We start from the raw sequence: 274,639 nt of genomic DNA, 5'->3' as shown, positions 1-274,639 counted from the left end.
TTACTTTAGGCTTGAATTCGTATCCAAATAAACATCTTATTACTTATATTCATCAAACTTTTCCTCCCCGTCTCCTCCCCCCCCACCCTCCCCCTTTCCCCATTGAAACAATGTGTTTTGAACGATTCAATCAATCAAACCATATCAACAATCATAACTATACAAGAACACGTGCACTCAACTCAGTCCTATCTTCAATCTCCCAGCTCCCATCCCACCTTATCAGTCGTCCAAAAGCTGAACAATTAGTGAGCATAGTGTGGGCTCCAAGGAACCATTAGTCCATATAGAGATGTACCTACAGCTCCCAGCAATACATCTCTACTTTGTGGTATATCCGATGAAGTTTTCACTTAACCTCCTTTGCATTCTCAATTATTCCCTTTCCCTCCCTCCCACTCCCACCCAGTCGCCATCTTTCAACAACAATCTTCATCCGACACCAGACACAAACCACAGACAGATACAAGTCCAAGACACACAGACGAGAAAGAGAAAAAAAAAAAATTTATTATTAATGGGGGTATTTATATACACAGATATCCATCATGGTGGGGGGGGGAGAAGAGGAAGACAGCGATCCTAAAACAAAAGGGGGCCCCATCCCCCCAACCTATATAAATCACTGATCTCCCTGGAGTGTCCTCTCTTTAAATCCTACAGTCCTTAACTCGCATTTAGCAGCAGACTTCTCGCTCTGTGTGGTAGGGAGTCCACATATACTCCCCATACTTCATGGAATTGCTTCAGCCTCTTGGGCGTGCGTTTAGCATATCTATGTTCAAAAGCCATTAGGGCATGAAATTTATTTCTCCACACCCAAAAAGACGGTGGTTCATCTCCCACCCACACTCCTAAAATCACTTTCTTCCCCAGAACCCCTGCCTTCCGCAGCAGTAGCGTGTATGTTCTATTCTCGAGATGATAATCTTCATAGCAATCTAACAATATGGCCCTTGGGGAAAGCACAGCCACACACCCAGTTAACTTTGCTAAGTATCCAAATATCTCCTTCCAAAAGATCTTAGTTTGAAAGCATTCCCAGAAAGAGTGAAAAAAAGAATTAGTCCCCTGTTTACATTTTTGGCATATGGGTGAATCTACTGCCCCTATTTTGAATAATCTCTCCTGTGTGAAATATGCCCTATGAATAATACGAAATTGACATTCCCTCAAGGTTGCATTAATCGAAATCTCTGGAATTCTCTTTATTAGCTTCAAAGGGCTCAGTCTCCCTGCTATTTCTGGAGTCCATCTGACGACAAGGTCCCCAAATGCCCTCTCCTTAGACTCCCTCTGTATTGCCTTATGTAACCCTGATATCGAAAGTTCCCCTTCTTGGAATTTGTCAAAGAACCCCCGTATTTTGGTTCCCAAGGACGGGACCAGGGCCCCTCTCTCCAAAGTCCTGATATAATGTCTTAATTGCAGATATGCCATCAAATCTTTATGCTCTACTTTTCCAGCCTCCAGCATAGCACCCCATGTATATAATTTACCTTCCTCATCTATCACATGTTGTACTAGGGTAAGTCCTTTGCCTGCCCATCGAGCAAAGCTGACATTATCATTTCCCGGAATGAAATTAACATTTCCCCTTATCGGGAGTTGGTCTGATATATCTCCTCGTCCCCCCAGCAACTTTGTCAGAAATTTCCACGTCTCTCTCATTGCTCTGAGTAGTCTACTCTGTCTTAGCCTATTCGGCAAGGATGCTTGCGGGCAGTGTAATAATGAGTTGAAGTGCCATGGGGAATAGTATGCAGCCTCAAATTCCCTAGGCGTGTATTTTTCCTCTCCCAAGATCCAATCCCCTAGATGTCGGAATAAGCATGCATAGTTATATAAGGATAGATCTGGAATACCTGCTCCACCATACTTCCACGCTCCTATCAAATATTTAAACTGCATGCGTGGTTTTTTCCCCGCCCAACAGAACTGCGAGATCAGCCTCTGGAATTTTTTCAGATCCTTCTTCAGTATTTTAAAAGGTAGCAATTGTATAATGTATAGCCATTTCGGAAACAGCACCATATTGAACAACTGAACTCTGCCATATAATGAAATAGGTAGCTGTTGCCAAGATGCTAAAGTCCGTCTGCAGTGTTCCAATAGGGTATCTATATTTATTCTATATAAATTCCAAGTGCACCTCGATAGTTGAATTCCCAGATATCTAAACGAGTTATATTCCCACTTTACTGGAAAAGATCCTAGCCAACCCGCTCTCATGGCGTGTTCCGTAGGCATGGCAATAGATTTATCTAAATTCAATTTAAATCCAGAGTATTCACCATATTCCTCGAAACACTCCATCAACGCCGGAAAGGACACCCGGGGGTCCACCACATGCACTAATAAGTCATCAGCAAATGCAGAGATTTTGAACACCTGCTTCCCTATCTCCACTCCTTTAATTTCTGCATTGCTCATAATTTCTCTAAGCAGAGGGTCCATCGTTAGTATAAAAAGCATAGGTGACAAGGGACACCCCTGTCTAGTCCCACGGTATATATTAAATTCTGGCGACAGTAATTCCATTCACCTGAATCCTAGCTTTGGGAGATCTATATAGCACTTTCAGGGCGTCCAAAAAGTATCCCGAAAGGCCATATCTCGTAAGAACCGTGAACATAAATCCCCAATGTACACGGTCAAACGCTTTCTCAGCATCAAAGCTGACCAATAAAGATGGCGTTTTCGCTGTTTCCACATATTCCATGGACAGCATTATTTGTCTCATATTATGTGCTACAGTGCGGCCTGCCACAAAACCCACTTGCTGCTCCAAGATCAGCTGAGGCAGCACCTTAGCCAGTCTGTTGGCCAAAATCTTCGCATATAATTTCATTTCAACGTTTAACAACGAAATTGGCCTATATGATGATGGCCTTTTGGGGTCTCTCCCTGATTTTAATAGCAACACTATCTGGGCCAGCTGAAGTGATTGCGGTATATTGCCGTCTATCACAAATTGTTTGAAATATGCTTGTAGTGTCTGCAAAATCAAGGGAGATAGCAATTTATAAAATTCTGCTCTAAAACCGTCTGGCCCTGGCGCCTTGTAGAGCGCACTTTGCTTAACGGCTAATTCTATCTCTTCTATTGTGATCTCTCCATTCAATTGGCTAGCCTCCCTCTCTCCTAACTCTGGCAGAGTTAAATTATCCAAATACATGTTTCCATCCATGGGTTCCTCAAGGGTCCTGCCATACAATTGTTGGTAATATCTACTGAACACTTCAGCTATTTCCTTGTCAGTTCTCACCAGTTCCCCTTTTGCTTTCTCTATGTGAGTAATAATCCTGGAGCCTCCTGCCTGCCTTATCAACCTCGACATAAGTTTACCCGCCTTATTACTATGCAAAAAGAGCTGATATTGATAATATTTGATGGATTTCATTGTCCTTTCATGAAGAAGCTCATTTAAGCTAGTCTGGAGCGTCAATAGTAGAGCACGATTCCCGGAGGTAGGATATCTCCCATATTGAATTCTAGTGGCCCTCACCTGTTTTTCTAGACGTATGATTTCCCTATCTCGCAGTTTCTTTTGGAAAGAGCAGTACGCTATTGTCTCCCCTCTTAATACCGCTTTTGCTGCTTCCCAATATAGTATCGGTTGTTGTTTATGTTCTTCGTTGTGGTATTGATATTCTTCCCATTTTTTAAAAATATGTTCTCTAAAATGGGGGTCTCGATATAATTTCAGCGGAAAGCGCCATACATATTGCTGATCTTTGCTCTCTCCAAATTCTAATGTATACCATACAAATGCATGGTCCGATATGCTATATGGCCCAATCCCCGCCTCCCCTACCCGTGAAAACATCTCTCTGGATATCAACCAATAGTCTATTCTAGACTGTGTACCATGTGATCTAGATAAATGTGTGTAATCCCGTTCAGTTGGATGTAAAATCCTCCATACATCTATCAGTTCTAGTCTAGTGCAGAACAGTGCAATACCTTTGTCTGGATTATTACTGACCTTTAGGGGTTCCCTGGATTTATCCTGAGTGGGATCGTGCACCATGTTGAAATCTCCTCCCATTATCAGTGGCATTTCCCCTAAACTTGTAATCTTACCAATTAATCCTCTCACCCATTTTTGGCTGTATGTATTGGGTCCATATATATTGCAGAGCAATACAGGCAATTTATTGAGTAATACTTGCAGTATCAAATATCTGCCTTGTGGATCTTTCCACGTCTGTTGTATAACTACATCTACACCCCTCCGAATTAGTATCAGCAATCCCGCCTTCTTTCCTATTGCTGGCACCTCTGCTACCTGACCCACCCACCAACAGCCAAATTTGAGATGTTCCACCGTCGATAGGTGGGTCTCTTGCAAAAATGCAATATCTGCCCCATGTCTATTCAAATCCCGCATTATTTTTTTCCTTTTAATTGGTGAGGACACTCCACTAATATTCCAGGAAACAAACTTTAACAGCTTCATGTTATCTCATCCATTGTGAGCTTGTCTCCATCCCATATTATTAGGGTTGGTCTAGGGCTGTCCCAGCCATCAGCCCCCGACCCCTTCCTCCTCCGCAAGTTCTCCCCCCCATCCCCCCACAGCAGCAAGAGATACAAAACATTACAACATACAACACATCATTACAAAAAAACGGACGACTTATTTCTCCCCCCTCCTTCCCTCCCCTCCTCCCCCTCCCAGCCCTTCCACTGTCAGGCGAGGCATGTTCAATTTTTACCCTCCCTCTCATTCCCCTTCCCTGGATCCCCCCTATATCCTTCCCCTCCCTCCCATATCTATCCATTGTGTATAATGGACAAGGCCCGTGTGAATGATCTCCCAGCCCCATCTCCCCCCCCCCCCCACCCTGCCTATCTAGTCCCGGTCCGCCCACCAAGGGCAAGCAGGATTCATCTGTGAGTGCCCTCTATACAGATTTCTATACAAATATCAGTGCTTCCCACCATAAACCATGTCAGCTGAATTATGCATGTCTGTCATGTAGAACCTCCCACCCCTGTTTCTTATCCTCTTCAGGTATCACAAGTATATTACATTTCTTTCTTTAACACAAGGGCATATCTCCAAAGCACCCAGCCCCCCAAAGCTCCACAGATTCCCATGGAGCCCCGGAGGCCAAGCGCCCCGAAAACACGCCTAATAGCTCTTTATTCCTTCTCTCTCCAATTAAGTCCTCCTACCACTGTTTTCATAATGCTCTGTGCAAACTTGTATTTCCACAGTCTGTATCTCCGTGCATGCTTGTGTGAGTATCCAAGGATTATATATAGAGTCTGCTTAGCAGCTTTTTGTAACCCTTTATACGCCACCCGAAAAAGGCATCTGTTCTTCCATGTTCTATATTCCTAGTCCAAAATCCACGCACATTAGTATAGTCTCCCAAAACTAGTACACCATCACTGTCTTGTTTCTACTTCCTTGTCAGCATCCTCAGTTCTCAAGTTAAAGTTCCATCTATTATCTTTCAGTTTTAATTGGGTGCATTATGGCAAGCGGCTTGTACTGGCAGCATTCTCCGGCAGCCCCTGAAGGAACAGCCTGGCGGATTCTGGGGTGTCGTGGAACTGCACTTTACCCTCCTGGAACACCTTTAATCGGGCAGGGTACATTAACGCAAATTGAATATGGCGCTTATGCAGCTCTGTGCATATAGGCGCATATGCTTTCCGCATACCTGACACTCGCGTTGAAAAGTCCTGAAAACATAGTATAGTTTTGTTTTCATATTTTAGAGGCCCCTTCGTTCTGATAGCCCGCAAGATATCCACTTTGTGAGCATAGTTTAAGATTTTACAAATGACCACCCTGGGTCTGTCTTCTGGTGCCCTACGAGGCCCCAGCCTATGTGCTCGTTCAATTCGAAGAGGCCCCACATTCTGAGATAGCCTTAAAGTATTCGTCAGCCATTCTTCCAAAAACTTACCCAGATCCGCTTCTGGGAGAGATTCGGGCAAACCTACAAGTCTCAGATTTCCCCTTCGGGATCGATTTTCCATATCATCTGCTTTGTCTTCTAAGTCTCGCATTTTACTTTGCAGTTTCTCCGTCAGCGTCTCCAGCTGTTTCATTTTGTCTTCTAAGTCTGAAACCAGCTGCGTGCACGCCGTAAACTCTCCTTTGAGCGCCTCTACGTTGCCGTCTACATTATCAAGCTTGGCGGACAAGGTTTGCAGTTTCTTATCCAGCGTAGCATCTATGGCATGGGTGACCTCCGCAACAATCTCCGCCACCCACGCGGAGCTAACCGAAGTCGGGCCTTCGCCATTGCCCGCCGCCATCTTGGGTCCGCTCTTAGATAGCTTGTCTTTATCTCTACGAGTCGCACGTGCGGTCATCAGCGCTGATCCGATCTCCCTCCGGCGCACTGGGTGTTCCTCTATCGTTCCCTTCGCTTTTTATGCGTGGGGCACTTGTTTTCGATCGTTATACAAGGCGGGGTTGGCGGCTGGGACCGGGAGCCTCACTCACCGACGTCTGCTTCTCTAGCACGACATCACGTGACCTCTTAGGCATGAGAATTTAAAACAGCTGAACCCTGGTGTGGCTCCCCGGAATTCATAGCAAGATGTGCGTTTAAATCCAAATTGTTGCCAATTAGTGCCAATAATTGATTTAGTGCCCAATTGTTGGTGCTAATAGGCTTGTTACTCAAATTGTGTGTATAAATTGGGCGCACACCCAAATTTGCATGTACAATTTTAAGTGCTATTTATAGAATTCTCTTGATTGTGGATAAGTTTTTTAGATTATAAAACAAATGGCCACAGCTCCTAGGAGTTTCTCCATAGACAACAGGTGTACCATGTTTAGAAAGACCTGCTTCTACAACAGGGTAACATAGTTGTAAAGCTAAGGAAATATCCTGTAACCAGCTTTCTCTCTCCCTTTCACCCAAAGAACAGAAGGATCAAGAACTAATGGGGGGCTGCTTATCATCTAGGTCTTTGGCCTGCTGCTGTGGTTGCTCTGCATCATCTGGAAAAAAAAAAAAAAAAAACCCTTTTCTATGTTGTGCCAGATTCAGAAGCATGCAGCAGGCCATGAAGATCTTTGCTACTTTTTCTGGGCTATAGGGGAGCTCCCCTCTGGACCAGTCAAGACATCGGAACCGATTCTTTAGCTGGCCAAAGGTGCACTCAGTGGTTCTTGTTGTCTGATGCCGCCTCCTCCACCGCAGTTTGGGGATGCACTATCGGGGCCATGAGCCAGGTTCGCTGTGGGTATCCTCTGTCATCTGTGAGGGGAAGTAGAATGAGAGATGGGGGTGAGTATTGACTGGCTTGGGTATCTTATGGAGGTGGGTTGTGGAGGCACCCATAGGGGAAGGAGTGTAGGAAGAGAAGGTATGGAGTATGAGGATCCCTGTAGTTCTTACTTAGGAGCCAGCCACCAGTGATCTCTCCTCTGTCAAACCTGCGGTAGGCCTCGTGGGTGGATCCTGGGTAGCGAGCACACATGTCCACAGTCTCTCCCTGGGTGTCACACACAACCAAGCATGTTCATGGCATGGAAGGCTTTTCTATTGTGGTAGGTGGCCTCGGGTGCCTGAGGGGAGTCTGACTGCGACCCGTGTGCAGTTGATGATACCTGTGACAAAGGAGAAGCAATCTACAGTGTAGAATTGAGCCATTTTGTTGTAGAGGGCCTGAGGGGTTGTGGGGAAGGTTATGTAGTCTGAGGTGTGGGTGAGGAAGGCATCGAGGAACTGAGTGAGGCAGTTGGAGATAGCAGGCTGGGTCAGGCCTGCGTTGACCGTTAGCTCTCTGTGGCCAGAAAGGCGAGGGAGGCAGTAACCTTGAGGTGGACCGGGATGGGATTATTCCTACTTGTTGAGGCATTGGTCATCGGTGAGGTCAAGGAACCAGGGGAGGGGCCTGAGCTCTCGAGGATAGAGGCATCTCCTGTGGGCCCCCACCCCTGCATACTCTCTTCCACCTCCAGCACGATGTCAGCCATCAATGCATTCAGTGCATCCATATCCCACCACCATGAGTGCCACTCAGCCCAGAAACACCACTGTGCACACCTCCACCTTCTGAACCTAGTAAGTCCCTGCACCAACAGACAGCACCCAACACTCACCCTCCCACCACCAGCAAACACTCCACACACACAAGCAATAGCACAAAGCACTCACTCTCCCACCACTGACCAACAATGCAGACACACACACACACACACAAGCAGTAGCACAAAACACTCACTCTCCCACCACTGACTAACAATGCAGACACACACACACAGCAGCAGCACAAAGCACTCACTCTCAGCAACAGCAAACATTTGTGACAAACCCACTAAGCACTCACAATCTCCCAACAGCAACCCACAGTCCTCATACACACAGCAGCAGCACACAGGACAAACAGAGCAACAAGGATGGACAGAAGGCAGGCAGGTAAGGGAATATAATTGGGGGGGGGGGGGCAAGATACAGAGGGATGGGTGTAGGTGAGGGGGCTAGTGGAGTGTGGCCAAGGAGGTGAGACACGGAGGAGGTAAGTCAGGGGATATAAGGGTGACAAGGTTCAGACTGGGGCAAACAGACAAATTGTAACACGGCACTCAACAACTCTCCATTCTTTCTCACAAATGACCACTTCCAGCTCTCCACTTTCCAACTCCACAAAATCGCAACTGTGTCTAAAGACAACTTTGCTCTTACCCTATATGCTTTTAAAACAGGTCTAATTGCAAATGTTTTTCTTCCTGTCCCTAGAAAGCTGTTTTGCTATCAGTTATGGGCTGGAGAAATTCATTGTGTAAGAACGCCCCCCTCTGGAAGCATCCTGATTTGAACGTATTTGCGGATTGGACCAGTTTGGGGTTTTTTTTTCTTTGTTTGATTATACGCTTTAGATGTTTTTCCATGAGAAAAATGTCTATCTACCTTTGATGTCAATTTTTAGATAGTTTTTCTCTTTCAAAAATGAGCCCAGTAGTCTTCCAAGACTGACACTGTTTTAATATGGACACCAATATATTGCTAGTGGAAAAGGGATTCTTTGCTCTCAAGCTACTGATCCAAAAAGCTCTGATGATCTGCACTTCAAATAACCCTTACATTGGGTTTTGCTGGCATTGACTATTTCATGCTTACTTATCATACAAACCATATTTCACCAGTAGATAATAGTATCAAAACATTTCCAGATTGAGACAATATAGTATAGTGCTGTATTGATTATAATATCAGAAAGCTTTTGTCCCTGTATAGATAACTTATCCAAGAAAGAACAGACCTATATATAATCTGTACATATGTTGGATCCCAGTGAATTGAGAAAAGTGTCATCTCCTCGAATAGATGTGAAGGCACTGACAATCAGCAAATATGGTATCCAACCAGATACCATTTGACAAGACCAACAGATCAAGGGGTACCTGTACTTATAATATGTAAACTGCTTTGATTGTAACACAGAAAGGCAATATATCAAATGAATTATACATGTTCTCTAAGCAACTGGGCTTTATGGAGTTTAGAAGGAATCTATGAAACGCATGATCAGATAACTGTAGTGTACAACATTGGTCATGACACTGGCTCTTAGAGACTTGGATAGGAAATGAGACTATTGGCAATAGGATGGACGGCACAAGGCCAGAAGCAAGGGCAGAGAGAGCTTGTCTGGGGAGGTGGGGTTCTGCAAACAAATGTTGCAGCTGAAGACATTTGAAAAGCTGATTGTTGGGTAAGGTGAATTCCTGTTTCAGCTCTTGGAATGCTTTTAAAAAGCTGTTGTAGATGAGATGGTTTGTAGTGACAGTACCCAATTGATACCAGTCTGGACAATACAAGGACAAGCGGTTAATGCTGAAGTCCATATTTTGCCAGACAGTTTGATGTACCATTTGGTTCCAGTGCAGGGACTATCTGTTCCATCTCCTTTGACTGTCCCATAAAATCCTATGACAGTGAAAGATTTTCTGCACATTTGGCCCACCAATAGCTCCAGAGTTAGAGCTAGCATATAGAAGCTTTCCACATGAAACTATGTGTGAAGTTGGTTCATCTCCTGAAGCCAACCAGCAGCACCCTGCCTGGAGGATGAAAACTTTATAATAAAATAAAAAAAGTTAGGAAGGTTAACCTCTCCTTCTTTCTTGGGCACCCTGCATGTGTGCCAGGCAGTTCAAGGAACCTTCCCCATCCACAGAAATTGAGACATTATTCCTATTAGTTTTGTATAATAGGAGGTAGGGAATAGAGATAGCATCATGCTCAGCACTTAATTGACTAGGAAGGTAAGCGGGTTTTTCCCCCATTTATTTATTATATTTCAACATTTTCACAAGTACAACACTTGTTCTATGAAATACAGCCTGAGATATCTCAAACAACAAAAGAAAATCTTAAATATACACATATCATTTAAATTGGCTTTCTTAGACCACTAAAAGTGGGGGCGGCTAAAAGAAATTATATAGGAATATTTTAAAGTACATATTACAGTAACAAAGGAGCTTGTTATTCCTCTATCTTATATCCAACATTATTTAAGCCTTTTCATGTCTACAAAAACTTTCAATTGTTCAGGGGTATAGAATGTATACTTAGTCTCTCCAAATCGAATCAAGCATTTGCATGGATATGCTAGGAAGAATATACCGCCAAGTTCTATCACTTCTTTTCTCAACTTCAAAAAGCCTTTCTCCTTTCTTGCGTTGTTTTTGTAACATCTGGATAAATCCAGATCTTTTCAGAGCCAAAGAGTTCTTTAGAATATTTAAAGTACATTCTCAAAATAGCATTCAAGTCGCTCGAAAATGAAGGAGACCAGCAACATTGTTCTCTCAGGAGGATCATCTATCGTTTTCTCTAAAATGGCTGATATATTATTCAGATCTATTTCATTCCTTCCTTCACATGTCCCAGTTACGCCAATATTTCCAGTTCTTTTTGGTAGGTAATAAATCTTATTTATAGGTGGAATAAAGTCATTAGGAATTTTCAAAATTTCCAATAAGTATCTTTTGAATAAGTCTAAAGGTAACTGTCCTGGTATTTTAGGAAAATTTAAAACCCAAAGATTTAATCTTCTATTATGATTTTCAATTTGTACTATTCTTCTCTGCATAACTGTGTTATCCTTTACCATTGCTGAATTTAAATCTTACAATTGTTTGATATCAGTCTGGATCAAGTTAAACTTAGTATAAGTTTCTTCTTTAACCAATTCAACATTTTTAACCAATTCTTCAAATCTTGTAAATAACGCTGTAACCTCACCTGAGGATTTTTGCAATGTTTCATCCATTTGGTTCAATTTTAACCAGATTTTCTCGAGGCTTACCTCTCCTGTTGTTCCTAGGGCCCGTTTTGATTCTCAGGTCTCTTCACGCACATTCTTAGACTGCAGTAGGCCTCCGTCTATGAGTTCAAACACTACACTCATGGTGGGTTGGATACTCACTGCTGCCGAAGCCTTTAGTGCGGGACAAGAATATCACCTCTTAAGTACTTAATTCTGTTATGGAACCATTTTAGGTGCCACTCTACTACATTAATTGAGGAGCCCAAAACATTCAATGGCATAACCTTGGTTTTTGCACAGTTAAGATTGTAGCCTGAAATGTCTGAAAGTTACTCAACACCTGTAATAGCACTGGTATCTCTCTTTGCAGCTGGGTAACCTATACTACAACATTGTCATAGGCTGATAGGTTTGCAGTGGTGGTCCTCAAAACACATCTCATTGATGGAAGAGTGCTGCCACATAGCACACAACAAGGGCTCAAGGACAAAAAGAAGCAGCAACAGTGGGCAGCATTGTTGAGTTCCTCTAAAACATTGAGATTGCATGGACAGGACTGAGTTAGAGATAATTCATACACATCAGGCCATGTACAGGATTCTGACCATATATATAAAAAGGTCACCCAATAGATAACATTCCAGGGCAAAAGAAAAAATGACTTCTAGCCTAACGAAAGTCTTTTCTGCATTTAATGTGATGGTAAGCAGAGCCTGTGTATGCTTTGCACAGCCTGAATCATATGCAAAAAGAACCTTGCGTTATTTCATTAATTGATTTAAAAGTTCTTTTTGCATATGATTCGGAAATAGTGTGGGATAAGTTCTTATATCCTGCTCTATTTCCGAATCTAGGATTCTAACAGAACATATATAAAAAAAACATAAAGACAATGCACCCCTAATACTAATGCTATTAAATTTCATCCTGGATTATAAAATATAAAAATTGTGTATTAACATATTTTTTGGAAGCGATATGCTTTCAGCTGTTTTACAGTGGAAGCAGTGCTGACACAAAACCTATACGCAGGGCATTCCATAAAAATGGTCATATAACCATAAAAGTGTGTCACAGTACCCATTGAGCCTCACCTGTCTAAAAGAAACCACATCCAGCAGTCCCATGTCAGTGGAGCATAGTTAAAGCAAGAGTAATGTAGGCTGGAGAATCATGTAAAGCCTTTAAAATGATTTTAAAGTGGATACTCAAATTGGAAGCTAATGTAATTAGGATACTACAGGTGAAAAATATTCAAAACAAGAAACCTTATAAATCAATTGTGCCATTGAGTTTTGATTGCTTGAAGTGAATTCTAAGGAAAGCCAAGAAAGTGCATTACAGTAATCAAAGGAAAGGGAAAGCCTGAAGACCTGTTTTGAAAATTAGCAGAACTTAAATAAAAACAAGGGATGCAAAGTTTTTTTTTTTAGTTTAAAACATACCCTCTCAACAATACCTCTGAGGTCCCTAAGTATTGCTTCTCCCTTAGAATAAGGATATCAACACCATCAAAGGAAAAAATAAATTCTGGAAAATGTACATCAGTTAGGCCAGCTAAAAACAAAACATAACACACAGGCGACCAGGAGGTTCTCCAATACCCACTGCAAACTGGACTCTTGCCCCAGCCACCTACTTAAATCCGCCCCAGCCACCTACTTAAATCCACCCCAACCGCTTCATTACGGACCTCACATCCCATCTAAACTACATGCTCCAAAAAGGTCTCTTCCCTAAGGAACACGGAAATATCCTACTCACCCCAATACCAAAAGACACCAAGAAAAACACAAACAATCTCGCCAATTACCACCCAGTTGCATCCATCCCACTAGTAGTCAAATTGATGGAGAGCCTGGTGACCAAACAACTCAATACCTGGACAAGTTCTCACTACTACACGAATCACAATCAGGATTCCACCCCCTCCACAGTACGGAAACTGTACTAGTCACTCTCCTGGCCAAAATCAACCAGGAAATAGCCACAGGTAAAAGCATACTTCTCCTCCAATTTGATATGTCGAGCGCTTTCGATGTGGTGAGCCACAATATACTACTAAGACTTCTAGATCACTTCGGGATTGGTGGAAACACATTTAACTGGATCAAGGGTTTCCTAACCACCAAGAACATACCAAGTAAAATCAAACTCAAACATATCACTGCTGTGGAAAGCAGACTGCGGTGTACCTCAAGGATCACCACTATCACCAATACTCTTCAACATAATGATGATCCCACTGGCCAAAGCCTTATCCAACCATGGCCTCAACCCGTTCATTTATTCAGACGATGTCACAATCTACATTCCCTTCAGAAATCACCAACGAAATCAAGCTCTGCTTGAATACCATGGATTCATGGACAAATTCATTCCAAGTGAAACGGAACACTGAAAAAACACACTGCCTTATCCTGTCATCACATCATAACAAGTACAATCCCACAACCATAAACACCCTAGACCACACCTTCCCTATCTCAGATAGCCTAAAAATATTCGGCGTCATAATCAACCGCAACCTTACTCGTGAGAACCAAGTAAACTCCACAACAAAGAAAATGTTCCATTCAGTGTGGAAACGTAAATGCCTAAAACCTTTCCTCCCGAGGGAAACATTCTGTAAACTTATACAATCAATGGTACTAAGCCATGCAGATTACTGAAACAGAATATATGCGGGATGTAAAGAACAACTCACGAAGAAACTACAGACCGCCCAGAACACAGTAGCCAGGCTGATATTCAGTAAAACACATTTTGAAAGTGCCAAACCACTCTGAGAAAAACTGCATTGGCTCCCAATTAAAGAATGCATTACCTTCAAAATCTGCACCCTGATCCACAAAATTATCTAGAGCGTAGTCCCAGGATACATGATGGACCTCGTAGATCTACCAAACAGAACCAGATCATCTCGAACATACTTAAACCTCCACTACCAAAACTGCAAAGGGCTCAAATACAAAGCAAACTATGCATCCAGCTTCTTCTACATAAGCACACAACTATGGAACAGATTGCCAAAAGCAGTGAAAATGATCTATGACCATTTAAACTTCAGGAAATCATTAAAAACTTACCTGTTCAATAAGGCATATCCTACTGACCCAACATAGATGTCTACACTCTGAATCACAGCAAACCCAACGATCGTACTGGACTTTATTTAACCTTCCCTCCCTATTATGTCTGAATCAAATGCACTTTTACTTGACCACAATATCATCTTGTATTTTTTTTTCCTCTATTGGTCTTGGCAAACGCTTTACGGTACTATGTAAGCCACATTGAGCCTGCAAATAGGTGGGAAAATGTGGGATACAAATGTAATAATAATAACTTACGTCTTAGCAATGTTTTATCAAAATTTGTTTGCAGTTAACTAAGATTCTATAGTTCATAAGCAATAGGCCCAGAAAAGTAGTACATTCTGATGATCATTGTTCAGTAGGGGGGAAAAAAAACTAAGTCATCAGCATAAGGAAGTTATCTTATTCCCAAACATCCATTAATTCTATGAATTGTTACTATATAGGTACTAAAGAGTAAAGTGGATAGTGTTGAACCCTGAGGAACACTATAATGGATATCCATCCAACTGGATTCCTCTAGAACCAGTTCTAACTTGAAAGTGTAGGTTTGCCTCATTTTTGGAAAATCAACATAGCGCTGGCCCAGAAATCCCTAAAGCTGTCAAAGGCAGCATAAGTACATAAGTAATGCCACACTGGGAAAAGACCAAGGGTCCATCGAGCCCAGCATCCTGTCCATGACAGCGGCCAATCCAGGCCAAGGGCACCTGGCAAGCTTCCTAAACGTACAAACATTCTATACATGTTATTCCCAGAATTGTGGATTTTTCCCAAGTCCAGTTAGTAGCGGTTTATGGACTTGTCCTTTAGGAAACCGTCTAACCCCTTTTTAAACTCTGCCAAGCTAACCGCCTTCACCACGTTCTCCGGCAACGAATTCCAGAGTTTAATTACACGTTGGGTGAAGAAAACTTTTCTCCGATTTGTTTTAAATTTACTACACTGTAGTTTCATCGCATGCCCCCTAGTCCTAGTATTTTTGGAAAGCGTGAACAGTTGCTTCACATCCACCTGTTCCACTCCACTCATTATTTTATAAACTTCTATCATGTCTCCCCTCAGCCTTCTCTTCTCCAAGCTGAATAGCCCTAGCCACCTTAGTCTTTCTTCATAGGGAAGTTGTCCCATCCCCGCTATCATTTTAGTCGCCCTTCGCTGTACCTTTTCCAATTCAGCAGCAGCAATGTCAGATTACCATAAGAAATTGAATGCCCTGATCAAAACCACAGCATGTAGAATCTAAATTGGAGATTAATAAGGTCTCTATGTTATAATGAAAACCAAATTGGTGTGGATCTAAGATTCCTTTTCCTCAACAAATGTTTACAGCTGTAATAGTGTTATCTTCTCAATCAGTGTGGCTAAAAAAGGCAAGGAGGAAATCAATCTGTAATTATCTAGATTAGTTGCATCTAATTTTCCATTTTTCAACTGGCCTAACTAGAGCCTGCTTTAGTGACAGTGGTAATGTACTCGTACAAAAAGACTTATTTGCAATAGGTATAGTAATATCACAAAGAGACTTCATAACTGCTGTTGAACAAATATTCAAGGAGCACAGAGAATTATTCAGTGACTGAATTACTTCAGAGACTTGACCAGCTGTGATCTCAGCAAAGTTATCCAATTTTTGTAGCATCAAAATCAATGTCTACATTAGGCAAAACAGAGAGGTCAAATGAAGGAACTATGCTGATAAACTTCTGCTGGAACCTGTCAGCAAATTGCTGACAGTGGAAAAACTCAATAATTTGGCCCAAACTTTGAATATATCTCAAATCATACAGTGATCCATGATGTCAATCTTTCTGGGGTGTGTGTTGGGGTGGGGGGGGGGGGGGACTCTTTGGCTCACTTGGGAATGGCAGCACAAATAGAATCATCTGCCAACAGCTCATTATTATACCTCTGCTGTTTGGCTCTGCGTCTGGATGGATGTAGATGCAATGAAATAGAAACAGTGGTATGGTCAGAGACCAAATAAGGAATGTATTTGTAGCTGTAATGGTGATAAATAAGAACTTAGCCACTAGGAAAACATCTGTTCTAGAGTAAAATTGGTGAAGGGCTGAGTAGAATGTATATTCTAAACCAGTATTCTAAACTGCCCCAATTTGACTGCCCCTATCGGACCGACCGTTCACTTGTCTATTAGATTGTAAGCTCTTTGAGCAGGGACTGTCTCTCTTTGTTAAATTGTACAGCGCTGCGTAACCCTAGTAGCGCTCTAGAAATGTTAAGTAGTAGTAAGATTGAGAAAGCACCATGAATTGACTAATCCAAAGGTTCCCATCATATATTGTTTTTAAACATTTTTGTAAGTGATACTGCAGAAGGGCTATCTGATAAGGTGGATGGTGGATGTCTGTTGACTGTTGTATAAAAAGATAAGTAACCGATTAGTGAATTTTCACACGGTATTTTTATGAAAAGTATTTTGAGCATATTAGCCATATTTAGAAGAGGTTTTTGCCTATGATGATTTAGAGGACCTCCTTATGCTGATATCATCAATGCTAGAGTGTTCCTCTAGATTTTGAGGCTTTTCCTCTATTTAAAAATACATACATCAAATATTTGTGGATATTGAGTATAGCTAGATTTTCATTCTGTCTGATAAGGTGTGCCTCTTTGCAGGATGATAACCAACATCTGCAGTAGGGTGGACATCCCTGATGGTGTGGATAACATGAGGAAGGACCTAGCAAATCTTGAAGAATGACCCAAAGATTTAATGCTTAAAAAATTCAGAATCATGCATTTGGGCTACAGAAACCTGAGGGAGTAGTACAGTTGAGGGGGTAAAGTATTTCTGTCCACAAAAGAGGAGCAGGGCTTGGGGGTGATTGGGATGATGAAAAGGTGATGGCTAAAACCAGAAGGATGCTTGAGTGCATAGGGAGAGGAATGACCAGCAGGGTGAAGGAAGTGATAATGCCTCTAGTTAGACCTCATTTAGAATACTGTGTACAATTCTGGAGACCGCACCTTCAAAAAGATATAAACAGGATGGAGTCGGTTCAGGGGTCAGAGGTCTTTGTCATAAAGTGTATGGGGACAGATTTTAAAGACCTTGATATATATACTTTGGAAAAAAGGTGGGAGAGAGAAATGATAGATATGTTTAAACATCATGGCACAAGATGGCCATGGCACCCCCTGGAACAAGAGGGGTTAGGATGAAAATGAAAGGGGAGAGAATCAGGAATAACCTAAACAAATACTTCATGGAAAAGGTGGTGAACACGTGGGACAGCCTCCCAGTTGAAGTGGTGGAGATGAAGACTGTATCTAAATTCAAGAAAGCATTGGACAAACACACAGGATCTCTAAGTGAGAGGAAGGGAAAGTAGATGCCTTGGATGGTCATCTGTCTTCATTTTTCTGTTTCTATTTTTTTCTGTCGAGGAGAATCTTGGAGGTTATATGTGATACCAGCGCTATTACAGGTGTTGAATAATATGTGTGGCTTTACAATTGGACTGGCGGCCCAACAGCAGATCCGGAAGAAAATTAAAATCAACCCCTGTCAATGATGGAAAGGTCAACATGATCTAATTTATCTGTAATTTTATAAAAAAAAAATGTAGTGGAATCTACATTCAGAGCTTTAACCATTACAAAGCAACAACCAGTTGTGTTAATTATCACAAGTGCAATAAACTATCTTCCTTTGGGGTCAGTTAGTATAATGCGAGAGGACCACAAAAGTGGAAAGAACACCAGAGTTTTGTTATTACTACTTTCTATGTTCTATTATATTGCATTCTATTTTTTTACATTTGTGATTATGTATTTATATTTGTACAGACTCCTGAAGCAGGTACGTATGTGCCAAAACACAGTATCGTGTTGAGTCGTCCTCATTAAATGTTTCTAATCTCATATTTCAATCTTTTTTTTCTCAATAAATGTTTCTAATCTCATATTTCAACCTTTCTTCCCAAGAGAAGCATTCTGCAGACTGGTGCAATCATTGTTATTATGCCAGCTAGACTATTGGAATGCCATCTATGCTGGGTGTAAATAACAAATTATCAAAAAACTTCAAACTGCACAAAACACGGCAGCCAGACTCATATTTGACAAATTGAAATATGAAAACGCCAGTCCCTTACGAGAAAAGCTACACTGGCTTCCATTAAAAGAGCGTATTGCTTTCAAAGTTTGCACCCTGGTTCATAAGATCATACACGGTGAAGCTCCAGGGTATATGTCAGACCTTATTGACCTACCTAGAGGAACTCTACTAGCTCATCACATGAAGGTTTCAAACCCTGCACATGCAACATCTTCAACCATTGCAAAAATAATCTCCATCTCTTTTAAAAGACACAGACTTCTAGTCCTTTATTTAAAACCAAAAAGATAATAATAATCAATCTCTCACTCCACATCCATTCTTCAGAGCTCTGATCCATGCACACAACTAAAACATCCACATAATACCTTTCCAGCTCTGCTCAGCACACAGATAACTGCTGGATGCATCTTCTGACAGTCCTCAACATTAACACTTCCATTGCTCAACTCTCACCACAGCAGTCACTCTACCTTGTAGCATCTCCAACAGCTACAGACTGCTCCTGACTGCCCCCGAGTCTGAAAATGCCTCGGAGGACTTTAAAAATTCAGCCACCCTTGAGTCTGACTGTATTAATCAGAAAAGCCTTAGTGCATTAGCACTAGAGTGCACTAACCATGTAGATGCCTATAATTCATACAAAACACTGACACCTACAGGTGGGATTTAAAGTAAGCTTATTGGGATCCTGAAGCAATGTTAGCTTGTCAAGCACTGTTTAATGTCCATGTTTTTGAATTATTACTCATCTCCATAGCTAGGATACTTTTCTATAAAACTTTAAAACGTGTGTGGGTGTATCTATCTATCTATGGAGGTGGAGTGTTAACTTATTTGTATTTTTTTACTGGTTACCAACTTCATGATGCTTCTGCTTTCAGTCCCATGTTAACCCAAGGGATGGGTGTGGAGTTCCTCCCTTGGGTTTCCGTCAGTAAGGCGAGCCTCTAATAGACATCATAAGTGGGTTGGATGCTGTAAAAGAAGGGTGGGAGAAAAAGTAAAATGTGAGGGATCCATGGCATTAAAATTCTATTATAAGAACATAAGAATAGCCATACTGGGTCAGATCCATCTGAGCCAGTATCCTTCTTCCAACAGTGGCCAATCCAGGTCACAAGTACCTGGCAGAAAACCAAATAGTAGCAACATTTCATGCTACCAAGACCCGGGCAAGCAGTAGCTTCTCCTGAGCAGGGACTGTCCTTCCCCATGTTTAAACTTGTACAGCGCTGCGTAACCCTGGCAGCACTATAGAAATGCTAAGTAGTAGTAGTAGTAGTAGTAGTAGTAGTAGTAGTATCTCAATAACAGACTATGGACTTTTCCTCCAGGAACTTATCCAAACCTTTTTTAAACCCACATACACTAACCACTGTTACAATGTATTCCAGCAATGAGTTCCAGAGCTTAACTATTTTTTGAGTGAAAAAATGTTTCCTTCTATTTGTTTTAAAAATATTTCCATGTAATTTCATTGCGTCCCCTGGTCTTTGTACTTTTTGAAAGAATGAAAGTCAATTCACTTTTACTCGTTCTACACCACTCAGGATATTGTAGGCTTCAAGCATATCCCTCAGCCATTTCTTTTCCAAGCTGAAGGACCCTAACCTCTTTAGCTTTTCCTCATATGGGAGAAGTTCCATCCCCTTTATCATTTTGGTCACTGAACCTTTTCTAATTCCGCTATATCTTTTTTGAGATACGGCGACCAGAACTGAACACAATACTCAAGGTGAGGTTGCACCATGGAGCGATACAGAGGCATTGTAATATTCTTGGTCTTATTTACTATTCCTTTCCTAATAATTCCTGTTTACATTTTTGGTTGCTGTTGCCACACACTGGGCAGAAGATTTCAGCATATTGTCTACAATAACACCTAAATCTTTTTCTTGGGTGCTGACTCCTCAGGTGGACCCTAGCATCAGATAACTATGATTCAGATTATTCTTCCCAATTTGCATCACTTTGCATTTGTCCACATTAAATTTCATCTTCCATTTGTATGCCCAGTTTCCAATTTCGTAAGGTCATGACAGTAGTAGTCATAAGAACAGTAGTAGCATGGAATAAATGAATAATGGTTATTAACAGGGGATGAGGTAGAGGGTGGGCATGAGAAAAACATGCTGTAGCAAATATGACTTTACATTCTTGAGGGAAAGGCAGTCTCAGGTCCAGTATAGGCAATATGCAAAGAGGATTCTCAAGGAAGCTAGTCCCCACTGAGATTTTGATGATTAAACTCAATAGTCATGATCAGCAAACACAATCCTTCCCAGGACAACCTATAAAAATTCATAATTGGAATCATATTTTTAGATACTGAACTTTCTTTTGAATATACATACATAATTGAGGGCAAATTCTATAACCTATTTAGAGAGGATGACTAATCTGAAAAATGTTGTGCTTTACCGCAGCTTAGTATACCTTGGTAGTTACTAACTTGCTCTAACTCAGGTTAGTACCACAGGTGAGTAGCTCCTGCCATAAATGAACAACACAATTTGCAATCAGCAACGCAAGCTGTTATTTTTCTTGCTGGAAACATCTTAAAGGGGTCAGTGGTAAAATAAGTATGAATGCCCCCCCTCCTGTCCCAAATTAGACCCCTTTAAAGACATGCCAACCATCCCCCCCCCCCCCCCCCCCCCAGTCTCATGGTACTACCCCTAGGGGTGAAGCTGCCAAATAAGGCACGTGATTTAAAACCCGAAGGAACAATGAGATGATTCTGGCTAATAATAGCCCCACATCCCCATATGCTACTTTTCTCAGTATACAACCTTAAGCATTCAGCTTCTAGCTAATGAGCGTATCTGTTCATATAAAGTGGCTGCATTTGAAGTGTGGAGAAATTTCTAACCAGAAAGCTGTTACTCTCTCTTATTGGTCCAGAGAACATAAGATACTAGAAAAGCTCAGAATGGGGGAAGATCCAAATTGTTTATTTTTCTCATTTTTTAGGGGGGGGGGGGGGGGAGGACTGTGAAACATTGCTATTGTGAGCTCAGAAGACTTAGAGTTCTCATATTTATGAGGATAAAGTAATACTCCCTCTCATCTACAATGTTATTTATAGAGCTATTCTTCCATGAGCAAAAGTAGAAAACCTTTTTTTTTTTTGCTTCTGATCTTTGAACTTTCCAACATGAGATGAACGGTGTAACTAGCAAAAATAATGCCAAGGAAATGTACCTGGGGCTTACCATCCAGTGATAAATGTAAACGAATTTGTCAGAAATGGCAGGAAAGTTCTTTAGTGCCAGAAAAACTGAAGCTAAGATTTGAGTATGCAGTTATTTATTAGTGTGCATCATGCAAAGGTAATGAGAAAATGGAGGGATTTCAATGGTGGGAGTGGGTGGTGGGAAGTAGGGTATCTAGCCAAAAGCTTGATTTTGGAAAGACTCTCAATCTGCACTTCAACTTGAATAGCTGACGTAAAAGCACTGGCCTGTTCAGTCCCCGAGTTGCGTCTTCCACTTCTTGGTTTGGTTATTGCTGGGGAAGGCAATAGTGGCCATTGTTCATGCATGCCACCTACCTGCTTGTTTCAAGGCCTAGGATGTTATGGTTCCAGAAGAAGCCCTGCATCTACCCTGGCTCAGGATGGTCACCAGGCTAGGTATCAAATAGGAGGAAAATCCTCAGATAGTTGTAAATGAAAGTTCATGGCCTGGATCCCACTTCTGGGTCCAATTGAACTAGAGGCCCACAGGAACAGGAGGAAAATGCCAGCTCAATGAAAAAGAAAATAAAAGAATATCCAAAATTAGTATGAAACACTCTGAGGAAAGCTAAAGGAAGGGCTGTAGTGAAGCAGCTACTCTGTGTTTGGAGCTTTAAATCTCAGATTTGACTTTATCTTGACAAGCTGCCTGTATTCTTTCCTTCATAACTATGGTGCCAAGCCAGCAGTACAATACTCAGATGCCATCATCAGTGGGGGATCCAGTAAGCCCCACCCAAAAGCAAATAGCTGGATCAAAATGATGTTTATTATGGAGGATGAAAATTAGTTTACCCAACTTTGGTTTAAACAGGCATTATTAACTAAACGGATGTTTCATGGCATGGCTGTTCATCCAGGCAACTCCAAGAGTTTAAATAAACCAACCCTGTGCAATCAGAAGCTGGCGCAGCTGTAGGGTAGAAATGCTCTCTGGCATTAAGCTACCTTTAAAGATTGGAAGATAATAGCTTCAGTTTCCTGGTGTCAAATTGCAGCCTTAAAAAAAATCTCTAACCCTGTTTGGAAAAGCTCTTTTTTGCTAGTATCCACAGCAACGGTGAACAGTCTGCAATTCTGGTGCAAGAATCTTGACTAGGGAGTCCTGCCAAGGCAAACAGGGTGCATCAGTTCCACGGCACTAGGCCCCTTCACCTTCTCTGTGACTGTTGCAGAGGTGTTCTGAGCTTATAGCCATCCTCCTCCAGGCAGGCACGCTGAAAAGTTCAAGCATTTCATAATAACCCAGGGTTTTACAGTTCTGAAGTTCCCAAACGACTACAAGACCTTAGCTGTTTTTCTTAAAAGGAATACATTTTGCCCATTAACCTTCAGGTAAATTCGATCTCTGCTAACAGATGTGCTTCGAACTAGTTGGAATAGTGAAGCCTCGTATGCCTGTCTCCTTAACCCCCCTGTCTTAAAAAACATGCACAGCATGCCTCTGAGATGGTGTATGTAGCAACCATCAGTGTAATGTTAGGGAAATTATTACAATTATTCTGAATTTATATCGATTCTTGGGAACAGAACAGAAATAAGCCTGAGAGTGTAAAGCTTAGGCTGATGTAAAAGAGTGAGTCACACCCAGATACAAGATAAGGGAGTAACCACAGAGACAAGACTGGTTGTGATCTTACAAAGAATTTGGCACTGTATTTTTAGAATCCAAAAGGAGACGAACATAAAAAAAGAACCCTAATTTATCTTTGCAATATGAAAGCACAGTTTTAGTAACCATGTGTGGTCTGGGTAAAAGCTGCATTCTTTACAGGATGAGATTACTTTTCACTGCATCTTTGGAGGAAGGAAGGGGTTTAAGTGGTCTTCAAAGCTCTTATACATTATTATTATTGATTGTTCTCATTGTAGGCAGTCTGCTCTGTACACTTCGAGTGAGTGAAAGTTGTGGAATAGAAATAGTCTAAATTAAATTATAACTGAGGCCAATATTCAAAGGGTTTACATTCCTAACTTTGGGGTCCTTTTTACCAAGCTGTGCTAGCATCAGTGTGTGTTTTTGATGCGCAATGTGTCCCCCTTTTACCGCAATGGGTAAAAGTCTGTCTTTTTTGATGGAAAAGAAAAGGACATATGGTAAGTGAACCACTTGCCACACAGCCTTTTCAGGGAGGAGCTCTTACTGCCACCCATTGAGGCAGCAGTAAGGGCTTCCACGCTAATTTGGAGGTAACGAGCAACAATTACCACTGGGTAAGCACCGGCGCTACAAAAATGGAAATGGTGTGCGCTGGGGGTGGAAACTACTCCCAGGCTCCTGCAGTAGTTCCGGATTGGAGCATGGCAAGCCTGTTGCTGCACGCCAACCCTTTAGTAAAAAGGCCCCTCAGAGACTTACAGGCTTATTTTCGAAAGACAAGGGTGCCCATCTTCCGACACAAATCAGGAGATAGGCGTCCTTCTCTCAGGGTCGCCCAAATCGGCATAATTGAAAGCCGATTTTGGGCATCCTCAACTGCTTTCTGTCGTGGGGACAACCAAAGTTCACGGGGGCGTGTCGGCACTGTAGCAAAGGCGGGACTGGAGCATGATTAAGAGATGGGCGTCCTCGGCCGATAATAGAAAAAAGAAGGGCGTCCCTGACGAGCACTTGGCCAACTTTACTTGGTCCATTTTTTCTTGTGACCAAGCCACGAAAAGGTGCCTGAACTGACCAGATGACCACTGGAGGGTATCGGGGATGACCTCCCCTTACTCCCCCAGTGGTCACTAACCCCCTCCCACGCTTAAAAAAAAACTTAATTTTTTTTTTTTTTGCCAGCCTCCAATGTCATACCCAGCTCCATGACAGCAGTATGCAGGTCCCTGGAGCAGTTTTAGTGGGTGCAGTGCACTTCAGGCAGGCGGACCCAAGCCCATCCCCCCCTACCTGTTACACTTGTGGTAGTAAATATGAGCCCTTCAAAACCCACCACAAACCCATTGTACCCACATGTAGGTGCCCCCCTTCACCCCTTAGGGCTATGGTAGTGGTGTACAGTTGTGGGGAGTGGGTTTTGGGGGGGGGGGTTGGGGGCTCAGCACACAAGGTAAGGGAGCTATGCACCTGGGAGCAATTTGTGAAGTCCACTGCAGTGCTCCCTAGGGTTCCCGGTTGGTGTCCTGGCATGTCAGGGGGACCAGTGCACTACGAATTCTGGCTCCTTCCAAGACCAAAGGGCTTGGATTTGGTCGTTTTTGAGATTGGCATCCTTGGCTTCCATTATAGCTGAAAACTGGGGACGACCATCTCTAAGGTCGACCATCTCAACATTTAGGTCGACCATCTCTAAGGTCGACCTAAATGTTGAGATTTGGGCATCCCCGACCGTATTATTGAAACGAAAGATGGACACCCATCTTGTTTCAATAATACGGGTTCCCCTGCCCCTTCGTGGGGCCATCCTGCGAGGACGCCTTCATGAAAACTTGGGCGCCCCGTTCGATTATGCCCCTCCACATATCCTAAATTGACCTTTCTGATCATTTACTAGGGCTGAGTCCCTAAATTTATGTTGAAACATTTACTGCATTCCTCAGTTTAAGAACCTAAAATGTGATTTGAAAAGTGGCAGGGAAAAAAGTTACTTTAGGAGCTCAACACTAATTCTATACAGTGGGTGCCAACAATTACATTCTAATTACATATGTAAATGATTAGGCTAATTGCATGTACTTAAATTACAAAAACCAAGGGCATAGCCAGAAGCTCATTTTGGGGGACCCAAAGGTGGACTAAGGAGGTGGCGAGAGAGATGTGCTGCCAGAGAGAGATGAAGGGCATTCCATTTTTGATGGGAAGATTTAAGAACGTAAGAGTAGCCCAGTATCCTGTTTTCCAAACACCCTAGACATGTTTTCCTGTATTGGTTCTTGCAGTGTAGACTTAAAAATGAGACCTAAGTATTTTATACCCTGTTTACACCAGCATAATGAAAAAGAGATTCAATTTTCTTGGGTACAATGAACATTTAACGGGAATTTTGTTTTTGTCCAATTTATGGTAAAGCCAGATAATGAGACAAAATGTTCAATTTGGAATACATAAGGTACAGAAATTTTAGGAGAAGATAAGTACCATAGCATGTCATCTGCAGATAGTTTTATTTGTGTGTTGGTAATAGTAATGCCTTGTACACTGGGGAAGGAGCGAATGGCAATCAATAAAGGTTTGAGGGCATAGGCGGTCAGTGGCCCAACTGTTTGGGGAGGCTAAAGGGGCGGTGTCAGGTTCTCAGGTTCAGAGCCCTTGGGCGACAGCAGCAGGCAAAACCCACCAACCAACACTGGCACTGCCCAGCGAACCGGAACACGTGGACTGGAATCCCCCGGACTGGAGGACACAGGACTGGAACACTGGACTGCAATTCCCCGGACTGGAGGACACAGGACTGGAACACACACCGGACCAAAACACACTGGACTGGTCCGTACAGCTTCACCTGCACTTAGCTACTAAGCCACCCAGGAGTTGAGCTCCTGGGTTCGAGTAGCCGGCAGGACTTACTGGATACCGGATGACACAGGGACCAGGACTGGAAACAGAAGTACTCCTAAACCTAAACTGATCTACGTGCTCCCAAGCCCTAAACCAGCAGGAGTGTTCCTAACAGTAAACTGACAAAAGGAATTCCTAAGCCCTATACTAAACAGGAGCTCCTAAGCCCTGCTCAAGAAAGGGACTTCCTAAGCCCTAAACTAACAGAGCAGGGAACTAAACACAAAGCTAACACAGGTGCTACTAAGCACCAAGCTACAAGCAGAGCTCTACACTAACAAGCTAAACACAAAACTAACAAGCTACCTAAGCACTGCTCTAGCAAGCTAGATACAAAACTAACAAGGAGCTTCCTAAGCACTACTCTGGCAAGCAACCAGAAGAGCTCCTGGCACTAAAAGGGAAGACAGGGGAGCCACAAGGAAAAAGCAGGGAAGCTAACACATAAGCCAAAAGTGATTCTAAATCACCAAATACCAACAGCAAAGACTGCAATGCTCCCAATAGCACAAACACCAGAAGTACTTCTAACAGCAAACTCTGCAGTGTTCCTAACAACACCAAACCCTGAAGTACTTCTATCAGCAACAGAGCTTCCAAAGCCCTACACACAGCAATGCTTCCAAAACCAAGAGGGAAAAGCAGGGGAGCCAAAAGGGAAAAGCAGGAAAGCTAAAAACAGTCACCAGTGCACACTGCACTAACACTAACCTGGCCCTTAGCAAAAGCAAGCAGGGAAACTAGACACAAAGTCAGAAGTGCACACTGCACCACCCTACCTAAAGCAAACACCACTGTTGCGAAGGCCCTGAAGGAAACAACACCACTTCCTTATCAAGGCCCTCCCTGATGATGTCACACTCCCTAGCCCCAGGCAACAGCACACTGACCCAGAGAGGCCCAACCCACACCAATGCAAAACCGTGAAGCACTTGAAGCCAGTACACCCAAAGAGAGGTACAGTTAACTCAGTCCACTCACACAGCTGTGGTAAAGTGAAACAATTAGCCCCATGCTGCTGGAAGCTGCCAGCACAGAGAGACAGAGCCAGCTCAGAAAGGACAGACAAAAGAAACAGAAGCCAGCTAAGAAGCTGACCCCCAGGAAAGAGGTAAGTTTGAGAGGGGTTCTGACCCCAATCATAACAGGCGGGGTTAGGGGGTGGGGCCGGGGTGGAGCTTAAATCCATAATTGTCTGATAACACACAAAAAAAATAAATAAAAATAAAAGTCACAATTAATACCTTTTATTAAATTTAGATATTAGATATGTATCATATGTCAAAGAATAAAGTGGTTGCTCAAAGCATATACTAACCACAATCGCTCAACTGCAAAACACTATGCACAACTTTGTGCAAAAACACACTCAGAACCTTACTGTACCATAAATATTACACTGGGCAGAACCTAATACACCAATATACCACCCATACGGAAAATGCAGACCGTCAACAATATGAAACAAGGGATCATAATATCACAGTTCTCATGTAGAGCCACAAAACACCCTAATTCATGTTTAATGTGGGATAAAGTGCCATAAATAAGTAAATAAATATAAACTTTTAATGTTGAGCATCTGATTCTCAAAGTGGACATAATCCAAACACTATAATGAAAATAAAGTGATCTTTTCTACCTTTGTTGTCTGGTGACTTTGTTTTTCTGATCATGCTGGCCCAGTATCTGATTCTGCTGCTATCTGTCCTCTTAACTCCGTTTCCAGGTGGAAAGTACCACCTCATACATAACCTCTCGTACCCCACGGGTCACTCAGTGAATGACTCCATCCCGGCCCATGCCACGTCGGTTCAGTACATGTCCTTCGACTCTGCCTTACACATGGTCCGTGCAGCTGGGTGCGGGGCTGTCATGGCAAAAGTAGACATTGAATCCACATTCCGTCTGCTCCCCATACACCCGGACTGCTTCCCCTTACTGGGTTTCTGCTATGCCAAACGGTTTTATTTTGATAAATGTGTACCCATGGGATGTGCAGTTTCATGCAACCTTTTCAAGGCCTTCAGTTCCTTTTTGCATTGGGTAGTGTTCAAGCATGCTCCAGCTAATACAATCGTGCACTACCTAGATGATTTTTTCTTTGTGGATCCCAAACAATCCAACGCATGCAAGGACCTAATGGATGTTTTCCACATGGTAGCCAATGAATTCGGAGTGCCCACTGCATCTAGCAAAACCACAGAACCCAGCCCGATTATCACTTTACTGTGAATCAAAATAAACTCCCTTACACTGACCACGAAGCTCCCAGAGGACAAGCTGCATGACCTTAGGCAAAACATTCTTAAGGCTGTGGCCTCTTCTAAGATCATGCTGCATTGCATGCAGTCTCTCACTGGCTCTCTGAATTTCGCATGCCGAGTTATCCCAATGGGCAGGGTATTTGTCCGTAGACTTGCACAAGCTACTGTAGGTATTACATGCAAACATCATCAAATGCGTATCTCCTTGCCCACGAAGCAAGATCTGCACATTTGGCTAACCTTCTTGCAAGACTTTAATGGAAAGGCCTTAATTCAATCTGCAACTACGTCTAGTTTCGACTTCAATCTTTTTACAGATGCGGCAGGAGCCACAGGGTGTGGAGCCTACTGCAGTAGAGCTTGGTTCGCTGACCCATGGCCGCAGCAGTGGATTCACTCAGGACTACTACTACTATTTAGCATTTCTATAGCGCTACAAGGCGTACGCAGCGCTGCACAAACATAGAAGAAAGACAGTCCCTGCTCAAAGAGCTTAAGGACTCACCAAGAACATCACCTTCCTTGAGCTCTTCCCCATTGTCACTGTGGTGCATTTCTGGGGTTCTGTGTTGGTCAACAAAAGTGTCATCCTATGGTCAGATAATGCAGCAGTTGTGGAGATCATTAACAAACAAACTGCACACTGCTTACACGCCTCTGAACTTATCAGGCATTTTGTCCTGCGTTGTCTACAGATTAACTTGACAGCCAAAGCAAAGCATGTGCCTGGTGTTGATAACCGCATTGCCGATGCTCTCTCACGCTTTCAATTTTTGCTCTTTCAACAGCTTGCTCCATCTGCACACGAGGATCCCACCCCTGACCCCGAGCACCTATGGCACCTGGGAACTCCACTGCAACGCTACTAATCACCAGCTCCTTAGTCCACTCTACCTGGTCTGTTTACAGGAGCACCTTTAACCAGATCTTTTCATACTTGCATTGGCAAGGATGGAAATGTGGGGCCGTACCTGAGCACCTTATTGCTCGCTACATCACGGACGCCTATGACGAAGGCATTTCAAGGACAGCGGTCAACTCACCAATCACTGACTTTGCCTTCTTCACCAAACTCAGGGGATGGGGCAACCCACGAGCCAGTTTCCTGATTCTGACAATGCTGAAAGGATGGGCTAGGCGCACCCCTGCACCACGGGACTCCAGGCGCCCTGTTACACATGAACTCCTACACCTACTGTCGTTGGTGCTCAAGAAAGTGTGTTCCACAGCCTATGAGGTGCGGTTGTTCAGGGCTGCTTTCTCATTGGCCTTTTTTGCAGCCCTATGCATTAGCGAGTTGACTGTGTAATCCAAGTGGCGTGCAAGTCTGCGCCTGGATGACATCTCTATTATGCAAGACCAAGTGTGCATTCATGTTACTAGGTCGAAGACCAATCAGAGCGGAAAAGGTCACGCCATCACACTATTTAGGGTTCCCGCCCTACCCACTTGCCCTCTGGCCAACCTCCAGGCTTACCTGGCAGTGAGGCCGGCATCTGGCCAGTCCCTCTGGCTACATCAGAATACCAACCCACTTCCCGGTACCAGTTTGCAGCTGTTTTTTGAAAAGCCCTATACGAGGCTGGTCACTGCCCCTGATTCTATGGGACCCACTCTTTTCGTATAGGAGCGGCCACTACTGCCTCCCAGCATGGACTCCAACCTCAGATCATCAAACAGCTGGTCCGCTGGAAGTCAACAGCATATTAGACCTTTATCAGGCCACCACCACTGAGGGGTCTTATGGCACATCACTAACTACTCCCTTCATCTTGCAGGTCCCGGAGCAAGACAATGGGCGATGTGGATCAAAGGACACTCTTACACTGAAAGGGCCGCTAGGCACCTGGTATCCCGATCCCCTGGTGCACATCTCGGACTGGACGCAAGGGGTGCAAATGTCGCCTGTCTAGGAGTACCAAGGATGCAATGGCCTCAGCTCCTCCCATATGTTCAGACATTGCTGGATGCTGCAACCCCACCGGATGCTTTAATCATCCTTCTTGGTTGCAACGACATTGGCTGCATCTCCTGCAAGCACCTCATCGCAATTGCAAAGGGTGATCTCCTTGCATTGTATGTGCAGCTGCGCAACACTTTACTCTTCTGGTCTGACATCATCCCACAGTTGCACGAGGCTGAACACAGATTATGGGCCAGAGGAGTTAAAAAGGTTAACCGACAAATCAGTTCATGGACAGAGCAACTTGGTGGAATAAAGATCTGGCATTAATGGGCTTCCCCAGCCATCCTGGGACACTTCAGTGAGGATGCACTGCACCTTTTGGATATCCTGCAGGACCTGCTCATCAATGACTTCCAGGAGGTACTGGAACAGTATTTCTAAACACATTGTTCAAAATACTCAGACTTCGCAACTGGAGTTGTGGTGGATGCACCAGAGCCTAGGGACTGTTGGAGGTGTTGGAGCAGCGGGCGAAAAGGAGTTTGTCGCTTGAGGCGAGGACATGAACACTCACTGGTGGCAGACTGATCACCTAGCTGGCTCTAAACGACAGGTGGAATGCTGGATTGGGGTACTGTGTAAAACCGGAAAGACATGCGGCCACGCTGGAGGCGGGGATATGGCTGGCCGCCACATGGACCAGTGAGTCATGCTCCTTAGCTGGTAAGGTAGGGCGGGGAGAGGAAGTCTCTAATATGTTGGACTCAAGGCTCAGGTGCTTCCTAGGGTTATAGGTTAATGTGTTCAATAAAGCTGTGGCCATTTACTCCAAGAAAATTTGCATTATGTCCAGTCACTGTGTGCCTTATGTGTGAGGGTCAGGAGTGTGAGTGTGTGCAGCCTGCCTATGTTACATGTTTGAGGCTCACTTAACTGGGGTTACCACATGGAGATTCATGCCAGCGCTCTCTGTCCCTCTCTGTGTCAAGACAGCACCCAAAAGGGCAGTGATGATTACTGTTACCTCTTAATAGTATTCACAGCTATCCAGCTGTAATGGCGAATAGACCGGAAAGGTGGGGAAGGGGTGTTGTTGTTGTTAGCTTACAATTTCTTATATACCCCAGCTCGGCTGTGTTTTTTGTTTGCTATTATTATTATTAGCATTTGTATAGCGCTACCAGACACACGCAACGCTGAACACCTGATAAAAAAGAGACAGTCCCTGCTCAAAAGAGTTTACAATCTAAATAAAACAGGCAAGACAGTTACGGGTGAGGGAAATACTGGGTGAGAAGGAAGGAAGGGACAAGGGGAGGGCAACTGAGTAGTGGCTAGGAGCTAAAAGCAGCAGTGAAAAGGTGGGTTTTTAGCATAGATTTGAAAACAGGTAGAGATGGAGCTAGACGTATAGGTTCAGGAAGTCTATTCCAGGCATAAGGTGCCGTGAGAGAAAAGGAACGAAGCCTGGAGTTAGCAGTGGAGGAGAAGGGGGACGACAAGAGAGATTTGTCCAGTGAGCGGAGTTCACGCGGAGGAATGTAGGGAGAGATGAGAGTGGAGAGGTAAAGGGGGGCTGCAGAGTGGATGCATTTAAAGGTCAGTAAGAGAAGTTTAAACTGTATGCAGAAGCGGGCAGGGAGCCAGTGAAGTGACTTGAGGAGTGGGCTAGTGTGGGCATAACGATTATGGCGGAAAATAAGTCGTGCCGCAGAATTTTGGACAGATTGGAGAGGAGAGAGATCACTGAGCGGAAGACCAGTGAGAAGTAAATTGCAATAGTCCAAGCGAGAGGTGATAAGGGTTCTGGTAGCGTATTCAGAAAGGAAGGGGCAAATTTTGCTAATGTTGTAGATAAAGAAACGACAAGTTTCGGTGATCTGTTGAATATGTGCAGAGAAGGAGAGAGAGGAATCAAAGATGCCTCCAAGGTTACGAGCCGAGGAGACAGGAAGGATGTGAAAGCCATTAACAGAGATAGAGAAAGGGGGAAGAGGTGAGTTGGGTTTAGGGGGAAAAATGAGAAGTTCAGTTTTGGTCATGTTTAGCTTTAGATGGCGTTGAGACATCCAAGCAGCAATGTCGGACAAGCAGGCTGAAATTTTGTCCTGGATTGAGGTTGAGATTTCTGGGGTGGAGATGTTGATCTGTCATCAGCGTAAAGATGGTATTGAAAGCCATGGGATGAAATCAGGGCACCAAGGGAAGAGGTATAGATGGAGAAAAGGAGGGGTCCAAGGACAGACCCTGGGGCACACCAGCTGAAAGTGGGATAGAAGTTGAAGAGGATCCACCAGAGTGAACACTGAAAGAACGAAGTGAGAGGTAAGAGGAGAACCAGGAAAGTACAGGGCCCTGGAATCCAAGCGAGGACAGCGTATCCAGGAGTATAGTGTGGTCATCAGTGTTGAAAGCAGCAGATAGATCAAGAAGGATAAGGATAGAATAGAGACCTCTGGATTTAGCCAGTAGCAGGCCATTAGAGACTGGTAAGTGCAGTTTCAGTAGAGTGAAGAGGGCGAAAACCAGATTGGAGTGGGTCAAGAATAGGATGTGAAGAAAGAAAGTCAAGACAATGGCGGTGAATGACACGTTCAAGTAATTTGGAGAGGAAAGGGAGATGGGTCGATAGTTGGAGGGACATGTAGGGTCAAGAGAGGTTTTTTTAAGGAGTGGAGTGACAACAGCATGTTTGAAGGCCTAGGAACAGTTGCAGTAGAGAGTGAAAGATTAAGGATGTGACAGATGACTGGGATGATAGTAGGAGAGATAGTGTTAAGTAGATAAGTGGGGATGGGATCAGAGGAACAGGTAGTGCATTTAGAGGAGGAAAGAAGAAGGGCAGTTTCCTCAGTAGAAACTTCTGAGAAGGAGGAAAAAGAAGGAGAAGAAGGAGAGTAGGGGGTGAGGACTAAGGGAGAGAGAGGTGGGGAGGGTTTGGATGAAAATTTAAGGTTAATCTTACGGATTTTATCGTGGAAGTGCTCAGCTAGGGTCTGAGGAGAAAGAGGTGGGGGGATTGGGGGCGGAGGTACCTTGAGAAGAGAGTTCAGTGTGGTGAAGAGAAGTGGAGGGTTGGAGCCAAGGGAATTTGTCAATTGGGTGAAGTAATCTTGTTTGGCAAGTGAAAGGGCAGATTGGAAGTTTGCTATGCAAAGTCTGTTTTGATTTCAGTATCCAATGAATGAAGCTATGGCCAGTTCTTACCATAAACCTTGTGTCCCTCTTATAGAAGTAAATTATGGGGCTATCTGTTCCCTGCTTATTGAAGGAGAAGTAGAGTGGCAGCAAGTTATAGGGGGAAGTGTTAGGTGGGGGCCATCTCAATCCCAATTTTAACAGACTTTCAGCCATCTTTCTTCAGAGTTTCAGTCTCTCTCTTGCTTCAACAATGACAGTTCTGAGCTGCTTCAAATTACACAATGAACTAACAGTTTATCCAGGCAGCCCCCACCCCCCCCCCCCCCCCCCCCCCCCCCCCTCCCTTACAATTCAGGTCTGTTTCTCTACATACATACATACATACACTCTGATGCTCTGGTGAAGCTGTCTTGCCCACATGCTCCCCGAGCAAGTCCTAGTCTCCTCTCATTGGTTGTCTCCTCTTCTATGCCTACACACGCGCAGGGCACAGCAGCTGACAGTTCCGCTCTCCAATCCAGGGCTCTTAGCAGTAGCAGGGGCGGGGGAGTAGCAGAAGTAGGAGGAGGCGGGTGGAAAGGCTGCGGAGCAGTGGCAGCTCCTGCCCAGGTTTACTCTATTAACAGCCTGAAGAGGAACTCAAAGCACCGCTTGCAGCTCACATCGCTTGCTTAATCGTTTCGCTTTGTTTTTTAAACCCTTCAAGTCATTGCAACTGAATGTGATCTCATTTATTTTGCTTTCCCCCAGTATGGCACGGGAACCTCAACAATCCAGTTACCGGTGCACAGCTGAGCACAAAGAGAGCGAGCCGAAATAATAAAGAACTAGGCATCCAGCAAATAGGAGAAAAGTGCCTGCAATTTTTGTTGTCTTTGGCTTCAGGTTGCAATCGCCAAGCTGAAAGGTTTTGGGTTTGCTTGTTGGTTTTACTTTTTTTTTTCATGCCCGTTGGAGTACTGAGCTGGAGGGGAAGAGTCAACGGAGTGGTGAGAGTTTTGGATGCGGTGGCAGGGTGCATGCAGCCTACGGGACGCTTAAGATCTGGATCGTCTGCCCGCCGGTGCCGCACGGAGTTCAGAACCGACCTTCCCGGGCTCTGCCCCCTCCCGTCCCCAAACACGTGTGTGCCTGCAGAACGGGGATCATCAGGCCAGCAAGTTGGCATTTTAAGGGCTTAGTTGTTGAAGGGGTGTATATCTATTTATCAATCTCTCTCTCTATGTATAGGTCATCTTCCCCCTTTTGTTTTTTATTTGTTTTCATTTGCTTGATCATTGGTCTTGAACTTGTTTTTGTGGGAGGGATCACTGAGTTCAGAACCTCAAAGCTGAACTGGGAGCAGCGACAGGAATCCTTTCATAATTCATCTTCACTTAGTATATTTTAACCAGCCAGGACTCTTCTATTGTCCTTTCCCTTCCAAAGAAATCTTATTTTATACTTCATCATTTCGCAGGTTAACTTCCTATTTTTTTGAGCGATTTCCCCAGCTTTTTTTTTTTTTTAGAGTTTTCCCATTATTTTTGCAATTGTCACCATTTCTTGCTGCGTTTTTCTAATTTAATTTCCAGCACTGGCACAGCTGACGCTTGTACATATTTTTGTGTGTTAATTCAAGCTACAAATCAGAAAATGCACTACTGTATCCTGAGCGCTTTCCTTACTCTGGATCTGGCCATAATGGCTCTCAGCCTATCTACCTGCAGCACCCTTGACATGGATCAGTTCATGCGGAAAAGGATCGAGGCCATCCGGGGGCAGATCCTGAGCAAACTGAAGCTCACCAGCCCTCCCGAAGAGTACCCAGAGCCCGAGGAGGTGCCCCCGGAGGTCATTGCCATTTACAACAGTACCAGGGACCTGCTGCAGGAGAAAGCCAACCAGAGGACTTCCACCTGTGAGAGGGAAAGGACCGACGAGGACTATTACGCCAAAGAGGTTTACAAAATAGACATGCTGCCTTATTACTTCTCAGAAAGTAAGTGGCTTGCTTATGTTTGTTTGTTTTTTTTTTTTTTTACATTTTATGCCCCCACCTCGCTTTTTTTTTTTTAATGCCAACCCTATGCATCAGATTAATGCTCTGCTAACCCGATCCCAGGATTTTTCCTTTCCTAGGTCTATGTTCTCCGCCGTTATCGTCACACTGCCCAGCTGTCTAATTTCTTTTTATCAGATTTGTTTTCCTTTCTGCCTTTTTTAGATGGATTTTCACACTAAAGAATTTGGGAGGACCTGATATATTGGGTAAGGGGAAGGAGTGGGCATAGAAGGAAAGGGAATAGCTTTTATTCACCTAGAAAGGCAACAAGTACAAGCACCATTCTGGGTATAGAGTTATTACTTTTTAAAATAATAAGGGATTTTTTTTCTATCTTCCCTTTCTGTTGCCATTTGTCAACCTGTCCCGCCCCCCCGCGCTCACCATCACCTTTTAAAATGAACATCTACACAAAAGATCCCGGAGCATCTTAAGAACCGATACACTTGGCTGCACTTGGAACGAGCGTAGTTCAGTTTACTGGGGAACTGTGTGATTCTAAAGCTGATACATTTCATCAACCATAAAGTTATCCACTCTGCCCCCCCCCCCCCCCGACATACCACAGAGAATATATCTTAATGCTAATTTGACTAGAAAATGAATGACACTCGTCAGTGCAAATCATTTCTGGTCCAACACCAGGGAAGAAATACCTGTACAAGAGCAGTCACGCACTAGCCACCTCTCCCAACCTGCACTAGTCGTGTTGCGTTTGGGGCTTGGCACTGAGGGGGTCCGTTCACCTATACTTTTAACCTGATCTGAAAGCTCGGAACTCTGCTTTTCCTAAACGGATAATGAAGCCATTTTAGTAGCTTTTTCCGAGATGTTTCTAACGCTTATGGTGTTTTTAAACAAGGGGCAGCTTGCCTGCCTGATCTGTCTTGCATGGACCAAAATGCTGGCTAGGCTGTGTCCAGCTGTTATTGCCTTTCTCTCCCCGGGGTATAAATGACATTCACAGATCTGGGTCATTCTAGCAGAGAAAAAGCAACCAAGACCACTGTGCGTTACCTGTAAAAGAGTTGCCCTGTCATTTGTAGGAATAACGCTGCGCCCACAGAGTGGAGAGGAAACAATGGAGGGCTTTCTCCACCCTGCTGGCTTTCCTGGCATTTCACCTAGGGCAGACCTTCAGATCAGACTTTGCCAAGTGTCACAAATAGACCAGAGCAATAATAATAATAAAAAAAAGACCAGGACCACTGAACCTTTAGTTGAACACAGTATAATTACTGGGTCCTCGGTATATTATCTGCCAAAACCCCCCCAAAACAAATCAAAACAATAAATAACCAGAGCTCCAAATACTGTTAGAATGATTCCTCCCCCCCCCCCCCCCCCAAAAAAAAAAGAAAGTGAGATATCTGAAGCCACAAAAACCGGTAGCCAGAGGGGGGAAGGCTTTTATAATCTGCTTTGTTAGAGGAGACCGAAAAATTGAATTCACAGATGCAAACTGCAAACATAAACTCTAAATAGGAGAGAGGCGCATGGGACCAGCGCTGGAGCTTGCAACTCTCTGCCGACAGAGTGCATCAGAAGTTTGCTTTTAGGACTTAGCAGGTCGTGCACATCGCCTTCAGAAAGATAACTTTGCTTTTGCTTTGCTGTAAAAGTGCCAGGCGTAGAGCACTTTTGATAAAGGAAGCAACACAGATGCTGCAAAGCATCGTCGAAAGAACACCGATGCTTACTCCAGGTTTAGCTCCGCGGTTCCTCAGCCAAAGTGATATGAGGTTATGACGATGCCGAGGTCAAAAGCTGCGGAGAGGACAGCATGGGAAAAGATCAGTGATGCGAAGTTGTTAGCCTTCAGTAACTGACTTTAACCCAAGTATTGCAAATATGTTCTAATTATACCCTTAGATGGCTATTACAGCCGATTGCTGATAACCCCTGGGAGGACAAGTTTTTTTTTTTCTCACAAAGTTTAGATTGAATATTTTTAGCGATCTGAATATATGAAAGAGAAGCTATAAGAGAGATTGTATGTGCTTCAAGGCATATTTCGTCTTAAATATTATCCTTGGCAAAGGGTGTTATATAAATACAGTAAATATGAATAGAACTGGCTGCGTGCCAGTATCCTGGAATGAATTTTAGTTAAGACGGTATTTATAGGATATAAATAATACTGTGTCAACATTTAAAGAAGGGATCTGATTAGTTTTGATTTTACTCATATTAATCTTTCATATACTGTTAGTTTGAGACTCAGGCTGAGGTTATGCTATGGGATAAAGGGCTTCTGGCTATCCTAGAGGTCAGGGATGCCAAAGTTTCGAAAAGACTGGGGGGTTGCCAAACCCAATAGAAATTACCCCTCTCTGGACACAAATAAAGGAGTTTGCCAATATTGGGTGGGGGGGGGGGGTGCTCAGCACCCACTGTACCTACAGAACTGGCTGCTATGACAGGGCCCAAAGCCGGTGGAAATTTCAGGTTCTACAGTGCCCCATTAGGTGTCAAAATCCAGTTAAGCCCCACTTCTCTCCCAAGCTTTTAAACTTTATTTTTACTACAGTATGTGCTGGTGTTGCTTTAGGTGCAACTGGGCCACTGTGACATCATCACATTCCGCCAGAACATTTCTGAATATCCCTTAATCACAGTGAGGTGCTCCATTTTTTATCCAGGAGGGGTCCTTTCCAGCTTTGTCCTGCTCTTTGCTGTTTCAAAACATGTTAAGGTTTTCCAAGAGGTCCTGGTAGCCCCCGACCAGCACAGCACTGCCTACGCTTCATCAGTAAAAGAAGTGATATTGGTTTAAAAGTTATTGTATCCATGTACACATGGAAACTGTGAATGAGAGAAAGCACATCCTTCCCTGCAGAATGTTTGAAAAGTGTATATTGTGTACTGAGTTCCAGTCTATAAGTCCAATCAGAAAGGTTTTCTAGCAAAGGCACCTCCACTTCCTAATTGATCAGCACCCCTAGTCAACAGAGACCCTAGTGAGATTTCTGGTGGACTGGGGTTTTGTTGTTGTTGTTGTTGTTAATGCTTTCTGATTTTAATTTCCTCGTGTTGAGTCACTGCAGCACTGGACTCAGCTTGTAGCACTATAGTAATGCTGAATGATAGTGTTAACAGCAGCAGTGGTGTTTGCATGCTGTACCTTACGGAGGTGTAACACATAATTATTGACACTATCAAAATTCCACTGCACGCATGCTAAGGCTTTCAAGTATTGTAAGAATTCCCTTGCCTTTCACATTAGAAAGTAAATAAGCCTGGTGTTGCGCTCTCTGTGTTGTTTGTGTAGGCATACTTAGAAGGAACATGGTGAACAGAACACAATCAACTCCATTTAAGAAAACTCGCTTGCATACACATTACTGTTAGGAGAATATTTTGTTTCTAAAGGTCACCCCCTGAGATAAACGTGTGCAGTATGGATCCCTTTTATTGGATGTGTTCTATCTTTCCATGAGCCTGGTTGCATGAATATCACTTTATACAGACTGTCATACCCTTGAGTGCTTGGCTAATGAAAGAAAACATTATAAGCCAGCTAGTGGATACAATGACATGGTTCTACTTTGTCAACAAGGAGTCGATTTAGCAGTGATTGTAGCCAGCGTGTAGGCTCCTAGTCTTTCCGAGTGATTGGGCTACTAATAGTAAAAAAGCAGCTATGCCAGTGGGTCCCAAGCCTGGTCCTGGAGGCACCCCAGCCAGTCAGGTTTTCAGGGTATCCACAATGAATATTTATGAGAGAGATTTGCATGCAGTTGATCTGCCCTGCACTTAAAGGGCCTCATTACCAAATGTTAAGGGCCAGGAGGATTTCCTTACTTTTTCAAAATATGGATTCAATCTTGTGTGTGTGTGTGTGGAGGTGGGGGAGGGAGGCAGGTAGGATGAATTCTCTGAAACTTGAATAGCTATGTGTCAGAATCACTAGGAGATAAAAGAGAGAAAAAAGCAGAACCATATTTTTAAATCCTTTTTTTTTTTTTTGGTTGATGTTATGTAAGCACCAAAAGATGTGCCAACTTGCCTTTTGTACTCCTGCAGTGATTCTGATAAAAGATTTTGTACTTTACAGATTAGGAGTTAACACCACACATATTGTGACTGAACAAGCCACTGGGGGGGGGGGAGAGCGAGAGAGAGAGAGAGAGAGAGAGAGAGAGAGAGAGAGAGAGAGAGAGAGAGAGAGAGAGCAAGCAAGCAGCTCTGCATCTTTGTAGGGGCTTTGAGTGTCCTCTTACAATAATAACCCATTCTAGAGGCCATGACAGATGTGTTTACATTGACAAGTTTGCTTTTAACTTTTTGTTGAAATGGCTATGGAGATACTATGTTTTGTTTTGTTTTTTTAATTTCTGGCATCAAATTTTAATTGCTTTTTCATCTTTTTTTTCTCTGTAACAACCATCAGTAGATATTCAATAGCAGCCTTGCTTAAGCACTTTCTCTCTGGTTTGATTTCACTGTGGTGGCTATCAGGCTCATTTTTGAAAGAGAAGGATGTCCATCTTTCAACATAAATCGGAAGATGGACGTCCTTCTCCCAGAGACGTCCAAGTCGGTAGAATCGAAACCCGATTTTGGACGTCTCCAACTGCAGTCCATCGCAAGGATGTCCAAATTTCAAGTTGGCATGTCAGAGGGATAGCAAAGGCGGGACTTGGGTGTACCCAAACAGTTGGATGTCTTTCACCCATAATCGAAAAACCAAGGACGTCCCTGACGAACACTTGGACGTTTTCACCCAGAAGTGTTTTATTTACGAATAAGGCACAAAAAGGTGACAAAATGACCAGATGACCACCGGAGAGAATAAGGCATGACCTCCCGTTATCCCCCCAGTGGTCACTAACCCCCTCCCACCCTCAAAAACCATCTTTAAAAATATGTCGTGCCAGCCTCAGATGTCATACTCAGGTCCATGAAAGCACCTCAGTGGGTGGCGGTAAGTGCTCCCCCCCCCTCCCCCACGAAATGGCCACGCAGAGCAATTTGCTTAAATGCCTAATAAATATTTCCTTAGTGCATCTGATTACTGTTTGGGATAGGAACAAGTCATCAGCATTTCTAGTACAAAGTGGTTCACTTACCGCACAGCCATTTCTTTTTGGGGAAAAAAAGACAGCCTTTTACCTGCTGCAGTAAAAAGGGGCATCAGAGCGCATCAAAAAGACATGCTGATGCTAGCACAGCCCCACCTTTTTCTGCAGCTTAGTAAAAGGACCCCACAGCCTAAACATGATCCATGGCGGTCCAAGTTAAAACAATTTGAACCCTGTAAATCAAAATGAGAATGCAATTCTGTGAAAACATTGGCTGGAACGTTGACCTAATTTAAGGCTTCTTTTACAAAGCTGCGCTAGCGATTCCTGTGTGGCAAATGAGAGGAAGCCCGTAGGAATTGAATGGGCTTCCTCTCATTTGCCGCACTAAAAATTGGCAGTGCGGCTTTGCAAAAGAAGCCCTTAGTAAATACTATAGCATCATTCTATTTGAATAAAAAAAAGAAAGAAAGAAAAAGTTAGATACTGTGACTCTGACCTGGCTCTGCCTCGTTGGCTCTTTGCCGTGACTAACCCACACCACACCACACTGACAAATACTGCATCTGTCTTGACAAGTTAGTTCACAAATAACCATTCATTCATAACTTTGAGCCATAGTAGGTATCAGCATTTGTTACTTAATCCTGCCATTGTGTAGTCCGGCTTTGACTTTGAAAGAGGACCCTATAAAATGGCCACAAGGTCAGCCTGATTTAGCAAAAGCAAAAGGGAGGTCTTCTGGAAAGGGGATACTGCACTTAGTTTTATTACTGTGTTCAAGCGTATTAAAACATCTGTTGTTCCCAGCGCAGAAATTGGAATGTTCTGGGAAAGATAATTTAATTTTTAACTGCTGGATTTATTTCAATAAGGGTAATTTCAACACTTCCTGGGGAAGTCTATCAGTGATTGTTGCATTTCCACCAAATGTGGCTGTAAATCTGTCATTCTTTCCACTTCACTTTTTTTTTTTTCACTCCCTTGTCTTTTTTTTTTTTTTCTTATTATTATTTGGCCCTGTCTGTATCTCATGTTTTCACTGGTTTCATTATGCTAAAATTGCCAACTCTTTTAAAAGACAGGCAAAGCTAGAATCTCTTTTCTAGCTTTTAATTTTTTTTTTATTGTTATTATTAGTAGTAGTTTCTGTCTGAACATTTTGCAATTCAGCAGCTGGTTCTGCTACTTTGTATTAGAAGTGCTGATGACTTGTTCCTGTCCCAAACAGTAATCAGATGCACTAAGGAAATATTTATTAGGCATTTAAGCAAATTGTTCTGACATCTTCCTTGTGTAATCTGTGCAAATTGATGAGAGATGCAGCTTCCCTGATTCTTTGCAAAGTACAAGATAGCTTGGTTGTCTTACTGACATATGACAGCACGTTGCTCAAACATGATTATGTGACATTTCACATTAAACTGGGTTGCTCGTTTGGGATATTCACAATAGAAAGCTGTGGCTAGAAGAATCTGGTACCTTAGGGCTCCTTTTACTAAACAGCTTGCTAAGGGCCTGTTTACTAAGGTACGTTAGTGTTTTTAGCCATCTATACTTCAGAGGCGTAGCCAGACAACAGATTTTGGGTGGGCCTAGGCAAGAAGTGGGTGGGCACCAAGTGTTCCCTTCACCCCCCCCCCCCACCCCCACCAAAAGAAATTATCTCAGCTGGTGAAAAAAACGTTCCTTTCCACCTTGGCAGTCTGTAGCAGGCATGCGCTGAAAGCTGAGCATGCGCAGGTGCCGGTATTGTGGACAGTAGCATTTTTGTTACCATCAGGGGGAAGTCTTCAGCTGGCAGAGCTTGGGATCCCCACCGGCTACCGCTAAATGTGTGCTAATGTTGGGTGGGCCTGAGCCCTAAGGCCCACCCAGGCCCACCTGTAGCTACGCCACTGCTATACTTAGCGTGCGCGCTAACCATGTAGGTGCCTACAGGGATATTGTAGGTACGTACATGGTTAACGCGCATTAAAAATGTTAACGCGCCTATAACGCTGCTTAGTAAACAGGTCCCTTAATGTGGGGGGAAAAAGGCATTTGTGGTATTTTGCCTTTCAAAGTGCGCTAATTTTGCTATTTTGTTTTTGGTTATTTTTGTGGGAGAGGTTTTGTCATGAGCAGGGAATTGGCCTGAAAGCGTTATCCATCTAGTACATTCACATTAGCACGATGATCAGATAATGCATGTTTAATGCAGGAGAATGTAGCGCCTCCTAAATAGGAGGTGATAAGTATTCCTATGTTAATATTTTTGCTGGTGATTGCATGCTAATGAAAGAATTTAAAAAAAGCCCTATTTTAGAGCCACATTAAAAATGGGCTTACTGCTCTCGAAAGTCCCAAGTTAAAATTTGCTGTACCTGTTTCTTAACACATTTTAGTAAAAAGGTCCCTTAGTTGACAGTTTAATTCTTTTTTTATTTTATTTTTATTAATCGAACAAAAGACATACAAATATCCTCTTGATTCAGAAATACAAAGAAAATATTACAAGCAAAATACTAAAGAAGTAACAATTTTAGGACCTCTTTTATTAAGCCACTAGGAAAAAAGGCTCATTTCTGACACAAATGAAACGGGCGCTAGCAAGGTTTTCCTCGGAGTGTGTATGTTTGAGAGAAAGTGTGTGTGAGAGTGACTGTGTGTGAGAGAGAGAGAGTGAATGTGTGTGTGTGACAGAGAGAGAGTGAGACTGGGTGCGAGTGTGTCTGTGAGAGAGAGTGTGTCTGTGAGAATGAGAGTGTGTGCCAGGGCCCCCACCTCCCTCCCAGTTACAGGGTCGCCCCCCTCCCTCCCAGGGTCGTCCCCCTCCCCCCCTCCCTCCTAGTTCCAGGGTCCCCCTCCCAGTTCCAGGGCCTCCCTACCTCCCAGTTCCAGGGTCGCCCTCCCCCCCTCCCAGTTCCAGGGTCTCCCTACCACCCAGTTCCAGGGTCGCCCTCCCCCCTCCCTCCCTCAGTCACCTTTGGGGGCATACCTTACTGCAAGGTCCCTGCCTCACCCTGGACTCTCATCTGACAGGATTCTGTGCTCTCTGCTTGGCTCTCTCATTCTCTCCTCACTTAAAAAAAAATCTGTGAACCATAACATTTATTTTAAACAAAGAATTTGTGAGAGTTAGGAAGTTAGTTCCTGCCTGACTGACTGCTGCTGTTTTCAGAGCCAGAGCGTTTCCCTTGGCTCCGGCTGTCAGTGCTGCGTTGCAGGGGGGATCAGCTGGTAAGTGCCGGCTTTGTTTTTTTTTTGTAGCGGCATGGCGATTCGGGAGGGAGTCGGTCGGGGAGGAGGGGGAGGTCCGAAGTCGGACAGGAGAGGGCGGGTGTCTGAAGTCAGACAGGAGAGGGAGGTCTGTGGCAGTGTGTATCAGTCCGTTGGTGTGCCTCGTGCTGCTTTCATGTGGTTGGTCAGTGTCTCTGGTGACGTACCAGGAAGTACTGACGTCAATTCATGAGATGGAGAGCACGAATGCCTCAAGGTTTAAGTGCCACAGAGTCAGCTTCAGAATGTTGGAGGTGCTTTTTATTATATAGGATGCTAGCGGGTTCCCGTGTGGCAAAGCCGACGGAGCCCATTCAAAGTGAATGGACTTTGTCAGATTAAATAGCAGCCCCACACAAACTAATTGTTGAGCCTCCCATCTCCTAAAAATGTCCTGACCCCTCCCTGAATCAAATCCCTATTATATCTAAATGGAGTAAATCAAGAATATCTTCTACCTTCCAACAGCAAGGGCCTTGTACACTGCCATACCCTCAAAGTACAGCGCCGAAATGGATTTCTCACCCCACCTACCGCCTTCCCCCCTTGCCCAGGAAGGCAGGGCAAATGCATCAATGGCACCACACCCTCCTCTCCCTGTTCAAGGCCCATCCACTGCTTAGGATCCTGAGTTTGCCACTCCAATACTGCCCACAATTGAGCTGCCTGATAGTGTTTCTTAGTATTGGACACAGCCAATCCACCCTCCTGCTTTCTCAAACACATCACCACTCTGGCTACCCTAGGTCGTTGGCATGCCCATCTAAAATGAGAAAATAATTGTTGCAACCTATCTAAAACCCTATCCTCAAGGGGTTTGGGCAGAGAGTGAGAACGATAGAACTGTGGTAATATAATCATTTTAAGCACCTCTGTGCGTCCCAACCAGGATAAGCAGTATTTGTCCCATTTTTCCAAATCCTCCAAATTCCCAGCAAGGGTCTGTAAATTCAAATAATAAAGATTAGTTCTCAAGCCCCCCTAATTGAACCCCCAAATATCGACTTAATATCCCACTTAAAGGGACATTGAGCTTTGATGGTACAGTGATATTAAGCACCTTGGACTTATACATATTAATTTTAAACCTCAATGCTCTCTCGTATCCATCTAACTCCCACATAACTGCTCCCAGAGTTGGCCAGAAACAGTTTCCAACAGCTTTCATTTTTCTAACCCGTCTCACATAATTCAGGGACCCTTTTACTAAGCCACGGTAAAAAGTGGCTTGCGGTAGTATAGGCGCGTGTATTGGACACGCGCCGGGCCAGTTTTTACCTTCATCTACAAAAAAGGGCTTTTTTAATGGGATGGGAAAAGGGCCTGCAGTAAAAATGAAATCAGCGCGCGCCCAAAACTGGCCTGAGCCCTTAATGCCACCCACTGATCTAGTGGTAAAGGCTCACGAGCTACACGCATGGTGACCGGTCGGCATGTACCAAGTGCCGATTACTGCCGGAACCGGTGCGCATAGGAGGAAGTAAATAATTCATCCACACGTTGTGGGCACGTGCCAAATATGAAATTACCGCCAGGAGGGTGTGCTGGCCTGGCGGTAGTCTCATGTGGGAGCTCGCTGCATGTGCGTAGAGCCTACCGCGGCTTAGTTAAAGGGCCTCTCAAGTTGTATAGGGTAAGGCAAATTATTGGCTCTGGACTACTAATCCTCTAAGTAAGAAAAAAAAAATGTAAACAGCCTTTCAGAACTCTTGTTCCCATTCCTAGGGCTATAGCAGAGATCTCAGTAAGGGATAGGGAATCGGAGCTCTTTGGATTGATTTGGGTCACTACCACTGCAGTTGCTAAGGGAAAATATTTGAGAAGATTCAAGAATCTTTAATATTAATCACAGACGTGACACAGTTTTGTAGACCTTTCCTCAGGAGACCAACTCTCAGACTGTGGCTGATGTCTCTTCTAGGAAAAAGGCTCCTTTTGAAATTTTGTTCCATGAATTACAAAATTGACTATCGTTTGTGATTTAAATATAGATGCAACAGGCAGATTTCTTTTGGTATTTACTGTGGCCTGGCTATCAGGAAAGGATATGTTTGCCTCTCACAGTTCTATCCATCTGACTCGATTTCTTAAATGACTATGTGGGGAGGATGTTCTGTGGTAACGTATACAGACTCATTAGACAATGATCTGTCTTGCAGGTAGCGAACTGTGAATGTTGGTAGGTTTCTTGTAAAACCCGCAGAACATTTCATTTTTTGTTGATTTTATTGCCTATCAGGTTCTAATAGTGCTAGCTGATATGTTTGAGATTATTATTCTTGTAGCCTTGGAATTTACTTTTAAAATTGTTTAGAGATTTAAGGTTCCTTTCACAAAGCAGTGCTACTGATTAGCATGTGCTGAATGCAAAGAAGCCCATCTGAATTGAAAGTGCTTCTTTGCATTCAGTCAGTGGTGTTCCGACCCTAGCTGACACCCAGGGTGGATCGCCGATGCGCCCCTCCCCCCCGGGTGCAGCACGACCCCCCTCCCCCCGGCGAAATGACACCCCCCCGGGTGCACGCCGCTGGGGGGGGGGGTGCTGCGGCACGCGCCTATTGCCCTGTCTCCGAGTTCGCAATTCGCATGTGTTCACTGCTCCCTCTGAATCTGCCCCGGAACAGGAAGTAACCTGTTCCGGGGCAGACTCAGAGGGAGCAGTGAACACATGCGAATTGTGAACTCGGAGACAGGGCAACAGGCGCACGCCATGGCACCCCCCCAGCGGCGTGCACCCGGGGCGGACCACCCCCACCCCCTTGGTACGCCACTGCATTCAGTGCACTGATAATAAGTAGCACTGCTTTGTAAAAGGAGCCTTAATCTTCACATTAATGACGTTTCTTCAGTCGACTTTCATGAGAGTATGTGAACTGTAGGATCTGAAAACTATGTGGTTGGCTCTACTGATGAGAATAGGTGTTTGGATATTCTAGTCTTAAGACAGAGATGATGTACAGAACTACTCTGGTCTTTCTTCAACCACAACCACTGTTTTGGTCAGTGTGAATGCTGTCTCTGATGCTCGATCTTACTTTATTTCCTGTTAGTAGCATGACTTTCATGATGAATGTTCTTAGATGCCACTAGAACATGTATGTGTGTTGGTACATTGAGCAGATTGCTGTTTTAAATAGGCCTCTTCGTCCAGCTTACTCATTTATGCTGATTTGTAATCCTCATTTTTCATACTGTAGAAGTTTTACCATGCCATTAACCAATAAACACACCAAATCATAGAACACTTCACATAAATAAAAATAATTAGAGATAGCAAAAATATATCACATAGAGGAAAAAGCCTCTGTGAGCCAAGATGTACTCAATTCACCCCCCCCCCCCCCCCCCACTTTTTACAAACCCATGCGGCAATGCCGACACAGCCCATTTAAAGGGGCCCTTTTACTAAGCTGCAGTAAAAAGTGACCTGCGGTAGTGTGGGTGGGTGTTTTTAGCACGTGATGGGCCATTTTTTTTACTACAGCTGGGAAAAAAGGCAGTCAATGTCCGTGCGCTGAAATTAAAAGTAGCGTGCGGCTATTTACTACCTGAGCCCTTAGCGCCACCCATTGACCTTCCGGTAGCGGCTTACATGCTATTCAGGCAGTACTCATGCAGCATGCGCCAATGTGGGCGTGCTGCTGATTACCGCCGGGAACGCCCCCCAGTGGTAGAAAAATATTTTCTAGAGTGGGAAACAGCACACGCCAACTTCAAAATTACCCCGGCAGTAGTGTCGATTTGGCATGCGCTACCCGCATGTTAGCCCTACCGCTGCTTAATAAAAGGACCCCAAAGTGAATTGGCTGGGTCAGCACTACCACACCAGCAGCCACTAGCTTGGCTTTGTGAAAGGGGGCCTCAGTCTATAAGTGGCTTCAATATAATCATAAGCAAAAAAAAACCTCCCGTGAATAAACTGTTTTTTTAAACTATTTACAAAAAATTAAAGTTTTATTCACAGGAGGTTTTTCACCCATGATTATATTGAAGTCGCTTATAGACTGAATTAAGTATGTCTTGGCTCACGGAGGCTTTTTCCTCTATGTGATATGTTTTTGCTATCTCTAATTGTTTATATTTATGTGGAGTGGTCTATCATTTAGTGTGTTTAAAGTATTTTCTACCCCACTTCTTTCTTCATGATTTGATAGTATTAACTAATATTCACCAAGACTGTGAGGGACCCTTTTACTAAGTCGGGTAGGCACCTACTTACATCCAAATCACGTCAAATGCCTAGCCACCGTGTTTCCTGGTTGGTAATTCCATTTTTGACGTGTGTCCAAAACACGCGGTAGAAACTATTTTCTGTTTTCTACCACCTGGCGTTTACCCGGCGGTAATCGGCAGTTCATGCATGCTGACGCTTACTGTCCGGTTAGCACATAAGACCTTACCGCTAAGTCAATGGGTAGCGGTAAGGTCTCAGGCCAAAAATGGATGCACGCTGGCTTTAATTTGGCGCATGTCCATTTTCAGCCACAAAAAAGGCCTTTTTTCCCAGGCGCGCTGAAAAATGGACCTGCAAGCGTCCAAACCACGCGCCTACAGCAGTGCAGGCCACTTTTTGGTACGCTTTAGTAAAAGGAACCTTGAGTGAGGTTTAGGTCCATGGAATGCATTGTTGCACTTCCTTGCTCTTTCTCGGAACAAATGAAAATGTAAAGTAAAACCCACCTAAATCATGTTGATACGTGTTTAGCACTTAATCGGCTATGGCGAAACACATGAAGATAGGACTGACTTTTATGCAGTTCTGTTTATATGGTTACCTTGGCCAGTTAAATGCTGAGTATCAGCAGTTAACTGGCCAATTGCAACGCCCCCAAAATAGCTGGTTTCGAGTTTGGCGCTAACCAGGAATTTTCAGCAGCACTAACCAGTTAAGTGCCGTTGACTATGACTGGTGAGCCCCAAACAAGGGATTTGACCGGCCAGGAGCCATTTCTGGCTCATTAAATTGCTTTGGATATTAGCCTGAATATTTTTAAGTTTCTACATTATCATCTATATCTAGTTCTCATTTCTTGAGTTGTGATTTAGTAACATAGTAAATGACGGCAGATAAAAACCTGTATGGTCCATCCAGTCAATTCTTTCTCCATTATTTAATATTTTCTTAAACCCCATAGCAAATTTCATTCAGTATCATGGCATCAGCATATCTATTTATGCAGATGATATCATGTTGGTTTACTATACTACTTTTGGATGAGGTAGCATTATGGATTCATTCACTCTGTTTATACTTAATCCAGGAAAAAAAACTAGCATGTTGAAATGGTAGTTGTCATGTCCAGCCTTCTGTTGAACTGGTTTTGTTTGGTCAGTCCATTCAGATCATACATTCTTTCAAGTATCTTGAATGGGATTATGACAGATTATCAATTATCCTCAGGGTTTATTTTTGAGCCAGTACGCGCCGGTATCCTTTACCAGCACTTTTTTCCTGGCTCCAAATTTTTATAGCCGCCTGGCAAGCGGGCGCTCCCTGATCACTAGCTTCTTCATCCCCACACGTTGGCTCTCTCCGGGTTTACCTTAAAAGTCCTGGTGGTCTAGTGGCCTCTTCGGATCAGGAGCCCATGCAGGTTTTGAATCAAAATGGCTGCTGCTACTTCCTGCAGCAGCTTGCAAGGCACCCCCAAGAGATCACGGCAGTCATTTTGAGACTGGAACTAGCACAGTTGGAGCCACTTATGCCTATGCCAGTTCCAATCTCAAAATGGCTGCCACAACCTTTTGCGGCAGTCTTGACAGCCATTTTGATTGCAAAACCAGCATGGGCAGGAGCGAGTGGGGAATGCTCCTGCTCCAAAGAGGCTGCTAGACCACTAGGGTTTTTAAGATTCACCTGGGGGGGGGGGGGGCTTGTAGTTGAGGGTGGTGGTGGTGGTGTTGAGGTCTCTGCAGGGGGGCAATGGAGGGGTACTGTCACCTTTTTTCCTAGAAAAAAAAAAGCACTGATTATGCTTCACTGAGCAGGTTTCAATGGTAGTAAAAAAAAAGGTTTTGCTGTCATATGTCAATTACATGCTGTCCATACTTATTTTGATGATATGTCTATGGATAACTCTTCTTTATGCTCTACTAATCTCTAAAATTGATTATTGTAATGTGGTATATGCAGGTATCTCAAAGGTAAATTTTAAAAGATTACAGACTTCAAAATTCAGATTTTTTTGTGTTTGCCCAGTCGGTGGATAACAAATACAAAGTTGTATAGTGATCGTATGAGGTATAAGTGGAGGGTCGGAATGGATGAAGATTGCATGATGTCCTGTTCGATCATAGTCATGCTGTGTTGGTAGGTGAAGAGGGTTACGTGGGGTCGTTGGGGTAGGCCTTTTTGAAGAGGTTAGTTTTTAGTGATTTCCTGAAGTTCAAGTGGTTGTGGATTGTTTTCATAGCTTTTGGGAGCCCATTCCATAGTTGTGCGCTTATGTAGGAGAAGCCGGCTGCGTAAGTTGTTTAACGGCTGTTATAGCATGTTTAATAATGAGATTATTTTTAGTGATTAGTATTTAGATCCCCTTTTACTAAGGCACGCTCATGTTTTTAGCGCTCTCTAAAATTGGGCACGCGCTAAACGAGATGCCAATGCATTCCTATGGGTGTCTCTAACGTTTATATAAACCACATAGATATTTTTTTTATGAAGGGCGGTATATGAAATAAATGAAGTATCTGACCATAAAAGTTAAAGTTAGCCTATATTTTTAACTAAGGGGAGATGTCCCAGAAATGTATGCTCTGAACCTCTCATGTCTCTCACTTGTACTGCCCTATTCTCCCCCCCACCCCTCCCACCCCCAAAGTAGGTGAGCTGTTTTCATCTGGTTAAAATAAGCTTCCTCTATTTTGATAGTACATTTACCCAGCAGATAGCAACTGTAACCAATACAGCAAAGTATTAGTTGGTACGTCTTTGCTAGTATAATATGAAACCAACAGTTCAGCCTAGCAATGTTTTTGTGTTTGTGGAGCAACGTTAAACTTGCAGCTTTATAAATAATCAACACCTTCCTCCTCCCACCATCATGGGTTCTATTCTTAGGAACAACATCTGCTTTGCAATTCTGTTCTGATCTTGATCCTGTATCCTTCACACTGCTCTGTCCTGCAATCCCATTCCCTGAATTGCCCCTCCTGGATTCAGCTGCCCAGGCTGCTCTGCTCAGATCTGAATTCAAGAGCCTGCAGTGGCTTTCCATCACACAGCTTCCATGAATGAACATTTCCTAATTCAGCCATGTGATGCCAGGGCTAAGGCTGCCATTTCTGCTTTGTTTATTTCTTTTTTTTTTCCTGTCCATTTTCCCACGGAAGATCTGCCCTTTCCTTGTCCTGCTGTCATCAGAAATTTGTCATGTGTGGTCACCGGGATTTTACCCCGTTTACCTTCATATTTCCTCTCATTTATAGACTGGAAATAAGAAAGACAAAGGTTTTTGTCTTTAAAACTGTCGCTAGAGGTATATTGACCCCAAATTATGTTTTTAGATCATAATACATGTTGCTCTTCCCAACTGAGACAGCTATTGAATACATAATAGGGGAAATACTGCTCAAAATTTGGTGCAAAAAAAAATCGGTACTGAGTGATTTTCTATAATGGTGTTCTGGGATCAGCGTCTTTTATAGAATATCATGTAGCATTGGGATCCATGCTCAACTTTGGGCATGAGGAGTTACACCATTTGAAACCAGGTGCAAATCCTGAATTCTATAGCACTAACATTTTAAGGGAACATAAACCGCTACTAAACGGACTTGGGAAAACTCCAAAATTCCAGGAATAACATGTATAAAATGTTTGTACATTTGGGAAGCTTGCCAGGTGCCCTTGGCCTGGATTGGCCGCTGTCGTGGACAGGATGCTGGGCTCGATGGACCCTTGGTCTTTTCCCAGTATGGCATTACTTATGTACTTATGTACTTATCCCTGACCTGCCTATGCCCTCCCATGACCATGTCTCCTTTGCAGATCCGCACGGGATCACTTAAGTGCTATAATTTAAATGGGCGTGTAAGTGTGTTTTTGCATGGACCTGCTGTTTCTGGCCCATATTGGAGCCTTCCATCTGTTAGAACACTTTTCTCTGCCGAAAATTCAGCGTGGAAGTAGTGCCTAACATTTGGCACCATATTAACTTCTCTTGCATCAGCACACAACTGTGGAACGCTTTACCAAAAGCCGTGAAAACCACATACAATCACCTCCAATTCAGGAAAAGACTAAAAACGCACCTGTTTCAAAAGGCATATCCTCCCACCCCAACATAAAAACATGTACTTCGTGACACCACAACATTACAGTTCGTTATGATCACCAACAAATCCATCTGCTCCTTACTTCCATCATGTGGTCCCACCACATGATCCTTATGTGGTTCCTACCACATAAACCTTTTCCTACCACTACTTAACCTTGTATTTGTAACTGTTTACTCTGTAGTCTACCAACACGTCTCTTGCAACATGTAAGCCACATTGAGCCTGCGAATCGGTGGGAAAATGTGGGGTACAAATGTAACAAATAAATAAATATTATAGAATTTCCAACAATGTGGACCAGGTACCCCTCACTGTCCTCCACTTAACTCCCCATCTCACCCCTCACTTCCCTACTCCTTCCTCTGCTTTTCAGATGTACATTTTTTTATTGGCCAAAGATTTAGGGACCCTTTTACAAAGGTGTGTAGGCACCTACGCGCATCTAATGCGTGTCAAATTGGCACTACTGCCCGGCTACCGTGTGCCCTGGGTGGTAATTCCATTTTTGGGGCATGCCCAAAACTTACCCACCGGTAATCGGCAGTTGGCGCGCTGGATGCTTACTGCCCAGTTAGCGTGTGAGACCTTATCGCTAAGTCAGTGGGTGGTGGTAAGGTCTCAGGCCAATAATGGACATATGCTGGTTTTCATTTTGCCGCACGACCATTTTCCGACACATAAAAAAAAAACCTTTGTTTTCCAGACGTGCTCAGGAAATGGACCAGCGCACATCGAAAACACACGCCTATACCAGCACAGGCCACTTTTGGTTGTTCCTTAGTAAAAGGGCCCCTTAATTTTTTGTTGATTCACCTAATTAAAGTGACCCCTGTTATGAGTTGAATTCCTTGCTATACAACCGATATTTGCTGCTTGCTTTCTCATAATTTCTCCCACTGACCTCAGCAGCAGGAAAAACAGCTTGACTAGCTGTGGAAGGACAGATGTAAATCAAGTGTATACCTCTGCATCTGTATATGTGTTTATCTCTGTGTGTGTATGTATGCTTGAACGCATATGGTTGTATCTGTTTGTGTGTATGTATATGTGTGTGCCTGTGTATCTGGATGCATATGTACATAAGTACATAAGCGTTGCCATACTGGGACAGACCAAAGGTCCATCAAGCCCAGCATTGTGCTTCCAAAAGTGGCCAATCCAGGTTACAAGTACCTGGCAAAGATCCCAAAACAGTACAATACATTTTATGCTGCTTATCCTAGAAATAAGCAGTGGATTTTCCCCAAGTCCATCTTAAAAATGACTTATGGACTTTTCTTTTAGGAAGCTATCCAAACCTTTTGTGGGACACAAGCTGTCAGTTCACCAATGAAGTTGATTTTCTGAATCCCACTGCTTCAAGGAGATTGAGACTATTGAAGTTTGTAATGGCTAATGATGTCCAATTGTGGGTGAATTAGTTTCTTAAATGCCACAGCTGTTTGTGGCTCTGTTCTTGGTGTTATTGAGGAGCCAGAGCTAAAGAACCAGGAAACGTTGCTGGCAGAAAAGAATGGTTTGCAAAGGGAAAAGTTACAACATCTGAGACCGTTTAAGAACTACCACAGGCCTCAGACTATTCTTTTTTAAATCTTTTTTCCCTGAACCCCATATTATTTTCGCTATTTCCCATCATTGCAAATTGGTACAAATTGGTGCATATCACGTAACAGAAACATATCCAGCATTCTTTTCTTGGCTGATTTCTCTAGGGTTGTCCGGGGAGCAGTGTTTGTAATTGTGCAGTATTTTCCATGACAGTGGTTTCTACTCTTGCTAACATTACTGTACATCACTGTGATTTTTTTTTTCTTTCATGCTAGGAGGCTAGGGTTTTTCAGCTTGGAGAAGAGACGGCTGAGGGGAGACATGATAGAGGTATATAAAATAATGAGTAGAGTGGAACAGGTGGATGTGAAGCGTCTGTTCACGCTTTCCAAAAATACTAGGACTAGGGGGCATACGATGAAACTACAATGTAGTAAATTTAAAACAAATCGGGGAACAGTTTTCTTCACCCAACGCATAATTAAACTCTGGAATTCGTTGCCGGAGAACGTGGTGAAGGCGGTTAGCTTAGCAGAGTTTTAAAAGGGGTTAGACGGTTTCCTAAAGGACAAGTCCATAAACCACTACTAAATGGACTTGGGAAAAATCCACAATTCCAGGAATAACATTGTATAGAATGTTTGTACGTTTGGGAAGCTTGCCAGGTGCCCTTGGCCTGGATTGGCCGCTGTCGTGGACAGGATGCTGGGCTTGATGGACCCTTGGTCTTTCCCCAGTGTGGCATTACTTATGTATGTACTTATGCATAGTGTATTCTGTTAAACATAGCAACTCATTCTTATAGCATCTACGGACACAGATGTACCAAAGTGTATGATGAATATACTGTGAACTGGACTATATTTATCATGCCTAAAAATTTGGCGTCAAAATAAAATTCACTTAAGTGTATTTTATAAAGTATGCCTTAATTTAGGTGTACTTTATAGAATATGCCTAAACTTCTGCACAGTTTATGGAATACACCGAGCACCAGCCCACGCGGCTAAACTTAGTCACGGCCAATTACGCTAAGTAAAACCTGGTGTAAATCCCAACGTTTAAATTAGGCATGGAGTGAGTGTATTCTATAACAATGCACATAGATTTTAGATACACCCACAAACCGCCCATTCCACGCTCAAGGCCTTGCCCTTTTTTCAACTATGTGACTTAGAATTTACATGCATCATGTTACAGAATACACTTAGCAAGTAGTGCACATAAATTCTAATTAATGCCAATTAGTGCTGATAATGGGTTAAGATCCAGTTATTGGTGCTGATTAGCTTGTTAACCAATTAGCTTCTGCACATTGTTATGGAATATGCTTCAATTTCCACGCATAAATCTCAGCATGATATATAGAATCCCAGGGTGTGTTTGGTGGCCAAATTCAGCCGCTGAAATAACAGGTCTATCTTTGTCCGTTTTCAACTTAACTAGCCAGTGCTAAATATCGGCTTAGCTGGTTAACTTGAAGCCTGCCAAAAAGCATCTGGATATTCAATGCCGATCACTGGAAATGGCCCAGCATTGAATATCGGGCCTCTATAATTTAGGTGCAAAAACTTAGGCCAGCCATAGAGCTGGTGTAAGTGCTTGTGTTTAAAGGCTGGAGATAGATGCGTAACTTATAGTATTCTATATGGTATGCACAAGTGTGAGTCCTGCCCGTGCTTTTGCCCAGACTATCCCACAGGCCATTAACCTCTCATTTTTATAGGATTGTTTGCCAGAAGTCTCCAACCCATGAAAAGGGCCATATGCTAGAATTGGTGTTCTGCAAAGGGGTTGACATCTTGGAACACAAGGCTGGTGGCATAGAGATAACACCTCTATAAAGGCCTGATCATTTCCTATTCAAATTTTCTATTAAGGACTACATAAAACAGATGGGTCCAATCAAAGTTTGGAAGGAAATCCGAGACATGAGAAATCTGACTGCTGAAAACTCCCTAGAGGCCTTGTCCTACCCCCATGTAGATGAAAAGATGATGACAGTGTGAAAACAGGTTGATATCTGGAATGCATGCTTAGCAATGGCATTAGAAAAAATGGCTCTAAGGGTCCTTTGCTCCACAAACAAACGCTCCCCGTGGTTCTCCCCAGAACTACAGGTCCTTAAGCGTCAAGGACATCAACTTGAAAGAAAATGGAAAAAAAATCTCACCTAGATGAACACAGGCTCAACTGTAAGAAACACATGGCAATGTACTGCCAGGCCATTACAGCAGCCAACAAACAATATTTTTCTCAACACATAGAACAAGCTGCAAATTCAACCAAGCAGCTTTTTAAAATAGTAAACAGCCTACTGAAAACCCCACAACAAAACCAACCTTCCCAGTCACAACTAACCAGCAATGATTTTGCCACTTACTTTGCCAACAAAAATAAAGGTCTCTATCAGGACCTACAGACAGTCCCATCAAAGTTCCTACCAACTAATGAAGAGAACATTCCCTCTTCCCCACCATGCATGGCCATCTGGGATTCATTAAATCAGGTCACAGAGGAAGCTCTTGAAAATATCCTGAAAGGTCTATGACCTACAACCTGTCCTCTTGATCCCTACCCAGCAAGAATTGTACAACGAGCGAGCACAGGCCTCATTGAAGGGGCCACTAAAATTGTTAACTCCTATCTTATGAAAGGGCAGCTGCCAACAACACTAAAAAGAGCTTTGGTGCACCCCTTATTGAAAAAGAGCTCACTGGACTAGGACAAGCTTGAAAACTACCGACCAGTCTTGCAAAAGTTATAGAAAGGACAGTGTGAACTCAACTCAACAACTGGCTGATTGAAGTAATTGGCTAGACCCATGTCAATCTGGCTTCAGACCTGGGTACGGAACAGATACAGTTCTTGTGTCCCTTCTTGATGATCTGCACAGAAACCGTGACAGGGGATCTGCCTCGATACTACTGTTGCTCGATTTCTTGGCAGCCTTTGACACCATGGATCATAATATCATGCTTACAAGACTAGCAGAAACAGGTATCAGTGACACAATATTTACTTGGTTTAAATCCTATTTGTCAGATAGACAACAATCAGTTCTGTTCAGCAACAGGACATCAATACCTTGGACACTGAACTGTGGGGTGCCACAGGTATCCATACTGTCTTCCATTTTATTTAATATCTAGCTCAAGCCTCTGGCTGAGCTGCTTCCGTCAATGGACACAAAATTCTACATTTATGCTGATGATGTGCAACTACTCATACCCATTGAATCAGATCTACCCAGAGCTGTGAGTAATCTGCCTGCCTAACCGCAACTCAGGAATGGGCAAACAAACTTTGCCTGAACCCAAATAAAACAGAGATTCTTTGGATATCAACACAAGTGAAGAAATACCCGACTTCAAAATACCTTTTGGGAAGTATGAACTCCCCCTAAAATCACAGGTCAGGAATCTTGGGATACTGCTAGACTCATCACTCACTCTGATCCCACAAATTGAAATGACCTTCAAAAATTGTCTCTATCACCTATGACAGCTACAAAATCTCTCTCTATATATATTGAAAAGATGAGTCTGACCACAGTGGTCCATGCCATGATATCATCATGACTAGACTACTGTAATGCCCTGTACACTGGCCAAACTAATTCAGAATGCTGCAGCATGACTGATAGAAGGCTGCAAGTGGTGTGACCACATCACACCCTTCCTGCGAAAGCTACACTGGCTACCAGTATCTTACAGGGCTAAATTTGAAACTCTATGTTTGATTTTCAAGGTCCTCAGATAAAATGGGCCAGAGTACTTAAACAATAAGCTAACTCTTTACACACCTTTGAGACCTCTAAGGTACTCTCAGGGATCATCACTATCTGTACCTTCGTCAAAAGAAATTGTTTGATGTGATACCCGCCAGTGAGCCTTCTCTGGAGTAGCCCCCACGCTCTGGAATTTACTCCCAGAGGGGCTACATGTAACTCAAGACTACCTCTACTTCAGGAAACAGGTGAAAGCCTGGCTCTTCTCCCAAGCTTTTAATACATAGGGTAACAGACTATACACTCATTCTGTACCTGGACTAACTTGCTACACACTCTGCAACTTAGATCAGTTCTTTATCTCTTGCTTAACTGTACAAAAAACTTGCCTTGTTTAGCTACAAAACAAAATAGCACAATTCAGATCTTTCACCATAACGTGAACAGAGCTATTACACAGCAGCAGTGTTATTATGGCCAGATCTCCAGAAGAAGCCGTTGCGAAACGGGTTCCCATGGAGACTTTAGTTCGATCTTTCATATCGGTTTGTGAATTTCATGATTGCCTCAGTGCTTGAAGACAGGATCGTTCTCATGCCATGATATTCCAGTGTTGTGGAAAGAACTATTATAAAGCAACAAAGCTAAGTGTGCTTTTCATTTACTTACATGTAAATGTTTTTGAAGTGATTAAAGAGACTGATTGTTTTTTGGAGGTTTTTCAGACTCATGATTACTTTTTTACTAGTTACAGTTTATACTTAAGGTCTACCTCATTGTAGCATGATCTGTACCAGTTTTTATGAACTGGTACATATATATACGTTTTCTTTAATAGTCACCATTTTCTAGAGTTAACTAACCATCAAATTATCCCAAATGACTCTGTACCATGCATCTTGTTCTCATCATATATCTGCTCTTCGTCCCTCAGCTATGTGGTTAGCTGTATTGTAGAAAATCTTTAGCATCAAACACTTGCTTATTAGGTGTATCATTAGTTTAATGCTAACATTGTATCCTCTGGTATTTGAATTCCAGTGCTGATAAATGTGTATGTTTTTGGTACTGATTCACCGTAGTTCTATTATTAAGTTTCAATTTACTGTTTTCAAATTTACCTCATTTATTGTATTTAGATTATTCTTGGTTATTTTACTATTGCTATGCTGTTAACAAAATTATAAGTTTTATGCTAAACTGTATCTGCTGTACACTGCCTTGGGTGAATCTCATCGTAAAGGCAGTTAATAAATCCAAATAAATAAATAAATAAATAATTAGGTGACACCTGCAGACATGAGGGCTACTGTAGTGGTGTACAGTTGGGTACAGTAGGTTTTGGAGGGCTCACCATAAAATATAAAGGGGTAACAATGAGATGTGTACCTGGGGCTTTTTATGTGAAGTCAACTGCATTGCCCCCTAGGATGCCCCACTGCTCTGCTGGGATGTCTATATAGCCAGTCTACTAAGAATGCTGTCTCCTCCTACATCCGAATGGCTTGATGTTGTGCATTTTGCACTTGGATGCTTTTTTTTTATTTTTAATGGATCAAAAAGATAAATGCACAGAGCACAAAAGCATCTAGCATGTGGCCATTTTTGAAAAAAGATAGACGTTTTGCTGTTTCGAAAATCATTTTATTCACCACTTAGGTTTTGGATGTTTTGAACAAAATGTCTAAAGTCGGATTTAGACCATATCAAAAATGCCCCTCTTTGGCTAAAGCTTTGGGAAGGTCAGCGTTGTCCCTTTTCTGATATAACTTATGTCTGTAATGTTGGGTGGCAATATCATTATTAACTTTAGAATTTTTCTGCATGAAAAACATTGAATACTGTCATTGACAGAATCAACACGTTAGAGCAGATGGTTTGTTTAGGTACTCATGAAAGTTATATACCTGAGTTTATACGCTGTTAGCCGATGCTTATATTTGAAAGTTTTAGAGGCCCTTTTACTAAGCCGTGTAAGCGTCTATGCATGTACCAACGTGTGCCAAAATGGAGTTACCGCCCAACTACTGCATGGCTCTTGCGGTAATTTCATTTTTGGAGCGCATCCTATACGCGCGTCTGAAAAATATTTTTTATTTTTGGGCGCACGTAATGGGTGCACGTCAAGTGAAGTTTGACACACGTAGGTCATTACCGCTCAGATTCTTTACCGCTAGGTCAATGGCTGGTGGTAAGGTCTCACACCCAAAATGGACGCGCTGCAATTTTCATTTTGCTGCACATCCATTTTCAGCAAAAAAAAAAAGGATCTTTTGTAGGTGCGCTGAAACAAAATTGTGCGCACGCCCAAAACATGCATCTACACTACCACAGGCCATTTTTCAGCACACCTTAGTAAAAGGACCCCTTAATGTTTCTCCTCAGGTTTAAGCTAGTTCTCCGTCCCTATTACTAGAGAACTCAAGTGGTTCTTGGCACTGCTATGAACTGAATCCCCTAGATGTTTTGCATGAGTAGTGAGAAACATTTTTACAGTTTTTTTCCCTATTCATAAATCTTTCACTCAGATTTTTAAATCCTCACAAAAAAATATCCTTGAGGTATACCAAGGTCCACTGTTCTGATTTACCCATTTGCCTAGTGACCACAAACTTCAGCTAGGAATGCTGCCTGCTGGAATGCTCAGTTGTTGGAGTCCTTGCAGGCTAAAAGAGCCAGGGAATGAGAAATCAGAAATGTGGTGTGCGTGTGTGTGTGTGTGTGTGTGTGTGTGTGTGTGTGTGTGTGTGTGTGTGTGGGAGGGGTGGGGGTTCTTATGAGATTTATACATTTCTCTCTAAAATATCAATTGAAAACTGTATAGCTGCAGGGAACTTTCAGAACTAGAATTCGTTATACTGGGTTGCTACTTGAGCCTTATTTGTCTGTTTATAATAAATATATCCATATTTTTTTGGATGGGCTTTTCTTTTTCTCAATGAATCGTGTAAATGAGAGATACCACATGTACACTGGGGGCCCTGCAATTTCCAGCACTGAATCTCAAAGCAAAAAAAAAAAAAATGGTAAGAAAGAATGAAATATGTCCTTTTTATAGAAGTGGAGGGAAATAAAATCCTAGCACTTGTGGCCTAGCCACTAAAATGAGACCTGTATTTATTCGTAAGCATCATGATCTGTAGTACTGAGTAGGGGACTGGAATATTGATACAGCGTTTCCTTTTGTATTTGAAGATGGTTCAATAGAAGGGGAGTGAATTATTCTAATTGGTTTTTCCCACTGTGAGGTAATGAGGGAGGCATTGTGATGTCATGGTAATTATAAATAGTAGTGTATTAGAGGAAAATTTGTCTTTTTTTTCCCTATGACTGTATCAAGATGGAATCACGCCTTTGTGTTATGCCCCCGGCACCCACGCCCCGCCTATGATGCTGTTACCAATAATTGAAGTCAATGAACAGGGATCAATTGTGGCACTCCCACTTCACACACTATCCCCCAGATTCTATATAAAAAGCCTAGAGATCTGCACTGAAATTGGCAATACACGCAACTTAAGTTTAACACGCTAATGAACACTGATAACAGCACTTAACAAGCAATAATGAGCACTAATTGGCACTGATTAGAATTTACACGCACAACTTGGTAACTGTAATGTGCACTGAACCTCTAACGCATGCAGGCAAAAAGGGATGTGGTTATGGGTGGAGAAATGGGCATTTCATGGGTATTCTGAAATTTACACTCATAGTTATAGAATATAGCCAAGTGTGCCTAAATCTATGTGCAGGGATTTACACCAGGTTTTCGTTGGTGTAAATGGATGCGTGTAGATTTAGGTGCTGATATATCAACTAAACATATTCTATATACTGCGCCTAAATCCATGCCCCAATTATAGAATTTGCTTTGTCAGCACTAATTTCAGTGCCAATTTTTAGGTGCCATATATAGAATGTCCCCTATGTGGCCGCACTGTCCGCATAGTCCTCACTATGGCCCTGTTTTTTCCCCTCTTCTCTGCCTCCTAGAAGTGGGCTGAGAGCTTAGCAGCCAACAGTTTCAGGATTGTAGAAGGCGGGCCCTGGAGCACCAAACCATGCTTGGGCAAATGATAAAGGGAGAATAGGAGGAGAAAGCATAGGGGCTCTAGAGAGTCTGGACCCAGAGTCCTATTTTGGTTTCTTGACTAAGGAAGAAATCAAAGAATAAATGTTTTTTTTTCCTTTCTCCTACTAAAAGTTGAAGGGAAAAATGATTACTGCCTATGACCAGCTGTGGAGAGCTGGGGAAGAAAACTGGCAGTGAGAAATGTTGTGCTGAAGGCCTATGACCAGTGAAGGTTTTGGAGGAGAGGGCATTTAGCATAATTTTGTTTCCAGGGAAATTTTGACATACATTTTGGGGAAATTGTCAAATAGGAGTCTTCTGGGTTGATAGAATCTATAAGGTATTTGGAGGTGAAATGTCATTTCAGATCCTAGAGGAAGAAGAGGAGCCAAGAGGTCCTCCTAAAGGATTTCCAAGAAGACTGAGAGGAAGAGACACAGGGGCTCATTTGCAAAACAGAAAAACATCAATTTGGATGTTTTTTCCCCCAAAACGTCCAAATTGCTATTTTCAAAACCCATTTTATGACAATTTTCTATGCAGTTCATCTGAAGTGCATCCAAATCACAAGGGGGTGTGTCGGGGGCAAGATTTGGGCATGTTTCTGCCATAATGGAATAAAGCAAAAACATCCATGACTTAAACCTAGATGTTTTGGGCTAGACCTGTTTTAATAATGACTGTCACAAAAGGGTGCCCCAAATGACCACTGGAAGGATTAAGGTATGGCCCCCCCCTTACTCCCTCAGTGCTCACTGACCCCCTTCCATCCCCCAAAGATATCAAAGAAACAGTACATACTAGGCTCTATGACAGTTTCAGGTCAGTCCTATTAGAGCAGCAAGCAGGTCCTTGGAGTTGCCAAATGGTCACTGTATAGAAGGGAACCCAGGCCCATAACCCTCTGTAACACTTGTGGTGGAAAGTGTGAGCCCTTCAAAACCCACCAAAAACCCACTATACCTACATATAGGTGACACTTGCAGGCATAAGGGCTATTGTAGTGGTGTTTGTTGGGTACCATAGGTTTTTGGTGGGTTTTGGAGGGCTCACCATACAATATAAGGGGGTAATGGTGAGATGTGTACCTGTGACTTTTTATGTGGTCCATTGCAGTGCCCCCTAAGGTGCCCCACAGCTCTCTTGGGATGTCTGGCCAGTTTACTAAGGGCTTCATTTACAAAGGTGTTCCATCGATTCCTGCATGGCAAATGAGAGGAAGTCCAAAGGAATTGAATGGGCTTCCTCTCATTTGCCACACCGAGAATCAGTAGCACAGCTTTATAAAAAATGCTTTTAGAATGCTGGCTCCTCATACATCCCAATGGCTTGATTTTGTGCGATTTTTAACTTGGATGTTTTATTTTTAAAAATGGTCCAAAAAGATAAAATCACTGAGCATAACAATATCTAGCAAATGGCCATTTTCAAAAAGAAAAAAAAAAGATGTTTTGCTGTTTTGAAAATAGCTATATTCGCCACTTGGACTCTGGATGTTTTGAACAAAACGTCCAAAGTCAGATTTAGTAGTCATATAGAAAATGTCCCTCATAGTGCCATAATTTATGGAGAATAAGAGAACTGAGAGAAAGGCTTTAGAGCATTGAGCCAGTGTCTACTTTTTGCATTTTGATTTTGTTTCTTGTGTTCCTATGAAAATAACAGCTGTAATATTTGCCCTACTAATTCACCCAGTAAAGTACTCTCAAGAGTGGATAGCAGCATTTTAAAGTAGAGGAGCACCTTTGTACAAGGATGACAAAGAGAGAGTGAGTTATTGTCCATGAATTAGAGCCTTGAAGATATCCCTTCCCCTCCCCCAGCCCTCAGGATCCACAAAAAAGAAAGAATTAAAGATTTCCTCCTTCAAGACCTGTAGTCTTTGGAAATTCAAACACTCCATGGGACCCAATATGTAGGGATATGCTAGAGAAGGATCCCAGAGGCCCTTGCATTTAGTGGACTTGGGGCAGAAGCAATCCCAGTCACTCCTGCTCTGAACCCACTAGATAGCAGAAAACCCTTAAGGTTGGCTGGGGGTGGGGGAGGGAGTTATAGGGGTAGGGACACTTTGGCGCGGTGGGGGTTTACTCATGGAGGTAAGTTCTTTGAAGAGAAACTATTTTTTCTTTGGGGGGAGGCAGCAATTAGGAAAGCCTAATTAGGAGGAGGAACCAGGGATCTGAAATGACCTCTTTAAAGGTGTCTCCTGGGAGCATTGAACCACAGCTTAGATAGGAGTAAGATGGCGCAAAGCAAGATGTGTGTTTCAGAAAGCAGAAAGAGCAGCAATGAGGAGTTTCAACTGCTAGTCCCAGAGCACCTCCTACTGGTGGTAGGCAGGAACTGTGTATTAGAATCTTACCCAAACACTAGAGGAGAGGTGAGATGGGAAATATAAAGACATTCAAATACCTGAAAGGTATTTTAATAGAGTACTTAAAACTAACATTCGTAAAGGAAAAGAAGTTGTAGAGCAAGGGGGTCATTATAGGAAGGTCTGAGAAAATAGGAAGAACATCAGAAAATATTTCTTCACAAAAAAACATGATAGATGCATGGAATACTCTTCTGGAGGGAGTGAAGGCTAAGAGTTATGGATTAGTTTGACGTAAATAGCCAGGATCCTCAGTTACAAAACAAGTGAAGATAATTGCAGAAGAAATAATTAGCAGATGGGTTGGTATGGCAGATCGTAAGTACAAAAATATAATTAGAAGGCATAGAGGAAACATGAGTACATTGGTCAGTCAGGCAGGCTACACATCTCTCATGCTTTCCAAGTTGGTATGGCAGGTTGTTGTTGGTTGCGTGCCATCTGAAAAAGTCCCAAAGACCTAAGAGGCTAGAAGTTTGGGTAACAAGTGTGCTCATTTTAGTTGCTGTTGCATTATTCTGGGTCCTTGTGGTAGGACATGGGAGAAGAGGAATAGTAATGTAATGTGACATTTATATTCCGCCAACTCCCAGAAAAGGTTCAAAGCAGATGACAAAAAATGGATCAGTATTTTAATAAAGATATAACAAGTATTTTCTGAACAGATAAGTCTTTAAACCTTTCCAAAATGAACAATAAGAATTCATAGTTCTCAAAACCCTTGGCAGAGAACACCAGATTTGTGTTGCCTGATAACATACTGCACTTTCTAGGATTTTCTTGTAATCTATCCCAGGAAAAAAAGATGGAAAATAAAATAATCGAGAATTGACTGCTCTAGATGATCTAGAGCTAGAGGGAAATGAAAACAGATCAAGCAAAATATTCTGGGCAAGAACTATAAAAATTTTTAAATATCATAGAGGCCAATTTAAAATGTAGACAAAGCTTGTTTCCATTACAAAAACAAGGATATCGCAATTTAACACTTTCAAAGTCAAACTGAAATTATTAGAAGATGTGCTTATATGTATATAATAGACCAGGGCTGCCGAGAGGGGGGGGGGGGCAGGGGGGACAAAATTCCCCGAGCCCGGGCCTCCAAGGGGGGCTCGGCGCTGCAGTCCCCTCCACCCACCCCTCTCCATCCACCACCGTGCCGGGCCTCCCTGAATTCAAATCATAGCGCCTGACCTCAACCTCACTCTGTGTGAAAGAAGCGCAGCAGCGGCAGTCTGCAGGTTGCCTCCCTTCGGGTCTTCTCTCCCTGTGTCCCGCCCTCGTCTGATGTAACTTGCGCGAGGGCGGGACACAGGGAGGGAAGGCCCGAAGAGAGGCGATCTGCAGACTGCTGCTGCGCTTCTTTCACATGGAGTGAGGTCGAGGTGAGGCGCTATGATTTGAATTCAGGGGGCCCGGCCCGGTGGTGGATGGAGGGGGGCGGGGCGGTCTTGCCCCAGGCCCAGCCCAGTCTCCTGGCGGCCCTGCAATGGACAATCATAGATTCATTGGTCTTTCACTGTGTCCAGGCTTATATAATCATAGCACAATTCTTCAATCAATAGCCCACAAGTGCCAAATACTTATTGTGTAAAAAAAATATTTAATATGTACTTAACTTGCTAAAGTGAAAGCAGTGAATAAGTTGACATCCAATTATCAGCGCTGATTAGATTAATTTGTTAACTAATTGAGTTATGTGCATTGTTATAGAATACGCTTTGATTTCTGCACGGAAATCTCAGCGCGATATATAGAATCTGGGGGATAGAGGATAAGGTGAGAAATCAAATAGGCTCTGTGTTATTGTATCATGTAGCAAAAAAGTACAGTTTGTATGAGCTTAGTGATGCTTATCTGTAATTAGTTTCTGTGGGCCTTATTTACTAAGCTATTTTAGGTGTTAACATGGGAATTGATGTACCCTAACAGTTACCATGGGCCTGCCCTAAGTTACTGTGGTACCTTGACAGCATACCGTAATTTCTGCATTAGTCATGATGCCTTGTCACTGCTGATTTCACTGGCACCATGGCACCAGCGACCCCCTAGTCAGCATGTAGGTGCATATAGTGGAGGAGTGGCCTAGTGGTTAGAGCACTGCTTTTGTAATCCAGAGGTGGCCAGTTCAAATCCCAGCCATAACTGCTTCTTGTGATATTGGGCAAGTCACTTAACCCTCCCTTTCCTCAGGTACAAACTTAGATTGTGAGCCCTCCTGGGACAGAGAAATATCCAGAGTACCTGAATGTAACTCACCTTGAGCTGCTACTGAAAAAGATGCAAGCAAAATCTAAACAAACATATTGTCAGGAGCAGGAAATGCACCCTACAGTTGTTTTTTTTTTTAAATTTCTGTTTTTATTGATGACAAATGCATCAAACAATGTTAACATCCATCTATACACAACAGGTGACATCAAATTAGATACTAGACAATAACGAATGGTCGTGTTTGATTTCTATATTATCCCCCTCCCCCATATCCATCTCCATTCCTTCCTCTTCTCCCTGTTCCCAGACCCAAACATTCTAAAGTCCTATACTCCATGGGACCTATCACATAAACTCCCCCTGTCCAACCCCACCTTACCATAACCACACTCAATACAACCTCAGGAACAGAATTCAGAGCCACGAATCCCATCAATACTTAAACAATAATATACACAAAACTAGGGTCAAATTAATATTCCTCATTCCTGTTTTTTTCACAAGTTAAATGTGCTTAACCGATAGAAAAAAAAGTAAAAATAACTGCTGTAAGTAAGAGTCCCAAAATCAGAGAATGCCAGGCTGACTAGTTTTGCATGTGTGTGAGGAGTGGCCTAGTGGTTAGGGGGGTGGACTTTGGTCCTGGGGAACTGAGTTAAATTCCCAGCACAGGCAGATCCTTGTGACTCTGGGCAAGTCACTTAACCCTCCATTGCCTGCCACATTGAGCCTGCCATGAGTGGGAAAGCACGGGGTACAAATGTAACAAAAAAAAAAAAAAAATGTAAGTCCACAGCACAGAATCAGCTCCCTAAGGGGTCCTTTTACTAAGGCGCGTAGGCACCTTTGTGCATTTTATGTCAGGAGTGGAGAAGTAGCCTAGTGGTTAGTGCAGTGCACTTTGATCCTGGGGAACTGAGTTCAATTCCCACTGCAGCTCCTTGTGACTCTGGGCAAGTCACTTAACCCTCCATTGCCCCAAGTACAAATAAGTACCTGAATATATGTAAACCACTTTGAATGTAGTTGCAAATACCTCAGAAAGGTGTTATATCAAGTCCCATTTCCCTTTCCCTATGTGAGTCAATTTAGAGTTACCACATGGCTTGGGTAGTAATTTGGTATTTTCCACATACCAGAAAATAGTTTTTTCCTGCGTGCAGCAGAAACCGGGCAGTAATCATCATTCTATGTGTGTAGATGATTACCGCATGGTTACTGTGTGTCAATGGATGGCGGCAAGGTCTCAGACCGAAAATGGGCACGTGCCAATTTTTATTTTGCCGCACATTCATTTTTGGCCAAAATTTTTAAAAGGCCTTTTTTACAGGTGCACTGAAAAATGGATCTGCGCGCGCCCAAAACACATGCCTACACTAGCGCAACCCATTTTTCAGCGCACCTTAGTAAAAGGACCCCTAAGTTCTTACACTAGCTGTATGATTTTGAAGAAGTGTGTTTATTCATCATAGGCGACACAATGTCATGCCGGGTAAAATAAGGCACTCAGAATCTTCTGATCAGCGAATAAGGGTGCAAAAGCTTTACACTGAGTGCAAACTTTAACTGTGAAGACCTGAAAACACAGTACTTTCCGATTGTCATATTCCAGATGCTTCCCTTTATGCAAAGCTTGCAAAATAGCTTGCTGGTGTGCTATATGTAATACGCAGAAAACAGTTATAAGGGGATGTGCGATATCACCACTTCTGACACCCATCCTGCGGGCCCATTCTATTTTAAGAGGGCTCCACTGAGACTCAAAATTTAGAGATTGTGTGAGCTAATTCTCTAAACTTCCCATGAGCTCCACATCCTTCAAGGATTCTGGAATCCCCACCAGTTGCAGATTATTGCACCTAGACCAGCCCTCCATATCATTGAGTTTACTTTCCATCTGCTGTATATGAAGCTGAAGCTGATCCAAATCACGCTGTGCAAACTGGGCCTTTTCCTGAAATTTTTGCCATACGTCCATTTTCAGCAAAAATTTTAAAAACGCATTTTTATCCTGATAAGCAAGCAGGAAGCAAGCTCATATTGTGAACCTTTATGGTTACTCATGCCTTGATACAGCATTACTAGCGAAACCTTGGCCGAAGTCGGTGTGTTTGACCTATGACCCACTTGTTGCTTTGCACCTGCACTTGAAAGCTAAGTTACTCTTTTAACTTTCACATGCTGTATGGATCCCGAGCTGATTCTGTTGAGCTTTTAGCATCATTTCATTTTGGAACTAAAGGGTTTTTGCCTCTGATGATATAATTCCCAGCAGAAGTTTTCACAACCCTTGTTATTACTAAATGACTACTTGGGTTGGAGGTTGGGACTAAATTCAGAGGCTTTTCCCTTAATCCCCTTTAAAATAGATGCACTCTATAGAATCTATAGTCTATTGTTGAAATTATTATATTTTGCCATTACACGAGAGAGTTTTGTTCTGTTGTATACTTATATATAATACCCTCTCTTCCTCAAGTTGTGATATATAACTAACCAGATAGGACAGCAAAGAAGGCATCCTAACTAAATTCGGTTGGCAATCAGTCTGCATATCGCCCCTAATCAGATAGCATGTTTCTATGCTGCAGAAGCAGGAACTGCGTCTCCCGGAGAAATGTATCGACCCATTTTGGGGGGAAGCTTATTTCTCTGGAACCTCTAGTACATTATGGCCCGTTTTCAAACTGGATGTGTGTTTTCACCAGTTTTTCCCCATTCTCTACCCAACACTCATCAGGTTAGAAAGAATAAAAAGGAAACTAAGAGAAACAGAATTATTTTGTATGCACATCCCTTAAAACCACTTGCTACAGGCACTCAGTTTTCTTTTAAGTTCTTTTATATAAATACTGGCCAGGCCTAATCCAAAGTGATGTATGGTAACTGCAGGTGGTAAAACTTCAAGCTGAATAACAGCATACAAATGAAATGAGGGACAAGGTAAAGCCAGTACACCACTGATCAGATCTTACAGGATTATTTGAGGGAAGATAGTGATGAACAGATTTACTCCCGGAGATTTATTTCAACTATATCGAGCAAGGAATGTCGGGGAGCATTAGTGAAAGAGACTCTGAAAGGAAAAGGAGAAAAGGAGAGCTGCATGAATAGAAAGGGCTGTGAAAAATGCAGAAAGCAACCTGGAGAGTCAGTGCTGGGTTCACACAAAAAATTATGCAGAAGTAACGTGCAAGACTGAAGGCCAACTAGTGAGGAACTTAAAAGGGTGGACAGACATGGAAGAAATGACTGAGGATCTTTTCTGTCTATGCTAATAAGAGTTGCTTAAATGAGTTTATTAGAAAGGTTTGAGAAAGGGAATGACTTCCTTTATTTGGCCATTACTGCACTGAGGGGCCCTTTTACCAAGCTGCGGTAAAAAGAGCCGTAGTGGCGGGGGCCGTTTTTGTCACGGCCCTTTTTACAGCAGTGGGTAAAAGAGGCTGAAAATAGCCATGTGAGGGGGAGCATTTACTGCCACCCATTGAGGTGGTGATAAGGTCTCCCGCACTAACCCGGCAGTAACCAGATAGTACACGGCGCTGCCCAATTACTGCTGGGTTAGTGCCATGCTAAAAATTACAGACATTTTCGTCAGCACAGGAAATGGTGCAGTTGGGCTGGCGGTATCTCCAGACTAGCGTGCGGTAAGCTTACCGCTGCTTTGTAAAAGGGCCCCTTAATGCTACCCTCTCTTTCTTAAGTTTTGCTCCTGTAATCATACTCAAGAGTCTTCATGACTGTAGAGTCAAATAGGAAAAGTGAACTTAGAACAGGATCTCATCAATAGATATATATATTTTTTTTTTTTTTTGGGGGGGGGGAGGGGAGCGGAATGTTAATCTCTGCTGTCATGCATTTAATGCTCCCCCCAAAACACATATCTTTTCTTGGAAATAAAATAAAAGTGTGTTAAAATGACTTTTTATATACAAATTATTTTTTCTCCTTCCCAGCTGCTCTGTAACCCCTGTCCAACAGGGTGAGGGACCAGATTGGCCAATGAGACAATATGCTCTTTGACTGGACAGTGTGTTTTTAGCATTTAGGGTATGCTCTGTAGCTATGCCTCAATGCAGTCTCCAAGTTTGTGACCTTTGTGTTGATATTTCATCTAAGTGCTCTTCACGCTGAACCTATTTTTTTTCCATTTCAAGTTCATCAGTTTTTCAGGTTATATTACTTTTTTTTCTCTAAGGGGCCCTTTTACTAAGCCACGTTAGCATCTATGTGCACCCAACACATGCCAAGATGGAGTTACTGCCCAGCTACCGCATGGCTCTTGAGATAATTTCATTTTTGGTGCGTGTCCAATATGTGCGGCTGAAAAATATATCAGACGCGCGCAGGTCATTACCGCCCAATTACCGCATGAGACTTTACCACTAGGCCAATGACTGGCAGTAGGTCGCAGACCCAAAATGAACGTGTGGCAATTTTCATTTTGCCGTACGTCCATTTTTGGCAAAAATTTTAAAAAGGCATTTTTTGCAGGTGCGCTGAAAAATGATTCTGCGTGCACCCAAAACATGTGCCTACACTACCGCAGGACCCCCTAGTAACTAATAACTGAGGTTCAGTAAATTAACCCATCTTAACGGTTGATATCTATGCCACACAGACTGTTAGGAGGCTAGGAGGGAAGTTCTTCACAAGAGCCAATTCAGGAGTTATATTAACAAGTAATTAATCCTGACCTTATTAACTGATTAATTGTAATCTTATTACAGGTAATTGGCAAACTAAGGGCTTCTTTTACAAAGTCAGAATGTAGACAGAGATGAGCCTAGTGGGAAAATTGGGGCTTTAATGTTCTTTTTTTGCTTAATTGTGCCATTGGAGTTATGTAAGCTTAGACAGCTTTCTTCAAGCTGTAGGGATCATATCCCAGCCAGGGTAATTAAGGAATTAGCAAAACAGTCCTTACTCTGTCAGTGACTAAGTCGTTGCAGGAGAGCATTCCCCCTAAGCTGCTATTGTTACAAGGGCCTCATAGGGAAGAGAGATGTCTCCTTCTTTAGACCAATATCTAACCTATCATTCCTTGTAGAGGTTTTGGAAAAAGTGGCCTTAACACAGTTAGAGGGTCAACTAGAGAATATTCAGGCCTACCATGTGGCATAGTTAGGCTTCCACCATGACTATAGTATGAAAATAATGCTTTTGGTTATGATGGATGGTGTTAAAGTGCAGATAAGGGTTTAAAGGCAGCTTTTGAAACCATTCATTATACCTTTCTTGGCCAGCGATTGCAAGAATTGAAGATTCAAGGTGTGTACCTTAGGTGGTTTATCGATTACCTTTCTGGATGGTAACAATGTTTTGTATTGGGAGAAACAATTTTCTGATGTGGATCAGTGCATTTTGAGGTACCACAAGGATCTCTTTTTGCCCATGCTTTCTTTCATTTGTATCTAACATATTTTGTCCACTGAAATTGAGATATTTGGAATTGCAATATTATTGTTTTTGGATTGTATTCCGTTAATTATATATATGGCTCCTAACTAGTAATCGTCTCGAGAAATATTAAATAAGCATTTAGAAATAATTGTGGATTGGGTACAAAAAAAAAATTCAAATTGAATCCAGGAAAGACAAGGGGCATTTGGGTCTCTAGAAAACAAGTAGAGCTGAGTATGATTTTTGTCCAGTGATCATAAGTGATCAGTTAACAAGTTTAGGAGTAAGATAGATGTAACCCTGTCTATGATTCTGCAAATTTCATCTGGGTTAAATCTTATTTATACCAGATGATATTTTTGTATAAATTGTGCTTGTTTTTAGAGCAGAACAATTCTGGATGTAGATCAGGGAAAAGGAATTTAGATTTGTGAGGGACTGGGGAATGTTTTTGAGAGAGCTGATTCTGAATAGGCTCCTTCCAAATGGCCCCAAGTTCCTCTTAAGTCTAAAGCCCTCACAAGGACATAATTGGAGGTAAAATTTCTAGATGACATAAATGACTGCTTCATGAAATAACTGGTCCTGGCATGGACAAAGGGGGGAGGGGAAGATGGAACTTCCTTAGATCTAATCCTCTGTTGAACACAAGGCATGATACCATTGGTAATATTGGTGGGGAGACTTGGTAAGAGTTACCTTTACAACGTCAAATTTATTGTAGTAATTGAATTGATAGCATTGAATACAAGTAGTGCAGTAGCATTTAACTCTACAAAGGTAGACTATGATAGAACAAGAACATTAGAACCCCCCCTCCCCCACAAAACAAAACAAACAAACCAAAAACAAAGGAGCAGTCACAAAGGTTTAAGTTGGCATTTTAAATAATGCCCATGTCTCATGCTATCATGGAAGCCCAGATAAAATGTGTTCCATATATTTTAAAAGGTCAAAATAGACCAAATCACTAGCAGGATGATCAATTGGTGAGGCAAATGAAGCAAATAAAGTTTGACAGGACATCTGCCAAAAAATGGAAAGCATATCCAAATGAGAAAAATAGGAACAGCATATGAACTGGAAAGCAGTAATAAAAGCATTAATGAAGAAGGTCAAAATAGAATTACAAAAGGCATAAACAACCTTTTTTCAAGGATATTCAAAGCAAGAAGCCTGTGATGGAGTCTGTTAGACCACTAGGGGATAATTTTGAAATGCATTTCTAAACAGCCTTTTCTGTATTCTCTCCCTTTTTTTTAATCATATCTAATAATTGCATTCAAACAAACCCATTTGAATTGAAACAACTTCATAAAAATACAACAATTTGTCAGGAAAATAAACCAGAATAATATCAAGGCAAAATCTCTTCAATCTAAACCCCCTGTTTACTAAGCTGTGCAGCAATGTCGACACAGCCCATTAGCTCACCGGCAGCCGCTAGCGAAGCTTAGTAAACAGGGGGTAAGTGTTCATTAGTATAAAAGAAAGGAGAGTGAATCAAGAAAGAAAAAATAAGGGAATTACCAAAAGGAAAATGAATATTTCCATGTAATAAACTGCCCGATTCCTACCTCAAACATAAACATAAAGAAGCATATTAAGGGCAAAATTCTATATATGATGCTCAAAACTGCATGTGGAAATTTGGGCACATGAATAATGAATAATGAATAATAAGCCAATCAGTGCCAATAATTGGATATGAACAATCAATAATAGATGCTAATTTGGAATTGTACACACAACTCGCTATGCGCTAGTCTGTAAAAATGCATGCATAAATTTCTTAGCACGTAACTGAAAAGGAAGCATGACTGTGGGAGGAGAATGGGCAGGTCAGTGGTTACAACTGAAAAATTTGCCGAGTAAGGCCTAATCAATCTGAGAGGCAGTTAAAGAATCTCCATCTATTCTTCAATTGGCTCATACTCTTTGGATGTCACATACCCCTTACTTTATCCATCATTATATGGTGCTCCGTTGCTATATCCTCTGTTATGGACCCCAGTACAGGAAAATTGCTTGATATTCTGCTAGCATTAGCGTTCAAAATTATTCTTTCCTCCTGGAAATCCATACAGTGCATTCAATACAATCGTTGGTGGAAATTAGTATGTTTCACTAGAAAGCTTGAAATTGCTAGTGCAGCCCTACATAATAGATTGCTAGCAATGCGTAAAATGTGGTGTCCTCTAGACACTTATATAGACCCCTCCCTACTTGAATACTTCCCTTGACTGTGCGAAATATGAATCAATATTTGGCCTAGATCAATGTTCTATTGAGTATATTCATTTAAGACTACTCCCTAGTTAAGTTGTTTGTTATTGTTAGTGGAGATTTGATATTTGATGTTTTGTTACATATTCTGTACTGTTGATTTTTTTTTTAATGTTTTGAAAAATTTTCAATAAAATGAACTAAAAGAAAAGAAAAACTAAGAGGCCATTTTACAAAGGCACGCTGAAAATGGTCTGCGGTAGTGTAGACGCGTGTTTTGGGAGCACGCAGAATCATTTTTCAGCATGCCTGTAAAAATGCCTTTTTAAAATTTTTGCCGAAAATGAACGTGCGGCAAAATGAAAATTGCCTCGCGTCCATTTTGGGTCTGAGACCTTACCACCAGCCATTTATCTAGCAGTAAAATTTCACGCAGTAACGAGGCATTAATGACCTACATGCATCAAATGTCACTTGGCGTGTGCCCAATACGTACGTCCGAAAATAAAAATTATTTTTTGGATGTGCATATTGGATGCTCGCCAAAAATGAAATTGCCGCAAGAGCCACACAGTAGCCAGGTGGTAACTCCATTTTGGCGCACGTTTGGTCTACATAGACGCTTACGCAGCTTAATAAAAGGGCCCCTAAATGAATTCTTTAATTTGAGTTTCACTGAGCAGATGAAGGAAATCACTATAAAACTGAAAGAAGTAACAGAGCAAATTGAAAAACTACAGAGTAACAACAACGAGATTGGATGGTGTTCACTCCAGAGTTCTGATGGAACTCAAACATGAAATTGCAGACTTGTTATTACTAATCCATAAGCTAGCATTAAAACTAGCCACAGTACTTAAGAAATAGAGGGTGGCCAATGTAATGGCTTTTTTTAAGAAGGATTCCAAGGTTAAACCAGGAAACCATAGACCATTGAGCTTTGATGACTGCACATATGAATAAACAAGAATTAAAATGGGAGAGAATATGGAATTTGCAAAGGGAAGTCTTGCCTTCTTGATCTTTTAGATCTTTTTGAAGGTGTTAATAAGCATGTGGATAAGGGTGAGTAAATCTGGATTTTCAGAAGATATTCGATAAAGCCCCTCATGATAAACTCCTCAGGAAATTAAAAGGTCGTAAGGTAGGAGGCAGTGTTCTATTATGCACCAGTAACTAATTTAAAGATATGAAACAGAGCACAACTGATTGGGTTTTTTTCAGTGGTAAATGGCAAGTAGTGGAATGTCCCATGTATCTGTACTGGGCCCAGTGCTTTTTAACAAATAAATAATTTAGAAACAGAAGCAACAACTGACGTGATCAAATTTGCAGATGATACAAGATTACTCAAAGTTGTTAAAATGTAACTGTGGGTCTGGGTATTTAAATGGGAGTGTGGTAACATAAACAATGGTGGGCCCGGAGCCCGGATAAAATGGAGCCACACAGCGGGTTAAGCTGAACAGAAATAATATTTATTAAAGGTGTCAGGTAGGGATTCCTGTTCAATTCACAGGTAGGGAAGAAAGTAAACACCAAACTATTCCTTAGAGGTAAGAATGTGCTCTTGTGGTCTGCTCCTGCAGGGCTACCTACCGTGTGCACTAATATCACTCAGGAAGGTAGCACACTCTGCTTGACTCTGGTCTGGGTCCCCAGAGTTACCAGTTAACATGGCTGGCCTGTGTCCAGTGGGGTCAAGGATACAAGTCTGCAAGGTCCCAAGCTGAACTTGGCATGGGCAGGTCAGGGCTGTTCACTAAAGGTGCTCACAGTATTACTGAATACCTGGGATTCGTGCCTACTTTATTCACCAGGATTTATACCAGGTTTCAGTTGGTATAAATCCTTATACCCAAAGTTTGGCGCAGAAATCGTCTCTAAGTGCTACTCTATAAATAGTGCACAACTCGAAGTGCTGTTTTATGGCACCACTTACTGAATCTAGGCCCAAGTGTCTATTGAGGACAAGTGACTGAGCTACCTTGGGAAACAGGTCCTGCAAAGAGAGAGGCACTATTGATATAGCGAGAAACCTTCTTGCCTTCTTCTAAGCATATAAGTTTATAAAGTTCTGTTTTTGGACAACATATAGTAAATTGGCATTGACTTGGTTGATGTTGGAAATACAACATGCTCATATTGGGAAGCACCTACGCAGCCGACAGTAAAGCAGGTTCATCCAAGTTCAGTTCTGATCTGTGCACTTTTATATTCATGAATTTACCAAATAGGTAAACAGTGCTGCAGGGTCCTTGCCTAAAAGGTTTATGCAAGATATTGACTCTTGTAAGAGTTTTAATAAAAGGAGCTTGCCATCCCCCATAAGAGAAGCGTCTCTAGCAGCCCTCCAGGCATTTCTTTTAGCAACCACTTTGATTAGTAAACAATATATGAGTGTTTGTATAGGGTGAAACCTTAGTGTTCTCATCTAAATGGTGTAAAGTCAGCTGAATACAATCTGGCACCAGGCAACAAAGCCGAGGCATTGAGATTCCCAGAAGAGTATGCTGTTCCTGGGATGCTTAACATTCCAAACCTGTTACCTTGTAAGTGTGATGTTTACCAGGTTTCAGTTCAGCTTCAGATGAAGAGCTGCTGAGGAGGGGAGAGAAGGGGCAATGCTTTAAAAAGAAAAGGCTGGATGGGAACTGCTAGTTCAGCCTAAAAATTGCTGATTGCCACTGTAATTGATTTACTCAAAATATACCATGTGTGCAGTTTATTCAATCCAAAATCAGTAAGCGTGAAAGGGAAAGGAGAAGAAAAACAGTAGTTGAATGGATTTGGATGTGAAAGTGAAAATGAGTTGCAACGAATGGTCTGTGGCACTTCTAACAAAGAAATATGGGTTCTGGAGGATGAAGGGGGGGGGGGGGGGGCAATCAACATTATTTCTCCTGCTGCTGGCCAAAAGAGGACTATGCCTAGCCAAAGATGAGAAGCACAACTTTCATGCCAGTTTACTAGATGGCCACTTTTCTTGTTGTTAGTGACCCATCCATAGGGTTGCCAACTTTATGAAAGAAAAAGCCCACCACCTGCCCCTGCTCATGCTTCTTCCACCTTCCAACCTAACAACTGCAGTGATGGCAATGGTGCAAGCTTCAACCCTTGCAGGAGAGGGAAGAAAGTAGGGGGTAGAGCTAAAGTAGTTGTACTCCTCAGCCCCCACTCTTTGAAGAATGCCTCGTTTGATGTTGCATTTATTTATTTATACTTTCAAGTGACTGAAATCATCCTCAAATGGTTGACTTGGGTACCTTAACTATTTATGTTTGAGTCAAAATCAACTAATAGATCGATTCTCTAGGGTTTTTCTCATAAATCTGTCCTTATGGAGGAAAAACTTAGTAAGTCAAATCTTAGGTCTTTGAAATGTTTTTCCCTTAGCATACTGTTCAATAATTATATATTAGACTAATTTTTACTTTTATCTAGATAGGATTGCACAGGAATCCATGCCGTGGGGGAAGGGGGCAGGCATTTACACCAGCTCTATGGTACAGTAGGTAGTCACATCTAAATTATACATATGTAATTGTGTTCATTTCATTTAAGTATTTATATACCACTTAGACCTAAGCAGTTTACAGTATTCTAGTATTCGATAAAGCAATGTAGATGCCTACTTTCATTTATAGAATAGGCTTCAGATAGGTGTTTTCTTGGTGCCTAAATATAGACATCTCTAAATAGAATTGCCCTTAATCTCTTCATTGTCGGAGGGGACAGAAGGGTAAGACAATATGGCAGTAATAAAAGTAATTAATTTGGAGTTAACTAGATGTCCATTGATTGCAAAAGTGCTGAAATGGGTAGTTCTTTATTGATTACATTTTCATCTGACTAACAGCTAAACATGTACCTGAAATTGCTAATGATATCGCAGATGCTTTATCTTATTTTTGGTGGTCCTGTGTTTGGTTGCTTGTGTTTGAGTATCTATGAAGATGCCAGGCAGTCTATGGGGCATCATTCCAGCTTAGGGATTTGATAGCACATATTTTATCCAAGAATACTTGGAAAGTCTATAATTTATGGTGGCAAGGATTTAGTGAGTGTCAAAGATACAGCATGTCATATTAACATTAGTAAATATTTTCTAACCGAAGTTGTTTGTTCAAGCAGTCAGTAGTAGCTGTGTACCTACTGTAGCTTTTGGCTCTTTGTTAATAGTTTTACTAACCCAAGCAGATCCTTTTTGGTGAAAAGGTTTTTGCATGGATTTATTTGTTTTCAGAGACAATCTTCTTTCTCACCACTAAGGTGGTCTGTATCGCATGATATTTTGTTAACTTTATTTCCTTTTGCCAAATGTTTATGTTTCAAGTTCTTTTGTGTTTTTGAGGCCTTTCAGATCAGTGGCTTCACAGCAAAAAAAAGAGGATTTGGAGCATATGAATTTGTTAATGGATGAAATTTTGTGCTTAGGCCTGAAAACAAACCTTGAGAGAAGCAGAGGGAACAACAGCCACAGCTTTTGGAACTTGAAGTTGTCCATGACCAAGAGCCAATGGACATTACTGAACCCTTATTTCAATTGTTTTAGAAGACCTCTGAAGCAGGCATTTGCTGAAAAATGGCCTGTGTCGGGTCTCCTAATAAAGATAGCTCTCTATACCATTTCCTGAGGCCCACATGCTTTCTCTTTGTGTTGCATTCTTCATTACACCATTGAGTTCCTCTTCTTTGTTTGGTTGTGCAGAAGAAAGCCTTGTTGTGCATTCATTGATCTAAAATGGTGGACCAATTGGGAAAGGGGAATTGGGTGAACTTGTATGCAATGCCAGTCCTTAGGTGTGCAGTGCTTGTAGTACATACCTTCTAGAATTGTAAAGTATAAGAGAGTTTATTTTTGTTGGTGCTTTTGCTCACAGATCCCCCATTAAATAGATATCAATTTTCTGCAGTTTCAAAGAAATATCTCGCACCTATGGATCAGATCTGCAGTTCTTTGGTACTTATTCTCATCAAGGTAGTTTCCTTCACTGCACTGCAGGGTTTGTCAGCAGTGGAGATTCAGCAGATGGGCCACTGATGCTCCAGTAGCTTCAAAATGTACATGTGTTAGTTGCCCATTGTTATGGGTAAATTGTCTGCTAAAGTTACATTTTTATATTAGTTTATTTTTCTTCATCAAGGATCTAGCAGACAAATGTTTGGATCTGCTGTCATTCATTTGTTTTTTTGGGCTAGAAACCCAACTGCTGAATCTGGCCTTGGGGTAAACGTCAGCCTGGCTCCAGTTGGAATCTGGATCTACTGATTGGGAATATGAGGCTTTTTTGTGAGCAACTTCAATCTACTGTGATTCAGACTCAGTTCTGGTGTTCATCTGTTTTTCTGGCTTTAATTCACTTGGTGGGGGGTGGGGGGAGGAGGAGGAGGATTTGTATCATTAGAATGATTAAGAAGTCCTTGCTCTGGATCCATTGTGAGTTCCTTTTTGTTCATTTAATTTGGTCTAAGGTTATCCTGTATAGAGTCTGGTAAGATGCTCAGAGTGTTTAGACAATGACTGCAAAAGTGAGTGAATTTAGATATTTCTAACGTTGTGATATTTCTTGGAGCCCTGGTACACATGACTTAATAACACCAGTTTGCCTGGGTTAGAATCATCCTGATGGGGGTCACCACTTATATATTGGAATGAGTAAGTTGTGGAACACATTTCTGAACATTCTGGAAGTTCCATCCCCTTTATTATTTTGCTCGCTGTTCTTTGAACCTTTTCTAATTCTGTTATATCTTTTTTGAGGTATGGCGACCAGAACTGACCTCAGTCCTCAAGGTGAGGTCGCACCATGAAGCGATACAGGGGCATTATAGTATCATAGCAAATGGGCTTGTCCTGGGTGTTCTGCCTGGCAATGCGTGCACCTTATAGATGTGCGCATTGCAAGGTGCGCTTAGGTGTGCCAGCTTATGTCTGACATTGAGCTGGCGTAAAGTGTTACACCTATTTTTCAGCACACCAAAGGGGCTTTGTGCTACTATTTTATAGTGGACTAGGTGAGCCTTAATGCCAGGGGCGTAGCTGCTATGGGGCCACGGGGGCCTGGGCCCCCGTAGATTTGGCTGTGGACCCCCCTGCCGGCGACCCTCTCAACCCCCCTCCCACCGCCAACCCACCGCCTGCTACCTTTGCTGGCGGGGGACCCCAACCCCTGCCAGCCAAAGTCTTCTACCTTCGTTTGGTTTCTCAGTTTGACATCCTGCACGTACAATGTGCAGGACGTCAGACTCACAGAAACAGAACGAAGCCTTGCAGGATGTCAGACTGAGAAACCAAACGAAGGAAGAAGACCGGCTGTCCGGGGGTTGGGGTCCCCCACCAGCAAAGGTAGGCGATGGCGGGCGGGGGGGTCGAGAGGGTTGTCGGCAAGGGGGGGTCAAAGTTGTTGGAGGTGTCGGCAATGGCGGCGGGGGGGGCGGCGTCGGCTGTGGGGGGGGGGGGGGCTAAAATGTGCCCCCTCACCTCGGATCTGGACCCCCACTACCGCTGAAGTCTGGCTACGCCCCTGCTTAATGCTGATGTAGAATTGGCACTGAGGGGCCCTTTTACAAAGGTGCGATAGAGCTACCGCACAGGTAGTGCACACCAAATCGGCCCTACTGTTGGAGTAGCGCAGGAGCCCGGTAGTTCTGAAGTTGGTGTGTGCAGTTTCTCGCAGTAGAAAATAATTTCCAATTTTCTATCACGGGGCGTTCCCAGTGGTAATCAGCAGCATGTCCACATTGCCACACGCTGTCCGATTTCCTCAGGGTTAGCGTGTGAGCTCTTACCACTTCCTAAACAGGTGGTGGTAAGGGCTCAGGCAGTAAATAGTCGCATGCTGATTTTAATATTAGCGCATGGCCATTTACTGCCTCATTTGAAAAAAGGCTTTTTTTCCTGCTGTGGTAAAAAGTGACCCAGCATGCGCCAAAACTAGCAGCCACTTTTTACTGCAGCTTAATAAAAGGGCTCCAAAACTTGCTTCTAGTTGCCCCTGTTTGTGAATGGAGGCTCATGGCAATGTTGCCCTCTGGAGGGACAGTTCCAGTGGTGATGGAAGCCCAAAAGAACAGGAAGAAAGTAGGAAATTAGAAGGCCCCCATTTCAGAAAATACATTAGTTGGACATAGACTAATTATTTCTAACATGAAAATATCCAAAAGTGTAAATGTCTCCGAAGACATATCATTTGATCTCTACAGAATTTATGCTAGATGTCTACCTAGCTTCAATATAATCCACATTTCTTGCTCAGGCTTCAGTGAAGTAAAAAAAACACTTAAAATAAGTGATTCTGTAGTCTTTGATAGCGTAATAAACATGTAGTTTCTGAACATACGGGCAAACTGCTACAAAGTATAGGGAAAGTTAGCGATGTATAAATATCATTGTTTATTAGTGTTGAGCTTTCTGTACTTTTTAATTTTTTTCTAAAATATTACCTGATATTTTGATTCCTGATTTTCTCCTTTGGTTTGATGATGGTGGTGGGTGGGGTAGAGGGTGGGGGTAAATTTTTTGTCTATAGAAGAATATGTCACGCTTCAGTAACCATGCCCTAGTGTTTACTGCATCTTAGTAAAAGGAGTCCTAAAGCATTGTTGAGGTCCATTCTCTTTATTAAAATAAAACTCTCCGAGGAAAACCTTGCTGGCGCCCGTTTCATTTGTGTCAGGAACGGGCCTTTTTTACTAGTTTAGGGATAAAATATATATTTTTTTGTTCTTGTTCCTGTTCAGTTAAGGGCCTTCCTTGATGAAAAGAAAATAACAAAATAATAACATGATTCATTTTTGTTTTGCTATCATTTTAAATTTTGTGATGCTTCTAGTGTGTGGGGTAGCCTTTAAGAAATATCTGGGTTAACTCACGTTAAGGCCTTTAGAATACAGTTATTGTTTCCTCATGGATTTCCTTATTCTTACTGGTAACTCTCCCTATTAATTGTGGTCTAAGAAGGATTGTTATATTATTTCCTTATTGAATTTCTGTTATTTGGTAATTTTCTTTCCATATTGCTTCTTCAAGTGTAATGCTTGTGAATTATTTTAAAAGGCATAAGTAAAGGATTTTTTTTAAAAAGCAACTGTAGAAGTCCTTACAAATACTTTCCCTTAGTTTTCTGTGGCTAAAAGTTCAATGGAATATACATTAAATTGATTTTTTTTTTCCTGCCCTGAAATTTGCCTCTGGGACCTTCTTCTATTATTCTGGCTAAAAGCACATCTTGAATGGAAGATCGTGCATATTTTGAGATGCATTGAAGGAGGACAAATTTCACACAGCAAGTTTACCCAACTAAATGGCTTGGGAAAAAAATGCTCTGCTAAGGAACTTGAACATATAGGACAGCGTTTTCCATGTTCAAGTAGGTGCTTATAAAATTGTCGGGTGGCTATATGTACATATCTATTTTCATATGATATATATGTGTAGGTGTTCCCACAGTGGATAATAGGTAGAGCAGGGGTTAGGACTGGCAGTTATGCATGTACTTTATAAAATTCACATATATGCTGATTTTCTACCAGTACATGCATGCTCGGTCACTCCTGCCTTGGAACAGGAGCAAGAGAAAAGAGGAAAACAAAAACCTTCCACAAAAAGTCAACAGAACGTAGCACATATAAACCAAAGGAGGTTTCAACCAAAACAAGGATGATCTTTTTACCTTCTTATCAGCAGTAAAACAGTGACGTGCTCATCCAGCATTACTCCCCGAACCTTTGTTGGAGGAGGGAGGTAGACTCCCTCCTCTTCCAGCAGCACCACCTTGAAAATGGTGCCTTGAAACCCCCTTATATAGTGTGAAGCCCTGCCTAGCACAGGGCTGGGCGCAGCCATTTTTCAGGCGGAGCTGCTGGAAGAGGGAATCTACCTCTCTTCTGCAACAAAGATAAGGGGTGGGGAAGAGGGCATCTAGACCACCAGGTCGGGGGGGGGGGGGGGGGGCTTGATTCATGGCCCACTGGGCTATCATGGCTTTACTTGTGGGGATAATAGGGGGAACTAGGGGGGCTGAACCTCCAGCCCCTGTGTGTGTTGCTGGCTCTGGGAGGAGGTTCTAGGCCATCAGGGCCATGCTGTTTGGGGTCTGGTGGTCCCACGGATCTCCAGCCCCTGTGTTTGACAGGTCTGGGCTTTAGAGCGCTGTTTGGAACAGTTCAGGGTTTTCAATTATCTGGCCATTAGGGACCACCTTTGCAATGTTCTGAAGGGAACTGTTTTGCTTGAATACCAGATGAAAATTCTTATTCACAGCATCATGGCACCGTGATTGAATTGCCCCCTAAGTGTTGGCTCGGTGTGGCAAATGCAGGATAGTTGCTTGCCACGCCCCCTGCAGTTGTTGCACAGGCTTTGCACTTACCACACTCTAGTAAACATGCCCTGTAGTTTACATTCTGAATATTAAACAAAAGTTTTGGAAAAATGTTTCTACTGATACTATTTTGTATCATACTGATAATGAGAGCAATATTTAGCCAAAAACTGAATGCATAGGAATATGCATCTCAGTTATACTGTATGTATAAGTTGTATGGCTGCATATGCGTCTTTAAGCTTATATGGATTAATCGGTTGAACTTTATACAGATAGCCATTTCTGTGCCCCAATTATATGGATACATTTATTGAGAGAGCAGCTGAATACTACTGGACAGATTTTGGCAGTGTGACTGTTTCTATGGCCAAAATTTAGCCATTTAGGGCTAGATTCTATATATGGCATCTGCAAAATCTGTACAGAAAAAATTACACCTAGGTGTATTCTCTAAAGTACACCTAAATTTTATAGAATAGACTTAAAATTTCTGTGCGGTATATAAAATACGCCAAGCGGCTCACCACGCGACTAAGTTTAGTTGCGTCCATTTAGGCCACATTTTACTTTATTTTATTTGTTGCATTTATATCCCACATTTTCCCACCTATTTGCAGGCTCAATGTGGCTTACAATGTATCATTATGGCATTCGCCATACCAGGTTAGATAACAGTTGGTATTACATAGAGAACATGTCTGACATAGTAAGATTAAGCAAACAGATATGAGAGGAAAACAATTCCAAGTATAGGTAAAGTAGCGAAGTGTTACATTTACAGTTATTGATTATTGTGGTATGCCTTGTTGAAGAGGTAGGTCTTCAGAGATTTGCAAAAGTTGGTTCGTTCGTGACTAGTTTTTAGGTTAAGCGGCAATGCATTCCATTGCTGCATGCTCAGGTAGGAAAAACTTGATGCATGCATTAGTCTGTATTTTAGACCTTTACAGCTGGGGAAGTGAAGATTCAGGAATGCGCGGGATGATCTTTTAGCGTTCCTGGGGGGGCAGGTCTACTAGGTCTAACATGTAGGCTGGGGCATCTCCGTGAATGATTTTATGAATGAGAGTGCATACCTTGAACGCAATACGTTCTTTGAGTGGAAGCCAGTGTAGCTTTTCTCTTAGGGGTTTTGCACTTTCATATTTTGTTTTTCCAAATATGTCTGGCTGCAGTATTCTGGGCTGTTTGAAGTTTCTTGATGATTTGCTCTTTACAACCAACGTAGAGTGCATTGCAGTAGTCTAGGTGACTGAGCACCATTGACTGTATTAGGTTGCGAAAGATGGTCCTTGGGAAGAAAGGTCTTACTCTTTGAGTGGAACATCTTCTTGGTTGTATTTTTCACATGACTTTCAAGAGTAAGATTTCGATCAATGGATTTATGTAAATCCTGATACCTAAATTAGACGCAGATCAGGTGTATTCTATAATAATGCGCACAGATTTTAGAAACGCCCACATCCCATCCATGGCCAGGTACCCTTTTCAACTACGTGACTTAGAATTTAGGCACATCACATTATAGAATACACTTATCGAGTTGTGCATGTAAATCTCAATTAATGCCTATTAGTGCTGATAATTTCTTGTTAACATCCAATTAACAGCGCTGATTAGCTAGTTAACCAATTAAATTATGTGCATTGTTATAGAATACGCTTCAGTTTCTGTGCTGATTTTCAGTTGCCATACATAGAATCCAGGGATTAGCTTGTCAGGCAGTTACAACAGAAGTAATTGTATGGCCAGCACATGATGCGGCCAAGATCTGCATCAACAAAAGAACTGCATCTGCAATAACCCCTGGATTCTATATATGGCACCCAAATTTAGGTGCACTGCTGAAATACGTGCAACTTAATTGCTTAACAAGCCATCAACTATGAATAATTCAGTGCTAACAACCCATTATTAATATTTATTGGCAACAATTAGGTTTTGAGCATACATCTTGCTGCATGCTATTCTATAATGTTGAGTGCCAAAAACCTATAGGACAAAACTCAAAAGGGGGTGTGGCCACGAAAGGGGCATGGGCGTGTCAGGGGCATTCTAAAAAATTGTGTGCATTGTTACAGAATACTAGTTTAGCACGCCCAGCTTGGGAACCAGCATTTACACCTGGTTTCAATAAGTGTGAGTCTGGACACATGCCCTTTATAGGATCACTAGCCGTTAAGCCCGTAAAAACGGGCGGGTATTGGAATGTTTTTTTTCCCCAAGGCCCCCCTCCCGTTGCAGCTGCAAAGCCCCTGCCATCCTCCTTCCCTGCCAGCTCCAAGGCCCCCTCTGTCCCTCCCTCCCAGCTCCAAGGCTCCAGTCCTCCCCCCTTCCCAGCTGCAAGGCCCCCTGCCCTCCCTCCCTCCCAGTTCCAAGGCCCTCCCCCCCAGCTCCCAAGGCCCCCTTCCCTCCCTCCCAGTTCCAAGGCCCCCTGCTCTCCCTCACAACTGTAAGGGGCCCCATTCCCTCACAACTGTAAGGGCCCCCCTGCCCTCCCTCCCAGCTCCAAGGCTCCAGTCCTCCCCCCTTCCCAGCTGCAAGGCCCCCTGCCTGCCCGCCCTCCCTCCCAGTTCCAAGGCCCCAGGCCCTCCCCCCAGCTCCCAAGGCCCCCTGCCCTCCCTCCCTCCCAGTTCCAAGGCCCCAGGCCCTCCCCCCCAGCTCCCAAGGCCCCCTGCCCTCCCGCCCTCCCAGTTCCAAGGCCCCCTGCTCTCCCTCACAACTGTAACAGCCCCCCTGCCCTCCAGCTCCAAGGCTCCAGTCCTCCCCCCTTCTCAGCTGCAAGGCCCCCCGCCCTCCCTCCCTCCCAGTTCCAAGGCCCCAGGCCCCCCCAGCTCCCTCCCTCCCAGTTCCAAGGCCCCCTGCTCTCCCTCACAACTGTAAGGGCCCCCCTGCCCTCCCTCCCAGCTCCAAGGCTCCAGTCCTCCCCCCTTCCCAGCTGCAAGTCCCCCCGCCCTCCCTCCCACCCAGTTCCAAGGCCCCAGGCCCCCCCAGCTCCCAAGGCCCCCCCAGCTCCCAAGGCCCCTTCCCTCCCTCCCAGTTCCAAGGCCCCAGGCCCCCCCAGCTCCCCAGGCCCCCTTCCTTCCCTCCCTCCCTCCCAGCTCCAAGGCCCCCCTCCTTCTGAGACGTCCCATGTCCCCTCCCCCCCCCAAGGTAGCCGCTACCGCCCCCCCCCCACGCCGGAGTCGCCACCACCCCCCCCTTCACCCGGCCCGGGCCCTCTCTTCGTTATTCAACTTACAGCAGCGCCGAAACAGCAGCAAGCAGTAGCTCCCGTTGGCCTTCCTTCACTGCCTGTGCCTCGCCCTCGTGTGACGTCACGTCGGCGAGGGCGGGGCACAGGCAGGGAAGGAAGGCCGACGGGAGCTGAAGCTGAGCTGCTTGCTGCTGTTTCGGCGCTGCTGTAAGTTCAATAACGAAGAGAGGGCCCGGGCCGGGTGAAGGGGGGGTGGTGGCGACTCCGGGGGTGGGGGGGCGGTAGCGGCTACCTTGGGGGGGGGAGCGGTAGCGACGTCAGCGGTTCCCTCCCTCCCCTTCAGCGCAGTTTCCCTCTCTGTCCCGCCCCCCTTCCCCGTCATCACGTCTTGACGCGGGGGCGGGACAGAGAGGGAAGTCTCTACTGCGCATTTGCAGGTGAGTCGGTCACTTGCCATTTATAGGTTTGATGCTTAGCACCAATGTATTCTGGTGCCCATTTTTTAGCACAATTTATAGAATTCCCCCCTTAGGGCCATATTCTATAAAGGTTATGCTCCTAAATTACGAGTGTAATTTATGTTCCTAAATTTATGCTCCTAATTTAGGGCCTATTACACTCATAGATTTAGCATACATTTAGGAGTATAAATTATGCTTACAAATTTAGGAGCGTAAATTTAGGAGCATAACCTTTATAGAATAAGCCCTGAGGGGTCCTTTTACTAAGCAGCGGTAGGGCTAACACGTGGGTAGTGCGTGCCAAACTGACACTACCACCAGGGTAGCATGGACACCTGGCGGTAATTTCGAAGGTGGCGTGCACTGTTTCCTATGCTAGAAAGTATTTTTCTATTTTCTACAGTGGGGGGGGGGGGGGGGGGCATTCCCAGCAGTAATTGGCAGCGTGGCCAGCGCTGCATGATTACCATGTGGTTAGCACATGAGCCCTTACCACTAGGTGACGGTAAGGGCTCAGGCAGTAAATAGCCGTGCACTACTTTGGATTTTAGCGCACAGCCATTTGCTGCCCCATAAAAAAGCCTTTTTTCCCAGCCGCGGTAAAAATTGACCCAGTGCACTCCAATTTCACGCATCCAAACTACCACAGACCACTTTTTAGTAAAAGGACCCCTTAATGTGGATAATTTTACTTATGTGGTGTGGTACGGTTTGCTTATTTGAACAAGTCTTCAAGTTGGTTTTGTTGAACAAATGTGCGTAGGGAACTTAGCACATGCTGCAGAGCATAGAAAGACCTCCAGTTAGCACTACTATTTCTTGAAAGATCTCATCTAATACAGATGTGTTTTACAATCTCATGTAATGACTCATTGAACTTAAGTATTAAGTTGGCCAGCATCATATCTGTATAGAGCTTATTTAACTACAGCGTGATCATCACTTTGCTTTCCCTCAAATACATTTGACACGCATTCCATTTGAGATTCAAATGTTTTGGAGCTCGCACTAAATGTTTTTGTAACTGAAAAGGAATGTATGCTGGCTTCATGTGAGGGAAAGCTAAATGAGAATTTTACTCTAAATGAATTAAACCAATCTATAAGCAATATTGGTAATTGAATTTACAGTTGGCTCTGAACATAGTTTGTCCTGTTGAAAATCAAATGCAGGACAGAAAAGAACAGGCAATGAATGGAACTTTTGTTTTTGAGCACGAATCTCAAAGCCAAGAGGCACAACCGGAACCCCAAGTTGCACCAGTCAAACTCGGTATGGAGTTATGGGTCAGAACATGTGAATACCAGGGAAGGCTTTTACCAGTAAACTAAATATCGGGGTTTATCCCTTCTGATATGTAACTCTGAAACATAATTATCCAGACTAGCTGATGATTTTTGAGGGATAAAGCTTTAGGATATAGAGTTCTTGGAATGCATGTTGATCTCTTTGATCCATATTGACTGTGATGTCATAGAAGATACCAAACACAGCATGAACCAATCAGGTAACATTCTTTGTGGTATAACTGGTAGTATATGAACAGGAGCGGCCCAAGACAATCAGGGTCTTACCCAAGCACAGCTTCTCATAGGGGCCCTTTAATTAAGGCGCACTGAAAAATGGCCTGCAGTAGTGTAGACGCATGTTTTGGCCGCACGCAGAATCATTTTTTAGCGCACCTGTAAAAAATGCCTTTTTAAAATTTTTGCATGTCCATTTGGGGGTCTGAGGCCTTACTGCCAGCCATTGACCTAGCGGTAAGGTCTCACGTGGTAACCGGGCGGTAATGGTCTACGTGTGTAAAATGCCAATTACTGCCTGCGTGGCAGAAAATAAAAATATTTTCCGGCGCGCATAGTGGTTGTGTGTAAAAAATGAAATTACTGCACGGACCATGAGGTAGCCGGGCGGTAACTCGGAATTGCCACACGTTGGGCACGCATAGGCGCTTACGCGGCTTAGTAAAAGGGCCCCATAGTGTCATCAACGCAGCAAGAAAAGAGTGAAGCAACACAGGCATCGGTTTATATTTACACTATGGGAAGCTTTGCTTCTAAAATAGACTGAAGCCTGGTTTAGGCTACTTAATATCAATTTGTGTGTTTGTGTTACTGAGATTTTAGAGTTTAGCAGCATTCATGCTGGGCTGGTGAGATTCCTACACAGTTGTACTGTGCAACGACAGTATACACTATGAACAGGCCACCAGAATATGTATTCAGTTTATTATTGATTTTTGATACCCTACTTAAAGCCCACTCCCTGTGTGTCGTGAATACCACCATATAATTTACTTTAGCAGTTTTTCATGATTTTTATAGTTGCTGATACAGCATGGTCTTTTCTTCCTACTGAGAAGTTTGTCAATGTGGTAAGATACGTTATTTTGGGAGAACTTTTTGACTGTCAGCCACTTATTATCTCATGCTTCTTTATAACCAGCTTTACTATTTTTGTTTTTCTTTTAGTGTTTTTCCTCATACTTTTGGCACAGCATATGGTTGATTTTGGTTTCATGGTAGACTTAATATATCAGAGTATATTAAGTTGTTGGTATCTTGCGCAACTTAATGTGGATAGGTAAAGCATGATTGCACCTTATGAAGTCTGTAACAGTTACATAAGTACATAAGTATTGCCATACTGGGACAGGCCAAAGATCCATCAAGCCCAGCCTTCCTGTTTCCAACAGTGGCCAATCCAGGTCACAAATACCTGGCAAGATCCCCAAAAAGTACAAAACATTCTATACTGCTTATCCCAGAAATAGTGGATTTTCCCCAAGTCCATTTAATAATGTTCTATGGAGTTTTCCTTTAGGAAGACGTCCAAATCTTTTTTAAACTCCGCTAAGCTAACCACCTTTACCACATTCTCTGACACTGTAGCCTGATCGTTTTATGTCGATACCACTATTATCCTTATATAGAATTGGCTATATAATTTATTGAGGGGCTCTTTTACAAAGCAGTGGGAAGGCTAACGCTCGGGTAGCATGCGCCAAATCGGCACTACTGCTGGGTTGGCATGTGTGCGTGCGCCCGGTGGTAATTACGAGTTTGGTACACACCAAATCCCACGTTAGAAAATATTTTTCTATTTTCTACTACGGGAGGCAGAAATAGGCAGTGCAGTCACATTGGCTTGCACTGTATGGTTACCGCACGGGTAGCATGTCAGCCCTTACCGCTAAGTCAATGGCTGGTGGTAAGGGCTCAGGGCGTAAATAAGCATGCGCTAGTTTTAATTTTTGCACATGCCCATTTCTCGGCCCATTAAAAAAATTACCTTTTTTTCCTAGCCACGGTAAAAAGTGACCCAGCGCACACCCAAAAGACACGCCCACACTACTGTAGGCCACTTTTTACCATGGCTTTGAAAAGGGACCCCTTATTTATTGGGATTTATTAACTGCCTTTATGAAGAGATTCACCCAAGGCGGTGTACAGCAGGTACAGTTTAACATAAAACTTACAATTTTGCTAACAGCTTAACAACACTAAAAAAAAAATAGCCAAATATATACATGTATATAATAAATGAGGTAAACTTGAGAATAGCAAATTAAAGCCTAATAATAGAACTACCATGAAACAGGGTCAACAATATACATATTTAACAGCACTGAAATTCAAATAACAGATACATACCAGTTGGCTGATTATCATGAGTCTATATATTTGCTTACAAGGTGCTATTTTTCCAGCATTGTGGTTGTGCACGCATATTGGATTATTTTTACTTTAGTTTTTTCTATATGTATTTTTATTTGCATGTTGTTTATACTATCCCTTATCGAAAATACTATCTATCTAATCCCCCTGTTTACTAAGCCGTGCTGCAATGCCGACACAACCCATTTAATGTGAATGGGCTGTGACGGCATTAGCACACGGCAGCTGCTAGCGCAGCTGAGTAAACAAGGGGGTAACTGGATTAAGTGTTGACCAGTAATGTTTATGGGGTCCTTTTACTAAGGTGTGCTGAAAAATGGCCTGCGGTAGTTAGGCACGCGTTTTTTAGGTGCACGCAGATCCATTTTTCAGCATGTCTGCAAAAAATGCATTTTTTTAATTTTTGCCGATAATGAACATGTGGCAAAATAAAAATTAGTATGCTTCCATTTTGGGTCTGAGACCTTACCACCAGCCATGGACTTAGTGGTAAGGTCTCACGCATTAAAAGGGCAGTAATGACCTACACGCATCAAATGTCACTTGGCGTGCGCAGCAGATGTGCGCCAGAAAATAAAAATGATTTTTCAGACGTGCATATTGGACGCACTCCAAAAATGAAATTACTGCAAGAGCCATGCGGTAGCCAGGTGGTAACTCCAAATTGGCGTGCATTGGGCGTGTATACAGTTGGTTGATTGATTACTATTGTAGGAGTAGCCTAGTGGATAGTGCAGTGAACTGTGATCTTGAGGAACTGGGTTCAATTCCCACTGCAGCTTCTTGTGAATTTGGGCAAGTCAAGTTAGCCCTCCATTACCCAGGTACAAAATAAGTACCTCTATATAATATGTAAACCACTTTGATTGTAACCACAGAAAGGTGGTATATTAGGTCCCATCCCCCACTATTATTTTATGTATTTTTCTTAGTGTATTGACTTTTTACTACTGTGGTTGTGGAACTTATACTAGAAGACTTTCTTTGTCTTAACAACATCATGCTGTTTATATATTTTAATTTTTATTTATTTATTAGGATTTATTTACCGCCTTTTTGAAGGAATTCACTCAAGGGGTGTACAGTAAGAATAGATCAAACATGAGCGATAGGCAATTAGAGCAGTAAAAATATTCGAACAACAATACAAAGTATGGCATGGTATACTACTTGCAATGACAACACAATATGTACTAGAACATTATAATTGGTAGTGAAGGGTATGGCAAAGTTGTAACATATAGATGAGTAAGAAAGTAGGAACAATTAGAAAGTAAGGTGATTGATTTGAAGAAAGTTGCACATGAGGTCAGAGAGATGGTTAAATATTATCTCAGTTAGGGTAGGAGTGGATAAACATGTCCCGCTGCAGTATGTGCAGCCCGAGTCAATCCTTGTGTGTGTGAGACTAACAAGTTAGTTACTTCTTCCATTAAAGGCTTGGTTGTACAGCCAAGCTTTCACCTGCTTCCTGAAGTAGAGGTAGTCTTGTGTTAAGAGGAGCATTTTAGGCAATGCATTCCAGAGTGTGGGGGCTACTCCGGAGAAGGCTCACTTGCGGGTATCACATCGTGTAATGTCTTTTGGAGAGGTGTAGCAGTCCTTGGGAGGACCTTAGTGTCCTTGGCTGTGTGTGGAGGATCATCCTATTCTTCAGATACTTGGGGCCATTTCCGTTCAGGGTCTTGAAGATCAGACATTGAGTTTTAAATTTAGCCCTGTAATGTACTGGTAGCCAATGAAGTTTTTGCAAAAATGGTGTGATGTGGTCATGTCGCTTGCAACCTTCTATGAGTGTTGCTGCTGCATTCTGAATCAACTGGAGCTAGTGTAGGCCCTTTGTAGTCAGACCATTGTATAGTGCATTGCAGTAATCCAGTCATGATGTTACCATGGCATGCACAACTGGGATAGGATTTACTTTCTCAATGTAAGGAAAGAGACAGCGTAGCTGTCGCAAATAGTAGAAGCAGCTCTTGAAGGTTGCTTGGATTTGGGGAATCAGAGTAAGTGTTGAATCTAACTGTATTCCAAGGTTCCTGACTTGTGATTTGAGGGGGAGTTCATACTTCCCAAAAGGGATTTTGATGTCAGGTATGTATCCACTTGTGTTAGGGACCCAGAGAAGCTCGGTTCTACTTGGGTTCAGGCAAAGTCGGTTGTGTTTAGCCCATTTTTGAATTGATGTTAGACAAGTGATCAGTTTATTCAAGGCTGTAGGTAAGTCAGGTTTAATGGGTATGAGTAGCTGCACATCATCTGCATAGATGTAGAACTGAGTGTCCATTGACCGAATCAGCTCAGCTACTGGCTTGAGGTAGATATTGATGAGAATAGGTGACAGTATCGATCCTTGTGGTACCCCGCAGGTCAGTGTCCATGGTGGTGATGAGTTGCTGCCAATCATTATGGATTGTTGCCTGTCTGATAGATAGGATCTGAGCCAGGCAAGTACTGTTGTCATTATTCATTTATTATGGAATCCTTTTACTAAGGTGCTCTGAAAAATGGCCTGCGGTAGTGTAGGTGTGTGTTTTGGGCCCACGCAGGTCCATTTTTTAGCGTGCCTGCAAAAAATACCTTTTTAAAAGTTTTGCCGAAAATGGACGTGTGGCAAAATCAAAATTGGTGTGCATCCATTTTGGGTCTGAGACCTTACCCCCAGCCATTAACCTAGCGGTAAAGTCTTAAGCGGTAACTAGACGGTAATGACCTATGCACATCAAATGCCACTTGGTGCGTGTCCGATACGCGCAGCAGAAATTAAAAATTATTTTTCAGATGCACGTATTGGACGCACACCAAAAATGAAATTACCGCAAGAGCCATGCAGTAGCCGGGCGATAACTCCATTTTGCAATGCGTTGGGCACACGTAGATTCTTACGCGGCTTAGTGAAAGGGCCCTTTAACCCTCCATTGCTCTAGGTACAACAGCAGTACAATGTACTACTTAGATTTTGAGCCCACTAGGGACAGTCCCAGTACCTGTAAAATGAAACTGTAAACCACTTAGGTCTAAAGGGTATATAAATTGTTGAATAAATAGTAATATGTGTGCTACATGTTGACATTCCCGATGGCATAGTTTGTGCAGAATAGGTATGTATTCTACCTATGTATTGTGCAGAACAATGCACATGCAGAATATACACACATTTACTCCTGCCCAGGAGCAGGTGCAATGCATGTGTCGCCATTTGCACAGTGCTGGGGCTGAGTCTATTTTGTAAAAAACACATAGCTTAAAACAGGCACCTTTTAGAACTTCTCACATAGGTATCCTATTATAAAATCAGGCCCTCCATGGCCAAAAGTGATCTAGACAGAGTACTATTGGAAAACAGGCATACTGAGATTGGGGTTAAAATTTACATGGATATTGGTGAGATTCAGCTGCCTTCCATATAACTTAATCTGTATCAATCAAACTGCAGAAATAATCACCTTTAGCAAAAGCTCTTAATGCAGTGGAAGAAAGTTTTCAGGAAATCAAGTTGTCCAGAAATAAGGCAATAGTCTGAACATAAAAGGTGACCTTTTCATCTGCTACCACTCATCCTTTTTTACCTTTGCCATCTGAAAAAAATGTGTGCTTTGACAGAAGTGTGAAAAACAGTAAGATAAAACAAACAGTCCAGCGTAGTATTGTGAAAGTAACCTTTAAAACACCTTATCACTGAAGCCTAACATTATCCTGTAGCTTGAGTTCTTCATAATTATTTGAAAACGTCTGTCGGATATAATTTCACTATTTGGAGATAAAATTGCATAAGGCTACAGGACAATTGTTTATGCCTCTGATGTAGGCATAAGCTGAAATGCAGCCGGGTTGGGCTTGTTTGAATAAACGTGACTTTCATCATACTGCACTGGACTTTGTGTTTTGTCCAACTATTTTCCATACCTTTGTGGTTTTTTGTTGGATCATGGCACTAATTTTAGACTGATTGTGAGGCTTGCAGACCTGCAGGGGTTTTATCCACCTTGGCCTAAAAGCATCCACTAGTGGAAATTGTCTGTACTCTTGACCAGAATTCCTAAACCTGAAGTCCAGTTAGTTCACCTTGAAATGCCTTTGACCATCTTAAAAATACTTCCCAGCTCAATTATTGCTAATTTATTGACTTTCGGGTCACTTAGTTTCATGCCATTTTTAAAATATATTTATAATAAGCCAGATTCTATATATGGCGCCTGAAAAATCTACATGGTAAAAAAATACTCCACGGTGTATTTTCTAAAAGTACACCTAAATTTTATAGAATGGGCTTAAATTTCCACACAGTATATAGAATATACCAAGCATCTCTCCACGCAATCAGATTTGGTCATGTTCATTTAGGCCATCTTTTACTTGGTGTAAATACCAGCATGTAGATTTAGGCACAGAGGGCCATATTCTATAACAGTGCATGTAAATTTTGGAATGCCCAAAAAATGCCCATTTCCCTGCCCATAGCCATGCCCCATTTTGGCTGCATGCATAAGAATTTAGGCACGTTGCTTTACAGAATACACTTAGCGAATTGATTGTGTAAATTCTAATTATTGCCAATTAGTGCTCATTATTGCTTGTTAAGTGCTGTTCTCAATGCCAATTAGCTTTGTTAAGCCAATTAAATTACACACATTGTTATAGAATACGTTTGGATTTCAGTGCAGAACACTAGGCATCAGATATAGAATCTGGGGGAATGGTCCAGTTTGTATATATGGTGCCTGAAAAATCCACGCGGTAAAAATATAAGCTTAGGCATAGTCTCTAAAGTACACCTAAATTTTATAGAATGGGTTTAAATTTCCATGCAGAATATAGAATATGCCGAGTGTTTCTCCATGCGACCAAATTTGGTCATGTTCATTTATGTCATGTTTTACTTGGCATAAATACCAGCGTGTAGATTTAGACACAAAGGACCATATTCTATAAGAGTGCACATAAATTTTGGACCCCCCCACGAAATGCCCATTTACCTTTTTTGGCTGCGCACATTAGAATTTAGGCTCTCTGCATTACAGAATACACTTAATGAGTTGTGCTTGTAAATTCTAATTATTGCCAATTAGTGCTCATTATTGCTTGTTAAGGGGCCCTTTTACCAAGGCACACCCAAAAGTGGTCTGTGCTGGTGTAGGCATGCATTTTGGACGTGTGCTGGTCCATTTCTTGAGTGAGCCTAGAAAAAAAGGAGATTTTTTTTGTGCCAGAAAATGGACGCGCAGCAAAATGAAAACCAGCAAGCGTCCATTTTTGGCCTGAGACCTTAACGCCATCCATTGACTTAGTGGTAAGTAAGGTCTTACACGCTAACTGGGCGGTAAGCATGCAGCACGTACCCACTGCGGGCCCTGTGGTAGAAAATAGAAAATATTTTCTACCGCATGTTTTGGGCGTGCGCCAAATATTACTGCCTGGGGCACATGGTATCTGGGCGGTAGTTCCAATTTGATGTGCATTGGATGCACGTAGGCGACTATGCACCTTTGTAAAAGGGCCCCTTTGTTCTGTTATCAACACTGATTAGCTTGTTAAGCCAATTAACTTATGCACATTGTTATAGAATATTCTTGGATTTCGGTGCAGAACACTAGGTGTGATATATAGAATCTGGGGGAATATGCGTATCTTCATAACTTTCAATTCAGAAATACATTCTTAAAAATCAACATTTAAAAACCAGTTAAAATAAAAATGTTTGCGATTTCCTTCTAAAACACCAAGAACGGCTAATTATTGGAAAAGCACAAGAATGGGTTTATACCTTACATGAAATGAAGTAGGTGGAACAACCAAAAACTCCTGTTGACTGAATCACAAGGAGGGTAGGTTAATGCAGGTTTAGTCTAGATACAGTGGGGGAAATAAGTATTTGATCCCTTGCTGATTTTGTAAGTTTGCCCACTGACAAAGACATGAGCAGCCCATAATTGAAGGGTAGGTTATTGGTAACAGTGAGAGATAGCACATCACAAATTAAATCCGGAAAATCACATTGTGGAAAGTATATGAATTTATTTGCATTCTGCAGAGGGAAATAAGTATTTGATCCCCCACCAACCAGTAAGAGATCTGGCCCCTACAGACCAGGTAGATGCTCCAAATCAACTCGTTACCTGCATGACAGACAGCTGTCGGCAATGGTCACCTGTATGAAAGACACCTGTCCACAGACTCAGTGAATCAGTCAGACTCTAACCTCTACAAAATGGCCAAGAGCAAGGAGCTGTCTAAGGATGTCAGGGACAAGATCATACACCTGCACAAGGCTGGAATGGGCTACAAAACCATCAGTAAGACGCTGGGCGAGAAGGAGACAACTGTTGGTGCCATAGTAAGAAAATGGAAGAAGTACAAAATGACTGTCAATCGACAAAGATCTGGGGCTCCACGCAAAATCTCACCTCGTGGGGTATCCTTGATCATGAGGAAGGTTAGAAATCAGCCTACAACTACAAGGGGGGAACTTGTCAATGATCTCAAGGCAGCTGGGACCACTGTCACCACGAAAACCATTGGTAACACATTACGACATAACGGATTGCAATCCTGCAGTGCCCGCAAGGTCCCCCTGCTCCGGAAGGCACATGTGACGGCCCGTCTGAAGTTTGCCAGTGAACACCTGGATGATGCCGAGAGTGATTGGGAGAAGGTGCTGTGGTCAGATGAGACAAAAATTGAGCTCTTTGGCATGAACTCAACTCGCCGTGTTTGGAGGAAGAGAAATGCTGCCTATGACCCAAAGAACACCGTCCCCACTGTCAAGCATGGAGGCGGAAATGTTATGTTTTGGGGGTGTTTCTCTGCTAAGGGCACAGGACTACTTCACCGCATCAATGGGAGAATGGATGGGGCCATGTACCGTACAATTCTGAGTGACAACCTCCTTCCCTCCGCCAGGGCCTTAAAAATGGGTCGTGGCTGGGTCTTCCAGCACGACAATGACCCAAAACATACAGCCAAGGCAACAAAGGAGTGGCTCAGGAAGAAGCACATTAGGGTCATGGAGTGGCCTAGCCAGTCACCAGACCTTAATCCCATTGAAAACTTATGGAGGGAGCTGAAGCTGCGAGTTGCCAAGCGACAGCCCAGAACTCTTAATGATTTAGAGATGATCTGCAAAGAGGAGTGGACCAAAATTCCTCCTGACATGTGTGCAAACCTCATCATCAACTACAGAAGACGTCTGACCGCTGTGCTTGCCAACAAGGGTTTTGCCACCAAGTATTAGGTCTTGTTTGCCAGAGGGATCAAATACTTATTTCCCTCTGCAGAATACAAATAAATTCATATACTTTCCACAATGTGATTTTCCGGATTTAATTTGTGATGTGCTATCTCTCACTGTTACCAATAACCTACCCTTCAATTATGGGCTGCTCATGTCTTTGTCAGTGGGCAAATTTACAAAATCAGCAAGGGATCAAATACTTATTTCCCCCACTGTAAATCAGCAGCTGAAAAAAAATCAAACACAAACAATTAAAGCATATATGAAATGTATTAGGAGTCAGTGTAATTCCATTAAGGTTGGGGATATGTGTTCAAAGTGTCCAATTCCACTCACCAATCTTGCTGCAATATGATCTTTAGATGACTGGCAAGCACTATTGACTCAATTCATCCCAAATCATATCTTAGAAAAATTTCCAGACTGAAGATACTCACAAATGTTGATGTGCAAGAATAATAGCATTTTCTGTTCAAAAAAGTGTATGTCAGGGACCCTAGGCAATTTGGAATAAAAACACAAAAAACTCGGATATTTAAGCTTTTCAGCTCTTGCTCTGACTCATGCAGCATTCTATTAGCTCAGATACAATCTGAATGAAACTCTTCTTTGGTGTGTGATGTTGTACTCTTGAGGTCACTGACATCTAAACTTGGCAGAGGAAGCCCTGAGTATATTTGCACCATAATGCCAACTCTTGAATACGTGAGATGTCACAGAATGCAATTGAGATAGAGACAGAATAAGAGGAAAGGTATAAATGAAAGAACAACCAAGGTCCCAGTGGGGAAAGAGAGATGACATACATGTTATAAATTAGATTCTTGCCGTTGGGATATATTGAAACAGTTTATAAAGCCAAGAGACACTATCCAGACAAAATGGTACTGACCCTTCAAAAGTGATATTTGCATTTCAGTGTTTCATCGATTGTTAAAATGAGTGAATGGGTGTTAATTTTTGGAGTGTTAAGTGATGGAGTAATTAAACTTGATTTGGTCCTGCATGGTGGCATTTTAAACCTAACGACTCAGTCCAGAAGATATATTGAGAGTTGTGCATCTACAGTAGCACCTCATCCCTGGCTGAAGTGAATAGATGGTGTGAATGTATTTGGGTAAATACAACTGCAGGCTGGTTTGTGGGTAGAATGAAAAACTAATGGAGGTGACTTCTCCTACTGAATACCATATTGTTTTTTTAAAAGTTAAAGCAGTCAATTTTGTTTGTTTTTGCCTGAAAGTTTTCCTCCTCTTCCCAATCTGAGGAAGAAGGGCAACCTTCGAAAGCTAATCAAGAAATGTATTAAGTTATGTCCAATAAAAAAGGTATCATCTTATTTTCTTTTCCATGTCCAGTTTATTTGAAACTAACTTATGTTGGGCTACAATGTCATGAGCCTTCATTTGCAACTAACTTGGAATTTCCCTCTGTTTTTTGGCTCCCCCAGCCCCAGACTCATAGTAAAGTCATTGCAGTGATAACCCTTGGACAGGGATCAAGTACCGGGGCTGTCTGTGGAACTCTATAATTATTAGCTCTAAGTCTAGTCACAAGGTGTCAGTGTTGCACAATGACTGGGATTCCTTCTCTCCCTTGATACCTCCATAGTGTTCCAAATCTTGAAAGTAAATGCATTTCCTAGGAACTGAAGTTACGTCCTCTACATGGTATCATTATGATTGAGCCTCTAAATCCAGGTCTGTACTGAGAGCTGTACAAGTGGTGCCACCACATAGCACATAAGGCAAAGGCACCAAAATTGCTCTCCATCCATTGTATCCTCTGCTTGGCTACGGCACCATGTATATAGTGGGGGCACCAGGGGGTATGTCACCTAGGGCATGATTCCATCTTAGTATGGTCCTGCCCCTAAATATCTTCCTGTGGTTGATCCTTAGAGCTTTATTTATGACACATAAGGAAGTTGCTGTTTTACTTCCAGAAACCAAAATAATTGGGGTGGATCAAGCCCTAAATCCTTCTACCACCAGTAGCAGAATGTTAAGGTCGATATTCAGCAGCCCGATGAGGAGTAAACAGATTTCTTAATTTCTTAATTTATTTATTTATTGCATTTGTATCCCACATTTTCTCACCTATTTGCAGGCTCAATGTGGCTTACAGTGTGTCGTTGTTAGTAGATAGTCAATTAGGAGATAACAGTTAGTGTTACATAGGAGTAGTATGATCGAAATTTAGACAAGTAACTATAAGTAGAAAACATTAATGATAATAGGTAAGGTGGAGATATCATAGAAAATAATGTGATCGAAATTCAAACTAGTAGGTATAAGCAAGAGCATTGTAGATAACAGGTAAGGTTACGATGTGTTACTTTATAATTGCTGCTCTTATTGGTATGCCTTGTTGAATAGGTGGGTCTTCAGGGATTTGCGAAAGTTAGTTAGTTCATATGTAGTTTTTAAGCTGTGCGGCAATGTGTTCCACAACTGTGTACTCAGATGAACTGTCTAGATATTCAGCAGTAATTCAGTCATCGATTATAATCATATAAAGTTAACCAGATAAAGACATGTGGATGACTTTAGAACAGCCTCTTCTAGCAACCAGAGTTGTCCAGTTAAGTGTAACCAGGCAGTGCTTATATTCAGCAGTATCTAAACTCGAATACCTCGAATTATAGATTTTGGTATCATTCAAATTTCATCCATTAAACAAGTTTGCTGGACAAAATTAAACTGGTCAGTGGGTGATATTTTTTAAATGCAAAGGATTGTCTGGATAACTCTTGGAAGTTACCAGGACAAATCTTTTGAATATCGGTCTCTACATTACTTCTGCCTGCTTCCAGGCTCTTGCTGCCATATTGGTATGAAAACATCCATTCCAATACATCCTCTCTGTCTGCAGCAAGCACCTTGGAAGTTATTTAAGTTTTTTAAACAGTAAATTTTATTGAAACTTCAAAAAAGATACGATATCATTTAAGTACATTAACCCTCTAATTCTAATTAACTCTAAATTTGCAACCAGTGCACCTAACTTGATTTAATAATAAGCTGATGGTTGGTATTAACAAGCAATAATAGGCTAGAATAGGGCTTAATTGGCACCAATTAGCTGTTATCCTCCTGATTCTATAAAGACGACCAAAAATTGTGTGCACAATAGAATAATGAACCAATTAGAACTAATAATTGGCTTTTTAACGAGCAATTATTAGCACTAATTAGAGACTGAATGAATTCTTTGCTTCGGTCTTCACCGAGGAAGATTTGGGTGGGATACCGGTGTCGGAAATGGTATTTCAAGCGGACGAGTCGGAGAAACTTACTGACTTCACGGTAAACCTGGAGGACGTAATGGGGCAGTTCGGCAAACTGAAGAGTAGCAAATCTCCTGGACCGGATGGTATTCATCCTAGAGTACTGATAGAACTGAAAAACGAGCTTGCGGAGCTACTGCTAGTGATATGCAACTTATGCTTAAAATCGAACGTGGTACCGGAAGATTGGAGGGTGGCCAATGTAACGCCCATTTTTAAAAAAGGCTCCAGGGGAGATCCGGGAAATTATAGACCGGTGAGTCTGACGTCGGTGCCGGGGAAAATGGTAGAGGCTATTATCAAAAACAAAATTACACAGCACATCCGAGGACATGGATTACTGAGACCAAGTCAGCATGGCTTTTGTGTGGGGAAATCTTGCCTGACCAATTTACTTCAATTCTTTGAAGGAGTGAACAAACATGTGGACAAAGGGGAGTCGGTTGATATTGTGTATCTGGATTTTCAAAAGGCGTTTGACAAGGTACCTCATGAAAGGCTACAGAGGAAACTGGAGGGTCATGGGATAGGAGGAAATGTCCTATTGTGGATTAAAAACTGGTTGAAGGATAGGAAACAGAGAGTGGGGTTAAATGGGCAGTATTCACAATGGAGAAGGGTAGTTAGTGGGGTTCCTCAGGAGTCCGTGCTAGGACCGCTGCTTTTTAATATATTTATAAATGATTTAGAGATGGGAGTAACTAGCGAGGTAATTAAATTTGCTGATGACACAAAGTTATTCAAAGTCGTTAAATCGCGACAGGATTGTGAAAAATTACAAGAGGACCTTACGAGACTGGGAGACTGGGCGGCTAAATGGCAGATGATGTTTAATGTGAGCAAGTGCAAGGTGATGCATGTGGGAAAAAAGAACCCGAATTATAGCTACGTCATGCAAGGTTCCACGTTAGGAGTTACGGACCAAGAAAGGGATCTGGGTCTCGTCGTCGATAACACACTGAAACCTTCTGCTCAGTGTGCTGCTGCGGCTAAGAAAGCGAATAGAATGTTGGGTATTATCAGGAAAGGTATGGAAAACAGGTGTGAGTATGTTATAATGCCGTTGTATCGCTCCATGGTGCGACCGCACCTTGAGTATTGTGTTCAATTCTGGTCGCCGCATCTCAAGAAAGATATAGTAGAATTGGAAAAGGTGCAGCGAAGGGCGACTAAAATGATAGCGGGGATGGGACGACTTCCCTATGAAGAAAGACTAAGGAGGCTAGGGCTATACAGCTTGGAGAAGAGACGGCTGAGGGGAGACATGATAGAGGTATATAAAATAATGAGTGGAGTGGAACAGGTGGATGTGAAGCGTCTGTTCACGCTTTCCAAAAATACTAGGACTAGGGGGCATGCGATGAAACTACAGTGTAGTAAATTTAAAACAAATCAGAGAAAATTTTTCTTCACCCAACATGTAATTAAACTCTGGAATTCGTTGCCGGAGAAAGTGGTGAAGGCAGTTAGCTTAGCAGAGTTTAAAAAGGGGTTGGACGGTTTCCTAAAGGACAAGTCCATAAACCGCTACTAAACGGACTTGGAAAACTCCAAAATTCCAGGAATAACATGTATAGAATGTTTGTACGTTTGGGAAGCTTGCCAGGTGCCCTTGGCCTGGATTGGCCGCTGTTGTGGACAGGATGCTGGGCTCGATGGACCCTTGGTCTTTTCCCAGTATGGCATTACTTATGTACTTATGTACTTAATTGGGACTAGCATGCATAAATTTTCGGCACAGTATCCACGCCTAAAATTTACATGCCACCAAAAAAATGGGGTGTGGAAGGGTCATGGGTGTTTTGTTGTGAATCGGGGGCATAATAATGCTGCTTCACACGTAAATTTAGGCATAGACATTTGTACCATGTTTTCATTGGTACAAATGGCAATGCCTAAGGGGTCCTTTTACAAAGGCACGCTAGCGTTTTTAGTGCATGGTAAAAATAAGCATGCATGAAACGCTAGAGATGCCAATATATTCCTATGTGTGTCTCCAGCATTTAGGGTGTGCTAAAAACGCTATCATGCCTTATTAAAAGACCCCCTAAATTTACACACGACCTGTCCATGTAATCATTAATTCTATAAACTCTGCTGAGCTTTAGGTGTGACTTATAGAATGCCATTTACATGGGTATTTTTTGGCTCCAACCTTTTAGGCCCTATTAATAGAATCTAGCCCTATATGTGTAACTGCCCTTAGTTGCTATTCTATAAGTTGCACATTCAGGACCCCCTTTACCAAGCTGCAGCAAAAGAGGCATCAGTGTGTGTTTTTCACATGCCGAGGCCCCCTTTTACAGCTGCGGGTAAAAGGGAAGTCTCTCTTTCCTGCAGGAAATGGCCATGCAGCAAGTAAAGCACTTGCCTTATGGCTATTTCGTGCCACCCATTGAGGTGGTGGTAGGAGCTCTCGCGCTAACCCGGTGATAACCAGGCAGCGCGCAGTACTGCCAAATTACCGCTGGGTACACTGTGGCACTACAAAAATAAATATATTTTTGTAGTGCTGGATATGACAACATGCTAGGGGTGGGAAGTACCGCTGGGCTGCTGTGGTAGCCTGGTGCTACTTCCTATTTAGCGAGCGGTAAGCCTGCATTGGGCTTACCGCCGCTTAGTAAAAGGGTCCCTATGTGCCTAACTGCTTACAATTAGACTGTAAGCTCTGTCGAGCAGGGACTGTCTCTTCATGTTCAAGTATACAGCGCTGTGTACGTCTAGTAGCGCTATAGAAATGATAGTGGTAGGAGCAAGAATTTACACCAGACAATGAGCTTGCGTAAGTGCTCACACCTAAAGTTAGGAACGTAAATACAGACTTATGCTAGTATTTTATAGTGGCAGTGCAATTATAGAATAGAATTGGTGCTTAGGGGTGAATTCTATATATAGCATCAAAACATTGGTGCTAAAAAAAAGCACTATTCTATAAGCTTCGCATAAAGTTAGATGCAGTTTATAAAATAGCGCTTATGCCCAGGAATCATTTAAACTTTAGGTGTGGCCAATTGCACCAATTGAAGCATCGGGCAAATAAATGCACCTAAATCGGTCATGTATCCCCCCCATATTCTATATCAATGGGCATAAATGCTAGGAGCATCCCTGTTCAATCCATGACCCTCCCATTTCTATGCCACTTCTTTAAACTCACATGTAAAATCTTAGGGGTCCTTTCACTAAGGTGAGCTGAAAAGTGGCCTGCGCTGGTGTAGATGCGTGTATTGGATGCACGCAGATTCATTTCTCAGTGTACCTGCAAAAAAAGGCTATTTTTGGGGGTCCAAAAATGGACGTGTGGCAAAATGAAAATTGACACTCATCCATTTTGGGCCTGAGAACTTACCGCCACCCAATAACTTAGCGGTACGATCTCACGTGTAAACTGGGCAGTAATCATCAGTGCATGTACAATACTGATTACTGCCTGGTTAGTGCCGCGCACCAGAAAATTTCCAGCGCACCTACTGGACGTGTATACAAAATGAAATTACCGCCGGGGCCACGTGTTAGCCGGGCAGTAGTTCCAAATTGGCGCACATTGGGTGCACGTAGGCGCCTATAAGGCTTAGTAAAAGGGCCCCTAGGTGTGGATCCTGCTCCTAAATTTAGGCACATAAGTTCCAATTAAATCTAATTAGTGCCAATAATTGTTTGTTAAAAAGCCAATTATTGTTGCTAATTAGCTCATTATTCAATTAAATTGCACGTGCAAATTGGGCTCACACCCAAGTTTGTGCATGCAATTTTTGGTGACTTTTATAGAATTAGGGGGTTAGTGTGGATTATCCCAGTGCCTAAACTTTGGCAACCTTTTCAGAATTTACCCTTATAAGTACGGATTTTCAAGTTTAACAGCAATTGGTCTTGATAATCGAGAAAAGGAAAAGAACAGACAACATTCCCTTCCCAAGTCCCTCGCCCACTTCTCCAACTCCAAGTATCTGTAAAATTTATATCCAACTTTTACAGTGTTATTTAAGTTTTCATGACTCTCTGGTCCTCAAGTGGGATTTCCTGAATCAGCTTGAATATCTTCAGGAACCTTTTTGCTGTCATAAAAGCGGGAACAGTTTGGTGTACATGACTGTTTTGTGTGTGTGTGTGTGGTGGAATCACATCAGTGTACTGAGAAAGAACCCTGACCTCACAGTGTTTTATAGGAGAATTTTCAGTCCAAAAAGATACTAACACATGCATGTCCTCAAAAACACATTAGTTGAGTCAATTGGCACTAAAATAGCAATTTTGAGCCACCATTAACCATGCTGGGCAAGCATTCAGTTTAAATTAAATTAATGAACCAAATGCCAAGAACAAAAAACAGAATTTAAAGAAACAAAGCTACATGTACTGCTGTTAAGGATAGGAATGACATTGTCCTTCATGAAATCAGGTTAAATTTTGCTATCACTAAGCCTTCTATGCTGAGTGCATTAGGATTTCTAAGTGGAATAATCAGGAATTCCTATCATAAAAGCTGATTAACTGCTTTCTGCAGATATCTCCTGTTACAGATCCCTTCTGTAAACATTATTGGGGCAGCCTGCAAGCTGAACAGGTAGAAAAGAAGTAGTAAAGGGCTTTGTTACAAAAAGGATTTTTTTTCCCTTAATAAGGTGAATTTGATATATTCAGGAAATCAATGGGCTTACCAGCACCCACCCCAGCAAAGTAAAAAAAAACTCACCTGAGTTTACAGATTATACTGTCATAGTGTTAACAAATAATATTTTAAAACAGAGATGAAATACAATATTGTATAAGACAGAGAAAGAACTGCAGTATGTCTGAGGCCTGGGCCTATCCAGCTCCCCAACCACACCAAAGTAATTGCAATAAGGTATAAATAGTTGTAAATTCTGTATATGCCAAAAACATCTTTAAAAAGATGTCTTTTAAATGCTTGATAAGAAGGTTCCATATGTAAATAATTTGGAAGATTGTTTTAAAGGGGTCCTTTTACAAAGCTACGGTAGAATGTGGCTTTAGTGTTCACTAAGGCTGTTTGTACGACAGTTGGGGAAAATGGCCAATTTTCCATTTTCTGCCATTTCGGGGAGGGGGGAGCCCTTACCACCATCCATTGAGGTGGTGGTAAGGGCTCCCACTTTAACCCGGCAGTAACTGGGCAGCGGGTACATTCCGACGCTACCGCCGGATATGATGACGCGCTATGGGTGGGAAGTACCACCGGGCTGCTGCAGTAGTACTTCCTGTTTAGCAAGCAGTAAGCATGCGTTAAGCTTACCTCTGCTTAGTAAAAGGGCCCCTAAAGTTGCCATTAGTGCATGGCCATTAACAAAAATTAGCGTGTGAGTCCTTACCGCCACCTATTTTGTAGGCAGTAAGGGCCTACTCGCTAATCAGCAATGTAAATACTCAAAGTGACTAGTGCAGAAATGCCCATTTTCCATCCCCAGACACAACCCCTCAACCAAAAAAATATATTTTTTAAATTTATAGACATCTTTATTGAGTATTGAGAGACATAACAAAATGAAAAAAGACAACATCAAGCCACATTCGGCTACTGAAGCAAGCACCCCACAAAAAGGGAAGAACACAGCTTCTATTTAACAGTAACAATAAGCATGTAACTATCAAACCAAGGACAATAAGTGCCTACATACTTCTAAGATTTCTGACCAATGTTTTGTAAATTATCTCACCCCTAACACTTGAATAGAGTGCGCACATTTGGAACTTAACATGGGATGCCTGAGCGTGCCCTGCTGTAAGCCCGTTTAAGCACACATTAGTGCTTACTGCAGTGTAGTAAAAGGACCTCTTAGTGAAGAACCTACAACAGTAAAAACAGAGTCACAAATGAGTCTAAGTGAATATGTCTAAAAGAGGATACCACAAGGAGGTTTTGCTGTGTCGACCTGAGGGCTCTAGGGGAAGACTATAATATTAACAAACAGTGCGGAAAAAACAGAGGTCCTAAATAATGAGTCATATCAACTAACATTAAGGGGCCCTTTTTACTAAGCCTTGTAGGCACCTGCGCACACCCAACAAGCGCCAATTCTGAACTACCGCCTGGCTACCACATGGCCCAGGCGGTAATTTCATTTTTTACGCGTGCCCACTATGCATGCTGGAAAATATATTTTATATTCTGGCACGCGGTTCTAACCAGGTGGCAATCAGCATTGTATGCTCGCTGACGATTACCGCCCGGTTAACGGGTGAGACCTTACCGCTAAGTGAATGGGTGGTGGTAAGGTCTCAGGCCCAAAATGGATGCGCGCCAATTTTCATTTCGCCTCACGTCCATTGTTGGCCCCAAAAAAGGGCCTTTTTTGCAGGAGCTCTGAAAAATGGTCCTGCGCGCGTCCAATACACGTGTCTACACCAGCGCAGGCCTCTTTTCAGCCCACCTTAGTAAAAGGACCCCTAAGATTTTAAAAGTACTCCGGTGTGGAATCAGTAGCCAGTGCTCCCTTTTTAATACTGGGGATGCATAATCCTTCAATTGGTTTAAATGCCTTATTTGGAATTATTTGAAAATGATGGATGGCAGTTTGACGAATGCCTAAAAATAAAGTTACAGTAATCAGTATTATTAATATTGCTAACAACCTGTAAAAAAATAGGCACCTATTTTTCTTTATAAAATCCCCCAAAGCACACAAATGCGCTTTCACAAATGTACACCTGCTCTAAGGAAGGTTCAAATATGTGCAGACACTCCACAAGGGCAATTGTAAACTGGGTGCTTGCAGTTATGTATCTTGTAGGAAAACATTCTATCGAGAGCTTCTGGACTCTGGTATGGCCTTATTCTTTCCACACCAACAAAAAGAAGGTCCATATCTCCCGTAAAATAAAATGAAAACCACAAAAAGGGCGAAAGATGAACCAAAACAGACCAGAAAAGGACCATAGGGAGTAAGAGCACCAGAAAAGTTTATTGGGACCCTACACGGTCCGTGTTTCGGCCAACAGGCCTTCCTCAGGGGTCCTGAATCTGACGTTTACAGATGCACCTTCGAGATACTCATAAAACGAAAAGCAAAATATGGAGTAGACCACATATTCTCAGACTCCAATATACTGTATAGATTAACGGCATATTGGAGTCTGAGAATATGTGGTCTACTCCATATTTTAAGTACATAAGTACATAAGTAGTGCCATACTGGGAAAGACCAAAGGTCCATCTAGCCCAGCATCCTGTCACCGACAGTGGCCAATCCAGGTCAAGGGCACCTGGCACGCTCCCCAAACGTAAAAGCATTCCAGACAAGTTATACCTAAAAATGAGGAATTTTTCCAGTCCATTTTGCTTTTCGTTTTATGAGTATCTCAGAGGTGCATCTGTAAACGTCAGATTCAGGACCCCTGAGGAAGGCCTGTTGGCCGAAACACTTTTCTGGTGCTCTTACTCCCTATGGTCCTTTTCTGGTCTGTTTTGGTTTATCTTCCACCCTTATTCTTTCCACTCCTTTATCTCACTGAGGAGCCCTTTTACTAAGGTGCGTAGGCACCTACGCACATGCAATGAGCGTCAAATTAGAACTACCACTACTACTACTTAGCATTTCTATAGCGCTACAAGGCGTACGCAGCGCTGCATAAACATAGAAGAAAGACAGTCCCTGCTCAAAGAGCTTAACTACCACCTGGCTAACACAGGCAGTAATTCTAATTTTTACGCACGTCCGATATGCGCGGCATAAAATATTTTTTATTTTCTACCATGTGGCGCTAACTGGGCGGTAATCAGCAGTGTATGCACGCTGACAATTACTGCCCTGTTAACATGTGAGATGGCAGTAAGGTCTCAGGCCCAAAATGGATGCGCGCCAATTTTTGCCGCACGTCCATTTTCGGCCAAAAAAAGGCCTTTTTTGCAGGTGCACTGAAAAATGGACCTGTGGGCATTCCTTACACGTGCCTACACCGGCGCAGCCTATTTTTCGGTACACCTTACTAAAAGGACCCCTGACACTTACTAATACTCAACTGAGAATTCTCTGCTCTACGTATCTTACTCCACATTGCATACATAAGTGGCAGGCACAGTCCTCTCCCTTATGCTGGAGGGGATGCCCCACCCAGGGAGATATGGCACATATGTGGTGACATGTCTGCATGTTCAATCTTTTTGGAAAATGACACTCACTTACATTACCAATTTACTTCAGATTGACATTCCACTAGTTCCAGCTTTCATCCTTCTTGGAATGCTTCCACAGCATTTAGCTTTTCATATGCTGTTAGATCTGATCAGACAGTTGCTACTTATAGCCAAAGTTTGCATTGCACAAAAATGGAAAGATCTGGTTTTACCTTCCAAACGTTTTTGATTAGATCAAGTTTGGAGAATTGCTGGAATGAAAAGATTAGTCTGGCTACAGAAATGCAAACCATGGAGATACTCTCTTTTTTGGGCCCTTCTTTTTCGGGCTTCTATATCCCTCTAACTTAGCCATTGATAAATTCAACTGTTATGATTTGCATACAGTTTTTCCTTTTTGCTACACATGATCCTCCCGGATTCTATATAGAGCGCATAGCGTTCCATGCCGAAATCCAAGCATATTCTATTCTCTGTATATGCTCCCGGAGTTGGTACTCTCCTCTCCGTAACCTGAAAACCACATTGAGCCTACTGCTATGCGGGAAAATGTGGGATACAAATGTAATAAATAAATAAATAATAACATGCACAACTTAATTGCCTTAACAAGCCAATCAGCATTGTTAACAGCATGTAAGAAGCAATAATGAGCACTAATTGGTAATAATTAGAATTCATGCACACAATTTCCTGTCTACACGCACCTAACGCGTGCTAAAATAGAGTTACTGCCCGGCTACCGCATGGCTGTTGTGGAAATTTCATTTTTGGCGCACATCCAATTTGCGCGTCTGAAAAATAATTTTTATTTTCGGACGCGCATATCTGATGTGCGCCAAATGGCATTTGACACATGTAGGTCATTACCGCCTGGTTACCACGTGAGTCTTTACCGCTAGGTCAATGGCTGGCGGTAAGGTCACAGACTGAAAATGGATGCACAGCAATTTTGATTTTTGGCAAAAATTTTAAAAAGGCCTTTTTTTACAGGCACGCAGAAAAATGGATCGGCGTTCACCAAAAACCCATGCCTACACTACCACAATCTATTTTTCAGTGCACCTTAGTAAAAGTACCCCTAAGTGTATTCTGTAATGCACTGCGCCTAAATTTTAATGCACACAGGCAAAAAGGGGCATGGCTATAGGTGGGGAAATGGGCATTTTGTGGGTATTTCAAATTTTATGTGCGTTGTTATAGAATATGGCCCTCTGCACCTAAATCTACGTGCCGGAATGTACACCATGTTTTCATTGGTGTAAATGGATATGCGTAGTTTTAGGCGCTAAGATATCAACTAAGCATATTCTATATATTGCGCCTAAATGTTGGGTTGGGGCTAGTTAGGGCGGGCCTCAAGCAGAAGTGGCTGGACCTGGGCCCTTCTAGGCCCGCCCGTGGCTACGCCCATGGTGCAGCCAGTCCTTATCGGTGCCAATTAACAATAATTGGCTGTTAGTAGACAATTACGGCACGTTAGCCAATTAAGTTGCATGCATTTCAGGATCACACCTAAATCTGTGTGCCGTCTCCCTAATTCTATAAAAATCGCTAAAACTTGCATGAACAAATTAAGGCATGCACCCAATTTGCACACGTGATTTAATCAAATAACAAGCTAATTAGTGCCAATAATTGGCTTTTTAACAAGCAATTATTGATACTAATTAGACTTAGTTGGTATTTAAAGGTGTGGGACCATGGCTAAAATTTAAACGCATGTGAAAAAGAGGATGCGGAAATGGGAGGGTCATGGATGTAATGGGGAGTTCCTAAAATTAACAAACATTATTATAGAATAACATGGATATGCGCCTAGGGGGGATTCTATATATGGTGCCTAAAAAATCCACATGGAAAACATTTTCATCTAAGCGCATTCTATAAGTGGCTCCTAGACTTAGGCGCGGTATATAGAATTACACTTAGTTAATATCCCAGCACCTAAAGCTACGTGCATCCATTTACACCAGCGAAAGCATGTCGTAATTCCCGGAACATACATTTAGGCACACTGGGCCATAATCTATAAGTATATGTGTACATTTTGGAACAACCACGAAATACCCATTTCCCCGGCCATATCCATGCCCCTTTTTGCCTGTGTTGGGCACACTGCATTACAGAATACACTTAAGGGTCCTTTTACTAAGGTGCGCTGAAAAATGGGCTGCACTAGTGTAGGCGTGTGTATGAACACACGTAGATCCATTCATTGTGAATGGGCTGTGTCGTTATTGCTGCAAGACAGCTGCTAATGCGGCTTTGTAAAAAGTGGGGGGGGGGGATAATGTACAATTTCATGTGCAATATCCCCCAAATTCTATATATGGTGCTCAAAATTGTGCACACAAATTTGGGCATGTGTCCAATTTGAGCATGCAATTTAATTGAATAACAAGCCAATTAGCGCCAATAATTGAGCACTAGCAATCAATTACTGGTGCTAATTGGAAATTTTGAATTTATGTGCGCATCTTCCTAGTTGGGATTCTATAAAGATGCCACATAACATTTTCAGGGCAGATTTGAAAAGGGGGCGTGGCATGGATGGGTTGGGGCCAATATTCCCTCTAAGCGGAGTGCATGAGCGATTGCTCATACATTTTAAGAGCGTCGTTCACAGATTGGTTGCTCACAAAAATGTTTTGATGTGCTATATACAGAAATGTGTTGCTAATACTGGCACTCAGAAATTGTTGTTTTTTAAAACTTGTTGCTCACACGAAAAAAAAAAGATTTTGCACACACCAGGCCACTCCTTAGAAGAAGCATTGGTCAGGGCGTCCTAGTATTTGCCTGCAGTGATATAGAATATGGTACATCCATGCTTAATTTAGGCATGAGGAGTTACACCAGGTTTCAGTTGTTGTAAATCCTGGTGCCCATACTTGGGCGCGGATCTTGGCACTAAGCGCTATTCTATAAATGGTGCCCAACTCAGGGGTCCTTTTACTAAGGTGCACTGAAAAATGGCCTGCACTAGTGTAAACGCGTGTTTTGGACGCGCATAGATCTATTTTTCAGTGCATCTGTAAAAAATGCCTTTTTAAAAATTTTTGGCAGAAAATTGATGTGAAGCAAAAAGAAAATTGGCGCGTGTCCATTTTGGGTCTGAGACCTTACCGCCACCCATTGACTTAGCAGTAAGGTCTCATGTGCTAACCAGGCAGTAATGATCTATGTGCGTTGAATACCTTTTACTGCCCAGTTAGTGCCATGCGGCAAAAAATAAAAATAATCTTCCATTATGCGTAGTGGACACGCGTAAAAAATGAAATTACCACCCGGGCTACGTGGTTGCCAGGCTGTAATTCCAAATTGACATGCATTGGGCACACTCGGATGCCTATCCTGCTTATTTTTGAAGGAGAAGGGCGTCCATCTTCTCACACAAATCGGGAGATGGGCGACCTTCTAAGGTCGCCTAAACCGGCATAATCAAAAGTTGATTTTGGGTGTCCTCAACTGCTTTCCGTCGCGGGGATGACCAAAGTTCAAGGGGGCGTGTCGGCAGTATACTGAAGGTGGGATGGGGGCATGGTTAACAGATGGGCGTCCTTGGCTGATAATGGAAAAAAGAAGGGCATCCCTGACGAGCATTTGGCCGACTTTACTTGGTCCCTTTTTTTTCATGACCAAGCCTCAAAAAGGTGCCCGAACTGACCAGATGACCACTGGATGGAATCAGGAATGACCTCCCCTGACTTTCCCAGTGGTCACTAACCACCTCCCACCCTGAAAAAAACAACTTCAAAAGCTTTTGTCTTTTTTAGAGTATGTCCTTCGCTATGCCTCTGCAGTTGAGGACCTCCAAAATGTGGATGTTTCTGTGAGAAGGACATCCATGCCTTTGCCAATGCCTCTGACACCCTTTTTATTTTTTTATTTGGATTTTGGATCACAAGCAGCAGTAGTGGGATTTGAACCAGCCACTGCTGGATTGCAATACGAGTGCTCTAACCACTAGACCACTCTGCCACTCCTCTACTCCACTCCCTTGAAATTTGGCCATCCCTGTGGGGGGGGGGGGGGCAGTATGCAGGTCCCTGTGGGGGGGAATCTATGTGTGTGTCAGCGGAGGCATAACGAAGGTGTGGACGTCCTTCTTTCAAACATTTTGGACGTCCTCAACTGCCCCCCACAGGGATGGCCAAATTTCAAGGGAGTAGAGTAGAGTAGAGTAGAGTACAGTACAGTACAGTAGAGTAGAGTGGAAGAGTGGCCTAGTGGTTAGAGCACTGGTCTTGCAATCTAGAGGTGGCTAGTTCAAATCCCACTGCTGCTACTTGTGATCCAAAATATAAATAAGTAAAGAGGGTGTCAGAAGCATAGCAAAGGCATGGACATCCTTCTCACAGAAACATCCACATTCTGGATGTCCTCAACTTCCCCTCCTTAAGAAGGAAATCATGTGCAAATGAACGAGCAGCTCATTTGCATGCAATTTCCTTCATACATGCCCATTCCCTTCCAGATCTGTAAGGGAAGGCCTTTTTCCATTCAGTTAGTGGGACCAGTGCACTACGAATGCTGGCTCCTCCTACAACCAAATGGCTTAGATTTGGTCGTTTCTGAGATGGGTGTCCTTGCTTTCCATTATCGCCGAAAACCAGGGACGACCATCTCTAAGGTCGACCTAAATTTCATGATTTGGGCGTCCCCGACCGTATTATCAAAACGAAAGAAGGACGTCCATCTTGTTTCGATAATACGGGTTGTCCCGCCCCTTTACGGGGGCCGTCCTTAGAGATGGGCGTCCTTAGAGATGGGGGCCCCCGTTCGGTTATCCCCCTCCATGTTACTTATGTACTTATGTAACTGTTACAGACTTCATAAGGTGCAATCATGCTTTATTTATCCACATTAAGTTGCGCAAGATACCAACAACTTAATATACTCTGATATAATGAATATTGGCATAGTAGTCTACCATGAAAACAAAGTCAACCACATATATGCTGTGCCAAAAGCATGAGGAAAAACACTAAAAGAAAAACAAAAATAGCAAAGTTGGTTATAAAGAAGCGTGAGATAATAAGTGGCTGACAGTCAAAAAGTTCTCCCAAAATTACGTATCTTACCACATTGACAAACTTCTCAGTAGGTAGAAAAGACCATGCTGTATCAGCAACTATAAAAATCATCAAAAACTGCAAAACTAAACTATATGTGGCTTAGTAAAAGGGCCCCTCAGAGTGTTGTTTGTAGAATAGCGCTTACCCCTGGATTCTATATAGCGTGCATAGAGATCTGCGCTGACATCCAGGCATATTCTATAATTGGCTTAACAAGATAATCAGCATTGATAACAGCACCTAACAAGCAATAATAATCACTAATTGGTAATAATTAGAATTTACACTCACAACTCGGTAAGTGTATTCTGTAATGAACTGCGCCTAACTTCTAATGCAAGCAGTTCAAAAGTGGTGTGGCTATGGATGGGAAAATGGGCATTTCGTGGGTGGTTCAAAATTTATGCATGTAGTTATAGAATATGGCTCAGTGTGCGTAAATCTATGATGGGGATTTACTCTACATTTCCATTGGTGTAAATGGAGGTGCGTAGTTTTAGGCGCTGGGATCTCAACTAAGCGCATTCCTTATTCCGCGCCTAAATCTAGGCGCCCCTTATAGAATATGCTTTGGCGGAAAATGTTTACCGTGTGGAATTTTTAGGCATCTTATAAAGAATCTGGCCCTCAGTGCTTATTTTTTCAGTGTCCAAATTTGGCCACCGTTTATGGAATCATTTCTATAGCACTACTAGACATACGCAGCGCTGTACACATTAGGCATGTGCTTTCTCTGTCCCTAGAGGGCTCACATTCTTGTTTTTGTACCTGGGGCAATGGAGGGTTAAGTGACTTGCCCAAGGTCACAAGGAGCTGCAGTGGGAATCGAACCCAGGTTACCAGGATCAAAGCCCACTGCACTAACCATTCACTGTACCTCAAAGTATTATTCAGCAAAATCTCTCCAGAATTCAGTCACACCTATAAAATAGGTTTAAAATAAGTGGGATTTTTTTTGGACTTTTCACTTAGGTGTCCTGTTATAAAATTAGCACTATAGAGGATCATTTTCAAAGGGATTTAGCCACCCATCAGAGCAGCTTAAAGTAAGCATGAGCTTTCACAGTGCACAACCTTTTAGCCAGATTTAAAACAGGCATTCCTAGGGGTGTGCTTAAGTCCAGGGAGTAAACAGCATGTTTACATTTGGATTTTCAGATGTTCATGCACTGTTTTTTTGTCCCTGTTACTCTGCACACAGAAAAAGTAGGTGCCCTTGTATGTATACTTCAGAAGGAAACTACTAATGTTGCTTTTCTTTGAAAATTGCTTATAAAATATGCGAGTATAAAAGTATTCATGTAGTTTGCAACAGCACAGTCTGTGGTATTTGCCAAAGGACATTATTTCACAATCTAAGCAATGTTTGAAAACTCAAGGTCAGTTCACTAACTGCTTCCTTGAAAAGCAGCCTTTTTGAATTAATTAATTCCTGTTATTTTATTTTCTTCAGTAAAACCGTTTCATATTTCCTGTTTTTATGAGCTAGGAAAAAGGTTAACTTGCTTCAGGTGTCATATTGTCTCAGTTTAAGCAATTAGGTAATCTGAATCGAATGTCTTTTGACACATCTGTTGCGCTTTTTTATTTTTGGAGGGGGAGGGAAGGGACTGGGTCGGGACCCATCACTATGAAGTCTTAGAATTTTTCATTTTTTTACTTTATTTAAGGAAAGGTTTGTTTTCCAAATGGCATTTTCTTCAATCACAAGAGACTGAGGTCTGTGAATGTATCTGAGAGGCAGGTATCATGGGGACCCTTTTACTATGCGGTGTTAGGCCCTGATGTGCACCTAACACAGCAAAAATGGAGTACCACAGGTTGTTCTCAGGCATCCCGCAGTAACATTGAAATCTGCATGTGCTAAACACATGCTAAAATATTTCTAATTTTTTTTATACGCTTATCATAAGCAGAGAGTTGGCAATCCTGTGCTAACCAGTTAGTGCATGTACTTTACCGCATGCTAACTGGCTAGCATACAGAAAACGCAGGAGCCATTGCCATCTACAAAATGGGTGGCAGTGAAGTGCTGATGTGTGATGTAGTAATTTTTTTAAAATGTCTGAACACTAATGGTAATATTAGTGCATGACCATTAATGAAAATAATAGAAAAAAAAACCTTTTTTGCTGTCCACAGTAAAAATGGGCTTAGGGTGAAATTCCATAATAGTGCACATAGTATTTTGAAACACCCACAACTTGCCCATTCCACGCTCATGGCCATACCACCTTTTTGACTGCTCGTATTAGAATTTATGCACGCCTTGCAGAATACGCCTAGAAAGTTTTGCACATAAATTGTATGTGTGTAAATTTAGGCACGGGATCAGTGCTTAAAATTTACATGTGACTCAAAAACGGGGGGGGGGGGGGGAATGGGAGGGTCATGGGCGTCCCTTTAAGTTCGTGTGTACTTAGAGAATAAGGGCATCAATCCTAAATTTATGCATGGGTATTTGCACTGCATTTTAGTTGGTGCAAATATCCATGCCTAAAGTTAGGCACAACTCCCGGGCATGAGCGCTATTCTATAAATTGCACATAACTTTAAGCACATTTTGTAGAATAGCGCTTTTTTGGCACCATATAGAATTTACCCCCTAATGCGTGTGACTTGGCATCATAGGTGCCCCGTATAAGAGGCTTGGGGAGGCTAAGCCTCCCCAGCCCAATCGTGGACTTCCGTTTGCGATGCAGCCCGCCCCGCGCGTTTTGACCTTTTATTCCCGTGGCAGCGACGTCAATGAAGAAAAAGACTACAGGCTCGCCGCCAGCTTCTCCCTTCTCTCTGCACACAGTGTCCCGCCTTCTGCGGTGATGCATTTCCTGTTTCCGCGAGGGCAGGACACTGTGTGCAGAGAGAAGGGAGAAGCTGGCGGAGAGCCTGTAGTGCCTTTTTCTTCATTGACGTCGCTGCCACGGAGCGTATGGAGGTAAGCTCCGCCCCTTTAGCCTCCCCAAACAGTTGGGCTACCGACCATCTATGCTTGGCATATCTAAGGTTAGTATTGAGCAGGACAGCTATAGCCTAAAGATAAGTACAAGATTTTGTTGTTTCCCCTTTAAGCCAGATATTTAGCTGGTCTATCCCTTTATGTAAGACTATTGATGATTTGATTTGAAACTTAAATGGATAACTTAACCATTTAATTTAGGCCAGCTATTGTGCAGATCGACTATAATTACTAACGTGCTATTGTTAAGACATGTTATTTTACCACTAACTTGTGCTGTTTTAGCACAGGTCCCATTTTTTCAAATTAAAACTAGTTACTGATAACTGAGATTAACAGTAAAATAACACATCCTAACAGTAGCCCACAGTAGTAACTATACCCCTAAATGCATAAAGTTATCCAGATAGGACCAGATTCTATATATGACACTGTAAAAAATTGATGCTGAAAAAAATACGCCTAGGCGTATTTAATAAACCACATCTAACTTTAGGCATGGTTTATAGAATATACCTAGGGCCCATCCATGTGACTATATCTAGTCGCAGGAATTTACGCCAAGTAAAATTTGGTGTAAATGCCGGCAACTAAGTTAGGCACTGAGCGGGTGTATTCTATAACAGCATGCATTCATGTTTAGTAACGCCCACGATCTGCCCATGCCATGCACATGGCCATGCCCCCTTTTCGGCAGCACAGATTAGAATTTACATACATCACTTTATAGAATATGTTTAGCAAGTTGTGCATGTCAATTCTAATTAAAGCCAATTAGTCCCAATAATTGCCTGTTAATTGCCAATTATCGACGCTTGTTAAGATAATTAAGTTGCACGCGCAATACAGAATGCAACCTGAATTGCATGTACAATTCAAGTTGCACTATATAGAATCTAGAGGATAGTGCCGAATATTGGTGATAACCTTTGGCCACACCCCCTGCCCTTCTCCTCCTGAATGCACGTCTTTTGATTGGACTTTAATGGATATAAGTTACGTGCTGACTGGTGCTGAATTTTGGAAAAAAATAAATCTGCAATTAACGCCAATACTGGCTGCATAAATCCTTTTGATTATTGATCTCTTTTTTTTCATGAAAACCCTCCTCCATGAATGCACATATTTAACAAAGAAAAAGTTTGCACTCTTTAGAAAGAGAAAGGTCCAGCCTGTTTTCTTTTAGGAATCAGTTCAAACAGCAGGGTAAAATGCACACCTGAGAGTTTTCCAAACCACACATTTGTGCCTGCAGGTGTGTTCTCTTCAATCGCAGAAAACTGCTGATTGTTTAAAATAATTCTTCTAGATTATTCTCTTTCTACAGCTGCACTGCAGAGACAATTATTACTACAAAAATACCTTACAAGTCTGGACTGTAAGTAGATCATGCTGTAGTGCTCTTAGTAAAACCTTATGCAATAAAATGAGTTTTGCACCAGTTTTGCACATACATAATCTTTATAAAAATATTTCAATCCATATCCACTCATCTGCTCCCTCCCCCACTCAGTAAGTCTTTGTCCTACAAATGGCTCTTTCTTAGGGTTCCTGCCCTGGCCCGTTTCTGTTGCCACTGTTAGAGTACAGTTGTTCCTTCCTTCTCCTCATTTGGAAGCAGTGCAATCTGGTCACCAGGCTATTGATTCCAGAGATGCACCACAGTTAATGTTTCTGGTTACAGTATAAAGAATTTAGCAGTTTTTCTGTCTGCATATAAACTGTCAGGTCTCTCGAAAACGATTGTTATTAACCTGTAGGAAATGGAATGTGATGACTTGAGGGAGAAATAATAAGTAGGTTGTGGAAAATAAGAATACCAGAGGTCATGAAATACAGAGTAAAACAAGTTGAAAAGTGAACAATTAAAGTGTGACACCATAGCATATTTCCTGTTCCCCATTCAGAAACTCAAGGGCCCTTTTACTAAGATGCGCTGAAAAATGGCCTACTCTGGTGTAGGCGAATGTATTGGACGCGTACAGGACCATTTTTCAGCACACCTGCAAAAAATGGCCTTTTATTTGGCCAAAAATGGACGTGCGGCAAAATAAAAATAAGCGCGCATCCATTTTGGGTCCGAGACCATACCGCCACCCGTTGATTTAGTTGTAAGGTCTCACAAGGTAACTGAGTGGTAATCGTCAGTGCGCGTACACTGCTGATTACTGCCTAGTTAGCGCAACGTGGTAAACCACACCCTCCCTATCTCAGATAGCCTTAAAAATACTCGGTGTCACAATCGACCGCAACCTTACTCTTGAGAGCCAAGTAAACTCCGCAACAAAGAAAATGTGGAAACTTAAACACATAAAACCTTTCTTCCCGAGGGAAATACTTCGTAACCTAATACAATCCATGCAGACTACTGCAACGGAATCTATGCGGGATGTAGAGAACAACTCACAAAGAAACTCCAGACTGCCCAAAAACACAGCAGCCAGGCTGATATTTGGTAAAACACGATTCGAAAGTGCTAAACCCCTCCGAGAAAAACTACATTGGCTCCCAATCAAAGAACATATTATCTTCAAAATCTGCACCCTGGTCCACAAAATTATCTAAGGCGATGTCCCAGGATACATGACAGACTTCATAGATCTACCAACCAGAAACAGAACTGGATCATCACGAACATACCTAAACCTCCACTACCCAAATTGCAAAGGACTCAAATACAAAACAACCTTTGCATCCAGCTTCTCCTATATAAGCACAACTATGGAACACACTGCCAAAAGCTGTGAAAACAATCTATTACCATCTAAACTTCAGGAAATCACTAAAAGCCAACCTGTTCAAAAAGGCTTACCCTACTGACGTAACATAAATACCTACACCCGGCAACACAGCAAAAGCAATGATCGTACTGGACAATATACAACCTTCCCTCTCTTCGACTCCCATGGTGCCTGAAACACACCTACCTCATTCAACCACAACATAACCCTGTATTTGTTTCTCTACCGGACTTGGCGAACGCCTTTACGGTACTATGTAAGCCACATTGAGCCTGCAAATAGGTGGGAAAATGTGGGATACAAATGTAACAAATAAATAAAAATGGAAATAATTTTTTGCTGCACATTAAAATTAGAATTACCGCCTGGGGTCGGGCGGTAGTTCTAATTTGACGCACGTACACGCGTAGGCGCCTACGCGCCTTAGTAAAAGGGCCCCTCAGACATCTCTTGGTGGGAGACTTGTTAGAAAGAAACATGGTAAACCATGTCTTGTTGCGGTGACAGGGGCTCTGTGTGTATATGTGTGAGTGGTATGATGTGTATGCTTGGATCTGACTGGAAAATGGAGGTGTATATCTGTGGTGATGGATAGGGTAGCATGGGAAGGTACGTAGGGAGGGAGAGATGTGTGTTGGCAAGACAAGGGGGTTGGGAGTGTGAGATGAGGTGGGGTGGGGATATATGGGTTGCAGGAGATATATGGGGGTTATATGGGCAGTGGGATGTGTGCACAGGAACCAGCTCTGTAGGTGCAGTGGGTGCTGAGCACTCCTAGTATTGAGCAAACTCCGTCATTTGTGTCCATGGAGAGGTAATTGTATTGTGATTGGCACTCCTAATCATTTAGAAATGTTGGAACCTCTGAGTGTGTATTGGGCAGTGTGTTTCTGCCTCTTAGTGTACAGGCATATAGATAATCATGGCTTAATGGGACAAAGCCAAATGGGTTTTGCCAAGAAGTCTTACCTCATCAATATGCTATATTTTTTTGAAGGTATGGATAACTATATGAATAAAGGTCTGCCAGCTGCTGAATTTTCTAAAAGTGTTTGATTAAGTCCCTCATGAGAGATTCTTAAGGAAATTTAAAAATCATTGGATGAGATGCAATATCCCAGGGGCCCTTTTATTAAGCCGTGTAGGCACCTACATGCGCCTGATGCGCGCCAGTTTGGAATTACCGCCCGACCTCAGTCTCTTGACGGCCCTGAATAGGTGCCGTTTTGGACTTTTCACTTAGGTGTCCCTGTCATAAAATTAGCCCCAAATTGACTATGCTCTCCTACAGGAATTGCTTCACACTGCATAAATCATTTTAGCATATATTGGTTTATCAATTGCCGTGAATGTCTGCCTGCATTCTCTGCTCAGATACATTTTCAGTGAACTTACTCATGAATATGTGTGCCCTTAGCTACAGAGCTGGAATTTGATGAGCAGGATTTTTTTGTTTGGAAGGGGGAGGGGGGTAAAGTAATATTTCACTTTTAGTGATGAGATGGTTTGGCAGTGTAAGAATCATACCCATCTGCATCCAAGAAACTGACTGTGTGGGCGTACTGTGACTTTCTGGTTCAACCTCAAAGGGGTCAAATTAGTTTTTTTTTTCATTTTCATTTTCCGGTATATTAAGTGCTTACTTATTTAAACAATTAAACTAAGAGATGGAGGGATTTCTTTAGGGTGTATTTCCCCAAGTAAGGGCAATTAAGACAAAAGACCTCTGTTTATTTAGCAGCACTGGCACAGTGCAGTGGCGACATCAACATCCGAGATGGAGCAGCATTGTTGTGTATGATATATATCAATGCCTTTATTTAGTCTTTTTTAATATGTGGCCAGATATATCCTAAACTCTTCAAATATTGAACCCCATGTCTCACTCTTCCTATACTTTTACGCATTTTGCTTTATTACAGATTAAAATCCTGGACAGTTTAAATACTGGAACACCGCATTCTGGAGGAGATTCTCTATATGGTGCCTAAAAAAAAATCGCTGAAATCAGTGGCGACTAAGCGTATTCTATAAGGTGCCGTTTATAGAATGCACTTAGTTGATATCTCAGCGCCTAAAACTATGCCCATCCATTTACACCAACAAAAATGTGGCATAAGTCCTGGCGCATAGATTTATGCTCACTGTGCCGTAGCCTATAACTACATGTGTACATTTCAGAACATCCATGAAACACCCATTTCCCCACCCATAACCATGCCCCTTTTTGCCTGCGCATGTTAGAAATTTGGCACACTTTGTTACAGAATACTCTTAGGGACCCTTTTACCAAGCTGCAGCAAAAAGGGCCCTGCGCCGGCTGTTTTTCCCATGCGCCCGGTTATTGCGTGGCCCTTGCGGTAATTTCAATTTTGGCGTACATCCGCTACGCGCGTCTGCAAAATATTTTTTATTTTCTGGCTCGCGTAGTGGACGCATGCCAAGTGGCATTTGACGTGTATGTCATTACCGCCCAAATTTTTTTATCGCTAGGTCTATGGTTGGCGGTAAGGTCTCAGAACCAAAATGGACACGCAGTGATTTTGATTTTGCTGCATGTCCATTTAAGGCAAAAAAGGGGCCTTTTTTACAGATGCGCTGAAAAATGATTCTGCGCACGCCTAAAACCTGCATCGACACTACCGCAGGCCATTTTCAGAGTTCCTTTGTAAAAGGACTCCTAAATGAATTCTTTGCTTCAGTCCTTACAGAAGATCTTTTGATTGCACTCAAGAGGTATAAAATGGATATTTTGGCTTCATCACCTCTGCCACCACCAGTAACAAAAAGGATGTGTGCCACTTTGGGGCATTATCCATGTCACAATTGCTCTGTGTCATGTTAAGTTAAAAACCAAAGCACTTGAGCATCCTATGTCTGGTGACAGGTTTGAATTAAGGCAATTTTCTAATTGCAAGACGGAACATGTGGTCTATTTGGTTATCTGCCCTTGTGCGCTGCTATATATCGGATAAATGATGAGAACATTTCCTAAATGAATCCTAGAACATAGGAGTGCAGTTAAAAGGAAGATGATGGAGAAACCTTTAATAGAGACTGTGTCCTATCACCATGATTTTAATGAGTTATGTTTTCTGGGATTTTGAAAGATTGAAAGACATTGAAGAGGAAGAGTCGTTAACAAACTACTGTTACAAGAGGAGCAAAGATTTATATTCAGATAAAATATTGTAACTCCAAATGGTCTGAACTTAGATTGAGACCTTTCTGTATTTCTGTAATAACACTCAAAGAAACTGATAATTGTGAGATTATAATACATTTTTGTACAAATGCATGATTTTAATAAATTAATTTATATCCTTTTTATATGGATATTTGTGTATATACAGACACACACACATATGTATTGTGTATGTATGTATGTGATTATTCATTTGATTATGTATTCATCCTTTATAATAAAACGCACCTCCAGCGTTCTGAAGCTGAGAAAGTGAAGCCTTGAAGCATTCGTGCTCTCTCTAAAGCTGTATCCATCTCCTGAAGTGACGACAGCATACTTCCGGGTATGTCACACGCAGCACTGACCAACCACAGGTGGGAGGGCGGGCGCATGGCGGTGATTGGCTCTACCGTTCAGTGGGCGTGCACGCTGAGCTGTTCACGACAGAGGAGGTTGGGCGGTTGGCGGAGAGGCAGAGATTTGGGCAGTGTGTTGCTGTAAGGGGAAGGAGAAACACTGGGTGGCTGGGGGGGGCAGGGGACATAGGAGAATCGCTGGGTGGCTGGAGGGGGGCAGGGGAGATAGGACAATCGCTGGCTGGCTGGAGGTGGAGCAGGGGAGACAGGAGAATTGCTGGGTGGCTGGAGGGGGGGCAGGGGAGAGAGGAGATTCGCTGGGTGGCTGGAGGGGGGGCAAGGGAAAAAGGAGAATCGCTGGGTGGCTGGAGGGGGGCAAGGGAAAAAGGAGAATCGCTGGGTGGCTGGAGGGAGGGCAGGGGACACAGAAGAATCACTGGGTGGCTGGAGGGGGGGCAGGGGAGATAGGACAATCGTTGGGTGGCTGGAGGGGGGCAGGGGAGAGAGGAGAATCACTGGGTGGCTGGAGGGGGGCAGGGGAGATTGGAAACTCGCTGGGTGGCTGGTGGGGGAGCATGGGACAGAGGAGACTCGGTGGGTGGCTGGAGGGGGGGGCAGGTGAGAGAAGCGCATTGGTGGGTGGTTGGAGGGGGGCAAGGGAAAAGTAGAATCGCTGGGTGGCTGGAGGGGGGACGGAGGAGACACACTCGCACCCAACAGTCTCACTCTCTCTCTTTCACAGACACACACTCGCACATTCACTCTCTGTCACACACAGTCAATCTCACACATACTCTCTCAAACATACACACTCCGAGGAAAACCTTGCTAGCGCCAGTTTCATTTGTGTCAGAAACAGGCCTGTTTTACTAGTATTTATATATTTATTAAGAAGTTATTTTTAATGTCGTTGTTAGTATGTATATATTTATATGATTGTCATTATTTATTTGGTTATAAGGTCATCTCTTATCTTCTCCTTTTTAAGCCAACTGTATCTTTTATCTTTTTTTTTACCACGTCATCAGTAGTTTCTTGCCATGTGCTGTGACTTTTGCAGCCGATGATGTCATCAGCATCATTGGAACACAAGAATTATGGCTGCTGGAATGCATAGAAAAAATTACATTTTCTTAGCAATTAATTTTTAAGCAACTTTTGCGGCGTGTTTTAATTTTAATCAGTGATTCTAGGAGGGCAGAGTCTAGATTTTATGCTTGGTTCTGCAAAACTTATTTGTTACAAAATCTCTGTAGTTCCCTATGAGGAAAGGCTAAAGTGGCTTGGGCTCTTCAGCTTGGAGAAGAGATGGCTGAGGGGAAATATGATAGAGGTCTATAAAATAATGAATGGAATAGAATGGGTAAATGTGAATCGCTTGTTTACTCTTTCCAAAAATACTAGGACTACGGGGCACACAATGAAGCTACAAAAAGGTACATTTAAAATAAATCAGAGAAAATATTTGTTCACTCAGTGTGTACTTAAACTCAAATTTGTTGCCAGAGAATGTAGTAAAAGCAGTCAGCTTAACGAGGTTTATAAAAAAGGTTTGGATAGCTTCTTAAAAGAAAAGTCCATAAGCTATTATTTAAATTGACTTGGGGAAAATCTACTGCTTATTTCTAGGATTAGCAGCATAAAATGTATTGTACTGTTTTGGGATCTTGCCAGGTACTTGTAACTTGGATTGGCCACTGTTGGAAACAGGATGCCGGGCTTGATGGACTTTCAGTCTGTCCCAGAATGGCAACGCTTATGTTCATATTCATTGTGGACTGGTTATCCTGACTAGATAGGTGTGTCCCGAGGACTGGGTTGAGAACTTCTGCTATTAAGTAGGTGCCTACTGTTCTATACAGAATGCTGGCGTAATAGGTCAAACATGTGCCTATATTTTAGGTATTATCACTCATACCAGCTATAGAGCTGATATAAATGCTTTCACCTTGGTTGTTAAAGAATCCTCTAGATTATATTCGGTGCTATTTAACCAGCCAGGAACGGCTCCTGGTCAGTTAAGTAGCATTTAGCCGGCTAACTGCTAATATTGAGTGGGAGATAGCCGGTTTTCTCCGCTAAATATTCACGGTTAGTGCATAGTGGTTAACTGGCTATATCGTGTGAATATTCAAGGGTTGACCAGCTAAGTTTAGTGGCCAAATTGGACCGCCTAAATAGCAGTCCTATCTTTGGCCACTATCCCCCGGATTCTATATATTGTATATATGGTATTCCACGCCAAAATCCAAGTCTATTCTATAACAATGCATGTAACTTAATTGACTTAACAATCTAGTTGGCATTGATAACAGCACTTAACAAGCAATAATGAGCACTAATTGGCAATAATTAGAATTTATGTGCACAACTCGCTAAGTGTATTCTGTAATGCAAAGCGCCTAAATTCTGATGCACAAAGCCAAAAGGGTTTATGGTTATGGGTGGGGAAATGGGCATTTTGTGGGCGTTCCAAAGTTTATGTGCACTGTTACAGAATATGGTCCTCTGCGCCTAAATGTACGTGACGGTATTTACGCCAAGTAAATGTGGTTGTATGGAGAGGCACTCGGTGTGTTCTATATACTGTGTGGATAAAATGTATGCATATTTTAGATAATACACCTAGGCGTATTTTTTTACTGTACAGATTTTTCAGGCGCCATATATAGAATCTGGCCCAGTGCTGAATATTCACTTAGCTGATTTAGGGCCCTGTTTACTAAGCAGCGTTATAGGCACGTTAACATTTTTAATGCGTGTTAACCATTTACGCATGTTAACTATGTACGTGCCTACAATATCCCTATAGGCGCCTACATGGTTAGCACGCACGCTAAATGTAGGCACGCTAAAAACACTAATGCACCGTAATAAATAGGGCCCTAAGTTTTCTGAGCTGGCCAAAAAAACCCAGATGTTCAATGCCCATCACCAGAAATGGCCCAATATTAAATATTTGAGGTCAGTGCTGATCACAGCACTTATGAGGCTGCCTCCCATGTTCTGAATATCGGGCCATCTGTGCGTATGTGTACTGCAATGCTCTGCCCATGTGAACACCTATCTGCAAAGTATGCTCCATTGCATTTAGGTGAATACTTACAGAATAGAGATTAGCTAGAAAATAGTCATGTACAGCATTATGTGCATTCTTGCTGTCAATCTAGGCGGCTCCTTATGATCCCTGAAATGAATAAGCTAACAAGTAGGAAAACACTCAAACCTCTATTTAGTTTTTAAAAAAAGTAACTGATAATGGAATCTGGGATTCACATCTACCTGCCCTGAGTGGAATGGAACAGGTAGATGTGAATCGCTTGTATACTGTTTCCAAAAATACTAGGACTAGGGGGCACACAAAGAATCAACTAAGTAGGAAATTTAAAATGAATTGGAAAAAATATTTCTTTACTCAACGAGTAATTAAACTCTGGAATTCATTGCCAGAGAATGTGGTAAAGGTTTAAAAAAAAGTCTAAAAGAAAAGTCTATAAGCCATTATTAAGATGGACTTGGGCAAATCCACTGTATATTCTAGGATAAGCGGCATAAAATCTGTTTTGCTGTTCTGGGATCTTGCCATGTACTTGTGATCTGGATTGGCCACTGTTGGAAACAGGATAGAGGCTTGATGGACCTTTATGTTTTTATAGAACAGACTCTCACCGTGCCCACTTATAGAATTATCCCCCTATGTGGACACTTGCTGTTGAATATTGACCTAATTGTTTTTTCTGTTACTTTATTTTGAAAATGACACAGAATGAAACACATGTTTTTGATGGTTCCACGTCATTTCAAAAAGTGGACCTCACTACCAAACTAGTGCAAATAATTCTGTCAGCTATAAGTCAACAAATTTTGCCTGGTTTGCTTCTACCGATTTCCTCATAAAAACAAGCTTACATCCTACCATTTTCCAAGTGAAGGTTGGGGAGTTCCAGAATAGCAATGGGAAGATAGACCTAGTTAGCATTGATGTTATTGGCTTTCTCAAAGGTCACAATCTACTCTCATTGTCACCTTTGCACACAAACTGGTTAGAAATTAGAGATTTTGAGATCGTGTTTTCGTTATAACGTGTTAGGTTTTCGGGTCAAAATGTGAGGATTTTTCCCTATTTATCCAGGATTATCCACGATCAGCGTACACCCCCTAAACTGCGCTAGTGGCTGGTACTGTGCTAATGCTGACACAGCCCATTCATTTTGAATGGGATGTGTCAACATTGCCGTGCAACAGCTGCTAGTGTGGCTTTGTAAAGGGGGGAGGGGGAGAAGCCTTTTTGGCCAGATGCTTATAGGTGGTTGTCCTGGAAGCAACATTTTTTTTCTTCAATTCCTGTGCAAATGTTTGTTAAATATGTCTTTACTGACTTATTTCATTTATAGAATTTTCTTAATATATAAACTTTATGTATAGTCTAACCTTATACAGATTTGCTGTCTATTTTGCTCCCATTTCCTGGTAAAATTTGCTGTAACTGATGACTTCCAACTATATTTTCTTTACTTCTTGGTTCCTTCAGAAGTGATTGCATTGTAATTATTTTTCTCATATTATTTTGGAATATTTCCTTATGATTTTTTTTTTTAGTGTTGCAAAATGTAATTTTTTTCTTTCAAGCTGCATATGCTCCTGCTTATTTCATAACGGGCCCCTTTTACCAAGCTGCAGTAAAAGGGGGCCTGTGATAGCTTTGCTGTGCAGCCATTGGCGGGGGGGGGGGGGGGGTGCCCTTACTGCCACCGATTTAGGTGACGGTAATGGCTCCTGTGCTAAGCTGGTGCTACAAAATTACAAAATATTTTTTGTAGCATTGGAAATGGCGCATGCTGGGGGTGGGAACTAGCACCGGGCTCCTGCAGTGGTTATGATTTGGCATGTGGCAAAGTGGTGGTAACTGTACCATCGCTTTGTAAAAGGCCCCAAAATGAATTGGGAATTTTTACATATTTTGCCAGTTTGGGGTGGTTATGCAAAATTTAATCCCAACCAAGTCAGCAAACATACAAGCTTTGTGAGATATCTGCAGGCTGTGCAAGCTTAAAATTTTACAGTTTTTATGTCTGCATTCTTCACTGGATGCATCGGATAGCTTAATGTTTGACTGGCTGTTGGGAAAATTTGTAGGGTTTGTAACGCTCACAGCATGGGAGGAACTGCATTTGGGAGCTCATTCAATATCTTTAAATATAAAAGAGAGCAGTCATCTGGACACTAAACACAAGAGATACTGTTTTGCCTATAATACCCCATAGTATCCTACATTTCTATTATATAATACTATCCATTAAGCCCGTTAAAACGGGCGAGCATTGGTATGTTTTATTTTGATGTGTAACTCCCTCCCTCCCAGCTCCAAGGCTCCATTCCCTCCCCCCTACCCTCCCAGATGCAAGGCCCCCCGCCCTCCCTCCTTCCCTCCCAGCTCCAAGGCCCCCCTCCGTCCGTCCCTCCCAGCTCCAAGGCCCCAGTCCCTCCATCCCTCCTGTCCCAGCTCCAAGGCCCCCCTCCCCTCCCTCCCAGTTCCAAGGGACCCCTCCATCCCTCCCTCCCAGCCAGCTGCAAGGCCCCCCTCTGTCCATCCCTCCCAGCTCCAAGGCCCCCCCTCCTTCAGACCTCCCATGTCCAGCATCCTCCCTGCATCCCTCCCAGCTCCAAGGCCCCCTCCCCTCCCCCTCTTCCCTCCCACCCCTCGAGGTCGCCGCTACTCCTCCCCCCCCGAGGTCGCCGCTACTGCTCCCCTCTGGGGTCGCCGCCGCCCCCCCACCCGGGCCGGGCCCTCTCTTCTCCATTGAACTTACAGCGCCAAAACCACAGCAGGCAGATCAGCTCCCATCGGCCTTCCTTCCCTGCTTGTGTCCCGCCCTTGTGCGACCCCGGGAGGGGGGAGTGGTCGCGGTGACCTCAGGGGGGGAATGGTAGCGGTGACCTCAGGGGGGAGCGGTAGCGACCTCAGCGGTTCCCTCCTCAGTGCAGTTTCCCTCTCTGTTCCGTCATCACGTCTTGATGCAGGGGCGGGACAGAGAGGGAAGTCTCTACTGCGCATTTGCAAGTGAGTTGGTCACTTGCCATTTATATGTTTGATTAGCATAACCTGGCATCAGCCTCCCTTACATTTAGGTCTCTTCAGTTACACCAGCCAAAGATCTGATGTAACCTTGAGCACCTAAATGCAGTAAGGGTGTGTATAAGTTATTATGGGTCCTTTTTACTAAACAGCAGTAAAAAGTGGCCTTAGCACACTCTTATGCGGGTAATTCCCATGCTGTAAGGCCATTTTTAACTCTGTGGTAAAAAGGCCAATTTTCCAAGTTTTAAATAATGGTCATGCGCTAATGTTCACGTTAGCACATGAGCCCCAACCTCCACCTATTTTGCAGGCAGTAGAGACTCATGCTCTAAACTTCCACTAATCGATTAGCGCATAGCAATGTAGCTGCACTAACTGATTAGCGCAGATCACTCCCACTCTTTGCCCCCCCCCCGACACATCCCCTATGCCAAAATATTTTTCAGCATATGGGTGGTGTCAGCACATGGCAATATTGCCATGGAGTGCCTCAGTGCACCCCGTAGTATACCCGTTTTTGCTGTGGTAAACGCGTTAGTGGTTACTGCAGCTTTGTAAAAGGGCCTTTATATTCTGTAAGTTGCATGTGTAACTGGCTGCCCTGCCCATGCCTCTCCCATGCTCCATCCATGTGAACACCTCCTTGGATTAATGTACTATGAAACTTATGCATGCCCTTACAGAGCAGTGCTGAAGTCGATTTGCTGCCACTTACCTGCATAAATATACACTCAGTTATGAAAATGCCAGTATTTTGTACATTTACTTATACAACTGATGTATAAATGCTGGCATTAAGTTATGGGATTATACTTACAGTGACAGCCACTACCTGTAACCTCCGCTCTCAAGACAAATCCCTCCTTTCAGTACCCTTCTCTACCACCGCCAACTCCAGGCTCCGCCCTTTCTGCCTCGCCTCACCCCATGCTTGGAACAAACTGTCACAATGGTTTCATTGTCCTTTACTTGGCTCACTTTTATTTTGATTTCTAGAGACATTTCTTTTTTCTTTAATTAAGAGGTGGGGGGGGGGGGGGGGAATTAGCAGTGTGGGCTACCCTTAAAATGGGTTATTTTACTGTCAATCTGGGTTATTAGTAACTAGGTCTCATTGCATATAATGGGACCTGTGCTAACATAGCACGAGTTAGTGATAAAATAACATGTCTTAATGGTAACCCATGTTGATAACTTTCCACTACATGTATTATCTGCCAATTTTCATTGGTATTATCCATATAGTGAGGGTAGAGCATGGGCATTCCATCTAAATCTCTGGCTAGTTGGCAATGTCCAGCTGCTTTCTAAATAGATATGTGGACAAATTTAGGCCAGCAAAAAGACTGTCCTGACTTAAACTTTATAGCTATATAGATAGTGGCTGAATCACCATTAATTACGGAACCAGCGGTTATCACCGCTCTCTACCTCTATTCAGCACTGCTTGCTATCTGGATAGCAGCGCTAAATATATTTCAACACCATGGATATTGTTTAGAAAAAAATGAAAAAGAAACACTGACTACAGTGTTTGAAAATTAACCCAAATGATGGGTTTTTTTTTTACATTGTAGAACATTCTTTTTTATTTATTTATTTATAACCATTTAAATTTTTACAAGCGATAAAACAACTTGCTGGAAATACAGAGAAAGTAATATGTAGGAATTATTTCAGTCAGGTAATTCTATTCTCTTCCTTAGACCACTAAATAGGGAGAGTGAAACAAGATAAGGAGATCAATTAAACAATAAACAGAAAAAGAACCTGTGGTATTAACCTGATTATCCCCAGATATTACTTGTTTAATTCATTATTCCACATTGATCATCTGGTTGGCTTCTTCAAGGCCAATATGGTGTATAGTCAAATCATTTCATTGAAAAACATACTTATTGTCCAATATTAGTTAGAAATAATACATCTGGTTACATTCTTTCTCTTTTACAAACCAGAAGTTATTTAATAATACATACACTTAAGTCTCTAATTCAAATCCCACTGATTAAAGTAATCCCAGTTTTCACAGGCTTCACTCCTTTTAAAGTAATAATAGAACATTCTTTTTTTATATATTTTTTTTATATGATTTACAATAATTTTTCAAGGATAACATCTTGAAAAATAGTGATATAAACATATTATTATCCAATAACAAAAGTTATAGCAACTAACATATCACAAAAATCACTCAAGTCCTCAACATAAATTCCAAGACTTAGGAATTAGAGGAGAAATAGGGGGGGGGGGGGAGGAAAATAGCTATACGCGAAGGGTTACAGTGATAAAATATTATGTTGCTTCAGTTGGTGTCTTAGAGGCGATTAGTTTGGAAAGCTGGGACGGATCAGTGAAAGTATATTTAATAATAATAGAACATTCTAAAACAATTTAATGCATGTTAAATAATTTTAGCCCAAGCAAAAATAAAAAATGAAGTGAAACCACAGGGGGGAAAAAAAACATTTCCCTGTCACCATTGAAAGTGAAATGAGTAATAAAACAAGATACTTTTTGGTGAGTAAGGTTGGCACTTTCCTTAGTTTTCCAAGGCAACCATTTTATGATTGAACAAACCCTATTTGTGCATCTACTGGCTTGGTTGTTGGCTAGGTCAGGGGTAGGCAACTCCGGTCCTCGAGAGCCGCAGGCAGGTCAGGTTTTCAGGATATCCAAAATGAATATGCAGGAGATAGATTTGCAAGCACTGCCTCCATGGTATGTAAATCTATCTCATGCATATTCATTGTGGATATTCTGAAAACCTGACCTGCCTGTGGCTCTCGAGGACCGGAGTTGCCTACCCCTGGTCTAGGTGCATGCGCCTACTTTTCCCTGTAACTACTGAAAAAATATTGGAGTATTTTAATGTGCCCCTACCTATATCAGCTGGTTAGTTTCCTTGTCTGTTGCAAAAGGCCTTACGTAGCTTCAGGCAGCACAGGTCATAGCTTGCAGGAGTAGAGAACAACTGAGGAAATAGGAAAAAAATGGGTAGCAGGAGCAAAAGAGTGAATGTGGCAATGAGGGAAAGGCATGGAGCGAAGAGAGGAATAATGAGGCAAGGATATCAGCAATAGAGAAGAGCATTGGGATGATAGGGCGGAGATAGCTGGTCATGTCATGGCAGATAAGCAGGGCAGGTGTACCACAGGAGTTTTCTGTCACTTCTGCTCCATCCCCAGCCAGTGACCCAACATTATAAGGTTTCTTCTATAGATGTCAGTGGCAGTGGGTAGCAAATTGACAGCCTGTTAGCACCAACCCTCGAGTCATCTCTCTGACATAACTTCCCACTTCCACATAGGTGGGAAGTGTCAGAGAGAGGGCTGTCTGACTTGCTACCCTATTACTACTACTACTACTACTTATCAATTCTATAGCACTGCTAGACGTATCCAAAGTTGTACACTGAACATTTAAGAGACAGTCCCTGCTCAACAGAACTTACAATCTAATCAAGACAGACAAAGAGGACAAATAAGGGATACAAGAATTATTTATCGTGGGAATTATAAGACAGACATGGGTACTGAACAAGTGACTAGGAGTTAGGAGTTAAAAGCAGCCTCAAAAAGGTGGGCTTTTAGCCTAGATTAAAGATGGCCAGAACTGGAGCTTGATGTACTGATTCAGGAAGTCTATTGCAGGTGTGTATGGCGCAGCAAGATAAAAAGAAGAGTCTGGAGTTTGCAGTGGAGGAGAAGGGTAGAAATAACAGATTTACCCAATGAATGGAGTTCCCGGGGAGGAGTGTAGGGAGAGATAAGAGTGGAGAGGTACTGAGGAGCTGCAGAGTGAATACACTTGTAAGTCAATACAAGGAATTTGAATTTTATGCAGAAACAGATAGGGAGCCAATGAAGTGACTCAAGGAGAAGGCTCATATGAGCATAGCGACACTGGTGGAATATAAGTAGTGCAGCAGAATTTTGAACAGATTGAAGGGGAGAGAGATGGCTTAGTGGGAGACCTTTGAGAAGCAAGTTGCAATAGTTTGAGAGATGATAAGAGTGTGGATAAGGGTTTTGGGAGTGTACCAAGTAGAGCACTGCTGAGCCCAGTACTCGGACCAGGTTCTGCTTGGCAGCTGGACAACCCCGGGTTTCACCTGCGCTGACTGCTGTTCCCCAGAGGTTGAGCCACTAGGTGCGGGCGGCCTGCATGACTTACGGGACGGAGCTGGGAGTGGGGTGTTGAACGTATCGGCCAGGCAGGCAGCAGGCAAGAGAGTGATCCAGGTACAGGCAAAGTCAATAGGCAGGCAGCAGGCAGGGGAGCAATCCAGGAACAGGCAATGTCAACATGCAGGCAGCAGGCAGGGGAGTAATCCAGATACAGGCAATGTCAATAGGCAAACAACAGGCAACAGTGTAATCCAGGCACAGGTAAAGTCAATAGGCAGGCAGCAGGTCAAGAGAGTAATCCAGGTACAGGCAAAGTCAGTAGGCAGGCAGCCGGCAAGAGAGTAATCCAGATATAGGCAAAGTCAATAGGCAGGCAGCCGGCAAGAGAGTAATCCAGGTACAGGCAAAGTCATCAATGAGGGACAAAGTAGAGAAGAAGCACACTACTGAGCAAGTAACACCTACCAAACTAGAAGCCGGAGCCTGGAGTCCAGGAGGAGCTCAGCTGATAAAGTGCTGGCATCTGACATCAGCAGGGACCAGCAGGGAGAAGGAGCACAGCCATAGGACAACAGCAGGGGAGGGAGGAACTGGAAGACCAATAGGAGAGAAGCAAGGGAAGCCAGGCAGAGAGAGAGCAGACACAGGTGTGTGGAAGCAGAGCAATCAAGGAGCCTGCAGCCAGAGAAGAACTACACATACATGGCTCAGGGCTGTGCCAGTCAGGTGTGCGTGTCGACGGGACCCTGTGCAGCCCAAGGACGCCGCTTGCGTTGAGGTAGGGGACATGACACTGGTGCAGTAGGAAGGGAGTATACTCCACGGTTGTTTTCTGTATATATTGCTATGCTGTGGACGGTGTTGCTATAATTGGTTTGTGCTACTATATCAGATACCATACCCAGTTGCTTCTGCAACTCGAGTGCATATTGTGAGGCAGGCAGCTGTATCTGCCAGAACACGGTCTGTGTCGGGTCATCCCTTCTGGTGCTTCAATTAAGTATCCTAAAGTTTCAACTCCCTGGTGGATTGTTGTTTTGTCATCCTCTACTCCTGTTGTGGTTTCTTTGGATCTCTGTAGTGGTTGCCTTCCTGCTTTTGCTGTGGTCATTGGTTGCCACTAGATACCAGGGATTTTTTTTTTAGTCAGGGAGGAGTTATTGGGTCAGAGGAAGAGGGTGTCACTAGATACCAGAGATTGTTTTTAAGTTGGGGGAGGGAGGGAGTCATGTTGGAGAGTGGGGGGTGCCACTAAACACCAAGGAATTTATTAATGTTAGGGCCTAGGGGTGCGGTTGGGGGCTGCAAGACTACAAGGAGTATGTGGGCCAAAGCAGGAAGCCATACTGAGGGCAAGCATTTGGGTTGGGAGGGTTCTCATTACTCTTCTATGCCACCTGGTGTTACATTTCTTACATTGTGTTCACCCAGTAAACATACTTATATAAATCTTATTGCTGTATAATGTTTACAGTTGGTGTTTGGGCGTGGAGGAGTGGCCTAGTGGTTAGAGCACCAGTCTTGTAATCCAGAGGTGGCTGGTTTAAATCCCACTGCTGCTCCTTGTGATCTTGGGCAAGTCACTTAACCCTCCATTGCCTCAGGTACAAACCAAGATTGTGAGCCCTCCTGGGACAGAGAAATATCCAATATACCTGAATGTAACTCACTTTGAGCTACTACTGAAAAAGGTGTGAGCAAAATCTAAATAAATAAACAAATCAGTGCATAGCTTCGTATTGCTGAAGATTACCTAATAGCCTCCTTACCATACATTTTAATATGCTGTACCCTGATGTCTACCATGCGAGTTAATCAATGCAGAAACCTTTTCTGCATCTTGTGGTCAGTAATAACTGCATAGACCGCTCATTAGCCTCATGCTTCTGTCCACGGTAGCTTTCTGCATCAGCCCCTTGGTCCTTTACCTTTCTGCATAAATGAGGAGAAAATCAAAGAGAATACAGTGAGAGACTGAGGAAAGAGCAGCACAGCTGAGAAAGGAAAGGTACAGAAGCAATGTGTGAGGCTGTGAGTGAAAACAAAATAATATTTGTTAGGTCTGGACCAAAAATCTGGCGACTCGTTTACAGATAGCTAAATTATAATACCATACTTTTCTGATGACCTTAAAACCATTTATCACAAATCCAGCGCCTGGAGGAGTTGGAAGGCATAGCCCTCTTTTCAATGATTCCCATACTCATTTTATATATTACCCTCATAAAAATGAGCGCGTCTGTTATCTCGGTGCTGCACTCTAAACAGCCTTAATGGTTATAATAGCCAGAGGGACAGGGAAGCCTGCCAGCATGTGGAAAGCATAGCAAAAGCATTTAATAACAATCACGCTATTCCTGTAAATATTTGCACAAAGTGCTTCAAAGTCGAAAGCCTGCCACACAGTCATTTCCGAAACACGAGAGAGAGAGAGAGAGAGAGAGAGAAAGAGAGAGAGAGAGAGAGAGAAACTCGGGGTCCAAAGCAATTGTGAAATGTGGGCAGCATACCAAAAATTAAATAAAAAAGTTTAATAAACACAAAAATAAATAAAAATAAACGTTGGGAACGCATATTTACAGATCTTGAAGGAAAGATAAGTTTGGCTCATAGGGAATCTGGTCCTTGGATGAAATAATAACAAAATAGGTTATTTACATTTTCTAATAGGAAGTGCAGTGAATTAGGTTTATTAATTTATGGTATTCTTTCAAAGAATGTCATAGACTTTTTCTTGTCTAGCAAAGAAACTTTGCTATAGAATAATTTTATCAGTTCAGCAGTTTGAAGGTTTGCAACCAAGTACTAAACCAATACTTGTCTTCGGTGTTCACAGAAGAAAATCCTGGAGAAGGACCATGGTCAGCTGCTGAGGGTATATCTGGGAATGGAGTGGATATTGCACCATTCAGAGAAGAAAACATTTATTTATTTTTTAATTACATTTGTGCCCTGCACTTTCCCACTCATGACAGGCTCAATGCGGCTTACATATACAGGTACTTATTTGTACCTGGGGCAATGGAGGGTTAAGTGACTTGCCCAGAGTCACAAGGAGCTGCCCGTGCCTGAAGTGGGAATTGCGCTCAGTTCCCCAGGACCAGAGTCCACCACCCTAACCACTAGGCCACTCCTCCATTTATAAACAACTTGAAAATCTAAAAGTAGACAAAGCTATGGGACCAGATGGGATACATCCCAGGACACTGAGGGAGCGCAAAGAAATCCTGGTGGGATCTCTTAAGGATTTAGTTAATAGATCTTTTGAAATGGGACAAGTTCCACAGGTTTGGAGATGAGTGGATGTGGTCCCTCTTCACAAAAGTGGGGACAGGGAAGAAGTGGTAAACTACAGGCTGGTAAGCCTCAAATCGGTGATAGGAAAAATAATGGAGTTGCTGCTGAAGGAAAAGATAGATAACTTTCTAAAATCCAACAGGTTGCAGGATCTGAGGCAACATGGCTTTACCAAAGGAAAATCCTGCCAAATGAATCTGATTTCTTTGACAGGTTGATGAAAGAACTGGATAAAGGACATGTGCTAGATGTAACCTACTTGGATTTCAGCAAAGCTTTTGATATGGTTCCTCACAGAAGACTCTTGAATAAGCTGAGAGGGCTGAACTTAGGATTCAAAATGGTGCTGGATTGGAAACCAGTTGACCAACAAGTGACAGAGGATGGTGGTAAATGAATCCACTGGGAAGAAAGGAAGTTGAGTAGTTGGGTGCCTCAGGGGTTGGTATTGGAGCCAATTCTGTTTAATGTATTTGTGAGAGACATTGCTGAAGGGTTAGAAGGAAAGGTTTGTCATTTTGTGGATGACACAAAGAGCCAATAGAGTGGATACCCTGGAGGGAGTAGAAACCATGAGAAGAGATCTTCAAAATTTAGAAGAATGGTGAAAGGTATGGCAGTTAAAACAATGCAAAAAAGTCCAAAGTGATGCACTTGGGTTGCAGAAATCTAAAGGAGATATATGAGATAGAAAGAGAGAGATTGTTAAGCACTACTCAGGAAAGGGACCGTGGGGTGATGATGTCTGAGGATCTCAAGGTGACAAAACAATGTGACGAGGCGGTGGCCACGGCTAGAAGGATGCTAGGCTGCATAGAGATGGTTATAGCCAGTCTCTGTACAAGTCGTTGGTGAGGCTCCACTTGGAATATTGTGTTCGGTTTTGGATGCTGCATCTTGCCAAGGACATAAAAAGACTTGAAGCGCTTCAGAGAAAAGAGACAAAAATGGTATGGGGTTTGCGCTACAAGATGTATAAGGAGAGGCTTGGGGGGGGGGCATAATCGAATGGGGCACCCAAGTTTTCCAGAGGATGTCCTCGCAGGACGTCCCCACGAAGGGGCGGGGAAACTTGTATTATCGAAACTAGATGGGCGTACATCTTTTGTTTCGATAATACGGTCGTGGACGCCCAAATCTCAACATTTAGGTCGACCTTAGAGATAGTCGTCCTCGCTTTTCGGCGATAATGAGAACCGAGGATGCCCATCTCAGAAACGACCAAATGCAAGCCCTTTGGTCATGGGTGGAGCCAGCATTCATAGTGCACTGGTCCCCCTGACATGCCAGGATACCAACCAGGCACCCTAGGGGGCACTGCAGTGGACTTCAGAAATTGCTCCTAGGTGCATAGCTCCCTTACCTTGGGTGCTGATCCCCCCCAAACACCCACTCCCCACAACTGTACAACACTACCATAGCCCTAAGGGGTGAAGGGGGCACCTAGATGTGGGTACAGTGGGTTTGTGGTGGGTTTTGAAGGGCTCACATTTACCACCATAAGTGTAAAAGGTGGAGGGGGGATGGGCCTGGGTCTGCCTGCCTGAAGTGCACTGCACCCACTAAAACTCTCCAGGGACCTTCATACTGCTGTCAGGGAGCTGGGTATGACATTTGAGGCTGGCATAGAGGCTGGCAAAAATATTTTTAAAGTTTCTTTTTAGGGTGGGAGGTGGTGGAGATGAAAACAATAACATAATTCAAAAATGCATGTGATAAACTCAAAGGAATCCTGTATGGAAAGGCAAAGAACCAAACATGCTTAGTGGATATTAGATAGCAACACCAGTAATTGAGAAGCAGAGCCAGGGCTGTGCAGACTTCTAGGGTCTGTGCTCTGATCATGGCTGGACGGATTCAGCCTCAGTAGTTGGAGAAGAAGGCCATTGATGGGTAGACCTCTATGGTCTGTGTGCTAATTGTGGATGGACAAATAGGCCAGTGCTGGGTAGGCTTCTACGGTCTCTGCCCCATTCATGGCTGGAGAGATTTGAATGGGCTAGATTGGGCTTTGATTACAACTTTAGTAGTTGGAGAATAAGGTTAGTGCTGGGCAGATTGCTATGGTCTGTGCCATGAAAATAGCGAGGACAATCCAAGATCAAGTATGCATATGTAGTATCACTTTATACCTTATGCTGAGTTTATCTTGTTGGGAAGACTGGATGGACCGTACAGGTCTTTATCTGCTATCATCTACACTGGCTCCCAATCAAAGAATGCATTGCTTTCAAAATCTGCACTCTGGTCCTCAAAATTATCTATGGCGAAGCCCCGGGATACATGACAGACTTGATTGACCTACCAACCAGAAACACATCCGAATCAACACAAACGTACCTAAATCTGCACTACCCAAGCTGCAAATACAAATCAACTTACACTTCCAATTTTTCCTACATAGGCACAAAACTGTGGAACGCTTTACCAAAAGCCTTGAAAACCACGTACAACCACCTAAACTTCCGGAAAAAACTAAAAACTAACCTGTTTAAAAAGGCATACCCTACCAATCCACCATAAATTCCTGAACTCTGCAACACAACAAAACTAAAGTACTTAATGGACATAACACAACTCTTCCGTTGTACGATTCCCTAATGTGACTGTGTCACATGTATTTTATCTTACCACATCAGTTTGTAATTGTTTACACCGGAGTCTGCAAACACCTCTCCGGTACTATGTAAGCCACATTGAGCCTACAAACAGGTGGGAAAATGTGGGATACAAATGCAACAAATAAATAAATGTTACTAGAATGTGTGGACTACTGCACCATCTCCCTGGCCTTCTCTTGTCTGCCAGTGAATTGAATACTTGTGAAACGTGTCTGATTGATATTCAGAAACTTGAACATCTTCCAAATCAAGTAGAGGACTATAGATGGCAAGGTCAAAGTATCTGCTTTGGCCCACTCATGTGACTGAGCTGGTTTAATGGAGAGTATGCATAGCTCATGCCTCGCTCTCAATGTAACTTCTTACATATGACACAGAATCAAGTTCAACTTCTGTTGTAAGGATCCCTGAAGTAGGAAGTGAATGTGCCTCTTTGAGGCATGATTTGTCTTGCAGACAGTGTTAGCAAATGGATTTGTTTTTCTTGTGAGTATTATAAAAACCAATGTTGAGTTTCAATGGTGGTGCAAGCAAACTCAAAAGTACAATGTCAGAAATAAACATTAATAAATTTGTGGACTGAAAAGGGCATCAGAAATTGTTGTCTGTTCTGAGGTTAATATGACATTCATGAGGAAAATCCCACCCAATAGATCCAAACCTCACTATATGTTTTCAATCATTTGCCCTCTCTATGTGTGCACATGTCAAATTCCATAAAATATCTGTGCTTAATATAATCAAAAGTCATATATAATAAAAATACTTTATGGATGGTGTCACAAAATGCCTAGCCACCCATATGGGGTACCCCGCAGCCACTTAGATGGACTATCCCCAGCACAGCTCAGGTCCACTTGTACCTGCCGCTTGTGCTCTACACTAGCACCCCGCCTCCTTCCACTGACTGGGTCCCAACTGCCCCTAGGCAGTCTCCTGCTCTCAAATTATCCCCAGTGATTCCTAGGTTACTGGGGCCACACTCCCAGTGGTTCCACAGTTCCTAGAAAGCACCCACAGACCCAACACACAAACCACCAGGATTCTTAGTCAGTCCAGACAAGCAGAGGCAATAAACTAAAAATATTTATTGTCATGAAAAATTAGAATAATAAACATAAAAGGTGCAATCTGGAAACAGTAACAAGTAACTGAATATGGATCAATTATAAAAATATCTAAACATTTGTTCACTACTTGAATATTGCCTGGAGAATACAGGTAATATAGCTGCTTACAGATTATCAAATATACCTGTTCACAGGATCTCAGCAAAGAGATCTTTCTCTCTTTTCACCTTGACTAAGACTGGGGGAGGGGGGGGGGAACAGAACATCCTAGATTAATTGAGCTCCTGGGCCAATCAGAGCTCAGAAAAACAAGTTTTAAAAGTAGCTGGCCACATCACTGCAGGTTACCTCTTATTTGTGTTAATTAACGAGGGAACAGCTATTAATCTATAACAGCTTTAAACATAAACATGCACCACCTGCTGGCCAAACTAGAGAAATACACTTCAAGAAATAATAAAGTTTACAAGCATAAAACCCATTGTTTTGTCACAGATGGGTTTTGACGTATGAATTCTTTCAAGCATCCTTTGACTGGATCCATCAAGAACATACAGTCATTGTCCTTTGTGAATCAGGCCTGTTTGAAGGTCAGTTCATCTCAAAAGTTTTGAAAATGTCTAATCTGCAGCGGCAGTATTTCATCGGATCATCTTCTATGGATCTGCAGTTTCATGGCCTAATAAATCTCATCTATTCTGTTATGATTGGGGTCGGAACCCCTCTCAAACTTACCTCTTTCCTGGGGGTCAGCTTCTTAGCTGGCTTCTGTTTCTTTTCTCTGTCCTTTCTGAGCTGGCTCTGTCTCTCTGTGCTGGCAGCTTCCAGCAGCATGGCTCTAATTGTTTCACTATACTGCACCTTTGTGTGTGTTGCCTGAGTTGCTCTAACTCTCTTTGGGTGTACTGGCTTCAAGTGTTTCACGGTTTTGCATTGGTGTGGGTTGGGCCTCTCTGGGTCAGTATGCTTTTGCCTAGGTCTAGGGAGTGTGACATCATCAGGGAGGGCCTTGATAAGGAAGTGGTGGTGTTTCCTTCAGAGCCTTTGCAACGGTTGTGTTTGCTTTAGGTAGGGTGGTGCAGTGTGCACTTCTGACTTTCTGTCTAGTTTCCCTGCTTGCTTTTGCTAAGGGCCAGGTTAGTGTTAGTGCAGTGTGCACTGGTGTTTGTGTGTTTAGCTTTCCTGCTTTTCTCTTGGTTCCCCTGCTTTTCCCTCTTGGTTTTGGAAGCATTGCTGTGTGTAGGGCTTTGGAAGCTCTGTTGCTGATAGAAGTACTTCAGGGTTTGGTGTTGTTAGGAACACTGCAGAGTTTGCTGTTAGAAGTACTTCTGGTGTTTGTGCTATTGCAGTCTTTGCTGTTGGTGTTTGGTGCTTTAGAAGCACTTTTGGCTTATGTGTTAGCTTCCCTGTTTTTTCCATGTGGCTCCCCTGTCTTCCCTTTTAGTGCTAGGAGCTCTTCTGGTTGCTTGCCAGAGTAGTGCTTAGGAAGCACCTTGTTAGTTGTATCTAGCTTGCTAGAGCAGTGCTTAGGTAGCTGGTTAGTTCTGTGTTTAGCTTATTAGTGCAAAGCGCTGCTTGTAGCTTGGTGCTTAGTAGCACCTGTGTTGGCTTTGTGTTTAGTTCCCTGCTCTGTTAGTTTAGGGCTTAGGAAGTCCCTTTCTTGAGCAGGGCTTAGGAGCTCCTGTTTAGTATAGGGCTTAGGAAGTCCTTTTGTCAGTTTTCTGTTAGGAACACTCCTGCTGGTTTAGGGCTTGGGAGCACGTAGATCAGTTTAGGTTTAGGAGCACTTCTGTTTCCAGTCCTGGTCCCTGTGTCATCCGGTATCCAGTAAGTCCTGCCGGCTACTCAAACCCAGGAGCTCAACTTCTGGGGGGCTTAGTAGCTAAGTGCAGGTGAAGCTGTGCGGACCAGTCCAGTGTGTTCCGGTCCGGTGTGTGTTCCAGTCCTGTCCCCTCCAGTCCGGGGGATTGCAGTCCAGTGTTCCAGTTCTGTGTCCTCCAGTCCGGGGGATTCCAGTCCATGTGTTCCGGTTCGCTGGGCAGTGCCTGCAGTCCCTGCCGGTGTGCTTACCCAGTGTTGGTTGGTGGGTTTTGCCTGCTGCTGTCGCTCCTCGGCAGAAGGGCTCACGTTTGCTCCAGAGCCCGGCCCCGCGGGCTCTGAACCTGAGAACCTGACATATTCTCATATTTTTAACACTTTCTTCAGCTCGTTGAATAGTGAGATGCCTTGTTGATTAGTAAGGCTAATTCTTCCATAAAAATCTCAGACTGTAATCTACATTGGGCTATCAGTGGAAAATCCCAGCTTAGTATGTCATCCCACTATGCATTATAGTTGTAAGGTATATGTCTTAACTTGGGCATAGTGGTCAGGGGTTTCTTGAGGATGGAGACCAGTGGCTTGTGATCGATTTGAACAGTCACTTGTCTAGCATAGACGTAAGTATATGTAACATAAAGAGAATTTTAACAGCTGTTTTGAATTCTTTCTGCTGTACACAGTTAAATTCTGCAAAAAGCAGGCTCTTAGACCATGGCTGGCTGGCCTCGCATTGTACCACAAGATCAGCACTGGCATCATAGAATTCCAACACTCAATGAGTGCTTCAGCTCATCTAGTCTTAGGCCATGTCTCTCAGGTTGCCAAATTAACTTGTTTTCCTGCTCAATCAGTTTTCTAATTGGTGAACATATTTCAGAGAATCTGAGTACAACCCTTTCTAGATGCCTCCATTCCGTGTAATCTCGAGACCCCATGTTTATCGGTGGGGGCAGGCATATTGTCTATCGCTTCAGCCTTTAAGGGATCTGGCTTTTTTCCTTCTACTTAGAGCATATGTCCCATAAATTTTACAGACTTGCAGGTGAGGTTCAACTTTTCTTGGCTCAAACGAATATCTTAGTAAGATGGTTTTGAGGTCACGATCATAGTCTGCTTGAGCCTGCTGAATGGTATCTCCACAGTCAGAGACCATCAGATCATCCGCAGTACAGGCCACTTGTCTCAGTCCAGACAATGCAATATGAAGTTTCCTCTGAAATTCTTACGGTGCCACAGATATTCCAAAGGGAAGTGTGTGCCACTTATAGTTCCCAAATGGAGTCTTGAACATAGACAATTTGCTGCTCTGCTTATCTTGGTCTATATGCCAGAACCCATTCTTAGTGTCAAGGTAGGAAAAAACCTTAGCTTTGTAGGTTAGCATGGCATAATGATTTCAGTGGAGGGTCTGGTTGAGTGGATTCAGGTCTATACATATTCTGATCTTGCCATTAGGTTTTTTGACCACCATCAGTGCTAATATCTATTCAGATGGCTCCTGTATCTTAACCAGAATTCCATGATCCTCTAACTCTTGTAACTCTGCTTTAACTTTCTTCTTGATAGTGACTGACAGATGTCACAAACACATCTAGAATGGTTGTACAGTGGGATCTACTTCTAAGTACAGTTGCTTGTCCAATCTACCATACCCAGTGAAGAGATCAGGAAATTGGTCACATACCAAACTGCAATTATTGACAGACTTCAGCAGCCAACAAGGGCTGCTTGTGTCATCTCATATCAGACATGTCGTTCAAAAGTGACATTTGTTTCTCCGATGCGGTAATTTCCGAACGCCTACATAGTTTTATTCACACCAGTTTTGTCTGCCTTGCTCTCAAAGGTCAGGATCTTATACAGCTCATGTGCTTCTGCACCAATGCATGCCAGGAGATTGGCAGAGTGTTTTTTTAGTGGCTGTTCCTCCAGGTCAGTAACAGTTTCATAATTAAGTCACTGGGTTTTGAAGTGTTTAAAATTTGTAGCGCAGTCCACTGCCAAACTCAGTGGTAGAGGAGCGGAATCGATGTGTGGCTTTCCATGGCTAATTTACACCTGAAACCATGTAATGTATTCAGATACTCTTAGGACAGATAAACAGTCTCAACTAGTTGTTTTTAATAACTCACAGCAACATGTGGAAGTGATATATTTTACCCAGGTGCATCCTCCACTTTCTAGAGGGATCATAGAGACTTACACAGAAGTCAGCATTACCCATTAAAACTGCAGATTAGAACACAATTTCTGAAGTCTCTTTCAATCCACAGTTTTATTGACATTTATTTCTGACATTGTACTTTTGAGTTTGTTTGTACCACCGTTGAAATCAACCTAATTTTTTTTAGCATTTATTGAGTTTTACCTCTTTTGTCTGGATTTAAATAAACATTTGTTTTTCACATACCGTTAGATTCAGTACGATCTTTGACTCTAGTGCTCATATTAATACTTGCATTGTGCTGAAGAACCTCCTTCTGAAGCTGAAGAGTGAAATATGTACAGAGAAACATAACAAGTTTTGCTTGGAAGTTCTTTTTTATGCTGGCTGATGTTGTGCAATACAATTAGCCTATTTCTCTCTTTCTACCATGTTTTCTTAGTCTCTGTATCTGTTGATATGTGAGGATCTTCACTTTCACAACATGTAGCACAGAATACTGAGTTGTTCCTGACACTTCTATTTTGTAAGTTGCTAGATATGACTAGCACTCCTTTATTATCTGCGCAGAGCCTCTTGGTTTGCAGTGGAATGCACGTCTTTTATTGTATTGTATTAGGAACGCCTTCTACCACAATGTCTGGTTCCTTGCATAAAGTTTTTTATCTGTTGGAATAGGAATGTCCCTCTTCATTTTCTGTAGTTCCATTAGGGTCATGGTCATTGCTTTGGTATTAGGGTGGTTGATTGTCAGTCTGAATATCAATGGTTTATAAAGATCTCTTCTAGGAATGAGAAGGGAAAGCAACTTTCTTTCTCTCTCCCTCACATCTCAGCTAGGAGTGCCAGTTAGCACCTGTTGTGGTGATATAATAACATTGGACTGGAGACTCTTGTTACATCACCAAACACTTACCAATCTTGCATTCATACGAACCATTCTGAAACCTTTGTATTCTCATGCCAAGAAAGGTTTTTAATGGTGGCATTTCTGTACATTGGTGGCTCAGTTTAGGTGCCCCAATGCCGTGCACATAGCCCCAATCCTATAATGGCATCTTGGCACCAAGATTCTGTTATAGAATACTAGTGTAGGTTGGCACTGGCATGCCCATGTTTAGATGCACCCTCTTTTGCCGTGTTGTACCTAAGTGTCTCACATGTCATGTGTAATTTATAATATGACCCACGTGTACATTCCTCTTGCAGTTAGGTGCAATGGCATTTAGACTCTACCTTATAGAGTAGTGCCCTATACACATGGGCGCCTGTCAATTTGACACATTTAAGTGTGCATTAAGCAGCTGCATTTACACCATTTCTATGGCTGGCATAAGTGCAGGAACCTACATGTAAGACGCATCAATGCTGGGATATGCAAGTATTTTATAATGAAACCTAGGTGCCTATCCAGCTTATTTTCAAAATACTTCTTCTGACACAAATCGGGAGATGGCTGGCGATCTCCTGAATCCGGCCAAATCAGTATAATCGAAAGCCGATTTTGGCCGGCGCCAACTGCTTTCCGTCGCGGAGCCGGACAAACTTCAAGGGGGCGTGTCGGCAGGGTACAGAAGGCAGGACGGGAGCGGGACGGGGGTATGGTTATGAGATGGCCGGCTTCGCACGATAATGGAAAAAAGATGGCCGGGTCTGACGAGCATTTCGCCGGCTTCACTTGGTCCATTTATTTTTACGACCAAGCCTCAAAAAAGTGCCCCAATTGACCAGATGACCACCAGAGGGAATCGAGGATGACCTCCCCTTACTCCCCCAGAGGTCAACAACCCCCTCCCACCCAAAAAAACAAGTATTTAAACATTTTTTTTGCCAGCCTCTATGTCAGCCTGAAATGTCATACCCAGCTCCCTGACAGCAGTATGCAGGTCCCTGGAGCAGTTTTTAGTGGGTGTAGTGCACTTCAGGCAGGCGGACCCAGGCCCATCCCCCCTACCTGTTACACTTGTGGTGGTAAATGGGAGCCCTCCAAACCCCCCAAAAATCCACTGTACCCATATGTAGGTGCCCCCTTCACCCGTAAGGGCTATGGTAGTGGTGTAGAGTTGTGGGGAGTGGGTTTTCGGGGGATTTGGGGGCTCATCACCCATGGTAAGGGAGCTATGCACCTGAGATCAATTTTTGAAGTCCACTGCAGTGCCCCCTAGGGTGCCCAGTTGGTGTCCTGGCATGTCAGGGGGACCAGTGCACTACGAATGCTGGCTCCTCCCACGACCAAATATCTTGCATTTTTCCGGGTTTGAGATGGCCGGGCCCGGTTTCCATTATGGCCGAAAACCGAAGCCGGCCATCTCTAAACCCGACGATCTCAACATTTGACCTAAATGTTTAGATTTAACCGGCCCCAACCATATTAGCGAAAGAAAAGATGGCCGGCCATCAAGCTTTCAGGCCCCAATGCCCCCTTGATGAATTCCCCCCCAAGTGTAAAATTGTGCACACAAGTTTATAGAATTAAGGGGAAAGAAGCCTGTTTCAAAGCAAAGTTATGAGCATGAAAAGGAATTCAAATCTATTAGAAAAAAATTATGTTGTTCTGAAATGAAGGAGAATCAAGGATAAGTCCAACAGTGAATGTTATTTTTATGGGCACAGATTGGAAAATATTTTCTTTCTGAATAAGTCCCATAATGAAGAAGACAGGCAAGGAGGCAGACTGGTACTATAAGAAATTATGTAATGCTGATGTTTTAAGATTTTTATGGGACTGAGTTCTTCTTTGATCTGACATGAGACCCAACATAAAAAGCTAGATCAGACTGGCGTCCTTTCCTGCTCTGAGGTGTCAGTAAAACCACACAGGAAAATTCATTTTATTTAGAAAAAAAAATCCTCCTCTTGTTGGCACATACATCTGACATCTGCCACAATTTCAACAGACATCATACTTTGATTTTTTTTGTTCCATCTTTACTGACTAGGTTTTTCAACTTTTTTTTTTTTGTTATCCCTTTCAAAATGCAGGCCTATTCATGCTCCGTCAAGTGTATACATTCGTTAATCTTTGTTAATCTGCTGTTTCTTTAATCAAACACATGTGCTTATTTTTTTTCTGGTTAAATTGTTTAATGACAGTAAAACTGACTGCTAGAAACTGAAGCATGCAGCAATCATTTTCCCTGACTGTATCTTGAGGCCATCGTTTTGATTTTTGTTTCTTGGTTTTTTTTTTGTTGTTTTTTTTTTGCAATCTTTAAATGAACAGTATCTGTTTTTATCATTTTAAAAGATTATGGTAACTTTTTACAGATGTCATCCCACCAAACTATTACAGCCCCTACTTCAGGATCATAAGATTTGACGTCTCTGCAATGGAGAAAAATGCTTCTAATCTGGTGAAGGCAGAGTTTAGAGTGTTTCGTTTACAGAATCCAAAGGCCCGGGTATCTGAACAACGAATAGAGCTGTATCAGGTAATATTCACAATTTTTTTATTAGGTTGTTGCGTTCAGCCTTTCCTATGTTGTGGTCCTTTAAGACAAGTGTTTCCATATGCGTCAACAGAGATACATACGATGAAAGATTTTGTTTCCTTTTGGTCTTTTCTCCCTGATTTTCATTATCTTTCTGTTCATGTCACACATTTGTGTTAATAACAATTTTATAACACAAATAGGGTTCTGTTTACTAAGCTAGAGGCACGCTAGCATTTTAGGTCCCTGTTTGCTAAGGTGCGTTAACATTTTTAACGTGCCTACAATTAGCGCCCGCGTGGTTAACGCGCATTACAGATGCTAACGTGCCTATAACGCAGCTTAGTAAACATGGCCCCTAGGGCTAGGTTTACTAAGCAGCGCTATAGGAGCGTTAGCATTTTTAACGCGCGTAAACCATTTACGCCAATGTGCCCATAGAAATCTATAGGCACGTTAGCGTTTAACGTGCCTTAAATTTACAGGCGCATTAAAAATGCTAATGCACCTTAGTAAACATACCCTTTAGTGAGCTAACTGAATAGATGCCTATAATATTCCAATGGGTGTCTATATGGTTAGCGTGCGCTAATTTTTTTAGCACGTGCTAAAAACCCTAGTGCATCTTAGTAAACAGGGCCCATAATTTCTAGTGCATGTAAATCAACTGTGTACACTTTAACTCATAGATTAATTCACATTAAAATGATTTTGTTAGCACTATTTTCTAGTATCTTAACGAAGAGACTCTGGTCCTTTATGACCTGCCTCTGAACTTGGGTTTCCTGTGCTGTGTGATTTGCAAGTACGTCAAACATATCAGAGCCTAGTGTTACCACCTAGGACAGGTTATTGTGACCCTAGGGTTATGATCTAGTTGGTTTAAACCTGTTTCCAGGCATCCTGTGGCTGAGAGTTTTATTTTTGAGGATTGTAGAAGACAGGGGAACAGAGTTTGTACAGGAAATCAAGACTTGAATCTGCATGTCAAGGCTGACCCAGGTCAGGTGGAAATCTAAGGGTAGGCTGTGATTTAACGATGTGGTCTGCTGAAAATATTTCAGCTGGGAGCTTCATAAGGTAAGGATTCCACCCCTCGGGCTAAGCTAGTCTAGTTTTTCAAACTTCTGTGCCACCACATTTTGAGAACTGCAGTCTGGTAAGAATTTAAAAAGAGATTAAAACAAGCTAGCAATGTCTCAGCCTGCCCATGGTGACCAAGAACCATCTGGGTATCTCTTATCGCAGGAGAAATTTATGGGCAGACAGAACAATGTACATGTGTGTGCATTCCAAAAAAAAAAAAATGATGAGTACTAGATATCAAGGGTACACTTAGTCCTGGATGAACAGATTGTGTACTGTTCAAGTTTAGCTTATCACCTCATTATTAAAGAATAGCTTAAGAAGTTAGCAGGAAAGTTACACCTGGTTGATTTTGCATCAGCACAGGGTAAAATCTATCATTGAGATCCTCAGTACAAAATTGAGAAAGGTGTTGCGTAATCTCCAGAATTAGGCAACTGGAACTTAGTGGTGCAGTATGTCTGATTTGTACTTCAGTAGAAAACACAGAGGGAGCAGGAACAAAGTAAGGGATGGTAGAAATGAAAATCTTCTGTAGCTGCAGTGATCCACACGTTTCAAATGTAGCCACAAAGCTGAAGTCAAGTTGCACAATAATAAAATTGAAGAAGCAAAAAAAATCTAACAAAATGATATCAGCTTCTTTATTTTGTTAAGAGCATAAGAACATAAGCTGAAGGTCCATCAAGCCCAGCATCTTGTTCCAAACAGTGGTCAATCCAGGTTACAAGTACCTGGCAAGATCTCAAAACAGTACAATACATTTTATGTTACTCATCATAGAAATAAGCAGTGGATCTTCCCCAAGTCCATTTTAATAATGGCTTATGGACTTTTCTTTTAGGAAGCTATCCAAACCTTTTTAAAACCCCGCTAAGCTAACTGCTTTTATTGCATTCTCTGGCAATGAATTCCAGAGTTTAATTACACGTTGAGTGAAGAAATATTTTCTCCAATTCATTTTAAATTTACAACTTTGTAGCTTCATTGCGTGCCCCCTAGTCCTAGTATTTTTGAAAAGAGTAAACAAGCAATTCACGTCTACCCGTTGCACTCTACTCATTATTTTATAGACATCTATCATATCTTCCCTCAGCTGTATTTTTGATAAACTTTTATTTCAGTGCGTTCAAGTGAACTAAGAAGGTGATTACTGTACTTTCTCCAGTGATAGACATGATATTGGTCGTATATATAATCTAAGCATTCTCTGGGTTAATTGTCACTTGGAGCCCTCCGGGAGTGGGGGTGGGTTTTGTTTTATTTTTTAGAAAGCAGCCATGAAGTGAGAGTGTGCATTGTCATATTCGTATTCCCACCTAGGGGGTAATTCTGTAACAGAGTGCCTATATATAGGTGCACACAGGAGGCTACGTGGTGCCTATGGGAAATATGTGCCTATAATTTAGGCACGAGCACTTATGCCAGCCATGGAGCTGGTAGATGCACTCACACCTAAATGCTAGAGGCATGTACATAATTAATAGTGTTTTATAAATTGTGCATATAAGTGTTAGTCCCATCTATGCTCTGCCTAGACTCAGCCTATGTGTATGCCTGCTTTTAAAATACACACAATGTAAGATTTGCAAGGAGGCTAAGTAGGAGTATAACTCTCAAAAGCATAAATCCTTCGAATATCAGGCCCTAAGTTTATTAGATTTCTTTTAAAATTAGACTAATCAGCCAGTGACAGCTGAGGCTTATATAAGAGTATCTGACAAGTCCCCACCAATTCTGATCCTCTCTCCCTCTCACCCCTGGGAACAACAACAGGCCCCCCTTCTGATTCTCTCTCACTCCCTAGAAGAGCAACTGACCACCAAGGATCCCCTCCTCCCCTGTAGGCCCCTTCTCCAGGTCTACCTTCTTGATCCCTGGTGCTCTAGCAGTAGAAAGGACAGGAGCATTGCCCACTTGCTTCTGCCCATCACAATTTCCTCTTCAAAATAGCTGCTGTGATCTCTAGCGGCAGTCTCATGGTACTTTGGTAGTATAGTGAGGCTGCTGCTAGAATTTGTGGCAGCCATTTTGAAGTGGAAGCCATGATGGACTGGAGTGAGTGGGTATCACTTCTGCCTTTTCTACCACCAGATCACCAGGGACAGAGAGATAGTCCTGGGGAAAGGATTACAAGGATGGGGGATATCCATGGGAGGGGTCCATTGGTAGAAATTGAAAACAGCATGGCCTTGCTCATGTAGTGGTTTGAGACATCAAAGTGATATCTGGAGATAATTTGGTACGAGATTGAATTGTAAAAAGTAAAGTATGAGAAAATGGCACAGCTGGATATACCTATAAAGGACAATTCTATAAACTGGGTGCAATATGCATGTAAATGTATAGAATAATGATATTTATATGTGAATGTGTAGACATGCATGCTAAATGACAATTTTCTGCTTAACTTACATAGCCGGTATTTGCAAGAGAGGGTACACAGAGGAGGAGCATAGGTGGGCATAGGCATGTCTCCCTTTTGCTTGTGTAACTTAGAGAATACTATAAGTTATTCGCATCCCTGCCGTATGTAGCTGTTTGCACTTACACCAGGAATATGGCTGGCGTAAGTGAAGGTACCTACATGTTAGACGTATTCTATAACAGAACTTGGGCATCCAGGTTCTGTTATAGAACAGGCTTCTGCTGTGTGGCCTTGAGGCATCTAAATGAGGTCCCAGTTACAGAATTGCCTCCATAATATTCAGGTCTTGATAGAGAAAGTTTAGGGGTGGTCTCGTTGAAGGACAGAAAATGACCTAGTGCAAAAATGTCCTGACCGGCGATTACTCTTGACTGGTAGGGGAAAAAGGATCTAACAGCTACTAGATTAAGATTAAAGGGGATCCTGGTTCTCAAATCTGAACGATCACATGCATTTCTTAACTGAAAGGCTTGATGGTATGTTCTTTCTTTGGTTGTCTCCACTACATTTTTCCTCTTGCTCAATACAGAATAAAGCATTTCCATCTGCAACTGGGTTTCCTTGATCTTCTTTCTTTGGTTGTCTCCACTACATTTTTCTTTTTGATGGTATAATGAATAAATCAGGGAGGCTTACATCCCCAACTTGGCACGACAGTTTACATTTTGTAAGAGATATGCAAGGTGACTTAGAGCTCACAGAAAGACATTTAAGATAGTAACAGTACCCTTCTCCACCACCGCCAACTCCAGGCTCCGCCCATTCTGCCTCGCCTCACCCTATGCCTGGAATAAACTTCCTGAGCCCTTACGCCAAGTCCCCTCCCTACCCATCTTCAAATCCTTGCTCAAAGCCCACCTCTTCAATGTTGCTTTCGGCACCTAACCTTTATACCTTTCAGGAAATCTAGTCTGCCCCAATTTGACTGCCCCCACTTGACTGACTGTACATTTGTCCATTAGACTGTAAGCTCTTTGAGCAGGGACTGTCCTTCTATGTTAAATTGTACAGCGCTGCGTAACCCTAGTAGCGCTTTAGAAATGTTAAATAGTAGTAGTAGTAGTAGTAGTTTCTAAGAAAAGATTTAGAAGTCAGTAGTAGAAGCAAATTAAGCATACACAGGTCAGTATACAAAAGCACTTATCCGTATAGCAGCACCTGCTGTCTGGGTATGTGCCACTGACCAGGATATTGAGCGGCACCATTCAGATAATGCCTCTGAATGTTCTTACAGATTGCCTTGGCACTATCCAGATAGTTCTGATGTGGAGCATGGGTGGAGCTAGTGGTCCTAGAAGTTATCCAGGTATCAGAAACAATCCAGTTTCAAACAAAACAATTTCAAACAAGCAAACTACGTGCATTTGCAGTTCGGAGTTAAGTGACTGTGAGGAAGATATCGTTTTGGTGCACAGCTCGCTTTCTTTTGGGTTTTTTCTACTGACAGTAGACATTACTTTAAGTAGATAATACAATCCAATATCCTCGAGAACTTTACTTCCAACAATCCAGGAGACTCCTAAGGCAGGCCTTACTAGCTGAAACACAGCTGTGTCGAGTCTTGGTTGTTGTACAATAAATTCATAGCCCTTTTGAAGCATCGTCTGTTTATTTTTGAGTCATCTTCGCTGTTTGTCCTGAGTGCTGTTTAGACTGTGAGGACTTGTTTCTTCTGTGTATACATCAATTATATTTAAAGAATCACAGAAATGAAAACTGCAGTATACCCAGATTTATTGCAGCGGTAGCTGGATACAGTTCTGAATATCCATGTATAAAAAGCCTGTGGAAGCCAGCATTTTAGAAAAAGCTGTCGTGGGCTGAATATTGACCTGTAAGTTTGCACCTGGATCACGGAGGGTGAAGTAACTTACTGAAGGTCACAAGGAGCCATAGTGGGATTTGAATCCTGGTTTCCTTGTTCACTGTCTGCTGCTCTAACCATGGTAGCATGGCTAGTGAGAGAAAGAAAGAAAGCTATAGTTGTAAAGAAGGAAAGGGAAGGGAAGGAGGACTGCTAAGAGTAGCTGAGAGATTAGGGGAGGATATTAGAACAGTGAGGTGTTGCTGGATAGAGGGGTAAAAAAGGCAGAGTAGTTGCTGCTAATTAAAGAACGGCAGTAGTGAGAGGTGTTGGTTTAGTAGTACCAAGGTCCATGTTGTTGTGATCCCACACCTGCCACAGTCACACAGTTGCTATTGATCTTACCAGGGAACCTTTCAATGCAGAAAAATGCCCATATTTTGCACACAGGATCCTTCATGCATAAAAATGCTCAACAGTGCCAGCAGGTAGGCTTTAATATGTATAGAGCCCATGTGTCAAACTAAGAACTCGATTTGGCCCATCCTTTTACTAAACATGTACGATAGTCTGCTAAATGTAAATATACAGGTAAATTCATGAATAATGAGCTGCTATGAGGCAAACACATGTGAAGCAGCTTGTTCATGAATTTTATAAAAACTGATATGTGAGATCTTTGTATGATGGTTTTCATAACAACTGAAGGGGATTTACTGGAGTTCACTATCATGTGAGCACTCACTAATGCTATTAAAGTGCATTATTAGTATATAGGTCTCATTACATAAAATGGGACTTGCAGTAAATAATGCCGTATTCAGGTTGCTGTGAGGATGGTCCAAATTGTGTGTATAGTTTTGCTAACAGGTCCTATATGCGTAAAAGACCAAAATACCGATGATTTTGCTGTGTCAGGTCATTCCACGTGTAGGTTCCGTGGGCAAAAATATTCACTCTTTAGCACATCAGCTTCTTAGTGGCCCACTATATAATCCAGTCACAGAGACTCAATTCCAGTTATTAAGACTGTGCTTTTTATATTTTCCTGTATGATTTGGGACATGTTCGGTGCTGGCTTGTGTTTGGTCCTTGATGAATTGCATCTATGGATTCTCAGTAACAAGAGTGAATGGATTTATGAACTAAACTCTATAACTCTGTTGCAGTAAATAACAGGGAATGGCTCTCTTGTCACTCATTTGTTCCTTTTGCTCACAGTGCGCCAAGTGAAGAATCCCAGGTCAAAACTGAAACATCATACTTCATAAAAACATAATCTTGAGGCTCGTCCTCATGACATTAATTGACACCCTTTATCATTTTTTTAATTTTTATTTTATGGATGCCCCAATGAAAATTCAGCTTCTAGTCCTATTTCTGCCTAGGCTGAATTTTGACTCTGGTTCTCTAGCCTTTCCCACCCCCAATTCTTTGCACAAATCTTAAAACAGAAAACCTGGACCGAAGCAGGCTGGTCTTCATTATATCTGCAGATGTAGCTGGCAAAAACATTCCTTCTCTCTGTGAGCAACATATTCTTGGCATCGTTAGATTCTTCCCCAGGGTACTGTATCTGTAGCCTGTCCAGCCACGTGCAAAACAGACTGTTTCATTTTTTAAATCAGGATTCTACCACAATGGTTGGTCTCTTTTCTTCTACAATTTCAGATAGTTGAAAGTACAGAGATTTTTCAGGCTATCTGATAGCAGATAATTCCTATTGTGATAGATCACACAGCAATTCATACCATAACTCACTCTATTGATATTGCTTAGGACCATGGTACTCAACCCAATCCTCGGGACACACCTAACTAGTCAGGTTTTTAAGGTATCCACAATGAATATGATTAGGTAGATTTGCATGCAATGGAGGTATCTCGTGCATATTTATTGTGGATATCCTGAAAACCTCTGGCTTACAATAATGGCCCTCAGCCCATCTCCAATTGGTCTTGTTTTTCAGAATATCTACAATTAATATGCATGAGAAATATTTGCATGCATTTCTGGCAAACTGAGTTAATTGTAAGGTTTAGTCATTCTGAAAACCAGACATATTGGGGGTGGCCTGAAGGCTGCAGAAACAATCTATTAGTCTAGATGTTACTGTTTCTTGACTTTAAATCACTTTGGTCCACATTATATTGCAGTAACCCTTCCATGAAACGTTATGATGAGTTTGTTATTAACACATATCACTGCTGCTCAGAATTTCCTCCAACAGGTTGTGGTGCAGAGTTCTAACTTTTAAGTATGTACAAATAATCAAATGATCATTTGGGGGTGGGGGGGGGGGGTGTCATTTTTTAAAATACGTTTTCATGTGTAAATGCTGTAGTATGCAGGTAGAATGCCTCTTGTAAGATTACCCCATGTGGACAAGTAAGCATGACAAGAAGGCACTTGTATATAACCTAGGGAAGGAGGAGCTTCAGCAAAGCATGGGCAGACTCATGAAGTATGCATATAGGTGAAAACATATGCATCTTACATAGGTACTTCGGCCTGGTGTAAATTTATGCAGCTGCATTGTATCCACAGTTTTGGGTGTTCTTAAACTGCTATTTTGTATTGAAATGTAGGTGCCTCTGTGGTTTATAAAATTGCCTCAAAATAGGCACCTACATGCTCTCTCCACACAGGTAACCTGTTAATCACCCATGTGATTATGTTCATGAGGTTGTCTTGAAATTCCCCATAGTTAGACAGCACTATCAAAAGCAATCACTTCTTCATGAAAATAAATTCCAGTCTTGCAAAGAAAAGTACAGGCTTCAAAGTAAAACAAATGCTCTCTTGCAGGTACAGTTCGCAGGCCAAAAGAGACATTTTTCACCAACGTACATGACAACTGAAGCGGTAACACAGTAAGGAGCCCCCTAAGTTTAGGTAGCATTTACACATGTAAATGCCGTCATTCTAATCATCTATGCATGTATGTGAACACATATGGGCATAAATGATAATGAAGCTGTGTGTTATTCTTGAAAAATGCGCTCTACAATAGAGTGTGCTTTGCAGGTGGGCATTCACATGGGTGGAGTAAGCAGATATTGGGTGTGTTTCACATTTATGCACATAATTTATAGAATACTATAAGTTATGCACACATTTTCCGAACCAGCTCTCTGGATGGTGCAAGTGTTCATACCTAAACACTTGTGTGTGTATATTCCCAGTTATCTAGGTATCCTATTAAGGAAAGTAGGCACCTACTACAAATAGGCTTCTCTAGGTGATGAAATATAGGTGCCCCTTTATAGAATTATCCTTTGAATGCTTGTTAGGTATGAATTTTTCAAGTCTGATCTGCTGTTAGTGGTCTGTAACCTCTCGTTAAAATCGTCCATAGTACCTGAAGATTGGAGGGTGGTGGCCAATGTAACGCCGATTTTTAAAAAGGGTTCCAGGGTTGATCTGGGAAATTACAAACTGGTAAGCCTGGCATCAGTGCAGGGTAAGATAGTGGACACTATTATAAAGAATAAAATTACGAAACACGTAGACATCTGAATATTGGGGGTTATATCTTTTTAAAACTGACCCCATAGGGGCCTGTGCAATAAAATTTGCATAACAATTTTTTTTCTTTTTGCATACAAGTCTTTTTAAATTACATGCTAGAAAAACAGCACTTAGGGGATAATTCTATAACAGGATGCTTACTGTAAGCACTAGTAGATGTTGTCGATTTTAAGCCTATTCTAGAAAGAAAAAAGGCACCTACTTTTCTTTATGGAATACAAGTGCAAGATGCAACCACTTATACCAGCCCTATAGCTGATATAAATACCCATGCCCAGATGTACACATGAACATCCATAATTGATAGTTTTCTATAATTTACATATATACATATGCACTCTGCATATATTCTGCCCAAACTCTCCCCATGCGAATGTCTGCTGGCAAAGAATGCACCGTCAAAGCACGACAGACACTTTTCCACTATTCGGTATTTTATAAGAGGTCATTTACTTGTGTAAATTCCCATTTACATGAGTTCTTATTGCCTAAAACTGTGGGGCCCCCTTTTAGAATTACCTCCTTAATGTTAGCAGTAGCATACCAAGGGTGGGGAGATGGGGATGGTCTGCCCTGGGTGCAGACAGCAAGGGGGTGCGTGGAGCAGGTGAACAGCTGTCAGCTCTGCCGCTCTCCTGCCCCTTATGACATTAATTCCTGTTCCGGGGCAGGGGACTGGCAGAGCTGACAGCCATATATGCCTGCTCTGTGCACCCCCTTCCTAGGAAGAAAGGTGTGTGTGTGTGTGGGGGGGGGGGGGGGGGTGTATGGGGTGGGTCACATGTCGGGCGGAGGGCACAGCGGCAACCTGCCCCTGGTGGCCAACAAGCTAGGAACACCACCGAATATTAGATGCAATACATTTTAGAATGCACTTAGTAAAACAGTTTCCTGTTAGTGTGTCCATACAATCAACATGCACATTAAAACAGAAATGCAACCTCTAAACAGTGTGAATATTGTTTTGTTAGGAAGACTAAGAGTGTAGGCATACTCAAACTGGGCAGGCAGCACCTAAGAACTCTCCTTTCATGCCACACCATCCAGGACATATAGCGACGCTTGACAAGTTATCCGGAAAAGAGTGGAATTTATTATGGCCGCAGCATTCTACATCTTCATAAATGAAAAACGTATTTACAGAATTGATCAATTTTCGTTCACATATGCGTCGACTTCTATCTATTTAGGGCAAGTGGACTAGCCTTTTGAGTCACACAGCTCTCTCTACCTCTGCCTTTGCCACGAGGCATATTTCTAATCTGCCTGGGACCTATGCCACTGGCATGCCCAGACACTCACATTACAGCATATCCCCTTCTCAACCGTTGACTCTCCATTGTTTGCAGACACCTGTGACCAGTAGGGTGTATCATGGATGTTTTTATACAACTTACTCTGTGCTCCTGCTTAACTTCCAATCCTAGAATGGTTCACAATGGCTTGTGACCTGATGGGTCACTGTTGTATTGCACTGCTTCCCTGTGTATCTTGTATTGTACACCTGACTGCCCAGTTGTCTCTTGTCTTACATACCTAACAGCCAAGCATGTTACACCACTAACCAGTGGACTCCACTGCTCCCTGTCCTTGAAGACTTTCCTGGTTAGCCTACTTCCTGAGCCTCAGCATGACACCGCAGGTGTTGTTAGGCAGCGGTGCATGCGTGTTCTCTGCCTGGTATGTCGTGTGTTACTGCTAGCAGCTAACCAGTACCGCATATGGATTCCAAGTGCAATATATGGTGTGAAGCTGCGGCAGCTGTGGGGGAAATAAGGCCTGCTCATTTCATAGGTGGTATGTAGTCTGATTTTAAAAGAGATGCTAGGAAGTGATGCCTGAAAATTCCATATGTGAAAGGAAGAAAGGGCTTGTGCATACCTGTGCGATAAGTTGTGCGTGGTTGCCTGAGATGCTAGGATGTAAAGCATATGCATTCCTTGCGTGATTATACGAGGCAACAAGAAATGCTGTTATGTAGCGTGGGGCTGCAAAAGTTGCTAAGCAGTAGGGGATTTGAATTCCATGCATGATTTTGTGGTGTGCGGCTGTAAGAGGTGTTTGACGCTGAAAGAGCTGGTAGGAAATAGGGCATGTGAATTCCCTGTAAGTTAAGTGGCATGAGGCTTTAAGCACTGCTAGTGCATAAGACACCTTGCCCGGAAGTAATGCCTGTGGATTTCCTGTGCGATATGTAGGCCTAGTCGAATTGCTATGCCAACTGTCCTCTGCCTGCTATTGCCGTAGTGTAACTTTCTATGACGGTGGAGTAAGTAGTACATGCTCAGCTCTGGTGATTATAAAGAACCAATTGTATGCCACACTGACTGTTAGTGCATTGTTTTCAGGAGACACAGCAATTTGAGAACCAAGGGAGCATATGTTCGGCTGCAGCAAGTATGCCAGCAACCTACCCTTTCCGATGGTGTACTTTCCAGAGCACCTGATACATATGAGGGCTGCAAGCCGAGTGTTATTGGAGTAGTATCTATTCCCGGTGGAAGCACCTAAGACAATTGCCTGTCCAAAGTCAATTGAAGCAGTGAATAGGTGGATTTTTATTGACGCAGCCTGTCCATCATAAATGTCTTGCAGGTGGCTTCTGTATATAGCAGCAACCTAATTCTATTTCTCGTGGTGTATCAGAACTTAAGAGCCGAATGCCCATAGGAGCAGCGAACCTCTGGGTTCAAGTAACCTGTCTGCAATCAGAAAGGTCCAAAGGGGCTTGCAGCATTGGGCAGCGAACCTCCAGGTTCAGCTAACATGTGAGCCTCGGTGTTCAGCTAACATGTCAGCAGTCAGGAGGCCCGAATGGCCTTGCAGCATCGGTCAGTGAACCTCCGGGTTCAGCTAACACATCCGCAATCAGTAAAGGCCCCCAGTATCGTTCCTTTAACCTACCGGAAAACAGAAAGGCCCAACGAGCCCTGCCGCATCGGACCCATGAAATAAGTTATGTGTTTGCACCTTATAGAAAGAAATATGGTCATACACAGTATCCCTTACCATACCAAAGGGTGTGAAATGTTTCCCTGAGAATATGATGGTGAAAGATAGGGAATGAGAAGTATCTGGCATAGATAGCCCCTTTGCTGAAAATACAGCTGTTTGAATTATTTTTAGTGACTCCTGCTTTCTGCATATTCCTCCACTATGGAAGGATTTTATTTTGACTGCCTGTGGAAAAAGATGAATTCATTTAAATATTTGCTTGTTAAATTCGTAATGTTTTTAAATAGGACTGGTTTTTATTCAGCGATAGTTCTTTAAGATATAGCCTACAGAGGTGTGCATTTTTACACGACCACTTCATAAGTCAACACTTAACAAGTTATCTGAAAAAATAGTGGAATTTATTATGGCCGCAGCATTCTATTACTTGCATATGCAAAATAGTTACAGTTTCATGCAATTACACTCAAGTATGCAACTTACAATATCAATCGATTAAATACATGAATCTAAATTCATACTAGCGCCGTTGGGCAGGGTGTAGCTTTTGAGTTGCACAGCTCCCACTTTTCAACCTTACATGAACTACATTCCTGCGCTACTTCTGGCATATACCTTAGACATACCGAGGCGCTGCCATCACATTCTTGATAGGGGTTGTCATAAAAGCACATTCCCCTTCTTAAGCATTGACTCTATCTTAATGCCTTCAGCCTCCCCATTCTGTCCAAGCTTGAGGAGACACCGCTGACTTTCTCTCACTGGCCCCTCACCATACAAGAGGGGGGGCCGCCCTTGCAGGGGCGTAGCCAGACAACAGATTTTGGGTGGGCCTAGGCAAGAATTGGGTGGGCACCAAGTGTTCTACCCCCCCCCCCCCCCCAAAAAAAAAAAAAAAAATTATCTCAGCTGGTGGGAAAACGCTTCTTTCTACCTTGGCAGCAGGCATGCACTGAAAACTGAGCATGCGCAGGTGCCGGTGTCATGGAGAGTAGTGTTTTTGTTACCATCAAGGGAAAATCTTCAGCTGGCGGAGCTTGGGATTCCCTCCAGTTACCACTAAACATGTGCTATTGTTGGGTGGGCCTGAGCCATAAATAGGTGGGCCTTGGCCCACCCAAGCCCACCTGTGGCTACGCCACTGTGCCCGTGGGTTTTGCCATCAACCATGCAACAGCTATCCTGTGCCAACACAACTTACATATTTGACAGCTGTTCAAGCTGAAATTTGGTCTGAAGCCTCCTTCTATGTGTTCTCTTAGACTAGGGCCCACTGCTCCTGAATGAGTCACTTATCTCCTGCTCTTGTGCAATCCTGCTCTCTGTGGCTGTCTTGTACTGCTACTTATTGTGTGTGCAGTGCTCCTGCCAGATAAACGACTGCACAGTGATATCCGCACATCTTTCTTAACGCTTGCTGCTTGGCCTACCTATTATGTCGCATTGATATGCACCATTGCGCTCCCGCCTCAACAACAGCGACACATTAGCCAAGCTCCAACCACTGCACACAATTGGCTCCGGCCTCCCCCAATGTTAAAAAATTGCACAGAAACCTGTTAACAGCCATACTGCCTGAATTTACATGTGGAATGATGCTCCATGCGCACACCCACTCTCCCAAGTAGCGGTTCTGTACAGCGAAGCATGCAAAGCTACTCACACAGCTGTGCTGCCGCAGGCAGCCTCGAGCCTCTCATACCCCGTTCCCCCTTGCACAATGCTATTCCTCCTATGCACACTGGTCGTGTGGTTCTCAGAAGTCGCTAGCTCACGTCTGCTGTGTAGAATGGACTGAACTGGTGCAGTTTCGGCCCACACAAAAATGGCACGAGGAGAGCATCCCACCTCAATGCATGTAGAGCATGGAGAATACACGCAGGACAGTGGCTCTGAGGCTTCAAGAAGTGCAGCTCGCACTGGACCCCCAGATGCTGGCACCTAGGTCCGCTAGTAGTTCTGCACCCTTGGGCCTCCACAGGAGTCTCGGAGCAGAGCACCGCCTGAGAAAAAATGCAGGTACAGTGGAATTTAAAAAAACTTTATTGCCAACCTTCACAAAATACAGAGGAGGCATGGAAGCACCCCGCATTATTTCTGGGGATCCATTTTGTGGGAAGAATACCAGGTAAAGCTGTGCTTTGCACAACCCCTTACCTGAGTCATTGGAGTAGCAGTCAAAAATGGCAATTGTATCTTTGCAATTGCTGTCCCTATTGCTTCCAGTGGCCATCCCCTTTCTCTGCCTCCTGACCTTCCTTTCTGGCTATGTCTCCTCCTCTCTCATATATCTTTCCTTCCTCCCTTTCCTAGCCTCAAACTGACTTCTTTAAGCCTCCTATCTCTGCCTTACCCTCCCCCATCCCCCTATCCCCCAAGACCATCTCCTCTGGCCATGCTGAGCAGGCCGCCCATTTGTGTTGGTGACCACTTAAGGTCTGGGTCACTGGCCTAAACTACACATAATCAGTTCTTCCCTTTGGCTCCAGCTCTTAGCTTTAGAACTGGATCAAAGTAAGGCCATAACATAACTGTGTTTTTCAGTGCTGTGGGCAGAAATGGGAGGGTACTGAACTCTGGGAAAGAACAGAGAGTACCAGTTGAGGACAAGCTTAAGTGAGTGTGTGTCTCAGCCTGTTTTGTGTGTCAGCAAGGATATTGAAAGAATAGTATGAGAGAAGAGAGCATGAAAGTTGGTGACCCAGAGAAAAATCTGGCAGCCTTGAATCTGACCGTTCCCTCTTCTATAAGCACCCTTTAACGAGGCTCCACATTGGCTAGATGACAGTCTGTGACTTTATAAAAGCTGAAAGAAGAGTTCTGCACTCAAACCAAAACAATTGGTAATCTCACCGTTTTTGAGGCCCAGCCTTGCAGGAAAGATGTTTTTCATCTGTTAAACTATTACTTGGATATAGATTATCATTGTACGATAAATGTAGATACATTTCTGAAGTGCTCATGTCTATGTTGGTGCCTCTCCTCTGTTGCCAAAGAATAGTCTTTATTACTGAATTAAAAGCTCCCAGAGGGTCTACGTAAAATGCTCAACATAGCCATGTTTCTCCAGAATGACTGGCTGTGTCAGGGGCAGTAATTGACCAGCTGATGTTATAACTCAAAATCAGCCTGGCTGGTACAGCTGTTAAAACATAGCATACAATGCTCTGGGATCATTCACTGGTAAAAAAAAAAAAACAGGCATGAAGTGTGTCTACTGTCTTTTAATGGAACTGTTGAATGTTTCAAAATAGCATATTTCCAATTATTCCATTTCCATAGCCCCAGCCATTCTGGAGAACCACATGTTCAGTGCTAGTGGATCAGATTCTACCTGTTTGATCAAAACACACTATCTCACTACCTTCAATCCTATATTGACAAACATTTGCTCCCCTTTTAGTTCTTCATCCCAGTTGACACCACCTAGAATCAGGACATCAAATTGGGCCAATATAGTTTTCCCCACTTGCTGCTTTAAATTTTCCCTCACCTCATCCCAGAAAGTCAGTATTGTAGGGCAACCATTACAGCAATCTAGGGTCCAGTGAGGAAAGGGTAAAAGCAATGTGATTACGTTTAATGATACTGTGTTGTTGTTTTTTTTCTTTAGCAATGCTTTGGCCAAGTGCTTCACTATCTGTCTAAATGTTGACTGTGTGTCCAAGTCTTGGTTCTTTTATTGAACAGTTTTGTTATGTTGATGTTTGCAATAAATACACATATAAAAAAAGATGAATGGGATTATGTGTGGTTTGATTGATTAAATCATTGAAGTAACTCATTGGGTAGAAACTCAAATCTCTTTTATCATTGACTCCAATACCTTGATCAAAACACCTTATAAACCCTTGCCTCAATTTGCACAATTTGCAATTTTGGGTTGTGTCGGCAGTACTGCATCACCAGCCACTAACACAGCTTTGTAAACAGGGGCCTTAATTTGTTTCTATTTGGTGGTAAGGATGTTCTGGGAAAAAAAATTTCAGTTCATTTGTATGTCATTTTTTAACCATGATTTTTGTTCTTTCTGGTTCATTCCATAAAGTTGTATCAATACTTTTTAAATAAGCGTTAGAATTTTTACATGCGTTTTTTGACTTTTATGGTGGTAAATTCATAAGTTAATATGTATTAAGGTACTCATTTTCAAAGAACTTATCCCAAATATTCAGCCAGTGGCAGGCAGCATAGTTAATTGCCACTGCCAGCGCTGTCCCCAGATATTCAATGCCAGGCCGTTTGCAGTAACCGACATTGAATATCTGGGGCTTTTTTTTGACCGGGCTGTAACTTAACCAGTTATGTGAATATTCAGCGCCAGCTGGTTAAGTTAGTAGCAGGGAAAGATAGGGCTGCTATTTATGCAGATCAATTTGCCCGCTAAACTTAGCCAGCCAACACTTGAATATTCATGAATAGCTAGCTATATCATGCAATATAGCTGGTTAACCACTATGGGGGAAATTTTATTTATGGTGCCTAAAAAATCGGCACGGAAATCAATGCCAACCAAGTGTATTCTATAAGCGGTGCCTAGATTTAGGCATGGTATGTAGAATATGCTTAGTAGTTATATCAGCGCCTAAATCTGCACGCCTCCATTTACACCGATGAAAACATGGTGTAAATCCCGGCACGTAGATTTAGGCACAGTGGGCCATATTCTATAGCCACACCCATATATTTTGGAATGCCCATGAAACGTCATTTCCCCACCCATAGCCATGCCCCTTTTTGCCTGTGCACGTTAGAAATTAGGCGCACTGCATTACAGAGTGCGCTTAGTGAATTGTGCATGTACATTCTAATTATTGCCAATTAGTGCTCATTATTGCTTGTTAAAAACTGTTATCAAAGTTGCTTAGCTTTTTAAGCTAATTAAGTTATTCACACTGTTATAGAATACGCTTGGATTTCAGCATGGATCTCTATATAGAATTTGGGGGTATATGCTAAGCGCTAATATTCAGCAGAAATAACCAACTATCTCCCACTGAATATTAGCACTTAGTCAGCTAACTGCTATGTAACCGACCAGGAACCATTCTTGGCCGGTTAAATAGCGCTGAATATTGGGCCCCATAGACTTACAAAGTTTCGTAGTAACAAATATAACTTTGTAAGTCTATGTGCTTTGAAAATAACCATCTATATCATTTTAGTGTGTTATGCATTTTTAAGACACACCAACTAATCAAATATGCATTTTAGAATTAAGGTGGAACCTTGACTATGAGGCTAATATGTATTATTTGCTTACATATTTGCAAGGAAAATGTAGAAACATCTCAGCACCAAAGCAAAGAGCCACTTGGCACAGCGAGACATTTTCTTTTCTATCTTTTGAACTTTTATTGGTCTGGGAAAACCCAGATTCCATGCAAACAACTAAAAAATGATTTCCTTACTGATTGATCTTGCCAGTAATATTCACATTGTCATCAGAAAACTGTCCCATCTCCTTGATCTTTCCCATGGACAAAAGCTCTGTTCAAGTTCAGCAAATAATATATTCTGTTAAGAGGTGGAATAGCTCTTGAAGATAAGAACCTTGACTTGAACCAAGGTGTTGTGGGAAGCAAGTCAGTCTGCTGCACCGGGACTAGGAACTTTCCCATGTCCTACAAGAGCTGCCTCTTACCCCAGAGCCTGCACTTGCAGTTAATAGCAAAATCTGAAACATTCTGGGAAAATATGAATATTTATTATTCTAGAATGAACAAGATGGATCACAGAGTTCAATATGATGACTGATGATCTAATGCAAGCACTTTTTTCACTCTTCACTGGCAGCTATAGTCACATTTGGAGATTACAATAGATTACATTCCAATTTAGACTTGTGAATAGAATCTGGCCAAGGTAACATGCATGTACACAGACAAAAGGAATGTTTCTGTCCCTCAGTTACTAACTGATACAGGATGGTAAAGGTCTCTGGCTGTGTCATGAGGATTCATACAAAGCAGTGCAAGCATGGGCATGTCAGATAAGAAAAACAGATTTGAGGCCAGAGGTAAGACCTTGTAAACCTAGGGAGATGCCTCTAGAAAGCCCAATTCACAACCTATGTGGGCCCAATTTCCACTGACCAAAGCAGGTTTGTTCCATTGTGCAACATCTCCTACTTTTGGTGATGATAAGTGCATCAGTGCTAAGTGTGAATACATATGAAGGGCGATTCTATAACTTAGGTGCCCACATTTACATGTGTTATGGGTGTAAATGTGTAGAATACCAGCACTTCATACATACATATGTGTGCACATACCTACATAAGCAGGGCCCTTGCTATTCTGCAAATACCCACTTAACCCACTTAACCACACTCTGGAATGCACTCCCTGAAAAGCTTCGCTTAACACAAGACTATCTCTACTTCAGGAAGCAGCTAAAAGCTTGGCTCTTCAACCAGGCCTTTAATAGAAGAAGTAGCTAACTTGCTTGCTGTCTATTAAGATGATTTATTATGTATGGTGTTGACATTGTAAGTAGTATACTATACCATATCTGTACTGTTATTTGAATATTTTTACTGCTGTAATTGTCTGTTGCTTATGTTTGACTTATTCTTGCTGCATACCACCTTGAGTGAATTCCTTCAAAAAGGCAGTAAATAAATCCTAATAAATAAATAACTATAGGGGCCGATTTACTAATGCTTAGTGCATGCTAACAGAATTAGCACGTGCTAAATGGTGCATATCCTATTTAATAGCTGTGGGGCCACATGGTACTTTAGCGCATTCTAATGTCCATTAGCGCACACTAAGCTTCAGTAAAAGGGCCCCATGAGAGGGATTCTATATATGGCATTTAAAAAATCCACATGGAAAACATTTTTCCCACCTAAGCATATTTTTTAAGCAGAGCCTAGATTTAGGCGCAGTATGTAGAATACACTTAGTCAATATCCTTATGTCTAAAACATATCATCCCCTCTGAAGGGACACCACCTTGTAGAGGTGGAGGGGCTTGTGTGTTTCAATGACTTAGAGGGCTATGCTGAAAGGTTACCCATATCAGACAGGCCTCTGAGAAGAAACCAGACAAAGAGTGTCCCAAACTGGGAGAGTGGTAAGATGGTGACCTGAAGTTCGTATGCCCAACGGCCCAGCTGCCCTCTGAAGTTTTGTCTTCTTTACGTAAATTTCCTCTCTGCAATTGCAGTTACCTTAACTAAGAGGAAGGGGACAACCGGCGGTAAGCTGCCGATGGCCAGCGTTTTATCCCCTGAGCAGCAAGTGCGGGACCACTGCGCGACGAACTGCCCACAGATGAAAGGGTTGGCGAGTCCTTTGATTAGCGCCGGCGAAGGAGCGTCAACGCTCTTGGACCTGGAAAAAACAACTCCATCGCTCCCGAATTATTCAACCACCATGTCCAAAGGAGTGGAGGAGTGAGTTAGAGGTATATGCTGAAACGGAGGACGTTTACAGCAGAACCCGAATCGGCGGAACCACTCCTAAACACCTATGAGAAATCAACTTGGAGTTTTTGACTCCCGAGGAGGTTACATTGAATACCATCTAGAAGGCGCTTCGGGACCTAACGGTGGCAGTAAATAATTTTGTTTCAGATATAATTTTATTAGAGAGTTACATGGACAATTTAACTGAACCCTTTGAGAGTGAAAAATTGATATAATAAATGATTCTACATGAGCAAGAAGTGGTTATGATAATAAACCAAAAATTTTGAATAATAAAATGAATATTATTATAGATGATTAATATCGAGATTATTGTTTTTCCCAGAATTCCGGGTATGACTCCTAAAGTTTTCCTCAGAAATATTTCCTCAAATTATTACTTTAAAAAGAGTGAAGCCTGTGAAAACTGGGATTACTTTAATCAGTGGGTTTTGAATTAGAGACTTAAGTATATGTATTGCTAAATAACTTCTGGTTTTTAAAAGAGAAAGAATGTAATCAGATGTATTATTTCTAACCAATATTGGACAATAAGTATGTTTTTCAATGAAATGATTTGACTATACACCGTATTGGCCTTGAAGAAGCCAACCAGATGATCAATGTAGAATAATGAATTAGACGAGTAATATCTGGGGATAATCAGGTTAATACCACAATTTTTTTTCTGTTTACTGTTTAATTGATCTCCTTATCTTGTTTCACTCTCCCTATTTAGTGGTCTAAGGAAGAGAATAGAGTTACCTGACTGAAATAATTCCTACATATTACTTTCTCTGAATTTCCAGCAAGTTGTTTTATCGCTTGTAAAAATTTAAATGGTTATAAATACAAAATTTAAAACAAATAAAACAAATCATATCCAACAATGAAAATGTGGCATAAATCATGGTGCGTAGATTTAGGCGCAAAGGGCTATAATCTATCATAACACACGTAAATTTTGTAATGCCCATGAAATGCCCATTTCCCCATTCATAACCATGCCCCTTTTTGCCTGTGCACATTAAAATTTAGTTGTGGTGCATTACAGGATTTGCTTAGGAAGTTGTGAATATGAATTCTAATTATTGCCAATTAGTGCTCATTATTGCTGTTAACAATGCTGATTGACTTGTTAAGCCAATTAAGTTACACACATTGTTATAGAATACACTTGGATTCTGGCACGGAACGTTAGGCGTGCTATACAGAACCCGGGGGATAGTGCATATTTCAAAGGGAACGTATACATGGTTAGACTATGGGTGGGACATAGGCGGGGTTCCCACTTACACATATTACTTACATGTATCCCTGCCATATTTAGGTGCCTGAACTTATGCCAGTTCTGTGGCAAATATACTTAATTGGATCAAGGGTTTCTTAACCACCAGAACATACCGAGTTAAATCAAAAACAAACATTTCATCACCATGGAATGCACACTGTATTATTAGGAAAGGGATGGAAAACAAACACGAGGATGTTATAATGCCGTTGTATCGCTCCATGGTGCGACCGCACCTCGAGTATTGTGTCCAATTCTAGTCGCCGCATCTCAAAAAAGATATAAAGGAATTAGAAAAGGTGCAGAGAAGGGCGACAAAAATGATAAAGGGAATGGAATTACTTCCCTATGAGGAAAGGCTGAGAAGGTTAGGGCTCTTCAGCTTGGAGAAAAGGTGGCTGAGGGGTGATATGATAGAAGTCTACAAGATAATGAGCGGAGTAGAGCGGACAGATGTGAAGCATTTGTTTACACTTTCAAACAACAACAAAACCAGGGGACACAAGATGAAGCTAGAATATGGTAGATTTAAAACAAATAGGAGAAAGGTTTTCTTTACTCAGCATGTAGTTAGACTCTGGAACTCGTTGCCGGAGAATGTAGTGACAGCAGCTGGCCTTACAGAATTTAAAGGGAGTTTGGACAGATTCCTGAGGGAAAAGTCCATTGAACGTTATTAATTTTTTTTTGGTGGGGGAGGGGGTTTGCCAGGTTCTTGAAGCCTGGATTGGCCGCTGTCAGAGACAGGATGCTGGGCTTGATGGACCCTTGGTCTTTTCCCAGTATGGCGGTGCTTATGTACTTATGTAGTACCTCAAGGTTCCCCATTATCACCAATACTCTTCAATATAATGATGTCCCCTTTGGTCAAATTCTTATCCAGTCAAAGATTTCACTCATTCATTTATGCAGACGATGTTACAATTTATATCCCCTTCAGACATGACCTTTCTGAAATCTCCATTGAAATCACGCGCTGTCTGAACATCATGGATTCTTGGGCTAATTCATTTCACCTAAAACTAGACACTGAAAAAACACATTGTCTTATTTTCTCATCCCCATGCAATAATTATAAACCCACAACCCTAAGCACTCCTGTTTATTCTCTTCCTATTTCTGATAACCTCAAAATCTTAGGTGTTATTATTGATAGCCATCTTACACTTGAGAGCCAAGTTAACTCCATTATAAAGATGATGTTTCATTCTATGTGGAAACTTAAACGTATAAAACCTTACTTCCCGAGGGAAATTTTCCGTAACTTGATACAGTCAATGGTTCTGAGCCACGCAGATTACTGCAATAGATTATATGCGGGATGTAAAGTACAGCTTATGAAGAAACTTCAGACAGTCCAAAACACAGCTGCCAGGCTGATATTTGATAAAACATGATTCGATAGCGCTAAACCTCTCCGAGTAAAATTGCACTGGCTTCCAATCAAGAATCGCATTACCTTCAAAATTTGCTCTTTGGTCCACAAGATTGTCTACGGTGATGCCCCTGGATATATGATTGACTTGATAGATCTTCTGACCAGAAACAGAACCAGAGTGTCATGTACCTATTTGAACCTCCACTATCCAAGCTGCATTGGACTCAAATACAAATCAACATATGCATTGAATTTTTCTTACTTAAGTACATAAATGTGGAATGCACTACCAAATCATGTGAAAACGATTCACGACCATCAAAACTTCAGGCGATCATTAAAGACCTATCTGTTTTGCAAGGCCTATCCTACTGGCCCTACTTAAATGCCTCAATACCTTACATCTCATTGGACATTATATATTCCTTTATTTCCTTGTCCCTTTTTGTACCTGTTTACTCTAATCTTACCTGACCCTTATTTTAAACTGTATTTGTTTAACATCTACCGGACTTGGCGATCACCTTTACGGTATAATGTAAGCCACATTGAGCTTTCTAATGGTTGGGAAAATGTGGGATACAGATGTTACAAATAAATAAATAATATAAGTGTGGGCACCTATATGTTGGGCATGCCAATACCAAGTTACACTAGTAGTCTGTAATGGAACCTTAAAGAATTGACTCCACTGAGGGTAATGTTTTAAAGAGTCCAACAATGTACCCTTATGGAGTCTGTATTATATAAAAAAGAGGTGCCTAGACTACTGTACATTTTCACATAGTGACTGCAATTTTGTATCTGTTTATTTTACAGCCAGAAGTTCTATTTGGTTCTTCAGGCTTTACTGCTGAAGAAGCTGAGTTAATCTACACCTACCAGCCCCAATGAACCTATTGAATGTTTCCTGGTGTAGCTTAACTTGGCTGTCTTTAAAGCTACTCCACAAACGATAACTATCCACCAGTGACAAAAGTTTATTATATAAAAGGGAAAAGAGAGATTGAACAATTACCTAAAGAACCCTTAAACGTAACAGAACTTTTAGAATCTTCTGTGGAAATAGAAAGAGCTACCTTGCTGGTTTCCTCCGCTTTTGAACTGGATAAAGTCAATGTTCAATGTTTATATTTTCAACATATGAAAGAAGATTTCATGGGGGGGCAGATAAATATTTTCCCTGATCTATCACGGGAAACTCAGTTAAGGAGGAAAAAACTCTTGGTCTTTAAGTCAAGAGTTTTAGCCCTAGGGGCATCTTTCTTTATTAAGTTCCCATGTAAATGTCTAATTCCTTATGAAACTAATAATTTTCTTTTTACTGACCCCATGAAACTTCGAGTTTGTAATTGCTAAAGAAAGTTTGAGGAAACCCCCCTGGGGCAGTTAACCAGAATAATGCTGCTGTCTGATTGTATAGTTGGTTTAATCTCTGTTCTAAGATAATTTATTTATCTAATATGATATTGTTTTTAATTCAGTTCCTGACTCTTGGATCCTACAGGTTGTGGCCTATGAAAATTGGACTATTTCTCTGTATTTCTTAATTTTTGAAAGGACTTAATTTCTAAAGATTTCTCTTATTGCGTTCTTTTGTGAATGTTATAAACTAAAATTAATAAATACATAAATACATAAATAAAAAAAAGCTACTCCAGCCTATCACTGATCAAGTCAGTTAATATGGTGATTCTTTTATTCTTTCTTTGCAGATCCTGAAGTCCAAAGACTTAACATCACCAACACAGCGTTATATTGATAGCAAAGTAGTGAAAACCAGAGCTGAAGGAGAATGGCTTTCTTTTGATGTTACAGAAGCTGTAAATGAATGGCTTCGTCACAGAGGTGAGAAATTGTACTGATTGAGGGCTAGATGCATCAACCAAACGTTAAAAAATCTAAATCGTAAAAGTGCTTAACGAATTTGAAACAACGAAGAATGCACAAAAAAAACAGCTCAGAAATGTTCGGTGCGGTATTGAAAAGTACAATGTATCAAGCGTACATTATCCCCGTCCTTAATTTGCTCCTTAACCATGCGCAGAGCAGCCACAAACGTATTAAACCTACGTAGGTTGCTTACGTCAAACTGGGGCGTGCGAGGGGGGGATCCCGACCTGCAAGCCTTTTAGCTGTCTGATCTAGCAGAAGAGTGCAGTTGAAGATAACTCTAAAAAGAACGACCGACCCTCTTAAATCCCCTTTTGTAACAAAAGACCTCTTTGCAGTTTGTTTACAGTACTGGGAAAATTGGCTTTAGGGGATAGAGTGTTAATTTTCAAAGCTGTTGGAGAAGGGGAGAGACAGGATTTTTAAGCTGCAGGGAGAAGCAGTGTGTTTTGTTTTGTATTGATGCAGGAGAAAGCGGAGAGCCACGTGTTTGTGTTTGTATCTCACTTTTCTTTTTAAACATGCTGGCTTGGATTTTTATGGTGCAGGGGGCCTTAACGACAGGTCTGAGCACACGTAAAATTTCTGACGGTAAATGATTCGTTGCAATCATCGGTATGGTTAGTGCATTCCGAATTGTCCACATTTCAATGGTAGTTTCTCCTTTGCATTCCGTTTTCGTTAGCTGCTTGCTTCTTGGGGAAAAGGCCTTTAATGCATGCAACGGTTAGGAATTTCCTTCGTTAAAGGGTTGTTAGAGGGTCGTTAAGGTTTAGTTCATCTAGCCCTAGTTCTTAATAGAAATGAGTCCAGCCAAAATTTGTGACACGTGGATTTAGATCTGTGAACTCTCCAGCTAGGGATGTATGATATACCTGAGATTGTATAATTAATTTATTTCTTTATTTAGAAATTTTATAAACTGCACTATCTACATTTCTTGGCAGCTTACAGAATTCACTAGCAGGGTCGGCATTAGGGGGTGGCAAACAAGGCATTTGCCCTGAGCCCTCATACTACAGGGGTCCCCCAAACCTGACTCAAGCTGGCTCACAACCTGCCCATTCCACGCTCATGGCCATGCCCCTTTCCCAGCTGCACACATTAGAATTTATGCACATTAAGTTGTAGAATATCCCTATAAAGTTGTGCACATAAATTCTAATTAAAGCCAATTAGTGCTACTAATTGGTTAAGTACCAATTATCGGTGCTGATTGGCTTGTTAATCAATTAACGACAATAACTGTTAACATCAATTAATTATAATTAATTGCCTCATAAATTAATTAATTTGAGATCCACATGTAAATTTCAGCACCAAAATCTTGATGCCATATGTAGAATCTGGGTGTCTATTTTATTAAGGAACACATGATTTTATGTTGCCTTTATATGCTAAGTTTCAGTTAGGCACATCTTTGAACATCACTCATAGGCCTCATGTTATAAAATCAGACCCTATTGAGGTAATTCTATAAAGTAGGTGCTAAAATTTACATGTAAGCAGGCAGCAAAACAGAAGAAGCAATCCTTGCAAAACAGCACAAATGGCAAACAGACACAGCAAAGATGGCAACTAAACCACACACAGTCAGAAACTGGGATGCGCTATTTTGTAACTGTGCGCATATCTCTAATAGCACTTGGTTTTCAGGTGGCTGTACACATGGGCAGGCTCTGTGCAGAGCATGCATAAGGCATCCACTTGCATGAGTAATATATAGAATACTATAGTGCATGCATGCATGCATATAAACCTGGTTACACTAGGAACTAGATTCAGTAAATGGCACCCAAATTTGGACACTGAAAAAAATCCATGCAGCGCACTATAAATGGTGCTCTGAGTTGCGTATTGTTTATAGAATAGTGCTAAGAGCTAATTTCCACTCCAAACTTTGAGCGTGAGGATTTACACCAACTGAAAACTGGTGAAAGTCCTGGTGTACAAGGTAGTTATGGATCCCAGGTATTCATTAATACTGCGTGCAAATTTAGTGAACGCACCTAATCCATCCATGCCCCTCCCATGGCCATGCTCCTTTTGAGTTGTGCATTGTAAGATTTCCACATGGATCCATATAGAATAGTACTTAGCAAGATGCATGTGTAAATCCAAGTTATTGCCAATTAATCTCAATAATTGATTGTTTGTATTCAATTATTGGGACTAATTGGCTTGTTAGCCAATTTAGTTGCACATGCATCTCAGAATAGCACACAGTCTTGTGCATGTAAATTTGCATGCCATTTTTAGAATCTGGGGTAGGTGCCTACTTTTCTTTATAGAATATGTGCCAATCGGGCACATTGTAGTGATTATCAGTCACTTATGAAGAGTACTTCCAGACCCACCCTATTTTTGCTTAATAGTGATTTGTGTTAACAGCCTGTTTATTCCTATTTTACAGACAGAAATCTTGGATTTAAAATAAGTTTACACTGTCCGTGCTGCACGTTTGTACCTTCAAATAATTATATAATTCCAAACAAAAGTGAAGAGCTGGAAACAAGATTTGCAGGTAAGAATTCAATAGTTTTCCACTCTGAAAAATAAGCAGCTCTATCTGCTGGTTATAAAAGGCCATGTTCTGATCACTTTACAGTTGCAAGCAGGGACAGGAAAAGTCACTGTAGACACCTTCCTTTATCTTTGAACAGGATTAAACTACCAATGAACAGGGTACACACAGGTTAATTAGTTATTTTGCCTGTATTTACGATACATAAGTACATAAGTAGTGCCATACTGGGAAAGACCAAAGGTCCATCTAGCCCAGCATCCTGTCACCGACAGTGGCCAATCCAGGTCAAGGGCACCTGGCACGCTCCCCAAACGTAAAAACATTCCAGACAAGTTATACCTAAAAATGCGGAATTTTTCCAAGTCCATTTAATAGCGGTCTATGGACTTGTCCTTTAGGAATCTATCTAACCCCTTTTTAAACTCCGTCAAGCTAACCGCCCGTACCACGTTCTCCGGCAACGAATTCCAGAGTCTAATTACACGTTGGGTGAAGAAAAATTTTCTCAGATTCGTTTAAATTTACCACACTGTAGCTTCAACTCATGCCCTCTAGTCCTAGTATTTTTGGATAGCGTGAACAGTCGCTCACATCCACCCGATCCATTCCACTCATTATTTTATACACTTCTATCATATCTCCCCTCAGCCGTCTCTTCTCCAAGCTGAAAAGCCCTAGCCTTCTCAGCCTCTCTTCATAGGAAAGTCGTCCCATCCCCACTATCATTTTCGTCGCCCTTCGCTGTACCTTTTCCAATTCTACTATATCTTTTTTGAGATACGGAGACCAGTACTGAACACAATACTCCAGGTGCGGTCGCACCATGGAGCGATACAACGGCATTATAACATCCGCACACCTGGACTCCATACCCTTCCTAATAACACCCAACATTCTATTCGCTTTCCTAGCCGCAGCAGCACACTGAGCAGAAGGTTTCAGCGTATCATCGACGACGACACCCAGATCCCTTTCTTGATCCGTAACTCCTAACGCGGAACCTTGCAAGACGTAGCTATAATTCGGGTTCCTCTTACCCACATGCATCACTTTGCACTTGTCAACATTGAACTTCATCTGCCACTTGCACGCCCATTCTCCCAGTCTCGCAAGGTCCTCCTGTAATCGTTCACATTCCTCCTGCGACTTGACGACCCTGAATAATTTTGTGTCATCGGCGAATTTAATTACCTCACTAGTTATTCCCATCTCTAGGTCATTTATAAATACATTAAAAAGCAACGGACCCAGCACAGACCCCTGCGGGACCCCACTAACTACGATATTTTAGCATTCCAACTCCTTTCAGTACCTGCTCTATTTATTTATTGCATTTGTATCCCACATTTTCCCACCTCTTTGCAGGCTCAATGTGGCTTACAATACATCATGGATAGTGGAAATATAATAGAAAAATAGGCATTTAGTGTTACAAAAATTTTTGGTAACATGATAATGATAAGACATGATAATAGTATGACAAGCAGATATTATAAGATATTTCTAACTACGTGTGGAGATTTATGTATATTCACATTGGTTGATCTTTGTGGTAAGCCTTGCTGAAGAGATGGATCTTCAGTAGTTTGCGGAAATTCGTTGGTTCGTAGGTCATTTTTAAGTTGCGCGGGTTAGTCCTTCTCAAAGAGTGCACCTTAGCTTTCAATTAATATATTGGACATATATTTGTCCTTAGAAAGAACAATATCCATTGTTTATCTCATTATCAGATCCCTAAGCATTCTTGATTCCTGAACAATAAAATGCTACATTCCACCCAAAGTATTCAGAGGAAGTGGAGGAGTGGTCTAGTGGTTAGGGAGGTGGACTTTGGTCCTGGGGAACTGAGTTTGATTCCCACTTCAGGCACAGGCAGCTCCTTGTGACATTGGGCAAGTCACTTAACCCTCCATTGCCCCATGTAAGCCGCATTGAGCCTGCCATGAGTGGGAAAGCGCGGGGTACAAATGTAGCAAAAAAATGGTAATGACATAGAAGCCCTTTTTACAAAGTTGCATTAGGCAGCTAGCGCAGGATGTACCTTGCAGTAGACAGCACAGACTCGTGCTACCATCTACTGAAAATGTAGCTTGCCCAGTAAAAATCTTGTGTTAATTGCCTTACATAGGAGTGGTCAGGATCTAGGTGTGATGTGAGTAGGTAGAGGAGTGGCCAACTATGGCTGCTAATGTACAGGTCTGTACCATGTGCTAGCTGTCAGGCCTGCCAATAGCGCAGCTGAATTTACCATCATCTCATAAGGAGACTGTAAGTGTAGCTGCACTAATGGCCCTCACCTGCACATCCAATCCTCCTCCTTAGACCCTGAATGTCCACATGACAGACCAGATCTCCTCCTGAAAACCCATCCATCCGCATGACAGGCTTGGTCCTCTTTCTGACATCCTAACCTTCCACATTACAAGCCTGATCCCCCTACCAACACCCAAACAATCCATATGACAGGACTGATGCCTGCTTCCCAGTCATAATGTCTTCTGCTCCCCTTTTCTATATCTGCTGCCCATGAAGCAGCCCTGTCTCCGACAGCCTGACTCCCTCTCCCCCCCCCCGGACCTACTGGGGGTCTCCCTGGTGGTCCAGTGGTACCTGGGAAGTAACTGAGCCCCTCTGCTGCTGCCCAGGATTGTGTCAGGATCCAAAATGGCCGCCATGACCCCCCTGGTGGTCATCTCATGGCACTACAGCACTTCTGCCAGCTGAAGACTCCCATCAGAAAATCACAGCATTAAGCAGCAGTGCTCTGAGCTGCCAATGTTAGCATTCCAGGCATGTTTAGTTCTAGCACATGAACTGAGTGTACCCGTGGAGGTAATGTCAGTGGCTTGAAGCGCTGCTGCCGCCTGCTGTAGTTAAGTTCTGACAGGGGTTCAGCGAGCAGCAGATGTTTTCAGCTGGTTGAGTTTGGAGATCTCTGCTAGCTACCCAAATACTGTTCCACCACTGGGTGGGCTTGAGGCAAAAGTGAACAGGTCTGGGCCTAGGCGCATCCTTGGGTACACCCCTAACTTAAAGCCTTCAATTACAGGGTTTGTCCTAAATACTAAAACCAATGGTTATAATGTAAACTTAAATAGCAAGGGAGAAGGGGTACACAATTGTTTAGTACCACATCCCAATTCAAAAAATTAGAATGGAGGCTAGTGATAATTGACTAGTCGAGGGGTTAGCGAAAGGTGTTTTAACTGTCTGCCCTAGTTTAGATAGAATGTAGAGAACAGAATTGATATGTCCAGGTTGGTTCATGCACAATTCTGGTAGTATTTTAGAAAAAAAATCTGCTGATTCAGAGCCTTTTCTAAAATATTTGCCTGCATATGCAGCAGGAGCAGCCATTTTACAAAGGTGCACTTTGAAAAACCAAACAGAGGAGCTCCACATTTACATGTGTAAGCCTACATTTTCCAAACCTACAAATATACAGTATATTAACTTCAGAGGCTGTGATCTTTATTTATTTTCATTTTGGAGGAGGAAAAAAGCACAGGGGATGAAAGAGGAGAACACCCTTAATCCATCCTGTAAAGGACTGGGCCAAATGAGCACTTTTTTTAAAACACAGATGTAAGAAAGAGTAGCTGTAAATCCTGACATTGTAGTATCAGGTCATATACATGCATTCCCCCTTTCTGAAACAGGGACTACATGTGTATATTTTGGTATCACCCAAGCCTCACCCAAACTATGCTCTCTTGCAATCAATATGTAGTGCAGATTTACACATGTAAATACGGCTTTCTAAAAATTGAGTTTAACATGTGTTTGTGGTACAGATGTGTTAATGCTGATACGTACATGCATAAATTGTGACTAGGGCTTCTACAGTAAGGGCCAATATGTGTAAAGGTCCCAACCAGACTTCTTGAGTACTGTGTAAGTATTTTTGAAGTCTGGGACTTATCTTGTTAAGGGTTGAAACATGACTTGCACTGGGTTCCTTTAAAAGATTGTAGGAGGTTTTTTTTCCATGTTTTGACTAGTGCATCACTAAAAGCTTCTGAAGGTCGATGACTACTTGCAGTAAACCTTTGTGCCTAGGGAAGCAATGGGGCTGATTTCCTTTTAAAATTGAGTATAATGGGGAGAATTCAGTACTTGGCACCAAAACTTAGGTGCCAAGAAGATGCATGTTCTGCGGAGAGCACCCTTTTGCAGAATACTAGCATAGTTCGGATCTTGCACCTAACTTTGGGTGTGAGCACTTACCCCTGCTGAAACCTGATGTAAAGGCTGGTGTGCAACTATTGGTGGTTGGGTGTATAAATGAGACTATTCCAGCTTTTCCAACCTACAGCTCGTGGGCCAGAATCTGGCCCACCAGATGCATTTTTCTGGCCTTCAGAAGCTAGGTAATTCTTGTGGTGCTTAAGGCGGGTGGGTTAAATGCTGATATTCAGCACTTAAGTGACCAGATTAACAGTATAAATGGATTCTATCTTTATGCGGTAACCCATAGCCAGTTAAGAAACTCTTTTACAACAAGTGTGCTAAAAGTGGCCTGCGCTACTTTTAGTGGGTGATTTTCCCATACGATCAGGTCACCTCTTAGTGCATCTGCTAAAAAGCTGAATTTCTATTTTCAGCAATAATGGCCAGGCGCTAAGTCCAAAATTAGTGCCTGACCATTTACCATGTGAGCCCTTACTACCTAATTTTCAACCACGGGAAACTGTGCACACCAACTTTGGAATTACTCCCGGGCTCTTGACCTACCCTGGTGGTAGGGCCAATTTAGAAATTTAGAAATTTAGAAATTAATCATTTCTAAAGCGTTACTAGATGTACGCAGCACTGTACATATTATATGCAGGTAATTTCTCTGTCCCTAGTGGGCTCACAAGCTAAGTTTTTACACCTGGGGCAATGGAGGGTTAAGTGACTTGCCCAAGATCACAAGGAGCTGTAGTGGGAATTAAACCCAGATCACCAGAATCAAAACCCACTGCACTAAACATTAGGCTACTCCTCCACACTAGCCCACACACTAGCCCTACTGTGCCTTTGTAAAAGGGCCCCTAAGTGCTGAATATCAGACTTAACCAGCGGCTATGTGTTAGTCGGCTCTGTAAAACCGGATATTCAGTGCCGAAGCGCGGACAAAGCCCAGCATTGAGGGGCCTTTTTACAAAGCGGCGGTAAGCCCACTTGCTAAAAGGGAAGTACCGTCAGGTTACTGCAGCAGCCCATCGGTAGTTCCCACCCCCACTGAGCGTCATTTCAAGCCTACAAAATATTTTTATTTTGTAGCGCTAGTGTGTTCCCGGTGGTAATTGAACAATGCTGCATGCTGCCCAGTTACCACTGGGGTAGTGGGAACCCTTACTGCCACCTCAATGGGTGGCAGTAAGTTCTCCCACTCCAAATGGGCACATGGCAAGTATTTCACTTGCTGCATGTCCATTTCTTTAAAAAAAAAACCCTGCCTTTTACCTGCTGTGGTAAAAGGGGGGCCTTGGCGCATGCCAAAATCACGCGCCAGTGCCAGTGCAGGTCCCCTTTTGCCACAGCTTCATAAAGGACCCCTCTATATCTAGGAATAATGTCATTGGAGGTCAGCAAAACTCTGAGTGTCACCAACTGAATGTTGACTCCTGCACGAATGGAAAGAGGTGCTGCGTGCTAACTAGGAAGAAGTGATGTGCATTGATGAAGCAACTAAAAGTTATTAATAAATTGCATTTTTTTAAAGGTATTGATGACTCCTATATGTATACCAGCAGTGATCTGAAAACATTACAGTCCAATAGGAAAAAATACAATGTGAAGAGTCCACATCTTCTGCTAATGTTATTACCCTCCTATAGACTTGAGGCACAACAGTCCAACCGACGGAAGAAGCGAGCGCTAGATGCTGCCTACTGTTTTAGGTAAAATTATATACTTTGCTCTCAAATTACTTATAACGCTATTAGATGTAATTTATTCTTACTAAGACATTGTAACATAAAGTACATTAAAATTCTAGAATATGTCAGAGGGTTCTTGTCCATTTAGAGTAAACTGTATGTTTCACACTATATAGTTGGCACTTGTGGATTTTCATAATAAAATTGGATACCTTTAATTCCCAGTGAGCAATTAATTTAAAACAAGATTATAATGCACATTGGAATAGGAAATTCACCATTACCGTATAAATTAATTGATGATCCAAGTGTTTTAATAATAACCAGAGATGTTACCTTCCATGAATTGTCCTATATGCGATAGGTAGATACTCCAGATAGTACGGATAACACAAGGAGGGATCTAGTAAAGCTTGTAGAACAGTCTAGAATTTGGCAGCTAAGATTTAATGCTAAAAAAATGTAGGGTCAAGCATTCGGGCTACAAAACCAAAGAAAGCAGCACAGTATAGGGGTGAAGCAGTCTGGGCATGAAGAAGAGTGAGTCTTGAGGTGATCATATGTGATGATCTTAAGATAATCAAAGAAGTAGAAAAGGTGATGGCAAAAGCCAGAAGGACGCTTGGGAGCATAAGGAGAGAAATAACCAGCAGGAAAAGGAGGTGATACTGTGTTTGTATAAGACTTTGGAGTGAGACCTCATTTAGAACAATATGTTCAGTTCTGGAAACACCACCTTCAAAAAGATATAAACAGGATGGTGTCAGTCCAGAGGGTGGTTACTACAATGGTCAGTGGTCTTTGTCCTAAAGCTTATGGGGACAGACTTAAAGACCTCAATATGCATACTTGGGAAGAAAGATGGAGGAGGGGTGGGCCTCTTTGAATTGAAAGGAAGCTCTGGAATGAGGGAGCATAGGATGAAGGTGAAAGGGGACAAACTCATAAGTAATCTATGGTAATACTTCTTTATGAAAAGTGCGTAGATGCATGGAACATTCTCCTGGTAGAAGTGGTGGAGACGAGGACTGTATCTGACTTTAAGAAAGCTTGGGGCAAGCATATAGGATCTCTAAGGGAGAGGAAGGGATGATACAGATGGATAGACTAGATAAGCCATATGGGGCCCGATGTTCAGATGCTGGTGGGCAGCACTTTTGCTGCCTGCTGCCAGTGTTAAACCCAGGTATTCAATGCTGAGCCATTTCCGGTGACCTGCATTGAATATCCAGGGTTTTTTTAATAGCTAAAAAGTTAACTGGTTATGTTGATATTCAGCTTTAACGGTTAACTTTTTAAAGGTTAAAGATAGGATGGCTATTTATGCAGTCCTATTTAATTGCTAAACTTACCCGGTTAGGTGCTGATATTCAATGCCTAATCGGATAAGTTGCGTGATATAGCCCGTTATGTGTTAGATGTTAATTGGTAATATTCTGCAGAGATAGCCAGTTATCTCTCACTGAATATTAGTGGTTAGGCACTAATATGGTATTTGACCGGTTAGTGGCTGTGTCTGGCCAGTTAAATAGCTTTGAATATTGGGGATGATTTTTATCTGCCATCATTTTCTCTGTTTCTATGTTATTTTTATTTATTTATTTGTAGCATTTGTATCCCACATTTTCCCACCAATTTGCAGGCTCAATGTGGCTTACATTATGCCGTAATGGCGATCGCCATTTCCGGGTAGAGAATTACAAATGATTTTACATTAAGGTGCATACATGGTAAAGTATAGTACAGTATGGTATTGCATAGAGGTTCCTGAGTGATAGAGTAAATTATAGCGTATGTTAGATAGCAAACTATAGCGAGTTCATTTCTGGCATGAGAAATAAAGTGGTTGTGCATTATAATTGTAATTCTAGCTTCAAAAGTGAATGAGAAGGTATTTGGTGTATCCTGTGAGATACCATCTGTCCTAATTAAAGGTCAGTTGAAGGCCTTTCCCTTTCATCAAGCTTTCGCTTGAGTACTGAAAAAAGCCTTTGAGGTTTTCAGTTACTGGACTTTACAATTACCAGTTTTTCTTACGTTTTGTATGTATTTGAGTTTTGTTTAAGTATGATTATGAATGTTGGTTGTAAACAGCCCAGAATTGTAGATTTAAAAATAAATAATGTTACCCCCCAGCCCTGGCTATACTCCTTGACATGCATGGACCGGTAAAGCTGCTTTTCTTAGTTCATACGTGCAATGGGTAAAGCCAGAACTGAATCAACCTGTTTGGGAAAACAAATGGAGCCAATCGGTGGCCTTAATATATTCCTCTTAATCATTTTCTTTGTTCTCTAAAAAAAGAATTAATGAGACCTGTGGAGTCATTAGGGAAGAAACAACAGGGTGCCCACATTTACACACCACTTCAGTTCATATGTGTCATTTTCATGACACACAAAACACCTAAGCACTATTTTGTAACAGTGCATGTAAGTGGTATTGGGGTAAATTCTGTAAGTGGTGCCTAAAAATCATCACTGAAAAGTTTACACACTGAGCGCTATTCTATAAAGGGTATATGTCCATTATAGAAAAGTGCTTAGGGCATAAACCATGCCTAGCTTTAGAGGCTGGCAATTATGTCCGCTAAAAATCAAGTGTAAATGCTGGCGTCTAAATTTGTTGTGGTTCAGCCAGATTCTATATTTACGCGTATAAAATTTTGGAATGTCCCAAAAATGCCTCTAACGACACCTCCCCCCAAATAAAAATATACATGCATTAGGATTTATGCACGGATTGTTATAAAATCCTAATTAAGGCCAATTAACCCCACTAATCGGCTTGTTAAACAGTTAAAGTTGTGCATGCAACTCCGATACGCGCACAACTTAGTCGCTGTTTGTAGAATCTGGGGATAGTGTGTAAATGCCCTTTCTGCCTCGCCTCACCCCATGCCTGGAACAAACTCCCTGAGCCCATACGCCAGGCCCCCTCCCTGCCCATCTTCAAAGCCTCGCTAAAAGCCCACCTCTTCAATGTCGCCTTCGGCACCTAACCACCATACCTCTATTCAGGAAATCTGGTCTGCCCCTACTTGACATTTCGCCCATTAGATTGTAAGCTCCTTGGAGCAGGGGCTGTCCTTTTTTCTTAATCTGTACAGCGCTGCGTAACCCTAGTAGCGCTCTAGAAATGTTAAGTAGTAGTAGTAGTAGTAGGATGATCATATAGGTGGAACATGGCTAGACAGGACTGCCCCAAAGCACAAAAAGCACCAAGAGCCTCCAACAAACGGGTCAAAGATCTTTATTTGCACAGCGTAGATCAATCATACAATGACCCGAAACTAGCTGTATTCAGTGGTCATATGTCATCAAACCTTCTTAAATTAAAATTGCCCAGCTTTCCAGCTGAAGGTACAAGAATGAAGTCCTTATCTTGACACTATGCTAGGCAAAGAGCGTAGCGTAGCGTAGCTTAGTTAATGTTGATTCAGACAGTGTTCCCTCTAAGCTGTATGGAACTCCTCCAACCATATCGCTGTCAGTGGAGGGTTCTGCTTCAATGTTTTATTTTAAATCTCTAAGGACAGGCAGGTCTCTGGAATCCCACAGAACTTGCCTGTCATTCCCACACAGCTTATAGGGAACATTGCACCCAGACGCTACTACAGAATGACTTCTCACTGGGTGGCATCATGACACCTAAAAGGAGATACCCACTTTTCGAATCACCCCAAAAGTGCATATGTGTGGGTACTTTTCACTCTCAGGAAAAGTATGTGACCAGTTATTTATGGCATACATTTAAAAGGTATCTTTGTATGAAAAACAGCGTTTTCACATTCAAAAAGCACTTTTTCTAATATTATTAAGAGTGCAGGCAACTAAATTCATGCACACACTCTCAATGTATATATTAGTTTGAGGAATGGTTTGGGTGGTGTTGGCATTTATGCACAGGGTTTAGATTAGGATCTAAACTTATTATGAGTACAAATATCTCTAAAATGCAAACCATCCTACAGACTTTCAAACATTTTCTCAGTACTGTATGAATTATATTGTAGGGAGGGGAAGGGGGAAGAAGAGCAGGAGGGAGAAAAGGTAGGAAGGAGGTTAAACCAAAAGCAGATATATGTTAAGAACTGATAATTTTATAAATATCCTAACAAAGGGAACAAGACAAAAGAAAATCCTATAAATGACACTGGAAACTAAACAAAATGAAAATTGTTGACTGCACATCTCTATTAATTTGCAGCAGACATTTTATTTTTTTATTAAATGTACATAAAAAGATAAAAATAAGCATACTGGGTTAGACCGATGGTCCATTTAGCCCAGTATCTTGCTTCCAACAGTGGCCAATCCAGGTCACAAATTCCTGGCAGAATCTCAAATAGAAGCAACATTCCATGGTACCAATCCCAGGGCAAGCAGTGGCTTCCCCCATGTTTATCTCATTAGCAGACTATCTTTCTATGTTAAATTGTACAGCGCTGCATAACCCTAGCAGCGCTTTAGAAATGTTAAGTAGTAGTAGTAGTACTGTGGACTTTTCCTCCAGGAACTTCTCCAAATATTTTTTATGCCCAGATATGCTAACTGCTCTAACCACAAATTCTAGTAACCGCTGTAACCACATCCGGTGCTTAACTATTCATTGAGTGAAAAAATATTTTCTTCCATTCATTTTCAAAGTATAGTAGATTCCGGATAATTGTGACACTGGTTAATTGGAGCAGTCATTTATTTGGTCCAAACCTGGGAGAACAAAAACAAAGCACAATTATAAGGGGGGAAGTATTGCTTATTTGGGACACCACTCATTTAATTGGGCCAGTAGCATCCATAGAACATCTCTGATGCATCACTTTCCCATTAAGTATAAATGGGCAGCTGCATTTGTATACATGTGCTACTGTGGGTTGTGTCGCATTCCACCTCTGGCATGTGCAATTAAAATGGCTAAAAAAAACAACCACCAAACACCAGTCAATGCCAACTGGCAGAGATTACTGGAGTGCCAAAATCTACAATAACACGCATTGTACAACAACAAGAGAGATTGAGAAATGAATGGACATTGCATGACAGACAACAGGGAGTTTTTCAAAAACAGAAACGTGAAGCTAATGATCCAGATGTTGAAGAGGCCCTCAATCAATGGTTCTCAGTTGTAACTGGAAGAGGTATTCATGTGAGTGTACCAATGTTAAAAAGCAAGTTGGAGTAGTTATCAAGAAAACTTGGTCACAATGATTTTAAAGCAACAGGTTGTCATGGTGGAAATGCAAGTTCGGGATAAAATTCAAGAAAATTCATTTATTTGGGTCAGTCGCTTAATTGGGACAAAGTATAGGAGTCTTATTGTGTCCCAATTAACCAGAATCTACTGTATCACCATATAACTTCATTGAGTGTCCCCTAGTCTTTGTACTTTCTGAAAGAGTAAAAAATTGATTCACTTTTACCCCTTCTACACCACTCAGGATTTTGTAGACATACCATATCACAAAACAACTTAATAAACAAATAATAAATGTAATAGCAAACAGTATAAGGTTTGAATTCTTGGTTATGTCTTGGATTTAAATAATGGTCATGTATTTATTTGACAGAAATGTGCAGGATAATTGTTGCTTACGCCAATTATATATTGACTTTAAGCGAGATCTTGGGTGGAAATGGATACATGAACCTAAGGGATATCATGCTAATTTCTGTACTGGAGCCTGCCCGTATTTATGGAGCTCAGACACTCAACACAGCCGGGTAAGTCTCAACTAGAATTAAAAGGTTTTGTTCTAACATTATCAGTGTCGTTTTTGGCTGCCACTGGCAGTATTCCCGGATATACAAATCTGAGCCATGTCTGTGCACCGGCATTGAACATCCAGTTATTCAAAGCCAGATAATACTTATCTGGTTAAGTGTGATATTCAGAACTTAACCAGGTAGGTTAAACTAGATAAAGATAAGAGTGTGTTTATGCAGTCCTATTTATCTGGTTATCTTATCCAGTAAAGTACTGAATATCGGCACTTAACCGGATAAGTGGCAACTCTACCCCTAGATCACCCACAAAATAGCTGGTTTCAGCTTAGACACTAATGGGGTATATTCAACGGCACCATCCGGTAAGTGCTGCCGAATATACCTGATTAGCAATGGAACTGCCAAGAGCCTTTCCTGGCTATTTTAAATCGCTTTGAATATCACCCCAATATTTATTTATAGATCTAGTCATTCGGTGATGTATTTTTTCTACCAGGATGCACTAGAAAATGTAAATGACTGTAGGCTCATAGAAAGGTGAATGGAGATCAAAACTAAGTACTGGGTTAATTATAGACAAAATGAAAAATAGTTTGGGGTTTTTTTGGTTGGCTTCTGAAAAAGGTCATAGTCATAGGAGATACATTTGACCATATGAGTAACTGTTGAGGGAATTCTATATATGCTGCTCAGGTGTCCTTTTACTAATTGGTGGTAAGCCCACCGCTCGCCAATCTGGAGCTACTGCCAGCCCAACATGGTAAAAAGGGCCTCAGCGTGCACCAAAATTGGTCCCCGCTTCTAGCGCAGGACCCCTTTTTACCATAGCTTGGTAAAGGACTCCTAATGTTAGCCACTACTTCTGCACTGAATTTTCAGCTCAAAAAAGCATTCTAATGGATGCAAGATGCTGAAACAGGCAGAAATGGCAGATCGTGTGAAAACACGCACATTTATAGAACAGCACCTAAGTGTTTCAGCACAGATCTGCAAAGGGGGCACAGGCCGGCCAGGGGCATTCCGTTAAAAATATAAGCAGTGTTATAGAATAATGCAGATCCGCGCTTAACTTGCACGCTAGATTTACACCTGGTTTCAGTTAATGTAGCTCCTCGTGCCTAAAGTTGAGCACAGATTCCAGCACTATGTGCTATTCTATAAAGGGGGCCAATCCCAAACCATCTGTTATAGAATACCATTCAGCGTCAATTTTTTTTTTATGCCAAATTTTGAGTGCAATTTACTGAATCCAGCCCTGTATGGCCAAAATCAATCCATTGTGGGTGGAAATTTTATAGTAGAGCACATAGTTTATGCAACGACATCCGTATAAACTATGCTTAATTTATAAAAGTAATACAGGAGCATATCTGCAGTTATGAAGTATGATCCCAGAACATCTACCGATAGTACACAAAGTTACACCCGCTCCAAGGAAGGTGCAGCTGGTGCTTGTGAATATTTGCAGTGCACACTTATTTTGTACAGTACATGCTTATCTTACAACTCCACCTCAGTTTCACCCAAACACTGCCTAGGGAAACCTGCACATTATCCACTTAAAAGTACTGCAGTAATGTTGATGCACATACTTCTATGTGCATATTCTCCTGCGCAATCATAAAAGAGCCATTTGTCACGAGTAAATAGTGTACTAACAACAAAAGAGTAGCTATACTGGGTCAGACCAATAGTCCATCTAGCCCAGTATCCTGTTCCAACAGTGGACAAGCCAGGTCACAAGCACATGGCGAAACCCAATTATGGCAACATTACATGCTACAAATCCAAGGCCAACTAGTTGCTTTCACATGTGTGTCTCAATAGCAGACTATGAACGTTTCCTCCAGGAACTTGTCCAAACGTTTTTTAAACCCAGATAACACTAACTGCTGTTACCACGGCAAAAAAGCTCCAGAGCTTAACTATTCATTGAGTGAAAAATATTTCCTTTATTTGTTTTAAAAAGTATTTCCATGTAACTTCCTTGGGTGTCCCCTAGTAATTGTACTTTTGGAACAAGTAAAAATCGATTACTTTTACTCATTCTACACCACTTAGGATTTTTGTAGAATTCAATCATATCTCCCCTCCATCTGTCTCTTTTCCAAGATGAAGAGCCCTAAGCTTGAGTTCATCACTTAATCAAGGTCAAGCATTCCATATCACAGAAATACCACAATTTGTAAATCCACTTCAGCAATGAGGGAACTGTTACATGTTTCCAGTGTTTAAATTCAGGGTGAGCAGCTTGACAGGCATAATGGGACCAAAATTGACTGATATGAGTAAGACATCCTGCCAAATAAAAACACTGCAGGGTGCCATTGAACAGAGCAGTTAAGCCAACCTTGCAGATGGGCCTGAACTGCCTGTCAGTATGCCCGTGCCTTGGGGCAGGACCACCAAAGGTGACCCATGGTACCCCTTCTCAAGGCAAACCGTGCCAACAGTATGGTGAAACACCTGGAAACATGTGGTGCAATTTAACTGGAGTAAGATACCAATGATAGAACACCTAATAGCATTTTTCTTAATAGACACAGCAATAGATGACTTCGATAAGGCTTTTTCCATAACAAACTAGTCATCAGGCGATAGGACTACCCCCAACTCCCCGCTCCCAGTTAATCCTATGAAGGTGATACGGAGAAACTCAAATAGAAGTTTTACTCAACTAGAAGTATAAACAGGTAATAAGACCTTTAGTATCTCTTTGAGTCTTCGCACAAGTCCCTCCAAATAGGAATCATCTCTCACTATACAGGATAGAATAGTAGCATACTGATCAGAGGGTGAGAGATGATATGTGGCTGATAAGGATTCAAAATATATTCAGTCCTCATCATCAAAAAGCTGACCCCAGGTATTCAGTCTCAGACAAGCCCAACGAGAAAACCTTTTGCAACTACACCTGGGGGGAACAAAGAGTTTTCTGCAATATGTGTATGACGAAATAACAATGCTCTAGGATTAGCAAAGAGGGAGTCCCAATAATAAAAAGTGGAAAGAATCGAGGGACACAAATCTGCCGGAAATGAGTGATACTCATGAGGCAGCAAGATAAGATGCTTCAAAAGATGTGACCCAAGCATGTTCTGTTCAAGAAAAATCCATCGCTTAGAGGGGGATGCATGGAACCATTCACTCGCCATTCGAGTCTTCTCTAAAGACCAAAGCAAAGAATTAATTCAGTTTCTCCACTATGACCTTGTCCTCCCTGAGCGCTCCTTTTTCTCCTTCATGATCTAATGGTCCCACGGATTCCTCACAGGCTTTCTGCTTCTGATGTACCTGAAAAAGTTGTCACTGTGAGTTGTAGCCTCTGCGGCAATTTTTTCTTCATATTCTCTTTTAGCCTTCTTTATTAATGCTTTCCATTTGACTTGCCAGTGCTTATGTTGCTTCTATTTTCTTCATTTGGTTTTTTCCATTCTTGAAGGACAATCTTTTGGCTGTAATAGCCTCTTTACTTCACCTTTTAAACCATGCTGGCTGTCATTTTTCTCTTCTTTCCACCTTTATAAATACGTGAAATGCATCTGGTCTGGGCTTCCAAGATGGTATTTTTGAATAATGTCCATGCCTGATTTAATGTCCTACCTTGGCATCCAATCTTTTAACTTCTTTTTAACCATTTTCCTCATTTTATTATAGTCACTCTTTAGAAAATTAAATGCAGTTACAGTAGATTTCCTTTGCGGCTTCATTCCAGATAGTAGCACAAACTTGATCATGTTATGATCACTGTTTCCCAGGGGACCACCACCTCTTGCACTACGCCCTGCATGCCACCAAGGATCAGATCCAAATTATTCCCCCTCTTGTCGGTTCCTGGACAGTTGCTCCAAAAACAGTCATTTTATTATATCTACAAGTTTTATTTCCCGGCATTCCCTGATGTAGCACTTATCAAGTCAATATTTGGTAGAGCAAATCTAGGAATGTGTGTTCATTTGCTTTGCTTTGTTAGTTTTTTGTTTGTTTTGTTTTTAAAGTTTTCTTTTTGTGTACTTTATTAATAGTGGTTACAGGGTGCACAAACAAGAAATAAAACTTGTGATAAAGTTACCCCACCCTACCCCCATCCCATTTCCAATTTTTCTCATTCACAACTCAAACCCCAATTCACAAACTAACCCCACCCATGAAAAGCCAAATCCATTTCAATCACAACATGACCACTCATCAGAACCCATGCCCTCTCTATCATCACCTGATCCACCCTGCTCCCCTGATTCCCCCACCCCCAAGTGTCAGCCTCACTCCCTTTCTCCAACCTTCAGATGTTGGCTTCATCCTCCTCCCCCCACCCCCCTCCAACCCACCCCAGGCTCTATCAGTGTCCATGGTGCTCTAATTGGAGCTCATTGACAATCCAGTTTTCAAAAATTTTCAAACGTTAGAGAAGCCAGATCTCCCACCAAGGAATTACCTATATAAAGCTTTAGGCAGCTAGATCTATCCATTCTAAATTTATAAAGGATGCACACATAACAGCTGCAACATACAGAAGCACTCAGTAGAATTTCACATTAGAAGATTTAAATAACATAGCTATGATACTAATGCTTTCCTACCATACATCTTACCATATAGCTGAGGGGCCAAGTGCAGATATATAGATGGGGACAGGATATGTGGTACAGAGTCAGTTGGGATAAATAGATGCACTTCTTGGAAGTACAATGCATTTAAACCTTACCTTGAGCAATCCTAGTTCTTGGTTTGTTCTAGGCTAGTATTCAACCTCAGGAATTCCTGCTAGGGGCTGTATGACAGAATGAAATAGTCAACGTAAAGATACTGAAAGATTAATTCAGTCATCTACATAAAAGAAGCTGATAGAAGAACTCGGCTAAATTTGAGTCTAACCCAAAAGGACAGGGAAAACTCCCCCGAAAGACAAGGTTTTTTTTTCAAGTAGTGTTAAATTTCAACATTCTTCCTAGTTTTAATACCTATTGTGCTGGCTTATGCACAATTGATTTGGGTTGAGAGGCGTCCGTATCTGGCAGACACTTATGTAAATACCAGGGAAATATGAAGTTCTTACCTGAATGCCCATTTCCAGGTTGTACCCCTATGCAAAATAGGACTTATAGTATATGGAAGTAACATTAAATGCTTAGAGCAAGACTTGTTTTTCTAAGCAGAGGAAGAATAACTATGGTCACGGATATGTGGTTTGGACACTTACCCAACAAGCTTGAGGTAGCTCGATAAAGTGCCTAGTGCTGCAAAAGCTGAACAGATCTTTTATTTCAGCTGCAAGCATGCTACTAAATTTTGAGAAGGAGGTCATCAGATGTTTAACTAATACATTAATGACATCCTTGGGAATATCCATGCATCATCAGTGGGTAACCTACACATTTCCTTGGGTAATTACCTTCCTGCTTATAAATGTAATATAGTGCAAAGTGTTTCATTTTCAAACATTGCAGACGTGTTGGTAGCAGCTGAATAATTTTTTCCCATAAACTGAGGTAGCATAGACATTTTCTAGTAGAATTCATGGGTGGGGGGGGGGGGGGGGGGGAATTAGAAGAATCATTTAAGTAAGTCATTTGAATTTGATATGCTGCGCTCTTAGACCCAAATCAGAGCAGTTCGCAATAAAAACATTAAACAGAACATATCAGAAAAGGAAGGGAAGAGAAACAGACACATTTTATGAGAGAAAAGCGTATTGCATTTTTATGTATATATTTATTAAAATATTTACTATCTCACTCTTCCACAAAATCAGATCGATTTATAATAAAAGATGATAGTAGTTTTACCTCATAACCAAAACAAATAATAAAAGGAAAAAAAAACCAAGAGACTGATGCAGCATTATTAGAGGTCTGTGTAGTCTCCACTGTACATATGTACTGTAAGTCACAGATTGGTAAATTGGGTTGGCTGACTTGGGTAAAGGAAAAGGGGTGGGACTTAATATACTGCCTTTCTATGGTTACGATCAAAGTGGTTACATAATATATTTAGGTACTTATTTTGTGCCTTGGGCAATGGAGGGATAAGTATCTTGCCCAGGGTCCCAGGAAACTGCAGTGGGATTTAAACCCCATTCCCCTTCTTCTGAGGCAGCTACACTAACCATTAGGCTACTACTCCAGCGTTCACTGTTGGATGGGCCCTGAGTCAATAGAATTCTAAAGTAGAGCTCAAACTTTCAGCAGCCTGAACTAATTAGGAGGCCAGTGTACTAACATGTGGCTAGCTTCACATATGAGATTTTGTGTGTATAGGAAAAAAAACAAAAAAACATCCTTTTACAATTGTCATGGAGTGTCCACTCTGGCCACTTTGGAAGCAGACTAGTCTCCCTTACTCCACTGTGTCCTTATGGCCAACGATCTTGTGTCTTGGAAGTTAACACCTTCCACTTCAGCATGTGGTTATTCACGTTCTCAGCAGCAATACTGTCTCTTTAAAAATGTTCTGGTCTCTTTCAGTACAACTCTCTCTCTCTCCTCCCCCCCCCCCCCCCCCCCCCCCCCCCCCCCAAGGATGCAGTTGTGCTGGACTGCTTCCAGGCTTTTTCTTTAGCTGGTTAGCCCTCTGATTCTGATTCTCTACTAGCGCACCACTTTGCCAATATGTTTTGTTTTGTCCATGGTTGAAAGAAATTTCAAACTCAACACCTTGATCAACATCTTTCATCTATTAGGCAGCCAAATGGTGGAATAAGTTACAGAAATATATTAGTCATCAAAATAACTACGTATTTTTCCGGAAAATTCTGAAAACTTGGCTGTTTCAGAAATTAGTATTGCCTAGTCAGTAGTACATGATGCTCTATGTAACATGATCATAGTTTTAACTAGCTTGTCATTTTGTTTCTGAGGTTAAAATGGATATTTATTGTTTAGGCCATTAATAATGTTGTACTTTCTTGGAGCATATCCTACTTCTTATAATACAAATCACATTGATCCATTCTTGGTTACTTGTGCATAGAAATATCATCTGTAATGTAATGTAATTTATATGGATGACATTCAGAGTGCTAGCGATTGTCAGCGCCATTTTGAACCTAGCTACTGGAAGAGGCAAGGAGGACAACTGAGGATCACTTCTGCCCCAACCTTTATCCAGATAACTTAGGACAGTATGGGTGGTAGACTGGATATTGCCACTGTCTAGGTACGTTTTGGGACTGCTGTAATGGTACACCCTCTCCCCAGGATTTGGCACATGGACGCCTATGGTGGTGGTGGAGGGAGTTGGGGAAAGAGATAGCTCATTTGGGGGGCTATATGAGAGGAAGTTCAAAGTTAGGAGGGCCTTTGGTGGTTCTAGCCAAAGGAGAGGTTTTGCAGGCGTTGTTAGAGGAACATTGGTAGTTTGGCCAGGTCCTCTATGACGTGGCCTGGAAATATTGGGTCACAGCTGTGTGGCTCAACGCTCCCAGGACAGAAAATATGACTGCTCGTGAGACATGATTGCTAACAATGTTATTTTTGTAACATGGGAATGATTAACCTGGGTACTGAGACACTGCAGGTTAGTCACTCCTGCACGAAATTAAGGAGCAGTAAAGACCCTGAATTTTTCTACACCTTAATAAGTACTCCCCTTAATTATCAACTATCATGTGGGACAACTATTGTAGAGGCTTGACTGTTAATTGAAGGGGTGGAGCTTTAGGCTAAAGGTTTGCCTAGGGATCCCCAATATGATGACAGCACCCCTGTACTTTGCTACCTCTGAGAAGATGATAACTGTAAAACATGGCTAATTTTGTCGTTTTGTACACAGTTTTTATGTGATTTTATATTTTTCTTGAATCCAACTCCAGGACAATTATCAGTTTGAAATCTAAGTTTAATTTGAGTTTGTTTCTAGTTCTACTTTTGAGGTCACCAATGAGGTGGAGGAACAGGATCCACTACGAATGTAACAGGTCAGACAGAGGAGTTGTATGATTAACAAAACTCTTCCATTGATACCAGGGAGACAGAAGATATCATGTACACTAACAGGCTTATTTTCGAAAGAGGAGGGTGCCCATCTTCCGACACAAATCGGGAGATCTCAGGGTTCGCACCAAATTGGCATAATTGAAAGCCAATTTTGGGTGCCCTCAACTGCTTTTCTGTCGCGGGGACAACCAAAGTTCATGGGGATGTGTTGGCAGCATAGTGAAGGCGGGGACGGGGCGTGCTTAAGAGATGGGCGTCCTCGGCCGATAATGGAAAAAAGGGTGTCCTGACGAGCACTTGGACGACTTTACTTGGTCCATTTTTTTCTTGTGACCAAGCCTCAAAAGGTGCTGAACTGACCAGATGACCACTGGAGGGACTCGGGGATTACTTCCCCTTACTCCCCAGTGGTCACTAACCCCCTCCCACCCTAAAAAAAACTTTAAAATTTTTTTTTACCCAGCCTTCAAATGTCATATCCAGCTCCATGGACAGCAGTATGCAGGTTCCCTGGAACAGTTTTAGTGGGTGCAGTGCACTTCAGGCAGGCGGACCCAGGCCCATCCCCCCTACCTGTTCTACTTGTGGTGGTAAATGTGAGCCCTTTCAAAACCCACCCGAAACCCACTGTACCCACATGTAGGTGCCCCCCTTCACCCCTTAGGGCTATGGTAGTGGTGTACATTTGTGGGGAGTGGGTTTTTGGAGGGGGTTGGGGGGCTCAGCACACAAGGTAAGGGAGCTGGGAGCAATTTCTGAAGTCCACTGCAGTGCTCCCTAGGGTGCCCGGTTGGTGTCCTGGCATGTGAGGGGGACCAGTGCACTACGAATGCTGGCTCCTCCCACGACCAAATGGCTTGAATTCGGTCATTTCTGAGATGGGCGTCCTCGGTTTCCATTATTGGCTAAAACCGGGGATGACCATCTCTAAGGACGACCCTCTCTAAGGTCGACCTAAATGTTGCAGATTTGGGCATCCCCGACCTGTATTATCAAAACAAAGATGGATGCCTCATCTTGTTTCGATAATACGGGTTTCCCCGCCCCTTCATGGAGCCATCCTGTGAGGACGGCCCCAGGAAAACTTGGGTTCCCCGTTCGATTATGCCCCTCTTTATTTCATAAATAAGATGATATTAAAAATGATGACTTGACACGGCACCATGTTTTGGCTAAAGTGTCTGTCTCAGTGCATATATGGTAGAGCCCAAATGTAACAAAGAAAGCTTCACAAAGGTGTTAAGAATGGATAGCGTCTCTAAAAAGACTATTAATCCAGAAAACCCCAAAGCAGTGTACTGCTGTAACTGCGGTGCAAATCATGGTATCATTGGAAGAGTTCACGCTACTCCTCTGTCTGACCTAGTTTCTACTTTTGAACATTTTCTGATTGCACTTTTGTTTTACTTATGACCATTTTTACATTGTCTTCATGCTTTTTTTTCTCTTTCTCTCTCTCCCTCCCTCCATTTCTTTGCTTTTTGTTTTGTTTTGCTTTGTTGCCAATAATTACGTTTAGGTACTCAGTTTGTATAACACCATCAATCCAGAAGCATCTGCATCTCCATGCTGTGTCTCTCAAGATCTGGAATCCCTTACTATCCTGTACTTCATCGGCAAAACACCAAAAATCGAGCATCTCTCAAATATGGTTGTAAAGTCATGCAAGTGCAGCTAAGGATTGAACTAAGAACTCACAGAAACAGTATGTGCCTGCGTGGATTTTAACAAAAGGCATAAGAATGAAAGAAAAATGAAAGAAAAGCCAAGTTTCATCAGTGTTAAAATTATAGGGGGAAAACGGTACTGGTCTGAACTCTTTTGAAGTTGATTTTTTTTAAACTGGCATGAGAAGCAAAACATTGAAGGCTTTATCCTATGTTTCACCAACTCTATTAGACAGATAGAGAAAGAAGCAAAAAACAAAACAAAAAAAAACCTTTGAAATTAAACACTGGAAGAATTTGTTAGTGTTATTATGTGAAAGGAAAAACAGGAATATCCCGTTAAGTGGCGTTGCCGTCTCTGTCCCGTGCCATTACTTGATCTCTTTGTTATGCAGTATAGAAATCCTACCCACTCCTTGTTTGTGTGTTAAAGTAGAAGTGCCTTATTTATTTGCGTTTAGCTATAAAATCAGACATGTCAGTGCCATTGAGAATAAATATGGACAAAAACAAAGATGCAGCTGAACTGCTTAAACAAACTGGTCGCACGATCAACACAGAACTCTGGAGATCATCCACCTCATATATTTTACTTTGACTAGGGAAAGGTATCAGTTGCTACATTGTAACGACACCCTGCCTTATAAATAAAAATCTTACGTTACATGCCAGGTTCCCAATCCACCCCCTTTTTCTAAGGGCTCAAACTCTCATTTAAAATACAGGAAAGGTGAACTAAGCAAGGAACTCATATGGTTTCATAGGCAGCCTATGTAAGGTGGTTCATTTTGGTTGGTTGTTTGTTTGTTTTTTTTTAACTGTAAATGGTTAAAATGTCAATTAGTAAACCAGTGAAATATTTAACATATACTGGTCTAATTTGCAGACCTTAATATGTTGTTGTATAGCTCTGTTATTGTTGTTTTTCCTTTTTTTTTTTTTGGTATATGTAATTGTATCTATAGCTTTACAATAGGTGGGTAGTAGAGCCATCTTAATTGGAAACAAAAACTGTAGATCCCTGTTGTTTAAACTATTAAAATCTTTCAGTACTTTATGCGTAATGTGTACATTTTCACCCTATTTTTAAATTCTGAAATGTTTTTTCAACTTTGGTAAAGTGTTTTTTGCTCTTTTTTTTTTTATATTTGGGGCTCTTTTTCGATCACTCAGAACAACGTTTTTTCTTCTAGTTGGCCAGTATGAGTAGAGTCCTATTATTTTGACTTTGCACTACAGATACGTGTTTTAAATATAATATTTGCTATTCATGTGCTCTCAATTCTTGTTCATTATTAGACCATAAGCTACCTGATTCTATTTTTTGTTGATTTTGAAAATATATATAGATTAAAATGCTCTTTTTTCTACAACATCTATGTTTGTAATTATGAATGGAACATGAATTAAGCTTTTTGACTCTGCCTTCTGCTTATAAAGAGCCAAAAAGACAGGCAAGATACAGTTTTTGCTTTACAAGACCTTATCCTCTGACTAAGGGGAACAAAAGAGACAAGGTATATCTACATAAAGAATTGCCTTTGCAATAAAACGATTTGAACTGAAAGAGGAACTAGCTTCTTCTCAGTTTGTAATTATGTGTGTGTTATTGAAGATAACAAAAACATAAGTAGGAAAATAAGTAGGTTTTACTTTTTGATTTTCAAGATTTTATATCAGATTTCTATTTCCACTCCAACTGACATGAAGGAGACATTGGTGGGACTTATCACTGGTGACAACATATATGAATCTTATTTAAAAGGAGTAACTCCCATTTGGGATGGAATTTCTTTATGAGGAAAGGCTAAAAAGGTAGGGCCCACAAAACTCCTTTGAGGACTAAGGGCAATGGTGTCTCACATCTGTAGTCACAAACAGAAGGCAAATGCTCCACCGAAAGGAAGGCACCAAATGAGAAACAGCAGAGCAATGGAACCTGTCGCAGATGGTGTTCAAAAAACCTTTTATTAAGGAATTCTTCTAAAACAAATGAGGGAGAACGACACGACTCGTGTTTCGGCCCTAATTGGCCTGCCCCAGGAGTCTATAAAATATTACAAATCACAATAAACAAAGAAACAGCTTTTGTACATAAATATGATAAAACTAAAAAATATATATTATACCAAGGAAACTGTAATTCAAAATGTGTTCCTAGCTTGGTCGTCGAAGAACAAAATCTCCTGTTACAATTTGAAAAACAAACGTAAAATACTGGTGTCTCTTTTTATATTATATTTTACGTTTGTTTTTCAAATTGTTAACAGGAGATTTGTTCTTCGCTGACCAATCTAGGAACACATTTTGAATTACAGTTTTCCTTGGCATACATATATATTTTTAGTTTTATCATATTTATGTACAAGATCTGATTGTTTGTGATTTTTAATATTTTATAGACCCCTGATGCAGCTGATTAGGCCGAAACACGAGTCATGTCAGGTTTCTCTCATTTGTTTTAGAAGAATTCCTTAACAAAGATTTTTGAACACCATCTGCAAGAGGTTCCATTGCTCTGCTGTTCTCGTTTGGTGTCTCACATCTGTAACATATACTTATGTTCATCATGATCACGTTCATTATTCTGAATTGTAAATGTGTAACAGTAGCCGCTGTGGTGGAAGTCTCAAAAATGAAGTGCAGCAAAATTTCAGTTGTTTTTGTACACTTGTTGGACATGAAAAGGGCCAGAGCTAAACATGCTGGGGCCCAGGGCAAATTTCAGGATGGGACCTAAAGCCCAGCAGCAGGCTGTATATCTTTCAACTTTGGGCAGGCTTAGGGGCCCCCTGTGGTATAGGGGTGCAGAGCAATTGCCATGGTTAGACCTCTCTAAAGCTGGCCCTAAATGTGAAATGATATACAGCAGATTTGTCCACGTTCAGTCCTTGAGGGTTGCACACAGGTCAGATTTTTAGGATATCTCTAACAAATATGCATGAGAAAGATTTGCATGCTCACTGCAAATTGTTGTATGTAGATCTCTCTTTTGCATGTTCATGTAAAGATCTAAGGCAGATCAGATGTATTAACGAAAAATATATATTTTTACCAAAAATTATGTGTTATGTGCTCAGCCCAAGGTGCTCTAATCAGAGACCCACCTACCATCCCCATCATCCCACATATGAAAAAGTCCACCGCATGCGGTGTAGGTTGCAAATGGTAAAAGTCTCTATATGTCATCAAAGACAGTTGTTTAAAAAGTCTCTATATGTCATCAAAGACTGTTGTTTTAAAGTCCCAAAGAGTCAAAAACAATTATGTTGAAAATACAAATACAAACTTATCTTATGATGATCCGTAGACATCCATGTGAAATGTGTGCCTTGCATTCAAAAGTTCATAACATCCTGAACAATAGGTTGTGCTTCTGTGGTTCCTCCCGTATTTTTTTACAAACCACTGTTGAACAGCTCCCTTATCTTCAACACAAGCTATGTTTCCCGGAAAAAGCTTCCTCAGGGAGATAAATCTAAAAAAATAAATAAACTGTGTATAATACTGAATACATTGATAAATATATAATCAATACTGTCTAAATTTACTTAGAAACATTTCCAGCTTTCTTCAATAAGTGACCACATCCTGAGTGAAAGGACATTTTCTTTTAACGGGAAGCTGGAGTCATCAACAAAGCTCTGATTGCTTCATCCCTAACTGCATTGAATTATTGGGTTATATTCAGCCACCATGGCCAGCGTTTGTTTTGAACACTGGCTGGATAGCGGCCAATGCTAAATATTGGAAAAGCTGTGAAAGCTGGAACTTGTCCAGATAGTGGAAATATTCATCTTTCTATCCAGATAACTTGGGATAGCATGGGTGGTAGACTGGATATTGCCACTATCTGGATTACATTCTGGGAGTGATCTAGCTCTGCCCACCCGCTGGCCCTGCACTATCCATATACCCCTGGATTCTATGGGGCCCTTTTACTAAGATGTGTAGGCGCCTATGTGCGTACGTGCATCAAATTAGAAACTACTGCCCAAGCTACCGGATGCTCTGGGCGGTATTCAATTTTGACACGCATCCAAAATACGCGGCAGAAAATAATTTCTATTTTCTACTGCATGGCGCTAACTGGGCAGTAATCAGCAGCGTATGCATGCTGACGATTACCACTCAGGTAACGCATGAGATCTTACCGCTAAGCCAATGAGTGGTGGTAAGGCATCAGGCCAAAATGGACGCATGCTGATTTTTATTTTGCCGCACATCTGTTTCAGCAAAAAGGCCTTTTTTGCAGGCACGCTGAAAATGGACCTACGCGCATCCAATTCACACGTCTACACCAGCAGAAGCCATTTTTTCAGTGCACATGGGCACTGATCCCAGATGTGTTGCCCAACCTAAATTGGCTAATAAGCCAATTAGTGCTAATAATGCCAATAATTGGTTGCTAATTGGCACCAATTTGAGGACCCCTTTTACAAAGCAACAGTAAGTCCAACGTGGGCTTACCACTCGCTAAAAAGGAAGTATCGCCAGGCTTCCACAGCAGCCCGGTGGTAGTTTCCACCCCCAGCGTTCCATCTATCTGGCGCTACAAAATATATTTATATTTTTTAGTGCCGGTGTGTACCAGGCAGTAATCAGGTAGTGTCATGCACTGTTCTGTTACCACAGGGGATAGCGTGGGAGCCCTTACCCCCACTCAATGGGTGGCGATAGGAGCTCCCCCCCTGAAATGGCTATTGCGGCAAGTGCTTCACTTGCTGCACGGTCATTTCTTTCAAAAGAAAGACCTAACTTTTACCCGCTGCAGTAAAAGGGGGCCTTGGTGTGCATCAAAAACATGTGCAACACCAGTCCAGGTCCTCTTTTGCTGCAGCTTGGTGAAAGGGGCCCTGAATTTGCGTACACGTATTGGTATGTGGTGTTCTATAACAATGTGTCCCAAGTCATAGAGCGTGTAACCCAAAAGGAGCTTTGACCATGGCATGTACACGGATGGGTCGTGGAGTTCCTAAAATTTGCACACAGCGTTACAGAATACTAGGGATGTTACACCTGGTTTCAGCAGTCACAAGTCCTAGCACTCAAAGTTGGGCACCGACATCTGCAACTCAATGCTATTCTGTAATGGGCCATTCAGTGGCGTTCCTATGCGGCCCCCCCCCCCCCCCCCCCCGGGTGCAGTGTGCCTCCCAACCCCCGGCGAAAGTGACACCCCCCAGTGTGCATTTTTACCTGCTGGGGGGGGGGGGGGGTGCCGTGCGCCTGTCAGCTTCGCTCGTTGCATGCTCCTCTGCCCTGGAACAGGAAGTAATTGTTTCCGGGGCAGAGGGAAGCACGGAACGAGTGGAGCAGGACAGGCACGCGGCACCCCCACCCCCCCCTAGCGGCATGCACCGGGGTGGACCGCCCCCCACCGCCCCCCCCCCCCTTGGTACGCCACTGGGCCCATTATAGAATAGCATTGAGCACCGATTTTTTTTTCAGAGCTGATTTTTTGAGCACCATTTACTGAATCTAGCCCATAGTGCCAAGGCAGTCTATAAGAATATCCCTGTCGGCATCATTTATCCAGACATCAAGTGCTGTTATCCGGATAGGTACTTTATGTATTTAATCTTTTCTGTCTATCATTTGGAAAATCCCCTGGATTCTATATAGCACACAGAAATCCAGGCATATTCTGCATTTGTGCACAATTTAATGAGTTAACAAGCCAATTAGCACCAATAATTCCCACTTAACAGGCAATTATTGGCACTAATTGGCTTTAATTAGAATTTACGCACACAACTTAGGCATTATGCTATAAAGTGGTTCATGTAAATTCTAAGGCAGCTAAAAGGGGGGTGGAATAGGTGGATTGTGGGCATTATAAAAATTATGTGCTTTGTTACAGCAGGTTCTACTTGGTGTAAATTCTCATGACTAGGTTTAGGCACAAGTAAGGGATCTAGGCATACTCTATAAATCACACCTAATAGAATACACATAGCCATTTTTTCAGGCGCCATATATAGAATCTAGCTAAATATGTGCAAATCAAATGTTTTTGATCAAATCAGTTAGCTATGAAATAATTTCTATATTAATACAATTTACAGAGTGTACTGTGCCTGTGAGAGGGCACAGTATATAATCGTTTTGCGCTGTGATCCATTGCCCAATTTGAGAGTGACCTCACCTGAATACTATAATGCCAATTTGATTATGACCTGACCTGGATAGTGTATACCTGAATGCTCCATGGTGCAACCTCACCTTGAGTATTGCGTTCAATTCTGTTTGTCGTATCTCAAAAAAGATATAGCAGAATTAGAACATGTTCAAAGAAGAGCTACCAAAATGATAAAAGGGGATGGAACTCCTCTATGAGGAAAGGCTGAAGAGGTTAGGGCTCTTCAGCTTGGAAAAGATTGAGGTCTACAAAATGCTGAGTGGTGTAGAACGAGTAGAAGTGAATTGATTTTTTACTCTTTCAGAAAGTATAAAGACTAGGGGACACTCAATGAAGTTACATGGAAATACTTTTAAAACAAATCGGAGGAAATATTTTTCACTCAGCGAATAGTTAAACTCTGGAACTCACTGCTGGAGGATGTGGCAATAGTGATTAGCATATGTGGGTTAAAAAAGGTTTGGACAAGTTCCTGGAGGAAAGGAAATAGATATGGGGAAGTCACTGCTTGCCCCTGGAATTGGTAGCATGGAATGTTGTTAATATTTGGGTTTTCTGCCAGGTACTTGTGACCTGGATTGGCTACTGTAGGAAACAGGAAACTGGGCTAGATGGGCCATTGGTCTGACCCAGTATTGCTATTCTTATGTTCTTATCATGTTCGGTGTTTTTCTGAATCTCTGCTTGTGGATGAGATGTGCATAACATCCAGCCACAGAAAATTAGGGCTATTTTTTGAAAGTTCATTCTAAGCCTGTCAAAACTTGTGTTGAGATTTATGTCGCTTGATTGTCTCTAGCATAGATGAGTGGGTCCTAATAACTCTGGGAACCTTTTACAAAGCTGCAGTAGAGCTACTGCCACTTTCATGCATGCCAATCCAGCACTACCACCGGCTCATCACGGGAGCTGGCAGTGGTGCTGCCCCCAATTCTGGCGTACCGTCAACTATTTTTTCCACTGGAGGCTACCTGACGGTAATTGGGCTGCGCCATGCACTGCCCGGTTACCACCAGGTTAGCTTGGGAGCCCCTTCCACCTGCTAAATAGGAAGCGTTAAGGGGTCCCTCCAGGAAATAGCCACGTGGCAAGTATCTACTATGCACAGCCATTTCCTTTTTTTCACAAACCCCTTCTGTAGTAAAAGAGCCCTTGGCGTGGCCAAATCTACACGCTGAGAACACTTCAGGGCCTCTTTTACCTTAGCATAGTAAAAAGGTCCCTAAGTTACGCTGCCTGTGCCATTGCTGCTTACTAGATTTTTTGTTTGGTGTCATCGTGGAGCACCCAGATCAAACATCCAGGCTTTAGATCTAATAAAGGAAGATATTAATTGTGAGCTTTCCTGTTTTGCATTCAGTTATAGATAGAAGGTCTTCTTAACATTTGTGTTGAGAGATGAGGTTTCCTTTTCCAATTAAAATTGGACAATCTTTATCAAAGAAAATTCTGGCTTTATGACTCTAGATTAAATGGATCATAACTGTTGTGGAATAGTTTAACTTTGATGTACACTCGATGTTGTAGATATGGTAGACCAATGGCGAATGGTTAATCAATATCCTCTGTATTCACATATTTTATGTGATATGTGTCAAAAGAAGAAGAAACGTGATCAACAGGATTCCTCCCAAAGATACCAGGGAAACAAAAAATTCATATATACTTTATTTCATAAATTAATTGACAACTCAACACGTTGCACCAGTTTCGGCTACGTGCCTGCCTCAGGAGGTCTGTTTGTTTATGATACAGCCCAAAATATAGCAAAAATGCTTCACAAAGGTGCTGAGAGATACAATCTTTTAAAAGACTATTGATCCAGAATGCACCAAAGTGATGTACTACTCGGGCTGCAGTACGAGTACCTTAAGGGGACTGTCAATCCAAAAAACGACCAGAGCAGTGTGCCGCTGTAACCACAGTCCAAAAATCTTTGAAGGAGTCCTGTTGTATCATGCTATTTCTTCTTTTGACCTGTTTCACCTTTAGTGGATCCTGTCCTTCACCTTGGTGGTTACGACTACGTGGTATGTGTACCATGATATAATACAATGTTAGTATCTTTGCAGATTGTAGCCTGTAGTGAACACGTGGATGTTTCTCTACATACAGCAGTGAGCAGTCAGTACAATGGGAATTTAGTTAAGCAGGTCAAATTAGAAGACACACCCCCAAATTCAATATCTGTGCTCAAATTTGGGCACCCCCGATGCCAAGCTATACATGCAAGTTAATTGGCAATGAGCTGTTAACCATTAATAATTGGCTGCTAACATCCAACTATTGACATTTATTAGCACCATTTAGGATTTATTCTATAATGTTGGGTGCCTAAATCCTATAGCAGGCAACCCAAAGTGGGCTGTGGCCATAGAAGGGTCATGGGAGGGTTATGGGTATTCCAAAATGTTGTGTGGAGTGTTATAGAATAATGGGTCTCCACACCCAACTTGGGTACCAGGATTTACATTAGGTTCAGTAGGTGTAAGCCTGTTGCCCAGAGTTGGGTGCGGAAATAAGCGTAAGCACTTTTCTATAAAAAGTGTGCACCCTTTATAGAATAGCGCTTAGTGCTGATCTTTTCTAGTGCCCATTTTGACTGCCATTTATAAAATTCACCCTATATTGTCTTCGTTGGTTCTTCACTCCTGCATTGCCTCTGGGATAGTTCCACAGTAAACAGATATAGAAGCCTATGCCATAGTCCAATTTCTTTTTAAGCACACATGCATTCCCAAATGTGTGGGCAGCAACATTTTAGAAAGGATGTATATATCGGAATTGACACATCCAGGTCAGGACATTTTTAGGTTCTGCTAGTATTTTAGAGCAAGATCTGCCAACATAGAGCCTAAAAGATGCCATATAGTTCTAAAATACTAGTTCTAAAATACATGGAGAAATGGACATATATTCTGGTTACATGCAGCAGGAGTATCCATTTTAGATTCATAAATGTCTAAAATATCAATGGGCACAACAAAGCGACATAAACTTTTATCTGCTATAACATAGGCGTTCGCACGCCCTCTACATTAACAACATTCATATCCTTAAGTAAAGAAATAAATAACATTTCACTCTAATAATGGATTAAATCAGCTGCAGCTTTATTCACCAAATTCAAACCTCCTTTAATTTTTTAACACCTAAATGGTAAATTCAACAATAATATAATAAACCCCTCCTAGTCAGATGGTCTTGTTCTGACATTTCAAATTTTCACTGACCCCAAAGGTATTGTTCGCAGTTCCAGTGAAACCAACCCATTCCCCCCAAGTCCATGGCCTAGTACTGAACAATGAACCCCCCCCCCCCAATTCCCTTTCAATAAACTCCCCAACCGTTTTGCTACTGAATTCACACTGATAACATAACTGATTGTTCAACCCCCCCTGCTATGACAACCAAATCCCCCCTTCTCCCAGCCACCCTACCCTCAACCTTAACAACCTCAATACCACAATAACATCTCCCAAATCCCAATAAAGAAAAAGAGGGCTGGGTGGGTCAGCCCAAAAAATGACCTTTCACCCAAACATGCCCAGACCACACCCTCTGTCATACGCTTGTTTATGAGTGTAGATGTCTATATCCCAGCTTTGTGAAATTGATATTTAGACATGCATGCAATATACATGTCTAAACGTCAGGTTATGCAAGTCTCTAAAACAGGCAGAGGGCTTCTAAAATGAGAATTTATAAATCAATGCATACACAATTGTACCTTGCTTTATAATAAGTTAATAGGTATATATTTTTTTCTGATCCTATTCAATAGATTACTTATTGCTAGTGTATCTGTCATGAAATAATCACTGAATTTATGAACATTTGCATTGCCCTTTAACCAGATTTATTGCAAGTTGTTATCAAATGTTTCTTGCAATGCCTTTATTAAGGCAATTCACTTAACCCTTCATTGCCCTAGGTACAAAACTTAGATTGTGAGCCTACTAGGGACAGAGAAAGTACTTTCATGTAATACGTGAAAAAACATTTTGGTTGTACCACAGAAAGATGGTATATCAAATGCTGACCATTACAAATAACTCACCAAAACAAAACAGTGGAGATTACTGGTATGTCGTTTATACAATTTTTTTTTTGTTTGAGGAGCTATGTTGTAAATACATGCATTATTTGTGAACAGTACATACATACTCTTTTTCAAAAGTCATAAAGAATGCACAGTAACCCCCCAAATGTGAACTGCCTAGATGTATGCACAAATTAATTGGTTAATGAGCTCTAGCTGTAATTGGCCCTCATTGAGTTTGCACTCATCTGGCTATGCACATTCTATAAGGCAGAGCATCTAGCTCCCATAGCGCATATCTCAGAAGGGGGCATGGCCATGGGAGGGGGAAGGGTGTGTCAGGAGCATTCTGAAAATAATGTATGTAGTCAAGGCATAGTGCCTCAGTGCACCTAACTTGTGTGCCATCATCAGGGCCGCCGAGGGGGGGGGGGCAGGGGGGGCCGAAATTCCCCGGCCCGGCCTCCTAGGGGGCCCGGCACCGGGGTCAGGCCACCGGTGCTGCAGTCCCCGGTCTCACCTGCTGCCTCCACAGCTCCGGGCCCCTTTCATTCAAAGCGGCAGTCGCAGATCGTCTCTCTTCTGGCCTTCCCTCCCTGTGTCCCGCCCTCGCGGAAACCGGAAGTTACATCAGATGAGGGCGGGACACAGGGAGGGAAGGCCAGAAGAGACGCAATCTGTAGCTGCCGCTTTGAATGGAAGAGGCCCGGAGCCGTGGAGGCAGGCAGGTGAGACTACGGGGGGCAGCGGCGGGGGGAGCGACGGAGGGCGGAGGTGGGGTAGCCTTGCCCCGGGCCCGGCCTAGTCTCTTGGCGGCCCTGGCCAGCATTTACACAAGGTTTCAGCAGGCGTAAGTCTGGCACCTAAAGCTGGACATGGGAATCAGTGCTATGCATGATTCTATCAAGGGCACAAGTCCTTCATAGAATCACGTTTAATGCTGATTTTTCCCAGTGACAAATTTTGAGCATCATTTATAGAATCCCTGCCTACTTGTGAAGAGTACATGTTATTTCTTTATAGTGCATACTCTTCATGAATATTGCACCCTGGGGCCCTTTTACTAAGCTGCAGCAGGGTTAATGCGTGGGTAGTGTGCGCCAAATCGACATTACTGCTGGGGTAGCAAAGTCACCTGGTGGTAATTCTGAAGTTGGCATGCTCTGTTTCCCACAGTAGAAATAATGTTCTATTTTCTATCACAGGGGGGAGGGAGTTATTTTCAGGTGATAATCGGCAGTGCGGCCACATTGGTTACTACATGAGTAGTGTGTGAGCCCTATCTACCAAGTAAATAGGTGACAGTAAGGGCTTAGGCAGTAAATATCCAGGCACTACTTTTAATATTTGAGTGCGACTATTACTGCCCCATTAAAAAAAGGGCCTTTTCCCCAGCCGTTGTAAAAAATGGCCCAGCGCACGCCAATTCACGTGTTCAACTAGCGTGGCCCACTTTTTACCGCAGCTTAGTAAAGGGCCTCCTATTTGTGAATAGTGTGTAGTTACTGGAAAAAAAAGTCCATACTCTGTAAATACCGCACACTCTTTGCAGATAGCTTACACTGGTAGTGAATAGTGCACTAAAATATATATATTATTTTTTCTCGTATTGTTTCAAGCTAAACATGACAAAGGTAATGCTGATAGTTGCCAGGCTGTTTCAAATGAATGCACATCCCTAAAAAGAAATCCTGATTTTTAAAAAGTTGGGAAAAACAATATTTGAAAATTGGACAAGACCAACGTGGCAATGAATGGAGAGTCCACATTTTTTCCCAATAGTCCCACATGGCAAGAATCTCAGTTTGAAAACCCTATAAAAAAATCTCTGGTGCTTTTTTATTTTGAGTAATCCAAACATGGGCTTCCTCTAGGTCTTAATTATGAAACATGTAATATCCATCAAGGATTTGTCTCAGAAGTACAGGATAGGAGAAAACCTTTTATACATCACCTTCTGCAAGATGAAAAATATTAAGAGCCTACATTGTTTAGTCAATGTAGTCATCGTTTTCAGTGAGTGAACAACATGTTATATCATTCTCAAAAATTTTGAGAGTTTAGTCTTTTCTCATTAAGATAAACAGTTCTACAGATCACAAAAGGGCCCATTCAACTTCCTAGCCTGTACATATCCTACTGTTAGAAATGTTTATAGAACAAAAATTCAGGCTGACTAATTTGGACTTTCAGTGCATACGTCTTTGTGTATAAGAAATTCTATGGACTGGAATAATTTGAAATGGGCCAAAATATCCCAGAGCCATCTAGAAACTAAGAGAAATTTCTCAAAAGCAGCAGGAAATGGAGCATGTGTAAATATATTTATAAAATGTATAAAATGAAATGCACTGCCATTTTTTTCAGTTACAAGGCTGTATGATGCAGGGACCTTTTTTCCGTCTTTTAGTTCACGATATATTTATGACTATACTTAAGATATCCATTTATGCATTTGTGGGCTTTGATACCGATTCTTGAGAAGAATTAGGATTTTTGTTTCAGCTTGCACTGTTCTACAAGTTAGAAACTCAAAACAAAGGCCTCATTGTAGAAGAGTCCTTCTTGTGTTTGTGGTAAAATTCTTGAAAATAGGAGAAAAAAAAATGGTAAATCCTGAAAATCTGAGATCAAAAAGGAAATAGGATACCATTACCAGCATAGTTTAGGGTAGGAAGCACATCCCTAAATGTTGCAGTTGCTAATGCTGAACTGGCCCTCTCCTCTTACTGCTGGTTTGACTTCCTTATGTTTTGCCTCTCCCTTACACCAAAGTAAGCAGCCAAACAACACCAACACATTATCCCTAAAGTAGAAGGTTCCTTGCTCATAAGATAAGTCTTTTTGATTGTGTGCAGTGCTTTTAGTTCATTAGGTGTGTCTCCTGATTAGAAGTGAAATGCACCGAGTTATGTATGCGCTAAAAGAAAAAAAACCTGTAAAAAGGGCTGAATTCTGGCTTCAGAGATCCCACATGTTCAAGGCTATGGGGTTAATTCTATATCTGGGTACCCCCGTTTAGGCATCCTGAGTTTCCATTATAAAATACTAGTACACCCCAGTATCAGTATACCTAATATTTAGGCATTCACACTTACATCAGCCATAAAACTGGCATAAGTGTGAGTATCTTAGGGGTCCTTTTACCAAGCTGTGGTAAAAGAGGGCCTGTACTAGCACCAGCACATATGTTTTCGATGCACACCGAGGTCCCCTTTTACTGCAGCAGGTAAAAGGCTGTCTTTTTTGCTGGAAAAGAAACAGCCATGCAGTAAGTGAACCACTTGCCATGCAGCCATTTCACGGGGAAGCACTTACCACCACCCATTGAGGTGGCAGTAAAGGTTCCTGTACCTGCCCGGCGGTAACTGGGCAGCATGCGGCACAGCCCGATTACCAACAGGTAAGCACCGAGGCTACAAAAATAGAAATATTTTTGTAGTGCCAGAAATGGCGCGCACTGGGGGTGGGAACTATCACCAGGCTCCTGCGGTAGCCTGGTGGTAGTTCCAGATTGATCTGCAGCAAACCTGTTGCCCCACGCCAACCCTTTAGTAAAAGGGGCCCTAAATGTGAGAGGGACACATATAACTTCCAGTATTCTATAAGCTAGGTGTATAAGTTGGAGCTCCACCTATGTCCCACCCATGCTCCGCCCATATTATGCTCCCCTTGCAAATGCAGCATACTGGCGAATATATATATATATATATATATATATATATATATATATATATATATATCCTTCCATAAATCTTTTTTTAAAAACTTTTCAAAAAGTTCCTACTGCAGAAAGATCAGTAGTATCTGGTCTCTACAGCTATTTACTCTTTAATCATCTATAATAATATTTCCACTTACACTGTGTGAATTATCCTATCTTATTACGTGTACAATGTAAAGCTGTTTATATAAATGAATGTAAGCCACATTGAGCAGAAACATTTTTCAGATAATGTAGGATATAAGTATCAATAAATAAATAAATAAATCAAATAACTATATGCACATAAGTGAGTCTATACACATATATGCTAGTATTTTAAACATCTGCTTACCAATGAGGGGGTAAATCAAGGGTCCTCAAATCCAATCCTTGAGGTCCACAATCCAGCCTGGTCTTCAGGATTTCCACAATGAATAGCTATGAGATCTATTTGCATGCACTGCTTCCTTTCATGCAAATACATCACATACATATTCATTGTGGAAATCCTGAAAAGCAGGCTGAGTTGTGGACCTCAAGGACTGAATTTCAGGACCCCTGGTATAAATGTTAGTGCTCAGTTTACAGAATTGTCCTTCACAGGTGTTGCAACATATCCAAATGGTAGACCTTCCTGATCTGTACATTAAAGGTATGAATTGTCCCTGTTAAAAGTTTTGATTTACTACTCATTTGTTTCTTCTATTAACTGACAAGGTTAAAAAAGCAAAGTTGGCACCTCATTGGAAGGGTTGGAGATTGCATTTTGTGTGTGTTAACTGGCAAAATATTTGTACAAACAACATAGAAAAAGAGAGAACTTAACAAATAACAGCTATGCTTTGTTTTGGTGACTGATTACTCTGTATATAATGCATTTCTGTTTTCTGTAGTAAATAAATTATTTCGACTGTATGCTGATTTTGCTTTAATATGAAAATTCCATCATCACGTACATAAAACTCTGACCCCATGCATACATATGCAGCTCCTTGAACTGGACTTTCAAACCCATTATTTACTTTTGCAAAAGAACTACTCAAATTTGCATTCGGAAATTATCAGATGATTATACTAAGCCTCTCTGCTCAGGTGTATGAAGGCTTATGTTGCTGTAGCCCAATAGAAGCCATTTTTTATTTAATGTAAAAAGCAATTCTATAACTGAGGATGTGCAGCTACGCTCACCTTGTACAAGTAGGTGCACAGAGGTGTCAAGCACTTAAGTGCACAATCCCCCAGATTCTATATATGGTGCAGAAATTTGGTGCCAAACGTTTGGCACAGATCCAAATGTGCATGCAACTAAATTTCGTATAAGTACGGTATAATCATGTTCTGTGTATAATGAAGGTTCAAATGTTGATTCATTATAGATTGTAGTCTGCTTAGAACTTATTGGTTAAGTGGATTAGAAATGACAAATTAAATTAAATTCCTTAACAAGCCATTAACTATGAATTAATTGGCCTTAAGAATCAAATATTGAAGCTAATTGGCACTAATTTGGATTTTACATGTGCACCTGCCTGCATGCTAACACTGAGGGCCAAATTATAGAAATAGAACCTTAAAAATCAGCGCTGAGAAAACCCTGTGGCGAGCGTGATTCTATAAACTACACCTAAAGTTAGGTGTAGTTTCTAGGATATGCTCACATGCCATTGCGACTAAAATTTAGGCGCACCTGTTTAGGCCGCCTAAAACCATGCCTAAATACCTGCAATAAGTTAGGCACAAATTTGATGTATTTCATAATAGTGCATATAGTTTTTTCAAATGCCCACAACCCGCCCATTCCACGCCCATGGCCACATCCCCTTTTCAACTGCTTGCATTAGAATTTACATGCACCGCATTGTAGAAAATGCCTAGAAAGTTGTGTGCATACATTCTAATTAAAATCAATTAGTGCTGCTAATTGGTTGATAAGTACTGATTATCAGCGCTGATTGGCTTCTTATCAATTAAATTGTGCATGCAATTTGGCCATGTGGCCAAATTAGCATGCACAAGTTAAGGCACCCTTTATAGAATTTGGGGGTGAGTGCCTAAATCCCATAGCATGCAACTCAAAAGGAGTTGTGGACAAGGGAGTTGCATGGGCAGGTCAGGAATGTCTGAAAAAATTTTGCATGTTATCATAGAATGGCATCATTTATCCAAAAGTTCTAAGCAGTTTATATACACAATAAGTACAGAAAATAACTCCATAAGTATAGGAAAGCAGAAAACACAATCAAAGAACCAACCTCACAGAAATCTTCAGCAGGAACCCACAAGATAACCTGGAGTCTGGCTACAACACAAAATCTTGTGTAAAAAAAATAGGTCTTCAATTTAACCTTAAAGGTCTTATAAGACCCTTCTGCCTGTATTTTGACAGAAAGCTGATTGGAACATACAAGAAAAAGCACTCTTTCATGTTGATATAAGGTGAGCCCTAGAGGAGGTGGGAGAACAAGTGTAAATGTATTGGCAGAGCGCAAAGCTCTACCTGGAGTATTGGAACAGAATATAGTTGTCACTTAAGAAGGTACGTTGTCATAAAACACGTTGTGCATCAGTGCTAAGATTGTAAACTTCAACCTATAATCAATCAGATGCAAATGATATCTAACAAAATAATGGTGTAACATGCTCCCTCTTATGTGTATCTCCACCAACAATCGAAACCTTGCATTTTGTAACAGCTGCAAGTGCTTTGTCAAGTACTGAGCAACACCAATGAAAACAACACAATAAATAAAGAATCCTAGTAATAGTTCCTGGTTGGCTCTTTTTCCTTCAAGTTACCTCTCTCTTCTGGGTTGATAACATAAATGCCCACATCCACACTTTTAAAACAAATAGGAAATATTTTACACTCAATGAATAGCTGTGCTTTGGAACTTGTTGCCAGAGGATGTGGTAACAGTGGTTAGCGTATCTGGGTTTAAAAAAGGTTTGGACAAGTTCCTGCAGGAAAAGTCCATAGTCTGTTATTGAGATGGACATGGGGGAAGCCACTGCCTGCCCTGGAATTGGTAGCATGGAATGTTGCCACTGGTTTTCTGCCAGGTACTTGTGACCTGGATTGATCATTGTTGGAAATAATCTACTGGGCTGGATGGACCATTGGTGTGACCCAGTATGGCTATTCTTATGTTCTTGTATATATGTATGCTAGTATTCTATCATCCCCAAGTATCATATCAGAGGAGTGAAGTCATTCACAACAAAATTCAAAATATAACTCCACTAATTCCAGTGTGTTCAGTTCTATTGTTTTCACATTACCAATTAAATATATTCTCAATGAAAAAGGATGAAAAAAGTTGGCGGGTGCTGTTTTTTTATTTATTTTATTTTATTTATTTATCATTTTACTTAATTACATTCACATTTATCATATAAATGTAAGGAAATACAGAAATTAATATAAAAAGGAAAACATTTTCTCTCAACAATATATATTTACATAATTGTCCACAATTGGAAGATCCAAGATCAGGAAAACAATCTTAAAGAAAATAAGAAAAACTCAAAATGGTTAATCTTACACTTCACATTTTCTGAGGGAGGAAGGTTAATCGGTTATTGCAGCTGGTACAGTAGTAACTGAAGGAAGTTGCTGCAGAGGATTCTTCATCTGTTTCCACAAACTCTTATAATTTCTTAGGTTCAAACAAATAAGTAATAAGGAAATAAAACACTTACAAGGGAATCGCGCTAGGAAGGTCCCACCTAGGGCAATGATTCCTGGCTTAAAAGCCAAGACTTCACACCTCCCAGTCTGCGATTCCCTTGATGTATCAGGAAATATATGCATCTTTGAACCCAAAAAACTATCAACCATGTATCGGAAATACAATTTCAAAACATTGTTCCAATCTAAATCAAAGACGAAAGTCACTAATAATATAACTCTTATCTATAACTTCTGAATTTTCCAAAATGTAGGTTAAACTTACATCTCTTTTCTCTGATAAAGAAGATTTTAAAGGAAATATAGGCGGGTGCTGTTTTATGTTCCACACCTCAATCACTGACTTAAAAAAAAAACTTCCAGAGACTTTAATTCAAACTTTTGTACTTTTGAACTTTTACATTTTCTATAAGTGTCACTTAATTTCTGAATGGTAGGAAAAAAGGTCTCCATGATGCTGGCCACCGTTTTGTAGCACCAAAGCCAGTGACTGAAAAGATTGAGGTATGGAACATAAAACAGCTACATCTGTTTACTTCTGAGGTCTTTTCCCTCCTTTTCCATTGAGAACATGATACAATAGAATTAAACACACTGGAATTAGTGGAGTTGTATTTGGAATTTTGCTAGTATTCTATAACAGCATCTTGGTGAGCAGATACCATTATAGAATTGGTGCCCAGTGCTTGGAACTGGAGGTGCCAATTTATAGAATTGATTCTATCAGCATCTCAGAGAGCAGGTGGAAGAAAGGCAGCCAAGGAAGGTTGAACACAAATGGTGGAGGACTTGTATTATATGTTAAGGAAGGCATAGATTCAAGCATGATAAAAGTGTTACTGGAAACAAAATGCAATGTAGAATCTTTGGGATCAATATTTAGCTGGCAGTCAGCATTGTTTTAAATACTGATCACCACTGGCTAAATTAGACTCAGGTATTCAGTGTCAGGCCCTATCCAGGCACAGGCACTGAATATCTGGATGTTTGGCAGTGCCTAAAACCTTTCTGCGTACAGTCGATATTCAGTGCCAAGCTTGCATAGCTAACCAGGCAAAATTAGGATTGCTAATTAAGTAGTTCAGGTTGCACTGTTAGCTATGAGGTAACTAGCAGTGAATAACACCAGTGCCCATATAACTTCTTACTCTTCCCTGACTCTGCCCCTGAACAACCCTGGCACTGTAGTGATCAGAATCAATGTTCAGTAGTTCTGCCCAGTTATGTGCCACTTAATATCTGCTTCCAACCTGATCAGTACAATTCAGTTAACTCACTTTGAATGTTGACCCCCTTTTGGATAGAAATTCCATGTGTGATGAAGAAGAGTATAATAGTGTAGATATGCTACTACCCAACTGGACAGAATGAGGAGACAGACAGTGAAATGAAAACAGATATTAGAAAGGATTACTCATTTTACAACATAATAACAATGGGAGTTTTCACCTACCTCAGTACTGATTGAGATAACACCTCATCAGGACATTCTAAGTCAGTGATATTTCTAGATTCCATAAATGACTTTTCATAGTGCAGCTGATCCTTGAACTGATAAATGGGGGAACTACTTTAGATCTAGTCCTAACTGGAAAGCAGAACCTGGTGTGATAGGTAACTATGGTGCACCGTGCAGCTACTTCTTAATAGTAAAAACAATGCTATCAAGTTTGTCGTATCCACTTGAATGAAGACACTGCCTAGGGGGTCTTTTACTAAAGTTTAGCTCGAGTTTTCTGCAGCAGGGCCCATTTTATTCCTATGGGACCTGCTGCAGATAACTCGAGCTAAGCTTTAGTAAAAGACCACCTAAAGAAAATTACTGTGGTAGCATTTAATTTTCAAAAGGAACATTATGATAAAAGCACATAAGCACATAAGCACTGCCACGCTGGGAAAAGACGAAAGGTCCATCAGGCCCAGCACTCTGTCTCCGACAGCGGCCAATCCAGACCCCAAGAACCTGGCAAAAAACCCCAAATTTAATAACGATCAATGGACTTTTCCTTCAGAAATCTGTCCAGACCCCCTTTAAACTCAGCAAGGCCAGCTGCTGTCACTACCTTCTCCGGCAATGAGTTCCAGAGTCTAACTACGCGTTGAGTAAAGAAAAACTTTCTCCGATTTGTTTAGGAAAAACCTAGGAGATTTGGCTGGAATCTAGATGGCCGAGGGCAAAAAGAGTGCTCAGGGAGGATAAAGTGATAGAAAAAAAGCTCCAAAACAAATACTAAAGAGGATGATTGGGGTCATGCCCATACTGGAAATCGTTGGTGATGATGATTCTGAGCAACTAAAGCAAATCGCTATAGAAACATAGAAACATGAAGGCAGTTAAAGGCCATATGACCCATCCAGTCTGCCCACCCTCTGTAACCCCTAATTCTTCCTGTTCCTAAGTGATCCCACATGCTTATCCCATGCCTTTTTAAATTCTGGAACAGTCCTCGACTCCACCACCTCCACCGGGAGGCCATTTCATGCCTCCACCACCCTTTCTGTGAAATAATACTTCCTTAGGTTACTCCTAAGCCTATTCCCTCTTAACTTTGTCGTATGCCCCCTCATTCCAGAGCTCTCCTTCATTTGAAGAAGGCTCTCTTCCTGTACATAAATGCCCTTGAGATATTTAAACATTTCTATCATGTCTACTCTCTCCCTCCTCTCTTCCAGCGTATACATGTTGAGGTTCATAAGCCTGTCCCTATAATTTTATCATTCAAGACCGCTTACTAATTTAGTAGCCGCCCTCTGGACCGACTCCATCCTGTTTATATCTTTCCGTAGGTGCGGTCTCCAGAACTGCACGCAGTACTCCAAATGAGGCCTCACCAGAGACTTATACAACGGCACTATCACCTCCTTTTTCCTGCTGGTCATGCCTCTCTTTATGCACCCAAGCATCCTTCTAGCTTTTTGCCGTCACTTTTTCTACCTGTTTGAAAGCTTTAAGGTCGTCAGACACAATCACCCCCAAGTCCCGCTCTTCCTTTGCACACTGAAGCACAACACCCCCTATACTGTACCATTCCCTCGGATTTTTGCGACCCAAGTGCATGACCCTGCATTTTTTGGGATTAAACCTTAGTTGCCAAATATCAGTACATTCCTCTAGGAAACAAAGAGCAAATTGGCAAAATAAAAATAACAAATCACCAGGACCAGATTGCATTCTTTGCAGTATTCTAAAAGAGTTCAAATATGAACTTGCTAATTTGTTGCTAATTATCTGTAATTAGAATTTTAAAACAGTCACGGTACTTGAGGACAGGCCTATATAATGTAAATTAAAAAAAAAAAAGAGGCTCCAGAGGTGAACCAGGAAATTCTAGAACAGGGTTCATGATTTTGTTTCTGGGAAAAAAAGCTATTCTAAAACAAACAAACAAAAAAACAACAGAATTATTGACCAAATGGATAGATGCAGTTTAATCAGAGTGTGTCAACATAGATTTAGTAAATGTAAGTCTTACCTTACCACTGTAGTATTTTGGATATGTGGTATAGAAGGTCATTTTAGAAAGGACATCCAACTCAGAATATGGATATCCAAGTCTGTATGTCACATATGGATGTTCATTTCATAAACAGACAAATCTATTACCCTGAAAGGAAATACAGTTTTCCATTCTTATAAAGTTTGTGTTTTCCTGATTCAAGAGGTTAGGAGGAAGTTACTTCAGCTGTGGCCTGAAGCCTTAGTTTTATATAAGTTCATCAGTGCTGCAATTCTGGGACAGACAGAAGGTCCATCAAGCCCAGAATCCTGTTGCCAATAGTGGGCCAATCCAGGATACAAGTACCTGGCAAGATCCCAAAATATCCTATATACTCTCCTGGAATATATAGGATATATTTAATTAGATTTATTTATTTTACTTATTTATATTCCACCTATGGCAATGTGTGTGTGTATATGTTTCTAGAATGTAATATTTTGAAGGTGCTATTTGAGTGTTTTTTTTCTTATGAATATGACTTTGCTTGTTCTACAGACCAATTAGTGTAGGGTGTTCCTGCAAATGCTTTTTTCTTATGTATTTTCTCATTGCCTGATCTAAAATACATGAGAAATAGATGTTCAAGTGCTAGCTATGTCCAGTATGATCATCCAGTTTACAAATGGAAGCATCCAAACTATAAACTGGGAAAAATAAGGGATACACAATATCACAAACTTCCAAACCTGTCAGAAAGACTAGATTCAATTACATGTTCAGGACCTCAGGGGAGAAGCTCAATGGATATTGAATTCTCTGTCCATCAAAACTCATTTTCCCTTTAATGTCACTGGTCCATTTTTTAATTTTTTCTATCAAAGCTATAAAAATATTTTTTTTCAAAAGTTCAATCTCTCTTATAATCCAATAAAATTTCTTACTAAATAATGAGTCAATAAAGACATCGTGTCGGCTGGGGGATTGCTCTTTTGACATGAAATCATGTTTCGCTCTATGCTACTTCAATGCTCCATTGATCTTGACAACAGAGCAGGTCTAGTCAGCAGGAAAGGTCTGGCTATGATGGTGGGTGGGTGGGGGATTCTTTGAAGTAGCACAGAGCGAAACATGTTTTCATGTCGGAAGAGCAATCCCCCAGCCAACAGAATCAGATACGTTTTCTTATTTAATAAGAAATTTCAATCGACTATAAGAGAGATTGAACTTTTGAAAAACATATTCTTATAGACTTGATAGAAAAAATAAAAATATGGACCAGTGACTATAAAAGGAAAATGAGTCTTGATGGAAACAGAATCCAATATCCACTGAGCCTTTCCACTGAGGTCCTGAAGATATAATTAAACCTAGCCATTTTAACAGTACTATTACTACTACTACTACTTATCATTTCTATAGCGCTAGAAGGCATACACAGTGCTGTACACCATACACAAAAAAGACAGTCCCTGCTCAAAGAGCTTACAATCTAGATAAGACAGGTAGACAGACAGAACAATTAAGGGTAAGGGAATAAAGAGGTGAGGATAAAGGACAGGGCAAGTGAGCAGTGGTTAGGAGTCAAAAGCAGTGGTAAAGAGGTGGGCTTTTATTTTGGACTTGAAAACGGCCAAAGAGGGGGCTAGACGTACAGGCTCGGGAAGTCTATTCCAGGCGTGAGGTGCAGCAAGATAAAAGGAACGGAGTCTGGAATTAGCAGTAGAGGAGAAGGAGAAGGGGGCAGATAAGAGAGATTTATCAACAGAACGGAGTACCTGAGGGGGGAGGGGGCTTAGGGAGAGACAAGAGTGGAGAGGTACTGGGGAGCGGCAGAGTGAATGCACTTATAGGTCAATAAGAGAAGTTTGAATTGAATGCGGAAACGGATAGGGAGCCAGTGAAGTGACTTAAGGAGAGGGCTAATGTGAGCATAGCGACTTTGGCAGAAAATGAGTCGCGCAGTAGCTTATGTTCATAACTTCTCCCCTAATGGGCATAGTAATCAACATGATCTACCATTAAGACATGTTGTATTACCACAAATAAAGGATGTTATCAATGTGGGCTACCATTAAGACATGTTATTTTACTGTTAACCCAAGTTATTAGTAACTAGGTCTCACTGCATAAAATGAGACGTGCTAAAATAGCATGAGTTAGTGGTAAAATAACACAACAGTAGTTATTAGTAACTGGGGATAACAGCAAAATAGCCTGTCTGGATGGTAGTCCATACAAATAACTTCTTTCCTAAAGTAACATTGGGGTCAGTACAGAACCCTGTGGGACCCCGAATGTAAACTTACAGGATGCTGTATACTCAGTATTCCTTCCATGATAGGTCTGAAAATTTGGAAAGCACAATCCAGAACTTTCCCAATCTACAATTACTTCAACTCCAGACAGACAGATGCAGCTACCTCCACAACTCCAGCTTCCATCCTTCACATACAAAAAGATCCATCATTTACAGCCAAGCCACAAGATACCACCGTATCTGCTCTGACCCAGGGGACAGAGACAGACACCTTAAAAGCCTGACAGCATCCTTCAAACAGAAAGGCTAAAACCCCAAAATAATCTCCAAGAATATTGCCTCCTCCCTCAAAACACCCAGGGAGAATCTGCTACAGTACAAGGAGAAAAAATCCACAGACAGAATCCCCCTTGTAGTGACATACAATCCTGAGCTGGAAAAACTGAGGAAAATCATAAGAGATCTACAACCTATACTCCAGGAGGATGAATTACTGAAAGAGATATTCCCATCCCCACCAGTACTGGCCTTCCGACAGCCACCCAACTTAAAACACAAGCTAATCAGAAGTAAACTTCCATCACAGACTGAAAAGGAACAGAAGGGCACACGTCCCTGTAATTTATCCAGTTGCAAACTATGCCAAAATATTTCACAGGACCCCACAGTTATCCACAAAGGCAAGATATTCAACATAAAGGGATCTTTCACTTGCTCATCTTCCAATGTGGTATATATCATTCAGTTTAAAAAATGTAACGAAGGATGGTATATTGGAGAAACAGGCCAGATGCTTAAGACAAGATTCAATTTTCATAGACATCACATGAACAATACAGCCAGTAGGGCCCCCACCCCGGTGGGACAGCACTTCACACAACCAGGACACTGTACCAGTGATTTCACAGTGAGAATACTGAAAGGTAACTTTAAAACCATACAAGAACGTAAGACCTTTGAAGTCAGAATGATTGAATATTTTAACACCCAACAGAAAGGACTTAACAAGTATCTGGGGTTCCTAGCCCATTATAAACCATAACACTGTATGTCTCTGTTGATCACCCCACCCCTCACCTATCCACACCCATCCTGTTAGAATATTAATGATATGCTTTGATGTCCCCATGCATACCTCCTACCCACCCCCATCCTCCCACCCTATCAGACTGTCATAGTAATGCTTGAATGTTTTCACTTATATACACTGTCAGCTAGCACATTTGCTTATTTCTGATCTGACGAACAAGGGCAACCTTCAAAAGCTAATCAAGAAATGTATTAAGTTATGTCCAATAAAAAAGGTATCATCTTATTTTCTTTTCCATGTTTTATTTTTTTTTTATTTTGTTTGATTACTATTCAACTCCAGATAAATCATGATTTACTAGATCAAAAACAGCACTTATATCTTGTAAAACTATGAAAACGTCTTTACCACTAGCTAGATCTGCCATTCTGGTCACTCTTGTGGGGATGCACCACGGCAAATGGTTTATTCCTTATTATAGAATATAAAACAAAGTGAAGCAAAAAGTATAACATTATTATCTATGTCTATATAATTTATATTTCTTATTCATAGTGCTTTTTAAATAATTTTTGTGAAAGCATCAGCGTTATGAGTATCAAAACCAAAAAGGCTATAAGACCATAAGTACATAAGTACATAAGTAGTGCCATACTGGGAAAGACCAAAGGTCCATCTAGCCCAGCATCCTGTCACCGACAGTGGCCAATCCAGGTCAAGGGCACCTGGCACGCTCCCCAAACGTAAAAACATTCCAGACAAGTTATACCTAAAAATGAGGAATTTTTCCAGTCCATTTAATAGCGGTCTATGGACTTGTCCTTTAGGAATCTATCTAACCCCTTTTTAAACTCCGTCAAGCTAACCGCCCGTACCACGTTCTCCGGCAATGAATTCCAGAGTCTAATTACACGTTGGGTGAAGAAAAATTTTCTCCGATTCGTTTTAAATTTACCACACTGTAGCTTCAACTCATGCCCTCTAGTCCTAGTATTTTTGGATAGCGTGAACAGTCGCTTCACATCCACCCGATCCATTCCACTCATTATTTTATACACTTCTATCATATCTCCCCTCAGCCGTCTCTTCTCCAAGCTGAAAAGCCCTAGCCTTCTCAGCCTCTCTTCATAGGAAAGTCGTCCCATCCCCACTATCATTTTCGTCGCCCTTCGCTGTACCTTTTCCAATTCTACTATATCTTTTTTGAGATACGGAGACCAGTACTGAACACAATACTCCAGGTGCGGTCGCACCATGGAGCGATACAACGGCATTATAACATCCGTACACCTGGACTCCATACCCTTCTTAATAACACCCAACATTCTATTCGCTTTCCTAGCCGCAGCAGCACACTGAGCAGAAGGTTTCAGCGTATCATCGACGACGACACCCAGATCCCTTTCTTGATCCGTAACTCCTAACGCGGAACCTTGCAAGACGTAGCTATAATTCGGGTTCCTCTTACCCACATGCATCACTTTGCACTTGTCAACATTGAACTTCATCTGCCACTTGCACGCCCATTCTCCCAGTCTCGCAAGGTCCTCCTGTAATCGTTCACATTCCTCCTGCGACTTGACGACCCTGAATAATTTTGTGTCATCGGCGAATTTAATTACCTCACTAGTTATTCCCATCTCTAGGTCATTTATAAATACATTAAAAAGCAACGGACCCAGCACAGACCCCACAAAGACCACAACAAGGGACCAAGCCTATAAAATGGCTAGACCTAATAAGTTCTCAGATCAACATGTGCTCTTATAGGTGTAAGTAAATTCATAATCCAGTCTTCAAGTAAAGTGTTCAACATAGCAACTATAGTGTGCAGTGAAGTTCTTAGCACTGGTGGCGTTGGGTGTTTTGAATCTCATTCACCTCTGATGCACTGCTTCGTATACAATGAGAGGAAATAGGCTTAGGAGGAATCTAAGAAAATACTCTTTCATGGATAAGGTGGTGGATGTGTGGAATGGCCTTCTGGTGGAGGTCAGGGAGATGAGGACTGTGTCAGAATTTAAGAAAGTGTGGGACAGGCGTGTGGGATCTCTTAGGGAAGGAAGAGTTAGTGGTTATTGAGGATGGGCAGACTGGATGAGCAACTTGGCCCTTAACTGTCATCATGTTTCTATGTTTCTAAGTCACTGTTTTTGACAACTGCTTTTCGGTTTAGTTTTTATACACATGTGGGAGCACATTGTTGATTGTTAGTTGCTATGTTCAACACTTTATTTGAAGACTGGATTATGAATTTACACCTATGAGAGCACATGATGGTCTGAGAACTTATTAGGTCTGGCCATTTTATAGGACTGCTCCCTTGTTGTGGTCTTATGACCTTTTCGACTTTGATAATAATAACGCTGATGCTCTCACAAAAATTATAAAAAACATTATGAATAAGAAATGTAAATTACATTGACATAGATAACAATTTTATACTTTGTGCCCTATGTTTTTGCTTTACTTTGTTTTTGGAAGTAGAAACTACTTTGTACCCTTTTGTGTGCAAATGTATTCCTCATAAAATCCACAGTCTTCTCTGGTTGTTCCATATGTTACCCAATAGAGAAACATACACCCCAAATAAATAGCACAGGAGCCTTTGTATGCTTTGGCTACTAGTTCTTTATCATTTAACAGGCAGCGTTTTTCTCCCTTTTATGGAACCTTTTATTACTGTACTGGAACCTTTTTGAACTTGCTTCCTTGTGCTCATTGCAGCTGGAGTAGATGGTACAATATCCCAGTGGCCCCATCTTGGTATCTTATTATTTTCATAAAATGACTTCTGGATTTATGATTTACAATCTGTAACGCCGAAAGGCTGAAGAATTTGATTGGTTCTCACTAGTGTAACCTGATTGGTTAATCTTGAGACAGCTGATATTTAACTATTTCCTTTGAATGCCACAACCATTTTGTAATGGTAGCTGACTGTGAAGAGAAATGCCGAAGAGATACTTTAAGTGAGTGAATACAGGATCTGAGATGCCTTGCTAAGTTGCTTTGCAGAACTTCTGAATATTATATTTTTCCACAGTATTGGAGAGTCCGTGACGCAGCCAGAGTGGTGAAATGTGGCGCTATGTTTGGAAATAATAGCTGCCTGATTTACAATGGAAAGCTGTCGATGAGGAGGATATACACTTTGTTTGAAGATAGCACTTGTGATATTGTTTGATATATTGAAAATACAATTTTGAATGTTGGACATTGAAGTTTAAAATTTTTTTTTATAAAAAATAAGTTTTGAGAAAAGATAAAATGATGAAGAAAATAAGTGTGGCAGCCCATGTATGTTGTTATACAAACATATAAAAAGGAAAATTGAAGCCAACCTTCTGATGGTTCTATATATATAAAAAAAGGGATACCTTATCCTATATAATAAAACTCACCCTCAACGTTCTGAGGACACTGACGTCACTTCCTTCATGAAGGGTTCGTGGTGGTGAAGCCACCGAAAGCACCAAGTCTCTGGGCCCCGCCCTCACGTCAAACGTGATGACGTCGAGGGCAGAGCAATGGCATCACGCATCGAGGGCGGAGCAATGGCGTCAGTGGCTTCAGAACCAAGAAGATGATGAAGGTGCGTTCACAAGGTGCGGAGCAATGGCGTCAGTGGCTTCAGAACGACGAACGGGTGGGTAGGGAGGGAGGAAGGGGGTGTTGGGGAGGAAAACCTTGCTAGCACCCGTTTCATTTGCTCCAGAAACGGGCCTTTTTTTACTAGTATATATATATGATTATACTCTGAGAATAAAGCCATAAAAATATTTTATACTACTGAAACTAAATATGTGTTTGGAAATATCATCAGTCGGGAAAGTGAAGGCTTTACCTGGGAGAAGGCTGTGATGGCCACATGTCATTTTGTAAACAATTCTAATTGTCCATACGATTCCTGGGACAAAAGAGAAGGTAACCATAAAATGTAAAGCAAATGAAAGGTTTGGTCATTTTCTTAAATTCTTTATGGTTTCCAGTCATATCTGCAGTTTCGCTCTGCGCTTCTGAGGTTTCTTGCCCAATGTATCAATCCAAATATGACATCATCATAAGGACTTGTAAAAACTGATGCTCCTGATTCTTTCTTCATTTTCTTGTTCTTTTTGCAATTCACATATGGCAATGTTTATCTTCAAAGTTTGCCTCTTTGGCTCATCGTCTTGCAACCAGATGGTCTTGTGTGGCCTAATTGTAAGATGATTTGTTGTGTGATACAGTAGCACTCTTTATTTGTACAGTGGTTTCAGTGGAATTTATAAACCAGATAATATTTTTTCCACATTGTTTTCCCACTACGAAGGAATCACATTTTCTTCTGGTGTTCATGGCTGTTATCCTAATTGAATGTAGTTCTGAAGACATTTTGGTTGTAGCTCCATATAAGGATTTTATATGGCAGGAAACCGCAGAAAGATTTTTCCTCTATGGAAAGTGGGATTTTAAAATGGTGTCCTCTCTTCAGTGAGGGGTGGACAAGGACAAAAAGTCACATAGAGGAGTACTTTTCTAACTCAACCCTCATTACTCCCTTATAGATCTCATTTTTTCTTTTTATAACCATGTTATGTAGACATAGGTATAGGGTTGGATGTTGGACTATCAATCTAACCCTGTAAAAAATAAAGCCATTACTGATACAGCAAACAAAAGGGCCCTTTAACTAAGCTTCATTAGGTGCTAACATGTACCTAGCACAGCTTAAAATGGCATAGCGTGGTGTCCTGCAGTAAGTGCCAAATGTGTGTGTACTAACTGTGCACTACAAAATATTTTACAATTGTTTTGAGGAGGTGTCTGGAGGCGGAAAGCGGCCACTTCTGCACTAATCAGTTGGCACAGCTATAATGCAACACGCTAACTGGTTGGTGTAGGAATAATGTGTGAGACCTTATTGCCTACAAAAAGTGGTAAGAATACATGCACTAATTTTTTGTAATGGCCGCCTGTTAATGGCAACATTGAGATATGTAATATAAACTAGCCTCACACTTTTTTACACTTGTTTTTTTTAAATAATTGTAAGAGGAAAACTACAAGAAGTTTTCCTCTTACAATGTTTGTATATCTCATCTTAATGGAAATATCTTCAATTGTCTAGAATGCACTAACATATATCAAAAACTAGTAAACTAGTAAGTGCACTCTTGCTATACACTCTGTGAAAAATTGCACAATACTGATATATATCATCTATTTTGTATTATAAACTAGCCTCAATAGCCCAGGGAACCATTACTTAGGACTCCACTGAATTGGCCTGTATCATGGGCTCCTCCTCCTTTCCGAAAAAACATGGATGTTGTGGATCCAACTTGTGGATGTTTTTTCGGAAAGGAGGAGGAGCCCATGATACAGGCCAATTCAGTGGAGTCCTAAGTAATGGTTCCCTGGGCTATTGAGGCTAGTTTATAATACAAAATAGATGATATATATCAGTATTGTGCAATTTTTCACAGAGTGTATAGCAAGAGTGCACTTACTAGTTTACTAGTTTTTGATATATCTCATCTTAAACCATGTTCAGTACAAAGTTCAAATTACTCTGAATATCATCACTAATGGAGGAAAAAGACCTCAAATGTTCCAGCTTGGCAGCAGGTAGAATATCTTAGTGCCAGTTATTACTGAACTCTAGTCTTTTCATTGTTCTAAAAAACCCTCCAAATTATATATATATATATATATATATATATATATATATATATATATATATATAGATAGATAGATAGATAGATAGATAGATAGATAGATATTTTTTAATTTACATTTTAAGAAGTTACAAATTATTCAAGAATGCATCTTGATACAGAAAAGATGAATATTACTATTCCCAATTCCAAATTCTGAGGAAATAAAGAAAATAAAAAAAAAAGGGAAAGGAGAAATAAAATAGAAATTATCAAACTTTTTATATTAATCTTCTTTAGACCACAATTATAAGGAGGCATATCACAATATCCGTGGATATGTAAAGATTAACTCTACCCAATTAGGAAATAGGAGGCTAGAAAGGAGATTCCAGGATTACTACTATTAAATTACAGAGTCAATGTAATTACTACTCTTGGTTGTGCAGAAGGGGTTACCACTATCTTGGAATCCAAGAGAGAACTAAGTTGTTTAGGATCAAAAAATACATATTTCACTGAATTTAATTTCATTACACATTTGCAAGGAAAGTTCAGCCAGAAAAGAACGCCCAATTGTGTAACTCTTGGGCGTAATTTAAGAAACTCTTGACGCCTCTTTTGAGTCACTTTAGAAACATCCAGAAACATTCTAACTTTACAATTCAAAAAGAGCTGATCTCTATGAAGGAAAAATTGTTTCAATATCCAATCTCTATCAGGTTGTAATACAAATGTCACTATAAGTGTTGCTGGTGTTAAACCCAAGTTATCATCTTCAAGTGTCTGTGTTAAATTCAAATTCAAAGTCTCAAAAGGTATTCCAGTCCCTTCATCAGCTAATTGGTCCGTCTCCTTTTTTGTGTAAGGTAACAAATAATAAATTTTTGAGACCAGAAGATATGCTTGTTCAGGTATCTTCAGAACTTCAGTCAAATATCTTTTGAAAGTTATAAGAGGAGCAATTGAAACTTTTTGGGAAAATGTATCAATCACAATGTATTGGATCTCTGTTGGTTTTCCAAAATTTCTATTTTATTCTAAAGATACATATTTTTTTTATCAAATGAACTTGAATTTGTTGAAGAGTTTGTATATCTTTTGTATTAGTCCCCATCATTTTGTCCATAGTTTGTATATTTTTCTCTAGTGTTGGTATTTTTTCTAACAAAATTTGAGATTGCTGAGTTAAAGGTAAAAGTTTTTGCGAAAAGAAGCTTCTAGACCCATAAGGGCTTCCCAAATAGCTTCTAACGTAATTTTTTCTGGTTTCTTTGGTAGAAACGACTTACTTAATGAATCAGGGTCTGCCAAGGATTATATATACAGTATATATATTTGTTTTTTATTTTGTCACCGTAACTTCTCCAAGGGGTCCTTTTACTAAGGTGCTTTGGGTGTGTGCCAGTCCATTTTCAGCGCTCCTTTAAAAAATGCCTTTTTTATATTTTTTCCGAAAATGGACGCGCAGCAAAATGAAAATTGCTGCGTGTCCATTTTGGGTCTGAGACCTTACCACCAACCATTGACCTAGCAGTAAAGTCTCACGCGGTAACTGGGCGGTAATAACCTACATGCGCTAAATGCCAATTTGTGGGCCTAGCTGATGCGCGCCAGAAAATAACAAATATTTTTCAGGCGCGCATAGCATTTTGACATTCACTTTTAAGGTGTGCGCTCAATATTTCATGATATATGGACGAATACATTTATAGACAACTTTGAAATTCAACAGATGTTCTGAATTTGTCTGTATAAGCCTCCCTGTCATTGGTGTGACCCCTGATGCAGGTGCGGTAGCACAAAACACGGCCCGTGTCTGGTCTTCCTCCAATAAAATTTTATCATTAAAAGGTTTTTCAATATACGTTTTGTGCCCCTTTCATTTTTAAAGGCCCTTTGTGCTGTTTTTTTGTTTGGAATTTGTTTTGTGCTTAGTTCCCTCTCTTTGTTACACTTTATCCTACCACAACATCACTTTGTATTTGTTCTCACCGGAGCCAGCAAACGCCTCTCCGGTACTATGTAAGCCGCATTGAGCCTACAATATGTGAGATACAAATGTAACAAATAAATATCCCAGCTTTGGAAAATGGGGACTTAGACGTTTATGCTAGATAAACATTTAAGTGCCAGTTTATGCACTTCTCAGAGATGAATCGATCTTGTAAAAGGAGGTATAAAAGAAAAGAGTTGGGGTAGCCCACAAAAGACTACAGCAGACAAACTGTAAATCACAAGTTTATTTCCGCTTCTCAAGGAATAGACCCAACATAGCACCATGTTTCGGCAATGAAACGCCTGCCTCAGAAGTCTTGCACACTGTCTTCTGTAGCAAACAGTCCTTGCAGAAAAATAAGATACGTGGAGGGGCATAATCGAACGCGAACGCCTATCTCCATGGGCGTCTATGTCCAAAAACGGATATGTGGAGAGGCGGGACAGACCGTATTATCGATAAAATGAACGTTTTTCAGCTGGGCATTTGTTTTTTTTAGCGATAATGGCAACTAAAAACGCCAAGCTCAAAAACGTCCTAATCCAAGCCATTTGGTCATGGGAGGGGCCACGATTCGTAGTACACTCGCCCCCCTGACATGCCAGGACACCAACTGGGCACCCTAGAGGTCAGTGTGGTGGATGTCAGACAACACTCCCACATGCATAGCTCCCTTACCACGGGTGCTGAGCCCCCAACCCCCCTCCCCCAAAACCCACAACCCACAAATGTACAACACTACCATAGCTCTTAGGGGTGAAGGGGGCACCTACATGTGGGTACAGTGGGTTTTGCAGACCTCCCATTTACCAGCACAAGTGTTACAGGTAGGGGGGGATGGGTCTGGGTCTGCCTGGCTGAAGTGCACTGCGATACCCACTAAAAGTGCTCCAGGGACCTGCATACACGCAGGCCTCTAGGACTGGTTGCTGCTATATAACATTGGCACACCAGTTGACACCTGAAGACTAATCTCTCTGAAAACGTCCTTTATTGGAATAAGCACACTTACTCACAGTTAACTGCAGATCAGAGGTTGTGCTCCACTGGCACCGAGTCTCCCTGGTACTGAGATTAGCAGTAGGTCAGAGCTGGCAGAATGCTGTACAATGCCCTCTTTCAGCCACATTCAAGGTAAGAACTAAGTTCTGTAGCGTGGCTAACACGTGAAAGGGATCTAAAACTGGCTTACAAAAATGGCCACTACCTCATGGACTACCAGAAACAAAACAAGGCACACTCTGACCCAGTAAGCAGGGGGAAAAGCACCATGGGAGTAGAGCCTACCAACTACCAACATCGTGAGCATTTGCCACAAGCTAGTGGAATCACGGAGCCCAATACCCTACACCCACTACAATGCATTGCTGATGTGACTCTGCAGTGCCCTTAACAGAAAAGGTGTCACACTCACCCGAGAGCCACATCAGAACCAGGGAAAGGCTGTCACAGGATAGAACACATTCTGCTGTCATGGAGGTGGGTACGGCATTTGAGGCTTGCATAGAGGCTGGAAAAAAAGTTTGTAAAGTGTTTTTTTTTTTGTGGGAGGGGGTTAGTGACCACTGGGGGAGTCCGGGGAGGTCATCCCCGATTCCCTCCAGTGGTCATCTGGTCTGTTGGGGCACTTTTTTGGGACCTGTTTGTGAAAAAAAAGGGTCCACAAAAAGTGACCCAAAATCGCGGTAAAAACGCCTTTTTTTTCGATTATCAGCTAAAGACGCCCATCTCTCCTCGGCCGATAACCACGCCCCAGTTCCACCTTCACCACGCCTCCAACACGCCCCCGTCAACTTTACCCATTTCCGCGACGGATTGCAGTTGGAAACGCCCAAAATCGGCTTTCGATTATATCGATTTGGGCTCCCACGGGAGAAAGACGCCTATCTCCCGATTTGGGTCGCAATATAGGTGTTTTTCTCTTTCGATTATAAGCTAGTTAGTCAACCACGGACAATAATGAAAAGCTTCCTTGAAGTACAAGTAGTCTCTCCTGAGTGAAGCTGAGATAGCTGAGTGCAGGAAACTGCAAGCAATTTGTCTGCTGGAGTCTTTTGGCCCACACCTACTCTTCTTTTATACTTGGTAATAGATACAAACAGACCTAGAAAATAATCTGTACATTAATTAAGTAGGTACATGTGGGAGATATGAATTCACAGAGCAAAAGGATCCTCTCTGCAGTTACAGAGGCACTCTGAATTTAAATTAGTTTCCCTCTTGTCAACTATGTGGCAGAGCTTTATTAGACTGAACTTACAGTTTCCACAACCCAGAGTTATTTGAGAGGTTGCTGTGTAGGCCCAAGGTCTGATTATACTACTGTAATTTTTTCATTTGCCTGAGATAAATTCCTTTGGATCCTATACAGAACATGTTGCAATTCCAGACTCACTATCTGGCTTATAATCGAAAGAGAAAAACGCCTATATTTCGACCCAAATCGGAAGATGGGCGTTTTTCTCGCAAAGGCGCCCAAATCGGTATAATCGAAAGCCGATTTTGGGCGTTTCCAACTGCACTCCGTCGCGGAAACAAATAAAGTTGACGGGGCGTGTCGGAGGCGTGCTGGAGGCAGGACTGGGGCGTGGTTATCAGCCGAGGAGAGATGGGCGTCTTTAGCTGATAATCGAAAAAAAAGGCGTTTTTACCACGATTTTGGGTCACTTTTTTTGGACCCTTTTTTTTCACGAACAAGTCCCAAAAACGTGCCCCAACTGCCCAGATGACCACTGGAGGGCATCGAGGATGACCTCTCCGGACTCCCCCAGTGGTCACTAACCCCCTCCCACCAAATAAACCCCACTTTAAAAACTTTTTTTCCAGCCTCTATGCCAGCCTCAAATGCCATACCCACCTCCATGACAGCAGAATATGTTCGATCCTGTCACAGCCTTTCCCTGGGTCAGATGTGGCTCTCGGGTGCACTACAGGGTCACATCAGCATTGCATTGTGGTGGGTGTAGGGTATTGGGCTCCGTGATTTCATTAGCTTGTGTTACAGTCTCAAGATGTTGGTAGTTGGTAGGCTCTTCTCCCATGGTGCTTTTCCCCCTGCCTACTGGGTCAGAGTGTGCCCTGTTGTGTTTCCGGTAGTCCATGAGGTAGTGGCCATTTTTGGAAGCCAGTTTTAGATCCCTTCCATGTGTTAGCCACGTTAGACAACTTAGTTCTTACCTTGAATGTGGCTGAAAGAGGGCATTGTACAGCATTCTGCCAGCTCTGACCTACTGCTAATCTCACTACCAGGGAGACTTGTTGCCAGTGGTGGGGCACAACCTCTGATCTGCAGTTAACTGTGAGTAAGCGTGCTTATTCCAATAAAGGACGTTTTCAGAGAGATTAGTCTTCAGGTGTCAACTGGTGTGCCAATGTTATATAGCAGCAACCAGTCCTAGAGGCCTGCGTGTATGCAGGTCCCTGGAGCACTTTTAGTGGGTATCGCAGTGCACTTCAGCCAGGCAGACCCAGACCCATCCCCCCCTACCTGTAACACTTGTGCTGGTAAATGGGAGGTCTGCAAAACCCACTGTACCCACATGTAGGTGCCCCCTTCTCCCCTAAGAGCTATGGTAGTGTTGTACATTTGTGGGTAATGGGTTTTGGGGGAGGGGTTGGGAGCTCAGTAACCGTGGTAAGGGAGCTATGCATGTGGGAGCTTTTTCTAATGTCCACCACACTGACCTAGGGTGCCCAGTTGGTGTCCTGGCATATCAGGGGGGCGAGTGTACTACGAATCGTGGCCCCTCCTACGACCAAATGGCTCGGATTAGGACGTTTTTGAGCTGGGCGTTTTTAGTTTCCATTATCGCCCAGCTCAAAAACGTCCATTTTTTTGAAAATACGGTTTGGCCTGCCCCTTCACGGACCCGTTCTCGGAGATAAACTCCCATGGAGATAGGCGTTTCCGTTCGATTATGCCCCTCCATGGCTACTGGATAATGGACTTACTGTATCTTTACAGGACTAAATAGTATCACACAGGGTAAAATGCAGTAAATATATAGAAGCCTACCTACCTGGAAGAAGTGACAGTTTATTTATTTATTTGGATTTTGCTCACACCCTTTTTCAGTAGTAGCTCAATGTGAATTACATTCAGGTGTACTGGATATTTCTTTGTCCCAGGAGAACTCACAATCTAAGTTTGTACCTAAGGCAATGGAGAGTTAAGTGACTGGCCCAAGATCACAAGGAGCAGCAGTGGGATTTGAATCTGCCACCTCTGAATTTCAAGACCATTGCTCTAACCACTAGGCCACTCCTCCACTCCAGTTGACTGCAAACTCTTCTCAGAACTGTTTGCCCCTTCAGGCATTTCCCTGCTTTTAAGCACACTGGCCTGGGTTACCATGAAAGCATACAGGAAGCAGTTTAGCACTCTAATATCAACTTCATTCAAATTAAAAACAAGAAAGGGTTACATTTTCTAACTCCCACAATGTCATCTTTCCAAATGTGTGATTATTTTTTTTTATCCTTTTTACTTAATGGGGGTATGCCTACACCTGCAGGCATACAAGAACTTTCATCACCTTCCAGTGGGTTCTCACCAGACATAATTGATGGTATTATAAATTGTTTTATTGTGTAGGTACACATGAGGAAAAATATGATGCATTCATTTTTCTTATTTATAAAGCTAACTTCTACAAGCAGCTTCTATTTTATTTTGATTGTAAGTTTATAAACAGGCTACCTAACCTCTGGGGCAGAATAGCACACATGCTATGCCTATTTAATAAATGAAATCTATCTATCTATCTTTATAAAATATCCGTCTTGGAAGTACCTGCACATACTTGAACTCAGTCTGGGCTTCACACAAATCTCCCAGTCAAATTCATTCAGTTATTCATAGGGAAGCTGTAAGTTCAGTCTTATAAAGCTCTCAAAAAGGGAAAACTAAGCCAAATACAGAGGGTAACTGCACAGAGATTCACCCAAGGTTGTATACAGCAGGTACAGTTTGACCTAAAACTTGCAATATTGTTAACAGCGTAAGAATACTAAAAATGACCAAGTGTAAGCATAAATACAATCAATGAGGTAAACCTGAAGACAAGCAAATTGAATCCTAATAATTGGAATAACATGATCAGTGTCAGAAATTTAAAAGTGGCATAGCCATGGGTGGACCCAAGGCCTATCTACTTTGGGCTCAGGCCCACTCAGCAGTGGTGCATTCTTGTGGTAGCTTGCGGGAATCCCCAAACCCTGCCTGCTGGATACCTCTCCAAGAACTCTGCAACCCAGCTCAGCAGCAGCTTTATGTGGCACTGATACCAGTAATTGCACATGGTCAGTTTTTGTCTTGCGCCAAAAATTGCACATGCCCTGAAAGCTGAGGCATGATGGGTACTTGCAGCAGTTGATCATGGAGTGCTTCTGACTGCCGAGCTCAGATTCTGGACACTGTTGGGGGGAGGCCTTCATCTAGCAGGGCTTGAGGCTTTCATTCCCTGCCAGCTCAGGTACTACTACTACTACTACTACTATTTAGCATTTATATAGCGCTACAAAGCGTACGCAGCACTGCACAAACATAGAAGAAAGACAGTCCCTGCTCAAAGAGCTTACAATCTAATAGACAAAAAATAATAAAGCAAGCAAATCAATTAATGTGTAGAGGAAATTATTGGGTCGCTATTCAAAGAGATTTAACCAGCCAGAAATGGCTCCTGGCTGGTTGAATCACCTGTTTGGAGCTAACTGCTAATTTTCAGTGGCACTTAATGGGTTAGCGCTGATGAAAATTAGAGATTAACGCCAAACTGAAAACTGGTTATTTTGGGAGCGTTTTGGGGGTGGAGTAGGCACTTGGCACAATATTCAACACTTAACCTGCCAAAGTCACAGCATAAATAAGACCGCATAAAAGTCAGCTGTGGTGTGCTGAATATCATATTTAACTGGCTATGCATTAGCTGGCTCCGCAAACCCAGAAATTCAATGCTGAAGCCCAGCAGACAATTGGGCCCCTATATTTTTTTGAGTTTGTATGTGGTGGGGGGAGAGGAGAGTACCAGGAAGGGTGGGGAAGGGTCAGAGAATAGGGGGTAGTGGAGAAGACACATCGTGCTCACCCACATTTCCTGTAAGCCTGGTCAAAATCTGCCATCTGGCTATGCTACTGAAATATACACATTAAAACCACACAGTAGAACAATCATATAACTGAAACATTAAAAATATCAGCAGGGTATGTATATATATATATATATATATATATATATATATATATATATATATATATATATATATATATATACATACATTTATAATAGCCAACATGGGGAACATTTATATAACACTGATATGGTACTTTTGATGTCAACACAATACAAATGAAATCCCTTAATAGGCAATCTATTGTAACATTTATGATAAACACAATGTCAGCATAATGCAAATGACAAACATTTGTAGGTAAGCATTAGAACATTTAAATAATATAGATATGATGCACATAATGTCAATACAATAAAATGAATCAAGGCATAAGCATTTCCAACTTTTCTTTATACATTTCTTAATATTTATTTATTTATTGCATTTGTATCCCACATTTTCCCACCTTTTTGCAGGCTCAGTGTGGCTTACAATACGATATGAAAGATGGAAATACAATTTGTTACAACTTGGTTATGGATTACATTGTGAAGAGTTATGCGAGACAATCAAAGTGTTGTTAAGGAATATAAACACTGGAACAGAACCTTGAAACATTGGAAGGAGACAGCGGGAAGCTAAAAGGGCATTATGTATGGTATACATATTTCTGTGAGTAAAGGTATGAGTGAGGTGAGATTACGGGGGATGAGAGTTCAGAAGTGGATGTATTGATGCATTAGTGAACAGTGAGTGTGGACTTTATGTGTTTTGGTTCTTTCCGTAAATTGTTTTCAATTAATACAAAAAAGAGGGAGGAAAAAGACCTCAAAGAAACGTTTTGGTGATACAATATGCTGAGAAGTCCAGCTTCACTAGAATCAAGGCAGATCCTGTGTCACCATTTCTATGGATATTGACAAGCAAAGATGTAACTGTCTCTGTTTCATATCTAGGTCTGAAGCCATTTTGACATGGGTCTAACCAGTTTATTTACTGTAGATAGTCATTTCGTTGAATATAGACTGTCCATTCTATTGTTTTATTTCCAATGCCCCTGATATCAGCCGGTGGCAGTGAGCGATTTGCAGCCTGCCGCCAGCGTTTTTCCCAGATATTCAATGCTGGGCCCTGTATGTGCTTTGGCATGAGATATCCAGTTATTTTTGAGCTGGCTTACACATAGCCAATGAAGTCAATATTCAGTCCCTCACTGCTTAAGCCAAACCACTCAAACATAGGCCTGTTATTTATGTGGCCTGATTTAAGTAATTTACTTATGTGGTGAAGGGCTGAATATTGGCGTTTAATCTGACTCCACCTCTGGAATGCCTATGAGTTAGCTGGTTTTGAATTTGGTACTATCTGGTCATTTTGAGAAGCACAATAATTGGTTAAGTGCCGCTGAAAATGACCAGATAGCTGCGAACAAGCAATTTTTACCAGTCAGTGACCATTTCCGGCTGAGGAGTTTTGAATATTAGCCAGAATATAGTTATTGAGTTTTAGTCAAGTACAAACAGAAAAAGGAAAAATATCACAACACACTACAAAACAAGAGAAACACTGTTGATAATTATCCACATTGATCATTCACAGAGGGGAGAGAGGCATCATTTAACATAGAAGGGCATAATCGAACGGCGCCGGCCAAATAGATGGCCAACCATCTATTTGGCCGGCGCCGCAAAGAGCAGATATTATCGTAAAAGATGGCCAGCCATCTTTCGTTTTGATAATACGGTTGGGGCTGGCCAAATGTCAGAGATGGCCGGGTTTGAGATGGCCAGCATCAGTTTTCGCCGATAATGGAAACTAATGCCGGCAATCTCAAACCTGGCCAAATCCAAGGCATTTGGTTGTGGGAGGAGCCAGCATTTGTAGTGCACTGGTCCCCCTGACATGCCAGGACACCAACCTGGCACCCTAAGGGGCACTGCAGTAGACTTCAAAAATAGCTCCTAGGTGCATACCTCCCTTACCTTGGGTGCTGAGCCCCCCAAATCCCCCCAAAACCCACTCCCCACAACTGTACACCATTACCATAGCCCTTAGGGATGAGGGGGGCACCTACATGTGGGTACAGTGGGTTTTGGGGGGTTTTGGAGGGCTTAATATTTACCACCACAAGTGTAACAGGTGTGGGGGGGGGGGGATGGGACTGGGTCCACCTGCCTGAAGTGCACTGCACCCACTAAATACTGCTCCAGGGACCTGCATACTGCTGTCAGGGAGCTGGGTATGACATTTCAGGCTGGCATAGAGGCTGGAAAATTTTTTTTTTTGGGTGGGAGGGGGTTGGTGACTACTGAGGGAATAAGGGGAGATCATCCCCGATTCCCTCCGGTGGTCAGTTGGGGCACCTTTTTGAAGCTTGGTCCTGAAAAAAAAGGGACCAAGTGAAGCCGGAGAAATGCTCGTCAGGACCGGCTTTCTTTTTTCCATTATTGGGCAAAGCCGGCCATCTCGTGAGCACGCCCCCGTCCCGCCCCTGCCCCGCCTTCGCTACCCTACCGACACGCCCCCTTGAAGTTTGGACGGCTCCGTGACGGAAAGCAGTTGGCGCCGGCCATCTCCCGATTTGTGTCGGAAGATGGCCGGAGATCTCCTTTGAAAATAAGCTAGATAGTTATCCAATGTAGTCCAGCGAGATTTCTTCTGTCCAACACCTCTTCGTATTTCCTATACATACATATTTTATTCTATGACAAATTAACATCAATTGGGCCATGTCTTTCCAGTTATTGATAATCAACTTTGAAGTAACTCCCTCAAGGCTGTCTATTCTATAGGTTTTCCCAGGAAAAGGGGTGTTAGATTCTGACAGGTAGTTTTTGAGCCTCTCCTGATATGGATTGATAGGCTGTGAGGGGCATTGTCGATATGAAGTCTAAATCCGATTTTGGACATTTTTTTGAAAATGTCCAAAAACCAAGTGGTGAATATAGTGATTTTTGAACCAGAAAATGTCTCTGTTTCGAAAATGGCCATTTGCTAGATGTTTATCCTGCTTATAATCGAATGAGAAAAACGCCCAAGTTCCGACCTAAATCAGGAGATGGACGTTTATCTCACAAAAACGAATAAAGCGGTATAATCGAAAGCCGATTTTTGGACGTTTTCAACTGCAATCCGTCGCGGATGCGGACAAAGTTGATGGGGGCGTGTCAGAGGTATGGCGAAGGCGGAACTGGGGCGTGGTTATCTGCCGAACAGAGATGGGCGCATTTCACCGATAATGGGAAAAAAGTATGCGTTTTTAGCTAGAATTTAGGACACTTTTCCTGGACCCTGTTTTTTCACGAATAAGGCCCCAAAAAGTGCCCTAAATGACCAGATGACCACTGGAGGGAATCGGGGATGACCTCCCCTGACTCCCCCAGTGGTCACTAACCCCCTCCCACCACAAAAAATGAAGTTTCTCAACTTTTTATTTTCACCCTCAAATGTCATACCCAGCTCCCTGACAGCAGTATGCAGGTCACTGGAGGAGTTGTTAGGGGGTGCAGTGGACTTCAGGCAGGTGGACCCAGGCCCATCCCCCCTACCTGTTACAATTGTGCTGCTTAATGCTTATTAGTCGTCCAACCCCCCCAAACCCACTGTACCCACATGTAGGTGCCCCCCTTCACCTCTTAGGGCTATAGTAATGGTGTAGACTTGTGGGCAGTGGGTTTTGAGGGGGATTTGGGGGGGCTCAACACACAAGGGAAGGGTGCTATGCACCTGGGAGTTCTTTTACCTGTTTTTTTGGTTTTGTAAAAGTGCCCCCTAGGGTGCCCAGTTGGTGTCCTGGCATGTGAGGGGGACCAGTGCACTACGAATCCTGGCCCCTCCCACGAACAAATGCCTTGGATTTATTCGTTTTTGAGCTGGGCGCTTTCATTTTCCATTATCGCTGAAAAACAAAAACGCCCAGCTCACACATTGTTGAATAAAACATGGACGTCTATTTTTTCCCAAAATACGGTTCGGTCCGCCCCTTCACGGACCCGTTCTTGGAGATAAACGCCCATGGAGATAGGCGTTTTCGTTCAATTATGCCCCTCTATGTGCTCAGTGTGACTATCTTTTTGGACCATTAAAAAAAAAAGTGTTTGCAAATACCTTCTGATAGCCACCCTCTGGTGTCTAAAGTGATTTATATTTCCCTTAAAATTTTCTTTATCAGAGAAAAGAGATGTGAACTTAACTGACATTTTGGAAAATTCAGAAATTACAGATAGAGTTATATTATTAGTGACTTTCGCCTTTGATTTAGATAGGAACAATGTTTTGAAATTGTATTTCCGACACATGGCTGATAGTTTTTTGGGTTCAAAGATGAATATATTTCCTGACATATCAAGGGAATTGCAGACTAGGAGGCGTGAATTCTTGGCTTTTAAGCAAGGAATCATTGCCCTAGGTGGGACCTTCCTAGTGCGATTCCCTTGTAAGTGTTTTATTTCCTTATTACTTATTTGTTGAACCTAAGAAATTACAAGAGTTTGTGGAGTTGAAAGAACAGATGAAGAACCCTCTGTTGCAGCTTCCTTTAGTTACCACTGTACCGGCTGCAATTACCAATTAACTTTCCTCCCTCAGAAAATGTGAATTGTAAGATTAACCATTTTGAGTTTTTCTTATTTTCTTTGAGATTGTTTTCATGATCTTGGATCTCCCAAAAGAAAAAAAAAAGTCTAAGGGAAAAATGCACAAAAACAAGCCATTGTGCTGTATGGGGGGGGGGGGGGGGGGGGGGGATGCAGCATTCTTAGTAGACTGGTCACACAGGCATCTCAGCAGAGCAGTGGGGCACACTAGGGGGCACTGCAGTAGACTTCACATAAAAGGTCCCAAGTACACATCTCTCCATTACCCACTTATATTGGGCCCCTTTTACATAGCAGTGGTAAGCCCAATGTGGGCTTACTGTTCCACCCCTAGCATGTGTCATATCTTGTGCTACAAAAAAATGTTTATTTTTGTAGCGCTGGTGTGTACCCGGTGGTAATCAGGTAGTGCCGCATGCTGCCTGGTTACCACTGGGTTAGCACGAGAGTCCTTATTGCCACCTCACTTGCTGCACAGCCATTTCCTGAAAAAAAGAAAGACCTACCTTTTACCCACTGCGGTAAAAGGAGGCCTTGGTGTGTGTCATAAACATGCACCAATGCCAGTGCAGGCCCCCTTTTGCCACAGCTTGCTAAAAGGAGCCCATAGTAGGGAAAGGAAGTCTGCTTGTCTGGCTTTAAGACTAAAGGGTTCCCACACATTTGACATTCTTGCATCAGTTCTTGAAGATATTCAAACAGAGTTTGCCATCAGATGATTCCAACTTTGGAAAGTCTTCCTTTACCTGGATAGCATGACAATATCGATAAAGATGAAGATGCAAGTGATGAATTTAGACAGCACTATTTCTAATGCAGATGATTATGATAACGTTTTCTTTGCTATACAGAAGTTAAATGTTTCAGTAAGAGATTCATTTGATCAATACTTGCACAACCAGTCAGACATCAGTAATATTGCAGCCTGGTCTGATCTGAAGGAACTTTTTATTAGACTGAACAATCCACTTCTTTTTAGTGCAGCTGTTGAATACCTTTTTAGTTATGCTTGACTAATGACTCTCAAGTGCACTCACATGAGTAATAGTCATTTTCAAAATTTAGTTTTACTAAAAGGAAAGTGGATTTGAGAATTTTAGATCAATAAAGTTCTTGGGATAAAATTCTTAATAGTTTCATTCATTGTAGTTGTGGTAATTTTACTTTATACTCAAAAAGTATTATATTAGGTTACAACTTTTTAAATTTCACTTAAGTAAAATTTTTAATGTGCTTCTTTCTGAACTTTTACTTGTACTTAAGTACTTTGACCTAGTACTTTGAGCAGCACTGGGTAAGGTGGGAGGGGGTGCAAGCCAAAGTGACATTTCTGTACAACATGTCCACTACATCACATGTACCTCCCCCCAACTTTTTTTAAAATTAACAAAATAAGACAATATGACTTTCCATGAAAAAACAAAACCCTCCCCTCTAGCTAGTTTTAGCTACCAGGTAAAACTGCCATTACAATTGACAGCATCATTAAACATATTCTTCTGTGTGGCGTAAGGTCTGGGTTCTCTACAGGATTGGACAGAATCTCAATAGAAACCCTGCGCCTCCAGTTCTGTATCACAAAATCTATATTCCCCAACAGTGGAGCTGTCACTCCTACAACTCGCTCTAAGTTGCATTTTCTCCTGCACTCTACAAAATACAAAAATAGAAAAGATGTACATTTAAAAGTGTTGAATCAATTTTTTTTATCAAGGAATAGTTTTTAAAATATAGCTGTACAAGTTATATTTGATCTTAAAATAACATGTAAAAAAAATAGGCAAAAATGTTGGATGCAGCAGATGGTATTACCACTGGAGATTGCTATGATATATGAGTATGTCTATATTATTCTTTTCTTCAAGTTTATTGGATCTGATAGGATTCTGGGAGGAGGATGGCTAGAGTGGTAGGCAAGGGAAGATCAGAATTGCATTACCCTTCAAAATGTCATTATTTATAACAGCTGCTTTTATCAACATTGCTGCAATACTCGTGTTATTGTCAAAAGTAATACTATGTGCCAAACACATGCATACAATCTGAATACTTTTTTATCACTACAATATGGCAATGACTTGATGAACTATTGTGAAACCGCACTGCTAGTGTAATCTGTGATCATATCACTCGGGTGGTCCAAATATCCTCCTGTCCTCAACAGAGCTGGAGGAAGGATATTAGATACTCGAGACAAACCTTCAGCTTTCTACTTGCCCTCACTTAACCTTTCAGACCTCAAAGCTCTCTCCTGAGATTCTCATAATTACACCCCACAAACATGACCATCCCAACACCATCCTTCCCAGAACTATCCTGCCAAAATCCATAATTCGATATCATACTTTTAAATACTAAACTTTTTTTCACATACATGTACACTAAGGGGGTAATTCTCAAAAGGTTACCTACAGTTAGGTGCCAGGATAATGCGCACTAAGGGGTGAATTCTATAACGTGTGCCTAAAAAATCGGCATGGAAAAAAAACACTTAAGTGCTATTCTATAAGTCACGTCTAAAGTTAGGTGCAGTTCATAGAATAGTGGTTAAGTGCAGGGATCATGCATACATTTATGCACATCCATTTTCACCAACAAAAATGTGGTGGAAATACCCCACCTAAATTTATGCATGAAACCCCTTTCTTTTATAATTCATAAGAAACTGGAATCCACACCCACACTCTGCTCCAAAATGTCCATGACCTCCCATTTCCGCGTCCCCTTTTCCAGGATGCGCTTAAAATTTAGGCATGGATCATGTGCCTAAATTTACGTGTGTACATGTTAATTGATTTCAATTAGTGCCAATAATTGCTTGTTAAAAAAAAACAATTATTGGCACTGTTTGGCTTGTTATTCAATTAAATTGCACATGCAAATTGGGCGCTATGTTTTGGTGACTTTTATCAAATTAGGTGATAAGCGCTGATTCTATTAATAGCAATTGCACGCACACATGGCTGGTGTAAATGCGCTAAAGCGGTAACAAAATAAACAAAGGAAGACACACTCAAGAAATCACCAAAAATTAACCCTCAATCACCTTCATTTTATACAATATCTTAAATAAAAACCATCTTCAGATAATATTTTTAATTGTGCTCATAACATATGGCAGCAACAGCCCCAAACTGGAGTCATAGCTGCTGTCAACAGAAGTTTAATCACTGCACAAAAAATGAAGGTAAGTGCTTTCATTTTGAGTTTGGTGAACCAGTATTTTTTCAAGAAATATTTTGAACTTTGTTTTTCAGCCTAAAAATACATTTGTACAGTGATTAAACTTTCTGTAGATGGCAGCTATTACTCCAGTTTGGGGCTGCTACCCATCATATGTTATGAGCAGAATTCAAAATATTTTCTTAAGATGTAACTGCTAGGTACACCCCTGACCCCGCCATAACTCTCCCAGGTCTATGCCCCTTGCAGATATGTATTCTAGAATACCAACTAGAGGCAGTTATGTGCGTAACAATGAATTACTGCCAATTAGCAGCAATTAACAACAATTATAGACAAAAACTACTGGTTGTTTACACAGTTAGCAGCTCATTAGCTAATTAAGGTTTTTTTTTAAATAAAGGTGCATTAGCATTTTTAGTGTGCACTAACCATGTAGATGTCTATAATATTCCTATGGGCATCTACACGGTTAGTGTGAACTAATTTTTAGTGCACGCTAAAAATGCCAACGCACCTTTGTAAAAGGGTCCCTAAGTTATGTGTGTAACTGAGCCTGTTCTATAAATTGCATGCACAACTTTGCTCACTAGTTACAAAGCTGGACACTCAATTTTATAGAATTAAGGGGTAAGGGGGTAATTCTATGAAAAGGGTGCCTACATTGCACATAATGCACATAAATGAGAACAAAGTTCTATAAAGGATGCTAAAAGTTAGGTGGTAAGCAAATTGACAGCTATGTGCTCATTTTCAAAACAGATGGACGTCTCAAAATGGCCAAAAAACCATCCATCTACCGAAAACGTCCAAATCACACTTTTTGAAAGTTAGAATTTGGACATTTTACATTACAGTTCACCCAAATATTAAGGGGCATGTTAAAGGAGTAGTTTTGGTGGGACTAGGGTGGACCCAAAATTAGGACATCCATCAGTGCGAATGGAACAGGAAGAAATATCCAAGGCAAAAAAAAAAAATACATTTTTATCTAGATCTTTCTCAATCATGTCCAGTGTACAAAAAGGTGCCTTGATGGAGCAGGTGACCAGTGGAGGGATAAAGGATGATCCTTCCTTCATCTCCCAGTGGTTCCTGACCCCCTCTCTACCCCTTAGGAAGTGAAAGTGATAGTGGATACCAGGCTTTATGATATATTCAGGTATTATGGTCATTCCTAATAGAGCAGCAAGCAAGAGTAAGGAGTAGCCTAGTGATCAGTGCACTAAACTTTGAACAATGGGAGCCAGGTATAAATCCCACTTTAACCCTTATTTCTGTACAAATATATGAACCCTCCTGGAACACAGAAATACCTACTGTACCTGAATTTATATGACTCCTGCAAGCACGATGGCTATTGTAGTGGTGAATCTTTAGATACAGTAGGTTTTTATCTGTTCCTAGAGGGGTTTGTTTATTCATAGAAGGCCATGATGTCTCACAATAACAGAGAACAGAATTAAGGTGGGGTTTGTACCTGGGTCCCATTATTTAAAGTCTGCTGCACTGACCACTAGGCTAACTCTCTGCTCTGCAGGGACATTTTTGTGCCTGCTTTTTTGGCGTTCATATTTTGGAAAATAGCTGTTTATTTTGGACATTTTCAGTGCACAAATGCCCTTCTTACATAGTTTTGAACAGGAAACCCCCAACATTTTTCCTGCCGAAAATGGCTGTGAGATGGACGTTCTTTCAAAAATGCCCCTTCATGCATATACATGCATATTTTATTGTCATACCTCGCTATAACCTATTCAGGAGGGATAGAGATAACAAAAAAGGAAGAGGAGTAACATTCTATATAAATGACAGTATTAAAGCAGCTGAAATACAGGGAGTGTGGGGAGAAGAGCAAGTCCTGTGAATTGTGTTGGAAAGAGGAGATGGCGTTCCCTTCCACACTGGTGTAGTCTACAAACCTCCAACTCAGACGGAAGAACTGGACAGAAACTGGATTGATGATATTGCACAGGGGGAATGAAAGAGGTAGTATCGGTACTGGGTGATTTTAATCTATCGAATATAGATTGGAGTATCCATATGCTACTTCTACTATTTAGCATTTCTATAGTGCTACAAGGCATACGCAGCGCTGCACAAACATAGAAGAAAGACAGTCCCTGCTCAAAGAGCTTACAATCTAATAGACAAAAATAAAGTAAGCAAATCAAATCAATTATTGTGTACAGGAAGGAGAGCAAATCTGGAAGGAAGTAGAAAGATAGTGGATGCCCTGCTATATGGAGTGGAGCTTTCTTTAGACAAATGGTAAATGAACCCACCAGCAAAGGGTCATTGCTTTATTTAATACTCACAAATGGAGAGAATCTGGCCAAAATTCAAAGAGGAGTGGAGTGGCCTAGTGATTAGGGTGGTGGACTTTGGTCCTGGGGAACTGAGGAACTGAGTTCAATTCCGACTTCAGGCACAGGCAGCTCCTTGTGACTCTGGGCAAGTCACTTAACCCTCCATTGCCCCATGTAAGCTGCATTGAGCCTGCCATGAGTGGGAAATCGCGGGGTACAAATGTAACAAAAAAAAAAAAAAAACGAATTTACTGACTGGGAATGGCCACCAACCAATTAATTCACTTGCTCGTGACTGTGGAGGAGTGGCCTAGTGGTAATGTGGTAGACTTTGGTCCTGGGGAACTGGGTTCAATTCCCACTGCAGGCACAGGCAGCTCCTTGTGACTCTGAGCAAGTCACTTAACCCTCCATTGCCCCAGGTACAAATAAGTATAATATGTAAGCTGCATTGACCCTGCTATGAGTGGGAAAGTGCAGGGTAAAAATATAACAAAAAAAATATTTGCAGTGGCAGTTAACCGGTTAGTGCTTCTGAAAAAATATTACTACTACTTATCATTTCTATAGTGCTACTAGACATGCGCAGTGTTGTACACTTGAACATGAAGAGACAGTCCTTGCTCGACAGAGCTTACAGTCTAATTAGGAGAGACAAACAGGACAAATAAGGGATAAGGGAATTACTAAGGTGGGAATGATAAAACATGGGTACTGAACAAGCGAATAGGAGTTAGGAGTTAAAAGCAGCATCAAAAAGGTGAGCTTTGAGCCTAGATTTGAAGATAGCCTGAGATGGAGCTTGACATACTGGCTCGGGAAGTCTATTCCAGGCATATGGTACAGCAAGATAAAAGGAACAGAGTCTGGAGTTAGCGGTGAAGGAGAAGGATGCAGATAAGAGAGATTTATCCAATGAATGGAGTTCTCATAGAGGAGAGTAGAGAGAGATAAGAGTGGACAGGTATTGAGGCGCTGCCAAGTGAATGCACTTGTAAGTCAATAAGAGGAGTTTGAATTGTATGTGGAAACAGTTTGTGCCAGACTTCAAGCTGGCTATGTCAGGAGCGTTCCAGGGGCAGAGCCAGTTACATCCCAATATTCAGATTTAACTGGCCAGGTTTAGCACATAAATAGGACCACATAAATAGTTGTCCTACCTTTTTCTGCTAACCATAGCTGGTTAAGTCAGAATATTAGCTTAACTGGTCATGAACTAGCCAACATTAAAAAAAAAGGAAATTCAATGCTAAATTCCGGACATGGCCTGGTATTGAATATCTGTCTTTAGCACTTGTGGCAGACAAAAAAACACTGTTCATCGCTGGCTGAATATCGAGGGGAGTGTGTCTAATGTCCTGGGTGGCAGTGATCACTGCATGATATAGTTTGATATAAGAGCTAAAGTGAAGTACAGTCACACCAAACTCAGGGCCCTGTTTACTAAGGTGCACTAGTGTTTTTAGCGTGCACTCATGGTAGAGATATCAATAGGAATATATGGGTGTTTCTAGCATTAGTGCTCACTAAAAATGCTAGCGTGCCTACAGCGTGGCTTAGCAAACAGGGCCCTCAATATCCTAGATTTCAAATCTGCTGACTTTTGCATCATGGAGAAGTACTTGATGGAGGAACAGGCAGGGTAGGAGGAGATAAAGGAAGTTGAAGGAAAATTGGCTAAACTGAAAGGGCAACAGATCTTTATGCAAGGAAAGTAAGTAAATGCAAAAGGAAAAGGGAACCTATGATTCTCCAAAGCAGTGGCTGAAATAGTAAAGGAAAAAATATACCACTCAAAAAAATACAGACATTGAAAAAAGGAGGAACACAGAGAAAGAATACTTGATAAAGGTTTAGGCTTAAATTTATTTAATATACCACTGTTCCTAATATATAACACAGTGGTTTACAAATCAAAAATAAAAACACACAGAAAAGAATTCCAATATCAATAGGACAGTGAAATACAGAATAGAGCATTCACACCATAAAAAAATATCACTAAAATAGATAGAAGGCTAAAAATCAACTCAGATATCCAGTACAGAGCATAGTGTACTACCATCCAATGCTCACTTTATCCTCAACCATCTCCAAAATCTAGTCTGAACAAATAAGTTTCAAGGGCAGCACTGAATTTCGGTAAGGATAATTCAAGGTAGAGATTCAATGGAAGAGAGTTCCAAAGAGTTGGAGAGATAAAATGCCGAATGTATTGTAACATCAAGCCTGGCTAGAGATACTCCCCACTCCCTCCATGGCATTCAGCATCTCTATCCCACCCTCACAAATACTCCTCCCTCTTCATGATGCTCATCATTTCTCCCCTTTTCCTACCTCTCAAACCCCTCTTCACCCCTCATAGTGTCCATTATTTCTGTCTCTCCCTGCATCTCAAACCCCTCCCCAGCACCATATTGTGTAAGTCCAGCATAGATAGCATTACAATAGTCTAGGTGTATATCGAGCTAGCATATGAGTGTCATATAAGAATTTTTATCTAAATATAAATGGACAGCATGGAACTTCCTCAGGGCAATAAAACAAAACTGAGCTAGGGCACATACTTGTGGTGCACAGGATAGTTCTCGATTATAAGGATTCCTAGATATTTTAATTGCATAAGCAATGGAAGAACAGAGCCTTGCAATGAGGGACCAAGTGATGGAGAGATTTTGTTACCTGTAATCCAACAGGCAGTGCTCTTGGATGAGTTCAGTATTAGTCTGTTGTCATTTAACCAGGTAGATATTCTATTAAGGGCTAACTGAAGATGAATTATGTCAGGACACAAAGAGGCAGTGTAATGAACAAGCATAATATCAACTGCATAATAATATGCCTTACTTCCCAATTATTGAATCAAAAATGCATGAGGGCTCAAGTAAACATTAAAAAGTAGTTTGGATAATATGGAGCTTTGGGGAACACCACAATTTAAAGAATGTGGGGCTGAGAGTGCATTTGCAAATAAAACTTTAAATCACCTATTGATTAAAAAAGACAAAAAACATTGGTGAACAGTCTCAGTTAGACCAATATCTGATAAATGGGAAAGAAGTATAGTGTGGTCTACCAAGTCAAAGGCTGCAGGCAAGTCATGAGATATGAGAAGAGCTATCTTACCGTGATAGAGTGCAGAGCATTGATCACTGATCAGTGCTGTGAGAACTGTTTCTGTGCTGTAGTCTGGGTGAAATCCTGATTGATAAGGGTGAAAATTATTAGACTGATCAATGTGTTGTAATAGTTGTTTAAAGACCACCTTCTCAATGATCTTAGAAACAAAGCAAAGGTTGGACACTGGTTGGTAATTTGAAGGAATGGAAGGGTCAAGACTGAAGACTTAAAGAATGGGGCACACAATAGCTGAAATAGCTGAAAAAAGAAATCAGGATATCAAAAAAAAGGACAAAAAAAATGTCAAAAGATGTAAAGCAAGATGACAATATTTGTTTCAGGTATATTGGTGAAAGGAGGAAGGCCAGAGGTGGAATTACAAGACTCAAAGATACCAAGGGTCAATGTGTAAATAGAAATGAGGAAAATGCAGAAGTGCTAAGCAATGACTTCTGTTCAGTACTCATGGAAAAAAAAAACAGAGAAGGGGGGGCATGAGGGAAGGAAGATATGCTGGTTCCTAGAGAGGGGGCAAGAGGTAAAAAGAGGTAAAGAAGAGAGATGGAGAGATGCTGGCCCTGGGGGGAGGGGGGTTTGTAGGAGAAAAGGAGGAGTGAGGAAAAAATCTGGACATGCGGATAGGGACACAGAGGGCAATGCTGGACAGAGGGGAGGGATATGGACACAGAGAGGAGATGTTGAACAGGGCAAGAATAAGGACTCAGAGAAGGGAGATGCTCAACATAGCAGTATAGGGGCAGGGACAGACAGGAGATACTGGACAGAGTAGATAGGGATGCAGAGAGAAGATGAATGATGGATTTAGAGGAAGAAGAAATGCCAAACGAACCAGAAAACTCTGGCAAGAAAGCTAAGAAAAGACAGAGGAAAGCAGAAACCAGAGACTGTGACAAACATGATTAGAAAAATAAAATGACCAAACAACAAAGCTAAAAAAAAAGGAATTTCATTTTCTATTTATCGACTAGGATATGTCAATTTTTGGAATGTGCATATGCTAGAACTGGTTTAAGACATGGCTTGGGCCTGTGAGAGAAATCTCATTCATTGGCCTTAAATCTCCAGCATAGCAGTGGTAAATCTCCAGCTTTGAGATGGTTCACCCATCTCTGGGTAAGTGGAATTTGTCCATAAGCAAGAAAGGTGCGTAGTGGAGTGCCTCAGAGTTCTATCCTGAAGGTGGTTATGTTGAATACTTTTATGTGTGATATTGATGAAGTGCTTTTTTGTGGATGACTTAAAAAGTGAAAACAGAATGGACACTATGGAAGGAGTGGAATGCAAAAGAAGTGATCTAAAAAATTAGATGCTTGGGCTAATGCATGGCAGTTAAGTTTTAGGTAAAGAAATGCAATGTGATATATTTAGGGTGTAGAAATCTAAAGGAACTTATATGTGATAGGAGGTAAGAGACTGATGAGCATGGACCAGGAAACAGACCTTGGGGTGATAGTGTCTGAGGGTCTCAAGGTGGCCAAACAATGAGACATGATGGTATTTAGAGTACTGTGTTCAGTTTTAGAGGACATATCTTGCCAAGATGTAAAAAGACTCAAAGCCATTCTAAGAAAAGTGACCAAAATGGTATTGTGTCTGCACCAGAAGATGTAAGAGGAAAGACTTGAAGACCTTAGTATGTGTACCTTAGAGGAGAGGAGATACAGGAGAAATATGATATAAACATTAAAATTATTGAAAGACAGAAAGGAACAAAGCAACATGTTTCAAAAATGGAGAGACAATAGAACTAGAGGACATGAAATTAAGTTGCATGGAGGAGAAATGTAATAGCAACATCAGGAAATACATCAGGGTGGTGGAGTTTCTTCCACAGGAAATGGTGGGGACAAAAACAGTGATAGAATTCAAAAAGGTATGGGATAAACACAGTGGTTTCCTAAATAGCATGAAGATAGAATAAAAGTATTGAGTATATCCATAAGCACATAAGCACTGCCACGCTGGGAAAAGACCAAAGGTCCATCAAGCCCGGCACTCTGTCTCCGACAGCGGCCAATCCAGGCCCCAAGAACCTGGTAAAAAACCCAAAATTTAATAAAGATCAATGGACTTTTCCTTCAGAAATCTGTCCAGACCCCCTTTAAACTCAGCAAGGCCAGCTGCCGTCACTACCTTCTCCGGCAATGAGTTCCAGAGTCTAACTATGCGCTGAGTAAAGAAAAACTTTCTGTGATTTGTTTTAAACCTACCACATTCTAATTTCATCTTGTGTCCCCTGGTTCTATTATTGTTAGAAAGCGTAAACAAACGCTTCACATATGTCCACTCTATCCCGCTCATTATTTTGTAAACCTCTATGATATCACCTCTCAGCCGCCTTCTCTCCAGGCTAAAGAGTCCTAGCCGTCTTAACCTCTCCTCATAGGGTAGTCGTCCCATCCCTTTTATCATTTTTGTCGCCCTTCTCTGCACCTTCTCCAATTCCTTTATATCTTTTACTCTGTTACTATCTGGCTAATATTCAGCCTGCAGAAGGCAGGCCGGCTAACTCCCGCGATCGGTGCTGAGCCCAGATATTCAATGCCAAGCTGTTTCCAGTGACCAGCATTGAATATCTAGTTTTTTTCTGGCCGGTTTAAACTTAACCAGCCAAATCAGCGCTGGCCAGTTAAGTTTATAGTAACCAAAGATAGGCCTGCTAATGGGGTGACCTGATTTGGCTGCCAAACTTAGCCAGCGATGAGCTGAATATTCGCTGCTAGCCAGTTATATCAAGTAATATTTAGATTGTAAGCTCTGTTGAGCAGGGACTGTCTTTTCATGTTAATTTGTACAGCGCTGCGTAAGTCTAGTAGCGCTATAGAAATGTTTAATAGTAGTAGTAGTAATATAGCCAGTCAGCTGCTAAGTGCTAATATTCAGAGGAGATAACCGGCTAGTTCACGCTGAATATTAGTGTTTAACTGGTTAAGTGCTATTTAACCAGCCAGGAGGCGTTCCTGGCCGGTTAAATAGTGCCGAATATTGGCTGGTATGTTTCTATATAAAATATCTGCATACACTTCACTTCCACCCCAACTCTGCCTGGTATGCATATGAGTATGTACGATCTTGTTGGAACATATACTTTTGTGCTTGTATGTGCGTACTTGGCCATGTAATTTTAGATGTAGATTTTAGATCTAATTACTTGCCTTTTCCAGATCTGAACTACAGATGAATTTGCAATCAGGTACACAAGATATTTCTCTGCCCAAGTTGACTTACTGTCTAACTTGTACCTGAGGCAGTGGAAGTGAAGGGGCTTATCCAAAATGTGTGAAATTTATATTAAATACAGATATATCTTTTTGGATTCTTTTATGTGATGCTATATGCTTTAATATGTTAAACTGTGATTATGAGTTTGTAATGAGTACATGAATTCAAATTGTTTTCTTTTTATCAGTTTACATATTTATATATTCATGTTTGATGCTTGTTTTGATCTTTTTAAATTATTAATTTTTAATTTGTATTTTAGATAGATGTTCATGTATATTTATGTGGTTGTGTTTATTCTTGTATTTTATTGTTAGACCCCTGAAGCAGGTGCTTAGCGCCGAAACGCGGCCCGTGTCGGGTCATTAATAAAGAACTTTATTTGTCCCAGTCTTGAAGGTCCAGTGTTGCTTCTTTTGTTTGTAAAGCACATTTTACACATTAAAAACACTTTTGACATTTTGCCCCCAACATTTACCTAGGTAAATAATTTATTTGAAAATTGCCAACCCCATGGGTAAGATTTCCTTTGCTAATAGTTCTTAGAGCTTGTGTAGCTATCAGGCCTATTGTTGTGCTTCAACTGCAGCTGCTCTTTGCCACCCCAAGAAGCTAGGCAGTCGTCTAACCTGCCAAATTGTTAAGCCTTCCATAACCCGGTCCTTAAACAACTGACAAGGACCTACTGTACAAGAGCATGCAGCCAGAATGCAGGCACTTGCACATGAATACACAGAAAACAATAGTCCTCTCCAAGATTCCCAGTGTCCACTTGTTTTTCTTGGGCAGCATTGAAGTTGCCAAGGCATCATCAGGCAGAAGCTCTTGTTGGGTACATGCCACTACTTTCCTCACCTCTTAGGATCAGATTTATTAAGGGTTTTACTCCATTCTGCATCTATTGAGGGGGAGGGGGAGGGGAGGGGGATGGAGAGGGAGCCTAGTATATAAGGTCCTTGCTTCTTTTTGAACGTATAGTTCAAAGGATTTTCTTTCATGAATTTAATGTGATTTTGTTTTTAAAAAGCTTGTATTGAAAACATAACAATCTCTGCCCCTCTAAACCCTGTACATAAAAAGTTAAAAAAATTTTTACACACCTAAGAAGCGTAATGTAAGCCTTGACTTTGAAGCTTCCCCACTGGAATGTCAGCTTGCTTCAGGTCAAAGACTAATTCAGTTACCAGGCTCAGGAAATTCATGTTGAGACAGCCAAGAAGGTTGGCAGGTGGTACCAGACCCCATAGTGGGATTTGGTGATGTGAATTCTTCTCCAGCGGCAACTGGGTTGAGACCACCAACTCCTTTCATACAGGCCACCAAGCAGGCACAAAATGATAATGACTTTCTTCTCTCTAATAAAGTGAGTCAGATGTAAATGAAGGCCTAAAGTTTAAAAAACAATCTCTGAGCTGTCTGCTCTAAAGGGTTTTATTAGAGTCACAAGAGTTCCTTCCTAGTATCTTGGACCAGTGCAGGGGAAAGAATGTGAATGTGGTACTTGAATGTGAGCAGTAATTCATGAGAGCAGAGAGAGGAAAGTTTTGCTTCTCACTGTTGTGCTGAACGTCTTTGAAAGATTTATCATTTGAACTTGGTGAGGGAGGCGGTCCTACTCATTGTTTCTCTTGTCCGCTTTGTAATTATTCCAGCAGGAAATGTGGATGTGTCCAGTGATTCATACAAAAATGCAGCTAAAATCCTGGCTGACCTTTCATTTTTTTATTTAGACCTTAGCTGCTTTTCAACACTTTACATATGCAGGTCCTGTGAGAGATTATTGTTGGCAGAGTTTCTAAGGAAAATATCAATAGCGGCCCACAGAAGCGCATTGTGAGAGGTGAGTAACCATCTCGCACATCAGTTCAACCTGGACATTACATTTCTTATTACCTACTCCTTGGCCCAGCTGTCATAGAAAGGATATATCTTGTCATCTTTTACTGCCACGTTGAAAATATTTCCTGTAGAAAATTCCCTAAATAGCATTTAAAAACCACAGCAAGTTTAATAGGCCATCATAATTTCAACAATATAGCATTTCAAGTGAAAATGTGTGTTTCTATATTTTAATGTCTAAAGTCCATATTTGTGAATAAGGGTTAGCTTATTTTGAAGTGAAATCTATAAATCTGTCAGCTATAAACCCTTCAATTTAATATTGAAGCCCGGTGCCACAATAGGACACTGGGGAGGAATTATCAATGTGGGCTACTTTTAAGAAGTGATATTTTGCTGTTAACCTCATCTATTAGTAACTAGGACTCATATAAACTTGTGCTCAAAGAGGATGAATTAGTGCTAAGAAAAAAAAAAGCATGTTTTAATAGTGGCCCACACTGATAACTTTTCCCCTAAATCTCCCACAATATAAACAAATGTTAACAAAATAAAATTTCAGACAATGCTATCTGGCAACTGTATATAAGTCTAATGAGATGATGAGAAAGATTTGAATATTCAAACGGTTGAAGTGGTCAGATCATTTTATGGTTAAATTTGAAGAATGAGGTAAGAAAGTTAAATATATGGTTCAAGCAATAACAATTAAAGTGCGTGCTAGACATCAGATAACAGAATATTTTTCAGCTTTAATGGGGCCTGAAAATGTGAATCAGAGAATGTAAGATCTGAAATATGGAACATGAACCTTAAGCAACAGTATGATGCTGTAACACCAGAAAAGGAATAAGCTGAAAATAGGTCATCACTATGGTGTTTGCCTGAATTAAGAGACATAAGTGTACAGTGTAGAACACAGGAACAAAAATGTCAGAAGTCAAAACTACCTGTAGATTTGATGGAATGGAAATAAACGGCATAGTACTGCCATTAAACAAACAAAGGACTTTTCAGTGGTTCTTGATCAGGCTCTAGTAGGCCTAGGAAGCTATTCACACTGTCAGGATTTTTGTTGATTTTAAGATCAGACAAGCTAAGTTGGAGCCCTTCACTATGGTATGTGTTCTGCCCCTATATTCATGGATCACTACCTAAAGGAATCCCTCATGGGAGAGACAAACCAACTGCAACTAAATCAATAGTCAATCTCTAATACTGGGTAAATCAATAAAAGATTCCACACTCTCCAATGAAATAATAATAACTTTATACCACCAAAAGTTAATACTCATGTATTTTAATATTTTAAAGAAGGGAAACACAAGGAGAGTTCAGTATAGACTGATCCTTCAGCCGAGCTTGTTTGTTAGTGAGACTAGCCGGATGGTTGTTGAAATGTTCTTGCTGACCTGAGCTAAAAATTTCTTAGTTATTCTTTTGAAATGCTCCATACCAAACACAAGGGATTGCTGAGGATAGTGCCTCCACCTACCACAGCCTCCTCGTCAGCTCAGACCTCGATAGAACGTTTCTTCCCCGGCACTACCAGACCTTTACGGGGAGCGGATCCCATAGCGGGGAAGCCCGGGGAAGCGGACTCCCCGCCGGGAGAGGAAGTCTCCCTGTCTCCACCATCTCTCACGTTGATTCCTCCCAGTCCGGCGTTGAGAGCAGCCCTGGCGGGAAACCCCGACGATTCGGAAGGCGTGTCGCTAGGGATTATCAGGGAGGACCCAGGCATGCAAACAATGATTCGGGGAACCGGAGGAAGCTTGACTTCCACGGCGCAAACTGAGGAGGTGACTCTACAAACATTGAAAGTGATGTTGGAACAGATCACTATGACACTTCAGAAGACCTCAGGTGATGTCTTAACTTTAAATTCTAAGTTTGAAGACCTAAAGAAAACTGTAGACTCTGTAAAAAATGATTTGACAATGCAAGTACAGTCAATACAACAAGAGGTAGATACCTTAAAAGTCTTTAAAAATGTGACTGCCAAGGATTGTACTGATATGAGACGCAAACTTGAACAAATTGAGAACTTCAACAGGCGCCTGAATCTCCGATTTTTGAATTTTCCAGTTTTAGCGGGGGTAACTGATAGATACCTTTAAGCAATACCTGACAGAAATTTTGAATTTTCCTCCAGAGGCTATACCCCCGCTGAACAAAATATATTACATTCCCAAAATTAGAGAAGGAGCACAAGGCCCTGAAAAAGATAATGTTGATCTCCAAAATATTTCAAATATTTTGGAACAATCTTCAGATACTATAATTTACAGAGCTACAATGGTGGTATCCTTAGTGTTTGAGCAAGACTATAATAATATCCTGAAACTTTATTTTCGAAATTTGAAAGCTCAGTTTCATGGTTCCAAAGTATGGATTTATCCAGACGTCACCAAGTCTACACAACAAAAAAGGAAGATGTTTCTTGCTTTAAAAAAAAAAAGGACAATTGATATAGGTGCTTCCTTTTTTCTTGCATACCCGTGTAAGTGTATAGTGAAACTGGGCCAAACTAAATATACATTCTTTTCACTGGAACAGCTAAAATCGTTTGTACAAATGAAACAAGTGAAATGATTTGTCTGGAGTTAATGCAGCTCTACTTGAAATTGTTTATTTCCTTGTAATTACTTCTCTAACTCTTTTCCCCCCTTTTTTCTTTTTCTTTTTTTATTGGGGTCTAAGGAAGGTCTCAAATTATATTGTATGTATAAATGTTTAAAATATTATATTCTTTATGAATATTTAATTTAATGTTATGTGAAAATTTCAAAGTTTTCATTTCTACCTGCTTTTCTGAACAAGGTAATCCTTGACAATTGTATTTAAAAGCATAAATAAAATAAAATAAAAAAAAACGGCTCACTATCATACTCTATACGTCATCAATTCTCCTGAACTTTGAAACCCTTCAAATATTTTGTGCTTATTGTAATAACACACAAATATGTGATATATCGAAAGTTAAAGTGTGGAAAATTTTAGTGAAAGTCCCTACAAAAATTACAAGAAAGAGGAACTCTGGAAACAAATCAGTCCAAAAATGTATGTTGAAAAAACGTGCCAAAATATAGTTCAAAATGGCAAGCACCAGTAAAACTTGGAGAAGAACTTCTACAACCACGGACTAAGGGAGATAACTTAGCTTATTTTCTTTTCTTCTCCTCACTGTGGTTCCGTCTCTGGTAAACGTCCAACAGGAATCCCTGTTTCAAAGATGATTCTTCAGGGACGCCGGTGCTGTGAATAAGCTGTTCCTCTGTTGCACAACAGCATGGCAAGTAACTGCTTTTAAAGACGGAGCAAACTTCCGTTGCTTACACAATGACGCGCTGAAACAATTAAGACAAATCAGCTGACAGTGTTCGCAATCGAAGTATCAGTCAAATTGTGGCATTCCATTCAATGTGAGTCATTTAGACCTAATGGAGCCACCGAATTTAATTCAAAGATCTAATATTGTTTCCGAAGGGCCAGATATGTCTCCCAATCACCCTGAAAGGATGTTGAAATTTGTTCAATTGCTAATTACCATGACGTCTCTGGTCTTAACTCGTAATTATTTCAAGTTTGACGACACCTTTTATTTACAGAAACAGGGAGTCGCCATGGGCACAGCAGCAGCTCTGAGCATTGCAAACTTATTTGTAGCAGAATTTGAGCAACAGTACATTCATTCTTCACCTTGGAATGCAAACATTTTGAATTGGGTAAGATTTATTGATGACATATTCTTTATATGGACCTCATCAAAACAGCAATTGGAGGACTTTGCAACATGGATAAATACCTTGGATAAACATCTTCAATGTACCATGTCTTACAGTGACAAGGAAATTTCATTTCTTGACACCTTGGTAGTAATAAAACAAAATCAATTAGTCACTACGGTTTTTCGAAAGCTGACTGACAGGAACAGTTTGTTACAATATTCTAGCTGCCATCCCCAGTGCCTAAAGAAGGCAGTCCCGATTGGTCAGTTTCTCCATATTAGGAGAATTTGTAGTTCCTGACTGGCTGGTGGTTTGAGAACAACTGCTTTATAGAATGCAAGTGTAAACAGATATCTTTTTAACATCTTTGTGAGTCATATTGCAGAAGGCTATGATTTGCTTCTTTGTGGATGATGCAAAACTCTGTAATAGGGTAGATACCCCTAATGGTATGGATAGCATGAGGAGGGATCCATCTATACTAGAAGAATGGTTCAGAAATTGGCAACTAAGATTTAATGCTAAAAAATGCAGGGTCATGCATTTGGCTACAGAAACTCAAGGGAGCAGTTTCATTTAGAAGAAGCACTTCTATTCTATTCTGGATATTTTTATTCCGCTACAATCAATAAAGAATCTAAGTGGGTTACATAAAGTTGAAAACACATAATTAAAGATACTGATAAGCCCTATTATATTGTTTATCCAAATATTTACTAAAAAGATGTCTTCAATCCTTTACGAAATTGTAAATATCTAAAATACATTCAAATTCTTTCAGGTATAGCTTGATAAATTTGCTAGCTTGATAAATAAAAGAGCCATCAAGAATATTTTTTTGTAACAAGCTTTTTTAATAGGCGGAAACCCCAGTAAAACAGTAGAGTAGAAACAGAATTCTTCCAAAAGCCTGGACAAGCTATTAACTGTGGAAGAAGCGAAGATTCCACTATAAGATTTTAAATACAATACAAGCAGTCTTAAAATCGATTTGAGCAAAAACTGGTAGCCAGTGCAGGCTTTTGAGTAAAGTTATCAGGAATGACCAGAAATCATTTTAGCTGAAGTATTTTGCAACAACTGCAATTTATTAACAAGTCTTAATTTATTCTAACATACAGGACACTACAATAGTCCAATTGAGAAAAAACAATAGCCTACACAAGCAAACGAAAGTGTTCTGTAAAAAAGACCAATCTGATTGTTCTCAACTGTTGCAATTTAAAAACTAACTTTTTACTCAAGTAATTTATTTGAGATTCAATTGTTTTTTGGGGGTTTCTAATATAATCCCCAAAACCTGAGAGGATTTTTCAAATAACAACTATTCTCCTGAAGCAATTGTAATGCTACAAGGGACCATCATTGCAAAAATACATTAATTTTGTCTTAGCTGTGCTACGTTTTAACAGATGATAATGGACCAGGAATGAATTAAGGAAATGCAGTCAGAAATAGAGGTTTGTAGTGAAAAAAATGGATGTTAAGGGGATCAACAGAAATATGTCATCTGCATATGAACAGCGGAAATAACCTGATGCCTCTAACACTGATCCAAATGAGCTCATAAACACATTGAATAGTATTGGAGATAATGGCAAACCCTACGGGACACCCAAATCTGGTCTCCAACTAAAAGAAAAGATATTATTCTTTTTAACATAATATGATCTATTAAAAAAAACAAAAAACCTTCTATCTAATTATAAACTGCTCCAGATATTTACACAACAAAAGTTCATGATCCACTGTATGAAATGCTCCAGAGATATCAAATTGATGCAAGAGGGAATGGACTTCCTGATATAGGTCACCTTTTATCAAACTGCGCTAGCAGTTGCCAGTGCGGTAATACCGACAAAGCCTATTCACTTTGAATGCTACTATAGACTCCATTAATTTTGCCATCTAAGAGATGCTAGCCATTGGTTGAATATTTGACACAGCTGTCAAATCAGCTCCTTGAGATTTTGGGATCGGAGTTAAGATGATTTGTCCTAATTCCAAAGGAAACAACCCTTCTTTTAATAAATTATTAACCAAGACTGTGAGCCATTCTACCAGTTCAGATGGGATATCTTTCAGTAAATGTGCAGGCCATATATCTAACAGATATGATTTATGAGAAAGTTTTTTCAACATAGAGGTCACTGTATTCATTTCCACAGATGTAAAAGAAGACCAGTCTCTATCTGCTGGTAATTCAATCACATCTTCACATTGAATAACCAGTATCAGATATAAATATTATTAAGTGATTGTCTAATAAGTTTTACCTTCTCTATAAAATAATTTGCCAATTTAGTTGATGATGGTTGTAAAGATTCAGGAATGTCTGCTACTACTGAAACTTCAGTATGCTTATTAAAAATACTAAAAAGAAACTTTTGACTTAACGTTTCCTTCCCTATCAACTTCCCAAAGTAAACTTTTTTGGCCATTGAAATAGCATTTTTGTCAGGGTCGATATTAGGCAGGGGCAACAGGGGCAGTCACACAGGGCCTCGCGATCCCAGGGGCCGCGCTCCAGGCTCGGCATGTCCCTTTCTCTCCTCCCCACCTGAAATCCAGCCTATCAAATTCCCTCCCTGTGGGATCTATTACAATTCTCTCCCTTCCCTGTTCCCGGTCCCTACATCGCTGCCCTCATTTAGTCTTCCATGCCACTGTCCTCCAGCAGCATCAGTGAAGTAAGCAGACTGCCCTTGGCGGTCCTGGAATCTTTCCTTTGGCTACAACACATCCTACCTATGCAGAACAGGAAGTTGTAGCAGAGGAAAAACTTTTGGGACTGCCGAAGGCAGTCACTTACTTCACTGATGCTGCCGGTGGGCAGTGGCACAGAAGATTAAACCAGGGGCGTATCTGGACTCTGGCGGTAGGGGGGGCCAGAGCCAGAGGGAGGGGGCACATTTTAGCCCCCCCCCCGGCGCCACCGATCCCCCCCGCCATTTCCGGCCCCCCCCCCGCCACTGCTAGACCCCTCCCTCGCCACTAATGACACTCTCCACCCCCTCACGCCGCCGCCAACCCTCCCCCGCTGCTGTCACTTACCTTTGCTGGCGGGGGACCCCAACCCCCCGCCAGCCGAGGTCCTCTCTTCCATGCAGGCTGCGCCGCTGCAAGTTGCAATGCTTCCTGTTCTTCTGAGTCTGACGTCCTGCACGTACAACGCGCAGGACATTCAGACTGAATTCCAAATTCTGAGTCTGACGTTCTGCACGTTGTACGTGCAGGACGTCAGACTCAGAAGAACAGGAAGCATTGCAACTTGCATCCTGCACGGAAGAGAGGACTTTGGCTGGCGGGGGCTTGGGGTCCCCCGCCAGCAAAGATCGGCGACGGGTTGGTGGCGGGCGGGCGGGCGGGCGGGCGGGAGGGAGGGGGAGGTGGAGAGGGTCTGTGGTAGGGGGGTCCAGGGCGAAATCTGCGGGGGCCCAGGCCCCTGTGGCCCCACGCAGATACGCCCCTGGATTAAACTAGGGCAGCGATGCAGGGAGCAGGAAGTGGGAAAGGGGGGAACAGTACCAGATTCCACAGGGGCAGGGGTGGAAGAAGCAAGGAACACTGTACTTGCTGATTGGGGGAGGGGGAGAACCACCACATTGGCAGTTTTGTAAGATTTAACTTGTCTCCTCCACTCTAATCTATCCACGGGATCCTTAGTTTTCAACATTAACCTTTCACATGTGCGGCATTTTCTTTTAACTACCAGAAGTTCTTTAAAGTACCATGGTAAAGACTTCAAATCACCCTTTGTTTTGGACTGCTGAGATGAGTGTTGATGTAATGCACCGGTCATGCTATTATTCCAGTCAAAATTATTCTCAAGTTGGAGCAAAGAATTAAAGTTAACTGAGATTCAATCTGAGACCAAAATTGCTCAGCATCAGTTATTCTATACGATCAATTTGTCTGGTTTCTTTCATAAACCTTCTTCTGTGCTTGAAAGAAGAGTGAGACTTGGGGGTTATCGTTTCTGATGATCTTAAGGTGGCCAAACAGGTACATACATATATAAGTATTGCCATACTGAGACAGTCCGAAGGTCCATCAAACCCAGTATCCTATTTCCGTGGCCAATCCAGGTCACAAGTACCTGGCAAGATCCCTAAACAGTACAATACATTTTAAGCTGCTTATCCTACAAATAAGCAGTGGATTTTTCCCAAGTCCATTTTAATAATGGCTTATGGACTTTTCTTTTAGGAAGCTATCCAAACCTTTTTTAAATCCCGCTAAACTAACTGCTTTTACTACATTCTCTGGCAACAAATTCCAGAGTTTAATTACACGTTGAGTGAAGAAAATTTTTCTCTGATTCGTTTTAAATTTACTATTCTGTAACTTCATTACATGCCCCCTAGTCCTAGTATTTTTAAAAAGAGTAAACAGTCGATTCACGTCTACCCTTCCATTCCACTCATTATTTTATAGACCTCTATCATATCTCCCCTCAGCCGTCTCTTTTCCAAGCTGAAGAGCCCTAGCCACTTTAGCCTTTCCTCATAGGGAAGTTGTCCCACCCCCCTTTATCATTTTTGTTGCCCTTCTCTGTACCTTTTCTAATTCCACCATATTTTTTTGAGATGTGATGCCCAGAACTGCACACAATATTCGAGGTGCGGTCGCACCATGGAGCGATAGAAAAACATTATAATGTCCTCATTTTTGTTTTCCATCCTTTCTTAAAAACACCTATTTGATTTCTTAGCCACTGCTGCACACTGCGTTGGCTGTGAATGAGGAGAGGCAGGCAGCAGCCTGGTGAGAAAATGGCCAGTATTGGGCCTAGCCTGCTGGGTGGAGCTCAAATGAGCATGCTCAGTTCACCTCTGGAGTTCCGGGTAGGCCCAAAGTGATGCCAGGGCCGCAATTTTTTGCCTGCCTGGCTGGAGCTCCAGGGGACTTTTTAAAAATTGAGCTGCGACGGGGCAACCGGACGGAATTGAAAGGTGTAGGTCAGTGGCAGGAGGGCTGCCACCTGGGGTGGGGCGGTTCGCCATTGCACCCCCCCCGGGTGCAGCACGATGACACCCCCCTCCCCCCGCCAGCTCCCGCACCCTACCTTTAAAAAGAATATCGGGAGGCGAGGCGCAGCGCCTTGCGCCTGCCCTGCACGTAAAAGAAATGTGGACTGTCGGGCCTTCTCTCGCTCTGTTTGTCCTGCCCTTGTGGAAATAGGAAGTTGCATCAGCGGAGGGCGGGACAGATAGAGCGAGAGAAGGCCCGAATTTGTTTTACGTGCAGGGCAGGCGTGAGGCGCTGCGCCTCGCCTCCCGATATTCTTTTTAAAGGTAGGGTGCGGGAGCTGGTCGGGGGGGGGGGGGGGGGTGTCGATTCGCCGAGGGGGGGAGCTGGCAGGGAGAACCCCCCCCGAGCTGACACCCGGGGCGGACCGCCCCTCCCGCCCCCCCTTGCTATGCCACTGGTGTAGGTGATCTATTCATATGTGAGGAGTAAGGTAAGAAACCCCTTGGGTTTTAAATATTTAAATTTTAATTGGAGTGGAGGAGTAGCCTAGTGGGTAGTGCAATTGACTTTGATCCTGAAGAACTGAGTTCAATTCCCACTACAGCCCCATGTAACTCTGTGCAAGTCACTTAACCCTCCATTGCCCTTGGTACAAAATAAGTACCTGAATATATGTAAACCACTTTGAATGTAGTTGCAAAAACCTCAGAAAGGCAGTATATCATTTCCCTTTCCCTTCCTTTTTGGGTCTGCATTTGCCAGGGCTCCGGGGAAAATTTCAAGAAAATTGTTTTTGGTGGTAAGGGTTTTTGGGGACTCTTTTTAGATGGGCCATGGGGGTCTGATCCAGGGAAAAATTGATTTTCAGTCATAAAATGGGAAAATACGTTACAGAGGGCATGCATATTTTGGATCATGTGTTTTGGAATTTGGTCCGTTATATCAGGTAGAGGGGAATTTTCTGGGTGATTTTTGGGAAATTTCATTGACAATTTTATTGATTTTGTGAGGAAAATGTAGCATATACAGGAAAGTGCGTATTTTTAAAATGTAAAATGACAGGGGCATTTAGATAGATGTGCTTGACCAGTGCATGGAACAGGAAGGAATTGTTGGAACACGCACACCAAGACATTAAATGGGTATTGTTGTAAATGCCTGTACCATTCAGGTGGAAGTGTGCTCAGTCTCAGGGTAAACTATCTTACCCTTGACCAACAGCTATATCAGCTGCTGTAATAGAGACTGAGTAGCACTGAAGCTAAGGTTGGGTTACAAGGTCATTAAAGTTTTATTTTATACTGTCCTTTTTCCTAATCCCCAAGGCGAGCATTCCAGGCATCGACCACCCGTTCTGTGAAAGTACATTTCCTGATATAACTCCTAAGTTTACCACCCCACAACCTCAATTCATGTCCTCTAGGTTTACCTTTCCCCATTTCTGGAAAAGATTTGTTTGTATATTAATATCTTTCCTATAGGGTATACATATTCAGTCTCTTCTCATGCATATTTGGCGCAAACCCCATACCATTTTTGTCATCTTCCTCTGAACAGCTTCAAGTCTTTTTATGCTCTTAACACTATATGGCCTCCAAAACTGAATATAATACTTCAAGTGAGGCCTCACCATGACTTGTACAGGGTCGTCGACATCATCTTTCTTCTGCGGGTTATGTCTCTCTATGTAGCCTAGCATTCTTCTGGCTATGGCCACTGCCTTGTCACACTGTTTCGTTGCCTTGGGATCCTCAGATACTATCACCCCATGGCCCTTCTCCCTGTCTGTGCATATCAGCCTCTCATCTCCTAGCACATACAGTTCCCTTGGATTTCTGCTCCCCAGGTACATCTCTCTACACTTCTTCATTTTAAATTTTAAACGCCAAACATTAGACTAGTCTAATTGTTGAAACCAGCCCCAGCACCTATCCTTGAGGCACCACACTACTCACCTTCCTTTCCTCTGAGTGAATTCAATTAACCACCACCCTCTGACGTCTGTCAGCCAACTAGTTTCTAAACCAGTTCACCACTCTGGGTCCTAACTTCAGCCTATCAAGTTTATTCAACAGCCTCCTATGATGAACCCTGTCAAAGGCTTGGTTGCGTCCCATTCATGGGAGTCATTGAATCACGTTTCTGTGATAATGATCTTTGTTGCATAGACTGCGAGCGTTTGTGGTCATTGCTTTCCAGCTACGTTTTAACGGCATATAGATTTTTTTTGTTGCTTAGTCTTCCCTTCTACTGTGTTTTTGAGAAGTGAATTGCTAAGATGATTGTTTAAATTATTTTCTTCACTGCTGTCAAACCTTTGCTTTTGCTGGGGATGACCCGCTTCCATAAACCACCCACCAACTTTTAGTTTTACATGCCTAGAAACATACTCTCTAAATTTCTCACCACAGTAAAAAGCAGCCTATCATTACAGTATAGTCTTTTGTTTTTTTCATGTATTGTCCCATCTTCCTATGTATCTAAAACCTTCTTGTTGACCGCAGGCTCTGAGCCATCTATTGAAGTTCTCTGTATTATGTAGTTTTTCCTCTCCCTTTCTATGGGTAGGTTTTATTTCAGAAAAAGCTACAGTCTATACCAAAGACTTTAGCCTCTCCCTCAACTTCTAGAAAGCTTCTATTATTGGCCAGGCCATTTGTCCCCAGGTGGATTACTACATCGATGTAAGAATCCTTTGTCTCTTCTCTGGTACTCCTTCTAGCTGAGGATCCTGGAAGGCATTTCACTTTGTTGGGCCCCTTGAACTGTATTCTAAAGGTAATGTCTTTGATAATGGAGTCCCCTAGCAGCAATGAATTTCTGTTTTCAGCCTTTTTGTCAGTGCTTTGGAGGTATATTTTGTCTTGAGCTACCTTCATTGTTTCTGGTTCCATATCAGCTTTGGACTGAAGGATTGTGTTTGCTCAATCTAAATATCTATCTATTTTGCATTAAGGGGATCATACGAGGTTGCAGTATATCACTTTTTCACTTCATTTTGTTCTTCATAATACTGCCGCACGTGGTCAATTATTTCTTGCGACCCCTGATGCAGGCGCTGGGTGCCGAAACACAGACCGTGTCAGGTCCATTAAGTACTGTTTCATCAACGTATATCATTACTTGATCCCTTTTCTTTGGAGGCCCTTGGTGCGTTTTGTTTTGTTTGTTGGCTTTTGCTGTGCTTTGCTCCCTCTCTCTGTTATAATACATGTTATTCCCGAAATTGTGGATTTTTCGCAAGTCCATTTTGTAGCGGTCTATGGACTTGTCCTTTAGTATATTAAGAGGGTATTTTTAAAGGCTGCTTGATATAAGTTTTGATGTGCTGCCTACTAATGACAATATCGATAGCAAGGTCTGAGGATGAACATTAGAATGAAGCAGGATTAGCTTAATTTTTGAAAAAAATATGGAACTTGATTGTAATTGATTAGACAAGATTTTATCTGTAAAAAAAAATTCTCACTCTTTTTATATAGGAGAATAAATCTGCAGTGAAAAGTGAGTAAGGACCCAATGCAAACCTTGGGTGCTTTCCACCCACACATTCATGCCTTATTAACTTTGAAATTCCTATCTTACTCAATTCAATGAGCTATTTCCATTTCCCACATATAAGACCCAAATGCTTGTTATGCATGCTTGAATCCAAGATTTTAACTGAAACAAAGCTTCTGAGAGAGATACATAACCACAAAACAATATTTTTAAATGACATGTTTAATGTATAGCTCATCTGGAATTAACTGTGAGAGCTAATTCTACAGGAAGCTGTCACAATTATGGATGTCTTGTATTCTCTGTGGTAAAGAGAAAAACACAGGCTTCTATGCTCAGTGGGTATGATGACTTGTGAGGCACTGAAAGAGTAAATATGCCTATGAGAAATGAATACCCGGTGTGCAATTCATTGTGCCAAGTCTTGTTCAAACATTAGCTTCTTATGCAGATAGCTCATTACAATCATGTTAAAGGGATAAATGATAAAGTCTAACCATCCACACACAGACACACATCTTTGCTGGCATTCACCATCACTAAGGAAGGGTAAACTCTGGACTTCTTCATAAGAAATTGGAACCATAGTTATTCATTTGCTATTAAACATTTTTAATTCTGCTAATCTTAATCTTCACTTCCCCAACTGCAAAGGGTTAAAATACAAGTTAACGCATGCGTCAACCTTTTCCTATTTGAGTACACAATTCTGGAACGCGCTGCCGCTCAACCTAAGAATGATCTACGAACTAACCAACTTCTGCAAACTACTGAAGACCCATCTCTTTAACAAGGCAAACCACAAAGATCAACAAATGTGAACTCCTACACACATATCCAGAATTGTCTTACAATATTTGCTGTCACACTACTATCATGTTTTATCATTATCATGTTACCCAAGATCCTTTTGTAATACCAAATGTTAATCTTCTTATATATTTTCTACTACTCATGATGAATTGTAAGCCACATTGAGCCTGCAAAGAGGTGGGAAAATGTGGGATACAAATGCAATAAATAAATAAAATTCTTTGCAGTTCATAATAAAACATAGATATAAGACAAACATTTAAATGTCAATAATATTGTGATCATTAAAACAGAAAATCTAAGGATTCCTATATATCATACTCTTCATTAAAGAAGAAGGAATTGACATTCAATGTTATTTAAGTGGCTAGAAACAGCTCCTCGCTGGTTGAACTGCCTGTTCAGGGATAACCAGTCATTTTCAGTGGCACTTTACTGGTTAGCGCTGCTGAAAATAATTGGTTAGTGCCAAACTCAAAACCAGCTATTTTGAGGGTGTTCTGGGCATGGAGTAAGCGCATGGCTAGTTAAATGCTGCTATTCAGAACTTAACTGGCCAGGTTAATTGCATAAATAGGACCGCATAAAAGTCAGCACTATCTTTTATTCTGAGAAGTTTCGAGAGAAGAGGACATGTCTCTGGTAAGTGAACACTATTTTGCTTTGTGCTTTGGGAACTTAAAGACTGGGGTTTAAAGGAGGAATTGTAGGTTACTGATAGGCAGAATAAAAATAATCTCCATAGTTTTTTCCCCCTTAGTTTTAAAGCTTGAACTTTGTACCACAGCATTAACAGATAGACTCTAGCAGGCACTGCATGATCTAGTTTAGTCTTCCCATCCACCCTTAAGACAACTCTTCATTTGTAGTCAGTTATTGTAATTAGGGTAACAAGCAAGGAGTGCTCTTACAGAGTTTTAAATACATTTCATTACCATCTGAAGAAGGAATTGGCCTGTTTATCCGACATTGCGGCATGGATGTCCAACCGCCACCTGAAGCTGAACATGTCCAAGACCGAGCTCCTTGTCTTTCCTCCTAAACCCACTTCTCCTCTTCCTCCACTCTCTATCTCTGTTGATAACACCCTCATCCTCCCCGTCCCATCTGCCCGCAACCTCGGAGTCATCTCTGACTCCTCCCTCTCCTTCTCTGTGCATATCCAACAGACTGCCAAGACCTGTCGCTTCTTCCTCCTCAACATCAGCAAATTCGCCCTTTCCTCTCTGAGCATACCACCAGAACTCTCGTCCATGCTCTCATTACCTCTCGCCTTGATTACTGCAACTTAATCCTCACCGGCCTCCCACTCGGCCATCTATCCCCCTTCAATCCATTCAGAATGCTGCTGCACGTCTTATATTCCGCCAAAACCGATATACTCATATCACCCCTCTCCTTAAATCACTTCATTGGCTTCCGATCAGATATCGCATACAATTCAAGCTCCTCCTCCTTACCTACAAATACACTCAGTCTGCGGCTCCTCACTACCTCTCCACCCTCATCTCCCCCTATGTTCCCGCCCGCAACCTCCGCTCACAGGACAAAGCCCTTCTCTCAGTACCCTTCTCCACCACTGCCAACTCCAGTCTCCGCTCATTCTGCCTTGCCTCACCCTATGCCTGGAATAATCTTCCTTTACCCATACGCCATGCCCCCTCCCTACCCATCTTCAAATCTCTGCTTAAAACTCACCTCTTCAATGCTGCCTTCGGCGCCTAACCGCTCGAGAAATATAAAATACCCCAATCTATCCACCCTATCAGATTAACTGTTCACTCGTCCTCTAGATTGTTCACTTGTCTTTAGATTGTTCTCTTGTCTTTTAGATTGTAAGCTCTTTGAGCAGGGACTGTCCTTTTATGTTTGAATTGTACAGCGCTGCGTAACCCTAGTAGCGCTTTAGAAATGGTTGTTGTTGTTGTTGAAACACTAAATAAATCAAACAATATACTATATAAACTAAAAGACATTTTTATATTAGGCTAATATCTTTAATACTGTAGCAAGTTTTAAATTATTGCAAAACTCAAAAACACTAAGATGGAGTCAGCAGTCCAGCAGCGAGAGGGATGCTTGTAAGCTCCTTTGAGCAGGGACTGCCCCCCTTTTTTGTTAAATTGTACAGCGCTGCGTAACCCTAGTAGCGCTATAGAAATGTCAAGTAGTAGTAGTAGTAGTATCCAGTCTTTTGCATTGAGTGTCACATGTATGATTATCTCCCAGTTGGTGAGATGTCATATGTGTGTGCCCGATGCAAAGAGCTCCTAGCTCTCAGAGAACATGTCCGTTCCCTTGAGGCCAGAGTAGCAGACTTAGTGGAGCTGAGGGAGACAGAGAGGTACATAGAGGAGACCTTCTGGGATGTTGTAGAGAAGTCCCACCTCCAGTCTTGTAGCCTCTGTGCTACCTTGGAGGAGGGAGGTCTCCTAGAAGGAGAGCATCACCCTGGTGAAGTAGAAAGTACTCCTGTAGCCAGGGGATGTACTATCCTCTCGAACTGAGGATATGTCTCCAAGTGCTGCCCAGGAGGGAAGGGTTAGGACAGCTGTTGTAGTTGGTGATTCAATCATTAGGCATATAGATAGCTGGGTGGCTGGTGGACATGAAGATCGCCTGGTAACTTGCCTGCTTGGTGCAAAGGTGGTGGACCTCATGTGTCACCTAGGTAGGATTTTAGATAGTGCTGGGGAGAAGCCGGCTGTCTTGGTACATGTGGGTACCAATGACATAGGAAAATGTGGTAGAGAGGTTCTGGAAGCCAAATTTAGTCTCTTAGATAGAAAGCTCAAATCTAGAACCTCTAGGGTAGCATTTTCTGAAGTGCTACCCGTTCTACACGCAGGGCCCAAGTGAAAGGCAGAGCTCCAGAGTCTCAATGCGTGGATGAGACGATGGTGCAGGGAGGAGGGTTTTATATTTATTAGGAACTGGGCAACATTCTGGGGAAGGGGGAGCCTATTCTGAAAGGATGGGCTCCACCTTAACCAGGGTGGGACCAGGCTGCTGGCATCGGCATTTAAAAAGGAGATAGAGCAGCTTTTAAACTAGAAACTGGGGGAAGGCTGACAATCGCTCAAAAGCGCATGGTTTGGGATAAGGTATCTTTCAATGATATCACCAAAACAAGGAAGATATGGTATCCCGATAGTGAGGTTGCAAAAGAAACTGTAGTAGATCAGGTGTCCTTAAATAAAAATAAAAATCAGACAAAAGATTTCAAATTAATACTGTCAAGTACTGAGCATGATGTAAATAGGAATAACAAACATAGTTTGAAATGTCTATATGCGAATTTCAGAAGCCTAAGCAATAAGATGGGAGAGTTAGAATATATTGCACTAAATGAAAAATTAGTTATAATAGTCATCTCTGAGACCTGGTGGAAGGAGGATAACCAGTGGGACACTGTCATACCGGGGTACAAATCATATCATAGTGATAGGATGGATCGAATTGCTGGAGGGGTAGTATTGTATATTAAAGAGAGCCTTGAATGAAATAGATTAAAAATTCTGCAGGAAACAAAACACATCTTGGAATCACTATGGATTGAAATTCCATGTGTAAAGGGGAAAATGATAGTGATAGGACTGTACTACCGTCCGCCTAGCCAGGATGAACAGACGGATGCAGAAATGTTAAAGAAAATTAGGGACGCAAACAAACTGGGCAAGACAATAATAATGGGTGATTTCAATTACCCTGATATTGACTGGGTGAATGTAACATCAGGGCACGCTAGGGAGGTAAAATTCCTTGACAAAATCAAGGGCTGCTTTATGGAGCAGCTGGTACAGAAGCTGACGAGAGAAGGAAAAATTCTAGACCTAGTCCTTAGTGGAGCGCATGATCTGGTGCAGGAGGTAATGCTGCTGGGGCCGCTTGATAACAGTGATCATAATATGATCGGATTTGATATTAGCTTTGAAGTAAGTATACATAGGAAATCAAATACGTTAGCGTTTAACTTTAAAAAAGGAGACTAAGATAAAATGAGAAGAATGATGAAAAAAACCAGAGGAACAACTGCGAGGGTCAAACATTTACATCAGGCATGAATGCTGTTCAAAAATACCATTCTGGAAACCCAGGCCAAACATATTTCGTGCATTAAAAAAGGAGGACAGAAGACCAAACTACAGTCAGCATGGTTAAAAAGTGAGGTGAAGGAAGCTATTAGAGCTAAAAGAAAATCCTTCAGAAAATGGAAGAAGGAACCGATGAAAATAATAAGAAACAGTATAAGGAATGTCAAGTCAAATGCAAAGCGCTGATAAGGAAGGCTAAGAGGGACTTCGAAAAAAGATTGTGTTGGAGGCAAAAACGTATAGTAAAACTTTTTTTTAGGTATATTTAAAGCAGGAAGCCGGCAAAAGAATCTGTTGGACTGCTAGATGACCAAGGAGTAAAAGGGGCAATCAGGGAAGACAAAGCCGTAGCGGAGAGATTAAATGAATTCTTTGCTTCGGTCTTCACCGAGGAAGATTTGGGAGAGATACCGGTGCCAGAAATGGTATTTGAAGCTGACGAGTCGGAGAAACTGAATGGATTTTCTATAATCCTGGAGGATGTAATGGGGCACTTCTACAAATTGAAAAGTAGCAAATCTCCTGGACCGGATTGTATTCATCCCAGAGTACTGAGAACTGAAAAACTGAAATATGTAATTTATCCTTAAAATCGAGCATGGTACCGGAAGATTGGAGGGTGGCCAATGTAATGCCAATTTTTAAAAAGGTTCCAGAGGAGATCCGGGAAATTATAGACTGGTGAGTTTGACATCGGTGCCGGGCAAAATGGTAGAGACTATTATAAAGAACAAAATTACAGAGCATATTAAAAAGCATGGATTAATGAGACGTGGAGGGCATAATCAATGGGGATGACCATCTCTAAGGGCGTCCATCTTAAAGGACGTTCTGGCGAAGGGACGGAGAAACCCGTATTATCGAAACAAGATGGGCGTCTATCTTTCATTTCGATAATATAGTCGGGGATGCCCAAATCTCAACATTTAGGTCGACCTTAGAGATGGTCGACCTAAATGTTGAGATGGTCGACCTTAGAGATGGTCGCCCCGGTTTTCGGCCATAATGGAAACCAAGGACGCCCATCTCAAAAATGACCAAATCCAAACCCTTTGGTCGTGGGAGGAGCCAGCATTCGTAGTGCACTGGTCCTCCTCACATGCCAGGACACAAACTGGGCACCCTAGGGGGCACTACAGTGGACTTCACAAATTGCTCCCAGGTACATAGCTCCCTTACCTTGGGTGCTGAGCCCCCCAAAACCCACTCCCCACAACTGTACACCACTATAGGGATGAAGGGGGGCTTATTCCCGGGTTTCTTTTGTACTTATTAAGTTTGTGTGTATATGTGGTGTATTCCCCGTGGGAGTGCTCCTGCCTTTTGAAATCCAACTTGTATATTTTTGGTTGGGTTTCCCTTGTGATAGTTAGTTTGGGTTAATGTGTCTCTCACTTGATTGGGTTTCAGGAGAAAAGATTTTTTTAAATCATCCGATTTTCTCGTGCAAGTAAGAGTTTTTGCGGATGATTCTTTTTTCTCTTTTTTTTTCCTTTTTGGGACCAAAGATAATAACCTACTCCTAATTTGATAGTGGTTTTGCAATACTGTATATATTTTCCCTATCTTGAGCTTTGAGGTTCCTGGTTGTAACTCTATATTTTAGATTTATTTTTTGAAATCTTTCCAGTGCAAGGGGGAGACATATATAAATGAATATTTTCAAACTTCCTAGAGTACTTAGATTATGTGTTGTTTGGAAATCCCTGTCTTATTATTAAGTAGTATACCATGCCATACTTTGTATTGTTGTTCGAATATTTTTACTGCTCTAATTGCCTATTGCTCATGTTTGATCTATTCTTACTGTACACCACCTTGAGTGAATTTCTTCAAAAAGGCGGTAAATAAATCCTAATCAATAAATAAACAGTTGAAATTCCTCCATTATGTCTAGTATATGAATTCTATAGTTAAATGAATATCATAAAAGAACATCAATACTTCTTAAAACAAATTAAATTAAATAAACTGAGCCCAGATACACAAATGACTCAGTGGTGTAGAACAAGTAGAAGTAAATTGATTTTTTACTTGACTCATGGTACACTAGGAAGTTACATGGGAATGAATACTTTGGGGACATGCAAGGACGTTACATGGAAATACTTTTAAAACAAATAGGAGGAAATATTTTTTAACTCAAAGAATAGTTAAACTCTGGAACTGTTTGCCAGAGGATGTGGTAACAGTGGTTAGTGTATCCAGGTTGATAAAAGGTTTGGGCAAGTTCTTGGAGGAAAAGTCCATAGTCTGCTATTGAAACAGACATGAGGAAGCAACTGCTTGCCCTGGAATTTGTAGCATAGAATGCTGCCATGATCAGGGTTTCTGCCAGGTACTTATGGAAACAGGATACTGGGCTAGATGGACCATTGATCTGACCCAGTATCCTGCTTATAATCGAACGAGAAAAACGCCCAAGTTCCGACCTAAATCGGGAGATGGACGTTTATCTCACAAAAACGAATAAAGCGGTATAATCGAAAGCCGATTTTTGGACGTTTTCAACTGCACTCCGTCGCGGATGCGGACAAAGTTGATGGGGGCGTGTCAGAGGTGTGGCGAAGGCGGAACTGGGGCGTGGTTATCTGCCGAACAAAGATGGGCGCATTTCACCGATAATGGGAAAAAAGTATGCGTTTTTAGCTAGAATTTAGGACACTTTTCCTGGACCCTTCTGCATATCTCCACAGCTGTATCCGGGGTGACTCCCAGGTCCACCCCGATCTTCCCAGGGCCCTTCCTCCAGGTGCCCAGGGTTTCCAAGTGCTTTTTGGCTAGGATCACTCGACCCTCAGGGGGAGGAATACTGGCTTCGGCCTAACCCCTGGTAAGCCTTTCCTGGGCTGAGAGGTGTCCATCTCTAACACCGGCTGCCTTTCAGGCAGTGGCGTAGCCAAGGGTGGGCCTGGGTGGGCCCAGGCCCACCTGCTTTGGGCTCAGGCCCACCCAGTAGCAACACACCTATAAGCCCCACCAGTTGAAAACTCCCAACAGCTGTCCCTCCTGCGTACCTTGTAAACAGCAGCTAGAAGCAACTGATACATACTGCTCACACCGGCCCTACAGCCTTCTCTCTGATGTATTCCCACCTATGTGGAAACAGGAAGTTGCATCAGGGAAGGCTGTGGGGCCAACATGAGCAGTGTGTATTAGTTGCTTCTCGCTGCCAGTGAAAATCTATTTAAAAGATATGTGTGGGGGGGATGTTTGAGAGATCATATGGCATGCAGGCGAGAGTGAGAGAGAGAGAGAGAGAGAGAGAGAGAGAGAGAGAGAGAGAGAGAGAGAGACCAAATCACTTGTGGGACAGGGCAGAGTTCTTCTGCCTACCCATCTTGGGCCCAGGCCCACCCAAAATTGAGGGTCTGGCTACGCCCCTGCTTTCAGGTGCTGTGGAGGACTTGCAGCTCATCTGCATATCCTTTAAAGCCTTCTCTGGGGTGACTCCCAAGTCCACTCCGATCCACTCAGGGCCTCCACTCTAGGTGCCCAGTGCTCCCACCAAGTGCTGTGGAGGAATTGCAGCCCTTCTGCATATCCCCACAGCTGTATCCAGGGTGACTCCCAGGTCTACCCCAATCTTCCCAGAGTCCTTGCTCCAGGTGCCCAGGGTTTCCAGGTGCTTTTTGGCTAGGATCAGGCAACCCTCAGGGGGAGGAATGCTGGCTTCGGCCTAACCCCTGATAAGCCTTTCCTCGGCTGAGAGGTGACCAGCTCTACCACCAGCTGCCTTTCAGGTGCTGTAGAGGACTTGCAGCTTATCTGCATATCCTTTATAGTCTTCTCTGGGTGTCTCCCAGGTCCACTCCGATCCACTCAGGGCCTCCGCTGTAGGTGCCGCGTGCCAGGCATTTTTCTCTTTAAAATTATTTTTCTCCCAGTTACTACTTATGACTCCATTATACTTTTTCTTCTTGGTACTGTCCCTTCCTAATCTGTTTCTCCATCTGAAACCACTGTACACTGTAGGAACACATTGTCCACCGTCTGTATTCATCATCTTACCATCTCTTTTTTCCTCTTCCTTTTTCTCAGCTCTCAACCTTCAACATTTCCTTCCTTCCGTTCATCCATCTCCTTTCTATCTAAGTACATCTCGCCTTTGTCGCTGTTGTCATACCTCTCCTACTCTTCTCCATACTCCCTTGCTCCTTCTTCTGCTCTCCGCTGGGGACATTGATCCCAATCCTGGTCCTTCACATCAGCTCTCATCCTATTTGTGCAGGTCACACCATGATATCTCCAATCTAATTTCTGTTCCTCTCATTCCCCATTCTTCCCTGCCTTTCTCTTGTGCTCTGTGGAATGCCCGCTCTGGCTGTAACAAACTTTCCTACATCCATGACCTCTTTATCTCTCATACTCTCAATCTGCTTGCCCTAACTGAAACTTGACTTTACCACGAAGACTCTGCTTCAGTCGCGGCCTTATGCCATGGAGGTTATCTGTTCTCCCATACTCCTCGCCCGGTTGGCCATGGAGGTGGTGTTGGGCTACTACTTTCACTCTCTTGTAGATTTCAACCTCTTCTTCCACCTCAGTCTCACTGTTTTTCTTCCTTCGAAGTCCACTCCATCTGTCTATTTGCTCCTCTGCCTCTCCGAGTAGTAGTCATTTATTGACCCCCTGATAAGTCCCTTTCTTCCTTTCTCACTGACTTTGATGCCTGGCTTTCCTTCTTTCTTGAACCTTCATCTCCTTCCCTCAATTTTGGAGTTTTTAACATTCATGCTAATGATCCCTCTGACTCTTATGCTTCTCAGTTTTTTGCTTTAACATCCTCTTTCAATCTTCAACTGTGCTCCACTGCCCCCACTCACCAGAATAGCCACTGTCTTGATCTTATCCTCTTCTCAAACTGCTCACTCTCCAGTTTCTGTGCCTCAGCTCTTCCCGTCTCTGACCATCATCTGATAACTTTCACATGTAAACACCCTCCTCCCCAGTCCCGTCCAATCTTAACCAATACATTTAGGAATCTTCAGGCTATTGACCCTTCTACTCTGTCTTCCAATGTTTCAAATCTCTTCTCTATCACTATGTTATCCAAGTCTGTCAATGAGGCTGTCTCTTCCTATAATAATATTCTCTCCTCTACTCTGGATATTCTCGCTCCTCCCATTCCCCGTTCTGTAAAACGTACCAAACCCCAGCCTTGGCTGACCTCTAGAATCCGATACCTATATTCCTGTGCCCGCTCTGCCGAATGCCTTTGGCTGAAATCCCGTGCCCATGCTGACTTCATACATTTCAAATTCTTGCTGACTTCCTTCCAGTCTGCTCTTTTACTTGCCAAAAAGGACTATTACTTCCAGTTGACAAATTCTCTTGGCTCAAACCCTCGACGTCTTTGCCACACTGAACTCCCTCCTCAAAGTGTCTTCACCTCCAACACCCCCCCCCCCCCCTTCACTTTCCCCCCAGACTCTGGCTGAGTTCTTTCATGATAAGGTTCACAAGATTAAACTTGAATTCTCAACCAGGTCACCTCCACCTCTCCTTCCCTTAGTCCATTCTCTCAACCCTCCAACCCCTGCCTCCTTTTCTTCCTTTTCTGAAATCACTGAAGAGGAAACTACACATCTTATTTCCTCCTCGAAAATAACTACCTGTTCCTCTGATCCTATTCCCACCCATCTACTTAACACTATCTCTCCTACTGTCATCCCTTTTATCTGTCATATCCTCAATCTTTGACTGTCCACTGCGACTGTTCCTGATGCCTTCAAACATGCCATAGTCACACCACTCCTTAAAAAACCTTCATTGGACCTAC

General features: G+C 41.9%; 1 protein-coding gene across 1 annotated transcript; it reads left to right on the top strand.

The window, feature by feature from the left end:
- The first annotated feature begins 34,128 nt into the window (after window positions 1-34,128).
- TGFB2 (transforming growth factor beta 2) lies at window positions 34,129-196,947 on the top strand. Its single transcript, XM_030196022.1, has 7 exons — window positions 34,129-35,478; window positions 147,734-147,897; window positions 171,500-171,632; window positions 174,091-174,201; window positions 179,915-180,092; window positions 185,641-185,794; window positions 195,251-196,947. Exons 1-7 carry the CDS (start codon window positions 35,133-35,135, stop codon window positions 195,407-195,409), a joined length of 1,245 nt encoding a protein of 414 aa, XP_030051882.1. The 5' UTR covers window positions 34,129-35,132; the 3' UTR covers window positions 195,410-196,947.
- Window positions 196,948-274,639: the final 77,692 nt, after the last annotated feature.

The sequence above is a fragment of the Microcaecilia unicolor genome, chromosome 3, assembly GCF_901765095.1.
Source record: "Microcaecilia unicolor chromosome 3, aMicUni1.1, whole genome shotgun sequence".
Classification (NCBI taxonomy): Eukaryota; Metazoa; Chordata; class Amphibia; order Gymnophiona; family Siphonopidae; genus Microcaecilia; species Microcaecilia unicolor.
Note: the sequence above shows the minus strand (reverse complement) of the source record. Positions and strands in the feature narration are given on the sequence as shown.

Excerpts from the sequence above, each read along its gene's own strand:
- TGFB2 (XM_030196022.1), top strand. The coding sequence starts at position 35,133 with ATGCACTACTGTATCCTGAGCGCTTTCCTTACTCTGGATCTGGCCATA. Across the intron at positions 147,898-171,499 it reads AACGAATAGAGCTGTATCAG|ATCCTGAAGTCCAAAGACTT; the intron begins GTAATATTCACA and ends CTTTCTTTGCAG. Across the intron at positions 174,202-179,914 it reads GCTGGAAACAAGATTTGCAG|GTATTGATGACTCCTATATG; the intron begins GTAAGAATTCAA and ends ATTTTTTTAAAG.